Below are 243,793 nucleotides of genomic sequence, written 5' to 3'. Positions count from 1 at the left end.
CAGCTACTTGGGAGGCTGAGGCAGGCAGATCCCTTGAGATAGGAGTTCAAGGTTGCCATGAGCCATGATAGTGCCACTGCACTACAGCCTGAGTGACAGAATGAGACACTGTCTAAAAAAAGAAAAAATACACACATTTCCCTTCAATCAACCTTGGAGAAGTTTGCGTGTGGCTAGATGTTTGAGAGTTGACTGAGACTTAACACCTGTGGAACATGCAAGAGATCTGATTATTTGAGAAGGCCAGACCATTCTACCTGTTCAAAGAAATTCTGGAAGGGCGTGATTTTTCCCCCCCTCAAGAGGCCTCTAAAAGCCAGACAAACTGGGTGCAAATCCCAGCTTTGTCATTTGCAGCTGAAATGGGAAAGTTACTGCTCTGTGCCTCAGTGTCCTCATCTGTTAAATGGGAATCTATCTACCTCATGGAGTTATTGTGAGGATTAAATAAGTTAGTATTGTAAAACATTGAGAACACTGCCAGGAACGTTGTCAGCCATCGCTGACTCGACTGTTATTTCCTGGACTATATCCACCAGTTCCTCATTGAAATACCTTTATGGGATTATATTTTAGTGTCTTGACCTTTGTCTTTGGGACTGTCTCCATGGAATAGTGTTTCTGTATAAATCCCAGGAAAATAAATTATCTAGGTCCCATTCTTTTTATTTGCATGTGGTTACAATATAAATACACTCGCCATTTTCCTCCCCTTCCAAAACTCTTCCCCACACCTAGGAATCCTACCCAACCCCTAGTTGTTAATGACTCCCTTTCCTCTCCTCTAGGAGGGGAGGGAAGGAGCGTCCTCCCTATAATTTCATCCTCATGCAGGGTCTACCTCAGTCCATGTGAAGTGTGGAACCCCAAAGGGCCTCTGAAGCTTGGGGATAAGCACCACGAATCCTTTAGAGGGCCCGGTGACGTCCTTGGAGGTGACCATGTGGCGGCTCCCTCGGTGCCGTGCTCCGGTGCGGCGTGCCATAGTGGGCAGCAGTTGGTATCATGTGCCCTGTCCGTGCCCGAGGCTGAGCAGCCCCAGTGGGTGGGCGGGTCTGCCAGGAGGCCTCAGGTTTGCTCAGGCAGTAGGGAGAGTCCTGTGGAGGGCATCGTACCCAGCCAGTGCCCACCTGCTCTCGGGGGTGTCTGAGCTTTCGTCCCTTAGGGCTCTGCCTCCCCGGGCCCTACTCAGGCCCCCTGTGAATCCCACATGGGCAGGGTGGCCTCAAGGGAGAAGGTGCCCTTGTGCCTCCAATCTTCTGCCTTTTCTCAGACGCCATCAGTCATAGGTGATAAATTGGCTCCTTGGGCCCCTGTTAGAGGGCATGGCACCACAGTGCTCTGTCTCCGCCAGGTGCCAAGCCTTGCCATCTTCCTGGTGGGGAGTAGAGAGCCCGGGAGGGCCAGGGTCCCCCTCTTCGGGAATGGGGTATGGAGGGTCGGGGGTAGCTGGGAGATCTCCAGGACCTGGTGGTCCCCCCAGTACTGGTCCATTGTAGATGTAGATGTTGCCAGTGATAGTCATAGACCCGCCAGTGACATGAATGCCATTGGTACCTGTAGGAAAGGAGGCAGAGCGTTGAGGAAAGAAGGCCCCCAGTTCAGGCCCGCTGCTTCTTGAATTCCTACCTTCTTCTCGCCTTTCCCCTGCCCCTCTCCTGCTTGCTGCTGGTTTCTTGAGCTCTGTGTTCATTTCTCTGTTTCTGGGTTTTCCAGTCTCTTCCTTTTTCTCTAGTTGTGACACTGACTGGCAGCAGAGTCTCTGTCTGCCTCTGTTTTGGTCTTTTTATTTCATCTGGCCCACAGTCTCTCTCTGCCAGTCATCCCTCTCTCCCCATCCTTCCCCATCCTTCCTCTCTTCTCCCTGCCCCAGGCTCACCGTGGGCCACCTGGTTCTGCTCCCCAGGTTCCAACTGCGGCTCCGTGGTCAGGTCCAGAGGACTCTGCTGCTGCGGCACCCCTTCCTCCGAAACTAGGGCTGTGGGAAGCCCAGTGGATACTGGGGAAACATCTCCAGAGATGGGTAGCAATGGCTCTACCAGGTCAGGGTACTGTGGATTGGCCTTTGGAGGGTCCCTGCCTGCAGCTACAGGATTAGGTCCCTCTCCCTGCAGGGAAGAGATGGAGACCCAAACAATGACAAGGGCCCCAGACCCTTTTTTCTCCCTCCCTCCCTCCCTCCTTTCTCTCTCTTTTTCTCTTTCTCTCTTTCTTTCTTTATTGAGACAGGGTCGGGCTCTGTTACCCAGACTACACTGCAGTGGTGCAGTCATAGGTCACTGCAGGCCCAAGAACTCTTGGACTCAAGTGATCCTCTAGCCTCAGCCTCCTGAGTAGCTGGGACTGCCTGGCTAACTGTTTTTTTTTGTTTTTTGTTTTTTGTTTTTGAGACAGAGTCTCACTCTGTCACCCAGGCTAGAGTGCAGTGGCATAATCTCAGCTCAACTGCAACCTCCGCCTCCCGGGTTCAAGCAATTCTCCTGCCTCAGCCTCCCGAGTAGCTGGGATTACAGGTGCCTGCCACCAAGCCCGGCTAATTTTTGTATTTTTAGTAGAGATAGGGTTTCACCATGTTGGCCAGGCTGGTCTCAAACTCCTGACCTCAAGTGATCCACCCGCCTTGGCCTCCTGAAGTGCTGGGATTACAGGCATGAGCCACTGCACCTGGCCCTGCCTGGCTAACTTGAAACAACATTTTGGGTAGAGATGGGGTCTGGCTGTGTTGCCCAGGCTGGCTCATCTTTCTTTAGTTCTCGTACCCCACTCCATGCTTTGGCATCTCACCACCCGCCTCTGCTCCTCCCCATGCCCTGGCCTCAGGGTCTTTGCACTGGATGCTCCCTCTTCCTGGAGCACTTTCCCCCCAGATAACCCCATGGCTGGCTCCTCGCTTCTTCAGCTCTCCGCTCAAATACCAGGTTCTCAGAGAGGCCTTCACTGTCCCCTGTCTAAAATACCCCCCTCCTTTGCCACTGTCACTCTCTGAGCCCTTACCTGCTTTATTTAGCAATTATACCACCTGATATATGGTTTAACTTTATTCTGGCTCCATGGGCATGTGGACTCCAGGAGAGGAGGTACCCCCAGTGCCTAGGACAGTGCCTGGCACATGGCATGTTCAGTCAATCATCAGTTGAATGAATGAATGAATGAGTGTGGAGTCAGCCTGCATACTCTTTTCCTGTCTGCTCCCACTTTGTACTCTCATCACCTCTTCCCCTCCTTGCTGCCTTCTCAGCCCCCGCCATTACCTGTGGATGCCTCTTGAGCAGCGATCCTGCAATGGAGAACGAAATGGGTGTAGGCTCCCGGGCAGGCCTCAGACCTAGCCTTTCAGCCTCCACACCCCACCACAGTGTGTAGCAACTTGACCACCCGGGGGCCAGAGGAACAAGCCACTGTCACTCTCATCTCCAGCCTCAGAATAAGCAGCTGGATGAAGATAAGGATGTCGATGTAGGGGGTAGGCTTTGGGAGTCTTGAGGGTGTGGAGGGTTGCACCGGGGAAGTTGAATATTCCTCCCTCTGCCTCCCACCGCCAACCCATCCACCGCAGCTGACCCCTTCCTACCCAGTTTCCTGCAAAGAGAAGGGTGGCTCTTCCAGATGCAGGCAAAGATGGTGGCAAGGAGCAGAAAGAATGCCAGTGGCAGCAGGATGGCCAGCATCAGCATGGTTCCTGCCAGGACAGCAAACAGGAGGGGTGATCACAGCCCCAAAAAGGACAGAGGGGAGGAGAAGGAAGAGCTTTCCAGATCCCTGGGCAACCCAGACAGAGAAAAGGGAGCAGCTTTTTTTTCTTCTAGCCACACTGCAGCTCCTCAAGGCAGAATGAGAGAAACTTCCCTTGGGTTACAGAGAAGGGGAACTAAGTTGGACTTGAGGACCTCTTGGCAGCCAGGAGAGACTGTATCATGGATGGGCATGTTTGGGGGTGGTGCTGGTGCCCTCCTGCTCAGAGATCAGGATTGGGCAGGCTTGTGCGTGCAGGATGGGAGCTTGGGCAGCTGATTTTCAAGGTCTGGAAGTGGGATTGGGAGACAATAGGGAAGGGTGGGGCTTGGAGTTGTGGCCTCAGCCATTGTACAGAGGGGCCGCTGTAGAGGAGCTAGGGTTGCCCTGCTATACCTGTGAGGGTGTTTACGGGTATGAGAGAGTGGGGAACCTTGCTTTGGAACTGCCTGTGGTCACCTGGGAGAGCAGGGCTTGCAAGTTCTCCACCCCCTTGCTCAGGGCAGATTCTAGGAGGGGAAGAGAAAGAGAGGCTGGAGTTCAGCTTCTCCAGCTTTGATCTGTAGCAGTGGGTAATTTCTCCTTCTCTGGGTACCAGAGCTGCCAGCAATAGCATGGAGTCTCCAGTGCCCTTCAGCTACGCCTGGGGAAGGGTGGGAGGACTGGCGCATTTCTCTGCTGGGCATTTTTCCCCTTCTCATTCATGTAAATCTGTAGCCTAAGGGAATATGGAATGGGAGGCCTGGGGAGAAACTGGACTGGGAGTCTGGGCTTTGGTTTCCTGCCCAGCTGTGTGACTTTTAAGTCGCTTCACTTCTTTGAGCATCCGTTTTTCATATATAAGATGAGAAGGTTAGCTTACATACTCTCTACAATTCCAGCTCTAAAATGCCAGTTGTATTTGATAGATAGTTAAAAATTAACAGAGCACAGAAAAATACTTAGATTGTGGAATGAAAAAATCAGGTTATAAAATATTAAAATTACTTGGCTTTTAGTAAACAACACCACCACCAACAAAACCCAGTATGTATAAACATGCATAGAAAAATGTCTGGGAGGAATATATACCGCAATGTAACGAGTGGATATTCTAGGTAGTGGTTCTGTGGGTGAGTTTCAGTTTTGCTTATCTGAAGTCTCTAATTTTCTACAGTGCATGCATTATGACATGTGATCCGGAGTAAGAAAACCTGAGTACAGTTTCTAATAACACCAATGACCACCTGGGTGGATGATCTTGAGTATGTCACTTAACCTCTTTGAGCCTCAGTTTCTTCCTTCAGTCCATGAGGATGATAATAGAATCTACCTCATAGCATCATTAAGAAGATGAAATGAGTTAGTAAATGTAAAGCGGTTACAGAGTGCCCAACACACACAGTGAACCTTCTGCCAATGAGTGATGTTACAGTCATTAGAAACATCTTGTAGTCATCTACCAGGCTAGCAAGCCAATCAATCCACAGGAAACAGTCAAGAAACAGTCAAATGGGAATCTTGTGTCTAATAATAAAAATATATAGTTTAATAAAGAGGTGTTTGGTCTAGTTAATGGATTGTGTGAAAAAAAAATGGATTGTGTGATGTTGGTATGCCCAGAATGATGACAGTAGTAGCTATCATTACATCTCAGTAGCCTAAGGGAATATGGAATGGGAGGCCTGGGGAGAAACTGGACTGGGAGTCTGGGCTATGGTTTCCTGCCCAGCTGTGTGACTTTTAAGTCGCTTCACTTCTTTGAGCATCAGTTTTTCATATATAAGATGAGAAGGTTAGCTTACATACTCTACAATTCCAGCTCTAAAATGCCAAGGGATGTGTTCCTTTACATAGTATTACAGTATATATAATTTTAAAAGTAAGTGTGTGTGTGTGTGTGTGTGTGTGTGTGTGTGTAAACTAGCCTAGGGATACTCTAATTTTTTCTGTAAGGAACTTTTCTTCTTGCTCCAATTCTGGGAAGGAAGGATTAATCTTTTCTCCATTTTTTTTTTACATGTGGAGCATTAAGGCATTTTCCAAGGCACCCCTCTGTTTCCCTCAGCCCCGGACCCTCACCTGACATCTCTGGGGGCAGCGACTCTGATGGATTTCTGCAGGTTGTGTCCGACTGGGCAGTGCCTGGAGCTGCCTCCACCAGACCTTGGTCCTCACACCTGCAGAGGAAAAAAGAGATGATGAGCTTTTCACGCCCTGGCCCACCAGTGTCCCAGTGGGCATGCGGGGCGGCTGAAAGTGGTGCGTCAAGTCCACAGTGTCGAGGATGGGGGCTGGGGGTTGTTCGCAGCTGAGGCTTCTCAGAGGGTGGAAGGAGCACGGGTGGGGCCGCACTCACCTGGTGTGGGGCTGGCAGCGGGCGCTGGGGGAGGAGGTATTCTGGAAGTGTCCTGCCTTGCAGGGGACGCAGTGGTTGTTACCCTTCCCAACTTCATCTGCCAAGAGAAAGGCAGGCCAGCCAGGGTGAATTGGCAAAAGGGAGGAGCCCTTTGCCGGGCTGTGAGTTTCCTTTAAGCCTCGGGATGGCCTCCTCCTTGCCCATCCACCCCATTCTGTAGCTCTCGCCTCACCTTTCCCAAGCTCTGCTTTGCTGCCTACCTTTTTTTTTTTTTTTTTTTTTTTAGAAGGAGTCTCACTCTGTTGTCCAGGCTGGACTGCAGTGGCGCGATCTCGGCTCACTGCAAGCTCCACCTCCCGGGTTCATGCCATTCTCCTGCCTCCACCTCCCGAGTAGCTGGGACTACAGGCGCCCACCACCACGCCCGGCTAATTTTTTGTATTTTTAGTAGAGACGGGGTTTCACCTTGTTAGTCTGGATGGTCTCGGTCTCCTGACCTCATGATCCACCTGCCTCAGTCTCCCAAAGTGCTGGGATTACAGGCGTGGGCCACCGCACCTGGCCTACAGCTTACCATTTTGCCCCAGCTTCTCAGTACTGAGAAGAAACCCCTGGTGTGCCCCCTGCACCTGTCCCAGTTTCATGTCCCTCCAGCACCCTTCTGGGAGCCTCTGCATGGAATGAGAAGAGGAATTTTAAGCCAAGGACCTGGGGGGTCGCTGTGGACACAGTACCATATTCCCTTCTCCCACTTGCCATCCCTGGCACCCAGCCTCCTTTTCACATCCAGCCCCTCAGGGACCTCTGACCTTTGAGCTCGGCTTCAGTGCCAGGCGGGCAGTCAGAAAGTAGTTCGCAGTGTGTACACTCGAGGGCCCAGGCAGCACAGAACATTCCCGGCTGGCAGCGGCACTGGGTCTTCCGTTTGCTTGTGCAGGGGGCAATCTCCTCGAGGCCCATCACTGGTGGGGAGACGGGAGGGCTTAGGGAGGGGCCGAGCTCCAGGGGATCCAGCCCCCCGCAGGCACATCCCCACTCACCTGGGTCACAGGGGCGGCACAGCTGGCAGATGGTCAGGTAGTTCCAGTGCTCGTTGTAGGAATTTTCGGCACATGTGGCACAAACTGTGTCCCGGCTGCGGCTACATTTAGCTGAGACATAGGTGCCTAGAACGTGAGTGCGGTAGTAGAGCTTCAGGAGACAGGGTCCACCCTCACCTCTGCTGCCTGTGGTGTGACCCCGGCCTTTCCCTCGGTCTCTCTGGCCCCCCATCATCCTGCCCGTGGCCCTCTGGCTCCCTCTCAGTGAGGTAAGGAAAGAGGAGGCCCAGTGGGGAGGGCCAGTCCTATTTCCTCCACCTGATGTCTAGGGTTTCCCATGCTCCTCTCCAGCAGCCAGTTTTCCTGGGGGACAGTGCCCACCCTCCCTCTGAGGCCTCAAGGGGGCTGGAGACCCTGTGACCCACTTCCAAGGCCCAGGTTCGTCCTGCTATTGCCTCTCACCTGGCGGGCAGCGGGAGCAGCAGATGCGGTGCCTGGGCTCATAGTATTCCTTTTCCTGGTCCCTGCAGGTCTGGTTCTCCGACCCGTATGGAGGCACCTTCAGAGGGAGATGGAGAAGAGGAGAGAAGAATTAGTCAGGCGTCAGCTTGGGAGGGCAGAGGGAATGCAGCGAAGCCTGCCCAGATCCCTCTTCCCCACCCCCGCCCCCTCCTACCAGGCCCCTTCCTCACCACCTGGGGCTGGGATGCTGCCAGGAGCCCGAAGAGGCCCAGCACCAGAGGCCCCCAGGCCAGGCCGGGGGCAGAGGTGGCCCAAGGCAGGCGCATGGCGGCCACTCGGCCAGGCGGCCAGCAGCGTGGGGGCCTGGGAGGAAGGCAGGAGGCCCGACGCCCTGGGCAGCGGTGGCGGCAGCTGCCTGAGCCCAGAGCCTGGGACGGGACTCAGGGCCGATGTGCCCCCCAGGGCCGGGAGCGGCCAGGCCGGGCCTCCAGGGCTCCCACGGCGGAGCTCAGGAAGTGGGAGTGGAGCGAGCTGGCCGCGGGGCGGGGACAGGGAGCGCTGGGAGCCAGGCCGGCCTGTCGCAATCGCAGCCAAGGGAAGAGGAACAGGCTTGTCTGCCTCGATGAGGGGCGGGAGGGGCGGCCGGGAAAGCACGTGAGGGCCGCGGGGCCGGAACCGGCCTCCTCCCTTCTTCGGAAGCCCGACCAGGAGAGCGGACTGCGGACAGCCCGGGCCCAGCCGAGGGAAGGGCGGCAGGCCCGGGGTCAGCCCTTGGACAAGCCTCGCACGGGGAGCAGAGCGAGTTTCAGAGAGCGCAGGGGACAGATGGATGCGGGATCTGGAAAGCGAGGGGCCCAGGACGGGCGATCATGGAGAGGGCAGGGCGCAGGGACTGCAAGGCCGCAGAAGCAGCTCTGAGACCAAAGAGAACCGGCTGGCAGACGCCCGGGTTCCTCCCCTATTGTCCTGCCCTGCTTTGGGACTTTTTCAGACAAATTACAAGGGACTAGCAAGTCAACCAGCCCCCCACGCTACCAACCCAGCCCAATCCACACAGGAGTGGGCACAGGTCACCCAGGAGACCCTTGAGAGCTCTGCAGCTCGCCCTGCTCCCTGTCCTCAGGGAACCTCCCTCCCAAAGAGAAGGGGAGGGTATGCGGAAAGGAGTCCTGGGGCCAGCAGGCTGGACCTGGGCACTCAGGCCCTCTGCTCTGGCTTCTTTGGCCATGAACTTTCAAACCCCTTAGAACTGGAGAAAGCTGAGAGCCCACCCAGTGCAGCCCCCTCACCTTAAGCATGGAGAGGGAAGCTAAGGGTGACACATGAGGGGAACGGAATTCCAGGGTGGCTTGGTCTGGTTCCTTTCATCCTCCCATCTCCCTCAACAGCCTATCCACCCATGGAGCTACTTGCAGCTGCCCCCTTTTACACGTGGTTCTCTAGTCCCCAAGTTTCTGTCTTCCTGACTCCCACCTGTCCTTGAGGCTTCACTGAGGCTCTGGAAGGCGTCCTCTGCCCTAGGCTGTCCAGTCCCCGTGAAGACCGCCCTCTGTACCTGGCTGTCTTGTCTGCTTCCTACCAGGCCGTGAGGGCCGCCATGGCCCAGGCTGAATCTTCAAGTATGTGTTCCCCATGCTTAGCAGAGTCTGGCACATACCATGTGCCCAAGAGGTATTTATGGAATAAAGGAGTGATGGCCACATCACAGAACCAGTCCACAGCAGAGCCGGCTACAGTCTGGGTCTCCTGATGTCTAGGTCCCAACTCATTCCAGCAGTCCTGCCACCTCCTTGTGGCTCAGGGGTGTCTCCCTTGGGATGAGGGGTTAACGTCTCTTGCGATCGGTCACTTGGGCACCATCCCCCGCCCTGAAGGACTCTGTTCAGCACTCATCCTTACACTGGTCTGTCTAATTTCGGGTCTGATGTCTGGACAGGTGCAAGTGATGGGAAGTGTGCATGGGGAGGGGAGGTCACAAAACGGGGAAAGGACCTGCCTAGGCTGTAGGCATGTCACTCTGTGAGGGTGTCTCCCCTCACCTGGTGCAGGCAGCTCACTGTACACATGGGCCAAAGATGGCTGGAAAGGGCAGAAGTGTCAGAACAGCGTGCGCTGCGTGAGCGCTGGGGGCTGGGGTGAGATGCCCCACTGAGCTCTTACGTGCGTAAAGGAGTATGTGTGTTGTGACCCTAGGCCCTTTTTTCTCTCTCTTCTTTTTACTTTTTACTGTGGAAATTTCACATGCAAGTTAATATAGCAAAAGAGAAAAAGTAATATTTGGAGTCTCCCGTATACTCCTTACGCAGCTTCAACTCACCGTCAGTTTCATTTATTCTGTATACCCCTCCCCCACCAACGCACACACTCTTCGAATCCCTCGTGATTATTTTGAAGTAAATCCCAGACATCATATCATTTCATTTGAAAATATTTCAGAAGTTTACTCTAAAAAACAGGGACTCTTTCTCTTTTCTATTTTTCCTCTTTTCCCTACCCTGTCTTACGTGCTGAGACCCTTTCTTTTTTTTTTTTTTGAGGTGGAGTCTCGCTCTGTCGCCCAGGCTGGAGTGCAGTGGCCGGATCTCAGCTCACTGCAAGCTCCGCCTCCCGGGTTTACACCATTCTCCTGCCTCAGCCTCCTGAGTAGCTGGGACTACAGGCGCCCGCCACGTCGCCCGGCTAGTTTTTTGTATTTTTTAGTAGAGACGGGGTTTCACCGGGTTAGCCAGGATGGTCTCGATCTCCTGACCTCGTGATCCGCCTGTCTCGGCCTCCCAAAGTGCTGGGATTACAGGCTTGAGCCACCGCGCCCGGCCAGACCCTTTCTTTTAATAGAGGTGTAACATATAATACAGTGAAACACATGAGGTACACTGATCTTTTTTTTTTTTTTTTTTTTTTTGAGACAGAGTCTCGCTCTGTCGCCCAGGCTGGAGTGCAGTGGCCTGATCTCAGCTCACTGCAAGCTCCGCCTCCCGGGTTCACGCCATTCTCCTGCCTCAGCCTCCCGAGTAGCTGGGACTACAGGCACCCGCCACCTCGCCCGGCTATTTTTTTGTAGTTTTAGTAGAGACGGGGTTTCACTGTGTTCACCAGGATGGTCTCGATCTCCTGACCTCGTGATCCACCCGTCTCGGCCTCCCAAAGTGCTGGGATTACAGGCTTGAGCCACCGCGCCCGGCCAGGTACACTGATCTTACAGATACAGCTCAGTCTTCACTTTTGTGTATTCTTGCAATCCCTCAATTGTTCCAGAACGTCTCTTCTCCTCTCCTCCCTCCTCTCCCCTCCCCTCCCCTCCCCTCCCCTCCTCTCCCCTCCCCTCCCCTCCTCTCCCCTCCCCTCCTCTCCCCTCCCCTCCCCTCCCCTCCTCTCCCCTCTCCTTTTTTTTTTTTTTTTTTTTTTGAGACGGAGTCTCGCTGTGTCGCCCAGGCTGGAGTGCAGTGGCCGGATCTCAGCTCACTGCAAGCTCTGCCTCCCGGGTTTTTACGCCATTCTCCTGCCTCAGCCTCCCGAGTAGCCGGGACTACAGGCGCCCGCCACCTCGCCTGGCTAGTTTTTTGTATTTTTTAGTAGAGACGGGGTTTCACCGTGTTAGCCAGGATGGTCTTGATCTCCTGACCTCGTGATCCGCCCGTCTCGGCCTCCCAAAGTGCTGGGATTACAGGCTTGAGCCACCACGCCCAGCCCTCTCCTCTTTCCTATACGGAGTCTTGCTCTGTCACCCAGGCTGGAGCGCAGTGGCACGATCTCGGCTCGCTGCAACCTCTGCCTTCTGGGTTCAAACAATTCTCTGCCTCAGCCTCCCGAGTAGCTGGGATTACAGGCGCCCGCCACCACACCTGGCTATTTTTGTATTTTTAGTAGAGACGGGGTCTCACCACGTTGGCCAGGCTGGTCTTGAACTCCTGATCTCGTGATCCACCTGCCTTGGCCTCCCAAAGTGCTGGGATTACAGGCGTGAGCCACCACACCCGGCGCCAGAATGTTCCTTGAACTACAAAAGGTTGCTACATGCCCTTCCCAGTCAAAGCTTCCTGCTTCAGAGGTAACCACTATGTCAGACCCCTTTTAACCCCAGCTGGCTGGACTGTATCCTTCTTTCTGCTGCCAGCCCTAAGCTGGCGCTTCAGCCCTCACGGACTCTCTACACCCTAAGGAATGAGCCCTGAGATCTGGGTTTTGATCCTGGCCCCATCACTTTATCTCCGTGGCCTCTTTATTGTTCAGTCGGCTGCTGGTTTGCCTGCGGATCTGTGGGACGGAGGTGGGGTGGGAGGAGAGAAGCAGCCAGGCTAGTTCTCCCCTCTCTGCTTTCTGGCTTCACCTGCAGTTGGTTGTCTTCCTTCCTTCCCCGTTCCATAATCCCATCTCCTACCAGAAGTCCACACTATTTAGTTCCTGCCAAATGGCTCCGGAGGCTTCTTGGTCTTTGATGCTACATCACCCTGCTGTCTTTCCAGGCCTAGAGATGGTAGCTGTTTCCTGCTCTGCTGTTTTCTGAGCTACCTCCCACTGGCTTCTCAACTCCTCCATCACCCATGGACCAGTTAGTTCTCTGTGTTAAATTCCTTTGTTTGAAAGACTTTGAAAGAGTGTTTCTTGTTTCCCAGCTGGATCATGAAAGACAAATCTTACCAATAACTGGCTACCACAATGCCCGGCCATCCCCAGGAGGACAAAGGGAGACTCACAGGGGTGAGAAATTCACAAGTTCACCACGGGCAGGGCACTGTCTTTGCTTCTTTCCTTTTGTGTTCTTCACCAGTCTCCCTGAGACTGATTTCCACTGAGCAACACCAGACCCAGACCGAGCGCCCCAGGACTCCTAAAAGGTGTTTGAGGGTGGGACTCTTCTACCAGGACTTCTTCCGAGGGAGCTGCTGAGAGCGCCTTCTTTCCACAGGCCCATGAGGCATCCAGAAAGGGGGTTGGTGGGAATGGATTCTTCTTCTTTTTTTTTCTTTTTGAGACAGAGTCTCAGTCTGTCACCCAGGCTGGAGTGCAATGGTACAATCTCAGCTTACTGCAACCTCTGCCTCCCAGGTTGAAGTGATTTTCCTGGCCTCAGCCTCCCAAGTTGAGTAGCTGGGACTACAGGCATGCGCCAACAGGCCCAGCTAGTTTTTGTATTTTTAGTAGAGATGGTGTTTTGCCATGTTGGCCAGGCTGTTTTTGAATTCCTAGCCTCATGTCATTCACACACCTTAATGTCCCAAAGTGCTTGGATTACAGGCATGAGCCACTGCACCCGGCCAGAAGAAAAATACTATTTCTTCTCTCTTCTTCTCCACTCTGCTCTTAGCTGACTAGTGCTCTTGGAAAGGGTCTGGCAAACACCCAGAAGTGCATAACTGATGAGGGTTGTCTTTTTCCAGAGTATTTGCATTTTCAGTGGTGACAATGCCTTAACCGAGTCTTTTCAACGGGGGTGACTTTGCCCCCCAGAAGTCATTTGGCAATATTTGGAGATGTTTTGGTCGCAATGACTCAGGAGGTGCTACTAGCATCTAATAGATGGAAGCCAGGGATGCTGCTGAACGTCCTACAATGCACAGGATTGTAGATAGGACAGAATCATCCTGTCCACCACAAAGAAAGATACAGCTGAAAATGTCAATAGTGCCAAGGTTGATAAACCCTGTCTTAACTCAAAGCGATCAACTTCTAGGAGTGAACTTCTAAGTAAACTGCCAGGGGACTAGATGAAGTGTGGTATTTTTCTGGTCCATCGTTTTAAATGAAAGAGAAATCTGTACCACATAAGGGCAGCTGAAAAGACTGTTGTCTTCCACAGTGGGCAGCCCCCAGTGTGAAGTGGCTAATTAGCTCCAAGTAGTAAGAATAAAGACTTGCATTTAACTAAGTAACTGATTCTCATCCTGGAAAGGATAGAAGTGAACAGGGAAAAGCGAAGAACATTTAGACAAATTAATAGACCACAAATAAATGGGTTGTCAGAGGAAGTTAGGGTGTTTGAAGTTTTGCAGATGCTTTTTCATAGCATATCCTGCTCTGTCAAAGATAAACTAGCAAAGATGCTAGTTCTGCTGTCTTCCACAGAGTGGGTCGGCAAACAGTGACCACTAGACACTGAGGTCACCAAGATGAATACACCTGGTCTCTGTCCCTGCATATGTACAAACACACATACATCAGGATAATAATAATAAATAATAGTAAACAGTGGTAAGTGCAGAGATGGGCTCTCCCTAGGAGGCTGGAGTGATTACTTCCGTCATCTCCTGTCCGCGGAGAACAAGAGGCAGGAAGACCCTGTGCACTCATAACCCTCATCCCACGGCAGCCCCTCTGGTTTCACTTCTCTCCCTGCAGCCGTGCATATCTTATGGCCACACCACAGGGTTAGAGGATAGCTGGTGTTGGGAGGGGAAGGCAGCCCTGGGTTGGCGGGAAGGGCTGGGGCTCTGGGGGAGTCTGGGGGTAGTCCTGGGAAGGCGGGAGGTCCTTCCAAGACAGAGTCTACAAAGCTCTTGACTTCTTATAGAATAAAACTACTTCCCTCAAAATCAGAGAAGGAGAACTGAGCTTGGAAAGGAGTGGCGCAGTTTTCAGTCTGGCCCCACCCCTAACTCCTGGGTGACTGTGGCCAAATCACTTTGCTTCTGTGGGCCTCAGTCCCCTCATGCGTGAAGCAGGGGGCCAGATGCAAGGTCAGCTGGAAAAAGTCTTTGTGCCCATCCGGGTTGCCTTACCCACCCCTTCTTGCCCTTTCATTTTCTCAGGTAAGATCACTGGGGCCCACAGAGCTCAAGTGCCTTTCTCAAAGTCACATAGTTTAAAAGCAAAAATAGGGGCTGAGCATGGTGGCTCCCATGGTTGTAATCCCAGCGCTTTGGGAGGCTGAGGCAGGAGACTGCTTGAGCCTAGGAGTTGGAGGCTGCAGTGAGCCATGATCATGCTGCTGTACTCCAGCCTAGAGGACAGTGCATGATCCTGTCTCTAAAATAAATAAGAAAATAAAAGCAAAAATGGAAGTTGTAGAAACATACCTATAACACGGTCCCTCTTATAAAAAAGAACTATATGCTTTGTTTTTAAAAAATACATGTAGGCCGGGCACGGTGGCTCACGCCTGTTATCCCAGCACTTTGGGAGGCCGAGGCGGGCGGATTACAAGGTCAGGAGATCGAGACCATCCTGGCGAACACGGTGAAACCCTGTTTCTACTAAAAATACAAAAAATTAGCTGGGCGTGGTGGTGGGCGCCTGTAGTCCCAGCTACTTGGGAGGCTGAGGCAGGAGAATGGTGTGAACCCGGGAGGCGGAGCTTGCAGTGAGCCGAGATCGCGCTACTGCACTCCAGCCTGGGTGACAGAGCCAGACTTTGTCTCAAAAAATAAAAATAAAATAAAAAATAAAAAAATAAAATAAAAAATAAAAAATACATGTAAGTTTATAACGGCACACAAAAAGATACAGAGAGATATACAAATTACGGTGGCTCCCCTTGGGGGAGGGAAAGGAAGGGGACAAAGGGAAGCTTTTATTGTTCTACATACTTCCGTATTGCTGAAAAATTGTATTATGACAAAAACATATTTGTGTTTTATTTGTACACTTTAAAAAGATCATCTTTAAAATGGACTTCTGACCAAAGCGCAGGTCTCAGATTTCTATTTTCCTCACAACACCAAGCCTGCTCTAGCCCACTCCAGGTCTAGAATGCTGCAGCACTGGGCTTGCATTGCCACTCCCATACCCGGCAGGACGTGGCAGGGTCACCACCCTCCGGCTCAGCCCAGACCAGGCATTGCAATTCTTCTCACAGAGCCCTTGATACGAAAACTATTTGCCATGCTGCCTTCAGCTAGTGGTTGGATTTCAGGCATGAGCTAGCAAATAGAAAAGGCAGGGAGGTGCTTTTCAGAACCTTTGAGATCAAACAGCCAGGGTGCTGAGCACCTTGTCTGCAGGGAGGACCATACCCAATGTAAGGACCTGGCTCGAGGGAGACTGGAGTTTCTAGGGGTATCTGGGATCTGTGGGGTGGCGGGGACAGTGCAGAGACCTTTTCACAGAGCCAAGGAGATCACCCTGCACCCAGAGACTGGATGAATCCATGGGCTCTGTGTGGGAGTGAGGGAGGCCTTCCCGGCTTTCCCATCCTGGTGCAGCGGAGCCCCGATCCCCCGTGAGTCTGTCTCAGGAAGTAAATGGCTAAAGCGCTAAGTAGATAACGCCAGAGGAGGAGGAGGATTCTGAATTCTGTTTATAGCTCTGCTCATATTTTGTTTTCTAACCTCAGAAAACTGGTTTATCCTTGGGAAGGGTCAGTTTCTTCATCAGGACAATGAAGAAAAATCCAGCTGTCCCTTCCAAGGGGAGGTATCATGAGCAGTATCAAGGTAAGCAAGGGAACCTGGTTTGGAATCCTGGTTGACACCGCTCTCACTTTAAGAAGTCACAAGAGACAGCGGCAAGAGAGGAAGCCACAGACCAGGTCGGACCCTGAGCCTGGAGTACCGCCTTTTCTCTTTGCCTGCTAAACTCCTTGCTCTTCAAGATTCAGCAGAGAGGACACCTTCTCTGGGAAGGCTTCCTGAGTCTCCTGCACTGAGCCCTAGGCTCCCCCAGCCCTTGGCTCTTATCTCTTATCTCTGAGAAATCTGAGATCTGTGCTTTGGTTAGAAGTCCGTTTTAAAGACGATCTTTTAAAGTGTACAAATAGAAACCTTATCTTATTGTATTGCAGCTACCTATTTGCAGGCCTATCTCCTCCCCAGTGTGTATCAGTGCTCAGGCTGGGCCTTTGTCTGTGGGCTTGCGGAGGGAGGCAGGACAAGCCAGCGACCACATTCCTGGCTGCCTCCTGTGGGGCCCTCGAGGGAGCGGCAGGCCTCCCTGTTGCGTGCAGGGCCCGGGCTGTGTGGGTGGTTCTCCAGAGTCTCCTAGAGCCATTTTTGGGTCTGATTCTCTGACCCTCCCTTCTCTCCTTGCTCACCACTTGGCACTCCACTCCTTATCCTTTTGCTGCATTAAGTTTGGAAAGAGATTTTGGAGAAAAATATAGCCCCTATCAGTGAATTTCTCCTCCTCCCAGGGCCTGCCCAGGCTTGCGCCATGCCCACTCTCTTCCTTTCCAGCGCTGGCCACGTCCTCCCTGCACCTTCAGTGCCTACTGTCCCTGCCTCTCCCTGGGCTCCGGGTCTGTGCCCACAGTGTCCTGCTTGGCCCTCGTGCTGCCTCTGGTTGCCCACATTCCTGCAACTTTGTGACCACAACAGGGGTGATTACACATTCCTGGCCTGGCAGCCAATGGTGTAAAAAAGAACAGAATGTCCTAAGGCCCCGCCTAGCCCCCAGCTTCACCTGGGCCCCTCCCTGGTCTGGACAAGGTTGGAGGGAGTGGTGAGGACTCAGCAGGAAACAGGAGGGACCAGGAGGAGGCAGATGCGCCCCACCTGAGTGCGCCGCGTCCACTTAATGAGTGAGGAGGAGGTTTGCAGAGACGTATTCTCTCTTCTCTCCAGGGCCTGGGGGTGAGGCTGAGCTGTGGGTACCCTTAGAGGGTTGCCCACTTGCTGAGACTCCAGTTCCTGGAAGCACACTTGGGACTCCCCCCTTGCTCTCCTGCCTGGAGAGAGACTCCCTTTGGTGCTGGCTCCTCCTATTGCCCCCGCCTCCGCCCCCCACCCGCCTCTACTCACTCAGTGCCCCTCCTCCATCCCCATCTCTCCATCCTTTGCTGTCCCTCTCTATTGTCTCCCTTGTCCTCCGGTTTCCCCACCCAGGCCCTCTCAGCCTGGCTGGCCCCTTCTCCTTGTGTCGCCCTCCTGGCTGTGGGCTCAGGATCCTTCTACTTGTTCTGATCTTTGCCCGTAACCTGCCCTCCTGTCCCCCAGCCTCCTTGCCTGTCAGGTCTGCATCTAAAGCCCCTGCCCAGAGTCTGCCTTCTCAGGTCCAGTACTCCCAGTTCACCTGCCCTCGGGAGCCCTCCTTCCTTTGGAAAACTCCCAGCTCTGACTCCTCCTCAGCCCCTCCCCCTGCCCTGCTCACTTTTAATTGAGATGTTAATGAGACTCCTGTTGCTTCTCTCCGTGGCCGGCCGGCGGGCGGGCTCCCCAGCCCGGCCGCTGCACCTGTCAGGTGAGGGGAGGAGAGGTTTGGCTGCCAGATTCAACTGGAAAGGAACCAGTCCCAGTCCAGCCGCAACCTGGGAGTGGGAAGCTGGAGGCAGCCCAGACCTCCTGGAGCCCGGCAGTCCTGGGGTAGAGACAGAATCAGGACGCAGCTCGAGGTCAGGGCCAGAGGCTGGAGGTGAGGGCCTAGAGTGAGAAGGGGCAAGGCAAGTGGGGAAGAGGAAGAGAGGCAGGATTAGAGAGAGGAGCCAGGTCAGGAAGAGGAGAGCTGGGAGAGACCCAAAGAGAAACAGGGCAGATAGAGAGGGAGTGAGAGGCAGGCGCTGAGACACAGATCCCAGAGGAAGATCAAAGGAAGAGGGCAGAGGCAGAAAAGGAGGTGCTGGGACAGAAACCAAAGGGTGGCCCTCTCAGGGAAGCAGAGGAGAGGCTGTTCCAGGGAAGCCCAGCTCCGGCACTTTTGGCCCCAACTCCCGCAGGTCTGCTGGCTCCAGGAAAGGTGGAGGAGGGAGGGAGGAGTGGGAGAATGTGGGCGCAGGGTGGGACGTGGGCATGGCCAGGGGCAACCTCACTTGGGTTCCAGGGGTGATGGGAGAGGGCACTCAGGGCCCAGAGCTCAGCCTTGACCCTGACCCTTGCTCTCCCCAATCCGCCTCGGGGCTCATGAAGGGGAACAAGCTGGAGGAGCAGGACCCTAGACCTCTGCAGCCCACCGCAGGGCTCATGGAGGGGAACAAGCTGGAGGAGCAGGACGCTAGCCCTCCACAGCCCACCCCAGGGCTCATGAAGGGGGACAAGCGTGAGGAGCAGGGGCTGGGCCCAGAACCTGCGGCACCCCAGCAGCCCACAGCGGAGGAGGAGGCCCTGATCGAGTTCCACCGCTCCTACCGAGAGCTCTTCGAGTTCTTCTGCAACAATACCACCATCCACGGCGCCATCCGCCTGGTGTGCTCCCAGCACAATCGCATGAAGACGGCCTTCTGGGCAGTGCTCTGGCTCTGCACCTTTGGCATGATGTACTGGCAATTCGGCCTGCTTTTCGGAGAGTACTTCAGCTACCCCGTCAGCCTCAACATCAACCTCAACTCGGACAAGCTTGTCTTCCCCGCAGTGACCATCTGCACCCTCAATCCCTACAGGTCGGTTAGTCCCTCTGCCCATTCCCTGGTGCCTGCGCCTGGAAGGGTGGTCCGGGGTGCTGAGGTGCTCACTGGGCAGGCACAGCCTCAGACCTGAGGGTGGGAGCCGATACCCCTGTCCCAGGTAGAGCTCACCACTGGCAAAACGAGGAGCCTCCAGCTTGCTGGACTGCTGTCCCTGCCCAGTGGAGCCGTCCTAGCACCCCAGGCTCACCCAGAGTGTGGTTGTTGGAGCAGCGTTGCCCTCCCCTGCCCTCTCTTCTCCTTCCCTCCCGTTCCCTTCTCCCTCCTGCAAGTGGGAGGGAGTGCTGCCAAAGGGCAGGGGTGTGCTCAGCTCCATCCTTTTCTGGAGCAAGATGCCAGCAAAGTATACGGCCTCATCCCCCCCACAGGAGAGTCTGATGGAGAGGTGAGGCTAGGTGAGGGGAGGCGAGGCCTTGCAGGTGCTGCGGAGGTGGGTGCTGTCAGTCTTTGTTTAGAAGGGGAATTTGTGTTTTTTTTTTTTTTTTTTTTTGAGGCGGAGTCTTCACTCTGTCGCCCAGGCTGGAGTGCAGTGGCACCATCTCGGCTCACTGCAAGCTCCGCCTCCCGGGTTCGCGCCATTCTCCTGCCTCAGCCTCCGGAGTAGCTGGGACTACAGGCGCCCGCCACCTCGCCCGGCTAGTTTTTTGTATTTTAGTAGAGACGGGGTTTCACCGTGTTAGCCAGGATGGTCTCGATCTACTGACCTCGTGATCCGCCCGCCTCAGCCTCCCAAAGTGCAGGGATTACAGGCGTGAGCCACTGCGCCCGGCCGGGGAATTTGTTATGGAGAAAGCAAAGTGGGGGTTTGTGGAGGTTAGGGCTGCAAGTGAGCCCAAAGGCTGGAGGCAGGGGCCTTACAGAACAAGGAGAATGGGTCAGGCTGGAGAGCAGCCCCTTGTGAAGCTGTTCCCCCAAAAGACCCAGGCTGAAATGCCGCACTGTTGACCTGCCCAGGTGCCTGACCTTTACGTGCTTGGGTGTGTCCTGAAGTTTTGGGTTTCGTCAGTGCTGTTTTGCCAATGTTGGGTCTGGAAACCGGAGCGAGTGGTGAGCGGGTGGTGAGCGTGGAGAAGAGAGGAGGGCAGGGCTGAATGTTTTTATATACCTTTTATTTGCATTCACCCAGCCATGCCACACCTTGGGGACACCTGCGTCAAGCCAGACACAGGGCTAGGCACCAGGCAAAATGGATTCATGAATAATTCATACACCCTTTATTGAAGGGCATGTAGTTTGCTGTGTTCTGGAGACAGATAAAATAAGATGGCAGAGACAGGCATATAAGCCAGTAACTGTGACACACTGGGATAAGTATGATAAAATAGTGAGTTAGTGTGCCTTCAAGGAGTGTCAGATCTTTATGGGTGTGAGTGTGAGTGTGTGTGTGCACACACTGGTATGTGTGCGATTATGGATGCTTGGGATTTGTCATGCTGTGGGTGGAGGCCCCTTCGCATATTCCATCATGTCCAAAGGTGTGTTACGGACTAAGAAAGGTTGGGACGTCCTGTCCAGGAGAGAGAGAGAAAAAAAAAGCCGGGCCATGTTGTTGATTAACGTCTGTATAATGTCCCGGGTAGGGACCATTTCCTTAAGAAGCTGCTGTGTGCACAGACACTGCTAAGGTGTCCACTGGCATCTCATTTCATTCTCACGTCTTCCCAGGCCGGTGCTATTGTCATCCCTATTTTACACTTGAGGAAACTAAGGCAAAGAGAGGCAAGTCACAACATCACAGAGAGAGTGACTGAGCTGTGACTCATCCTGTTTATGCCTAATCCCAAAACTCTGCCTCTTTTTAATACCCAAGATGTGGGGCGTTGAGTGAATGAAATTTCCAGGCAGACATGGTTTCCATCTCATTTCAGAGCTTTCTTGGGTACTTCCCCTCAACCTCGTTTTTCTCCCCCTGGTGCCTGCAGACATCTTCACCCCTTAAGGCCTTGGTGGAGGGGAGGGATGCAGCAGGAGGGGGAAGGACAGCAGGCGGGGCAGTGGGCACTCAATAAATATTTGTGGTTGAAAATATGTCAGTGAGAGATGGAGAGGGAGGGCAGGGGTGAACAGGGCGAGGCCTGCACAGTTCTTAGGTTCTGCTGCACAGTTCTTAGGTTCTGCTGTCCCTAGACAGTCCAGGAAAAAGCCGGGGAAAGGAGGCCAGAAGCTCTGCCTCTGGGGACTGCGGACTGGGAAGCAGCCATCCGTCCAGAAAGAATCCCTCCTGGTTGAAGGGCTGCTGCGGGAGTTAGGAAGGCAAGAACACCTAGGACGGGAGGGGAGTCGGGGAAGGCTCCCCAGCACAGGGGAAGGAGATTCAACACCCACCAAACACTACGCGCTTGACCTTGTAGTCACATTATGTGCTACACCCTAAAGCTGGGTGCTTTATAGACACTCTCTCATTTAATACTGACAAGTCCAGGGAGGTGGGCAGTATTATTCCCATTTTTTTTTAGATGGGGAAATTAAGGCTTGGCAAGAGGAAATAGTTTGAACAAGGGAACATACATTATTTATTTATTTATTTATTTATTTAATTAATTAAAAAATAACTGCCGGGCCCGGTGGCTCACGCCTGTAATCCCAGCACTTTGGGAGGCCAAGGCAGGCATTGAGGGGTCTGGGATGGAGCCCAAACAAGGTTGTTTAAAAGAGCCCCTCACTTGAGGCCAGGAGTTTAAGACCAGTCTGGCCATCATGGTGAAATCCCCATCTCTACTAAAAATACAAAAATCAGCCAAGCATGGTTACGCATGCCTGTAGTCCCAGCTACTTGGGAGGCTGAGGCAGGAGAATCACCTCAGGAGGCCGAGGTTGCAGTGAGCTGAGATCATGCCACTGCATTCCAGCTTGGGCCACAGAGTGAGACACTGTCTCAAAGAAAAAAAAAAAAAAAAACAGTAATAACGCTTGTATATATTTATGTGCCAGACATTTTTACAAATGAATCTAAATCAGATGATCTGCTTTAAATTACTTCTCACAACACACCTTGAAAGTAGGTATCATGATTACTCTAATTTTATGGATGAGGAAACTGAGGCCCAGAGAGTTAAGTAACTGGCTCAGCTTCAGACAGACAGCAAGTGGTGAAACTGGGACTCAGAAATCATCCCCCGCCCCCCCAATCCCCTCCCCCTCGCCTCCCCACTCTCCCCTCCCCGCCAGGCTCCAAAGAAAAGCCAGGGCATCTCAGGTTAGCAGCTGAGTCACAAACCAAGTGTGTTTGATTTCAAAGCTCTTTTTTTTCCATTACACTTTAAGTAGGGATCGGGCAGAGACCTCCCAGGGTCGGGGGCAGTTGGTGCGAGCCCAGCGGGCAGAGCAGCAGTCATAGGAGGACAGTTTGTCAGGCGTGCCGGAGGGAGGGAGCCAGGGCCACTCCTACTCAGGAGAGAGGCAGGAAGGTAAACAGGTTAACCAGCCCCAGTGAGTGAATCACAGGGAGCGCGGTGAGTGACTCCTACCTAGGAAATCAGTTGATGAGCTAGAGGAACTGGAGTGAGGCAGAGCTGCCCAGGGCTGCCCACCTGCCGAGGGTCATCACCAGCAGAGGGAGAGGAGGAAAGTGGACATGCAGGACTCTGCTGCTTTCTAACTTCAAGGAAAGTGGACAAAGCACTGAAGACTTTTCAGACTAACCAAGGAGGTGCTGAGTCCAAAGGGAAGGGTTACCCACTGCAGCCCCTTTTTCTCTGGTCAACAAAGGACTTCTTCACCGAAAGGAGTGGGCCAGTCATACCTACAGTCATGGGAAACAGAGCCCACAGACGTATTTTTCATCCAGTCCCAGGAACGGTTTAGACTGGACCTAAGAACTTGGGGTTCTTGAGCAATGAAGGTCATGCTAGCTTCTTTCCTGGAAATGGCACAGCAGGAGGCCAGGAGTGGGTGAAGCAAGGAGCAATTTCCCAGAGAGAACCCCTGTGGGGAAGGTGGGGAAGGCCTGAGCTAGGGAGTCCGTCCCTGCCTGCAGTTCCCTGATGTGGTGGGCAGGCTTTGCACTCCCCGGGCAATCTGGACACCGGGCTTTACTCAGCAGGGCTGGCGGGAAAAAAAGCCTGGACTTTTAAGAGTTGACTCCCCTCTAACCCTGCCACGGTGGTTGGATCCTTCTCATGTCAGGAACCTTGCTACCTTTGTGGCAGATGCTATTAAAAAGTTCTTCCTGGCCGGGCGCGGTGGCTCAAGCCTGTAATCCCAGCACTTTGGGAGGCCGAGACAGGCGGATCACGAGGTCAGGAGATCGAGACCATCCTGACTAACACGGTGAAACCCGGTCTCTACTAAAAAATACAAAAAACTAGCCGGGCGAGGTGGCGGGCGCCTGTAGTCCCAGCTACTCGGGAGGCTGAGGCAGGAGAATGGCGGGAACCCGGGAGGCGGAGCTTGCAGTGAGCTGAGATCCGGCCACTGCATTCCAGCCTGAGCGACAGAGAGAGACTCTGTCTCAAAAAAAAAAAAAAAAAAAATTTCTTCCTGGCCAGGCATTGTGGCTCACACCTGTAATCCCAGCCCTTTGGGAGGCCAAGGCGGGCAGATCCCTTGAGCTCAGTAGTTCGAGAGCAGCCTGGGCAACACAGTGAAACCCCATCTGTACAAAAATACAAAAAAAAATAAAAATAAAAAATTAGCTGGACATGGTGGCGTGCGCCTGTGGGGAGGGATGAGAATCACCTGAACCCAGGAGGTGGAGGTTGCAGTTAGCTGAGATAGCGCCACTACACTTCAGCCTGGGCGGCAGAGTGAGACTCTGTCTCAAATACATAAATAAATAAATAAAATTAAATTAAATTAAATTAAATTAAATTAAATTAAATTAAATTAAATAAATTAAGAGAGTTCTTCCTGGCCGGGCGCGGTGGCTCAAGCCTGTAATCCCAGCACTTTGGGAGGCCGAGACGGGCGGATCACGAGGTCAGGAGATCGAGACCATCCTGGCTAACACAATGAAACCCCGTCTCCACTAAAAATACAAAAAAATTAGCCGGGCGTGGTGGCGGCGCCTGTAGTCCCAGCTACTCGGGAGGCTGAGGCAGGAGAATGGCGGGAACCCGGGAGGCGGAGCTTGCAGTGAGCCGAGATCGCGCCACTGCACTCCAACCTGGGCGACAGAGCGAGACTCCGCCTCAAAAAAAAAAAAAAAAAAAAAAAAAAGAGAGTTCTTCCTTAGGCAAAGCTGCAGTCTGGCTTGTGATAACTTCTGCCCTCTCATCCTGGTTCTGTGTCCTTGAAGCAACCCTAAAGGCGTCCCCTCCTTCCTCTGGCTATCAGTTCAGGTGCAGCTATAATAGCAGTAATTGCACTGCAGTTTGCAAAGCCCACTGTCATATTTTGATCCTCATAACACGCTTGTGTAGGCAAGTGTCAGTCCCATAGTTAGAAAAGAAGATGGAGGCTCCGAGAGCCTAACAGGCTTTGCAGAGGTCACCCAGCTGGTAAGTGGAGGAGTCAGAATCGGAATCTGGGTCTTTAGCTCCACTGTTGTTAAGACACAAGGTCGGCTGGGCGCGGTGGCTCAAGCCTGTAATCCCAGCACTTTGGGAGGCCGAGACGGGCGGATCACGAGGTCAGGAGATCGAGACCATCCTGGCTAACACGGTGAAACCCCGTCTCTACTAAAAAAATACAAAACACTAGCCAGGCGAGGTGGCGGGCGCCTGTAGTCCCAGCTACTCGGGAGGCTGAGGCAGGAGAATGGCGTGAACCTGGGAGGCGGAGCTTGCAGTGAGCTGAGATCGCGCCACTGCACTCCAGCCTGGGAGACAGAGCGACACTCTGTCTCAAAAAAAAAAAAAAAAAGACACAAGGTCACATGGTAGTTACATGGCAGGCAGTGCTCTTGTGTCTTGTGTCTCCTTAGCTTTTTCTTCTCCAATAACAGTAATACCAACAGTAATGATAATGAAAACAACATCAGCAGTTATACAGTACCTACTCTGCAAGGTACTTTTTTAGTACTTTTTCACATATTAAGTAATTTAATCTTCATAACAACCCTACGAGGCAGGTTCTACTATTATTCCCATTTTACAGATGATGAAACAAAGGCACAGAAAACATAAGTAACTTGTCCAAGGTTAGCCAGCAAATATGTGGTGAGGTCAGGATATAAGCCTGGAAAGCTGATTAGAATTTAGTCCTTTCCCCTTTCCTTGAATGAAATGGTTTATAGACATCTCACTGCCCTGGCTGTCCATCCTCTGGGTAATCATTGGTTTTTTTTTTTTTTTTTTGAGACGGAGTCTCGCTGTGTCTCCCAGGCTGGAGTGCAGTGGCGTGATCTCGGCTCACTGCAAGCTCCACCTCCTGGGTTCACGCCATTCTCCCGCCTCAGCCTCCCAAGTAGCTGAGACTACAGGCGCCTGCCACCACGCCCGGCTAGTTTTTTGTATTTTTAGTAGAGACGGGGTTTCACCATGTTAGCCAGGATAGTCTCGATCTCCTGACCTCGTGATCCACCCGCCTCGGCCTCCCAAAGTGCTGGGATTACAGGCTTGAGCCACCGCGCCCGGCCAATCATTGGTTTGTGAGCACCTACTGCTCTTCAAATGTCATAGCCAGGGCTGGGCGTGGTGGCTCATGCCTGTAATCCCAGCACTTTGGGAGGCTGAGGCGGGTGGATCACAGTTCGAGACCAGCCTGTCCAACATGACGAAACCCCTGTCTCTACTAAAAAATACGAAAATTAGTCAGGTGTGGGGGTGTGTGCCTGTAATCCCAGCTATTTGGGAGGCTGATGAAGGAGAATCACTTGAACCTAGGATGCAGAGGCTGCAGTGAGTTGAGATCACACCACTGCACTTCAGCCTCGGCAATGGAGTGATATTCTGTCTCAAAAGAAAAAAGTCACAGCCAGGACTGAACTCCACATATGATCTGAGAGCTCAGAACAGGCTCTAGTGGGGCGATCTCTGTTACCTGGCTCTGTCCTCAGGGGGACTCACGGGTTTGGGGCACCTGTCTGTGAACACACTGTGGTAGAGGCTGGACTTGTAGGGACGACTCCACTGGGGTTGTGTGTTCACAGCCCCCTGGGAGACAAGGCTGGAGATGCTGAGAGGTGGAGAATGGGGCTAGGGAAGGGGCCAAAGAAGGGGAAGTCAAGGCTTCTAGGTGGTCCCTGGAGGTGGGAGACAGCACCGCAGAGAAGAAGTTGGTGCATTTCCTGTGCCCAGCTCTGCCTGGTAATCTGGGAATGTGCCGAGTGCTCCAGTAGGGCTTTCCTGGGCTCCAGGCTCCTCTGTGTCTTCCTGATAGTCGATGGTCTCTTCACTTTGTGTCACTGAGTATTTTCTCACTTAACCCTCCAAGAGCTTCATGTGGTAGGCAGATCTAGTGTTATGCCCATTTTACAGATAAGGAACTCAGACTGAGATTCAGAAAGACTAGGTCACTTACTCAGCGTTACATAGACAGAAAGTGTGTGGCCCGAACACCAGGCCCTACGTCGCAGAGATTCTGGCCCAGGTGCTCTTTCTGGGGCACCATGTGGCCCTCCTAAAATAGCCAGAGGTAGCAGGGAGGGACCAGAGGGCAGTGTGGTGGCTGGAGTGCCGTCTGACCCATTTGCTAGCTGTGCCTTCTGCAATAAGTCATCATGCCTCAGGGTTTTCTTTTTTTTTTTTTTTTTTTGAGACGGAGTCTCGCTCTGTCACCCAGGCTGGAGTGCAGTGGCCGGATTTCAGCTCACTGCAAGCTCCGCCTCCCGGGTTCACGCCATTCTCCTGCCTCAGCCTCCGGAGTAGCTGGGACTACAGGCGCCCGCCACCTCGCCCGGCTAGTTTTTTGTATTTTTTAGTAGAGACGGGGTTTCACCGGGTTAGCCAGGATGGTCTCGATCTCCTGACCTTGTGATCCGCCCGTCTCGGCCTCCCAAAGTGCTGGGATTACAGGCTTGAGCCACCGCTCCCGGCCCTCAGGGTTTTCACCTGGAAAAGGGAATGACAACTGTGTTAGCTAACAGTGGCCAACGGTATACTGCGTTACACTAAAGACTGAATCATGTTAAATGAGTTTTAGCCTAAAGTTGCCTCTTTACAGTTTTTGAGTTTGGCCTACAGGTTTCTTCATGCATAGTGAAATGCCACCTAACTAGATATGTAAACACACTATAACCTACCTTTATAGCAATCGCAGGGTTTTGGCCAATGAAAGGCAGCCCACTGTTCAAACTTTGTCCAAATAAAGCAAATGCCAGAGGTGTAACCAATCCGGGTGTTTCTGTACCTCATTTCCGTTTTCTGTGGGTCACTTTCCTCTTCCTGTCCACGAATATTATCTAATCATGCAGCAGACCCCAAGTCACTCTGAACCTATTCTGGTTGGGGGCGGGGGGGCACTCGATTCCAGGTTCATTCTTTGCTCAGTGAAATTCAAGTTAAATTTAATTTGTTTAAAGTTTTCTTTCTTTTTTTTTTTTTTGAGATGGAGTCTCACTCTGTTGCCCAGGCTGGAGTGCAGTGGCCGGATCTCAGCTCACTGCAAGCTCCGCCTCCCGGGTTTACGCCGTTCTCCTGCCTCAGCCTCCCAAGTAGCTGGGCCTACAGGCGCCCGCCACCTCGCCCGGCTAGTTTTTTTTTTGTATTTTTTAGTAGAGACGGGGTTTCACCGGGTTAGCCAGGACGGTCTCGATCTCCTGACCTCGTGATCCGCCTGTCTTGGCCTCCCAAAGTGCTGGGATTACAGGCTTGAGCCACCGCGCCCGGCCTAAAGTTTTTCTTTTAACAATCAAATAATGTACATTCTAATGCCAGTGCCTGGTTCATAGTAAGTGCTCAATAAATGCTAGCTATGTTGTCATTCTTTTAAGTACTAATAACAAGCAAGTCTCTTAGAATGCCAAACACACACCTTACCAGAGCTACATTTTCTCCTGTGAGAAGTTTAGGGGCTGCCAGAGCTGATGCCTAAGGCCCAGCCAACTATACTTTTCTGGTAGAGATGGAAATAGAGCTGACTGGAAGAGGAAGTGAAGATCTGGACTAGATGGTGGTTAATGTAGCTGCACGTTAGGACCACGTGGGGGCTCTTTTAAACAACCTGGTTCTGGCTCCGTCCCAGACCCATTAAATCTGAATCTGGCAAGTAAGACCCTGCACTGCTATTTTTTTCTTTAAGTGAGGCATAATTTACATACCATAAAATGAACAAATCTTTTTTTTTTTTTTTTTTTTTGAGACAAAGTCTCGCCCTGTCGCCCAGGCTGGGATGCAGTGGTATGATCTCGGCTCACTGCACCCTCCGCCTCCCAGGTTCAAGCAATTCTCCTGCCCCAGCTTCCCAAGTAGCTGGGATTACAGGTGTGTGCCGCTACGCCCAGCTAATTTTTGTATTTTTTAGTAGAGACGAGGTTTCACTATGTTGGTCAGGCTGGTCTTGAACTCTTGACCTTGTGATCTGCCCGCCTCGGCCTCCCAAAGTGCTGGGATTACAGGCGTGAGCCACCGCGCCCAGCCAAAATGAACAAATCTTGAGTGCCCACTCAGGTTTGACAGTCAAGATGTTGAACACTCCCATTACCTAGTGCCCCCTTTCCATCAATTCCTCTTCCTCTCCCACTATCATTTTCTGAATGCTATCACCATCAACTAGTTTTGTCTGTTCATAGAATTCATATAAATGGGATCATACAGTATGTATTTTCTTGTATGTGTGTCTGACTTATTTGGCTTAATGTTTCTGGAATTCTTCCCTGTTTTTTTGCATGTATCAGTTCCTTTTTATTGCTGAGTGGTTTTGATGAGCCTATTCCGGTTGAGGGGCTGCCTGATTCGAACATCGTTCTTTGCTCAAGTAAACTCTGTTAAATTTAATTTTTTCTAACGTTCTTCTTTTAACAATTAAATAATGTACATTCTAATACCACAGTGCCTGGCTCATAGTAAGTGCTCAATAAATGCTAGCTAGGATTGCCATTCTTTTTTTTTTTTTCAAGACAGGGTCTTGCTCTGTTGCCCAGGCTGGAGTGCAGCCACACGATCACGGCTCACTGTAGCCTCAAACTCCCAGACTCAGGCAACTCTTTTGCCTCACTCTTCTGAGCAGCTGGGACTACAGGTGTGCACCACCACATCTGGTGAATTTTTGTATTTTTTGTAGATACAAGGTTTCATCATGTTGCCCAGGCTGGTCTCAAACTCCTGAGCTTGAGTGATCCACCCACTTGGCCTTCCAAAGTTCTGGAATTACAGGTGTGAGCCATCATGCCCCGCCGATTGCCATTCTTTTAATTAGCAGTAATGAGCAAGTTTCCTAGAATGCCAAACACACACCTTCAACACACTTTTGAGTTGCTTTAGGCTTTTTGGCTATTATAAATAAAATGGCTATGAACATTTATGTACAAATCTTATTTATTTATTTATTTTTGAGATGGAGTTTCACTCTGGTTGCCCAGGCTGGAGTGCAATGGCAAGATCTTGGCTCACTGCAACCTCCGCCTCCTGAGTTCAAGCGATTCTCCTGCCTCAGCCTCCTGAGTAGCTGGGATTACAGGCATGTGCCACCACGCCCGGCTAATTTTGCATTTTTAGTAGAGATGGGGTTTCTTCATGTTGATCAGTCTGGTCTCGAACTCTTGACCTCAGGTGATCCACCCGCCTTGGCCTCCCAAAGGGCTGGGATTACAGGTGTGAGCCACTGCACCCAGCCTCAGGTACAAATCTTCATGTTTTTCTTGCTCTTGTGTAGTAGCTAGGGGTGGATCTGGTAAAATATTCAGAAATGAAATTACTGGGTCATAAGGTAGATATGCATGTTTAAAATTATAAGCAACTACTAACTGGTCCTCCAAAGCAGTGGTACCATTTTATGCTCCTATCAGCAGCTTAGAAGAATTCCATTTGCTCTCTACATCCTCACCAACACTTATGTCAGTCTTTTTAATTTTAGCCTTTCTAATGGTACCTTATCATGGATTTAATTAGCATTTCCCTGAGGACTAATTATGTTGAGTAGCTTTTCAGGTGTTTAGTGACCATTTCTATATGCTTTTTGGTCATTAAAATTTTTTTTTAAATTGTTAATTTACAAGAATTCTTTTTTTTTTTTTGAGACGGAGTCTCGCTGTGTCACCCAGGCTGGAGTGCAGTGGCCGGATCTCGGCTCACTGCAAGCTCCGCCTCCCGGGTTTATGCCATTCTCCTGCCTCAGCCTCCTGAGTAGCTGGGACTACAGGCGCCAGCCACCTCGCCCGGCTAGTTTTTTGTATTTTTTTAGTAGAGACGGGGTTTCACCGTGTTAGCCAGGATGGTCTCAATCTCCTGACCTCGTGATCCGCCCCTCTCGGCCTCCCAAAGTGCTGGGATTACAGGCTTGAGCCACCGTGCCCGGCCTACAAGAATTCTTTATTTATCAAGATGATCTTTTCATTAGGTATTTTTCCTTTAAAAAACAGCTTTATTGAGATGTAATTCACACACCATACAATTTACTCACTTAAAATTCAATCGTTTTTAATATATTTCACAGAATCGTGCAATTATTAGTACAATCAATTTTAGAACATTTTCATCACCCCCAAAAGAAACCCCGTACCCTTTAACAGGCATTCATCTTTCCCTCCCATCTACCTAACCCCTAGCCCTGTGCAACCACTAGTCTACTTTCTGTCTATAGATTTGCTTATTCTGGACATTTCCTATAATTAGAATCATGCTATATGTCGTCTTCTGTGAGTGGCTTCTTTCATTTAGTATAATGTTTTCAAGCATCATCCATGTTGTAGCATAAATCAGCACTTAATTCCTTTTTATTTGCCAAATATTATTCCAGTGTATGGATGTACCACATTTTATTTATACTTTCATAAATTGATGGACATTTGGCTTATTTCTACTTTTTGGCTATTAGGAATAATACTGGTATGAACATTTGTGCACATTTGTGTGTGTGTGGTCGGGGGGCATATGCTTTCATTCTCTTAGGAGTGGAATGGATGGGTTATATGGTAACTCTATATCTAACTTTTTGAAGAACTTCCAGATTGTTTTCCAAAGTAATTGTATCATTTTATATTCTCACTAGCTGTGTACAGGGTCAGAATCTTTAAAAAATGTAGGTCTGTTCGGCTGGGCGCGGTGGCTCACACGCCTGTAATCCCAGCACTTTGGGAGGCTGAGGTAGGCGGATCACAAGGTCAGGAGATCGAAATCATTCTGGCTAACACGGTGAAACCCCATCTCTACTTAAAAAAATACAAAAAATTAGCTGGGTGTGGTGGCGGGGGCCTGTAGTCCCAGCTACTCGGGAGGCTGAGGCAGGAGAATGGTGTGAACCTGGGAGGCAGAGCTTGTGAGCCATGATTGTGCCACTGCACTCCATCCAGCCTGGGTGACCGAGCGAGACTCTGTCTCGTTAAAAAACAAACAAACAAAAAAAAACGGTAGGTCTGTTCATAAAGTGCCTACTACATAGGGTCGTTGTAGGGATTATTTGTTAGATATTTTTCTTACAAGAGAATTTTGCCTACCCCAAGGTCAGGAAGATATCTTCCATCTTCTAGAGTGTTTATGGTTCTGAATTTCATGTTTAGGTTATGATCCATCTTGAATTAACTTTTGCCTGTAGAGTATAAGGTAGAAATTGAGGGTCATTTTTTTTTTTTTCCAGTACAGTATTCAGTTGTTCTAGCAGAATCTGCTCACAAATTTTATTTTCTCCACTGAATTGAATTGGTGTTTTGGTCAAAAGTCAGTTGACCATCTATGCATGAGTTTATTTCAGGACTCTATTCTGTTCCATTGATCTATTGTCTCTCCTTACGAAGAACCACATTGTTTTGATTACTGTGGCTTTATAGTAAATACTAAGGTCAGGAGGAATACATTTTCCAGCTGGGCTCTTCTTTTCTAAAATATTCTGGCTATTCTAGATTGTTTGCATTTCCAGATAAGTCTTAGAACCAGTCTGTCAGTTTCTTTAAAAATATCTGCTGGGGCCGGGTGCAGTGACTCACGCCTGCAGTCCCAGCACTTTAGGAGGTTGAGGCTGGTGATTGCTTGCGCTCAGGAGTTAGAGTCCAGCCTGGGCAACGTGGTGAAACCCCCTCGCTACAAAAAAATACAAAAATGAGCTTGGTGTGGTGGCACACTTGTAGTCCCAGCTACTAGGGAGGCTGAGGTGGGAGGATTGCTTGAGCCCAGGAGGAGGCTGCAGTGAGCCGTGATTGTGTCACTGCACTCCAGCTTGGGTGACAGAATGAGATCCTGTCCAAAAAAAAAGAAGCTGGAGTTTTGATAGGGATTGTGTTGAATCCATATATATACACATATATATCTCTCCACTTATTCTGAACTTGGATGTATTTCAGCTGGGATTTCAACATATTTTTCAGTTTTGCACATCTTTTGTTACATTTATTTCTATGTATTTGATGTTGTTTCTGTTAGTTAATATTGCTGTTGTATTTCTGGTTTTCCAGTTTTTTTGTTGCCAGCATGTAGAAATGCAATTAATTATTTTTTTTGAGACGGAAATGCAATTTTTTTTTTTTTTTTTTTTTGAGACGGAGTCTCGCTCTGTCGCCCAGGCTGGAGTGCAGTGGTGCGATCTCGGCTCACTGCAAGCTCCGCCTCCGGGGTTTACGCCATTCTCCTGCCTCAGTCTCCCGAGTAGCTGGGACTACAGGCGCCCGTCACCACGCCCGGCTAATTTTTTGTATTTTTTTTAGTAGAGACGCGGTTTCACCGTGTTAGCCAGGGTGGTCTTGATCTTCTGACCTCGTGATCTGCCCACCTCGGCCTCCCAAAGTGCTGGGTTTACAGGCGTGAGCCACCGCACCCGGCCTAAATGCGATTAATTTTTGTTGTGTATTTATTTTGCACCCTGCAACCTTGTTCAGTTTATTAGTTCTATATTTGTTGTGTTTTGGTAGATTACATCCCTAAGGCCCTGCTACTCTGGACTTTCATGATGGAGATGGTAATAGGAACTGTATTAAGAAGGAATGTAGGGATTTACAGTGAGCTGTGTTTAATTTATGGTGTTTGGGCCGTACCCGAAATACATTAGAACAGTCTTTGGAGGAGGGAGGAGGGGTGGGTGCGGCATCCTGTATTTTTGCAGTTGGAGATTCTAAAAGTGCAGTTGTGAACTCTTGATTTCGGCACGCCGAAAGGCCACTCCCCTGAGGGGATCAGGGCCGGATGACCTGGGCACCGCAGTCACGCCAAGGCCGAGGCCCCCACTCTTCTCCTCCTTGGGAAAGGGCAGACAAGTTCCGGGTTCCCTTCTACGTCCGGGCGAGGGGGAGGAGAGCGCCCCGCAGACGACAGGCGCCTCCTGCCTCTCTTCTTCAATAAATAGTCCGCAGTAACTGCCGTCCCGGCCGGGCTCGCCTTCCCGGCGGACACACCTGTTTACTCTTCACCGCCGGACAGCCGGGAGGCGCCACGACGACCCCAGCCGCGCCCAGGCTTCTCCGGGATGGACCCGCCTCCTGGGGCGCAGATGAGGATCCTGACCCGCGGAGGGGCCAGACACTCGCGCCAGGGCCCCTGGCCTGACCCTTTTCCCCTCGCCCCTTCAGGTATCCGGAAATTAAAGAGGAGCTGGAGGAGCTGGACCGCATCACACAGCAGACGCTCTTTGACCTGTACAAATACGACTCCTCCCCCACCCTCGTGGCCGGCTCCCGCGGCCGTCGCGACCTGCGGGGCACTCTGCCGCACCTCTTGCAGCGCCTGAGGGTCCCGTCCCCGCTTCACGGGGCCCGTCAAGCCCGTAGCGTGGCCTCCAGCGTGCGGGACAACAACCCCCAAGTGGACTGGAAGGACTGGAAGATCGGTTTCGAGCTGGTGAGGCCCGCAGCGCTGAGGGCCCCGCCCCGCCCCTCGCCGGCCCCCTGGCCCCGCCAACCCATGGGCTCCGCTCCTCTCCGGACCCCCCTGCGCAGCCCACCGACACCACGCGGGGCCTGGTGGGCTCACGGGCAAAACAATAAGTAAATAAATACACATAGCAACTAGATAATTAAAATAACACCTGTTGGTGCCCCAGCTTTTGGGGCCTCCTCCCTGGGGTCCTCTGTAGAAACGTTTCAGGGGTAGGAAGTCAAATCTATTATGGAAAATGCACTTTTATTATTATTATTATTATTATTGTTTTACTGTTTCTGGTCCTTGATTCAGGAAGGAAAATGCAACTTTCTGAATTCCAGTCCCCACTAGTGGGACACAGTTGGGACCCTCCAGCGTGATGGAGAACTGGGCTAACAGCCCAAGATAGAGAAGAAGGAGACAATAAAAAAAGGAAACTTAGCTGGGCGCGATGGCTCATGCCTGTAATCTTAGCACTTTGGGAGGCCGAGGCGGGTGGATCACCTGAGGTCAGGAGTTCAAGACCAGCCTGGCCAACGTGGTGAAACCCCATCTCTACTAAAAATACAAAAATTAGCCGGGCTTGGTGGCACGCACCTGTAATCCCAGCTACTCGGGAAACTGAGCCAGGAGAATCGCTTGAACCCAGGAGACAGAGGTTGCAGTGAGCCGAGATCAAGCCACTGCCCTCCAGCCTAGGCGACAGAGCAAGACTCCATCTCAAAAAACAAACAAAAAAAAGGAAACTTAATTTTTTTTTTTTTTTGAGACGGAGTTTCGCTTTTATTGCCCAGGTTGGAGTGCAATGGCGTGATCTCGGCTCACTGCAACCTCCACCTGCCGGGTGCAAGCGATTCTCCTGCCTCCATCCTGAGCAGCTGGGATTACAGTCATGCACCACCATGCCTGGCTAATTTTTTATATTTTTAGTAGAGACAGGGTTTCTCCATGTTGGTCAGGCTGGTCTGGAACTCCTGACCTCAGGTGATCCACCCGCCTCGGCCTCCTGAAGTGCCCTATTACAGGAGTGAGCCACCGCACCTGGCCCAAATTTTTTTTTTTTTTTTTAATATAAAATGAGGCTGGGCGTGGTGACTCCCGCCTGTAATCCTAGCACTTGGGAGGCCAAGGCGTGCAGATCACCTGAGCACAGGAGTTTTAGACCAGCCTGGGCAACATAGTGAAACCCCATCTCTACAAAAAATTACAAAAAGTAACCTGTGTGGTGGCACAAGCCTGTAGTACCAGCTACTCAGGAGGCTGAGATGGGAGAATCGCTTGAACTCGGGAGATGGAGACTGCAGTGAGCCTTGATCACACCACTGCACTCCAGCCTGAGTGACAGAATGAGCCCCTGTCTGCCAAAAAAAAAAAAAAAGAGAAAGAGAGAGAGAGAGAAAGAAAGAGAAAGAAAGAAAGAAAGAAAGAAAGAGAGAGAGAAAGAGGGAGGGAGAGAAGGAGGGAGGGAGGGAGGACCCAAGGAAAGGAGATAGGGAGGTTCCCACTAGTAAGAGTGGGCTGGGGACTAGAGTTCTAGTCCCAGCTCTTGCTGGAACAAATCTGTTGATCCCTCAGTCTTCCCATCAGTGAAATGGGAGGGAAAGTCTTGCTCCTCCCTGCGCCCCCCCAGCAGGGGAGGTATAAATGAACCCAAACCGTGTGTGTGCAGCTGCTGGTCTCCTTCCTGGCCGGCGACTCCCTTAATCCCATGCTCTCCTGGTCCATGCTCCTGGGGACTTCTGCTTCTCTTCCACTTCTGTCTTTCCCCGCTCCTGGCTTCCGACCCCATCCATCAGTCCTCAGAACCCCAGATCACTCATTCTTGGCCCCTGGCCCTGCCAAGGGGCTTATCCACGGCTGCGTTTCCCCTCTGACTCTGGTCTCTGTGTCCAGTGCAACCAGAACAAATCAGACTGCTTCTACCAGACATACTCATCAGGGGTGGATGCAGTGAGGGAGTGGTACCGCTTCCACTACATCAACATCCTGTCGAGGCTGCCAGAGACTCTGCCATCCCTGGAGGAGGACACACTGGGCAACTTCATCTTCGCCTGCCGCTTCAACCAGGTCTCCTGCAACCAGGCGTGAGTCAGTCTTGCCTGGCTCCTTGCTCTCCTCAGGGTCCCCTTCCCTGGGTCAGCCTCACGCCCTGCATGGGCAGGGCCCAGGAAATGCTTGTTGACTAAAAAAATGCCAGTGCCGGCAGGCCAGGGGGAAGCACTGGCTTCGGGCCCACACCCTGCCCCAGAGTGCCCTGTGAACTCCTGCTGCTCCCTGCACTGCTGGGTCTGAGGGAAGTGGCCTCACAGGATAACTTGGGAAGACTGGGGCTTTGAGAAACCAAAGGCTGGCAGCATGGGTCTTGGGTCTTATATATTTTTTTGAGATGGAGTTTCACTCTTGTTCCTCAGGCTGGAGTGCAATGGCGCGATCTCGGCTCACTGCAACCTCCACCTCCCGGGTTCAAGTGATTCTCCTGCCTCAGCCTCCCGAGTAGCTGGGATTACAGTCATCCGCCACCACGCCTGGCTAATTTTTTTGTATTTTTAGTAGAGACGGGGTTTCTCCATGTTGGTCAGGCTGGTCTCCAACTTCCGACCTCAGGTGATCTGCCCGTCTTGGCCTCCCAAAGTGCTGGGATTACAGGCGTGAGCCACCGCGCCTGGCCAGTGTCTTGGTCTTTCTAAGGCCCTTTTCTCCCTAGCATCAAAGCTCAAAAGGGCCTAGGAGGTCGTCTGTCCCATACTCTGCTCCCAGAGCTGAGGCTGGCAGTAGTAGTGAGGTGGAGTTGCATGGGTTGAGGGACTCCCTCTCTAGCTCTGTCAGTTCCTGGCCAGGTGACTCTGGACGTATCATATCATTCTTCAGAGCCTATTTCTTTGATTGCAAAATGGAAGTAAAACAAAAAATGAGATTCGTTCGATATTCATTCAACAAATAGTTTTGACTATCTGGGCTATGTGCCAGTCACTGTTCTAGGCATTTGGGCTACATCAAAGGAAAAACTATATAATCCGTGCCCCTTTGGCACTTTTACTCAAGTGGTGAAGATGATGACGATAACACTCATCTCAAGAGCTGCAGCAAGTGCGAGATACAAACGTGAGGGCACTTTACATTACAGACCGCGGTAAATGATGGGTTTCATTACTCTTGTACTCAAACAGGTGAAGTGACTTGCCCTTGGGAATGGGCCTGCCCTGGCTACGGATTCTTCCCACCCCACCGCCCCTCGGGCATTCATTCTGTGAGGACCCCTGTTATAATGTCCTTGCAGTGAGCTCATAGCAGCTGCAGGTTCTTTGATGGCTGGGAGAGGCTGAGGCAAGGGGGGTCCCCTTCTGTAACCTCTGTAACCTCTGGCCCCCTCCTGCCCTGGCTCCTCCTTCTCCTGCTCATTGATTTTCCGGAGCCATCTCCCTGCCTCCGCCTGGCTCCACTCTACAGGGGGCGTTCCCTCCCCTGTTGCTGAAGAATGGCCACAGGGCACAGTGTCACTTCTCACCCTTCACACACACTCTGCCAGTACACGATTTTGTTCCGTCTTTAGTCTTTTTGTTTGTTTAAGGACAGAAACTACCAGCTGGGAAGTAAGATGGTAGCAACGCCTAAGCCTGAGTCAGCCCACACCTGCCACCAGGATCATCTAACCATTACTCAGGCACCTGTGCTTTTCCTATGCCCTCATCCGCTGCCCTCCCTTTGCTCTGTGTGCCTGCCTCCCCATCAACAGAAAGTCCATGGTTCATCTTTGTCTTGGCACTTAGGCACTTAGATCAGCTCAGAGCCTCATTTCTCGCTTGGGTTGTTATACCCACCCCTCCACCCTACTGTGTTCTTCTGCCTCCAAATCATCCCTTCCTTCTGCAACCACAGGAATCTTTGTACTTCATCCTTACTTCACGTCACCACACGTCACTATTCCAGTTAGTCCTGTGTGTTAGCCCATTTTGTGTTGCTATAAAGGAATATCTCACTGGGCGTGGTGGCTCCAGCCTCTAATCCCAGTACTTTGGGAGACCGAGATGGGCGGATCACCTGAGGTCAGGAGTTAGAGATCAGCCCCACCAACGTGGTGAAACCCCGTGTCTACTGAAAATATAAAAATTAGCCAGGTGTGGTGGCACGCACCTGTGGCCTCAGCTACTCAGGAGGCTGAGCCAGGAGGATCGCTTGAACCCAAGAGGTGGAGGTTGCAGTGAGCTGAGATCGCACCACTGCACTCCAGCCTGGGCAACAGAGCAAGACTCCATCTGGGAAAAAAAAAAAAAAAGGAATATCTGAGTCTGGGTAATTTATAAAGAAAAGAGGTTTAATTGGCTGAGGGTTCTGCAGATGGTACAAGCATGGCACCAGCATCTGCTCAGCTTCTGGGAGGACTCAGGAAACTTTTACCCATGGTGGAAGGGGAGGAGAGGGGGCACGAGAGAGACCAGGCTCTTGAACTAATTAATAGTGTGAGAATTCACTCATTACTGCAAGGAGGGCACCAAGCCATTCAAGAGGGGCCCGCCCCTGTGACCCAAACACCTCCCACTAGGATCCCCTCCAACATTGGGGATCACATTTCAACATGAGATTTGGAGGAGACGAACATCCAAACTATATCCTGCTGTTTAAAATCCTTCAGTGTCTCTCATGGCCTCCAGCATCAAGCTGGAGCTCCTTAGCATGGCTTTCTCACCACTCTCCTCCCCCGTAACTACACCCTTTTCCCCTACCCTGTAATCTTTTTTAAATAACACTTTTATTGACATATAATTTACTTACCATAAATGTATCCTTTTAATATGTATAATTTAGTGATTTTTAGTATATTTGGAGTTGTGTAACCATTACCACGACCTGGTTTTTTTTTTTTTTTTTTTTTTTTTGAGACAGAGCCTCGCTCCGTCGCCCAGGCTGGAGTACAGTGGCGCGATCTCGGCTCACTGCAAGCTCCGCCTCCCGGGTTCACGCCATTCTCCTGCCTCAGCCTCCCGAGTAGCTGGGACTACGGGCGCCCACCACCACGCCCTGCTAATTTTTTGTATTTTTAGTGGAGACGGGGTTTCACCGTGTTAGCCAGAATGATTTCGATCTCCTGACCTTGTGATCCGCCCACTTCAGCCTCCCAAAGTGCTGGGATTACAGGCGTAAGCCACCGTGCCCGGCCACCACGACTTGTTTTTAGAACATTTTCCTCACCCCAGAAAGAAACCCTGTACCCATTAGCAGTTCTTCCCCATTTTCTCCCCTCCTCCAAGCCCTGAGAGCCACTCTTCTGCTTTCTGTCTCTATGGATTGCCTATGGTGGACGTTTCACATAAATGGAATCTTACAATATGTGGCCTTTTGTGAGTGGCCTCTTTCACTTAGCATAACGTTTTCAAAACTTATCCATGTTGTAGCTGGATCAGAACTTCATTTTTATGGCTGAATACTGTTACATTGTGTAGATATACCACTTTTTTTTTTTTGAGACAGGTTCTCACTCAGTCATTCAGGCTGGAGTACAGTGGCATGATCAGACCTCACCGCAGCCTTGATTTCCTGGGCTGAAATGGCCTTCCTGATTCAGCCTCCCAAGTAGCTGGGACTACAGGCTCAGGCCACCATGCCCAGCTATTTTTTTTTAATTTTAGTGGAGACTAGCTCTCACTATGTTGCCCAGGCTGATCTCTAACTCCTGAGCTCAAGCCATTCTCCTGCCTTGGCCTCCCAAAGTGCTGGGATTATAGGCGTGAGCCACCACGCCCGGCCCACATTTTTGCTTATCCATTCTCAGTTGATGGACATTTGGATTGTTTCCACTTTTTGGCTATTATGAATAATGCTGCTGTGAACGTTCCTGTACATGTTTTTGTATGGATCTATGTTTGTATTTCTCTTGGGTGTTCACCTACGAGTGGAACTGCGGGGTCATGTGGTAACTCTATATTTAACATTCTGAGGAACTGCGAGACTTTTCCAAACGGCTGTACCATTTAACGTTCCCAACAGCAATGTATGAAGATTCTTTTTTTTTTTTGAGATGGAGTCTCGCTCTGTCGCCCAGGCTGGAGTGCAGTGGCGCGATCTCGGCTCACTGCAGGCTCCGCCTCCCAGGTTCACGCCATTGTCCTGCCTCAGCCTCCCAAGTAGCTGGGACTACAGGCGCCCGCCACCTCGCCCGGCTAGTTTTTTGTATTTTTAGTAGAGACGGGGTTTCACCGTGTTAGCCAGGATGGTCTCGATCTCCTGACCTCATGATCTGCCCGTCTCGGCCTCCCAAAGTGCTGGGATTACAGGCTTGAGCCACCGCGCCCGGCCCAGCAATGTATGAAGATTCTAAATTCTCTACATCCTCCTCATGTTGTTTTCTGTCTTTTCGACTTTAGCCATCTTAATGAATCCCTGTAATTGTGCTAGTGAGCTAATACAGCTCTTACTAAGGCTAAACACCATTCTAAGCATAATTTCATGCTCGACACCCCTGTGAGGTTGATATTTTTATTATCCCCATTTTACAGCTGAGGAAACTGAGGTACAGATTAAGTAAGTAACTTGTTTGGTCCCACATCGAATACTTGTTAGAGCCCCAGGATTCAAATACAAGGAATTTAATTCTGGAGTCTGTGCTTTTTTTTTTTTTTGGAGATGGAGTTTCGCTTTTACTGGCCAGGCTGGAGTGCAATGGCGCAATCTCAGCTCACCACAACCTCTGCCTCCCAAGTTCAAGTGATTCTCCGGCCTCAGCCTTCTGAATAGCTGGGATTACAGGCATGCACCACTATGCCCGGCTAATTTTGTATTTTTAGTAGAGATGGGGTTTCACATGTTGGCCAGGCTGGTCTCAAACTCCTGACCTCAGGTGACCCCACCCGCCTCAGCCTCCCAAAGTTCTGAGATTATAGGCATGAGCCACCGCGCCCGGCTGAGTCTGTGCTCTTAACCACCACATTATACTGATTCTCATAGGCCACTATATTAATGTGCTTAGTGTGTATCTCTATGTGTTTTTGCAAAATCTGTATTTAATTTACATAAATGGTACTGTGTTACAGATCCCATTTCACCTCTTACTTTTTTTTTTTTTTTGAGACAGAGTCTCACTGTAGAGTGCAGTGGTGCAATCTCAGTTCACTGAACCTCCCAAGTTCAAGCGATTCTTCTGCCTCAGCCTCCTGAGTAGCTGAGGTAATAGACGCCCGCCACCACACCTGGCTAATTTTTGTATTTTTGGTAGAGACGGGGTTTCACCATGTTGGCCAGGCTGGTCTCGGACTTCTGACTTCAACTGATCCACCCGCCTCAGCCTCCTCCCAAAGTGTTGGAATTACAGGTGTGAGCCACTATGCCCCGCCACTTTTTATTTATTTAATTCAACGAAGCTCTATGCTTTAAAATCCATCCATGTTGCTCCACCTCACCTGCTGATCGAACCTGTGCCTGCTTTCCATGGGGGCGGCACCCACCACATTGTGCTTGTCCCCTCTCTGTGTGCAAAGGGCTCTCCAGCCTTCAGGACTGGCCACTTCTGTAGCCTCTCCTTCAGTCCTTCCCTGCATCTAGTCTGGGCTCTAGAAGTGCTGACTTCCCAGTACCTCCTAGAATGGGCACCAGTATGTCATGCCTCTGTGCCTGTGTTCTTCAAGGGCCAATAGAATATCCCGGATCATCTGGTTCCAATCTCCTCATTTCACAGAACCATCCTACATTTTACAGAGGAGGAGAATAAGCTTAGAAACAATGACTTGCGGCCGGGCGCGGTGGCTCAAGCCTGTAATCCCAGCACTTTGGGAGGCTGAGACGGGCGGATCACAAGGTCAGGAGATCGAGACCATCCTGGCTAACACGGTGAAACCCCGTCTCTACTAAAAAAATACAAAAAACTAGCTGGGCGAGGTGGCGGGCGCCTGTAGTCCCAGCTACTCGGGAGGCTGAGGCAGGAGAATGGCGTAAATCCGGGAGGCGGAGCTTAAAGTGAGCTGAGATCCGGCCACTGCACTCCAGCCTGGGCGACAGAGCGAGACTCCGTCTCAAAAAAAAAAAAAAAAAAAGAAACAATGACTTGCTCAAGGTCGTACAACCAGAACCCCACTCCTTATCTCTGGCCAGCCTCTTCTCCCTCTTCTCTTTATTCCTCCTCTGCTGCTCACTGGCCGAAGTCCCCTTTCCCTCTTTGCCCTGCTCCCGTCATTAGCTCCAAGATGGCAGGGTAGCAGAACACAGATACTGTCTGTGCTGTGTGGCACATGTGCTGTGCTTTACCCCACACAGGCTCCCTGTTCTGGAACCTGTGGTTTGCTGTGAAATTACAGTCCTACTGCAGCCGTGATGCCTCTGTGATTGCATTTTCTCTGTCCCCACACCTGTCACAGATGAGTTTTGGACCTACCGTTCTGAGACATGCCGATGCAAGAGGCTGCCCGGAAGCACTTGGTACTGATCGTCCTCCCCTCAGCTCCGTGCTCACCACTGCTCACACTTTCTCCTTTAACCCTGCTCCCCTCCACCTCCCCACTTCATTCATTCATTCATTCGTTCATTCCTCACTCAACAACTATTTATTAATCATCTCCTCTATCTCCTAGATGACAGGAACTATGCAGCTAACCTAGAGATGACACAGAGATGAATGAGATGTGGCTGCTGTTATCAAGGAGCTCATGATTCAATGGGGAACTAACATTTAGACACATGGGCAGTTAGGGACATGCAAGAATCTTTGTAGTGCAAGAAGAGAGAAGTTACAAGGCAGCACGGAAGTCAAGGCCGGTGAGCCTAGATGGCCTGGTGAGAGGAGCCTGGGCTAGAAGGTAGATGACCTAGGTGTGAACCCCCAGGCTCATCATCGCAATGGGACCTTGGGCCGGCTGTTTGAGCTCTCTGAGCCTTAGCTTCCTCCTCTGTGATATGAGGATGAGACTCTCACAGGCTGTTGGTTGGAGTGACTGAGGGAGTGTGAGTAAAGCTCTCAGCATTGTGCCAGCACATGGTAGGTGATCAGGAAACAAACGACTCTGAAAGCCCAAGTCCTGTAGGAATTTAAGGGAGTGGAGAATTCTCTCTGCCTCATCTCCCTGCTCCCTGGACCACCTACACTTTCTTCTCTGACCCTACTGTCTCTTTCCTGATAAGGAATTACTCTCACTTCCACCACCCAATGTATGGAAACTGCTATACTTTCAATGACAAGAACAACTCTAACCTCTGGATGTCTTCCATGCCTGGAGTCAACAACGGTGAGCAACTCCCCGCTTGCTCCATGGAGCCCTCTGCCTCAGCCACTCCCGTGTACTTACCTTGAGCCCACCTCCTAGAACTGCTGGGAGGGGTCCCCTGTGCTCTCTCTCCCCAACAGGTGCCACATAGTCCGTTCCAGGCATGAGAGGAATCCTGTCCCAGGTCTTCCTCCTGCCTCCAGATTCCAGCCCATGGGTTGCCAGGTCCCTTTGCGGGTCTTCCTGAACTTGCTCCTCTTGCAGTGTTGGAGACTGGGCAAGGAAAGGAGAGTGGATTTCCATCTTCTAACTCTTCTCCAGGATTCCCGCCTCTGCCAACTCTGCTCTCTCTGCACCCCTAGGTCTGTCCCTGATGCTGCGCACAGAGCAGAATGACTTCATTCCCCTGCTGTCCACAGTGACTGGGGCCCGGGTAATGGTGCACGGGCAGGATGAACCTGCCTTTATGGATGATGGTGGCTTTAACTTGCGGCCTGGCGTGGAGACCTCCATCAGCATGAGGAAGGCAAGGATGCTGACTGGGAGGCCGGGAAGGAGAGCCTCAGATTGCAGAGGGGCAGGGGGAAGGCATGGGAGGCTGCGGAGGGAGAGTGTGTGGGGTGGGTCTTGAGCATGTGGAGGTCTTCAGGAGCAGGAACGAGGGGCAGAGGGGCTGGCACTGGGAAGTAAGGCCCTGCAGGGTGGACCTTGGGGGACAAGTGCTGAGAAGGCATTCAGGGCATGCTTAGGATTTCTGGGGATGCTCTGGGCCCAGTGGCCTTGAAATGAGCAGTGGGGCCAGGCGCGGTGGCTCAAGCCTGTAATCCCAGCACTTTGGGAGGCCGAGGCGGGCGGATCACAAGGTCAGGAGATCGAGACCACAGTGAAACCCCGTCTCTACTAAAAATACAAAAAATTAGCCGGGCGCGGTGGCGGGCGCCTGTAGTCCCAGCTACTCAGGAGGCTGAGGCAGGAGAATGGCGGGAACCCGGGAGGCGGAGCTTGCAGTGAGCCGAGATCGCGCCACTGCACTCCAGCCTGGGCAACAGCGTGAGACTCCGTCTCAAAAAAAAAAAAAAAAGAAATGAGCAGTGGATGGGCATGAGGTGGCTAGAGGCATGTATTGAGAGGGTGAGGCTGGTAGGAGGGGCTGGCCGGTATGAGATACAACCTGGAACTGAGGGAAGGGAGAGAACCCGGAGGCACTTGCTCTGTCCTCTGATCTCTTGGTGTATGTGGGTTCATAGGAAGCCCTGGACAGACTTGGGGGCGACTATGGCGACTGCACCAAGAATGGCAGTGATGTCCCTGTCAAGAACCTTTACCCTTCAAAGTACACGCAGCAGGTGAGGCCCAACCTGCTTCTGTGGCAGCCACTCCCAGGCCTGCCCTGGCTGGTCCTGCAAAGCTGGAGGGATTGTGTGTGTGTGAGAGAGAGGGAAACTGGGGGGTGGTGAAAAGAGGATGGAGGCTCTGTGCAGAGATCTGCTGAGTTCAGTCCCGAACCCCCTCTCCTCTCCACCCTCCTCCCTTCCAGGTGTGTATTCACTCCTGCTTCCAGGAGAACATGATCAAGGAGTGTGGCTGTGCCTATATCTTCTATCCGCGGCCGCAGAACATGGAGTACTGTGACTACAGGAAGCACAGTTCCTGGGGTGAGACTCCAGGAGTCCCTGCCCTGCCTACTGACCCCAGTACTCACTGAGGCGCTTCTTCCTGTCAGTCCCCTGTTTGTGGGGATGACTTCTGGCTGGGATGACATCCCACCTGCTGGGATGAGTCCTCCCTTGCTCTTGTTTTTCAGCCTTTAGTCTCTGCCTCTGTCAGTTTCCCTCACCCTCAGTCTCTCCTCTCTTTTTTTTTTGGAGACGGAGTCTCGCTCTGTCACCCAGGCTGGAGTGCAGTGGTGCAATCTCAGCTCACTGTAAGCTCCGCCTCCCGGGTTCACGCCATTCTTCTGCCTCAGCCTCCCAAGTAGCTGGGACTACAGGCGCCGCCACCTCACCTGGCTAATTTTTTTGTATTTTTAGTAGAGACTGGGTTTCACTGTGTTAGCCAGGATGGTCTCGATCGCCTGACCTCATGATCCGCCCGCCTTGGCCTCCCTCTCTCTTCTGTTTCTTTCCTCCCTCTCAGTGTTGCAGTCTCTCTGTTTTGGCCTTTGTGTGTTTGTCAAGGAACTGTCCCATTTAAAACAACCTGCAGCAGAAGGAAGAAGAGCACCCGAGAAAACCTCCAGCCATTCCTCACTGGCTGCTGAGGTTTCCGTGCACGCTCTGCCCGCAGCTTCCCTGCTCAGTGCCCAGGGTGCGAGAAAACCTCCAGCCGTTCCTCACTGGCTGCTGAGGTTTCCGTGCACGCTCTGCCCGCAGCTTCCCTGCTCAGTGCCCAGGGTGCTTAGCTGGGCAGGCTCCGGAGGGGCTGGGTGGGGTACACAACACTTCCCTGGGGCGCAGGAAGAAAATATTAGAAGTTACATGGGTCTGTCTCGTTCCTTCACATTTTCCATCTTATGTGCTTTAGAATGGACGTACTGTATCCATTCAACAGTAGAGGTATGTAATTTATAAATCAAATATGTATATTGGACCTGCTTATTTAAGATTTTTTTTTTTTAACCTGAACAAGGGCACAATCAATAAAGTTTGAAGCACCTTGGAATCTCCTCCTTATCCTGGTGTAGGAGTAGACAAATCTCTTTCCTTTGGACTACAGCTGAGTTGTTTGGTAGGGAAGTTGTGTGCCAGGAAGCTGAGAGAGAAAGAAAATCACAAAAATAAAATATGGAAGCTGCAAGGGTTTGCATTCCTGGAGTGCATGCTCTTCCCCAGCACAACCAGCCTGTTCCCCCTGCAGTTCCTCCTCCCAGGGCTCTCCCCTGGGCCCAGCTGTCCCACAGGGTGGGCCGAGGGCCATCCCGGGAGGTGACATGGTAGCGGACACTGGAGACACGGAGGCCTCAAAGGCAGCGGATTGTCTCACCCCAGAGTTCAGCGTCCATCCCTACCTTGTTCCTGTCTGTGGTGACTTTTCCACTTCTGTCCTTCCCTGGGCTGGCTCCGCAGTTCTCTTCTGCCTGGACTTTCCAGTCGTGGCCTCCTGGTTCCTGTCTCTCTGACCTTAGAGGAGTGTAGCACATCAGAACTGGGGGAAACCCAAAGGCCATCTGGCCTCACCTCCTTTCTCAGATGAGCAAATTGAGGTCCAGGGGGAGGATGTGACATGTCCCAGGGTATACAGGACCGGGACAGAGGGGATGCCACCCAGGATTTCTCCCTTCCCTCAAATAATTATTTCTATGTAATGGGTTTGCACATCTGTGAGTGAAAAATAACAATATTGATTGCTGAGAAGTTGTGAGGATGAGAGAGGAAGTAAGGCTAAAAACACAGTCTGCTGCATTTCCTAGGGCTTACTTCCCCGGAGAAGAGGACCAGCTGCTTCCCCTTCTTCCAAAGATCTCCAACCCTGGTAGGGATTTGGGTCAGAAATGAAGAAGGACTTCGGACTGAGGAACTAAAAGTAGCAATAATGACAAAATAACCTTACTTAGAATTTGGGAAATAGGGGAGGAGGGGAATCTGCAGTTCCATTATTCTTTTTTTTTTTTTTTTGGTAATAGCTTTATTGACATAATTTATATCCCATAGGATTCACTCATTTAAAGCGTACAGCTTCATTTTAGTCAAATTTTAGTTTTTAGTTTTAGGTTTTCAGTATAGTCCCAGAGTTGTGCAATCATCACCACCATCAATTTTGGAATATTTTTAGTGTTCCCAAAAGAAACCTTGTACTCACTCAGGCCGGGCATGGTGGTTCATGCCTGTAATCCCAGCATTTTGAGAGGCCAAGGTGGGCAGATCACTTGAGCCCAGGAGTTCGACACCAACCTGGGCAACATGGTGAAACCCTGTCTTTACAAAAATTAGCTGGGCATGGTGGTGCACACCTATAGTCCCAGCCACTTGGGAGGCTGAGGTGGGAGAATCACCTGAGCCCAGGAGGTCGAGGCTGTAGTGAGCCATGATCAGGCCACTGCACTCCAGCCTGGGCGATGGAGTGAGACCCTGTCTCAAAAAAATAAATAGATAAACCTTGTACTCATTAGCAAATCCCAAGCTTCCCTCCCCTCTTCCACCACTGCCAGCCCTTGGGCAACCACGATTCTTTCTTTCTCTATGGATTTGCCTATTCTGAATCTTTTTTTTTTTTTTTTCAGAGACAGAATCTCCCTCTGTCGCCCAGACTGGAGTGCAGTGGCGCAGTCTCGGCTCACTGTAACCTCCACCTCTCAGGTTCAAACAATTCTCCTGTCTCAGCCTCCCAAGTACCTGGGACTACAGGCGCATGCCACCACGCCCGGCTAATTTTTATATTTTTTAGTAGAGAGGGGGTTTCACCATATTGATCAGGCTGGTCTTGAACTCCTGACCTCAGGTGATCCACCTGCCTCGGCCTCCCAAAGTGCTGGAATTACAGGTGTGAGCCACTGCGCCCGGCCATTCTGAATCTTTCATACAGACGGAATCTTAGAGTGTGTGACCTTCGTGTCTGCCTTATTTCACTTAGCATAATATTTTCAAGTTTCATCCATATTGTAGCAATAGCAGTGCCTCATTCCTTTATATGGCGGAATAACGACACTCCCTTGTATGGATAGACCACACTTTGTTTACCCATTTATCAGTTAGTGGACATTTGTGTTGTTGCCACTTTTTGGTTACTGTGAATAATGCTGCTGTGAGCATTTGTGTACAAGTTTTTGTGTGGACACATGTTTTCCATTTTTTTGCGTATATACCTAGGAGCGGAATTGCTGGGTCATACGGTAATCTATGTTTAACCTTTTCTGAGGAGCTGCCAGGCTGTTTTCCAAAGTGACATCACCATTGTACATCCCTAGCAGCAGTATATGAGGTTTTCAGTTTCTCTATATCCTGCCAGTTCTTGTTATTATCTTTTTAAATTTAAATTTAATTTAATTTGATTTTTGAGAAGACTCTCACTCTGTTGCTCAGGCTGGAGTGCAGTGGCACGATCTTGGCTCACTACAACCTCCACCTCCTGGGTTCAAATAATTCTCCTGCCTCAGCCTCCCAAGTAGCTGGGATTACAGGTGTGCACCACCACACCTGGCTAATTTTTGTATTTTCAGTAGAGACTGGATTTCACCATGTTGGCCAAGCTGGTCTCGAATTCCTGACCTCAGGTGATCCACCTGCCTCAGCCTCCCATAGTGTTGGTATTACAGGCACGAGCCACCGCACCTGGTGTATTGTCTTTTTTTAAATAATAGACATCTTAATGGGCATGAAGTGTTATCTTATTGTGGCATAGTTCCCTTATTCTTATACAATTATTGTTCCCATTTTTCTTTTTTTTTTTTTTTTTTTTTTTTTTTTTAGACGGAGTCTTGCTCTGTCGCCAGGGCTGGAGCGCAGTGGCCGGATCTCAGCTCACTGCAAGCTCCGCCTCCCAGGTTTACGCCATTCTCCTGCCTCAGCCTCCTGTGTAGCTGGGACTACAGGCGCCCGCCACCTCGCCCGGCTAGTTTTTTGTATTTTTTTAGTAGAGACGGGGTTTCACCGTGTTCGCCAGGATGGTCTCGATCTCCTGACCTCGTGATCCGCCCGTCTCGGCCTCCCAAAGTGCTGGGATTACAGGCTTGAGCCACCGCGCCCGGCCGTTCCCATTTTTCTTTATGGCGTTTAAGTTTTTGTCCATAGTGTGTATTTCCTTACACTGGTGTATCCTGTTTTGTTTTGTTTTTCCCCTGACTTAGCTTATTTTCTTTCTTTATTAATTTATTTTTTAGGCCGGGTGCGGTGGCTCGCGCCTGTAATACCAGCACTTTGGGAGGCCAAGGCGGGCGGATCATGAGGTCTTGAGATCGAGACCATCCTGGCTAACACAGAGAAACCCTGTCTCTACTAAAAATACAAAAAATTAGCCAGGCATAGTGGTGGGCGCCTGTAGTCCCAGCTACTTGGGAGGCTGAGGCAGGAGAATAGCGTGAACCCGGGAGGCGGAACTTGCAGTGAGCCGCGATCATGCCACTGTACTCTAGCCTGGGCAACAGAGTGAGACTCCGTCTAAAAAAAAGAAAAAAAAATTAATTTATTTTAAAATTTTTTTTAGAGACAAGGTCTCACTCTGTTGCCAGGGTTGGAGTACAAAGGCACACTCATAGCTCACTTGCAACCTTGAATTCCTGGCCTCAAACGACCCTCCCACCTCAGCCTCCCAAACAGCTGAGCCACTGTCCCTGGCCTAACTTAATTTCTTTTTTTTTTTTTTTTTTTTTGAGATGGAGTCTTGCTGTGTCGCCCGGGCTGGAGTGCAGTGGCCAGATCTCAGCTCACTGCAAGCTCCGCCTCCTGGGTTTACGCCATTCTCCTGCCTCAGCCTCCCGAGTAGCTGGGACTACAGGCGCCCGCCACCTCGCCCGGCTAGTTTTTTGTATTTTTAGTAGAGACGGGGTTTCACCGTGTTAGCCAGGATGGTCTCGATCTCCTGACCTCGTGATCTGCCCGTCTCGGCCTCCCAAAGTGCTGGGATTACAGGCTTGAGCCACCGCGCCCGGCAACTTAATTTCTTAAACATTTGGTACTTCTTGGTATTGCCACTCATAGGACATCATTATAATGCTAAATAATGCTCTCGTAAAGTGGGTACCCAGGGATCTTGGGAGACCTCTTGGGTGTGGGGTAGAGAAAGTTGAGGTGCCCTAGGAGAACAGGCATCTCTCTGTACCCACAGGCTACTGCTACTATAAGCTCCAGGCTGACTTCTCCTCAGACCACCTGGGCTGTTTCACCAAGTGCCGGAAGCCATGCAGGTTAGTGTCCCTTGCCCGGGTGCAGGTTGGGTAGAATACAGGTTACCCAGCCAAGCCTTCGAGTGGGAGAGCTCTGCCCTAACACTGAACACCTTTCTCCATCCCCAGTGTGACCAGCTACCAGCTCTCGGCTGGTTACTCACGATGGCCCTCGGTGACATCCCAGGTAGAGTGTGGGGAAGCGACGGGTGGGGGATGTGTATGCCCGTGTAATGCTGTGGCCTTCTCTGGGTATTTTGTGTATGGGTGTGTTTGACACAACCTATCCCTGTAAGCCTGAAGCGTATGGACCTTGATGACAGCCCCATTCTTTCCTAGGAATGGGTCTTCGAGATGCTATCGCGACAGAACAACTACACCATCAACAACAAGAGGTGAGTCCCGCCCTGGTCCCAGCCACAAGAAAGGAATCTTTGGGAGGGAAAATAGACCTAGGAAGAGGGATCGATATGGTTGATTAGAGGAAGGTCCAGGAAGTTCATCCTCTACCATTTCTTCCCACCCTCTGCCCCACACCTAAGAAATGGAGTGGCCAAAGTCAACATCTTCTTCAAGGAGCTGAACTACAAAACCAATTCTGAGTCTCCCTCTGTCACGGTAGGTCGTGCCTGGATGGAGCCTGTGATGCTCTGAGGGTCTTACTTAGCAGGGCAGCTGTCAGGGGAAACCAAAAGGTTGTCTGTGGGCCAGAAGGCTCTGGGTCTTAAAGGCGGGGGACCAAAGAAGAGGGTCAAGGGAGAGGTCAGGAGGGTTGGAAGAAGGAGCTCGGCCGGGGCATAAGGTCTCTGGGGGTGGTGGGAGGGATAGGCATGCTAGATGCTGAGGTGAAGGCGCTTGAGCCATGCCCCCATTTCAGCTGCCCCTGACTGTGGGCCAGTTGCCAGTTTTCTCTGGGTGACGCTGGCCAGGAGCAGAGACAAGGAGCCCAGGGGGCTGCTGAGAGGCCGACAGGACTCAGGGGTCCTCAGGGATGAAGGGAGACAGCTTGGTGAGGAGGAATGGGGGCTCCTCTGCCAGAGTCCATCCAGAACCCTCTGTCCCATCATCAATGTACCTCTTCTCTCACAGATGGTCACCCTCCTGTCCAACCTGGGCAGCCAGTGGAGCCTGTGGTTCGGCTCCTCAGTGCTGTCTGTGGTGGAGATGGCTGAGCTCATCTTTGACCTGCTGGTCATCACATTCCTCCTGCTGCTCCGAAGGTTCCGAAGCCGATACTGGTCTCCAGGCCGAGGGGACAGGGGTGCTCAGGAGGTGGCCTCCACCCAGGCATCCTCCCCGCCTTCCCACTTCTGCCCCCACCCCACATCTCTGTACTTGTCCCAACTAGGCCCTGCTCCCTCCCCAGCCTTGACAGCCCCTCCCCCTGCCTATGCCACCCTGGGCCCCTGCCCATCTCCAGGGGGCTCCGCAGGGGCCAGCTCCACTGCCTATCCTCTGGGGGGGCCCTGAGAGAGGAGAGGTTCCTTGCACCAAGGCAGATGCTCCCCTGGTGGGAGGGTGCTGCCCTTGGCAAGATTGAAGGATGTGCAGGGCTTCCTCTCAGAGCCGCCCAAACTGCCTTTGATGTGTGGAGGGGAAGCGAGATGGGTAAGGGGCTCAGGAAGTTGTTCCAAGAACAGTGGCCAATGAAGCTGCCCAGAAGTGCCTTGGCTCTGGCTCTGTACCCCTTGGTACTGCCTCTGAACACTCTGGTTTCCCCACCCAACTGCAGCTAAGTCTCCTTTTCCCTTGGATCAGCCAAGCCAAACTTGGAGCTTTGACAAGGAACTTTCCTAAGAAATGGCTGATGACCAGGACAAAACACAACCAAGGGTACACACAGGCATGCACGCGTTTCCTGCCTGGCGACAGCTGAAGCCAGCCCCTGACTGACCTGGCCACACTGCTCTCCAGTAACACAGATGTCTGCTCCTCATCTTGAACTTGGGTGGGAAACCCCACCCAAAAGCCCCCTTTATTACTTAGGCAATTCCCCTTCCCTGACTCCCGAGAGCCAGGGCCAGAGCAGACCCGTATAAGTAAAGGCAGCTCCAGGGCTCCTCTAGGCTCATACCCGTGCCCTCACAGAGCCATGCTCCAGCGCTTCTGTCCTGTGTCTTTCGTCCCTCTACATGTCTGCTTAAGATATTTTCTCAGCCTGAAAGCTTCCCCAGCCATCTGCCGGAGAACTCCTATGCATCCCTCAGAACCCTGCTCAGACACCATTACTTTTGTGAAGGCTTCTGCCACATCTTGTCGTCCCAAAAATTGATCACTCCCCTTTCTGGTGGGCTCCCGTAGCACACTATAACATCTGCTGGAGTGTTGCTGTTGCACCATACTTTCTTGTACATTTGTGTCTGCCTCCCCAACTGGACTGTGAGGGCCTTGTGGCCAGGGACTGAGTCTTGCCCGTTTATGTATGCTCCGTGTCTAGCCCATCATCCTGCTTGAAGCAAGTAGGCAGATGCTCAATAAATGTTTGTTGCATAAAGGAATGTCTGGAGAGCTGGATGGGGGTAGGGAGTGGATACAAGTCACCACCCAAGCTTCTGGGTGGTCATGGGGCTGGGGGAGGGTACACACTCCCATGGCCCTTGGTTGCACCACGAAAGTGATCGTTCTTCACAGGGTCTTTTTTTTTTTTTTTTTTTTTTTTTTTTTTTTTTGAGACGGAGTCTCGCTGTGCCGCTCAGGCTGGAGTGCAGTGGCCGGATCTCAGCTCACTGCAAGCTCCGCCTCCCGGGTTCACGCCATTCTCCTGCCTCAGCCTCCCGAGTAGCTGGGACTACAGGCACCCGCCACCTCGCCCGGCTAGTTTTTTGTATTTTTAAAGTAGAGACGGGGTTTCACCGTGTCAGCCAGGATGGTCTCGATCTCCTGACCTCGTGATCCGCCCGTCTCGGCCTCCCAAAGTGCTGGGATTACAGGCTTGAGCCACCGCGCCCGGCCCTTCACAGGGTCTTTGTTTTTTTTTTGAGACGGAGTCTCGCTGTGTCTCCCAGGCTGGAGTGCAGTGGCGCGATCTCGGCTCACTGCAAGCTCCGCCCCCTGGGTTCACGCCATTCTCCCGACTCAGCCTCCCAAGTAGCTGGGACTACAGGCGCCCGCTACCACGCCCGGCTAATTTTTTGTATTTTTTTTTTTTTAGTAGAGACGGGGTTTCACCGTGTTAGCCAGGATAGTCTCGATCTCCTGACCTCGTGATCCACCCGCCTCGGCCACCCAAAGTGCTGGGATTACAGGCTTGAGCCACCGCGCCCGGCCCACAGGGTCTTAAGAGGGGCAAACGGTCTGGTGAATTCCTCCATGGTCATTGCTGAGCATCTGCTGTGTGCCTATGGGCGTTGCTGAGTGTCTGCTGTGTGCCCATGAGCATCTTCCATGTTAGGGTGGAAGGGGGAAGACATGGTGCCGTCCCTTCAGGGGACCTACCTCGCAGTGTTTGGGGAGACTTGCCCTCTCCAGTGTCTGAACCTCCTTTTCCTTATCTCCTTTAGTCACCATCATCACTAACCTCCCCACCCCCGCCGCCGCATTTGCTGAGTCCCACTTACCACCTGGAGGCAATGAACCGTCATCTGCCTGCCTCCCATCAGCTGCCTGGTGGTGGTGGAGGATGACGAGGCTCAGGCCAGTTTCTCCTGGAAATGCAAAGCCTTATGTGGTCTTATGGGTACATGATTGCAGAGAGGGGCACAAGGAATCCTCCCAGCTTTAGTAGAGGAGAGACCGAGCTCCAGGGAGGGGCTGAAGGATGTGCGAGTGGAATTCCAGCTCTCTGACCCTGGCTTCTCCCCCACTCCAGCATAACACCTGGAATCCGGAAGTGACCCTTTCTCACCATCTTTGGGGATTCTGTCCCTGCCACCTTAGTCTCATTCATCTTAATTGCAGCCTTCCTGTTCTGAGGAGCCAAAGGGGGAAGACCTCGGGGAAGGAGGAGAAGGAGCTGGTGACGGGGATAGGAAGATAGACAGGGTCATGACCTAATACGGTGTGGCGACTGCTGACTTCCCTTTCCTAGACTTGAGCTGATGAAGGGGAAATGGTGTTGCTTCAGCATTCTCCTCCGTCAGAGCCCTCAGGTGCAGACTGCCCTTGTCTGCCCGCTCAGCTTCAGCCTTGGCCCGCCTGGGCCCCAGCACCCACTCCTCTGGCTGGGGCGGGAGGACCTGCCGGACACAGCCAGATGTATTACGGATGACTGTAGTCAGCTCCCCCAGACTCCTGCTTCTCTTGCCTCCTGCTTTTTTTTCCCGGAGCTGTCTCCTTATCTCCATTCGCTTGTCTATGGGTTACTCCTGGACCCTGGGGTTAGGAGTTGGAATCAAGCTGTTAGCGATAAAAGGGTTCAAGTTGACTCATTTTCCTTATCAGGCTTAGTAGTTGATGTGACTTGCTGAACTTCATAATTCTTACAGAACTAGCCATGAACCCAGCTCCCTTTCTATGACTCACCCTGCCACACTGTGACACGTGGAGTCTGAATGGCAGGTCTGGGGCTAGAACCCACGTCACCTGGACTTGGAGTTCAGTGACCCTTTGGGTTAAGCATGTGCCTGTGTGTGTGTGTGTGTGTGTGTGTGTGTGTGCACGTGCACGCACCTATGTGTGTGACATGGGGGAGGAAGGTCACTGCTCTCTGTAGCTGTTTTCTTCATCCTTTGCTCTACAAACCCAAACAGCCAATTCTGCCATCCCCAGTCTGCCCCTTTCCTGTTTCTCCATCTCCTCTGACCATGATTTTTTTCTATCCCTGGAGGGATGATGGTCTCATTCTCACCTCCTCCACAAAACGTGCTGGCTTTTCATATTCCTAGATCCACCCACTTCTCACCATCTTTTCTTTTTTTCTAAACAAAATTTTATTGAAAAATTTAATACAACATATGTCAAAGTTGTAAAGTCATTGAGTAAATAAGCATTTATCCTAAATATTGAACAATATTCTCCTTTTGTGGCAGGCTATGTGTCATGGCTTTGGCACTTTGCACAGACTATTAGAAATACCTTTTAATATTAAAAATAGGACATTGAGGCCCGGCGCGGAGGCTCATGCCTGTAATCCCAGCACTTTGGGAGGTTGAGGTGGGTGTTACCTGAAGTCAGGAGTTCAAGACTAGCCTAGCTAACATGGAGAAACCCCGTCTCTCCTAAATACAAAAAATTAGCCAGGCGTGATGGCACATGCCTATAATCCCAGCTACTTGGGAGGCTGAGCAGGAGAATTGCTTGAACCTGGGAGGCGGAGGTTGTAGTGAGCCGAGATTGCGCCACTGCACTTCGGCCTGGGCAACAAGAGCGAAACTCTATCAGAAAAAAAGGCCGGGTACAGTGGCTCACACCTGTAATCCCAGCACTTTGGGAGGTGGAGGCAGGTGGATCACAAGGTCAGGAGATAGAGACCATCCTGGCTAACACAGTGAAACCCTGTCTCTACTAAAAATACAAAAAAAACTTAGCCAGGTCGGGCACGGTGACTGAAGCCCATAATCCCAGCACTTTGGGAGGTCGAGACGGGCGGATCACGAGGTCAGGAGATCAAGACCATCCTGGCTAACACAGTGAAACCCCGTCTCTACTAAAAATACAAAACATTAGCCAGGGGAGGTGGCAGGTGCCTGTAGTCCCAGCTACTCAGGAGGCTGAGGCAGGAGAATGGCGTGAACCCAGGAGGCGGAGCTGGCAGTGAGCCTAGATCGTGCCACTGCACTCCAGCCTGGGTGACAGAGTGAGACGCTGTCTCAAAAAAAAAAAAAAAAAAAATTAGCCAGGCGTGGTGGTGGGTGCCTGTAGTCCCAGCTACTTGGAAGGCTGAGGCAGAAGAATGGCGTGAACCTGGAAGGCCCAGCTTGCAGTGAGCCGAGATCATGCCACTGCACTTCAGCCTGGGCAACAAGAGTGAAACTCTATCTCAAAAAAAAAAAAAAAAAAATAGGACGTTGAAGTTGGTTTCTTTTTTTGATACAGAGTCTCGCTCTGTCGGCCAGGCTGGAGTAAAGTGGCAGGATCTTGGCTCACTGCAACCTCTGCCTCCCGGGTTCAAGGAATTCTCCTGCCTCAGCCTCATGAGTAGCTGGGATTATAGGCACGGGCCACCATGCCTGGCTAATTTTTGTATTTTTAGTAGACACAGGGTTTCACCATGTTGGTCAGGTTGATCTCGAACTCCTGACCTTGTGATTCGCCTGCCTCAACCTCCCAAAGTGCTGGGATTACAGGCATGAGCCACTGCGCTCTGCCTTTTTTTTTTTTTTTTTTTTTTTTTGCCGCCCTCTCCCATACCACACTCCCCTGTATCACTTATCCTTCTGAAGTTGTTATTAATCATTAATACAACTAGCTGGGCATAGTGGTGTGCAATGGTAGTCTTAGCCACTCGGAAGGCTGAGGTGGGAGGCTAACTTGAGGCCAAGAGTTCTAGGTTAGGTGAGCTACGATTGCACCATTTGCACTTTAGCCTGGGTGACAGAGCAAGCTCCTGTTTCAAAAATAATAATAATAATTGCTACGACTTATTAAATGCTTAATATAAGGCAAACACTTGCTAAACACTTTATATGCCTGATTTAAGCATCAAGCCAGTTCTGTGAAGGGTACCAGCAAGTTTCCCATTTTTTAGATGAGCAGACTGAGGTTCTTCTCACTGCTTCATACTGGAAACTTGCACTTGATTCTAAGGCCCCTGCTTCTTCAAGAACTCCGCTTTGGGTTCGCTTCTACTGTCCCCGGGGTCTACCTTTGTGATGGTGGTGAGCTGCTTCCTTTCTGAATCCACTTTCAACCCTACAGTTCTCCAGAAGCTGGATGATGGGACGGAGTAAAGTCAGCTCCCCCAGCAGTGAGGGACACAGAAGCTCCATTCTCATCTACGGATCACAGAGGGGAAGCCAGGAAGAGCCAGGGGACGGTGGACTTGGGGCTGGGAGGTCATTTCAGAGGGAGAAGGGGTGAGAAGCTCTGATTTCAAGTTCCAAAGCCCTAGGGCCTCCCTCTTCTCTGTCTCCCTGCATTTCTAGCTGCCTCAGCAGCTGAAGGCCCTTGGGCGGGTGTAGGAAAGGTCATTGTACCAAGAAGATAGTTGGGTAAATGCTGTACCTTTGTTGTAGGATTCTCTTGGGAGATGTCTGCATCTGTGGGGATGGCATAAAGTAACCAGAGTCAGGATGTGGGGTCTGACTCAGTAACAGATAAAGTGGCAGCGTGTGTCTCATAGCCAAAACAGCCCTTGGATTGGGAGTCAGGAGTCTGGGGTTCTCGGTTGGCTCTGCCTCCTGGCACACTGGGTTTCTGGACCTCAGTTTTCTCCTCTATAAAACCGGGGGTTGGCCGGGCATGGTGGCTCACACCTGTAATCCTAGATCTTTGGGAGGCTGAGGTGGGCAGATCGCTTGGACCCAGGAGTTCAAGACCAGCCTGTGTAACATGGCAAGACCCTGTCTCTACAAAAAGTACAAAAATTACCCGGGCGTGGTGATATGCACCTATAGTCCCAGCTACTTGGGAGGCTGAGGTGGGAGAATTACTTGAGCCTGGGAGGTCGAGGCTGCAGTGTGCTGTGATGGTACCACTGCACTCCAGCTTGGGAAACAGAGCGGACCCTCGAAACAAACACAAAAATGAAAAACAAGCAAATGGAGAAATAAAAAAAAACCTAGGGGGTTGTAGTAGATGATCTCTAAGGTTAGTTATAATTGAGGTATTGGAATATTTAGGAAAGAGCACTGGGAATATACTAGGAACACTTGATGGAGATATCTTTATTTCCACGGCAGCTTAGTGGATATGTCTCATTGATGCTCATGGTATCACTCTCCCCATGTAGGTGGGCAGGCATTGTTACCCCTATTTAATAAATGAGGAACCAACAGAGGCTTAGGAGAGGAGTTGCCTGATGTCCCACGATTGGTGGCAGAGCCAGGATCAACAGTGGGGCAGGGTAGGGGGACCTGGCCAGGCAGCGACTGGATGAGACCTGGGGTGAGAAGTGGCAGGGACCCAGTCAGGGCAGAAAATGAGGGTTAGGACTTACTTTGAGGTTTGGATTGGATCGGTAAATTCCCAAGAAAGAGGGAGACTAGGAGGCTAGTGAAGAATTGTGGAGTAAAGGGGAGGATTACTAAGGGACATGGAGTATCTATCATGTGTCAGACGCTTATCTATGTCTCTCGTGTCTGAACAAATCCTTGCAGGAACCCCAGGAGACAGGTTATCTCCACTCTGCAAATTGGAAAACGGACCCAGAGAGGTTCAGTTATGTGTCCGAGACCACCCAGCTAAGAAGCTAAGCATTCTGAACTGGAACCCAGAGAATTTGACTCCCAAACTCTGGGTCTTTTCATTGCTGTGTTCCATTTAGGAAAGGCTAGGGATGCGGGGAAGCGGCTTATTGCCCCTTGGTGTTTGGTTGGGAGTGGTCGGATTGGTGGGTTGGGGGCGCAAGGCAGCCAGATCTGAGACTCTTGCGCTTGTGACTGGACTACAAAGAGTTAAAGAACCTTGGGCCTCCTCCTCCCGCCTCCTCTGGCCTCCTCCTCCAGCTCTTCCTGTCCCGCTGTTGCAACACCGCCTCACTCTTCCCCTCCCACCTCCTCTCTCCTCCTCTCTGCTTTAATTTTCTCAGAATTCTCTGGACTCAGGCTCCAGTTCTGGCCTTTGGGGTTCAAGATCACTGGAACCAGGCCGTGGTCTCTATGCCCGAGTCTCAACCCTCAACTGTCACCCCAAGACACTTGGGACGTCCTGGACAGACCGAGTCCCGGGAAGCCGCCAGCGCTGCCGCTGCCACACTGTCCTGAGCCCAAATGGGGGAGTGAGAGGCCATAGCTGTCTGGCATGGGCCTCTCCACCGTGCCTGACCTACTGCTGCCACTGGTGAGACCAGGGACAAAGGGAAGAGTGGGCTGGTGGGCGAGGCACCGCCCGGCCGGCGTGGGCCCTCTCCGGGAGGGGGCCGAGCCTCTCCTGCCCGGGCCTGGTCCTGGCGCCGGCCTCAGGCCTGCAGGTCCTAACGTCAGCCACTGCCAGTGTGGGGTTCCCCATGCATCCACCGCTTGGAGTAGGGGCTGCGCTGAGGCAGGGGAATGGGAGAAGTTTGAGAGGGAGAGAGTAAAAGGAAGCCCTGAGCCCTGACAGCCGTGGAAGTTTGCGAGGGCCAAGGGAATGTGGGCAGGTGATAGGCCCAGGGTGGGGCAGATTTGGCGGGGAAAGGAAAGGAGTGGGAGTAGGAAGGTTAGTGCTCTGGGAGTCCAGACGGTTCTGAATTCTGTCCCTGCAGTCAGCTGGCTGGCCTGCAGTGTGCTGGGCCGTGGGGAGGCAAGGCTGCCTGTGGAACCTGGCAGAGCACACCCTGTAGGGCAGGAGTTTGGCGGCTGGTGAAGTGGGGGAGTGAGTTGAGGAGTGGGGATGGGGTGGTGTGGTGGGTTTGGGATGCCTGTGGCGGGAGGTATTTGAGAATGGGCTGGGACACTGGATGGGGCAAGGCAACCCAGTGGACAGCGTCCCCAGTACCCTGGCCAAGCCCCGGTCTCTCACCTGGGGACATTCTTTACCCTTCTGCCTGCTGCTAGGCGGGTGGCCTCTGTGGGACTGAGCCTGCCCAGGGAGCTAGCCCTACCCCCACCTGGTCAGTGTCGCTGGGCCTGTCCTCCAGCTTCCCCTCCCCGCTGCTTTCCACAGAGCTAAACAACAATCCCTTGGTTTCTTATTCTACAGTTCAGTTTGGGGAAGTTGGTAGAAAGTTGTTTTCGTCACTGGAAAATGTCCCTTTCTCTGGCTTCAGCCTTGTTTCAATGTATCCTTGATCGTCCTCCACGTCTTGGCCCAGGAATCATCCCGTTCAGATGCCCTGGGCCCATCTAGTTGGGCAGATTTTCCCTGTCCTGTTGTGGCCCTGCCCTGCCCGGCCTCTGAAGGCTGCGCCTACCTCCCCTCTCTTTAGTGCCTTATACTTTTCCTCTCCCACCATTCCTTTCTTTCCAACAATCTCCCCAGACTCTCCTCAGACTTCTCAGAGCCTCTTTTTTTGAAATCTTTTCTCGCTAGTCCTCCTTCCCCTCCTCTCTGCTCCGCTCCGGTCCCACATTTCCAGCCTCAGGTCCCCAAACAGCACGTCCCTTGTCAGGGTCTCACTCTTCTCCTTCTCCCTCCTCCTTAGTCCCACCCCCTCTTCCCTTCCTCCCGCTGTCCTTCCCCCCACGGTCTCCCCACCAGCCAGCTGCCCTGACATCCTGCTTCTGTTTTCTGTTTGGGGGCAGCCCTGGCTCCCTCACACACCTGCTGCACGAACAGGAGCAGCTTCTATAACCTAACCTTCCATGCCTTTGTTTCTTTATCTCCACAACGGGGGTCATAGTCATGACCTCATACTGTTGTTTTGAAGATTGAATAGACTGATACATGTTAAGTGTTCCTTTGATTTGTTAAGTGTGCACTCTGGGCTAGACACTGTGATAGGTGCTGGGATTACAGCAGAGAACAAAATCCCTGCCCATAGCTTTGACAGTCCATCAGGGAAACAGGTTGTAGCAAATAGAAAGCACTCAATAAAGTGTTTATATTGCTGTGATTAGTAGTAATTACTGGGTGGTTACCCGTGTTTGGAAAATAGAGGGTAAATGTAGCCTGAACAGGTAAAGGGAAGTGCCTGGGTCCTGGGGTGCTTCAGCCCAGGTGGGATTACGTCTCCTAAGAGACAGAAGCCTGGCCTGGAGCTGGGGGAAAGGGGAAACAAAGGGAATGCAACATCCTTCTGAATGTCTCACCATTCAATGGGCAATGCAGAGCGTACTGTGTGGGGGGTGGACGTAGGGGCGGGGGGGGCGGTGAGGTGAGGTAGGGGAGTAGGGAAGAATGATACAGGAGAAATGGTGGCAAAGCAAACAGGATTTTGCTGCTCTCAAAGAGCTTACAGCCTAGGAACCAAGATGGCTTACAGTGAAAAATGATGTCAGAGCAATCCGGAGGAAAATATCCACAAATGCATGGTGATGTGGTGTCCTGGAGCACCAATGGGAGGAGAAGGAACTGGGGAAGGAGACGAGCCTTAGTCCACTGCCTTGCCTTGCTTAGCCGGTCTCAGCTCCTGTGCTCAGCTCCAGAAAATTCAGGAGCTTCCCCACGCTGCTTCAGTGTCCTTCGCCGTGCAACTGCAGCATTCCCTGTGTAGAGGTCAGTGCCAACAACTGACTGTCTTTGACTCAAGCGAGAGTTCTTGAGAGCACGAGCTGTGTATTATCCACCTCAGCATCCCTAGCACCCATACAGGACCTGTCACATAAACTGTACTCCTTAGCTATTTGCTGAATGAATTAAGGAACAAGAGATGGGTCAGATGGGATGGGGGAGGGAAAGCCTCATAGAAAAGTGGATGTGGAGCTGACATCTGAAGTCACTGCCTGTCAGGGTAGCTATAAAGGAGGGAGGCAGAATCGGACACTGATGTGAGGAAGGGGAGAGAAATGGAGAGATGGGATTTTGTGTTGATGGGCAGGGTGGCAGGAAATCAGACACCTTGGTGGGAGTGGAAAGACCATGTTGAGAAACACTAAGAAATATGAATGGGAAAATTAGAGGGAGTCGGGGAGAGGATGGAGGAAGAGTGTTGAATATGGTCCCAGGTGGAGGAATTCATTTCATTCGTTTATTCAGAAGCTGTTCTCTTAGGGCACACTCTGTGCCTGGACTGTGATTAGAAGTGAGGTGAGGCATCTCAGATGGGTGCCGTGGCTCATGCCTGTAATTCTAGCACTTCAGGAGGCCGAGGCGTGTGGATTGCCTGAGTCCAGGAGTTCGAGACTAGCCTGGGCAACACAGTAAAACCCTGTCTGTACAAAAAATACGAAGATTAGCGGGGCATGGTGGGGCGTGCTTGTCATCCCAGCATTTGGGAGACTGAGCTCAGGAGAATCGCTTGGGCCCAGGAGGTGGAGGTTGTAGTGAGCCCTGACCACACCACTACATTCCATCCTGGTGGTGAAGGTTGCAGTGAACTGCGACAGAGTGAGACCCTGTTTAAAAAAAAAAGAGAAGTGAGGCATCCCTGGAGGTGCCCATTCAGATCATTTCCATGACCATGGAAGTGTTTTGGAGCCAGGCTCTGGAGATGGAGAGGAAGGTTCACACACTTGTGCGTGCTATTTAAAGCCTGAATGAAGATAAAAATGTGTGTAGGATGGGTGGGAGCAGAAGAGAGGCTAGAAGACAACTGCAATAACCCAGGTGTGAGGCAACCCAGGGATGCAGAGAGGGCTAAGAGATCACAGAGGGAGGCCTTGCAAGACTGACACATGGGATGGCAGCAGGGATAGGGACAGGGCCCTGGGGAGGGAGCGTGGCAGGGTCTCAACATTCATCCGGGAAGTTGATGGTGTGACATTTGTCTAGGTGAGGAGATGGATGAAGTCCGTTTGGGGCATGTTAAGGGCCAGGGGAATGGTCGTGTGGAAGGGTGCACCTACCAAGCTAGAGGAGAGGTGCTCCAACTTCTTTCTGCCTTTGTGTGATTCGGACGCACTGTGTTCACTCATCAGTGGTTCTCAAAAGGAGAGGAGCACACCAGACTCTTCAGTAAGGGTGTGTGTGCTTGTGTGTGGGGAGGTGGGGGGATGGTCTGAAAACTCTCCCCTGGAGATAAATATATTCCTACTAGGGGTGCTGTCTCCTCATCTCCCTCTTTGAGAATCACTGGCTTCCACCAGAGTGGAAGACAGATGTGTCATTAGATCGATCAGTTGATCTGTATTTATCTGCTCCCAGTCTGGAGGCCTGGTTCTGGGAGCTGAGAGGACACCAGGGGAGGATAAGACACTTTCTGACCAACACGTTATTTGATCTGTCATCTTACAAGGTTCGTGGTCACTTTGGGGAGATCCTATCTGTCAACCAACATAACCATATTATGATAAGAGCCAAAAGTAGATAGGGTCAGTTCACGTGAGTTGAGCCCACAGGGGCTGTGGGTCTCAGGAGCTGGGGTGGAGGAAACAGATATCATCAATGGAGGTTTCATGGGAGGAAGATGGGATCTCAGCTGGGCGCTTGGAGGAGAAGCTGCCATGGCCTCCCCCAACATCTTGACATTAAATGAACAGACACATGAATGAGGGGGAAAGGAAGACTGATTGGGTCCCTGCAAGGTGGCTGGATCAGGGTCAGACCACAAGGCCGATCTCAGCTTCGCCTCCCCACTCTGCAGCCCCAGCACAGGAAGTCACACTTTAAAGCCTTCTCTGGCGGAAATTGTGGGGGAGTTGGAGGGGTGTTGGGCCACCCCCTCAACTGTCTCTCCACAGGCACCCCAGCTTCCTGCCCTTCTGCTCCAGGCTGGAGTCTGGGCCTGAAGAGCTCACCTCCTGTTTCGGCTGTTTTGCTTCACTTATGCAACTGCTGAGGACTGGGCTCACTGGGGCCAGCTGATGCCAGCAGTGGTGCCCAGTGGTGGGGAGTCTGAGGGCCCTGGCTCCCAGGGGTCAGAGAGGGCTGACCCGGAGCATTCTGGGGGCCAGGGGAAGCCTGGGAAGCAGGGCTGGTTCTTCCGTCTGGCATCCCTTCTCGCCTGCTCCCTCGTTCCTGGAAGTGGGTGTTCAGGGCTCTGGAGCCTTTCCTGTGCTGCCAGTGGGCTTGGGGAGGGGCTGTGGAGACTCAGAACTGGCCTTATTTCCTAAGGATTGTCTGGGGACGCCAGGGAGGCCCCCAAACCCAGCACAGCTGGCCAGAACCAGCCAGGCTGTGGGAACGTGGTGAACCCAGGGTGGGAGGGCAGCCTCGGCTTGCTTCCTGCTGGGACTGGGGCGTGTTGGGGGCTGGAGTGAGAGCTCACGGGACGGGTGTTGAACTGGGAGGAGGAGCTGGGGCGGGGCCTCAGCTAAAGGATGCTGAGGGGCTAGGAGGAGCCAAGTGGCCCTCAGGGAGGGGAGGGCACAGACCTGATGGGCGGAAGCCGGGGTCGAGGGAGACTTCCCTTTGGGATGGAACGGGGAGAGGGAGGCATTTCCCGGAACATGAGGGCCAAGTGGGACAAGGGTCTGTGGCCTGGCTTTTGGAAAGGGGAGGGGTTGAAAGGGGGTTGAGTGGGGATGGGAAGGAGGGACTGGGCCATAGGAAGAAGGGATTAGATGGAGTCCCTCTTGCAGGCTGGTGCCTTCTGCCTTTCTGCTGACTCATGACCCTTGAGGAGCTGGGGAAGCTGCTAGTTCCCTCTCCCCTCCCTGGATCTCCCTCCCTCTGGCCTGAGTCACTGGGGCGGAGTTGCTGGGAAAATATTTCCCTTTCCCGGATCTGACTTAACCCCCAGAGTGCTGGAAAGAGAAGGCAACATGTGGCCTGAGAAAGCCTGTCTCCCTCCCTCCCCGCAGGGAGGCTCATTCCCCACTGGCCAGAGGTCCCTGAAAAGCTCCCTTTAAGGCTGTCTGGGGCTGGCGTCCCCCAGTTCTTCGTCATGACTCTGTCTCTGCCTGTTGACTCTGCCTCAAGCCCCCTGGATGGGATTCAAAGTGCCAGTGACCTTGGGTGCTCCAATAGCTTCTTCAGGGAAAGGAACCACACTTTCAGGATTGGGAAGTTCTTCCCATCACCACCCCAAACCCTTCCTGTTGCCCTGGAAGCCCCAGTCCTGTTCTCAGGGGAGGTGGCACGGCGTTGGCTGGCGTGGGCTGGGGAAGGTTGTCCTCTGAGCAGGGGCGCACACCTCCACCTGCGGGGGCTGCTGTTGTGTTTCTGTGTGTGACTTCCCATGTTTGCGGCTGAGGCTTGAACTTCCGGGCCTGCGCAGCTACAGTTGCAGCATCTCCCAGTGGCTGACTCAGGCTGTGACTGGCCTCCTGCTCCGAAATATGGAGTTGGTGAGGCTGGGTGGCTGTGGGCTGCCTGGCCCTCCTTCCCCGCCCTAGGGTTTCTGTGATCAGGTGAGTCAGTTGCTCCTCAGTGTTTAACAGACGTTGAGGACACCCTCTTATCTTTACACAAAGTGTCTCTTATAGTAGAGAAAAAAAAAAACAAAACAAAACCGCAGCCCAGGGAAAACCGGAAATGAAGCTGGCAGAGATCAAAGTCCAAGTTGGAGCTAAATATTCACTCCTGGCTTTGCTTTCCTGGCACTGATGCCAGAACAGGACAAGCCGTTTAGCTGCCGTGAGGTTGGCCTGAGACTGCAAAGCGTACCTTCCAGAATACCGTGGCGTGCAGGGGCTCCAGGACTCCCCAGCATGCCCTCAGCTCCCACCTGACAGTCATCCAAGCTGAGTCACTAGCCTTGGCCAGCTCTATTTGAGTGTCCTGCACACCTTTGCCCACTCCTCCCCCCATCTCAACTTTATCCCCCGTCTACCCATGTGGGATCCCCAACCTTTCCCTTTTACTCTCCTCCCCATTTGTCATTGCTAACCCCGGGTGTTTGTGTAAATTTTGAGGTGGAGGGGATGGGCCAGGGAATGTGAGGGCAGGAGGCGGAGTAAGGTTTGATACAAGCATGTAAAGAAACTTCCTTCTGCTTCTGCCCGCTCCCCAGGAGTGGAGCTCACAGGAACATCACTCGCCCCCACCACCAGCTGACCTTTTTAGAAATACTCCCGGGATGTGCACAGATCCTCACTGTTTACCTCTGTGAATGTTCACAAAGCAATCACACGGTGAACCCAGCACCCAGAGGAAGAAACACCGCCCCAATCTTTAGGGCTGCTTGTTGGAAGAAAGGGCCATCACTGAAGTAACCTGCCAATTCCCAATCAAAAACACATCCTTTCAACATCTGCCCTGTGTCCAGCACTGTTGGCTGCTGTGGGGGATTTCACAGTAAGGATAAAATACGGGGCTGGACTCACGCCTGTAATCCTAGCACTTTGGGAAGTCAAGGTGGGAGGATCACTTGAGCTCAGGATTTTGAGACCAGCCTGAGCAACATAACAAGACCCTGACTCTACTAAAAATAAAAAAAAATTAGCTGGGCATGGTGGTGCACGCCTGTAGTCCCAGCTATTCAGGAGGCTAAGGTGGGAGGACTGCTTGAGTGTGGATGGTGGAGGCTGTGGTGATTTTATCACTGCTCTCCAACCTGGACAACAGAGCAAGATCCTGTCTCAAAAAAAAAAAAAAAATACAGCTTAGGTCTGGGGCCTACTAGCTTTGAGTTGAGGGAACAAAAATGAACACACAGGACAACTAGAGAACAATAAGCATCAGATTGTATGATCCCAACTGTCTAAGATTCAAGGAAGAACTCTAACGTTGGTGAGTGGGTTGGCCTGGGCAGCATGTTTCACAAGGAAGGACTTGAGCTGGGGAAGTTTTATTTATTTATTTTTATTTTTATTTTTTATTATTTATTTATTTATTTATTTATTTATTGAGACGGAGTCTTGCTCTGTCGCCTGGGCTGGAGTGCAGTGGCTGGATCTCAGCTCACTGCAACCTCCGCCTCCCAGGTTTACGCCATTCTCCTGCCTCAGCCTCCCGTGTATCTGGGACTACAGGCGCCTGCCACCTCGCCCAGCTAGTTTTTTGTATTTTTTAGTAGAGACGGGGTTTCACCGAGTTAGCCAGGATGGTCTCGATCTCCTGACCTCGTGATCCGCCCGACTTGGCCTCGCAAAGTGCTGGGATTACAGGCTTGAGCCACCGCGCCCGGCCAGAGCTGGGGAAGTTTTAGATCTGCTGCCCCTAAGCTTCCCATCCCTCCCTCTCCTGATGGTGTCTATCCTCTATCTGATTCTTCCCCAGGTGCTCCTGGAGCTGTTGGTGGGAATATACCCCTCAGGGGTTATTGGACTGGTCCCTCCCCTCAGGGACAGGGAGAAGAGAGATAGTGTGTGTCCCCAAGGAAAATACATCCACCCTCAAAATAATTCCGTTTGCTGTACCAAGTGCCACAAAGGTAGGGGCAAGTGGAAACGGTGAATGCCCTCAGGTCTGGGGTGCTGCTTCTTCCTCTGCTTCTTCCAGATGTTCTTCCCTAACTTTGCTGCCTCTCCTGGACTGGGATTTTCTCCCTCCCTCCTCTCCTAGAGACTTCAGGGAATTGGCTCTGGCTGTTGTCCCTAGCATGGGGCTCCTTCCTTGAACTCTCACCTGCAGCCTAACTGCTGCTCCATTCACAGGAACCTACTTGTACAATGACTGTCCAGGCCCGGGGCAGGATACGGACTGCAGGGAGTGTGAGAGCGGCTCCTTCACCGCTTCAGAGAACCACCTCAGGCACTGCCTCAGCTGCTCCAAATGCCGAAAGGGTGAGTGTGCGCAGGCTGGAGAGTCAGGCGGGTCTTGACCGGTGTGTGCATGCCTGTCTGTGTGCAGGCTGGTTGGTGTGGGCAGGAAGGTGTGTGTGTTGGGACACTGCATGGATGTGAGTGTGTGTTACAGAGACAGACACACACTTAGGGGAATATCAGGAAGGAGATGCAGGGACAGGAGGATGCAGGACTCATACCCCATCTTCTCCCCTCACCAGAAATGGGCCAGGTGGAGATCTCTTCTTGCACCGTGGACCGGGACACCGTGTGTGGCTGCAGGAAGAACCAGTACCGGTATTATTGGAGTGAAAACCTTTTCCAGTGCTTCAATTGCAGCCTCTGCCTCAATGGGACCGTGCACCTCTCCTGTGAGTGCAGCTCTCCTGACGCCAAGCCCTCTCCCCACCCCAGGGACTGGCCCTTCCCCATGTAGCGGCATTTCCTTTCCTTCCCCTCCCATAGTCTGTGGGTCTGACGACCAACTCCTCTCTGGCCGCCCCCACCCTTTCCCTCGTCACTTCCTCTGTCCTGTGGGGTGAGGGTGCAGGGTGCTCCTTCTTTAGCTGTGCTGCACTTCTCCCTACAGGCCAGGAGAAACAGAATACCGTGTGCACCTGCCATGCAGGGTTCTTTCTAAGAGAAAACGAGTGTGTCTCCTGTAGTAAGTGAGTATCTCTGAGAGCTGCTGGGCACTGGATGGTGGCATGGATTGGGATGGGTGACTTTGATGGGAGCCACTAGTGGGACAACGGATGCCAGGATGCCCCAGAGTGCTCAGGCTCCTACTGGCTGAGTGGGAGACACTTTGTTAAGACACCAGGCAGTCCTTCCCCTTGCTCTTCAAATCTTTTTTTTTTTTTTTTTTTTGGAGACGGAGTCTCGTTCTGTCGCCCAAGCTGGAGTGCAGTGGTGCGATCTTGACTCACTGCAAGCTCTGCCTCCCAGGTTCATGCCATTCTCCTGGCTCAGCCTCCGGAGTAGCTGGGACTACAGGCGCCCGCCACCACGCCCAGCTAATTTTTTGTATTTTTTAGTAGAGACGGGGTTTCACAGTGTTAGCCATGATGGTCTCAATCTCCTGACCTCGTGATCCGCCCGTCTCGGCCTCCCAAAGTGCTGGGATTACAGGCTTGAAACACTGCACCCGGCCTCGCTCTTCAAATCTTAAGGAGTCTTTGAGGATAGAAGATCATGCCCCAAGGACTTGTAGCCCTTCCAACTCAGATATGTAGATTCTTGGGCCATAGGATCTACGATAGTTCATTGATTCTAGGACATATACTCTGACAGCTCTGAAATCAAACTTCCTGTAATTGATGATTCATCAAGGTTTAATTGGCAGCTTTGTGCGTGTCTGAGTAGTCAGGTAAAGAAAAGTGCCTTTTATTCTTGATTGCATCTTAGGTTTGATGAAATATGGTATTTCCCTCTTAGTCTCTGTGTCCAGGCCTCCTCACTCCTGGCTCCACAGTGGCTGTTCTTGTCACTCACTTGCAAAGAATAAACTCTGAGGGCTCTCAGAGTTTGAACCCCAGCATAGCCACTTATTGGCTATGTGACCTTGGGCAAGCTTCTTAACATCTCTGAGCCGGACTTTTATTTATTTATTTATTTATTTTTGAGACAGGGTTTCATTCTGTCACCCAGGCTGGAGTGCAGTGGCACAACCATGGCTCAGCCTCCACCTCCACGGCTCAAGCCATCCTCTTGCCTTAGCCTCCTGAGTAGCTGGGACTACAGGCACACACCACTACAGCCAGCTAATTTTTTACTTTTTGTAGAGACAGGGTCCTATGATGTTGCCCAGGCTAGCCTCGGACTCCTGGGCTCGAGCAATCCTCCGCCTCGGCCTCCCAAAGTGCGAGGATTACAGGCATGAGCCACCAAGCCTGGCCTGGGCCTTGCCGTTCTTATATTTAAAGAAAGCATAATGACATTCATTTGGTGAATTTATGAGAACCAAAAACAAACAAACAAAACCTGCAACACATCTGACACAAAGCTATTTATTTTCCATTAATCTTCATCTTTTTTTTTTTTTTTTTTTTGAGACAGAGTCCTGCTCTGTTGCCCAGGCTGGAATGCAGTGGCGCAACCTTGGCTCACTGCAACCTCTGCCTCTCAGGTTCAAGCGACTCTCCTGCCTCAGCCTCCCGAGTAGCTGGGATTACAGGCACGTGCCACCATGCCTGGCTAATTTTTGTATTTTTAGTACAGATGGGGTTTTACCAGTTTGGTCAGGCTGGTCTCAAACTCCTGGTTATCCACCCGCTTCAGCCTCCCAGAGTGCGCCACCGCACCTGGCTTGTCTCTTCCTGAAAGCACTTTTTTTTTTATTTTTGAGATGGAGTCTCACTCTAATGCCCAGGCTGGAGTGCAATGGCGCGATCTCGGCTCACTGCAAGCTCCACCTCCTGGGTTTACACCATTCTCCTGCCTCAGCCTCCCGAGAAGCTGGGACTACAGGCGCCTGCCAACATGCCTGGCTAATTTTTTTTGTATTTTTAGTAGAGATGGGATTTCACTGTGTTAGCCAGGATGGTCTCAATCTCCTGATGGTCTCGATCTCCTGACTTTGACCCGCCTCGGCCTCCCAAAGTGCTGGGATTATAGCCGTGAGCCACCACACCTGGCTCCGTTTCTTCTTGAAAGCACTTTTATACTATTCTATGTGGTTCTCACCATGAGCTTGAGAGGTGGGCTACAGTGCCTCTCCCTGCTTTCAGCTTCCTGCTGGGAACTCACTCTCTCAAGTTCCTTCCAGCACCACCCCTTAGAGTTCTCATCACTCCACACTGTCCAGTGACAACTCCCAATGTGGAAGTTCTGCTAGTTCTACAGCGTGCTCTCTGGCTGCCCCAGTAACATGTATTTTTAAATTTTTCATATGCATGTTTGACTCCCCCTCCCCGAAGTCAGGGATTGTAACTAGCAGTGTCATTTAAGAAAAAGCCCTTAAACCTCTCTTTGCGAAAGGATTCTTATCAGCAAAACAGTGATGAAACAGCAATCCCATAACAGCGAGCTAGTTACCTTCTCAAGCACTTATTAAATGAGGCATAATCATTTTGCTTAATCCTCAATCCTGAGAGGTGGGTGATCCCTGTGATGATGAGGAAACCGAGGCTTGGGGGTTAATGGCTTGCCTAGATTCACACTGCTAGCCAAGGAATGGACTGGAATTCATGTGATGACCCTGACTGCTTTTCACATTTTCTCCACAGCCTTTTCAAGATCCCTGCCAATTCTAAAATTAAATGATCCTATGATTAACTGTGTTTCATTCTTCTGCATCAGTTCCCAAAACACATTATATCAAGAGACAGCAAAAATATTTGTAAAGGATGTCCAACAATCTGTGTTGCTGTTTTTCTGCGTTCCTCCAATGGTAGGGCCTCTATTCACCAGTACCGTCTCTTCTTTTAGCTGTAAGAAAACCCTGGAGTGCACCAAGTTGTGCCTACCCCAGACTGAGAATGTTAAGGGCACTGAGGACTCAGGTGAGGAGAAGTGACCGTGCTCACCTGCCCTCTCCCCCTCCTTGCCCCGACCCATCCATCCCACCCATCCGTCTATCCCTGTGGCCCCCCTCTGCCCCCTCCTCTGACCAACACCTGCTTTGTCTCCAGGCACCACAGTGCTGTTGCCCCTGGTCATCTTCTTTGGTCTTTGCCTTTTATCCCTCCTCTTCATTGGTTTAATGTATCGCTACCAACGGTGGAAGTCCAAGCTCTACGCCATTGGTGAGTGGGGCCTTTGGGAGGGAGATGGAGCTGGTGGGGGTGAGGGAGGATGTGGGTGGGTGCGATGGACATATGTGGAGGGAGGTGAGGAATGTCCCCTCAGTTCACACTGCTGCGGACTCTGGGTAGAAGGTGGCCCGGGATGGCTGGAGAGAGGTCGAGCTGCATGAGTAGCTCTCTCGTCCCTGGGGCCACATAGGCCCTGAGGCGTGTCACCACAAGTCCCCATTGCCAGCTGAGTCTAGGGTGCCAGGGCTGAGAGAGGAAGTGAAATTTATGATGCTTTCTTTCTTTTTTCTCAGTTTGTGGGAAATCAACACCTGAAAAAGAGGTGAGATGAAATCAGAGAGCTACTGCCAGATGTCCCTGACCGTTCCTCATAATTGCCTAATACTCAGATCCCCTGGAATCATCCTTCACCTCCCGGACGCTCGCCTCATTCCCTCTAAGTCCCAGCCCCTATCCAGAATAAAGAGGGCCAGGGTTGGTTTTGCTCCCCCACTAATGCTTCACCACCTTCTCTCTTTCAGGGGGAGCTTGAAGGAACTACTACTAAGCCCCTGGCCCCAACCCCAAACTTCAGTCCCACTCCAGGCTTCACCCCCACCCTGGGCTTCAGTCCCATGCCCAGTTCCACCTTCACCTCCAGCTCCACCTATACCCCCGGTGACTGTCCCAACTTCGCGGCTTCCCGCAGAGAGATGGCACCACCCTACCTAGGGGCTGACCCCATCCTTGCAACAGCCCTCGCCTCTGCCCCCATCCCCACTCCCCTTCAGAAGTGGGAGGACAGCGCCCACAAGCCACAGAGCCTAGAGAGTGAGTTTCTCCTGCCGCTGGAGACTGGGGGGAGGACGCTGGGGGAGGGCCGGGTGAGCGCGGGCGGCCTCCCAGAAGGGACCAGGAGAAGCGGAGGGCGCGGGATGCGGGGCGGGGCCTGGGGTTGCCGCCCGACGCTCACCGGCCTGCGTCCCCGCAGCTGATGACCCCGCGACGCTGTACGCCGTGGTGGAGAACGTGCCCCCGTTGCGCTGGAAGGAATTCGTGCGGCGCCTAGGGCTGAGCGACCACGAGATCGATCGGCTGGAGCTGCAGAACGGGCGCTGCCTGCGCGAGGCGCAATACAGCATGCTGGCGACCTGGAGGCGGCGCACGCCACGACGCGAGGCCACGCTGGAGCTGCTGGGCCGCGTGCTCCGCGACATGGACCTGCTGGGTTGCCTGGAGGACATCGAGGAGGCGCTGTGCGGCCCCGCCGCCCTCCCGCCCGGGCCCGGTCTTCTCAGATGAGGCTGCGCCCCTGCGGGCAGCTCTAAGGATGGTCCTGCAAGATCCCCTTCCAACCCCACTTTTTTCTGGAGAGGAGGGGTCCTGGAGGGGCAAACAGGGGCTAGCAGCCGCCTACTTGGTGCTACCCTCTAGATGTACATAGCTTTTCTCAGCTGCGCGCAGCTGACAGCACTGAGCGCGCGGAGAGAGGAGCGCCGTGGGCTCAAGAGCTTGAGTGGGTGGTTGCGAGGATGAGAGACGCTATGCCTCATGCCCGGATGAGAGACGCTATGCCTCATGCCCGTTTTGGGTGTCCTCACCAGCAAGGCTGCTCAGGGGCTCCTGGTTCGTCCCTGAGCCTTTTTCACAGTACATAAGCAGTTTTTGTTTGTTTTTGTTTTTTTTTTGTTGTTGTTGTTTTTTAAAATCAATCATGTTACACTAATAGAAACTTGGCAGTCCTATGCCCTCTGCCTGGACAAGCACAAAGCAAGCTGAACTGTCCCAAGGCGGGGGCGAGCACGGAACAATGGGGCCTTCAGCTGGAGCTGTGGACTTTTGTAAATACACTAAAACTTCTGAAATTAAAGCTCTGCTCTTAGAGAGAGTGGTTTGTCAGGATGGGAGGCAGGGGCAGAGGCCCAGATCCTGAGGGGTGAGATGGGAAAAGCCGTGCACTAGGGCCAGGTAGCCCACCACCATCACGCCAACTGACACAGGAGTAGCAGGTTCTTGTTCCGCCCACCCTCATCTGTTGCCCAAGCTGGAGTGCGCTCACTGCAGCCTCCAACCCTTGGGCTCATGGGGTCCTCCCACCTCAGCCTCTGGACACAGGTGCACCACCACACCTGGGTAATTTTTAAAAATTTTTTTTTATAAAGACAGGGTTTCCCTATATTGCCCAGGCTGTTCTGGAACTCCTGGGCTCAAGGGATCCTCCCACCTCAGCCTCCCAAAGTGCTGGGATTACAGGCAGGCATGCCCAGCCAGGGCAGTCATTTTTATGCACAACTTTCTGTGGGGCTTAGGTGCACCTATGATACATAAATTTACAGTTCTTGATCCCCAAAGTCCTCAGAGCCGGAGGCAGGGTGCCTGGGCCAGGCTTCCTTTGGGAAATGTGGTCCTTGAGGTAGAGTCACGGATGCCAGAAGGTGACCAGCACTACTGGGGAGAGATCTCCTCTGGGAGAGATGCATGCCAAAGGTCCTCTGCCTTCCTCACACCTCTCTGAAAAGACAGGAGGGGGTGTTAGGCGACAGTCAGTGGCAATGGGTGAGAGTCGGGTGAAGAGAGGCGGAGAGCCCTTCTTGCCTCCGCCCCTGCTCCTGCACTGCCCTCTTTCTGCATCCCCCACCCCATACAGACATCCCTGTCTGTCCCCTCCCAGGCCAGCTTCCCTCCAGCACTTACGATGTGGACAGAGGGGTGTCCAGATGAATGATGTGGGGTCCCCGCATCCTCTGCAGCTGGGCCCGAGTCAGCTTCCGTGGCCTGCTGTCCCCAGGCTCTGCGGCACCCTCAATCCTTTGGCTGGCCAGCTCCTCCCGGATCTCTCTGAGCATGTCCTCAGCCCGCATTGGGTGCAGGGATGTGTGGCCAGCTCTCAGGAACAGAGGCCCCTCTTCTTCCTCCTCCCCTGAGGACTCCCAGGGGCTTTCCCCAGCAGAGTCAGCATGGGCTGGGGAGGAGGGAAGCTGGCCCCGAAGCTGGGCCCTGTGCAGTGTTTCCACCACCACATTCCCTCGCACGGAGGCCCCCTCTTCTTCCTCAGACCAGGTCGGTGGGTCTCCCTGGGGAAGACTGGCTCCTTTGAGGATTCCTTCTGGCAGTTCGGGGGCGCTTCGGCGTTGAGGAGCTTGGGGGTTGGGAGGCTGGGGACGCAGAGGGACGTCCCGGAGGTCCAGGGTGGAGAAGGTGAGGCGAGGGTCCCGCCGAAGGGCTCTTTGGCGTAGACGGCTCAGTGGGGAGCGGGAGCCCGTGGGGGTGCCTGGGATCAAAGTGCCATAGCCAGAGTCTGAGGTATCATCTGGTACAAAGGGAGCATCTTCATCTGTGTCTTCTGTCACCACCAAGTGGGGGATAATGGTCGAGAACTCAGGAGTCCTACAATTAATGGCAGAGTCAGATGCATAGGGGTCAAGTTCAAGTCCAGGGAGCTTCCCTTGATCACTACATCCAGAAACGGCCCCTCCTCCAAACTTATTTTGGTATCGCCTTTCCATCGCACTGTGATTGTTTTTCTCATCTGGCTGGCTAGATTTTAAGCTCCTAAGAGAGTGCGGGCTGCCTCTAAACTGTTTTATCCATAGCACCTGGTCCAGGATGTTGTATCGAGTGGGTGGTCAGGTTTTTGCTGAGTGCTTCCTGAACTTACTTGATATTATCCTCAGTGATCGATTCTTCTTTTCTCTTTAAGCTGCTGCCAAGCAGTGGTGCTATCCTAGATGGACCTCTCACACTGGGGGATTTGGCAGCTCTGATGTTCTGCAAATCCACACCTACCTTCATTCTCGAGCCTGCTGCTCTCAGGACGCCCCTGCGTGCCTCTAGGCTGGCTAACTCTGTAGGCTGTCTGTGCCCCACCCCCACCCCCGACCCAACACTGCTGATACCGACCTTCCCTACCCTGCCCTATAGCCTGTGTTCCTCTATCTATTCCCAGTTCCACCGAAAGTGTACAGTGATGCCATTTCTCAGCCTTAGGGCTTCCTCTGTGTCTTCCCCTCCCTGTCTGTGGCCCCCTACGCGGGGAGACCTTGTAGTCCATGTGAGCCTTACCTCCCCTCTGCGCTGCTCTGAGAGCCCTCCAGGGAAGGCGTGGAGGGCCTGGTGTTGGGGGACTCCCTGTCCTGGTCCCGGTAGAGGGCCAGGAGCTCCCTCTTCTGTTGAACGTACTCCTCTGCCTTCAGTTTCTGTAGGGTGATCTGGGACAGGACACTTTCATTATTAAGAGCTCTCATTTATTGAGCACTTGTTGTTTGCCAGGCACCCTGCTAAGTGCATTACATATATTACCTTATTTTATTTTATTTTATTATTTTTTGAGATGGAGTCTTACTCTGTCACCCAGACTAAAGTGCAGTGGCATGATCTTGGCTCACTGCAACCTCCACCTCCCGGGTTCAGGCGATTCTCCTGCCTCTGCCTCCTGAGTAGCTGGGATTACAGGCGCCTGCCACCATGCCTGGCTAATTTTTGTATTTTTGGTAGAGGCGGGGTTTCACCATCTTGGCCAGGCTGGTCTCAAACTCCTGACCTTGTGATCCACCCCATTTGGCCTCCGAAAGTGCTGGGATTACAGGCGTGAGCCACCGCACCCGGCCTACATTACCTTATTTAATCTTTACAAAAACCCCATGAACCAGATATTTTTACCCCTACCTTACTACTGAGACATGGAGACTTTAAGGTTAAGTAACTGCCCAAGGGGGTACTTCTTACAGTAAGAAAGTGGGGTGGTGCCGGGATTTGGTTGGCAGCAAACTCTGGAGCTAGTGCTGGGGGTGAGTGGGGTGAACAGAATGGCCCTTTTCCTACCTGTACAGTCTTCCTGCTTCTCATGTCCCATTGGCAGACCCGTTATCAGGTCTGCCCCCTCCTTCAGGAAGCCCTCCCTGGTTGGTGGTGATGGTGGAATAAGTGTTCTGAACTGGTACTGGTTGCTCCTTCAAGAGCGTCCCTCTCCTACCACCTGGGCCTCTGCCCTGAAGCTGGGAGGAGCAGGAGGGCAGAACATGGGCAGAGGTGGGCTTTGTCCTGGGCTGAGGTCTCTGCTGTCCTTCAGAGGGAGGAAAGTTCCTAGAAGGCTGAGGAGAGGACGCATTATATTGTCTGTCTTCCTCTCCCCCCGCAGCGATCTCATACAGGTACCATCAGAATGAAATGGCGCCATCTGAGAAAAAATTTTCAAAGCACCTTTGCACAGGTGGTCATTTGATACACACCATTGCCCTGTGGTGTGGAGAACATGAATCCTAGCCCATTTTACAGATAAGAAGCCTAGACCTAGAGAGGTGAAGTGACTTGCCCAAGGTCCCACGGGTACGGAGAAGCAGAGCTGGGGCAGGGCCTTGCTCTTTGAGTCCTAGTTCAGTCAATGCAACACGTTCAAGCACAGCCTTGAAAGGTAAAGAGTTATGAAAGGTCAGTTGTTAGCTTGGGGAGGGGGAGAGGGAGGGGGAAGGAGAGGGAAGAGAAGGTGATAGAGCTGAGGTTGGAGGCGGAGGCAAGCCTTGGCAAAAGGGAGGTACCGGTGGCTGCAGTGGGCAGCACTAATGTCAGCACTTGCTGGTATGGCCATATCATTGTTAAATATTGAAGTCTTCTGTGCTGGTAAGGAAATGGCTGCTGTCTGGGTCTCATCCACTTCCCCCACCCCCATGATCTGGCAACCAGGGGGAGAACATCTGGCACAGCAAAGGACCTCTAGTGCACGCTGCCTTCTGATTGGCTGATGCCCATGCTATACTAATTGTGAAATATTTCCAGTATCTCCCCAGTTTGAAGTATATGAGCCAGCAATTCCTGGGCACCTAGACTTTCCCAAAGGCTCTCCAGAAACCCTGGGGGCAGCTGGGTCGGGACAAGGGATGAAATGGATGAACGGGGATAGGAAAATGACATCAGCCTTGTATTTCCAATTCTGCTTTTTCTGGCTCTCCAGTCACTTAGTCCCAAGGGTGACAGCAGTCTCCTAAGATGTGGTCTGTTGGCCAGAGCAGGGGAGGGTGCCTGGGAGCAGGAAACCTGCCAGGGCTAGGACCTGGGGCAGGACTCCTTCTTTCCCAGGCCTCATCTCCCAGCTCCATGTGAAGTGAGGGAAGGAGTGAGAGAAGGGAGGGTGGAGGCGCTGGGCCGACCTGCTTGTCCTGTTGGGGTGCCCTTTTGCCCCACAGGACCAAATTCAGGTTTGCGTTTGGGGTGCCAGGGGAGGGATATTATGTGAAAGAAAAGAACTGGAAGGAAGCAGAGTTTCTGTAAGGGACGTCCAATGCCAGCATCTCTGCTAAACTTGCCCCTTGCCCGACCCAAGCCATGAGCACGGGGCGGGGGGTCGGGGGAATGGGAGGGATGGGGATGGGCCTCTTTGAGGTGCTTCCTGGTGAGCCCAAAGCCTCTCCAGCAACCCTGGGAGGATTTTCTTGGCTTGGATAAGAGGAGAGACACAGAGGGGGCAGAGGGGAGGACGGGAAAGGAAAAGGAAATTGGTGCTTGAGCCAGAATGTGACACCCCTACAAAACTGAGAAGAGGAAGGGAGGGCCCCCAGCAGGATTCTCCTTCCTTTGTCCCCGTGGAGAGGAAATGCCTCCTTTCCCTGCTGTCTCTGGGGTGGCTCCTAGATTCACCTACTCTCCTCCCAGAACTCCCCAGTGCTGGACTAAAACCGAGCTTTGAAAGGTGCCCACTGACTTCCTGGGCAACAGATGCGGATACGTTTCCCCAATCAGCAGCAGGCCCTACCCAGGCCCAAAGACCACCCCTTTCTCCTAACGATGACAATGGCAAACATTTATGGAGTTCCCATACAGTGCTGGGCCTTGTGCCTGGCCACTTGCGGACTGTCTGTCCTGCGTGCACTGCATTTCCCCAAGGGGTGAAGTAACTCCCTGACAGGTGCTCCGGCCTCTCCTTCAGACCCTGGCTCTTAGCTTCGGCTGCCTCCTTCAGTCTCCCTGCTTTCATTTCTCGGTCGCCATCTCTGACAGCTCTTTCTGTTCCTGTCACTGTTCCTTTTCCTCTTCTCAGTCCCTGGGCATTCCCCAAGGTTCAGTCTCTTTTCCCTGGAGAAGCTTACTTTCTCTGAAAGCGTGAGTCATCACAGCTAGACCCGCTAGGAATAAATCTGCAAGTCAACATTTCTGCCAGGGCGAGAAAACAATAGTCTGACCCCTGGGGACTGCGCCATGAAAAGGACCAACAGAGACTCTACTGCCCTCTTCAGTTTATAAGGACTGATGGCTCCAGAGAGGAGTCCCTAAGAATTTGGTGTAAGACAATGGCAGGAAAAGTAATTCCAAAGTTTCGGTTCTGTTTGTTTTGCTAAGGAAGGCCAGGGAGCCTTGGTGCGTATCTTGGTTATAGATCTTTACAGCTCTTTCCTGTTAGCCTGGAGTGAGGCTACCGGGGGCTGAGTTGTTTGCTTAATAAAATACCGGTAATTTTTAGTAGCCCTGGGGGTTCTAAAGGGAGGAGGTGAGGGTCTGGCTGCTGTTCTGTGACTAAAAACCAAAAAAAGAGGAGAAAGTTCTTTCTTTCTTTTTTTTTTTTTTTTTTGAGACAGAGTCTTGCTCTGTCGCCCAGGCTGGGGTGCAGTGGCCGGATCTCAGCTCACTGCAAGCTCCGCCTCCCGGGTTTAGACCATTCTCCTGCCTCAGCCTCCGGAGTAGCTGGGACTACAGGTGCCCGCCACCTCGCCCGGCTAGTTTTTTGTATTTTTTAGTAGAGACGGGGTTTCACTGGGTTAGCCAGGATGGTCTCGATCTCCTGACCTCGTGATCCCCCCGTCTCGGCCTCCCAAAGTGCTGGGATTACAGGCTTGAGCCACCGCGCCCGGCCAAAAGAGGAGAAAGTTCTGAAGGTGGAGGTGGCAAAGAAAAAAGGCAGCCTGGCACTCGCTGCCACCCCCACTGGTTGTCCTGGGGAAGTGGAGCTTTAGGAACACTGATGCCACTAGCTTCTGCTTTTGTCCTTGGGCTCCCCTTGAGCCTCTAGCCTTCAGGAAAATTTTTTATTTAACTTTTTTTTTTTTTTTTTTTTTTGAGACAAGGTCTCACCCCGCTGTCTAGGTTGTAGTGCAGCGGTGGGAACATAGCTCACCGCAGGCTCTACCTCCCAAGTTCAAGCGATCCTCCCACCTCAGCCTCCCGAGTAGCTGGGACTACAGGCGCACGCCACCACGCCCAGCTAATTTTTGTATTTTTTGTAGAGATGGGGTTTTGCCATGTTGGCCATAGGCTGGGTCTTAAACTTCTGGGATCAAGCCATCTGGCTGCCTCAGCCTCTCAAAGTGCTGGGATTACAGGAGGTGAGCCACAACGCCTGGCCAAGAAAATTTGATTAGCCACCAGCATGATTCACTTGCCAGTCAGTCCAGCCTAGGGGAAAATGTGTTTAGGCTTAGGCGGAAGCGGTGGAGAGAAGCCCCTGCCCCGCAGAGGGGCCTGTGAACGTAGCTGGAAGCAGGGGACAGGGCAGATGGGAGACCACTCTCATCACAAAACCCACCTGCCTCTCCTTGGGGTGTGTCTTTTGTCCTTATTTTTCACCTGAATTCCGGGTCTTTCTTTCTGCATTTCCCAAAGCCCCTAAGATATCTCCACTAGGGTGTATCTTGGCTGCCTCGATTTCAAAGGGCTGCTGTTCAAATATTCCTACCCTAAAGCCACCTCACCGAGGAAGCAATAACTAAACAAACGAGTTTCCCTTTCCCTTTCTAATGACTGCATTTCTCTCTGGGGTCCCACTGCCAATGCAGTCTTCCAAACTGAAACTTCAGGAGGCCAACTGTGCTCTTTGCCCCTGGGTATCTGGAGTTCCTGAGCCTGTGCCCAGTGCTGGCACCAGCCTGTGTGCCTAAGCTGAAAGACAGCTTTGAGTCTCCCTAGGAAGCAGATACTGTTATTGTGTATATCTGTTTTGCAGTTGAAGAAATTGAAGTTGAGGGAGGTCATATAACTTTCACAAGGTCACATGAAAAATCACATGGATTTTTCTGAACTCAGTATAGACTTTAACCACAGTGTCCCTAAAGCTCCCCTGCCTCTTCCCTCTTCTTTAGCTCCTTTCTTCTCCTTTGTTTTTTGTTCTTTTTTGCAATGTCTCCCTAAGGCTGTGGCACTAAACCTTCCATGTTTCACACCCAAACTAGTACAATAAACCTCCTGTCACCAATTTCTCCCTCCTCCAGCCCACCTAGCACACTGCTACCTGATTTCCTGAAAACCCAATTCAAGAGGAAACCCACTGATTTCACCCTTGCTCAAGAATGCATGGCAGGGTCGGCCGGGCGCGGTGGCTCAAGCCTGTAATCCCAGCACTTTGGGAGGCCGAGACGGGCGGATCACGAGGTCAGGAGATCAAGACCATCCTGGCTAACACGGTGAAACCCCGTCTCTACTAAAAATACAAAAAAAATTAGCTGGGCGTGGTGGCGGGCGCCTGTAGTCCCAGCTACTCGGAGGCTGAGGCAGGAGAATGGCGTGAACCCGGGAGGCGGAGCTTGCAGTGAGCCGAGATCGCGCCACTGCACTCCAGCCTGGGAGACACAGCGAGACTCCGTCTCAAAAAAAAAAAAAAAAAAAAAAAAAAGAATGCATGGCAGGGTCATGCACGGTGGCTCACACCTGTAATCTCAGCACTTTGGGAGGCCGAAGTATGCAGATCGTTTAAGCTCAGGAGTTCAAGACCAGCCTGGGCAACATGGCAAGACCCTGTCTCTACAAAAAAAATGCAAAAAATTAGCCAGGTGTGGTGGTGCACACCTGCAGTCCCAGCTATGTGGGAGGTTAAGGTGGGAGACCCACCTGAGCCCAGGAAGTTGAGGCGGCAGTGAGCTGAGATCATGCCACTGCACTCTAGCCTGGGCAATAAAGTAAGACTCTGTCTAAAAAAAAAAAACAAAGGATTCACGGTGGGCTGTCTCTTGTCGACCCTATTCAACCCAAGCCCATCCAGGCCACAGGGTTCTGCAGCTCTGAGGGTCTGTAGAATCTGGCCTCTTACCATGCACTCACACACCCTGTGCTCCAGACTTAGGCAGATATGGCCGTTATTCCAGAAATATATCCAGCCCAATTGGTCCTCTGATTCTTCTGCTCATGGTCTTCCCATCCTTAAAAGTCCAACTCAAATCTTCACCCCCTTTGGCCATTCCACTCCTGTAGTGGGTGGAATAGTGGCCCCCCAAAAGATAGATATATCTGTGTCCTACCCTCTGGAACCTGTGAATGTGACCTGATTTCGAAGAAGAGTCTTTGCAGGTTTGCAGAGATCCTGAGAGCTCAAGATGAGCTCTCTCTGGATTTAGGGTGGGCTCGAAATCTAATACTCACGTCTTTGTAAGAGAAAGGAGGGGAAAATTTGGACACAGACATACGGAGAGGAAGGCCAGGGGAAGACAGAAAAAGAGACTGGAACTTGGTTGCCACAAGCCACGGAACACCTGGGGCAACCAGGAGCTGGAAGAGGCAAAGAGGGATTCTCCCCTAGAGCCTTCAGAGGAAACTCAGCTCTGCCCACACCTTGATTTGAAACCTCTGGCCTCCAGAACTATGAGAGATTAAGCTTCTGATATGTTTTAGGCCACCAAGTTTATGGGACCTAATACAGCTCCATTTGCATCTCTCTTCTTTTGAACTCCTCCTGCTTTTTTTTTTTTTTTTTTTTTTTGAGACGGAGTCTCGCTCTGTCGCCCAGGCTGGAGTGCAGTGGCGCGATCTCAGCTCACTGCAAGCTCCGCCTCCCGGGTTCCCGCCATTCTCCTGCCTCAGCCTCCCGAGTAGCTGGGACCACAGGCGCCGCCACCTCACCCGGCTAATTTTTTGTGTTTTTAGTAGAGACGGGGTTTCGCCGTGTTAGCCAGGATGGTCTCGATCTCCTGACCTTGTGATCCGCCCGTCTCGGCCTCCCAAAGTGCTGGGATTACAGGCTTGAGCCACCGCGCCCGGCCCTCCTCCTGCTTTTTATCTGCTCACATCACTCCCCTGCCCGGCCCTTTCACTGGCCCTCTGTCATCCAAAGGACAAAGCTCACCTACAGGATACCTTATCGTGACATCCAGAGATGGGCATGACCTGGTGGCACCTACCTGCTAGCCTCTCCCTGCTGTATCTACTCTTGTACTTTATACTGTAGCAATACTAATGGGGGCAGTCCTCTCAACACACACAACTGTTTCACATTTCTGGCCTTTGCACTTTCTGCTCCTCCATGTGGAATGCCCTTCCCTTCCGCCCTTGACTTCCTGACATACTCCTAGGTATCCTCCCAAATGGTGCTCAGACATCAGCTCCTCTGTGTTCCTTCCAAACAGACCCAGCAGACAATGCATTGCTCCCTTCTCTGTCCCGGCTTCATTCTACATAACGTCTTTCTATTATTTGTATACTAATTACTCTAACTAGGCTACAGCACCTATACCTTGAGGGCAAGAATGGTGGTTTATTCTTTTCTGATTCCCTAGCACCTAGCCCTAGCGCCTGTACTCAGCAAGTGCCCTGTAAATGTCTGCAAATGGAAGATGACTTCTAGAAGTTAATCATTTCGGGCTGTACAAACCTTCAGGGGATGCCATGTCTTGGGCTGTCCCAGTGGCTGGCACAGTAGCTGGCCAAAGGCTTTTTCCATCTTCTGATGGATGGTGGAGGCTCTGCCTCCCTCTTTGGGGCACATCAGATTGTCCAGTCTGAACCTGAACCCACCCCAGCCTCTCTCTCCTCCTCCCCTCTTTGCTCCCATCTATCTTCCTTCCTTCCTTCCTTCCTTCCTTCCTTCCTTCCTTCCTTCCTTCCTTCTTTTTTTCTTCAGGGTCTCACTCTGTCACCTAGGCTGGAGTGCAGTGGCACTATCTCAGGTCACTGCAACCTCCACTTCCTGGGCTCAAGTGATTCTCCTGCCTCAGCCTCCAGAGTAATTGGGACTACAGGCACACACCACCATGCGTGGCTAATTTTTGTATTTTTAGTAGAGACAGGGTTTCACCATGTTGGCCAGCTGGTCTCAAACTCCTGACCTCAGGTGATCCTCCCGCCTCGACCTCCCAAAGTGCTAAGATTACAGGTGTGAGCCACCGCCGTGCTCCCATTTCTGAGCTCTGGGGACCCCTGCCCATGCCTCCCCATCCCTGGCTTCCCCGTACCTGAGCCTGCTGGGTCCTCTCCAGCCACCGGGCACGGTCTGTAGGACTGGGACACTGCACAATGAGGGCGCTGGAGACACACTGGAATTCAGTGAGGTGGATCAGCAGGAAGCTGTCTGGATGGAGGAGACAACCTTCGAGAGGCCAGCCTTTATTTGATCTCCATCCCAGCCCCTCCTTCCCCTCGCTAAGAAGAGGGAGAAGAAAAGGCTCCCCACAGGAAGGACGTACGAGGGTCTCTCAGGGGTTGGCACACGAGCTTCTCCAGCATGAGAGGGGGGCGGATGACCTTGGCTTTGTCCACCTTGCGCTGGGGCTTGGTCACGAGGAGCACGTCAGAGAAGAGGAACAGGTGCACGTCCAGCTGGGTGTGGGGGCGTAGGGGAAAGAGACAGGGTCAGCTGGAGCCAGGGGCGGGGCTGGTCCAGGAGGAGGCACAGGCATGGTGCTCAGACACACAGGGACACACGCAGAGCCCAAATGTGGGAGTGGCCAGGGCCGTCACTTTGGTCCCATCTCTCGATTTACAGGCAGGGAAAGTGGCTGGCTCAGGGTCACACAAATGACTGGGGCTTAGCCAGAACCACATCCTTTCCCCAAAACCCCTCTTCTCCCACTTCTGGCGTTTCTGCCTCTTACCTTCTCCCACCATGCCCCGTCCCCTCCACTCTGTCCGCAGCACCCTCACCTTCCCTTCTCGTCCCTCCTTCACTCGCACGGGTCCCTCCAGCAGCAGCTGTCTGGTGTGCTCAGAGGCAACCCCCAGCATGGGGGATGTCAGGTCCAGGGTGGAGAATGGACGCAGGTTCTGAGGGACACAGAGGGGAGGGGTCAGGGTGCTCGGCAGGCTGCCTGGACTTCCTGGCCAAGAGCGGCTCCTGGTTCTGCCACCAACACCTTTCTGTTTCTGTCCTTCCCCCATGGGCTAGAGGAAGCCTGCCAGTGCCTGCTTTGTACTCTTCTGACCTCTACCCCTTGGACTGTCACCACCGGGAAGGAATGATGGACACCCTCGTGGCACCCAAGGACGGGGCGTTCTGGCCTCGCCAAGCCCCCCTTCACCAGTATCCCTGGGACCTTGCTTTTCCTGGGCCCTTCCCTCTGCCCTCTCACCTTCTCCACCTCATCACTGGGGGGCTCCAGCACCTCGTAGGGCCCGATGCGCTGGGCTGCAGCCGCCAAGCTCTCTTGCTCTTCGCCCTGGCGGACCTGCCCATTGACGTGTCGCAGGAATGACTCCACGGCTTCGATCTAGGTGGGGTTGGGGGTGCGGGAGGAGGGACGGCTCGGCACCTCTCCCAACCAACGCCAGCCACAGCACAGCGCTACACTGTCACAGACACACTAAGAAAGAGACCCAGTCCCTGACGCACCAGAGTCCTAGCCCCCCCGGGGCACCTACCATGGCATTCAGGGCCTCTTGGGCTCGCGCCTCGGGGCTCCTCTTGAGCACAGCATGGAGCAGCAGTGGGTACTTGGTGATGCGCTGGTGGGGCTTGATGAGCAAGTCACAGAGCATCTGCCTCCCGGAGCGCTTGTGCTTCTCACACCACTGCAGGGAAGGTGGGTGGGGCTCAGGGGTTTGCTCCCTCCTGCCCTGCCTGGTGGTGAACTCAGCCTCAGGCTCTGCTGGAGACTGGCTGGCTAAGATGCACCCGTCCCCCTCCCCAGCACCCCTCTCCCACCTGCACGAAGGCATGGAAGAGAGGGTTCGTTTCTTGCTGCTCTCGGGCGTAAGCCATGGTCTGCTTCACTCGGAGGCAGTACTGGACATAGGGGTGGAACCTCTGGCCAAACTGGAGAGACAGATACAGGAGGTGGGGAGCAGGCACAGGGAGAAGACCATGAATACAGGCTCTGGCTGCAGGACCCAGGAGCAGGTGAAGAGAGTCTCATGGAGTCCCTGAGCCCAGCTCCCTCCTGACAGTCCCTGCCTCCCAGGATCCTCCCAGGAATGCTCTGAAGGCTAGGCCTCTCTCTGGATGCCAGGGAGGAGCCTGAGGTCCCGACACAGACCTAGAGCTCTCTGAGCTCCCTCCATCCACAGTGCTGCTGGGGCCTGCTGCTCTGAACTTACTCTCCCACCATCAATAATTCAGCTGGACCGTTTTCAGGACACTGCAGATCCCATTTCACCCTGGGGGTGGGGTGGCCACCTAAGGGTTTGCTCAGAAGCCTTGCTCCTGTGGAGGGGGTGCCTAAGGCTCCCAGGAGAAGGACGCCTCCCTCTCTACCCCACTGCAACTTTTCCCTGCAGGGCCCACATTTTCCTGGCTAGGTAACATTGTAGAAGAAAGTCAGACCCTAGGCCCTCTTGCTTTCTCTTGTCACTCTTCTCCATGCCCCGGGTGCCTCCTGTGGCCTTTTACACCCGCCCAAGTCATCTTAAGGGTCCCCTCACTTAGGCCCCATTGGCTGCACCCAGCTTTTGTAGTTGATGGGAGCTGAGGTGTGACCCTTCCCTGAGACAGATTTTCATTTCATAAGGGCCTCCAGAAGAACAAGGAACCTGTGGCACAGAGGTCAGACTTGTGGCATGCAGGGAGGAGATGAGGTGATATGAGGGGTAGGGGCTGTGTCCTGCGGCCCTTCAAACCACAGAGAGTTGCGTACTGCGGGCATGCCCTACACACAGGACCCCCGCGGGCTCCTAGTCCTGCCCCATCCGGACACAGCCCTTCACAGGCCTCACCGTCAGGAAGCCACTTTCCAGACCCATGGGGTCCAGGGGCTGGCCCGAGGCCCGAGTTTCCTCCAGGGTGGGCCCCAGCACCTCCTCCCAAAAGCTCCGGTGGGTTCGAATCAGGCTGGGGACATTTCCAAACAGGGTCTCAGCTGACACCTGGAGGAGGGAGCAGAACTGAGCAGCACACCTTTGGCAGGTCACCAGGGGTGGCACTGGCCCAGGAAAGGTGAGGACCCTAAGCTTGGACAGCAGGGGCGGGGGTGAAGAGGGATGAACGGGGCAGTGGGCTCGGAAGATCTCAAGGATGCCAGTCTGGGAAATGGGGGGCCTGTGGCCTGCTTGGAGTCCCCAGTAACAGGGAAGTAGGGAGGGCAAGGCGTCCCAAAAAATAGGGCAGTGGGAATGTAGACAGGGATGGCTGCAGGGCCCACCCTCATCCCCAGGCTCAGAGCTCGGGCTGTGCCAGGATCCCCCCCGAGCACCCACTCACTTCCGTCAGCAGTCCCACTCGCTGCAAGTTCAGCAGGCCAGCGGCTAGGAGCTGCAGGGAGGGGGATGAGGGTCTCAGGACCCAGCGCAGCCCTTCAGTGCCACCTCCCACCCCCCATCAACTTCAGTACTGCTGACCTATCTTCCTGGATCCCAGACTGGCCTGAAATCCTGCCCCTCCCTCCCCCAGTGACCTGTCTTCCAGTCTGGGAGGATGGGGGATCATGCAGGGAAGATGGGGCCGGGGCTGGGGCTGAGGGAGGCTCACGTCGGTCATGATCTTGAGCTTTCTCACATAGATCAGCTCGGTGGTCAGGAGCTCCCACAGGGCCTCCTGTTGGTGGCAGAGCTCCCGGCTCATCTCCTGGGGTGGGGAGAATGCTGGTTCAGTGGGGAATGATAATTAGAATGGCATGTATCAGCTGCTAAGTGCTACTTGATCCACTTCATAGGTTCTAGGCACTTTGTACATGACCATGAACTTTTAATCCTCAAACCAATGTGTAGGTGGTATTATCCCCACTTTACATACGTGGTAACTGAGGCCCAGAGAACTTTACTGTCTTGACCAAGGTCTCACTAGTAAGTGGCAGAGCTGGGGTCTGAACCCAGATCAACGCATTTCCAGATGCTTTTTCCACATGACCCCACTTCCCAAGGCCTTTCCCTCCTCTAGAGCAGAATCTATGTGTGCATTCACGCCGTGGGGACGGACTCACCTTGTGAGTTTCAGGCTCACCTTGTGCCCAGGCACCAGCTCCCTCCAGGACTTCTCGATGGCCAGGCCGCTGTCGCCACCCTCTCCTATCTCCCAGTGCCGCCGGTCCTCAGGGGGCAGCCGGGGCATCCCAAACATGCTGAAAGTGTGCAGCCTCACCTCCAGCTCATGGGCCTTGGTGACTTCCTGGGGGAGCCAAGCAGGGCATCAGCTCTGGCCACATCCTTGGCACCCAGCCACAGGGCTCCAGGAGGGCTGTGTGTGTGTGCATGTGTGTTTAAGTGTGTGTGTGTCTGGAATGGGAGATGGCAAGCAGCACTGAGTATGAGTGGGGACACGGAGGCCTGGAGGACAGGGGTCGGCCCCAGTTGGAATTCCAGGGAAAAAGGCATTGCTGGAATGTGGGTGAAGAGGCACCCTGGTCTGCAGAAAGATCCCTGGAGAGGGGTCTGATCTAGGCTCCCTGACAGGAAAGAGGCTTTCCATGGGTCTCCTGAATCAGAATGAGGTAGGGGAGGGACAGAAACAGACACTCAGAGGGAACTTCAAGTGAATCAGAACAAGACTTAGAGAACCAGTGGTCTCAGGCACCACTGACAATTTGCCCATAAAATGGCATTTTTTTATGAGGTAGCATGGCTTACATTTTACAAGTTTCTTTTTTCTTTTTCTTTTTTTTTTTTTGAGACAGAGTTTTGCTGTTGTCACCCAGGCTGGAGTGCAGTGGCACAATCTCGGCTCACTGCAACTTCCACCTCCTGGGTTCAAGCGATTCTCCTGCCTCAGCCTCTTTAGTAGCTGGGATTACAGGTGCCCGCCATGATGCCCAGCTAATTTTTTTTGCATTTTTGCTAGAGACGGGGTTTCACCATGTTGGCCAGGCTGGTCTCCAACTCCTGACCTCAGGTGATCCACCCATCTCAGCCTCCCAAAGTGCTGGGATTACAGGCATCAGCCTCTGCGCCCGGCCCATTTTACAGGTTTCTTTGGCACCTAGTAATGTGAGCAACAGACACTCCTAACCCTCACTCACTCCATCCGGATGTGGCTCGAGAGGAGGGGTGAGGCTCACAGCGGCGGCAAAGGATGGTGTGGTCCTGAGGATGGAGGGAGCATACCTGACTCTCAGCGACTTGGTAATTTGACTTGGTAATTTTCAAAAACTGAAAGCTCAATATCAATCGTTTATCCACATTTAATCAAAGTATCTCAAGTCAAAGTCCCTGGTTGCCATTCATAGACCAAGGAGAGATATATCCCTGAGGGGCCCTACGCAGAGCCATGTCTGACTGGCAGGCAGCAGCCTCCTGGACCTGTGGTCTCAGCCCCTGGGGCTTGCCGGTCATCTGTGGAGCCATCACAATTGGGGCTGCATGCGTGGGGATGGGAGGAGAGGGACCCCCTTACCTTGAGTTTGGGGGAGTGAGGCAGGCCAGCCCCCACATGGCCCCCGTGCCTCTTCTCGGGCTCTGGATCTCGCAATCTCATGGGTGACAGGCCTCGGGACTGGCCAGAACCCCTGACAAAGGGGACATACTGCTGGAGGCGTCGGCGACTGGGATCCTGGGAGAGGAGTAGGGGAAGTTCTGGGGGTGCCTCTCTTTCCCCAGAAACCCCAGAGAGGTAGTAGGGGGGCAGTCTTGGCTCTAGATGTTGTTCCCCCACCCTGGTAAGTCGGGCTGGCTCACTTCTCCCCGCAAACCAGTTTGGTGTGGGCTGCTCCTGCCCTGAGTCACAGCGGCTGCTGCCAGCAAGGCTAAGCTGAGTGGGCAGGGGCATGACAGCCTGGCTCCCCGAGTGGGCCTGGGGCAGAAGTGGGGCCTCCTGCCGAGCAGGTGCACAGGCACACACATGCCTGGACTCTGGTGTGTGTGCCTCCACTGCCTCCTGCTCTCCGTACCACGGGGGGTGCATGGACAAGGCATGGTGCACACAGCATTCTGGTCTCTCGTAACTCTCCTTGTCTGTGACCAGCCTCCCTGACACATGGGGACGAGGGCACACACATGTGCAGCCTCCTCCCCGGGGGTGTGCAGCCTGCATCCCATCCAGCTGGGAGTGGCTGCCCTTCCGTGTGAAAGGCTGAGGCCACTGCCACCACATGGCTCCTCCCAGGGCAGGCCTGGTCACATTCCTTCATTTGCCTGTGGCCTGAATTACCCCACATGCTTCCTAGTCTCCCTTCTCACCCACAGCCTAGGAAAGTCCCATCTCCACAGGCAAAATTCTCGTGCAGTGAGGCAGGGGATATCCCAGCCACAAGCAGAACTGTCCTCAAGGTGGAGGGGAAGCCTGCAGGCTGAGGGACAGACTTGACTTCCACACCCATCTCCTTGGTCAGGATGGGAGGAGGGCCAGGCAGTTCCAACCAGGGGTGGAGCCAAGGCAGGCACCCTCCTCTCCCTACCCACCACTGGAGGAGCAGGGACACCCTGAACCTTTGCTCATCTTCATCCTGACTCAGGGAGAGGCAGATCTCAGGAAGCCCTCAAACCCCTGCCAAGCAGAGGCGGGTGCCTGGGAGGCGCCAGCTCTGGGGTTTGATGACCTTACCCGCAGCTCTTTGTCTGAGACCTGTCTAACAGCACTCCCCTACGGGCCTGGCTTCTCCTGGCTCTGCCTCTCCTGCCCAGCTGCCTGGGACTGGGGTGTGACATCCCTGGAGCCTGGCCCTGTCACTGCCCTCCTCTTCCCTGCAACCCAGGAAAGAAGAGTAGGGTAAGGGGCAGGAATAGCTCAACCTCTGAACCTGTAAGGGGACAGAGGCTCCACAGCCTGGGTGTCCTCCCTCCTGCCCCACCAGGTCACTTTTGGGGCACAGTCTGGACTCACCAGCAGCAGGCCTCCTCGGGGATAGAGACTGCCAGCAGTGCTCTGAGCGGAGGCTCGATGCCGACCCCCATAAGTCTCAATGCGGGAGGCCACGAGTCCTTGCAGGGGGCCCTCATTTGGAGGACCAAAGGCCTTCATCCCTTCTCTGCTGGGTCACCTCCAAAGGGCCATATCTTCAATGTCCAGGAGAAAGAGGTCCTCTAGGGCTGCAAGAGAGAAAAGAGAGGAATGGAAGGGCCATTCCCAATCAGCGAATGGCACCAGGTGGGAGACCAACACTGGTGCGGGGCCTGGGCAGGAGGGTATAGTGGGGGAGGAGAGGGCCAAGGGCTTAGTCACTTGTTGGGGGGAACATGGCTGCCTCATCTATGACTTGATGGGAGTAGGGTAGGTCCAGGTACATACTGTGTAGGAAGCCCCTTGGAGATGTACCTCCTCTCTCACATGTGTGCATATTTGGGGTACAAGCTCCTGCACTGGTCTCAAATGGGAACAAGGGTCACAGACAGGTCTCAGGCTTTCTGGATACACCCAGGTGGGAGGGTTCTAACCCCATCCCCTTCCCCATATATCCCCTTCCCCATATAAAGCCTGGGAAAAAGCTGGAGGGAGGCCCTGGTGGGTGGGGTGGGCTGGGAGTGGGGGTGGCTGGAGACAGCCCAGTCTGCCACCAGCTTTTTTTTTTTTTTTTTTTTTTTTTTTTTTTTTTGAGACGGAGTCTCGCTCTGTCACCCAGGCTGGAGTGCAGTGGCGCGATCTCGGCTCACTGCAAGCTCCGCCTCCCAGGTTCACGCCATTCTCCTGCCTCAGCCTCCCGAGTAGCTGGGACTACAGGCGCCCACAACCGCGCCCGGCTAATTTTTTGTATTTTTAGTAGAGACGGGGTTTCACCGTGGTCTCGATCTCCTGACCTTGTGATCCGCCCGCCTCGGCCTCCCAAAGTGCTGGGATTACAGGCGTGAGCCACCGCGCCCGGCCTTGCCACCAGCTTTTATACAGCCTGCAAGCCTTTACATAGCTACACAGTTGGAACAACTTCTGCCCCCCTGCAAAAAAGCCACCAATATTTTGGGACAAGTAAATATTATATGATATTCAAATTCAGTGTCCATAACTACAGTTTTGTTGGAATCCAGCCTCCTCTGCTGGTCTCCTAATAATCTGTGGCCGCTTTCTTGCTAGTTGGGACAGACGGTGTAGGCCGCAAAGTCGCTGATATTTACTGTCTGGCCTTTACTGAAAGGCTTGCCCTTCTCTTACCCGAACCCTCCTGGCCACAGACAGGGAGGTGAGTGGGGCCAGCTCTCCGGCCACTGGCCTTAGGGATCAGTCAAATAGAAGAAGAGTTTCTCGGGCTGTATATTTGGTCCTTGCCAGCCTCTGGGAACACCACCGTGGAGCTGGTGGCCAGGCGTGGGGCTCCATCCCTCCCGGCTAAACCTGGAGGGAGGGCCCGCCCTCGAGTGGGCAGGGCCTGGAAGAGGAGAGGCCTCCTAAGGGGCGGTGGGCTCAAGGAGGCTGCGCAGGTGCTTGTGCCCCGACCAGGTGAGCCTGAGGTCCCGACTCAACCCTCCCTTACTTTCCTCCGATTTAGGAGCAGAGGAGGAAACGTTCGCTGTCCCTCCTGCCGCCTCCCAATAGTCCTCCCTCTGAGGGCGCCGTCTCCCTCGCACTGCTCCCTACCCAGGGTCCTTTCTCAGCCTGGCCCCCGGCTCCCCTCCTCCCGCCTTCTGGAGGCCAGGCCTGCCTTCCGCTTCGCCCCGGCTTCCAGACCCCAGTCCCGGCCGCGCAGCCCTCCCGCCGCTCACCTGTGCTCACAGGTGTCACCGCAGCCGCTGCCCTGCACCGCCCTCCCCGCCCGCGGGGCTTCCCGTCGCCGTCGGTTCCCAGGAGATGCCAGTCAGCCCCGATGCCCGGCCTGGGACTGGGATCGAGCGGCCCGCCAGAGCCGGGCAGCGCGGGGCCGGGCGAGGAGGGCGGGGACCGGCCCGGCCCCTCCCTACCGCCAGCACCGCTCGGGGCAGAGGGGCGGGACCCTGGGGACCGAGCAGCCCCCGCCCTCCCGCAGCCACCGCCTCCCCTGGCGAGGACAGCTCCCGTGGCAGTGCCCTCCTGTCCCCTTTTCGGTCGCACCTGAACTCAACACCCGCCGGCCCAGCTGGAGGGCTGGGACCGCGCGCCCTCGCCTCCGGGCCAGACCCCCGCGAGGCGCTGCAGTAATGAGGGCTGAGTGCGGGGCGGGGCGCCGCCGGGGGAGGCGGCGAGGGTGACGACCTGTGGCAGGCACCCCTCTCTCCTACTGGTCGCGGCCAGTGGCCGACTCTCCCGTCCTCCCCCTGCCTCGGCCTAGACCCCTAAGCAGGCAGGGAGCCCGCCTGCCAGCTGGAGGGGCGGGGGTCCCATCGCTGCTGTGGAGTCCAAAGTGTGAGCCTTATCTCTCAGAGGGCCGGCTGGCCTGCCTGGTGGAAGGTAAGGGTGGAAGGCTGTCCTGGACTTTGCCTTTGCTGCAGCGATAGGGCCTGGTGTCCAGCTGAGGCCTGACCCGCACTTCTCCACCCTCCCACTTCACGCGCAAATATGCCAACTCCTGGCTACACCAGGGTCACTCAGCCCTTGCAGTGGCTGCTAAAATAGATGATATGGGACCGGGTGTGGTGGTTCAGGCCTGTAATCCCAACACTTTGGGAGGCCGAGGCGGGCAGATCACAAGGTCAGTTCCAGACCAGCCTAGTCGATATGGTGAAACCCCAACTCTACTAAAAATACAAAAATTAGCTGGGCGTGGGGATGGGCACCTGTAGTCCCAGCTACTTGGGAGGCTGAGGTGGGAGAATCGCTTGAACCTGGGAGGTGGAGGTTGCAGTGAGCCGAGACAGTGCCACTGCACTCCAGCCTGGGCGACAGAGCAAAACTGTCTCAAAAAAAAAAAAAAAAAAAAAAAGATGCTCTGGAAGGACTGACACGTACTGGGCATTGCATGAATGGACCATACTTTGTTTTCTTTTTTTTTTTTTTTTTTTTTTTAGACGGAGTCTCACGCTGTTGCCCAGGCTGGAGCGCAGTGGCGCGATCTCGGCTCACTGCAAGCTCCGCCTCCTGGGTTCACGCCATTCTCCTGCCTCAGCCTCCTGAGTAGCTAGGACTACAGGCGCCCGCCACCGCGCCCGGCTAATTTTTTTGTATTTTTAGTAGAGACGGGGTTTCACTGTGGTCTCGATCTCCTGACCTTGTGATCCGCCCGCCTCGGCCTCCCAAAGTGCTGGGATTACAGGCTTGAGCCACCGCGCCCGGCCAACTTTGTTTTCTTTATTTTTCATTTTTTAAATTTATTTTTTTTAAATTATTATTATTATTTTATTTTTTTTTTTTTGAGACGGAGTCTCGCTCTGTCGCCCAGGCTGGAGTGCAGTGGCCGGATCTCAGCTCACTGCAAGCTCCACCTCCCGGGTTCACGCCATTCTCCTGCCTCAGCCTCCCGTGTTGCTGGGACTACAGGCGCCCGCCACCGCGCCCGGCTAATTTTTGTATTTTTAGTAGAGACGGGGTTTCACCGTGTTAGCCAGGATGGTCTCAATCTCCTGACCTCGTGATCCGCCCGTCTCGGCCTCCCAAAGTGCTGGGATTACAGGCGTGAGCCACTGCACCCGGCCTAAATTTATTTTTTAAAAAGAAAACAGAGACTGTATCTTGCTGCGTGGCCCAACATGGTTTCCAACTCCTGGGCTCAAGTGATCCTCCCGCTTCGGTTTCCCCACCTTTTCACTTCTCGGAATCATGGCACCTTGTCTGACAGAAGCACTGGATATTCGAGATAGAAGTGTCCTGTGGATGTGTGGTCATTGTAATCTTACAACCATGAAACCCAAGACCCTGTAGTGGGCAGGTGGCAGGTCTGAGGCTCCCAGCCCCTCACCCTGCCTGTGGTCTATTTCCTGCCAATGGACTCAACAGTGACTGATACGGCTCCTTACTTCTTCAGAGCATCCTGAAGTTCAGGAAACACTTTCAGAAGCAGAATCTCCTTGAGTTGCCAGGGGAAAGGGTCTCTATTCCCCTTTCCCATCTAGCGTATGAAACACATACATGATCAGAGTGTTCTAGTCCTCACTCGGACTCTGGTGACTCTATTTCATTTGGAGGAGGAATCTCTGTCTTTGGACGGTTTCTAATTTTGTATTCCCCGTGTCCATCCTCAAATCCGCCCTCCGGGATTCTCTTTCTCTGAGCTTGCTGTTGTGTGATTGCTCTGCTGGTTCAGAAGTGTCCTCTGTTCCTCCAGATCCTTGAACCAGCCTCTCTCTTGCTCCTGCCTCCCAGCTGGTGGTGGGACCAGTTTTTGGGGGTGAAGTCAGGTGGGAAAGGAACTGCAGTGGCAAGAAACCAGAGTATGCCTAGTTCCTAGCCCTTCCCTCTTCCCATTCACTGTGTGTGTGTGTGTGTGTGTGTGTGTGTGTGTGTTGTGAGAGCTAGATAGAGTTAGAGAGACGTCCAGGGATGACAAGAGTAGCCGTGAGGGAAAGAGTTAATAAGCCAGGAGAGGAGGTGGTGATTATGGACAGTATTAAATGACACCCCAGAGACAGCTGGTGCCAGTGGCCCCTAGCTTCTCCTCCCAGTGTCTCCCAGAAGGAGTGGGAAGGAGGAGTAAGAGGGAAGATGAAACTGAGAGAGCACCAAAGACAAGCCTGGGCTTACAGTGCTCTGGGGTGAGCTGGCTAGACTGGCCCAGTGGAAGGTGGTTGGCGGGGGGCGGGTGGGTTGGGGGGGGATTTAAACCCTTTCACTTCCCTCTAGGCTCTGAGGTCCAATCTCCACCCACCACTGCCCCAGGGCCTGTCTTCAGCCTCCCTGGGAGGAGAGGTTCCCAGGGAAAGCTGAAGTCTAGAACCAGAGGTGTGGTGGGGCATGGGTGTGTGGCCTGGGAGGCAGGCCTCCATGTTCTGTTTCTTCTCCTCTGTCACTCTCACCGTCTCTACCTCCATGACCCCTTCCGCGCTGCAGAGAGCACACTCCTGTGGCAGGCTGAGGGGAGCGTTCTCAGGGAGCTGAGTGAAATCTAAAGAATTGGGAGGCTGGAGGCTTGGCCTCTGCCAAGTGAGGCTGGGGGCCACCTGGTCCTTGGACCAGAGTATGCCACCTGGATACTTCTCTTTATTCCTGGTTATCCTAGCCTTTCCTCATATGCCTAGCTTGAGTCATATCCCTCACTTTCTCCCAGGTAAGATGCTCCTCATTAGGTCCCCAAATTGACCCCATAACTGATGGTAAAGTGTGTGTCCACTGCCAAAGTTCTGAAGATCAAATGCTTCTGTCCAATAGCAGCCTGAGAATAACTGCCTGGGGTTGGCATAAGGGGCTCACCAGGCAGGAAAGGCCTCGACCTCCGCCAAGCCCATATCTCTCAGGGCAGGAGTGGGGACCATCTGGGCTAATGAGGGGCTGGCAGGCACTAGCAACAGGAGGCAGCTCATGGAAGCTGTGTTGTCCCTGCCCAGAGCGAGGCAGAAACTGAGGGTTCAAGCAGGAGGCGCCAGGTCATGTGAGGCAGATGAATACCAGGAGGCCAGGCCACAGGGCACAGCCTCTGGTGCCTCAGGCCAGAACTGGTGCTTCCAGTTTCTTCTTTCCTCCCCTCCTCCATTCCTTCCACATTTATTGGCAATGTGCAAGACAGCAGGACTATAGAAAAGAATAAGAGGCCCTGACTTCTAGGGGCTTACAGACTAATGGGGAGGCAGATGGACGCACAGAACATTGATATTTAAGTTAGACATAGAAGGACTAAGTCAGGAGCTGTGGGAACACTTTGGAGGGACCGGTTACTATAGAGGGGAGCCAGGGATGGCTTCTAGAGGAGGCGAGCTTTGCGTTGGGACTCGAAGGATGAGTAGCAGTCAGTTGGGCTGAGAAGGAAGAAAGGGCATTTCTGGAGGAGGGAAGAGCATGTTTAAAAAGAAATTGAAGAGCAGACTTCCCTAAAGGCCTCCTGAGGGTCTACCCTATTGGCTCCCTGGGAATATCCCAGCTTCCAAGTCGAGGATCTCTGGGTGGTGGCTTAGGAGGACGAACCTTCGAGGTCTTTCCTAGGACTGCCTCTTTCACGAAGCCTTTCCTAATAATCCCGCAGCCAGGCTGATCACTTTCCTCCCTGGTTGCAACAGCCTTGACCGCTATGTTTCTTTAAAAGGCACTCTTGTTCTGCCTATTACTGTTGATATTAGCATTGCTGCCTATGCCCGAGGGCAGGGATAGGGCAGCCTAACACAAGACTGGCATGGTGTTTGGGAATTGAACTGGATTGACTTGCTAGAGGACCCAGACAGAATGACTTGCAGTTGGACTGGCCTGTACGGCTCCATCCCTGACCAAAGGAACCACCTTTGCTTTTTAGACACCTGGCATTCTTCTGTAATTTCAGTTTGGCATTCCTGCTTGGCATGCAGCCCCAGAGAGGCTATGGAATTTTTTTTCTTTTTTTGAGACAGGGTCTCGCTCTGTCACCCAGACTGGAGTGCAGTAGCCCCACCACAGCTCTCTGCAGCCTAGACCTCCAAGGCTCAAGTGATCCTCCCACCTCAGCCTCCTTAGTAGCTGGGACTACAGGCACATGCCAACATGCCCTGTAGTGAACAGAACATTGGATGAACAGATGGGTGAATAGAATATTGATATGGAAGTTAGACATAGAAGGGATAAACTGGGAGCTGCAGGAACACTTTGGAAGGACCAGTTACTACATAGGGGAGCCAGGGATGGCTTCTAGAGGAGGCAAGCTTTGTGCTGGGACTTGAGGGATGAGTAGTAGTCGGCTGGGTAGAGAAGGAGGAAAAGGGGCTGGACCGAGAGCTGTGGAATCTTTTCTTTTCTTTTCTTTTCTTTCTTTTTTTGAGATGGAGTCTTGCACTGTCACCCAGGCCGGAGTGCAGTGGTGGCGCGATCCCGGCTCACTGCAACCTCCGCCTCCCGGGTTCAAGTGATTCTCCTGCCTCAGCCTCCCGAGTAGCTGGGACTACAGGTGCCCCCCACCACGCACAGCTAATTTTTTGTATTTTTAGTAGAGATGGGGTTTCACCATGTTGTCCAAGATGGTCTTGATCCCTTGACCTCGTGACCCACTTGCCTCGGCCTCCCAAAGTGCTAGGATTACAGGCATGAGCGACCGCGCCCAGCCAAGGACTATGGAATCTTAACCAGACCTATAGGGTCTTTGTAGCTTAGGAGTCCCAGCAGGTTCCTTAGCAGGTGATGTTGGGGCCATGGCACCGAATGTCCCAGCTGTGGAAATGTTCCCCATCTTTCTCTCTTTCCAGGCTGCTCAGGCCTTCGGGAATGACAAGGGCATATCCAAAGTGAAAGACGTCTGGAGCCATTTTATTTCTTGGCCTTCTATCTTTGCCCCACTGCACCTGACAGCCATGGTCTCCCCTAGTGACCTCCCCTGGAAATGCAATGAAACCTCATTGCATTGTCTTGGTCTTTGGGGGCAGGAGCGGACAAGCCTCCAAGGCCTGGCCTTCCTTCCTGAGTCGGATGGGCCCCGAGTGGTCTTGTAGTCCAACACTTCTCCCCAGACGGAAGCGCAGGCTGATGCCCTTGGCGGACGGCTCCTGCCTGTGCCCAACACTTCCATCAATGCTTCTTCCAGGGTCAATGCCTTTGTTCAAGTGGCTCTGCTCAGTGGGTGGGGTCACTTCCTTCAAGCCCCTTCCTTCCAGTGGTCATTTGATTTCCTCTCTCAGGTCTGCACTGACACTGGGTCCTCTCAGGTTTATCCCACCTGAGGATGACTCAAACTTACATGCACCTAGGCAGTTTCAGGCTCTGGGTCAACCCTTGCAAATGTCTTCAAAACTAGAACAGCCCTTCCCCCATGGCCAACTTCTACTAACTCCGTGGCCCTTGTCACTTAGCCCAGGGTCACAGCCAGTCCTCACTTAGGGCACATGTATTTTGAGGCCCATTTGCCCAGGGTGGCTGATTGTCTGGGCCAATCTCATGATGGCACACCTTGCCCAGCCCAGGCAGATGAGCTGGTATTCTCCTCTTAGAGTAGACACTAGCAGCACAACAGTCTTAAATCATCATTTCTAATTTAATTTGACAACCCTGACTTTCAGAAGTTCTTTCTCATCTCTGACCCAAATACTTCCAGCTTAAATTTAATTTCCTCGTGCTCTGGGGAATACCCTTCTCTGTATCATGAACCCCTCTTTGGATAACTGAACCACAGTTTCAGTCATTTTAGCAGGTTTAGAAACCCTGGATCTCCAGCCTGGCTAACACGGTGAAACCCCGTCTCTACTAAAAATACAAAAAAAACTAGCCGGGCGAGGTGGCGGGCACCTGTAGTCCCAGCTATTTGGGAGGCTGAGGCAGGAGAATGGCGTAAACCTGGGAGGCAGAGCTTGTAGTGAGCTGAGATCCGGCCACTGCACTCCAGCCTGGGTGACAGAGCGAGACTCTGTCTCAAAAAAAAAAAAAAAAAAAAAAAAGAAACTCTGGATCCTTTTGCCTTGCTTCAGAGACTATGTTCTGAGTTTGGGTTCATACGGGCAGACAAGGTCTGAGGAACCACCCTGTGCACCAGGCACTGGGTGAGATGCTCAGAAGATATCATTCCATTTCTCCTTACAGCAACGCCAGAGGCAGATGCTACCGGTATCATCCCACTTAGCTGGTGCAAGACTGAATCTCAGAGGTAAAATAGCTTCACCAAGGTCACAAAGCCAGGATGTGGAAGAGCTGGCTCAATTCCTGTATCTAACAAGGCTTTAGAGAGGACATTTGGTCCAGCCGCCAACTGCCAAACAGGAGACCACTGTGAGTATGTAGGACAGATGTCTGCCTCTGACTTCGCATCCAGTTTGTGTTGGGTTCTACCTTAATTTTGCGTTAATCATTTCTGCCTGCCTAAATGACCTCAGTTATGGATCTCTGCCTCCCTTACTGCTCATGCACTTGTTTGTTTGTTGTTTTTAGAGGACAAATGCACCATGCAGGGCTCAGAGGCTTGGAGTCATCTCTGTCTCAGGCCAGGGTCTTTGTTCATAGGGAAGCCCTTCATCAGGCTTTGGGGGCGGCTGGATTTGATTTGTCTATATCTCCATTCTTGTATGTAAAACAAGGATAAAATAACTAAATTTTGGAATCATTGGATAATTATAATAATAACAATAGCTAGCTTTTTTTTTTTCTTTTTAAGAGACAGGGTCTTGCTTTGTCATCCAGGCTGGAGTGCAGTGGTGCGATCATGGCTCACTGCAGCCTCAACCTCCTGGGCTCAAGTGATCCTCCCACCCCAGCCTCCCAAGTAGCTGAGACCACAGGTGTGTGCCACCACACCTGGCTAATTTTTAATTTTTTGTAGAGAAGGAGGTCTCCCTCTCTGCCCAGGTTTGTCTTGAATTCCTGGCCTCACGGGATCCTCCTGACTTGGCCTCCCAAAGTGCTCAGATTACAGGCATGAGCCACCGCGCCCAGCCAGAGCTAGCTTATTAAAGCAACAACTATGTGCAAGACACATAGTTTATATGTTTTATTTTATTTAATCCTCACAAAAATCCTGTGAGGTAGATACTATCATACTCCTATCACAGGGGAGGAAACAGGCTCAGAGAGGTTATATGACATGTTCAAGATGACAAAGTTAGCAAGAAAAAAAGTGAGGATTTGAACTCACTTGTCTCATTCCTAAGCTGGCACCTTTGACTACTATCCGATAGGAAAATAAACAAGTTGCTTTAGGCAAGCCTGGTGTATGGAAAGGAAACCAGATAAAACTGACTGCCTTGTTTCAGCCCTAAAGGTCATCTCAGCATTTGAAGACACAAGAAATCCAACTCCTAAAGCTTTGAGAAGTATTTACTGAAGGCTGCTGGCCAGGGCTGGTCTTTACTGAAGGCTGCTGGCTGGAGCCCAAGCCCAGGGCTCTGTTGCTCATTATACAGCATCGTTTCCTAACAGGCATCTTCACTCCTCTCTCCCCAAAATATTCTTCCTCATAGTATCTATTCAGTCCTCTCCTCTCCTGCTCCCTCTTCTGTCTCCTTCCAACCCCTTTTCCTGATCTTCCCCCTCCGGTGGCTCCATTCCCTTTCCTTTATGGAACCATCTAGTCTTGCCTTTTGGTAATCTCGTCTGCCTTTCTGCTCAGTAGAACTAAGATGGCATCACCCACAGTCCTCAAAAGGAGGATAGTAAATGCATGTAACAATGAAATACTGTTGTCCTCAGCATGCTGAGCTCTCAATGCCTGGCCAAGACAGATAAAAAGAAATCCTAAGGGGCTGAGGGGACAACAGAGAGGGGATTTAGAAAACTGCTTTCCTCAGGCCGGGCATGGTGGCTCACACCTGTAATCCCAGCACTTTGGGAGGCCGAGGCGGGCAGATCACGAAGTCAGGAGATCGAGACCATCCTGGCTAACACGGTGAAACCCTATCTTTACTAAAAATACAAAAAATTAGCTGGGTGTGGTGGCACGCACCTCTAGTCTCAGCTACTCAGGAGGCTGAGGCAGGAGAATCACTTGAACCCAGGAGGTGGAAGTTGCAGTGAGCCAAGACTGCGTCACTGCACTCCAGCCTGGGTGACACAGAGCAAGACTCCGTCTCAAAAAATTAAAAAAAAAAAAACAAAAAACAACTACTTCTTCACAGGCCCTGCATTCTGTCTATTTTCCTTCCCTTCCCTCCATCAGTACCTGGGGGAGGAGGAGGAGGAGGAGGAGGTGCGGGTGTGCATCCCTCCTTACTGTCTGACTCAACTCTGCACATTCTCCAAGACCTGAATCAATCGCTGCCCAGACCCTCCTGGACCAACGTGGTCCACAGTACCTCCCCTGCCCCGATTCCTGCTGCATTTGCCCCTCTTACGTTTGCCTTACCTTTCTTGCTACCAAACATTCATGGTGGGTGTCTTGGCTCCTTATCTAGGCTGTAAACTCCTTAAAAGCAGGACCGTGCTCTTTCACAGTGCCAGGCCAGGTGGAACTTGACATAGATACTAATTAAAGATTTGCTTGGGAGATGACTGTGGAGTAAGACCTCTAGGAGTGAGGTCTCTGGAGTTTGCATTTGGGCTCCATCACTATGGTTGCTTGTCCCTGATTTTTACATCTCTGAGTGTCTATGATCCTCCCACACTGACTCTGCACTTGGCCTTGTGATTCGCTTTGGCCAATAGAATGTGGCAGAAGTGATGACGGACTCGTTCTAGTCTTGGAGCTCCAAAGGCTTTGTCCACATTCATTGTCTCGGAAGCTTCCCACCATGATGAGGAACAAGCTCAGGAGGACAAGAGACCACGTGCAGGAGAGTAAGTCATCCTAGCTCAGGCCATCCTAGACCAGACGAGGAAAGCCGACCCATAGCCACAAACACACGAGGGGGCCCAGCCGAAATCTGACTAACTTGGACCAAATCAGCAGAATGACTTAGCTAACCTGATTGATTCATGTGCCAAAGTACATTTTTATTGTTATTAGCCTGTTAGTACATATTTTATGGGTGCTTGTTACGCAGCACTAATGTGGTGTTGGAGAATGGATACAACCATTTATCAGCTCTGTGATCTTGGGAAAGTTATTTAATTGCTATACTCTTTTTTTGAGACAGGTCTTGCTGTGTTTCCCAGGATGGAGTGCAGTGGCGTGATCTCGGCTCACTGCAATCCCTGTCTCCTGAGCTCAGGTGATCCTTCTGCCGCAGCCCCCCGAGCTGCTAGAAATACAGGGGTGCGCCCCCATGCCTGGTTAATTTTTGTATTTTTAGTAGAGATGGAGTTTCACATTGTTGGTCAGGCTGGTCTCTAACTCCTGACCTCAAGTGATCCACCCACCTCGGCCTCCCAAAGTGCTGGGATTACAGGTGTGAGCCACTACACGCAGCTGATTGCTGTATACCTCAACTTCCTTGTCTGTAAAGTGGGAATGTAGTGGACACTGTCGACAGCTTCAGCTGAGTCTCCTCTCCCAGTGATTGCTTCAGCTAAAGAATTGCTTCACCCAAGATTCTGCGCCCTTTGCTGGGGCCACCTGTATCCACTCAGTAGCTGATGTGGAAGCATAAAAGTCTGGGCCCCTTCTTCCAGCTGGGGGTAACTCTGCAGGGCTGTCCTAGCTGCAGAGCTGCCTGTGGCTAGGGCCTTGGTGATGACTGCATCATCCTCCTGCTTCCCCCTCTGCCTAATCCTGCTTCATTTCTTCAAGGGTCAGATTCAAGAGACTTCCAAATCAACCTCTTACATTCATATCCCCATCTTAGAATCTGATTTCCTGGAACTAACCTGTGGGAAGTGGATACCAGTGACTACGTAGCAAAATCTGGCCAATGAGAAAAAAGCAGGTATGTTCCCTAAGACTGTTTTGCCTGTGACCGGGCTCGGTGGCTCACGCCTGTAATCCTAGCACTTTGGGAGGCCGAGGCGGGTGGATTGCCTGAGCTCAGGAGTTCATGACCAGCCTGGGCAACACGGTGAAACCCCATCTTTACTAAAATACAAAACATTAGCTGGGCGTGGTGGTGTGCACCTGTAATCCCAGTTACCCTGTAGGCTGAGGCAGGAGAAATCACTTGAACCTGGGAGGCTGAGGTTGCCGTGAGCCCAGATCATGCCACTGCACTCCAGCCTGGGCCATAGAGCGAGACTCCATCTCAAAAAAAAAAAAAAAAAAACTGTTTTGCCTTCAAATTTTGGATCTGTTACTACTACCAAAAGCATTTTGAAAAACTGCATACATCTTTGTATACTTTTGAATCTAAAATCTTTCTTTATATTTTAAAATGTAACATTTAGCATATTATTGGTGACATTTAAGATGAAATAATTCCCTTTAACTTTTTATTTAAAAAATTCAAAGTTTTAGGAATTTGCAAGAATAATATAATGACCTTTTGTATACCCTTTACCTAGACTTGTCAGTTACTGATATTTTGCCCCATTTGGTCTCTCACATTCTATCACTAGAATTACTGATATATAATTAAAACAGAAATATATATATGTGTTTTTTTTTTTTTTGAGATAAGGTCTTGCTCTGTTGCCCAGGCTGGAATGCAGTGGCGTGATCATGGCTCACTGTAGCCTTGACCTCCCTGGACTCAAGTGATCCTCTCAGCCTCCCAGGTACCTGGGACCACAGGCACCTACCACTGCACCTGGCTAATTTTTGTATTTTTTGTAGAAACAAAGTTTCAGTATGTTGTCCAGGATGGCAGAAATATATTTTAAATATATATTCAACTTAAAAAGAAAAATTTAATTGAGATTGTACCCTTCCCCATTGAGATGGACAGAGCTTCCCCTGTACCCCAACATTTTTTCAAGGAGAGGCAACATGTGCAGGGGTTTGGCTCATGTGTGGACTGAGGCAGCCTTGGTCTGAATATTGGTTTTGCTACTTATGGGCTGTGTGGTCTTAGGTTGTTTAACCTCTTTGTGCCACAGAATCTTCATATTTGTGTCTACGTCATATGGTTGTGGTGAGGACCAAATGAGTTAATATATATAAAGTACTTAGAACATTACCTGACATATTGTAAGTATGGTTTATGTTTATGGTATAATAGAATGTACCAGTGGATGAATAATTATTTATTGCTAGAATAATTAGGGTGCAGAGCAAATTAACAAGAAGATATATCATTAGTAAGTCGGAGGTTTCCAAAAGATGTATTCATGATCATTGTTCAATGCATTATTTACAGTAGAATCACATCTCAGTGGTAAGTTAATCTAAGAACATGGTAGGAATAAATAAATGAGCCGAGAAGTGATTGATAAATGATAGCAAATTGGAGACATGTAAAAAAAAATTTTAATGACTGAGGCTAGGCTTAGTGGCTCACGCTTGTAATCCCAGCACTTTGGGAGACTGAGGCAGGTGGATCACTTGAAGCCAGGAGCTCGAGACCAGTCTGGACAACATGGTGAAACCCCTCTACAAAAAAGTACAAATATTAGCCAGGTGTGGTGGCTCCCACCTGTAGACCCATCTACTAGGGGAGTTGAGCCTGGGAGGTGGAGATTGCAGTGAGTCAAGATCATGCCACTGCACTCCAGCCTGGGTGACAGAGTGAGACCCTGTCTCAAAAAAAAAAAAAAAAAAAAAAAGAATATGACTTTCCATTATTCAATAATTGGGAGCAAAAGGGAATGAAGATGTTTTTTCCTACAAGTCTTAGTAAATATAGAATAGTAAAGTGCCTTTGATATATGTTCCTTTTTTTGGAGGATGCAATGCTCATCTGTTGCTAGTAAATGTGAAACTTTTTACTTCCCCCTTCTTTTTTTTTTTTTGGAGACAGAGTCTCGCTCTGTCACCCAGGCTGGAGTGCAGTAGGTGCAATCTTGGCTCACTGCAACCTCCACCTCCTGGGTTCAAGCATTTTTCCTACCTCAGTCTTCTGAGTAGCTGGGATTACAGGTGCCCGCCGCCCACACCCGGCTAATTTTTGTATTTTTAGTAGAGAGGGGGTTTCAACATGTTGGTCAGGCTGGTCTCGAACTCCTGACCTCATGATCCACCCACCTCGGCCTCCCAAAGTGCTAGGATAACAGGCGTGAGCCACTGCACCTGGCCTCACTTCCCCCTTCTTGAAGTTGTGCAAAATATTTGGAGAAGAGCAGCCCTGCCAAGATGGCAGACAGCCTGGCCCTGGACTCTGTGTGAGGGTTCAGAAGCTGCTCTGTGGCAGATCTGCCTCTAGCTTCACAGGAGCTGGGCATTGTCTGGGTGCTTTTAAGAATCATGATGATCTTTAAGATAAATAGATAAGACATGGAGCTCTGCCTCGATAAGCGAGCTTATCACATGCATGATGTAAGGTGCTATCACTATCAGTATTTACTACCTGACTCTCCCTCAGCACTCCAGTATTCCTGGGGAGCTTTGGGGGTATGGAAAGTAATACTGTCCCTACTTCTACTCCTGCTGCACCCCGTCTGAGCCCACAACATCCCAACACATCTTCTTAACTTCACATTTTGCCCTTTACAAAAATATATACAGGACAGAGAAGATAGGAAGACCTACAAGAGGTTTGTGGTGATTTCATTAAAAGAAGACTCACCCACACCGATATCATTATTATTTATTTTTAAAAATTTTATTTCAATAGTGTTTGGGGAACAGCTGGTGTTTGGTTACCTGGATAAGTTCTTTAGTGGTGGTTTCTGAGATTTTGGTACACTCATCACCTGAGCAGTGTACACTGCACCCAATGAGTAGTCTTTTATCCCTCACCCTCCCCACCCTTCTCCCTGAGTCCCCAAAGTCCATTATTATCATTCTTATGCCTTTGCCTCCTCCTAGCTTAGCTCCCCCATTTATAAGTGAGAACATACGATGTTTGGTTTTCCATTCCTGGATTACTTCACTTAGAATCGTGGTCTCCAACTCCATATACATATCACATTTTCTTTATCCACTCGTTGGTTCAACTCAAACTGATATTATGAAGCATCCTTTTTTCAGGGCCATGACGCTTTTACACTCCAAGCATTCTATCTTAAGATTTGGGAAAGTTGAGAGGTTGTGTGCTGCCTAAAGTATTCTATGTGGCGTGGGTTATTATGATTGTTTGTAGACACAGGTTCTTGTTATGCTCAAGAGAGCCACCTGCCTGGCCTCCCAAAGTGCTGGGATTACAGGCATAAGCCACCGCACCTAACCAGCATGGATTATTTCTTAACACCCCCTTTCTCTACAAAAGTTATTTTCAGCAATAATCATGAATTGAGGTTTTCATATTGGCCCTCATAAAACAAAACTATTACAACTTGTAATTTGCTTTCCATTTCACTTTTTTTTTTTTTAAAGACAGAGTCTCGCTCTGTCACCCAGGCTGGAGTACAATCTCAGCTCACTGCAATCTCCGTCTGCTGGGTTCAAGTGGGTCTTGTGCCTCAGCCTCCCGAGTAGCTGGGATTACAGGCGTGTGTCACCACGCCCGGCTAATTTTTGTATTTTTAGTACAGACAGGGTTTCACCATGTGGGCCAGGCAGGTCTTGAACTCCTGGTCTCAAGTGATCCTCCCACCATGGCCTCCCAAAGTGCTGGGATACAGGCGTGAGCCACCACACCTGACCTCCTTTTCGCTGTTTTAAATTTTTAACACAAATAAAAAGTCCAAGTAGACAAGAGGAAAATAAGTTATTCCTTTGTCTTTGCAATCATGGCACCATCATTGTGTGTTTTGAATCTACCATTGAAAGGCAGAGATATGTGGTTCTGTTCGTGGAAAAATGGGTCTTGATCCTTGAAGCCCAGAGGGTTCTGGGATCTCGTGCAGGAAGGAATCAAGGCGAGTCACAGAGTGCAGTAAGAAGACAGTTTATCGAAAGCTATTCTGTTACCCAGGAGGGCGTCCTCTGGAAGCAAGCAGAGGACTGCCCCGGCTTTGTTTTAAGTTTTTCTCATATGGGGGTCTGGTCGATATAAAGGTTAAACTAAGCTGTGTCTACATGTGGGTGAGCAGACTGCATGAGAGAGTTGATAACTCTGTTGATTTAAAGAAAACTCTCCATGACATTTTAGTGTGTAAGTATTAATACATCAAGGTATAACTATGATTGTCTTCAGAGCATATGTTGATGTGGGTATCGGGACATGTGGACTCTCCATTGTTGTTGGAGCGGGTCTTTGTAGGCATCTTTAGACTGTTTCCTCAACTATAAACACACCGTGACTATAGGCTGTGACCAGCAAGGGATGTGCCTGTCTAGTGTGTGTGTGTGTGTGTGTGTGTGTGTGTGTTTCCAGTTCTGAGATGGAGTTGATTGGCCGGGTGCCGTGGCTCACACCTATAATCCCAGCACTTTGGGAGGCCGAGTCGGGAGGATTACTTAAGACCGGGAGTTGAGACCAGGCAGGCAACATGGGGAGACCCTGTCTCTAAATTAAAAATGTATATATATATCTAGATGGAGTTGAGTGTAAAATGGTGGCACTGGCTCTCCCAAGCTCCTGCTTCCATAGCAGCTCCACAGGGACGGAGGCGCTGACCAGCCCGAAGGAAGAAACCCGTGTAGCTGAGTCTGCGGGTGTCAGGGGCTCACTGTATAACGGGAGTTTTCAGCTTTAATTTCTGTATAGGAGATAATGATATTTAAACGCTAAGTTATAAAAACAAGTTAACTTGAAGTTCACATATTATTTATTTATTTATTTATTTTGAGACGGAGTCTCACTCTGTCACCCAGGCTGGAGTGCAGTGGCCTCATCTCAGCTCACGGCAACCTCTGCCTCCCAGGTTCAAGTGATTCTCCCGCCTCAGCCTCCTGAGTCGCTGGGATTACAGGCACGCACCATCACGCCCGGCTAATTTTTGTATTTTTAGTAGAGATGGGGTTTCACCATGTTGGCCAGGCTGGTCTCCAACTCCTAACCTCAGGTGATCCGCCTGCCTTGGCCTCCCAAAGTGCTGGGATTACAGGCGTGAGCCACTGCGCCCGCCCAGCCGAAGTTCACCTATAATGAAAACTCAGTGGTAATTACAGCATTTATTTAGATTTAGAACTTAGACCAATAAAATACATTTTCAGGGAGGAATGTTCTATCACTGACATTGTTTAGGATTGCTGGCCCAGGGGATAACAAAGAGCCTTCGGTTGGTTGGTTACTCTTTTACAATTCTCTAGGGACAATGAAGCCTCTATTCCCTGCCTTGGCCGTGGTGGGAAAACGGTTTCCACTACCTGCTATTGCCTACCACTGATAAGAGGTCTACCTTTCTCTTATAAAGTGGCGGAAGGGTGACTCATGTCAAAAGGCTGGTGGGACGCCAGCCAGCATGAGCACTTGACCCCTCTCCTACTTCGTTCCTATCCTGTCCTGCCTCCATCCTGCTGTTTGGACAGGAGATGTTGCAGTCCTGGACCTTGACATTGAGAGACTTGCCCTAGGGCTGGCATACCGGAAGGAGCCCAGGACCCTGGCTCATCAGCACTCCATGGAAAGTGCTCCGTCTTCAGACTGTGAGGGAGAAGTAAGATCTCATCATTTCCGAAGTCTCACTCTCCCACCCAGGCTGGAGTGCAGTGGTGAGATCTCGGCTCACTGTCACCTCCGCCTCGTGGGTTCAAGCAATTCTCCTGCCTCAACCTCCTGAGTGGCTGGGATTACAGGTGTGCACCACCATGCCCAGCTAATTTTTGTATTTTTAGTAGAGACAGGGTTTCGCTATGTTGGCCAGGCTGGTCTTGAACTCCTGACCTCAAGTGATCCATTGGCCTTGGCCTCCCAAAGTGGTGGGATTACAGGCGTGAGCCACCATGCCTGGCCCTCTTTTCTGAGGTTTCTGACACTTTCAGGGATCAGGGACATTTATGCCGGAGTCCTGACATTTAAGCTGAGGTGTGAAGAATGAATAGGTATTTTCTGAGTAAGAAGAGGGAAGAGAATTTCAAGGAGTTGGGGGCTTGGGTAGGAAAGCTAAGAGCCAGGAGACCACACGGTGAGTTTGAGGAATGGAAAGAAGCTTTGGATGGGGGAGTTCAGAGTGCCAGGGCATCTGGAATAGGAACCCCAGAAGGACTTACCTGCGCAAATTATTGATCTGTGCTCATTGGCATTGCCTAATATTATGTTTGGGAGTTCTGGGGTGCTAGGAGGTTCTTACAGGCCAAACCATGAAATCCAGGGCCTCACCTTCCTAGGGTTGCCCCAGGCAACCTCTGTTTGTAAAGAATCCTGTTTATTATCTACTGACTCATGGTCATCTGTGGTTTCTATGGTTTCTGCCAACAATGAAGCATAAATCCATTCCTAGAGGGTGGGGTCTACAAGGTGGGGCTGTCCTCTCCCTTTTCTGGCTCAGAGCTCCTCACAGCTTCCCAGCCTGCCACAGCGGGGGTTGGGGGAGTGTCTTTGTCTATGGAATCTCAGATGTGGGGCTCCTTGGGAAGCCGGGACAAGGAACCCAGTGGAGTGAAGGGACAGATCTCTGCAGTCAGGGCTGGGGCCACGTCCATTGAGTGAGAGAGAACTGGGCTGCTCTAAGCTGATCAGAAGCCCTGTTCCCTCTGCATAACTAGAGGAGGAGCCCAGGAGATGGAGAGAGAGACTCCAGGAAGAGTTAGAGCAGGATTAGGAGATCTGGCCCCTTTCTTCACCGGGGACAAGCAGAGTTTGTTCCCCAAAGTTGTGGCAGATATATACGTGCAAAGCTGGGAGGAGCAGTTGTTTGGCAACTGGCAGAGACGTATATATGATGTATAAAGGAACCAAGAGAAAGAGAAGCCAGAGGGACAGGTGAACTTTGAAAAGATTATTTCATTTCACACATTTGCACAAAGCCAAGGTTACAAAGCATTTGTGCATCTATTTTCTCATTTGCTTGTCATAGAAACCCTGTGAGGAAGCCAGGGCAAGAAATATCAATCCATTTGAAAATGAGTAAGCATTGGCTGATAAAGTTTTTTTTTTTTTTTTTTTTTTTTTGAGACGGAGTCTCGCTCTGTCGCCCAGGCTGGAGTGCAGTGGCCGGATCTCAGCTCACTGCAAGCTCCATTGCAGGTTCACGCCATTCTCCGGCCTCAGCCTCCCGAGTAGCTGGGACTACAGGCGCCCGCCACCTCGCCCGGCTAGTTTTTTGTATTTCTTAATAGAGACGGGGTTTCACCGTGTTAGCCAGGATGGTTTCGATCTCCTGACCTCGTGATCCGCCCGTCTCGGCCTCCCAAAGTGCTGGGATTACAGGCTTGAGCCACCGCGCCCGGCGATAAAGTTTGCTTAACATAGCCAAGGTCAAAAACAGGACTAGAATTTAGAGCTCCTGATTCATAGTTCAGTGCTTTCTTTAAACTTTTTTTTTTATTTTTTTAAATAGAGATGGGTCTGTCTATGTTGTCCAGGCTTGTCTTTAACTGTTAGGCTCAAGCAATCTTCCTGCCTTGGCTTTCCAAAGTGTTGGGATTACAGGCTTGAGCCACCACACCTGGCCCAGTGCTCACTCTTCCTCCCTCCCTCCCTCCTTCCCCGCCTCCCTTACTTCCTTTCCTTCCTTCTTTCCTTCTCTCTCTCTCTCTCTCTTTCTTTTTTGACAGAGTGTTGAGCCACCACACATGGCCCAGTGCTCTTTCTTTTCTTTTCTTTCTTTTTCTTTTTTTTCAGAATCTTGCTCTGTCACCCAGGCTGGAGTGCAATGGCAGGATCTCAGCTCACTGCAACCACCACCTCCTGGGTTCAAGCAATTCTCCTGCCTCAGCCTCCCAAGTAGCTGGGATTACAGGTACCTGCCACCACGCCCAGCTAATGTTTTTGTATTTTTAATAGAGACGGGGTTTCACCATGTTGGCCAGCCTGGTCTCAAACTCCTAACCTCAGGTGATCCACCCGCCTCGGCCTCCCAAAGTGCTGGGATTACAGGTGTGAGCCACCGCGCCTGGCCGCCCAGTGCTCTTTCTACCAAATAAATGTCTCAAACTTGGGCCTCCATGGGCCATTTTAATGGATGTTTAATACACAAAATGCCAAAATTTTGGGTCAACTTAAAAAATGGTCAGCTGGGCACTGCCGGTGGGTCATGTCTGTAGTCCGTGCACTTTGGGAGGCCAAGGTGGGCAGATCACTTGCAGTCAGGAGTTCATGACCAGCCTGGCCAATATGGCAAAACTCCGTCTCTACTAAAAACACAAAAATTAGCCGGGCATAGTGGTGGGCGGCTGTAATCCCGGCCACTTGAGAGGCTGAGGTGGGAGAATCACTTGAACCCGGGAGGTGAAGGTTGCAGTGAGCCAAGATCATGCCACTGCACTCCAGCTTGGGTGACAGCGTGAGACCCTGTCTTGGAAAAAAAAAAAAAATGTCCCTGCCGGCGTGGTGGTGCACCACCTGTGGTCCCAGTTGCCCGCAGAGGCTGAGGTGGTTGGATTGCTTGAGCCTGGGAGGTCAAGGCTGTAGTAAGCTGTGATGACACCACTATATTCCAGCCTGGGCATCAGAGCAAGACCCTGTCTCAAAAACAATTTTGTCTCAAATTTTAAAATAATGTATTAAAACACTAAAAAAGTAACAACGGTGTCTCTGTTTTAAATCAAGGAGAAGGACATTGTCATCACTAGATTATTTAAATTCAGCTTGGTGTCAGACTTTGGGAACGACATCCAGTGCTTTGTGGCTGTTAGACAGTCCTAGATAAGCTGATGAAACTTGAACTCAGAACTGTGGCAGACATCCTCAGGGAGGGTGATTTGCCACACCACCAGGACCTACGTCTGTAAGCACACTACACTCAAAATTTGGAAGATTGTTTTAACCCTGGGTGATGGTGGCAAATAGATTTCTTATCCCACCCTTGGCTTCGTTGGAAAGTATTTCATGTTCTGATGTTGAATTTCAACTGTTTTTTTATTGTGGTAACATATGCATAACATGAAGTTTACTTTTTAATCTCAGTGGTTTTAAAATATATTCAATAATATGTTTTTGATTTCTTTCTAAAAAAAAAAATCCAATGTTGGGAAATAGTAAAGCGTTGATGATGCAACTGTGCCAGAGTTCTAAGTTCAAGAAATCCTGGTATTTTATTTCTAACATGAAGGTTGTAAAATACTGGTCCTGAGTCATAGGTTCTGTTGTGTCACTAAGATATACTACTTGAACAAACCCTTTACAATGAGATTAATGCTTTTCGTTAGCATATCAATGTCACAAATGTCATCCTGCCTTTAAAAAAACTTGTGTGATGGAAAGGAAGAAGTAAAGCTATCTGTGTTTGCAAATGTCATGATATTATATATAGAAAACCCTAAGGAATCTACAAAAATAATTAGAATCTACAAAAAATAATTAGAGCTATAAACCAGTTCAGCAGAGTTGCAGAATACAAGATCAGTTACATTACTAGTTCCGGGCTTTTCTATATACAAAAATCAGTTGCATTTCTATGCACTAGCGATGAACAACCTGAATGTGAAATTAAGAAGACTGTCTACTCAGAATAGTATCAAAATGAATAGAATACTTTGGAATAAATTTAACCAAAGAAATGCAATAATTGCATACTAAAAAATATTGTTGAAAGAAATTAAACAAGGTCTAAATAAAATCAAAGGACAGCCTATAGTTATTGTCTAAAAACTTAATATTGTTAAGATGTTGATACCAAATTTATCTACAGAGTCCATGCAATCCCTGTTGAAACTGTCTCCCCAAACCCCAGAAATGGACACGCTGATCCTAAAATTCATACAGAATTGCATGGGACCTAGAATAAACAAAACAATCTTGAAAAGGATCGCAGTTAAAGGATTCATACTTCCTACCTTTCTTTTTTTTTTTTTTTTTTTTTGAGACGGAGTCTCACTCTGTCGCCCAGGCTGGAGTGCAGTGGCCGGATCTCAGCTCACTTCAAGCTTCGCCTCCCGGGTTCACGCCATTCTCCTGCCTCAGCCTCCCGAGTAGCTGGGACTACAGGCATCCGCCACATCGCCCGGCTAGTTTTTTTGTATTTTTTTTTTTAGTAGAGACGGGGTTTCACCATGTTAGCCAGGATGGTCTCGATCTCCTGACCTTGTGATCCACCCGTCTCGGCCTCCCAAAGTGCTGGGATTACAGGCTTGAGCCACCGCGCCCGGCCCTACCTTTCAAAACTTACTACACAGCTACTGTAATCAAGACGATGTGGTATTGGCATAAGGATAGATAAAGAGACGGCTGGAACAGAATCCAGTCCATACATCGGCCGGGCATGGTGGCTCCCGCCTGTGATCCCAGCACTTTGGGAGGCCCAGGCAAGCGAATCACGAGGTCAGGAGATCAAGACCATCCTGGCTGACACGGTGAAACCCTGGCTCTACTAAAGATACAAAAAAATTGGCTGGGCGCGGTGGCTCACGCCTGTAATCCCAGCACTTTGGGAGGCTGAGGCAGGAAGATCACAAGGTCAGGAGTTAAAACCAACCTGACCAACATAGTGAAACCCCCTCTCTACTAAAGATACAAAAAAATTAGCCAGGCCCACATGGTGGCGCATGCCTGTAATCCCAGCTACTCTGGAGGCTGAGGCAGGAGAATCGCTTGAACCTGGGAGGCAGAGGTCGCAGTGAGCCAAGATCGTGCCATTGCGCTCCAGCCTGGGCAATAAGAGTGAAACTCCATCTCAAAAAAAAAAAAAAAAAAAAATTTGCCAGGCGTGGTGGCAGGCGCCTGTAGTTCCAGCTATGCGGGAGGCCGAGGCAGGAGAATGGTGTGAACCCGGGAGGCGGAGCTTGCAGTGAGCGGAGATCGCTCCAGCCTGGGCGATAGTGCAAGACTACGTCTCAAAAAATAATAATAATAATAATTCCTGTCTGCACATCTATGGTCAATTGACTTTTGCCAACGTTGCCAAAACCATTCAGTGGCAGAAAGAATCGCCTTTTCAACAAATGACACTGAAACAAATCAATGTCCACATGCAAAAGAATGAATTTAGACTCATATCATACCATATATAAAACTTAAAATACATCAAAGATCTAAATGCAAGAGCTAAAACTATAAAACTCTGAGAAGGAAACATAGGTGGAGCCTGGGCAACATAGTGAGACCCCGTCTCTACAAATAATAAAAAAAATTGGCCGGGCACGGTGGCTCAAGCCTGTAATCCCAGCACTGTGGGAGGCCGAGACGGGCGGATCACGAGGTCAGGAGATCGAGACCATCCTTGCTAACCCGGTGAAACCCCGTCTCTACTAAAAAATACAAAAAAAACTAGCCGGGCGAGGTGGCGGGCGTCTGTAGTCCCAGCTGCTCGGGAGGCTGAGGCAGGAGAATGGCGTGAACCCGGGAGGCGGAGCTTGCAGTGAGCTGAGATCCGGCCACTGCACTCCAGCCTGGGCAACAAAGCGAGACTCCGTCTCAAAAAAAAAAAAAAAAAAAAAAAAAAAAAATTAGCCAGGCATGATGGTGTGCTAATTGGGAGGCTGAGGTGGGAGGAGCGCTTGCGCCTGGGAGGTTGAGGCTGCAGTGAGCCGACATTGCACCACTATACTCCAGCCCGGACAGTGGAGGGAGATCCTGTCTCCAAAAAAAAAAAAAAAAAAAAAGGGGGAAACAGGTGAAAATCTCTGTGACTTTGAATTAGGAAATGGTTTCTTAGAAATGAGCACAAGAATCAAAGAAAAAATAAATTAAGAGAAATCAAACTTTAGCAAAATTAAAAGCATTGTGGGTTAAAGGATACCAATAAGAAAGTGAAAAGACAATCCACAGAATGGAAGACTATATTTGCAAATATCTATCTGATAAGGACCTAGCATCCAGGATATACAAAGAACACTTTTTTTTTGTTTGTTTGTTTTGTTTTTTTGTTTTTTGTTTTTTGTTTTGGTGGACTCTCACTCTGTCACCTAGGCTGGAGTGCAATAGTGCGATCTTGGCTCACCGCAACCTCCACCTCCTGGGTTCAAGTGATTCTCCTGCCTCAGCCTCTCGACTAGCTGGGGCTGCAGGCGCACACCACCAAGCCCAGCTATTTTTGTTTGTTTGTTATTTTAGTAGAGACAGGATTTCACCATATTGGTCAGGTTGGTCTTGAACTCCTGACCTCAGGTGATCCACCCACCATGGCCTCCCAAAATGCTGGGATTACAGGTGTGAGCCACTGCCCCCGGCCTATACAAAGAACTCTTACAACTCAACAATCAAGACAACACAATTTTTAAAATGGGCAAAGCATCTGAATAGGCATATCTTCAAAGAAGATATAGAAATGGCTAATGAACACATGAGAGGATGGTCAGCATCATTAGTTATTAGAGAAATGTAAATCAAAACCACAATGAGATATCCCTTCACATCCATTAGGATAGCTATATAATAAAATCAAGGAAAGCAACCAGTGTTGGTGTGAATATAGAGAAATCGGAACCCTCAGACACTGGTGGTGGGAATGTAAAATGATTCAGCTGCTTTGGAATACAGTTTGGCAGCCCCTCAAAAGGTTAAACATAGAATCACCATATAACTCAGCAACTGCACTTGTTGGTATATATCTGAGAGAAGAGAAAACGTGTTCACACAAAGACTTGTACATGCATGTTCACAGCAGCACTATTCATAATACCAAAAAGTAGAAACAACCCCAACGTCCATTAAGCAATAATGAATGAGATAAACGTGGCATGTGTAGTCCCAGCTATTTGAGAGGCTGAGGCGGGAGGATCTCTTGAGCCCGGTAGGTTGAAGCTGCAGTGAGCTAAGATCACGCCACTGCACTCCAGCCTGAGCAACAGAGTGAGAACCTGCCTCAAAAAAAAAAAAAAAAAAAAAAAAAAAAAAAAAAAAAATTAGCCAAAGTAATTCAAATGTGCATTCAGTGATGTGATTAATGAATGAACAAAATGTGGCGTAGCCATACAATGGAATGTTATTCAGCCGTAAAGAGGAATGAAGTTCTGTTGCATGCTACGACATGCATGAAGCTTGAAAACATTTTGTTTAGAAGCCAGTCACATATTGTATGATTCCATTTATATAAAAAGCCCAGAATAGGCAAATCCATAGCGACAGAAAATAGATTAGCAGTTGCCAGGGGATGGTATAGGGAGAGAATCTGGACTAACTTTTTTTTTTTTTAATATGGTCTCACTCTTTCGCTCAGGCTGGAGTGCCGTGGCACAATCAGAGCTCACTGCAGCCTCAACCTCCCAGGCTCAAGTGATCCTCCCACCTCAGGTGCACACCACCATACTGGGCTAGTTATTTTATTTTATTTTATTTTATTTTATTTATTTTTTTTTTGAGACGGAGTCTCGCTCTGTCACCCGGGCTGGAGTGCAGTGGCCGGATCTCAGCTCACTGCAAGCTCCGCCTCCCGGGTTCACGCCATTCTCCTGTCTCAGCCTCCGGAGTAGCTGGGACTACAGACGCCTGCCACCTCGCCTGGCTAGTTTTTTGTATTTTTTAGTAGAGACGGGGTTTCACCGTGTTAGCCAGGATGGTCTTGATCTCCTGACCTCGTGATCCGCCCATCTCGGCCTCCCAAAGTGCCGGGATTACAGACTTGAGCCACCGCGCCCGGCCGGGCTATTTTATTTTTTCTAGAGATGGAGTTTGGGCATGTTGTCCAGGCTGGTCTCAAACCCCTGAGCTCAACCTATCTGCCTGCCTCGTTCTCCCAAAGTGTTGGTATTACAGGTGTGAGCCACTGTGCCTGGTCTTTAAAATGGTGACTTGTTTTTTTTTTTTTTTTGAGATGGAGTCTTGCTCAGTTGCCCAGGCTGGAGTGCAGTGGTGCGATCTCGGCTCACTGCAAGCTCCGCTTCCCAGGTTCACACCATTCTCCCACCTTACTTAGCCTCCCGAGTAGCTGGGGCTACAGGCACCCGCCACCACGCCCAGCTAATTTTTTGTATTTTTAGTAGAGACGGGGTTTCACCGTGTTAGTCAGGATGGTCTCAATCTCCTGACCTCGTGATCCGCCCGCCTCGGCCTCCCAAAGTGCTGGGATTACAGGCATGAGCCACTACCCGTCCTAAAATGGTAACTTTTAAATTATGTGAATTGTATCTCAATAAATAATGTCAAATTAAAACAAAATGCAGTTCACCTTTGCTTTCTAGGCTCAGAGTACCTCATGGTGTGTGTGTGGGGTGGGGCGCTGGAGTGACAGGGAAGCATTCCCTTGTACATGCTGCCTGTTTCCACATGATCACATTGAAAGGAATGTGTCCTTAGTGACTGCAGCCTGAGTCACATGAAGGTCATTTCAGTCTGTGCATCAGGAGTTTAGCCAGCCATGAAGAGGACTATTGCTGGGCGTGGTGGCTCACGCCTGTAATCCCAACACTTTGGGAGGCCGAGGTGGGTGGATCATGAGGTCAGGAGTTCAAGACCAGCCTGGCCAACATGGTGAAACCCCGTCTCTACTAAAAATACACACACACACATACACACACACACAAATAGCCAGGCATGGTGGTGTGCGCCTGTAATCCCAGCTACTCTGGAGGCTGAGGCAGGAGAATCAGTTGGAGGTTGCAGTGAGCCGAGATTGTGCCACTGCACTCCAGCCTGGGCAACAGAGTGAGACTCCATCTCAAAAAAAAAAAAAAAGGACTCTGGTAGCAGATACATATCATGGTGATTGCTCTTGTGTGTTGCCATTGTTATGTGACATGCAACAGTGGCATTTGATAAAACTGCTTCTAAGTATGTATTTATTTATTTTGAGATAGTCGTGCTCTGTCGCCCAGGCTGGAGTGCAGTGGCGCAATCTCGGCTCACTGCAAGCTCCGCCTCCTGGGTTCACGCCATTCTCCTGCCTCAGCCTCCAGAGTAGCTGGGACTACAAGCGCCCGCCACCACGCCCGACTAATTTTTTTTGTTTTTAGTAGAGATGGGGTTTCATCTTGTTAGCTAGGATGGTCTCGATCTCCTGACCTTGTGATCTACCTGCCTCAGACTCCCAAAGTGCTGGGATTACAGGCGTGAGCCACCGTGCCCAGCCACTTCTAAGTATTAATGTCATTAACCTCCCAGCTAGTTTGTCTGGCTTCTTTGTCGTTCAGTGACTTGCAGCTGTAGGAGTGAGGGCAGTTTTGAATGATATGCTATATTCTTGCACAAAATTAAATTTTTATTCTGGAAAATGTTGCTTTGTGCTTATTCTGGGGGAAAAAAAAAATCAGTAGACTCTGATTGTGACTGATACAAAAGATCTGATGACTTCGAGCCAAGAGCTGACATTTCATAGCAGATAATTCACTGGGGACAAGGAGTGAATAGCCAGTAAAACCCAGTTTCTAGATAGTCTCTGAGGTAGCTCTTCTCTACAGTTTCTCTTTGCTGCTTGGGCTAAATAATCATTTACATTTTTCCTTCTTCCTCTAGCACATACAGCTATTTTATATTCCCACTGAAATCCTGGTCACTGTTTATGTGGATGACATTATTCTGAGCTGTCAAATGCATTTTCATTTTCATTGCTACTCTGATGAGTCAGTGAAGCACTTTTGAGCCATTTAATAACTTTTGTAATTTGGAGATATTGCACGACCATATGAATGCATAAAGCACATTTTAAAATATAAACAAAAACCTGTACAGGATGGAAAATCAGATTAGCCCAGGTGGCTGGGCGCAGTGGCTCATGCCTGTAATCCCAGCACTTTGGGAGGCTGAAGTAGGAGGATTGCTTGAGTCCAGGAGGTGGAGAACAGCCTGGGAAACATAGTGAGACCTTGTCCCCACAAACAATAAAATTAGCCAGGCATGGTGGTGCATGCCTGTGGTCCCAGCTATTTGGGAGGCTGAGGTGGGAGGATCTCTTGAGCCCCGGAGGTTGAGGCTGCAGTGAGCTGAGATTGAACCACTGCACTCCAGCCTGGGCAATAGGGTGAGACCCTGTTTCAAAAAAGAAACAATCCAATGAAAGGATTAGTCAAGATAATTCAAGCAGTCCTGGAAACCCCTTGTGCAAATTTTACGATTGTAATAAGTAGTAAAAACATAATCATTATTAGAACATAATGATATTTCTGTGACAGCCATAATCACTGTCATTTTTCAGATCTGTGAAAAGTAGGGGAACAAAATTGTTGATCACTTTGTCCTCTGAAACTATCTGAAGGATAGTCCTATTACCTGAGGACCTGTTGAGTAAACTGTCCTTGGGCCTCACTCTGAGAAACATTTCACTGCCTTAAGAGATATCAAATTCCTAAGAGATGGGCTGTGGGGAAGACGATTAAAGGACAGATGGGTGGACAGAGGCCATCTGGAGGCTTGAGGGGAGACAGAGTGGACTCGGGCATTTTCCGAGTCCTACATTTCTTCCTCTGGCCTGGGAGTACGCTGCAATAATTATGATCTACCGCCAGAGGGCACTGTGGCACTAGGGACGCCAGCCTTGGACCCCCTCTGGGTCTGGCCTTCCTATGCTTCTCCATGTGTTCTTGACGGCTACCCACCTTTCAGCTCTTTAACCACATTAATTTTGTTTCTTTCCTTACATTCAGGGTTCTTAACCTGGCAACTATGGTAGAACTTTTTATGGTCAGTGAACCTCAGAATTTATATATATATGTCTGAATAAGCATATATACCTCTATCTAGAGGTAGGGTTTTTGTTTTGTTTTGTTTTGTTTTGTTTTGTTTCTCAGAGTCTCGCTCTGTCGCCCAGGCTGGAGTGCAGTGGCATGATCTCGGCTCACTGCAAGCTCCGCCTCCCGGGTTCACGCCATTCTCCTGCCTCAGCCTCCCAAGTAGCTGCGACTACAGGCGCCTGTCACCATGCCCGGATAATTTTTTAATATTTTTTTAGTAGAGACAGGGTTTCACTGTGTTAGCCAGGATGGTCTTGATCTGACCTCGTGATCCGCCTGCCTCAGCCTCCCAAAGTGCCCGGCCTAGAGGTAATTCTATAGTTGTAATCAAGTTCTCAAAGGTGTATGTGACCGTCTCCTCCCACCAAAAGTCAAGAATTATTGCCTACGTAGTAGTATCCACTTGAAGGCGTAGAATACAGTGATGTTAGGGACCAGTTGGTTGACCAGGGGCAAACACTTTATATAGGTTATGTAATACAATCCTCAAACTGCCTTGCAAGATGTCCCCATTTTATCAATGAAGAGCCTGAAGTTCAAACAGGTTAAGACTGCCCAGGTCACACAGCCAGGAAGTGGTGAGGCTGGGGTTCAGTTCCTGGAGTGTCCAACGCTGCGCTGTTGCCACACTGAGAGAGAGTCTCACCCATTCATCAGCAAAGATGTGGAAGGCACCAAGGACATGCCCAGAGCTGTGCTGGGTGCTGGGGATAGAGTGGCGACCAAACAGCATTGGTTCCCGCCTTCAAGAAGCTTCATGCCTGGAGGAGGTGGTGACGGAGGTCGTGGGGGTGGGAGATAGACACTAAACACACCAGCACGTAGCTACACACTGGGAACCGTGCTCCAAAAGAAATGAACAGGGCGCAGCAGAGGCCGTGGGGAAACCTGCGGGTACACTGGCTAGGGGAGGCTTGTCCGAGGAAACAGCGTATTAGCTCAAGGTGAAGCTGGGATAGAGTCCACAGGGAGGGAGAGCCCGGCCTGGCTGGGCAGGGGGTGCAGTCAGCAGGGCTTTTCTAGGCCAGGCCAGTAATTCAGATTTTATTCTAAGTGAAACGGGACACCATCGTGGAGTTTAAAGCAAGGGAGAGGCTGGGCCAGTGCCTCACGCCTGTAATCCCAGCACTTTGGAAGGCCAAGGTAGGTGGATCACCTGAGGTCAGGAGTTCAAGACCAGCCTGACTGACATGGTGAAAGCTGAGATGGGGGAATCACTTGAACCCGGGAGGCAGAGTGAGCCGAAATCGCGCCATGGCACTGCAGCCTGGGCAACAGAGCAAGACTTCCTCTCAAAAAACCAAGAAGTAAAAGCAAGGGAGAAAGAAACTTGAGCTAATTTATGGGTTTTTCTTTTTAATCATGGCAAAAAAACAAACCAAAAAAACATAAAATGTACCATCTTAACCTTTTTTTTTTTGAGATGGAGTTTCGATCTTGTTGCCCAGGTTGGAGTGGAGTGGCACGATCTCGGCTCAGTGCAACCTCCACCTCCCAGGTTCCAGTGATTCTCCTGCCTCCGCCTCCTGAGTAGCTGGGATTACAGGCGTGCACCACCACACCCGGCTAATTTTGTCTTTTTAGTAGAGATGGGGTTTTTCCATGTTGGTCAGGCTGGTCTCAAACTCCTGACTTCAGGTGATTCACTCTCCTCAGCCTCCCAAAGTGCTAGGATTACAGGCATGAGCCACCACGCCCGGCCCCATCTTAACCTTTTTATTTATTTATTTATTTTTTTTAAGGTGGAATCTCGCACTTTCACCTAGGCTGGAGTGCAGTGGTGTGATCTTGGCTCACTGCAAGCTCCGCCTCCCAGGTTCATGCCATTCTCCTGCCTCAGCCTCCCAAGTAGTTGCGACTACAGGCGTCCGCCACCACGCCTGGCTAATTTTTTTGTATTTTTAGTAGAGACGGGGTTTCAGGATGGTCTCGATCTCCTGACCTCGTGATCTGCCCACCTCGGCCTCCCAAAGTGCTGGGATTACAGGCGTGAGCCACCGCGCCCGGCCATCTTAACCATTTTTAAGGGTACATTTCAGTTGTACTAAATGCATTCACACTGCAGTGCAACCTATTTCCAGAACTCTTTGCACCTTGCCAAGCTGAATCTCTGAACCCATTAAACAATAACCCCCCTATTCTCCCCTCCCCCAGGCAACTGCCATTCTACTTCTTTCTCTGTGATCTCGACGACGCTAAGTGGACTCATACAGTACTTGTCCTTTTGTGACTGACGTATTTCACTTTGCATAATTTCCTCACTGTTCATTCATGTTATAGCATGTGTCAGAATTTCCTTCCTTTTTCAGGCTGAATAATATTCCACTGTATATAGCATTTTGCTTATCCACTCATCTGCTGATGGACACTGGGAAGGTTCCTTTTTTTTGTTCTGTTTTGTTAACAGCTCACTGCGCCCTCAACCTCCTGGGCTCAAGTGATCCTCCTGCATCAGCCTCCCGAGTAGCTGGGACTACAGACAAACACCACCACACCAAACTAATTTTTAAAATTAAAAAAATTTTTTTTGTACAGACAGAGGCTTGCCATGTTGCCCAGACTGGTCTTGAACTCCTGGGTTCAAGTGATCCGCCTGACTTGGCCTCCCAAAGTGCTGGGATTATGGGTGTGGGCCACTGTGCCCCGGCAGGTTCCATCTTTTGGCTGTTGTGAATAATGCTTCTATAAACATGGGTGTACAGGTATCTCTTTGATACCCTGCTTTCAAGTTATTTTTTTTTCTTTTTAATTAATGTTTTGGGAATTATAAAATACATGAACTTGGTACAAATTCCAGAACCACTCTGGCTGGGGTGGAGGAGAGATTGGGTGCAGTGGAAAGCGCAAGGGTGTTTTGTGGTCCAGGTCAGAGTTGGGCTGGCCTGTCATGTGGTGTGGGCCTGCTGATGGGACGGGTGGACAGCAAGGCTCTGCGTTAAGGTCCTGGAGGCTTTCTTTTTTTTTTTTTTTTTTTTTTTTTGAGACGGAGTCTTGCTCTGTCACCCAGGCTAGAGTGCAGTGGCCGGATCTCAGCTCACTGCAAGCTCCGCCTCCCGGGTTCACGCCATTCTCCTGCCTCAGCCTCCCGAGTAGCTGGGACTACAGGCGCCCGCCACCGCGCCCGGCTAATTTTTTGTATTTTTAGTAGAGATGGGGTTTCACCGTGTTAGCCAGGATGGTCTCGATCTCCTGACCTCGTGATCCGCCCGCCTCGGCCTCCCAAAGTGCTGGGATTACAGGCTTGAGCCACCGCGCCCGGCCGGTCCTGGAGGCTTTCACGTGGTGAGGTCAAGTAGGCAGTCAGGTATGAGTCTTGAGCTGAGTGGAAGTCTGTGCCAGAGAGAGACGTCGGGAGTCAACGTGCTGGGGATGGTATCTAAGGCAAGCGATGGTCTAGGCCTAGGCAGAGTGCAAATGCAGAGGAAGGGGGCCGAGACCAGCCCCTGATGCTTAGAGTTGCTGGAAGAGGCACATAGTGGGAGGAAAAGCAGGAGGCTCAGCACCAGGAGCTGACTGAGCGGGGAGTGGCTCACAATGGAGGCGTCCCCTGTGAAAGACAATGGGGAGAGGATGAGGCACCCACTGTGCTGTTGGTGACTTGGACAAGAGCAGTTTCAGGCGGGAGGGAGCGGCAGAGGCCAGACAAGAGAGAATGGAGGTGAGGGAGGTGCAACCTCGTGAACAGGCAGCTCCAGAGAGGCTGGGCTCTGAAAGACAGCAGAGAAATGGGGCAGTCTTGAGCGAGGGGGAGGTGGAAAGGAGGGAGCTTTGGGTGATCGTTTTGGCTTTTTAAGATGCCCGTGTTACCACATGCATGGGGTTTTTTGTTTGTTTGTTTTGTTTTGAGACAGTCTCACTCCTTCACCCAGGCTGGAGTGCAGTAGCACAATCTCAGCTCACCGCAACCTCCATCTCCTGGGTTCAAGTGATTCTCCTGCCTCAGCCTCCCGAGTAGCTGGGATTACAGGTGAGCGCCACCACACCTGACTAATTTTTGTATTTTTAGTGGAGATGGGATTTCCCCATGTTGGCCAGTCTGGTCTCGAACTTCTAACCTCAGGTAATCCGCCCACCTGGGCCTCCCAAAGTGCTGGGATGACACGTGTGAGCTACTGCGCCCGGCCCCCAAATTCATGTTTTGATGCTGAAGGGAAGATCTGGCAGGGAGAGGGTGAAGATGCAGTTGGCAGAGTGGGGACACATGAGAGGACAGAGCCCAGGGCGCCTGTGGATGGCTGGTTTTTGGGGTCCCCTCTTCCGTGCTATCAGGAGAGAAATAGGAGGCGGGTTCTCATGTAAGTGGTGAATTTGGCCTTAGGAATTTAAGAAAGTTCTTATCTGATGACTCTACATTCCCCACGAAGGGAGAAGTGTGTCAGGTGAAATCGGGGGCATGGTTGGGGAGAGTTCTAGGCCGCTGGAGACTGCATAGTGGCCACAGCGGAGAGTGGGCGAGAACCAACTTCACAAACATCTTAGGTCTGTTGGTGCCATTGGGAGCCCACTGGAGGGTGGCGAATAAGAAGGGACAGTGCCCTCATCTGCTCAGGTGTTGTTTCCTCCACCAATGCTGGGCACTGTTGGCGTGGCCTGGAGCGGTTCATCCAGGGCAAGGCTTTGTCAGGAGAGTATGACGGAGGGAGAGAGAGGGAAGGGAATGGGGGACTTTTGCAAAGGAGTGGCTCTCATGAGGAACCCTTGTCTCTCTGCTGGTTGAAGTGAGAAGAGAAGCCAGAGGAGAGATGGCCTTGGGGGACAGGTAGACAGAGAGGGGGATGGAGCCGGGGCCTCCGAGGTAGGTCAGTTTCAGGTAAACGACAAGGTCAGGATGTGGCCCCAGGAGTGGGAGGCTGGGGTGGAGGAAGTGGTAATCAGAGAGGAAGAGGACAAGGAACAAAGGGGCCCTGGTGGTGGACAGGTCCCTCGCGCGGAGGAGGAGGCTGCCTGGAATAATGAGAGGAGTGGGTGCAGAGCAAGACAGGAGCCAGGGGCTGAGCCTTCAGGAAATGAGGGGGTGAGCAGGAGGCCAGAAGACAGTGAGGAGGAGAGAGCGCTGGAACGGGATGCCCTGCTTCTTAAAGGATGTTCATAAGGGGTGGGGTGGGGGCGGGGGGGGCGTAACTTCTGGAAGCAGCCATGGGGAGCCAGGAGGACACCAACCTCATTTCCTGCTCCTAAGGTGTGTGGGGAATGTGAGAATAAGATGGAGACGAGATGTGAGGAACAATTTTCCGACCCCATAGGATATGAGGCATGAAGACTGGCCACTAAAGGAATGCTAGGAAGTGTCTCTTTTCTTTCTGGGACCAGAACTGACTCCCACCCCCTCTCCTTCACTTCCCTCTCCTCCAGTCTTTTTGAGGTCTGTTCGGCACTGCCTGGCGTCCTTTGGTGTAGGTTTAATTCACTCAACAAACCGATTGAGTCCCAGGATCTGGCCATTCTAGGAACTGGAGACACAGCGGGAACTAAAGAGAAGGAGGAGTCCACATCCCAGCAAGGGGTTTGTTTAGGTTCATTCTTGGTGCAAAGCTATTAAAAGGGAGAGTTACTCATGGGTGCTGTAAATGGGATGTGGAGTGAGTTCAGAGCGTGAGTCACTCTTGCTGCCTAGGGGTGGGGAAAGGTGGAGTGGCAGTGGTGGCAAATGGAAAAAGGCCAGAACTTGGTGTTTGAGGACTTGGGGCTGTGTGGCCTTGAGCAAATCATTTGTTTTTTCTGTCGCTGACCTGGAAGGCAGGGAAGAGTCCCTCATATTCCCCACATTGCTGTGGAATTAAATGAATGTGTTGCCCAAATAACTAAGAGCTATGCAAATGATCCTTATGCCATTCCTTAAGTCTTCATTCCCTTCTCCTAGTATGGGCACAATAGCAGCCTCCTGCCTCCCACGGTAGGTGTATTAAATACAAATCTATGCTCGGCACGGTGGTAGGTGGCACTGGGTAAGTGCTGGTCGCCCTTGTTAGTCCAGTCTCTGTTCAATGCCAGTGAATTCGCCACCATCTCAGGACCCAGCTCCACCGGGAAGGAGAAGTGGGTAACTGTTCCAGGCAGAGGGCTCCAAGTCAGGGTGCTGGAGCCAGGCATGGATCTGCTAGGCACTCACATTCGGGACCTTAGTCCCTTGGGGATGACAGTGGAGGAGGAAGCCCCCTGATGAGGAAGGCTTTCTGCTTGCTTCCTTCTCCCTTGCAGCCCAGAGCCCCTCATCCATCCATTCATTTCGTACATTTCTATTGAGGGACTACTGTGGGCAAACGGGGCTTACAAGTCCGGATGGGGTGGAGAGCAAGAGAGAAGAGACCGCTGCTCTCAACGGCCTGCCGACCAGGCGCAGGATGAGATCACTCGCCATCTCCCTGGAAGCTAAGGCTATTTCTGGTCTCTCCTCTGCAGGCTGGGTGGGTAGTTGGGCTGTTCCAGCTTCCAGTTCCCACTTGGCCGTGGCTCCTGGTACCCTCTCCTGGTTGTGTTTCCTCCACCAATGCTGGGCACTGTTGGCGTGGCCTGGAGCGGTTCGTCCAGGGCAAGGCTTTGTCAGGAGAGTATGACGGAGGGAGAGAGAGGGAAGGGAATGAATGGGGGACTTTTGCAAAGGAGTGGCTCTCATGAGGAACCCTTGTCTCTCTGCTGGTTGAAGTGAGAAGAGAAGCCAGAGGAGAGATGGCCTTGGGGGACAGGAGGTACCAGGAGAGGGCCCTGAGACTCATGTTTTAAAAGCAGAAGTGGGCGCGGGGGCAGTGGCTTGTGCCTATAATCCCAGCGCTTTGGGAGCCGAGACCGAAGGATGGGCTGAGGCCAGAAGTTCCAGAGCAGCCTGGACGATTCCGCAAGATCCGGTCTCTACAAAAAATGAAACAATTAGTCGGGTGTGGTGGCGCGCCCCTGTGGTCCCAGCTAGCCAGGAGGCAGAGGTGGGAGGATCGCTTGAGCCTGGGACGTGGAGGTTGCAGTGAGCCGACATCGCGCCACTGCACTCCAGCCTGGGCGACAGAGCAAGACCCCATTATCTACAAGAAAATGCAAAAATACTCCAATGCACCCCATATGTCCTTTCTGGATTTCCGGGTTGCCGCCGATTGGCACTTTGTCGCCGGAGCTTAAAAACAGCTCGGCGCTCTGAGGAGGGCGCTGGCGGGGCGGGGCGGGGCACCCCGGCTGCACTTCCGCGCGTGGCCGCGAGGGGGCGCGGCAGAACGGGGCCGCCGGGTGCCGCGGGTGAGTCAGGGCGCCGCGCGGATGAGTCAGCCCTCCGTGGGCTTACCGCGCCCCCTCCGCCCCTCGCTTCCTTGCCCGGCCGCGCCCTGACGGCCGCCTCGCCCTGAATCTCCGGGATCCCAGGCTCTGCGCTGCGCTGCACGCTCCCGGGACTCCCCTGCCGCCAGGAGACCGCGCCTCCCGGGATCACAGGGCAGGGCGCGCCGGCCTGGGCCAGGCCGTTCCCGCGGGCCCTCCCGTGGCGCCTCTCCTGGGGCCGGGCGCCTCTCCTGGGGCCGGGCGCGGCTTCCCTCCCAGAGCGGGTTTCGGGGCCCGCCCCGGCTCGGCCTGGATTCGAGGGACAGCGCTGCCAAGGACCGGCCGTGGGCGGCCGCCGCGGGGGGAAATGTACCCCCCAGCAAAACACGTGGGGAGAAAGCCCACTCTTCCTTCTGTGTGCCCCGGTGTTTTGGCCTCTTCTCAGAGCAGATCAGGGAAAAATAGGAACTCCTGGGTGGGTCCCCGCTTGGCAGGTTGAAGGTGTCCTGACAGGATCTGGCTCAGAATCCGAGTGTGTTAAAGCTGCGGAAAACTTGCCAAACCTGGGCCACCGGCTTCACCTTGGAGATCCCGCCCACGGACGCGGGGACTCTCCAGATAGTCCCAGAATTCACAAGTCAGCCCTGCTGGGCTTCCCACTCACAAGGTGCATGCAAAGTGCCTAAAATAGTGACTGGCGTGTAGTCAGCACTCCGCTACGATTGCATTTTACAGATACAGGGGACCCTGAGCAACAGGGCGTTCAACTGCGAGAGTACGAGAGTACGCTTATTCGAGAATTTTCTACTGTCTCTGGGACAGCAAGACCATCCCTCCTCTCCCTCCTCCTCAGCTTTTATGCCTGATCTATTTCCATTTATGAATAGTAAATACACTTTCTCTTTCTTACTATTTTCCTAATAACATTTTCTTTTCTCTACCTTCCCTTATTATGAGAATACAATATATAATACATATAGCATCAAATATGTGTTTACCCACTGTTTATGTTATCTGTAAGGCTTCCAGTCAACAGTAGGCTATTGGTAGTTTTTGGGGAGCCAAAAGTTATGCTCAGGTGTGGGAGCCTGTAGTCCCAGCTACTCAGAAGGCTGAGGTTGGAGGATTGCTTGAGTACCCCAGTTCAACACAAGACTGGGCAAAAGCGAGAACGCTGTCATTGAAAAAAAAAAAATTATTTTTGACTGCTTGAGGATTGGTGCCCCAATGCATGCAGATGTTGTTCAAGGATCAACTGTATTATTTTGTGTGTATAATTTGAGGTATATAATTATATATAGAGATGCATATTTATAGAAACATGTATGGATATTTATATATCTGTGCCTACTAGCTAATCTTTATGTGTGCCAGGTATTGTTCCAAGGGCTCCTCAGGCATTAATGATCTCATTTGATTTTCACAACCACACAAGGACATAGTGCTATTATTTATCTCTGTATGGTAGCTGAGGAAACAGAAGCTCAGAGAAGCAAGGTAACTTTCGCAAGAGCACACAGCTAGGAAATATAGTGCGAGAATTCCCCTGACTCCCTAACTTTAGAGGCCGTGTTCAGACATTGGTGGGGTCTGGTAACATACTTACTGTCACGGATTCAGCCATTCACAGAGTGGAAAGAACAAACTGTTAAACTCAGCCCTGGGAGGAGGAGCCACTTTCCTTATGGAAATCTGCTGCCCTTGCTTGCTCTGCTCCTGCCGCCAGAGGACCAGGCTCTCTAGTTGTTTCCAGTTGCCTCTTTCCTCCTTGCTAGCTCTCCCTATGGCCCCAGGACCTGGTCTCTGGCTCCCACCAGTCCCCTTGCTGGTTGGTTGGTTGGTTTGTTTTTCTGAGATGGAGTCTCGCTCTGTTGCCTAGGCTGGAGTGCAGTGGCGAGATCTCGGCTCACTGCAACCTCCACCTCCTGGGTTCAAGCAATTCTCCTGCCTCAGCCTCTCCAGTAGCTGGAATTACAGATGCATGCCACCATGCCCAGCTAATTTTTTATGTTTGTAGTAGAGACGGGGGTTCACCATGTTGCCCAGGCTGGTCTTGAACTCCTGACTTGGTGATCCGCCCGCCTTGGTCTTTCAAAGTGCTGGGATTACAGGCGTGAGCCTCCGCACCCGGCCCCTGGCTGGTTTTGTAGATGACACTTGCTGATTTGGGGTGAGTTACCTTTTAGCAAGGTTTCCCATATACCTGTGAGCAGAGCAGGGCTGACTTGGGGTTCATTAGAATCTCTCGAGACACGTTCAACACACAGATGCCCCCAACCTTTTGAAAGCAGTGGTTCTCAACCTCGATTGTACATTAATACAGTAGACTTAAAGGGAAGGCTCGTGCTTGAGCCCTCCCGAGAGATTCCGATTGAGTACATCTGTGCTTCTGCCTGGGCATCTGGATTTCAACAAGCTAGGCTGAGGTAGCCCTAGGAATCTGTACTTGGAAGAAACAGTTCCCGTGGTTTTCCTGTGCAGCTATGTTTGCAGACTTCAGGGTGGACTCCCTTTCTTCTCCTTGGTAAAGGGTGCCCAGGATTTTCCCATAGGGCTGTTTTGGAATGGAGGTTAGAGGTGAGTGCTGCTTTTGGACTCCTGTCCCTTCTCAGCCTCTTCTGGCCCCTGCCTCAGTTTACTGGATTTCCCTCCTGACCAGGCGCCAGTATTCTCCCCCTCCCAGTGGAGTTCATTCCCTCAGAGGTTCTGGGCAGAGTAGACCCTCCTCTGAGCTTTTCACCTGGGGTTGGACCCTTGAACTCTGAGAGCTCAGAGCAGCCATGCTGGCAGCCGGGAGACTCTCTTGAGCGCTTACATCTGTCTGCTTCCCTGTGTGGGCTGGAGGGAGGGATTGCATCTCCCCTCCTCCGGGGCAAGTTGTTTCTCCTCTTTTAGTATTGCTTTCCACCCTGGAGTAACGTTGGGTCAGGTATCTCCCAGCTTCATAGCACTGATTATTATTATTTTTTTTTTTTTTGAGATGGAGTCTTGCCCTGTCGACCGGGCTGGAGTGCAGTGGTGCGACCTCAGCTCACTGCAACCTCCGCCTCTTGGGTTCAAGTGATTCTCGTGCCTCAGCCTCCCGAGTAGCTGGGATTACAGGCGTGTGTCTCCATGCCCGGCTAATTTTTTGCATTTTTGGTAGAAATGGGGTTTTACCATGTTGGCCAGGCTGGTCTCAAACTCCTGGCCTCAAGTGATCCACCTGCCTCGGCCTCCCAAAGTGCTGGGAGTGCAGGCGTGAGCCACCACACCTGGTTTGATAGCCTTTTTTGTTCTTCTTTGGATACTAGGTATTTCTCCTGGGTTCCAGGTGTTAAGCTAGGAGTCTAGGGACCTGTGTTCTAGACTAACTGTGCCCTGGGACATGCCATTTAACCTCTTTGACCCTCAATTTCCTCACCTGTTAAATGGGTACCTCACAAAATTGCCGTGCGATTCAAATAGGATAGTCTGCAAAGACGTGCTTTGGTGCCTGTGGATGACACCGGTGTGACCCTGACAGAGCTTTCTCTTGCCTGTTTGGCAGAGTGAGGGGTAATTGCCCTTTTTAGGAAACCCCCAAGATGTCAGCGGCTGATATTAAAATCTCTGACAATGGGAGGTCCTAGAATCTTGCCTCTGCTCCTCATTGAATCTGAGTGCACGTAGTTGGGTGTGAGGCAATTCTGGGCTGTTTGTAGGGCAGTAAGGCAATCCACATCGGAAGATAAGTGTGTCATGCTGGGTGAAAACTGCGTGCTCTAAGCAGTGAATGTGTTGGAATTTCACCGGGGTAGTGCAGCCTATGTGACCAGCGATCAAAGACTTTATGCAGAGGAAGAATTTGAACCAAATGAGCTCAGGGGGGCAGGTTGGAATTGGGAGGGAGGAGAGGAGGATTAGAGCAAAGTGGCCCTGAGAGGGGCTGCAGAGCAGAGACTGAGGGGAGGCCTGTGGGAGAGGAGAGTGGCTTGGCCGCCTTCGCCCTGCTTCCTGGAGTAACCTGGCCCAGCAGGACTGACCAGCATCAAAAGCCTGTGTCACAATGAAGTCCCCTAAGTAAGGCTATGGCCCCCTCCCTTCCCACCTTTGCCTTTCTAAGCAAAAAGGAACATCCTTCTTCTAGGAGTCTGTGCTGGAGGGAGACTTGGTGCCCTGTCTGTCTAGAATCTGCAGCTCCCTGGTAACCCTTTTTGGTGCATTTATAAGGGGGAATGAATAAAATCCCCTCCCATCCTGGGCCTTGCTCCTTGTCCCACTGGCAGGGGCAGGACAGACAGAGTTTGGTACGCCCTGGTGTCGCCACACCAATGAAAGCTGCTTGCTGACCACAGGCTGAACGTGCTAGGTGGCAGGTCACCCCTCCTGGACAGCGGCCCTCCGCCATAATCCTCTCTCCTTCACTCTGGGTTCTCTGGTACCCCCTGTGCCATCTCCTTCTGTAACTTCTTCCCTTCTCCTTTCCTCCCCCCACGACACGGTACGCCAGCCCGAGCTTATCACCCTACCCTGAGCCAGCAGCATCCATTGTTCTCATGCTTGGGAACGGAGCAACAGGGGAAGTCACTCTGTGTGGGGCCAAGGAGGAAGGAAAGAGGGATGGGACTGGAACGGGTAGGTGATGGAAAAAGTGACTTCCAGCCATTCCCTGGCCTGACCTGGATGGCAGCTTAGAGTGGTTGCCATGGTGATAGCCAAACACCCACACCCCTCCCCCACAGCCCCAAACTGCGCACTGGTGGTTGTGCCTTTTCCCAGCTCGAACCCCTCAGGCTTCTGCCTGCTGTGGAGTTCAGTTTCCTCAGGTTGAGCGGCCCTTGCCTCAGTTTCCCAGCCTGACCAAAGGAAGCAGGTGGGGCCTCTGGGATAAAGAGCGTGTGCTGGCCCCTCCCTGTGTGCCCCGCGGACACGCACTCCACCCCGCTCCCCATGCCCCGGGGCCCCAGGCTGACTTCTGCCTGCTTCTGCCAGGCTCCCTTTCGGCCAGCCAGCGGGAGGTACGAGCAGGAATTGGAGGGTGAGAGGGGAGTCGAGGGGGTACCCACTCCCTGCTGGGCTGCTGGTGGGCAGTGGCTACCTCCCTCTCCTGAAGGCCACGGCGCCTGTCAGCAGCTCCCGCCGAAGCTCCAGGTCTCCTGGCTCGGGTTTGCTGCTCCTTCCCCTGCTCCCCAGCCCTGGAGGGGAGGGGCCTCGGCTCTTGCTGGCCGCAGTGGGCCTCACTGTCCCTTGTCCCTTGTGGATGTCCGTCAACGCCGCCCACCTCTCTATAATAGGCTGTTCTGTAGAATTCTCCTTGGTCACCCCTTTTGGATATATTCTGTTTGCTGCTGAGACCCTGAGTGCTACAGAGAATGTCTCAACAATGAAGGGGGAGGCTGGGCGCGGTGGCTCATGCCTGTAATCCCAGCGCTTGGGGTGGGCAAGGTGGGCAGATTGCCTGAGCCCAGGAGTTTGAGACCACATGGCGAGACCCTGTCTCTACAAAACTACGCGCGCACACACACACACACACACACACACACACACACACACACACACACACAATATTTAGCCGGGCATGATGGTGCATGCCTGTAGTCCCAGCTACTCAGAAGGCTGAGGTGGAAAATCACCTGAGCCCTGGAAACCAAGCCAAGCCAAGCAGTGCTGAGCTGAGCAGTGAGCTGAGATCGCGTCACTGGACTCCAGCTTGGGCAATGGAGTCTGTCTCAAAACAAAAAAAAGGAAGGCAGCTGTCTCAGGGCACCTTTTTTTGTGGTCAGGGCTCTGGCAGGCTGAGTGTGTGGGTGGGGTGGCCTCCCAGGTGTAATCTGAGATGCACCCAGAAGGCTTCCCTGCCTGGAAATAGCCAGGCTGAAACCTGAAGTTTGAGGGCCATTTTTGTGGTCTAAAAACTTTCCGTAAAGATACCACATTCCCCAGGAAGGTGGGCATCGTAGCCAATCATTCATCTCTCTACCTGCCTTAGTTTCATCAGATAGGAAGCTTGACTGCAAACTTCAGAAATGCAAAGACTGTGTCTGTCTTCACTGTGTAGACATGGGGCCTGGTGCTGAGTAGGTTGAAATAAACATCGGTTGAATAAACTTATTTACCACTCAGCAGTGAGTGGTGAGTGCCTACTACGTTCCACTGTGTTCCAGCTGGAGTCGTTGGGAAGCAGAGTTTTCATTCTGCTAGGGTTGCTCAGGACTATGAAGTTAGGTGGGGAGCTGTTGCTGCGTGTCTCAACACTGCACTTTTCCAGGTGCACAGGGCCAAACCCCTTGCAGCTACCTTTGACTCTGTGTCACGCACCAACACTCAATCCATTAGGAAATCCCGCAAGGCAGATCCGAACCCAGCCACTCCTCACTCTGTCCATGGCTACCAGCTGGTTCCCCCACCTGGAATCCTGCTCGACCTCCTCGCTAGTTTCCTAACTCCCACCTTCCCCACCTCCCACAGTCTATGCTCAACACGAGTCAGAATGGCCTTTATTTATTTATTTATTTAAGACTGAGTCTCACTCTGTCGCCAGGCTGTCTCCTGCCTCAGCCTCCCAAGTAGCTGGGACTACAGGCACGTGCCACCACATCCAGCTAATTTTTTTTTTTTTTGGTATGTTTAGTAGAGACAGGGTTTCACCGTGTTAGCCAGGATGGTCTCGATATCCTGACCTCGTGATCTGCCCGCCTCCACCTCCCAAAGTGCTGGGATTACAGGCATGAGCCACTGCCCCTGGCCTCAGAATAACCTTTAAAGCTAAATTGGGCCAGGTACTGTGGCTCATGCCTGTAATCCCAGCACTTTGGGAGGGCTAGGCGGGTGGATCATGGAGTCAGGAGATCGAGACCATCCTGGCCAAAATGGTGAAACTCCGTCTCTTCTAAAAATACAAAAATTAGCTGGGCGTGGTGGTGCTTGCCTGTAATCCCAGCTACTCAGGAGGCTGAAGCAGGAGAATCACTTGAGCCCGGGAGTTGGAGGTTACAGTGAGCCACTGCACTCCAGCCTGGCAACACAGTGAGACTCCATTTCAAAAAAAAAAAAAAAAAAAGACATAAGTTGGATAATGCTATATTTTCACTCAAAGCCCAATAATAGTTTCCCAGGACACTTAGAGTGAAACTGAAGTTCTTGCACTGGCCTCTGAGGTAGGCAGCTTCTGGCTCAGGTGATCCCAGCCTCCTGGTGGTCATGCCCTTGTGTAATCCCTTCCCCTGAGCGTGGGCTGAACCTGGTGACTTACTTCTAACCTATAGAATACTGCAAAATGGGGGGAGGGGAGGGCAGGTGGCTCACACTTGTAAATCTCAACATTTTGGGATTGAGATGGGGGGATTGCTTGAACCCAGGAGCTTGCAACCACCCTGGGCAACATAGTGAGATCTGATCTCTACAAAAAATACAAAAATTAGCCAGATGTGGTGGTGCACATCTATAGTCCCAGCTACTCAGGAGGATGAGGTGGGAGGATCATTTGAGCCTGGGAGGTTAAAGCTATAGTGAGCTGTGATTGCACCACTGCACTCCAGCCTGGGCAACAGAATGAGACCCTGTCTTAAAAAATAATGATAAGGCCGGGCGCGGTGGCTCAAGCCTGTAATCCCAGCACTTTGGGAGGCCGAGACGGGCGGATCACGAGGTCAGGAGATCGAGACCATCCTGGCTAACACGGTGAAACCCCGTCTCTACTAAAAAATACAAAAAACTAGCCGGGCGCGGTGGCGGGCGCCTGTACTCCCAACTACTCGGGAGGCTGAGGCAGGAGAATGGCGTGAACCCGGGAGGCGGAGCTTGCATTGAGCTGAGATCCGGCCACTGCACTCCAGCCTGGGCGGCAGAGCGAGACTCCGTCTCAAAAAAAAAAAAAAAAAAAAAAAAAAAATAATAATAATAATAATGATAATAATAAAGAGTATATGGTAAAAGCAGTGGATATGGCTCCTGAGATTAGGTTATGAAAACCTGTGACTGCTGTCTTGCAGGCTGTCTCTCTCCTTCTTGGCTTGCGTTCTTTGCTGCATCAAGCTGTGTTGTTGGAGGAACAGTGCGAGGCCTCTGGCCAGTAGTCAACAAGGAACTGAGAGCCTCCGTCTAGCATCTGGTGAAGACCTGAACCCATCAAAGCCCGGTGAGTCAGCGTGGAAGTAAGTGGCTCATTGCTTCTCCATTTGAGCCTTGAGATGACAGCAGCCCTGGCCAGCAGCAGCTCGCAGCCCATGAGGAATCTTTTTTTTTTTTTGAGACGGAGTTTTGCTCTGGTTGCCCAGTCTCAAAAAAAAAAGAAAAGAAAAGAAAAGAAAAATTTGATGAATGAACGAATGAATGAAGAATACACCTGAAAATGAGGGAAGCAGAGCTGGTAAATGCCCAAAGTCAGACCAACCCCTGGTGGTGCCATGTGTACCCTGGAGCCCACCGTGCCTGAATGGTTCGGGTCCACAAAACCGAAGACTTTCGTTTCCTGCATCGGCCAGTCTGAATGAGGTTTACCGTCACTTGCAACCAAGAGTCCTGAGTAATATATGGGATTACTGGGGAATAGAGTGTGGCCGCGAGGCTGAAGGAGGACAGGAAGGGAAAATGTAGGGAGAGAGAAAGGGAATGGCGGGGCAGCCATTGTGAGCCTCTACTGTGCGCCCAGTGGTGGGATGGCTTTTTCATGTATGAAAAGTGTCATGTCACTTTGCATTCTCCTGACAATCTTGTGAATTGGGTGTTGTTCCTCCCACTTCACAGTGAAGAAACTGAGTGAGGTTAAGTGCCTGGTCTAAGAGCACAGAGCCAGTGAGTGGCAGAGGTAGAAGAAAATCCAGGTCTTTCTGATTTTAAAATCCCATGCTTTCCTGGTGGTTTATTTGTTTTTCTCTCTCTCTCTTTTTTCTTTTTTGCATCGTGGATTGGCCAAAATCTCCAAATATTTTCACTACTGCTGGAGCCCTGGCAAAGGCAGCAAGCGGGGTGGCTGCCGGAGGCTGGGGATGAGGAAGGAAGGGAGGAGGGTACCTGTGAGGGCCCTTTGTAGGCAGGTATTTATAAAGCTGGGCCTTCTCCCTTGTAACAAATATCGGTGATATTTCTCCTGGCTCTTAGATGGGGGAAGGTGTCCTCACCTCTGTTCCCAAGTACACATCCAGGGAAGGCAGTGCCTGGAGGTCAGGTGAGGCCAGGCCGGCCTGGAGAGGTGAACTAAGGCTGCTGAACTGAGGGCATCCTGGAGGTTTTTGGTGCACCATATGAATGCCCCGCCTACAGCCCCCTCTGAGGGAAACTGAGCTTCTCCCCGGCTCCCTGCTGCCCGTTCCTAGGGCATGCATTTCCTGTCCTGACCCACATGGCCCTGTCCCCTCTGACCTCAGCTGACTGGCCCAGCATTGGGCACCCTGCCCAAGGGCAGCCCCATCTAGCTGACCAGAGGTCCCTGGGGGGCTTTGGTGTCTGAGCGATGTGATGAACTGGGCCTCCTGGTCGAGGGGGCAGAAGCAGGAAGACACACAGAGAAAGCAGAAAAAGAGGTAGCCCACTAGAGAGATGGCCATTTCGGGCCTGGCGTGGGCGCCTGAGCGCCGTCTGCTCTCTGAACAGGAGGCTTGCTGTGTGGCTCCTCCTGGGGCCTTCAACTCTTCCGTCCCTTTGTGCTTTCAATTCTGGACAAGAATCTCTTGTTTTGTAAATTTTTTATTATTTTTAAATTAATATTTTATTTTTTAAAATATTAACTTCCCATATAACTTCCCATACTACACTGATGTATATTTTTAAGTTTATACTTTTTTTTTTTTGAGACAGGATCTTGCTCTGTCACTCAGACTGAAGAGCAGTGGTGCCATCATAGCTCACTGAACTCCTGGCCTCAAGCAGTCCTCCTGCCTCGGCCTCCCCGGTAGCTGGGACTACACCTGTGCTCCACTGCCCTATTTTTATTTGTTTATTTATTTGAGATAAAGTTTCGCTGTTGTCACTCAAGCTTGAGTACAATGGTGCAGTTTCGGCTCACTGCAACCTCTGCCTCTCAGGTTCAAGCAATTCTCCCTGCCTCAGCCTCCTGAGTAGCTGGGATCACAGGCGTCCACTACCACGCCTGGCTAATTTCTGTAGTTTTTAGTAGAGATGAGGTTTCACCATGTTGGCCAGGCTGGTCTTGAACTCCTGACCTCAGGTGATCCATCCACCTCGGCCTCCCAAAGTGCTGGGATAACAGGCATGAGCCACCGTGCCGGCCTATTTTTGTTTTTTGTAGAGACAGGGTCATGCTATATGTTGCCCAGGGTGGTCTTGATCTACTGCTTAAGCAATCCTTCCACCTCAGCCTCCCGAAGTGCTGGGATTATAGGCATGAGCCACGGCACCTGGTCTCCCCTCTTTTTCAGTCTAGCTTGAGTGGGAGCAATTGTGATAACCCAGAGGCAGGCAGGACAGTCTAGGCTGCAGAGCCTGACGTGGTCTGTCCCCTGTCATTCACAAGGATCGTGAAGCTGGGGCCTGTGGCCTCCCACATATGTCCCTAGGGCCACTGGTTCCTGTGGTTCATATGGATGCCTCAGGGCCAGAGCCTCAGGGAGGGGCAAGGATGTGGGCTGGAACCTGGAACCATGGGGAGGGAATGGAGGGGCTTAGGGGAACATGGTTTTCAGTCGTGACATCACAACATACCTTAGTCGTGGGTGTTTTAAGTAATTTGTTACTCATAATAGCCAAAGCACTTGCGTGTATTTTAAAGCACATATTTGCTTCTGTAACCATGTCAAATTTCCAAAGGCCCAGACGGGTACACACTGAAAAGTCCCCTTCCTTCCCTCTGGGCAGCTCCCTCCCTTGAGGCACCCATCCTTACCAGAGTTTGGGCATCCTTCCAGAAACGTTCTGTGCACCTGTAAGCAAACACTCTTGTATGCATTCCTCCTTTCCCTTATTTAGTACCCAAATGTTAGCATATTATTCCCATTACCCTGCACCTTGTTTTTTTCATTTGTGAATAATTAACTTTCCCTCCAGTGAGGGCAGACGCTGTCACCTGTAGGACAGCCTCACTTGGAAGACCTAGGTTTAGGTCTAAGGCCCCACAAACACGCCCAGGGCCTTAATCCCCCTCGGGTTCAGTTTCCTTCCCCCAAACAGGAATGAGGACGTGTTAAGAAATTGTCTTAGGCCTGTTCCCTGGGGCTGTTGAGGATGGAATGAGGATGTGTTAAGAAACTGTCTTGTGAATTGTCTAGTCCTAGGCAGTGAGCGGTTACTGTCAGCCGGACAGATTCAAAAGCTTCTCATCCATTTTCCCTTAAGGATGTGTCTGGCCTTCTCTGCTTACTCCCAGCCACCTCCCCATTCCCAGCTGAAGGCGTCATCTCCTCATGGAACTTCCCTCCCACACAGACCTGCCTGTTTATGGGCATCCGCTCTCCACCTCACCTCCCTTCCGCCACTCCCTCTTGGGCACCTGAAACTGCGTCTGCTGGAGTGCAGCGGCGCAAATACAGCTCACTGCTGGCTTTTTTTTTTTTTGAGATGGAGTTATGTTCTGTCACCCAGGCTGGAGTGCAGTGGCGTGATATCCACTCACTGCAACCTCTGCCTCCCGGGTTCAAGTGATTCTTGTGCCTCAGCCTCTCCAGCAGCTGGGAGTACAGGCATGAGCCACCAAGCTCAGCTTTTTTTTTTTTTTTTTTTTTTTTGTATTTTTTTGTAGAGACAAGGTTTCCCTATATTGCCCAGGCTGGTCTTGAACTCCTGGGCTCAAGTGATCTACCCACCTCAGCCTCCCAAAGTGTTGGGATTATAGGTGTGAGCCCCTATGCCTGGCCCCTTCATATGTGCTTGTTTTTTTTTTTTTTTTTTTTTTTTGAGACGGAGTCTCGCTCTGTCGCCCAGGCTGGAGTGCAGTGGCCGGATCTCAGCTCACTGCAAGCTCCGCCTCCCGGGTTCACGCCATTCTCCGGCCTCAGCCTCCCGAGTAGCTGGGACTACAGGCGCTGCCACCTCGCCCGGCTATTTTTTGTATTTCTTAGTAGAGACGGGGTTTCACCGTGTTAGCCAGGATGGTCTCGATCTCCTGACCTCGTGATCCGCCCATCTCGGCCTCCCAAAGTGCTGGGATTACAGGCTTGAGCCACCGCGCCCGGCCTCTTTTTTTTTTTTTAAGACGGCATTTCACTCTTGTTGCTCAGGCTGGAGTGCAATGGCGCAGTCTTGTCTTACTGCAACCTCCACCTCCCAGGTTCAAGCAATTCTCCTGCCTCAGCCTCCCGAGTAGCTGGGATTACAGGCATGCACTACCACGCCTGGCTAATTTTGTGTTTTTAGTAGAGATGGGGTTTCACCATCTTGGCCAGGCTGGTCTCAAACTCCTAACCTTCATTAATCTGCCCACCTTGGCCTCCTAAAGTGCTGAGATTATAGGTGTAAGCCACCATGCCCAGCCTCTTCATATATTTTAATTGAACATTTAAGGAACCTTTTGTGTCAGATGTTGTTCTAAGCACTGGGATGTGCTAACTCCGTTTTCCCAACTACAACCCAAAGAGGTAGGTACTGTTACTATCCATTTTGTTGTGGTTTTTTTTTTTTTTTTTTTTTTTTTTTTTTTTGAGACTTGAGTCTGGCTCTGTCGCCCAGGCTGGAGTGCAGTGGCCGGATCTCAGCTCACTGCAAGCTCCGCCTCCTGGGTTTACGCCATTCTCCTGCCTCAGCCTCCGGAGTAGCTGGGACCACAGGCACCCGCCACCTCACCCGGCTAGTTTTTTGTATTTTTTAGTAGAGACGGGGTTTCACCGTGTTAGCCAGGATGGTCTCGATCTCCTGACCTTGTGATCCGCCCGTCTCAGCCTCCCAAAGTGCTGGGATTACAGGCTTGAGCCACCGCGCCCGGCGTGTTTTGTTTTGTCTATTTCTTTTTTAGAGATGGGGTCTCCCTAGGTTGTCCAGGCTGGTCTTGAACTCTTGGAGTCAAGTCATCCTCCTGCCTCAGTCTCCCAAAGGGCTGGGATTATAGGAGTGAGCAGGTTTACTAGTCATTTTACAGATGAGGAAACTGAGGCTGGAGGAGTTAAGTGCAGCTGCACTGAGTGCATCAGGCACAGGCAGGCAGTGCCGGTGCTGGTTTCAAAACCAGGCCACCTGCTCTAGAACCTGTGTGCCTGGCTCTCCCTCACCCCCTGCCCTTCCTTCCTTAGGTAACTCCTTTGTAGTATTAATACTTTGGTCTCAGCTTAAATGTCACTTTCTCAAGGAAGTGTTTCCTAAGGCCCCTCCTGCAGCGTAAGTGACCTCCTGAGTGCTCTTGGGTCCTCTTGTGTATCTCTTGATCACTTCTTGTTTCGTACTGTCATTGCTTATGTATTTGTCTGTGTTTGGTCCCCTGGGTTTGGGCAGGTTTGGGTTCGTTTGTTTGTCCTTAGATCTAATCTGCCTTGCATACAGAAAGCATGCCATGAATGTGAGCTGAGTGACCTTTCCGTGATGCAGCGCTGCCTGGAGCTGTAGGGAGAAAAGAGTCTCCAGTGGTGGTTTGGCCCAAGAGGGAGGAACGTGAAACTAGAAACAGACTGGGGGATGTAGCCGGGCCGATACATGTGTGTGCTTGGGTGTCTCTGCCTCCCCATGGAGTGGTGGTAAAGACAGCATGGGTTTCAAAGTGTGGCGAACCTGGTTCAAATCCCCACTCCACCACCTGCTGCAGTATGATCTAGAGAAAGTCCTGGAACCTGTTTGTTTCTCATCGACCTAAGTTACCTGAAAGGGCTGGCACAATGCCAGTGGGCCCTGCTTCTGCTGCCGCCACCAATGTCCTTTTGCAAATGGCCTCCGCCTTCTGCACCTCTGTTCCCATCTGTAACACAAGAGCCTTGACCAGGGCATTTCTAAGGCCGCTTCCCTGTTTAAGCCACTTTAGCTCGATGGAAGCGTCTCAGGTTTTCTGCTCTGGAACATTTGGGTGTAGCTGGGAATGTCTCTCCTGGAGGAAGCAGAGGGTGATGTTTCACCCAGCAATCCTGCACCCATGGGAAAGCCTGTCCCTGGTCCGCAGAAGATCACTCAGAGAAGCTGCTTATGAAGATGGAGTAGCCCCTGCCACGGAGGTACCTTTCTAAAGCTGCTTGAGAATCAGGTTACAGTGGTGCCCTCCTGCTCGCAGGGAGGCCAGAAGTGCTGATAAGACCTCACAGGTTTCTGTGCAAAGCTGATCTCCTTCAGCTTCACCGTGACTGTGAAGCTGGAGACAGTGACCTTGAGACAGTGACCTTGACTAACCATCTGCCGATGCTGGCCACAGAGAGGGGCTGTGTTCATCAGGGTTCTCCAGAGAACAGCCAAGAAGATACACGTGCGCACGAGTGTAGACACATAGGTGTATATATTCAGAGATTTACTTTAAGGAATTGGCTTGTGGGTTTTGGAGTCCTGGTGAGTTCCAAGTCTGTAGGGTAGGCTGTCAGGTGGGAGACCCAGGGAAGACCCCTTCTTGCAGTTCACCGCAGAATTCTCTCCCGCAGTGGGGAGTCAGTCTCTCGTTCTCTTCAGGCCCTTGACGAGTTGGATGAGGCCCATCCACATCGTGGAGGACAATCTGCTTTACTCAAAGTCCATCACTGAAATATTTTTTTTTTTAGACGGAGTCTTGCTCTGTCACCCAGGCTGGAGTGGTGCAATGGCGTGATCTAGTCTCACTTCAACCTCTGTCTCCTGGGTTCAAGCGATTTTCCTGCCTCAGCATTCTGAGTAGCTGGGACTACAGGTGCCTGCCACCACACCCAGCTAATTTTTGTATTTTTTTTTTAGTGGAGACAGGTTTTCACCATGTTGGCCAGGCTGGTCTCAAACTCCTGACTTCAAGTGATCTGCCCGCCTCAGCCTCCCAAAGTGCTGGGATTACAGGCGTGAGGTACTGCACCCAGACTTAAATCTTATCATCCAAAATCACCTTCAGGGAAACATCCAGAATGTCAAACTAAATATCTGGTTACTGTGGCCCAGGCAAGTTGACACATAAAAGTAATCATCATGGGGGCTTTCTGTTTAATCCCTAAGACCGGGAGTAGGTGCCAGATTCCCGTTTCCGATGAGGAAACTGAGGCTCCAAGGAGTGGAGAGGTATCTCAGGGCACGGAGCTGCGGTGGCATGCCGTCAGAAGGCAGGGCATGAGAGTGCTGTCTGCGTGTCACCTGGGTGACCAGAGAAGAGGTGTGTGAGGTCACTGACCACTGGCAGGTGTACGTATGACTGTGTATGGAAAGGGAATGATGGGCTGGGGTGTCCCCACCCTTCAAGATCTGAACAAGAGTGCTCAAATCTTCATCTCCCACATAGCAAGTCTAATGTCTTCCTAAGGTGCCTACGTTGTCTGGGATATGCTGGAATGCATCTTCTTGGTCATTCTGGCCCCTAAGTTCCTGCCTCTGCCCAGAGAGCCATCTTAGCCCATTTGTCCACCCAGCAAACTTCTTCCTTTATTTCAAAATCCGCCCACTCCCCCCACCAATCACGTTGCACCTGTGTTTGTGGCAAGCTTTGCTGATGGTCTGGAGAGATGGAGGGAAATTACAGAGCAGCAATGACAGCTGCAAATGGGATAGTAGACAACGTGCTCTTATAAAACCAGCCTCTCTTGGCCATTTCTACAGCTCTGGTGCCCTGTTACTTGGTGCTCCACCCCTTTCTTCTTCCTTTCTCTGCCTTCTCTTATTGCTACCCTCTTCCTCTCAGAAATGCAATCAAATTCCTCCCATTTTATTTTGCAGTGAAGTTCTACCTTCTCTCATCCCAAGTCCTTATCTTGGCTCCAGGCTCCCGCTGGGCGTCCTGGGGGTGGACAGATGTTTTATGAGAGTTCTTTACACCAAGAGGCGGGCCTCCTCCTCCCCAGGTGCCCTTTCTTTTTTTTTTTTTTTTTTTTTTTGAGACGGAGTCTCGCTCTGTCGCCCAGGCTGGAGTGCAGTGGCCGGATTTCAGCTCACTGCAAGCTCCGCCTCCCGGGTTCACACCATTCTCCTGCCTCAGCCTCCGGAGTAGCTGGGACTACAGGTGCCCGCCACCTCGCCCGGCTAGTTTTTTGTATTTTTTAGTAGAGACAGGGTTTCACCGGGTTAGCCAGGATGGTCTCAATCTCCTGACCTTGTGATCCGCCCGTCTCGGCCTCCCAAAGTGCTGGGATTACAGGCTTGAGCCACCGCGCCCGGCCTCCCAGGTGCCCTTTCGAGGGTGGAGTCTGGTTCCTTCTCCCACAGGAGTGGGAATGGGGCAGTGTCTGAAGCCAACTGCAGCATCGCCCTTCCCAGGACTGACCAGGTGAGGCCATCTCCATCTGTCTGGCCCGAGGCAGGTGCCTGTGTTGTGGGGACAGATCTCCAGTCACCTCAATGGCAGACTCCAGGCTCTGATGCCAAATAGCCCTGCGATTCATCCTGCTCTGTGACTTGTCCACAGGGAGCAGTGCCCTGGCCAGAGGCAGGAGGGTCTGGTCTGGAAATTGTACTTGACGCTGGTGTGTGTCAGTCTCTGAGCTCAGGTGCACTTAGACACCCATCCTGGAGTCCACGGCGTGGCCCTCCACTCGGGATGCTTTGGGTTCTTGGGTTCTCAGCCCCTCCTATGCCTCTTAGGTATCTGTTCTCTCTTCCCTCTAAGGGCCATTCAAGGCTGGAAATCAGGTGCCCTGGAGTTTGGATTTCCAGGTTCCAGAAACCTTTGGGCTCCCGAGAGTTTCATGGTATGAGAGGCTGGTCCTGAGGGCTTTGAAGGCAAACAGACAGGGTTTAAATCCTGACTCCACTCATTACTGTGGGATTTGGGTAAGTTACTTAACCTCTCTGAGACTTAGTTTCTTCATTTGTGAAAATGGAGATCATAACACCGTCCTCATGAGGGCTGCTGAGGGACAAACACTGAAGCACTTTGCATAACTCTACCTGTTGGGGTCAGAGTGCGGGGAGCAGAGGGGCCGGCCCTGCCCTCCATAACCTTTGGCCTCCAAGGGAAGTGGGGCCTCCCCTGGTGCCCCCACCGTTCTCAGCCTGGCCTCCACAAGGGCTTGAAAGCCCCTCTGGATGCCACTGGGAGATGTGACCTGTGGCTTTAGCCAAGATCACTAATGGAGGCAGTGGGGACTGTATCATCGCGTAAATAGTTGTAGGCTGACAACCTGAGTCTCAGGTCCAGAAAGTCTATTCATGGAAGTGGAGCTGCTCCAGTTCCCTGAATGATATCATTAAAAGACTCAGGCTGGGTATGGGCAGGTGCCCCCTCTGTTGCTCTCTGCCTCTCTCCACTCTCCCTGTGAGCTGGCAAGCTGCACCCAGTGGTGGGAACGTTTGTTTGGGTAAATGCTTCAGGTCTTTCAGCCCGAGAGTTTGGATAAAAGAGGGAGGAAGGGAAAAAAACCCAGCTCAGTGCATTCATTCCATAATCTGTAACGAGCGTCCTCCATGTGCTAGGTAGTGGCAGTTTTGGACTTGGGTCCCTGTCCCACTTCCCCACTCCAGCAAGCTCTCCCACCGTCCACTCCATGTGTGGACCTGACCCCCATGGAGCTCTGAGATTCACACCCAAGCCTCTGTTCCAGGAGACAGCTCACTTCTGCTGGCTGGTGTAGGACCACACAGGATAGAGTTGCCAGATGGGGTTGATGTGCTGGCTGTGTGAGACTCAAATTGTTTATATAGATGGGGCGCAGGAAGCAACAGGCATAGATTTCTCACAGCCCTGGAGATTGGAAGTCTGAGATCAGGGCACCAGCATGGCTGGTTCCAGTGAGAGCTGTCTTCCAGGTCGCACACAGCAGACTCTCATGTGTCCTCACATGGCAGAAAGAGGGTGAGAGAGCTCTCTGGGGTCCCTTTTGTAAAGGCGCCAGTCCCATTCATGAAAGCTTCACCCTCGTGACCTAATTCCTTCCCAAAGGCCCCACCTCCTAATACAATCACACTGGGGGCGAAGACTCCAAAATATGAATTTTGGGGGAATACAAACATTTGGTCCATTGCAATTATCAAGCCATTTGGTAGAGGAGGCTCATTTGGATACAGTAATCGGCTCTTTTGTATGTGGCTAGTAGAAGTGTAAATAGGTACAATCATTTTGGAAAAGAACTGGCATTTTTTAGATGACATTACAAGATGTCATACAACCCAGGGATCCCTCTCCTAGGTATCTACCTAACAGAAATGCTTGCAGGCGGCACCAGGAGACATGTATGACAATGTTCTTAACAGTGTGGTTTATTATTGCAAAGAGCTGGACAGCTTGAGAGCTCATTGACAGAACAGTGGTTATATTTTCTTCACACAGTGAAATATTACACAGCATTGAACATAAATGAATCTCAGAGTCATGCTTGTAAAAATAGAAGTCAGGCTGGGCACAGTGGCTTATGCATGTAATCCCAGCACTTTAGGAGGCCAAGGCAGGCAGATAATGAGGTCAGGGGTTCAAGACCAGCCTGGCCAACATTGTGAAACCCCATCTCTACAAAAATACAAAAATTAGCCGGGCGTAGTGGCATGTGCCTGTAGTCCCAGCTACTCGGGAGACTGAGGCAGGAGAATTGCTTGAACCCGGGATGTGGAGGTTGCAGTGAGCTGAGATCGTGCCACTGCACTCCAGCCTGGGCGATAAGAGTGAAAGTTTATTTCAAAAAAAAAAAAAAAAAGATTAAGATTAATCTCCATCCTCACTGAACTTGACCCCACCCATAGCATTTGACCTGGGTCCTCACTCCCGCGTTTGAGAAACCCTTTCTTGCGTCTCTGGAGCTTTCATTCCTAATTCTCTGCTCACCCCAACGACTACTCTCTACTGGTCTCCTTTGACCTCGTTCTCCTGTTTCACGTGTTCCCTAGGTCTTTCATCCAGTCTCATGGCTTTACTATCAAGCATATGCTAGTATCTTCCATTTTATAGCTCCTTCACTGAAGCCTCTGCCTGAACTTCATATATTGAACTTCCGATTCCATATTTCTCTACTTGGATAGCTAACTTGATATGGCTGAAATTCAACTTCTGATTCCCTCACCCCCAAACTTCCTCTTGAAGTCTCCCCGTATCTGAAAAAGGCAACTCCCTACTTTCTGCTGCTCAGGCCCAAAACCTTGAAGTAATCCTTAAGTCTGTCCCATCAGTAAGTCCCACTGGCTTCATCTTCAAAATTTCATCCAGATCGTACCACTTCCTCCTCCTTCTCCCCTGCTAGCTTGGTCCAAGCCACTATCATATCATCTCTCATCCAGATTAATCCAACAGTATCTTAACTGGTATCCTCCTCTATGACCCTACAATGCATTCTCCAGACAGAGAGCTTTTTAAGACATAAACCAGATCAAGACACGGCCGTGCAGTGAATGACTGCCACCTCGTTCAGAGCAAAACCCGAAGTTTCTTGGAATGGCCTATGAGACCATCTTGTCTGTTGCTTCCCTTCTGCTCTCCTCTCGATTATTCTCTGTCATATACACACACACACACACACACACACACATATATACACATACACACATATATACACATATACATATGTCTGTGTGCTGTGTGTATGTCTATATATATATATATATATTTTTTTTTTTTTCTTTTTGAGATAGCATCTCACTCTGTCACCCAGGCTAGAGTGCAGTGGCATGATCATGGCTCACTGTAGCCTCGTCTTCCTGGGCTCAAGCAGTCCTCCCACTTTAGTGTCCTGAGTACCTGGGACTACAGGTGAGAACCACCACATCCAAGTAATTTTAAATTTTTTGTAGAGACGGGGATCTCACTATGTTGCCCAGGATGGTCTTGAACTCCTGGCCTCAAGTCATCCTCCTGCTTCAGCCTCCCAAAATGCTGGGAATACAGATATGAGCAGTGTGTCTGGCCTACTCTTCCTCCTGCTCACTCTGTTTCAGCCTACTTGGTCTCTGTGCTGTGCCTGGGACCTGCAGGCACCCTCCAGCCTCAGGGTTTTACATTGGCTGTTATGAGCACACCTCATTTTATTGCGTTTTGCTTTTTTGTACTTTGCAGATACTGCTTTTTTTTTTTTTTTTTTTCCTGAGATGGAGTCTCGCTCTGTCGCCCAGACTAGAGTGCAGTGGTGTGATCTTGGTTCACTGCAAGCTCCGCCTCCCAGATTCACGCCATTCTCCTGCCTCAGCCTCCTGAGTAGCTGGGACTACAGGCGCCCGCCACCGCGCCCGGTTAATTTTTTTGTATTTTTAGTAGAAACGGGGTTTCACCATGTTGGCCAGGATGGTCTCGATCTCCTGACCTCATGATCCGCCCGCCTCAGCCTCCCAAAGTGCTGGGATTACAGGTGTGAGCCACTGCACCTGGCCTTTTCTTTTCTTTTCTTTTCTTTTTTTTTTTTTTTTTTTTTTGAGACGGAGTCTTGCTCTGTAGCCCGGGCTGCAGTGCAGTGGCCGGATCTCAGCTCACTGCAAGCTCCGCCTCCTGGGTTCACGCCATTCTCCTGCCTCAGCCTCCTGAGTAGCTGGGACTACAGGCGCCCGCCACCTCGCCCGGCTAGTTTTTTGTATTTTTAGTAGAGACGGGGTTTCACTGTGTTAGCCAGGATGGTCTCGATCTCCTGACCTCGTGATCTGCCCGTCTCGGCCTCCCAAAGTGCTGGGATTACAGGCTTGAGCCACTGCGCCCGGCCTTCTTTTCTTTTTCTTTCTTCTTTTTTTTTTTTTACAAATTGAAGGTTTGTGACAATCTTGTGTCTAGCAAGTCTACTGGCACAATTTTTCCGACAGCTTGTGCTCACTTCATGTCTCTGTCACATTTTGGTAATTCTTGCCGTATTTCAGGCTTTTTCGTTATTAATATATCTGTGACGGTGGCCCGTGACCGGTGATCTTTGATGTGACTAATGGTTTTAGGGCACCACGAATGGTGCCCAGATAAGATGGTGAACTTAATACATGTGCGTGTTCTGACTGCCCCACTGACCTGGCCCTCCATTTCCTGTCTCTCTTCCTCTCCTCTGGCCTCCCTATCCCCTGAAACACAACAACATTGAAATGAGCCCATTAATAACCCTACAGTGGCCTCTAAGTGTTCAAGTGAAAGGAAGAGTCACACGTTTCACACTTTAAATCAAAAGCTAGAAATGATTAAGCTTAGCAAAGAAGGCTGAAAGCTAGGCCTCTGTGCCAAAAAGCCAATTAGTGTATTAAAAATAAAAGTTCTTGAGGGAAATTAAAATGTGCTACTCCAGTAAATACACAGATGATAAGGAAGCAACACAGCCTATTGCTGATAGGGAGAAAGTTTGAGTGGTCTGGATAGAAGATCAAATCAGCTACATTTCCTTAAACCAAAGCCTAATCCCTAACAAGGCTCCAACTCTCTTCAATTCAATTCAGTGAGGCTGAGTGAGGTAAGGAAACTGCAGAAAAGTTGGCAGCTAGCGGAGGTTGGTTCATGATGTTTAAGGAAATAAGCCATCTCCGTAACCTAAAAATACAATGTAAAGTAGCAAGTACTGATGTAGAAGCTGCAAGTTATCCAGAAGATCTTGCTAAGATAACTGATGAGGTGGCAACACTAAACAACAGGTTTTAAATGTAAACAAAACAGGCATCTACTGGGAGAAGATGCCATCTAGGACTTTTGTGGCTGGAGAGAGGTCAACACCTGGCTTCAAAACTTGAAAGGAAAGGATGACTCTCTTGTTAAGGGCTAAGGCAGCTGGTGACTTTAAGTTGAAACCAGGCCGGGCGCGGTGGCTCACGCCTGTAATCCCAGCACTTTGGGAGGCTGAGACAGGCGGATCATGAGGTCAGGAGATCGAGACCATCCTGGCTAACATGGTGAAACCCCATCTCTACTAAAAAAAAAATAAAAAAACTAGCCGGGCGAGGTGGCGGGCGCCTGTAGTCCCAGCTACTCGGGAGGCTGAGGCAGGAGAATGGCGTGAACCCGGGAGGCGGAGCTTGCCGCTGCACTCCAGCCTGGGTGACAGAGCGAGACTCCGTCTCAAAAAAAAAAAAAAAAAAGTTGAAACCAGTGCTCATTGACAATTCCTAAAACTGCAGGGCCCTTAAGAATTGTGCTAACTCTACTCTGCTGTGCACTATAAATGGAACAATGAATCCTGGATAACAGCATGTCTGTTAACCATTCTAATATGGTTTACTGAACATTTTAAGCCGTCTGCTGAGACCTACTGCTTAGAAAAAAATATTTATTTCAAAATATTACTGCTCATGGACAGGCACTTGGTCACCTAAGAGATGTGATGAAAACATATAAGGAGATTAATGCTGTTTCCATGCCTGCTAACACATTGATTCTGCAGCCCATGGATCAAGGAGTAATGTGGACTTTCAAGTCTTATTATTTAAGAAATACATCGGCCGGGTGCGGTGGCTCAAGCCTGTAATCCCAGCACTTTGGGAGGCCGAGACGGGCGGATCACGAGGTCAGGAGATCAAGACCATCCTGGCTAACACGGTGAAACCCCATCTCTACTAAAAAATACAAAAAACTAGCCGGGTGAGGTGGCGGGCGCCTGTGGTCCCAGCTACAAGGGAGGCTGAGGCAGGAGAATGGCGTAAACCCGGGAGGCAGAGCTTGCAGTGAGCCGAGATCCGGCCACTGCACTCCAGCCCGGGCGACAGAGCGAGACTCCGTCTCACAAAAAAAAAAAAAAAAAAAAAAAAGGCCGGGCGCAGTGGCTCACGCCTGTAATCCCAGCACTTTGGGAGGCCGAGACGGGCGGATCACAAGGTCAGGAGATCGAGACCACGGTGAAACCCCGTCTCTACTAAAAATACAAAAAAATTAGCCGGGCGCGGTGGCGGGCGCCTGTAGTCCCAGCTACTCAGGAGGCTGAGGCAGGAGAATGGCGTAAACCCAGGAGGCGGAGCTTGTAGTGAGCCGAGATCGCGCCACTGCACTCCATCCTGGGCAACAGAGCGAGACTCCGTCTCAAAAAACAAACAAACAAAAAAAACAAAAAAAACAAAACAAACAAACAAAAAAAAAGAAATACATCTTACAAAGCTATAGCTGCCATAGATAGTGATTTCTGTGATGAATCTGGGCAAAGTAAACTGAAAACCTTCTGGAAAGGATTCACCATCCTAGATGCCATTAAGGACATTCATGATTCATGGGGGGAGGCCAAAATAGCAACACTAATAGGAGTTTGGAAGAAGTTGACTCCAACCCTCATAGATGTCTTCGAGAGGTTCAAGACTTCAGTGGAGGAAGTATCTGCAGATGTGTTGGAAATAGCAAGAGAACTAGAATTAGAAGTGAAGCCTGAATATGTGACTGAACTGCTGCAATCTCATGAGAAGACTTTAATGTTAATATTAAACCATTCAAAGTAAGGCAGAACACAATTACTTTTGCACTAACCTAATAGATGAGGAGTTACTTCTTAAGGATGAGCAAAGAAAGTGGTTTCTTGAGATGGAATCTACTTCTGGTGAAGATGCTATGAACATTGTTAAAATGACAACAAAGAATTTACACATATTACACAAACTTCGTTGATAAAACAGTGGCAGGGTTTGAAAGGACTCCAATTTTGAAAGAAGTTCTACTATGGGTAAAATGCTATCAAACACTATCGCAGGCTGCAGAGAAATATTTTACAAAAGGAAGAGTCAATCAGTGCAGAAAACTTCATGTTGCCTTATTTGAAGAAATTGCCACAGCCACCCCAAACTTCAGCAACCATCATTCCGGTCAGTCAGCAGCCATCCATTAAGACAGAAAGATATGACTTGCTGAGGGCTCAGATGATTGTTAGCATAATTTTTTTTAGCAATAAAGCGTTTTTAAATTAAGGTATGCACATATTTTTTAGACATAATGCTATTGCACATTTAATAGACTACAGTGTAGTATAAACATAACTTTCTTTTTTTTTTTTTTTTTTTGAGACGGAGTCTCGCTCTGTCGCCCAGGCTGGAGTGCAGTGGCCGGATTTCTGCTCACTGCAAGCGCCACCTCCCGGGTTTACGCCATTCTCCTGCCTCAGCCTCCGGAGTAGCTGGGACTACAGGCGCCTGCCACCTCGCCTGGCTAGTTTTTTGTATTTTTTAGTAGAGGCGGGGTTTCACCGTGTTAGCCAGGATGGTCTGGATCTCCTGACCTCGTGATCCACCCGTCTCGGCCTCCCAAAGTGCTGGGATTACAGGCTTGAGCCACCGTGCCCGGCCAAACATAACTTTCATATGCACTGGGAAACCAAAAATTTGTGTGACTCACTTTATTGCAATATTTGTTTTAATGCAGTGATCTGGAACCGAACCTGCAGTGTTCTCTGAGGTATGTCTGTACAGTGAAATAGTTTAAACGTTCTTGTTTATTTTTCTTTTTTTCTTCTTTTTTTTGAGACAGAGTTTTGCTCTTGTTGAACAGGCTGGGTGCAATGGCGCGATCTTGGCTCACCACAACCTCCACCTCCTGGGTTTAAGTGATTCTCCTGCCTCAGCCTCCTGAGTAGCTGGGATTACAGGCATGCGCCACCACGCCTGGCTAATTTTGTGTTTTTAGTAGAGACAGAGTTTCTCCATGTTGGTCAGGCTGGTCTCAAACTCCTAACCTCAGGTGATCCTCCCGCCTCAGCCTCCCAAAGTGCTGGGATTACAGGCGTGAGCCACTGCGCCTGATCCTTGTTTATTTTCTTAATGTCTGTTTCCTCCCAATAAAAACACATTCACAGGCCAGTCTTTTGTTCACTCCTATATCTTCAGTACCTTAGAACAGTGCTTGCCACAGAGTGGGCCCTCAGTAACTATTTTTTATGTTTGTTTTTTTGAGACAGAGTTTCACTCTGTTACCCAGCCCGGAGTGCAATAGCGTGATCTCCACTCACTGCAACCTCCACCTCCCGGGTTCAAGCGATTCTCCTGCCCCAGCCTCCCTGGTAGCTGAGATTATAGGCGCCCACCACGACACCCACCTAATTTTTTTGCATTTTTAGTAGAGACGGGGTTTCGCTATGTTTTCCAGGCTGGTCTTGAACTCCTGACCTCAGGTGATCCGCCCACCTTGGTCTCCCAAAGTGCTGGGATTACAGGCATGAGCCACCACACCCGGCCAGTAACTATTTATTAAACAAATCAAGTAATGGATTTTTATTATTATTATTTTTTTTTTTTTTTTTGAGATGAAGTCTCGCTCTTGTCCCCCAGGCTGAAGTGCGATGGCGCAATCTTGGCTCACTGCAACCTCCGCCTCCCGGGTTCAAGCGATTCTCCTGCCCCAGCCTCCTGAATAGCTGGGATTATAGGCACCTGCCACCAAGCTCGGCTAATTTTTGTATTTTTAGTAGAGACAGGGTTTCACCATGTTGACCAGGCTGGTCTCGAACTCCTGATCTCAGGTGATCCACCCGCCTTGGCCTCCCAAAGTGCTAGGATTATAGACGTGAGCCACCGCGCCCAGCCGAAGTAATAGATTATTATGCCATATGTAATCTAAATCAGATAAAGGGGAAGTGATATGAGGAGAATGTGAGACAAGGAGAAGGTGGTAAGGTCAGTGGATCAGAGGTTTTGGGTAGGGCTGGAGTGAGTCTGAATGATAGAAAGGGATTGGAGACTATGATGCTTGGGTTGACCTAATGGAGGGTGTCTTTGTTCTTTATTAGCTACTTCATCTCAGCCTTCATTGCTGGTTTCTCCTCAACATTTAAAAATATTTAAAAAGTTTAAATTTAGAGATGGGGTCTCAAACTCAAGGGTTTAAGTGGCCCTCCTGCCTCAGCCTCCTGAGGGTCTGGGACTACAAGTGCACCCTTGTAGTGTACACCACTGCACCTGGCTCCCCTCAACATCTTGATCTCTAAAACTAGAGTGAAGTAATTAAAAAAAAAAAAAGTCTGGGGCAGTGTTTTTCAAATTGAGATACACAGCCCATTAGTGGATCATAAAATTAAGTTAGTGGGTTGCAACCAGCATCTATAAAAATGAAATAGAATAGAATAGAATAGAAAAGAGCAGAGCACACTGCATGCAGCAAGGATATGTATCATATCATAAAACTTTCATTTCAGTTTTATATGTGTAGATGTGGGTGTTTTTTTGTTTTTGTTTGTTTGTTTCTTTTGAAATGGAATCTTGATCGTCGTTCAGGCTGGAGTGCAGTGGTGTGATCTCGGCTCACTGCAACCTCCGCCTCCCAGGTTCAAGCGATCCTCCTGCCTCAGCCTCCCGAGTAGCTGCGACTACAGGCGCCCGCCACCTCACCCGGCTAATTTTTTGTATTTTTAGTAGAGACGGGATTTCACTGTGTTAGCCAGGATGGTCTCGATCTCCTGACCTCATGATCTGCCCGCCTCAGCCTCCTAAAGTGCTGGGATTACAGGCGTGAGCCACTGTGCCCGGCCAGATGTGGGTATTTCTATATGGTGCCAGTGTGTACTGAGTCACACATATGGTTGGGTCACGGACAATATAGTTTGAAAGCCCCTGGCCACGAGAGTGAGTTAAGAGGTCAAAAAACCAAGAGGCCAGGGTATTGGAAAGATTTTATCGTAAATTCTGAAATGACCAAGACTTTCTAGGCGTAGTGCTCAAATACAGAAATTTTACCGGGGTTGAAAATCTTCAATAAATGTCCCAGTGAGTCTGTAGATGGTTGCAACGGCCGGTACTTACTCCCTTTTCCAAGATCTCTAATTCTAACCCTTTCCTGCCTGTTCCTGGACTTCAGCCTGCTGCCGGCTCTTTCCTCACTAGCACACCCCAAACTGCCGTAGTAGCCTGAGCAACCTGCCTCCAACACTATAGGTCTAGCCCCAGTGCCGAGTTTCCTCATTCATACCTCCTGCTGTCTCCAAGGGAACCTCGTGATCACAGCAGCATAATGACCAGGTCGGTCATCATTTACCGGGCCCCTCCATATGCTCTGGTAGGAATTGCCCCTTATTTTAATTTATTTATTTTTTTGAGATAGAGTTTCGCTCTTGTCACCCAAGCTAGAGTGCAATGACACAATCTTGGCTCACTGCAACCTCTGCCTCACAGGTTCAAGTGATTCTCCTGCCTCAGCCTCCCAAGTAGCTGGGATTACAGGTGCCCACCACCATGCCTGGCTAATTTTGTGTTTTTAATAGAGTCGAGGTTTCACAATGGGATCAGGCTGGTCTCAAACTCCTGACCTCAAGTGATCCACCTGCCTTGGCCTCCCAGTGCTAGGATTACAGGCGTGAGCCACTGCCCTTCATTTTATAGAGGAGAGCCAGGATTTTAGAGGTTAAGTGACTTGTCCAAGGTCACTCAGTAAGTGGCAGAGCCAGGGTTTGAGCTCAAGTCTGTCTCCCTCCCTATAAGGCCTTTGCAATGCATGCCACAGCCTCCCTCACCAGCTCAGTCACTCTTGACCATTCTCACAGCATGAAATTCAGATTTCATGCTTCAATAACAGCTACGAATCACTCCATTTCATGAATAGTGGGGTCTCTCACGGAGTTGAAAACGTTAAAATTATTATTTTTTTCTTCCCCCAAGACGGAGTCTTGCTCTGACACCCAGGCTGGAGTGTAGTGGAGCGATCTCGGCTCACTGCAACCTCCACCTCCTGGGTTCAAGGAATTCTCCTGCCTCAGCCTCTCGAATTAGCGGGGATTATGCCCTGCTAATTTTTGTATTTTCATAGTAGAGACGGGGTTTCACCATGTTGGCCAGGCTGGTCACGATCTGCCTGCCTCGGCCTCCCAAAGTGTTGGGATTACAAGCATGAGCCACTGTGCCCAGCCTGAAAACGTTAAAACTCTTGAATGGCTACTGTCCACACTGCATGTCAACCCTGCCCCCAGAGCTGTGCTGGGGACATAGAGAGAAAGTGAAGACCTAAAGACCCAGCTCCTGGCCTCAGGAGATTACAGCCAGAGGACTGGAGACCTTAGAGATCAGATAGGTTATCTGCATTTCACAAATGCCAACACTGAGTCCTGCGTCACAATGCAGGAAAGAGCAGACGTCTTGGAGCACGAAGTAAGAATCAGCTTGTTGCAATTATTTATTGACTCCTGGGTCACTCCCCATCATTTCTTGAAGGTTTTAGTGCCTGGTAAAATACCGCTCACTTTCCAACCCTCCCCCTATAAAATCTTCAAAATACAAATCTCCTGGAGGCCCAGCAGTCTATACCTTTCACAGGTTGAGATGATAAAAGGACAATGTGGGAGACAGATGAGTCTGGTTCACAGTGTTAGGGCCACTAAGTTGTTATGTCCCACTTGACTCCGGGTGTCTGGAGGCCACGTGCTCCAGGTGAGGCAGGACCCTCCCAACCCTGGGCGTGGGGGAACGAGTGCTGCTTCGCCTGACCTGCTGTGGTAATTCCTTCCACACTACTTGTCTTGGTTTAACAATGGGCATGTGATCATATCTGGCCAATGGGATGTAAGGAGATGTCTTCTGCGGGAATTCTGGGGATGTTTTTCATATTCTTTTCTTTTTCTTTTTTTTTTTTTTTTGAGACGGAGTCTGGCTCTGTCGCCCAGGCTGGACTGCAGTGGCCGGATCTCAGCTCACTGCAAGCTCCGCCTCCCAGGTTCCCGCCATTCTCCTGCCTCAGCCTCCCGAGTAGCTGGGACTACAGGCGCCCATCACCTCGCCCGGCTAGTTTTTTGTATTTTTTAGTAGAGAAGGGGTTTCACCGTGTTAGCCAGGATGGTCTCGATCTCCTGACCTCGTGATCCGCCCATCTCGGCCTCCCAAAGTGCTGGGATTACAGGCTTGAGCCACCGCGCCCGGCCTTCTTTTCTTTTTTTTGAGAGAGCGTCTCACTCTGCTGCCCGGGCTGGAGTGCAGTGGTATGATCTTAACTCACTGCAACCTCTGCCTCCCAGGTTCAAGCCATTCTCCTGCCTCAGCCTCCCAAATAGCTGGGATTATAGGCATGTGCCACCATGCCTGGCTAATTTTTGTATTTTTAGTAGAGACAGGGTTTCACCATGTTGGCCAGGCTGGTCTTGAACACCTGACCTCAGGTGATCTGCCTCAGCCTCCCAAAGTGCTGGAATTACAGGTGTGAACCACCGCGCCTGGCTCATGTTCTTTTTTTTTTTTTTTTTTTTTTGAGGCGGAGTCTCGCTCTGTCGCCCAGGCTGGAGTGCAGTGGCGCGATCTCAGCTCACTGCAAGCTCCGCCTCCCGGGTTCCCGCCATTCTCCTGCCTCAGCCTCCCGAGTAGCTGGGACTACAGGCGCCGCCACCACGCCCGGCTAATTTTTTTGTATTTTTAGTGGAGACGGGGTTTCATTGTGTTAGCCAGGATGGTCTCGATCTCCTGACCTCGTGATCCGTCCGTCTCAGCCTCCCAAAGTGCTGGGATTACAGGCTTGAGCCACCGCGCCCGGCCCTGGCTCATGTTCTTAAAAAAGAGACACACTGAAGGAACATTTTCTCTTCCAGCCTTAGACATAGATACCGTGATGACATGAAGCCTTGAGTTGTGGTAGCCACCTTGTGTCTTTGAAGGGATAAACACAAGGGCAAAGGCCAATGTGCTAAGGATGATTAACCATGGAACTTCCCCTCCTCTGACCTTCCTGCATGTGATAGAAGTTCCTTATTGCTTAAAAATGTTTGGGCTGGGTGCAGTGGCTCATGCCAGTAATCCCAGCACTTTGGAAGGCCAAGGTGGGTGGATCACTTGAGCCCAAGAGTTCAAGATGAGCCTGGGCAACACGCTGAAACTCCACCTCTACAAAAAAATACCCACACACAAGAAAACTACCCGGACGTGGTGGCACACGCCTGTAGTCCCAACTACTCAGGAGGGTGAAGTGGGAGGATCACTTGAGCCTGGGAGGAGGAGGCTGCAGTGAGCTGTGATTTTGCCACTGCACTCCAGCCTGGGTGACAGAGCCAGACCCTGTCTCAAAAAAAAAGAAGTCTGACTTTGGGCTTCTGATGCTTGTAATCCAAAGCATCCTCATGTAACGTGCAGCATCAGATGGCCATAGAAGGCCAAGCAAAGTAGCAATGGGTTGCAATGAGGGGTGCAATGCCAGCTGCTGGAGCAGATAAGCCCAGGAGTCCTAGTGTTTAATACAAGATATCCTGGCTGGGCACAGTGGCTCATGCCTGTAGTCACAGCACTTTGGGTGGGCAGATCACGAGGTCAGGAGATTGAGACCATTCTGGCTAACACGGTGAAACCTCATCTCTATTAAAAATACAAAAAATCAGCTGGGCGTGGTGGCGGGCGCCTGTAGTACCAGCTACTCAGGAGACTGAGGCAGGAGAATTGCTTGAACCCAGGAGGCGGAGGTTGCAGTGAGCAGAGATCGCACCACTGTACTCCAGCCTGGGTGACAGGGCGAGACCTCATCTCAAAAAAAAAAGAGCTGATTCAAAGGAAATCCAGTTGGGGTAAGGTCTGCATTTGGTGTGAAGGGGTCTATAAATTTGGGTAGAAAGAGACCCAAATACAGGGGCCTTGGGTGTCTGAGTCAATCTACCCTTGTCACGTGTTCCCCAGAGTTAACTTGGAACCATTGTGCAAGACGGGCTCTATCTAGGTCACCACCTGTAAAGCATTAGGGATGAGGATAAATACCACGATGTTCAATGGCATGGGTAAAAGAAGACCTTCTGTTTATTTCTGAGGAGGTGGAGTAAGAGGAGGGAAAATTTACAGGTCCAGCAAGGGTCAGCAAGACAGTTGGCATGTTCCAGAGAAGGGACCCTGGCATTTATTTGCAGGGCGAATATGCAAGTAGCCTTATTAAGGGAAGGGCCCACAGACTGCTTGGGGCCAGGCAGTCTGGATTTGAGTGCTAACTGGTGACAGCTGCCAGCACAAGCCCAGGCGCTGGAGACTCCAGGACCAGGAAATGCTGCAGTTCCCTGTTAAGCTACCCGTTGTGGGAAGCTGAGCTTGGGGTGGCTCCTCCCACTCCCGGAGAAGGGGAATCCCGGATCCCAATGAGCTCTTTGTGCCTGCAACCCAGAGTGAGCTCCCAGAATCACTTTCGGACAACCGGGCTCCCGGCACACTGGAACCTGAGGATTTTGTAATCTTTTGGTGAGGTGGAGTTCAACACACTTACGTTTCAGTCAGTAGGATTCCATAGGAAAAATGCCATGTATTGTGTGTTTCCTATGTGCCAAGCACGCTGTATTTGCCCCCAGTAGGTGGAACAAGCAGGGTTGGTGGGTTGCAATCTTGAAGCACCTTTCTTTTGTCTCTCGTTATTCCTAAATTGTGGTCAATGGGGGTAGTTGTTCCCTGGCTCAAGACAGACGCGTGACCAGTCCCAGACTTTCCTGATCCCTTTTAGGGTGAAGTCCCACAGTGACTTCAAACTGCAAAACACAGTCTTAATTCTAGAATGATGATGCTCGATTGTAGGTAACTGTCAAAGATTCCGATTATATTCAAGTTATGACAACTTTCCCTCTGCTGGGAGGAGCCAGGCTGTGGGGAAGAGGGGGTGGCCAGCTTTTCCTTTCTTGCTTGCTCACCTCGGGAAAGTTTTTTTTTTTTTTTTTTTTTTTTTGAGACGGAGTCTCACTCTGTCACCCAGGCTGGAGTGCAGTGGCCGGATCTCGGCTCACTGCAAGCTCCGCCTCCCGGGTTCACGCCATTCTCCTGCCTCAGCCTCCCGAGTAGCTGGGACCACAGGCGCCCACTACGTCGCCCGGCTAGTTTTTTGTATTTTTTAGTAGAGACGGGGTTTCACCGTGTTAGCCAGGGTGGTCTCGATCTCCTGACCTCATGATCCGCCCGTCTCGGCCTCCCAAAGTGCTGGGATTACAGGCTTGAGCCACTGCGCCCGGCCTGGGAAAATTTTTTAAGAGTCGCCTCTCCACAGCACCCAGAGTCACCAGCAACAGCTGGGACATAACCCCTCCTCCGGTCTGAGCCCCAACTCTGCAGAGCCCCTCCTCTGGGCTTCTAGGATCAGATAATCCCATCTCTTCCTTTTGTCCCGCTGCCCTAGGGCTGGCAGCTGTCTTCCCTGGCTATGAGTTCTGCCTTACTTCTTCGTTTTCTTAGTGATTTTTTCAATACTTGCTTAACCAGTTTCCTACATTAAATTCTCTCTGATGAAATACCTGTTTTGGATTCTGTTTTCTTGGCTTACACTGTGTTTATACACTGGTTATTCAACAATTTCCAGCCTACTACAATTGAAAGGAGATATAAATTATACTAGATATAATAGCTAACTCTTATTGTAGAGAAAATGATGAAACATTTGCTTGTGTCAACCAGAGCTGAAAGCATACTTCTTCTCTTGGGAGAGAGATCTGAAATAACTGAAGTGCTGTTACCTTCTTTCTCTGTACTTGCTTTAAACCCAGAGAGTGGTCAAGATGTCATTCATGACCAAATGACTATTACACCTTCCAACACTTTGGTATCTGCAGGAGGATCTGGGAACATGGGAGGTGATGGGGGGCTCCATGCTGGTCCAGAAGGAAACGAAGCGGGGGAAATGAAGGGCAGCATGATATAAAATGGTGGTGGCCACTGAATTTGGGTCTCGGTTTTTCTAGGTCTGGCTGGGGCAGGGTGCATGGCAGAAGAGTTAGAAGTTCCCTTGAGTCTCTTTCAACATCAGGGCATTGTGATGGAGAAGTATCCATGCCAATGAGGGCTCCTGGAGAAGCTAGAGATAAGGTGTTGCTGATTCCAGCACCAATGGGGACTTGAACTCCTATGTGCTTTCCATCTCCAAGAGCTTAGAGAAATGTGGGTCTCCAAGCAAATACTCAGGAAACCAGCACTCTTGTTTCCAAGAGATTCAGGAGATTCCTAACTTTAATTTGCTGAATACCATCTTTGCATTTAATCTTCATTCTCCTGCTCATTTGCTTCATCACTGATAACTCTTTTAAGAAAAGATTAAGAAAAGTGGATCAGGGTTGGGTGCAGTGGCTTATGTCTGTAATCCCAGCACTTTGGGCTGAGGTGGGTGGATCACTTGAGGTCAGGAGTTCGAGACCAGCCTGGCCAAATTGGCAAAACCCTGTCTCTACCAAAAATACAAAAAATTAGCTGGGTGTGGTGGCGCACACCTCTAATCTCAGCTATGCAGGAGACTGAGGCAGGAGAATTGCTTGAACCCGGGAGGCAGAGGTTGGGGTGAGCCAAGATTGTGCCACTGTGCTCCAGGGTGATAGAAGGAGACTCTGTCTCAAAAAAAAAAAAAAAAAAAAAAAGTTGGGATTACAGATGTGAGCCGCTGCGCCTGACTCTAATGCTTCTTAACCTTAACTGACTTTCTTTTATGTGCTCCGCATTTTTGGTCAGAAGCTTCAGAAATGTCATCAGTTTTAGTTCAGTCTTAAACAAAGCTGTGACTTTATCATAAACCTTAATCAAAGTTGTATCATCTCGGCCGGGCACGGTGGCTCACGCCTGTAATCCCTGCACTTTGGGAGGCCGAGACGGGCGGATCACGAGGTCAGGAGATCGAGACCATCCTGGCTAACATGGTGAAACCCTGTCTCTACTAAAAATACAAAAAATTAGCTGGGCGTAGTGGCACATGCCTGTAATCCCAACTACTTGGGAGGCTGAGGCAGGAGAATCCCTTGAACCCGGGAGGTGGAGGTTGCAGTGAGCCAAGATTGTGCCATTGCACTCCAGCCTAGAGGACAGAGCAAGACTCCGTCTCAAAAAAAAAAAAAAAAAAAAAAGGCCAGTGCAGTGGCTCATGCCTGTAATCCTAGCACTATGGGAGGCTGAGGCAGGAGAATCATTTGAACCCAGGAGGCGGAGGTTGCAGTGAGCTGAGATCACGCCACTGCACTCCAGCCTGGGCGACAGAGCAAGACTCCGTTTCGGGCGTGGGGGGAAGCTAATCCTGCCTGCATTTCCACAGTGGAAGCAGATGGTTTGGGGAAATCTAATTTAAAAGGAAAGAAATCAAATTAGCTCTCCAGGGGTCTGATGGCCAAGGCTTGAGCGAAGACAATTACATTAGATGCTCTGGCCTCACCAAGGCAGCCCGAAGACTGAAGGTGGGTAGGGTGGAAGCCGCCCCGGGCCCCCTTATCCTTGGGTGGGTTCAAATCATGGCTGAAGGGGACAGGAGTGAGCTCAGATTGGTGGAATGAAGTCCTTCGACTCTAATGATGCCTGGCTTGGGACCCGTGAACCTGCAGCTGATTCTGCCACTTGACTTTCTACGGGTCTGGCTCACAGACCCTCTTCATAACCTCTGTTTCTCAAAGAGCCTCACGCACAGTCTTACCTCTTTTGGAGTGTGGTCAATTTAAGGAGAATGATTAAGAAAAACACCTCTCATCAGGTGCTGTTTGACAAGAATGTTAGGACTATTTACTCTGAGACACCAAAGCCCCTTAGGGTATAGAAACTACCGTGTGGGAGCCGGCGCAGTGGCTCACACCTGTAATCCCAGCACTTTGGGAGGCCGAGGCGGGCAGATCACCTGAGGTCAGTGTCAGGCCTCTGAGCCCAAGCCAAGCCATCGCATCCCCTGTGACTTGCAGGTATATGCCCAGATGGCCTGAAGTAACTGAAGAATCACAAAAGAAGTGCAAATGCCCTGCCCCGCCTTAACTGATAACATTCCATTACAAAAGAAGTGAAAATGGCCGGTCCTTGCCTTAAGCGATGACATTATCTTGTGAAATTCTTTTTCCTGGCTCATCCTGGCTCAAAAAGCTCCCCCACTGAGCACCTTGTGACCCCACCCCCCACTCCTGCCCGCCAGAGAACAACCCCCCTTTGACTGTAATTTTCCTTTACCTACCCAAATCCTATAAAACGGCCCCACCCTTATCTCCCTTCGCTGACTCCTTTTTCGGACTCAGCCCACCTGCATGCAGGTGAAATAAACAGCCATGTTGCTCACACAAAGCCTGTTTGGTGGTCTCTTCACACAGATGCGCATGACAAATACAAAATTAGCTGGGCGTGGTGACAGGTGCCTATAATCCCAGGTACTCCAGAGGCTGAGGCAGGAGAATTGCTTGAACCCAGGAAGCGGAGGTTGCAGTGAGCCGAGGTCATGCCATTGCACTCCAGCCTGGGCAACAAGAGCGAAACTCTGTCTCAAAACACACACACACACACACACACACACACACACACACTACCTTGTGAGCTCAGTGAGGATAGCCGTCCCAGGCAGTCCTTGAGCCAGTCAGCTTGAACCAGAAAGGTGTCCCAGGGCATTCCTTCTGCCTACATTTTTGTGCTTGGAAGGTCATGGAGCATCAAGAACATCAATGCCGTTCCCTGGCCACAGGCAATTCGACCAGGGATTGGTAGTGTTTCGGCAAGGGGTGCCAACAAGGCTGCGTCTTACTGGAAGGGAACAAACTACCTGCTTAGATCCTTCCTGCTAAAGGAGCTTGCCTGTGAGATGCAGAGAGAAGCAGAGGTGCTGGGGCAGATGCCAGATGCAGGTCTGCCATGAGCTACTGTCTCAGGCCTCTGCAGAGTCCAGCTTAGAAAATGCAGAAGTGGTAGCATGGCTGTTGAGATGATGAATATCCTTCCAGCAACCTCATTTAAGGGTTTAAATGCTCTCTTTCTTGTATCTTAAAGAGCCCAACCATGGTGCAAAAAAAAAAAAAAAAAAGCAACAATTTCAGAGATAAAATATTATTTTGAAATATTTTGGGGTTGCCCATAAAAATGTTCACTGTTCCTATTACTTAACTTTTACTAGCAGCGCCCACCCCATAAATGGATACAGAGGAGGAGAGAGCTGCTTCCCTGGGGATTTGCTTGCAGACCCACATTTTTATAAGCTCCTAGAGATGGAGGACATCAAGTTCCAGTGGATGCAGGACATCTCTGTAGCTTCTCCTGGAGCCCCCTCTTATGTCCTGGGGCTCTCCACTCATGGGGAGCCCTTTTTCTGCTGGACAGCCCTGGTTTAAAGGGGATTCCTTTATGTTCAGCCAAAATCTTACCCGAGAGTTTCTGCCCATCAGTTGAAACTATGGGACAACATACGTTCTGGTTCATCTTATGGCCCTTAAGATATTTGAAAACAAAGACGGTTGTGTTGTTGGATGATCCCTCCCCCAGGCTACAATCCCCTGGTGCTTCACTGTCCTCTTGAGTGACAAGGTTTTTAGGCAGGCCCCCACCCCCCAAAAAAAAGTTCTGTCCTCTCCAGGTCTCTGTAGATGGTCACCTTTCTTCTTGAGGAATGGCCCCAGAATATAGCACCATATTCCTCTAGGGCCTGTCACATCTGTGGCTCAATTGTCTCCACCTGGACACCTCTCTGGATGCATCCTCTCTTCACAGTTTTGGCTTCTATTAAGTTTGTGGTAAGCTCAATTTCCACATCTTTTTTCAAATGAAATTTTTTCTTCATCCTGCGTTTATGTAATGGGTTCTTCCACTCAAAAGATGTTCCAGGATGTTCCTGTCAAGTTTCCTCCTATGATATTAATCCTGGAAGGCAGCCCTGTGTGAAATATGCAATGAAACTGAGAGAGAGTCCTGGATTCAAGCCTGTATCCAGCCTATTACCTATATGATATTGGGGCAAATATTTAACTTCTCTCAACCGTGTGTTTTCTCCAAATGTAAAATGGAATACAATATCTTTAACTCACTTGTCATTTTCCAAACTTCACGATAGACTGAAAAGAAACCTAAATGCTCATATTTTCTGTCTCCCTTAGAGCTATGAGTAGCCACGTGACAGATTTCTAGTCAGTGATGTACAAATGTGAGTTGACTTCCAGTTTGCCAGGGGAAGCTTTTGCATTTTAGATAGAAGAGATCACTGTGGCTAGCAGTTGTTTTTCCCCTACCTCTAGCTGTGAATGTAGAAATGGCTGGAGCTGCAGCAGCTACCTTATGACGGTGGGGTACAAGCCAAGAGAATCACAGAGATGCCATCTTCCACAGAGCGGAGCTGCTAAATCAACACTTCTAATTCCCTCCAGACTTAACATATGAGAAAAACCCTGTTATCTAACCAGTCAAATATATGCTTGCCCAGCTAACTTAAAGTGCTGTGGTAAGGACCAAGGGCTGCTAAACATATTGTATGGATGGCTTGATTTTGTTTACTTATTCCTGTTGAGATATATCCTTTGGGTGTCATATTCTATTATTCCAGTCTCGGAGATCTCTTTGAACTATACTTCTGTTACTCAAATTACTGGGTATTTCTCAGAGCCTTGTGAAATATACATATAACAATACAGTATTTAGTAAAAGTCTTTTATTTTTTCTTTTTGAGACTGAGTCTCTCTGTCACCAGGCTAAAGTGCCGTGGTGTGATCTCGGCTCACTGCAACCTCCACCTCCCTGGTTTTAAGCAATTCTCCTGCCTCAGCCTCCTGAGTAGCTGGGATTACGGACACGCGCCACCACGCTCAGCTAATTTTTGTATTTTTAGCAGAGATGGGGTTTCACCATGTTGGCCAGGATGATCTCCATCTCCTGACTTCATGACCCGCCCACCTCAGCCTCCCAAAGTGTTGGGATTACGGGTGTGAGCCTGTTTTTTTTTTTTTTTTCTTTTCCTTTTTTTTTTTTTTTTTTTTGAGATGGAGTCTCACTCTGTTGCCCATGCTGGAGTGCAGTGGTGGTGCGATCTTGGCCCCCTGCAACCTTCACCTCCCGGGTACAAGCGATTCTCCTGCTTCAGCCTCCCGAGTAGCTGGGATTACAGGTGCCTGCCACCATGCCTGGCTAATTTTTTGTACTTTTAGTAGAGATGGTGCTTCACTATGTTGGCCAGGCTGGTCTTGAACTCCTGACCTCAAGTGATCCACCCACCTCAGCCTCGCAAAGTGCTGGGATTACAGGTGTGATCCTGCACCTGGCTGTATTTAGTAGTATTCCAAGTTATCATTTAAAACGTTGACCAGGAAGGAACATGGCAGGGCTGCACAGGTAGAGACCTCTCCCCCTTGTATGATTGTGTTCACCGAACCATGGATATGCCTAATTGTGCTGGAATTCCACCTACACTGCTCCATCTTGTGCCCAAGAAGCTTATGAGATATCCTGGTCTACCTGTCAGTGAAAAGATTCCCTGTACACCTGGAGGACTCTAGGAAATGACAGCATCATGGAATGAGCCCTGGATCCATGTGGAGTCTTGGTCCCACCCTTGGCCACTCAACTCCATCCAGAGGACATAGGTTTGGAGAGTAGGGCCTTGGGAGGACAGGAGGTTTATGGATATTAAAGCACTTTCAGTCCTTGAGGACATGGGTAATGTCCTTTTACTAAATCCAGCTGCTTTGATTCAAATTTGTTGCCCCTGGGCTGCTTTTTACAGTTGAGCCAAGAGGCCAACACCTCCATACAACTGCTTCTCTTATGCTCAAGGAGATTCTTTCTGGACCCAAAGCAGCTGTTACCTTTGGCAGTGTCTGTTGCCTTTTTGTGACCTAAACTTCCAAAAGGCCTTTGTTCCAAGGCCCTTCAGGAGCCGAGAGCAGCAGGCCGTCCTGGTTTTCCCTTAACTGCAGAGCTACACCTGGCCCTGTCCGCCAAGAGTCAGGGGAGGCTCGTTTAGGCCTGATTGAGGGTGTGGACAGCCCGCTCCTTTTGGGATGTCTGCCAGCTTGCAATGATCCCTTGTCTTCTGGCGCCAGGCCCGGTAATAGGTCACAGAGGGATTCTTTACTCCACACACCCCTCCCTGCCCGCTGCTAGCTGAAGGGACAGAGGTAGACATTTGACTCAAACTGGGTCAAATTTTTCTCTCCTAAAACTTCAAGTGGGGCTAATGGAGGTTGTCTCTGTGTAAGCTGGGGAGCTGGGGGGGCAGCCCTTTCCCAACCCCATGAGGACTGAGTAGCAAAGTTGGTCTCCTCGGAGAACAAAATGTAGCAGCACAGAAATGGAGAGCTGTAGGAGTTCCTAGTCCATGTTTCCAGAATCTTCCTAAGGCTCAACCGCGCCCGGCTGGTGTTCCGGAATTTAACGAGCCGAGGTCTATTCCATACTAACCCACCCTTCAGCAAAGCAGCAGCGTGGAAAGTGCGTGTAGCCTCTGAGACCTGTTTTCTCTAGAAGAAGCTGGCGACTACACGCAGGGCTGATGTTAGAACTCCTCAGGGGTCTCCTCCACTCCTACATAAAATGAATGGCTGGCCAGGCGTGATGGCTCATGCCTGTAATCCCAGCACTTTGGGAGGCTGAGGCGGGTGGATCATGAGGTCAGGAGTTCGAGACCAGCCTGGCCAACATGGCAAAACCCGTCTCTACTAAAAATAGGAAAGTTAGCTGGGCGTAGCGGTGAGTGCCTGTAGTCCCGGCTACTCGGGAAGCTGAGGCATGAGAATGGCTTGAACCTGGGAGGCAGAGGTTGCAGTGACCCGAGATCGTGCCACTACACTCCAGCCTCGGCAACAAAGCGAGACTACATCTCCCAAAAATAATAAAATAAAATAAAATAAAACGAATGGTTGACCTGTTATTTCCACAACCGGAACAGTAGTCAGCCCTCAGATTAACAAGGGTCCTAGGGCCACAGAGCAGCAAGGACACTCAACAATGCCAACCCAGCTATTTTTTTGTGTGTAGTAAAATATATGTAATAATCAATTTACCACTTTGACCCTTTTTTTGTTCATTTTTTGAGACAGTGTCTCGCTCTGTTGCTTCAGCTGGAGTGCAGTGGTGAGATCATGGTTCACTGCAGGCTTGACCTCCCAGGCTCAGGTGATCTGCCCAACTCAGCATCCCAAGTAGCTGGGACCACAGGTGTGCACCACCATGCCCAGCCAGTTGTTTTTGTTTTGTTTTGTTTTGTTTTTTAAAGAGATCGGGTCTTACTATTTTGCCCAGGTTGGTCTTGAACTGGGCTCAAATAATCCTCCCACCTAAACCTCCCAAAGTGCTGGGATTACAGGTGTGAGCCGCCGTGCTCAGCCCATATTAACAATTTTTAAGCATACAATGTAGTGGCACTAAGTATATTCACAAAGTTTTGCAACAATCACCACCATCTATTTCTAGAACTTCTTCATTATCCCAAACAGAAACTCTGTACTCATTATACCATAACTCCCTATTTTCCCTTCTCTCTAGCCTCTGGTTACTTTTAATCTATTTTCTTTATAAATTTACCAGTTCCAGGTACCTCCTATCAAGGGAATTGTAGAATATTTGTTCTTTTGTGTCTAGCTTATTTCAATGAGCATAGCGTACTCAAGGTTCATCCATGTTGCAGCATTTAAGGTGGAATTCTATTCTATCATATGGCTATGCCATGTATTGTTTGTCCATTTATCTGTTGATGGACATTTGAGTTGGCACCTTTTGGCTATTGTGAATAACACTGCTATCAACTTTGGTGTTCTGATGTTTGAATGTAATGGCATTCAGGGACATTTTGATCCTTCTTTCCTGTTTTTCTTTTTGTAGTGTTAAGGAGGAACCCAAATGGAATTAAGGAATGGAAAATAAAAATTGGTTTCTTATGCCTCTGCACTTCACCTTTCTCCTGTTCATCCCACTCTGCCATTATTGCCTGCTTGCCTCCGAATGGCCCACGACAGTGCAGTCTGAGCACGGACCACACCTCCCATGCAGCGGTGGCTTTGTGATCTGTCCACCTGGGTAAGCTGAACCACACTTCCCAGAATTCTCTTCCTGTGTGTTTCCGGTTAAGAGTAGAGCACAGAGGAGAAACTTGTGGAAGGTTTGGAGGTGGGAAGTGAAGCAGCGGTCATTTCACAGCTCATACGAATTGTGACTTCTCTGCTGGCTCACCTCAGCAGAGGCAGGTACTAACACAGGGCCGGGTGCGGTGGCTCACACCTGTAATCCCAGCACTTTGAGAGGCCAAGGCGGGTGGATAGCTTGAGACCAGCAGTTCAAGACCAGGCTGGGCAACATGGCAAAACCCTTCTCTACAAAAAATACAAACATTAACCGGGTGTGATGGCTCATGCCTGTAGTCCCAGCTACTTGGGAGGCTACAGGGAGCTGAGATTGGGCCATGACATTCCAGCCTGGGCAACAGAGCGAGACCCTGTCTCAAAAAAAAAAAAGAACTGACACAGACGGATGTGTCTGCCTTCAAGGGCTCCCGCTCGGGCCTGTCCTCCCTTACGTTACGTCCGTCTGTCCTTCCCAGTTGTCTGCAGAGCCTGCTTAAGCAGCCCCAGTGCCAGTGACTGTGTTAAGGTCAAATTCCCACAACAAATCTCTTCAAACAAGTACCTCTTAGTGGTTCTGCTTCTCTGATGAAACCCTGATGGGTACACACTCATTTATTCATTCAACCAACAAATATTCACTGATAAAAAAATACTGAGCACTACTATGCACCAGAAACTGGGGGCTAGGCAGTGAATAAAACAAAGTTCTGCCACCATGGTGTGACGTGTACTGTCATGTCCCCAAGATATACGTGTCACACTGCTGAATGAGCGTCTGGGCACCAGCTGCTGGTGCTGACTCCTCTGTTAACACCTGTGTGACTCTGGATCAGAATCCCTTAATCTTTCCACATCTAGATGTCTTCATTAGTAAACAAACTGGGGTGAGCAACTGCCCAAACTACTTCTCATATAAATGCAGGTAGAGTTAATAGCAGTTGAAAGACATTTGCAAACCAAATAGCTCTCAAAATAATTAAAGGAAACCAAAACCAGTCCAGGACATTGTCATAATTTTTTATTATGTATCAAATTGTCTTCAATATAAGTTACAACTTGATTAAAGTCGATAGACATTTGTATCTATTTAAAGACAAAAAAATTCTTTATGTACAATATCTTGTCTAGAGTCTAGCAAATATAGTACCTTTCATTGCAGGATTTCTGCTTAATATAACAAGCAAAAACAAACAACTGAAAAAATATAAACCAAAGCAAACCAAACCCCCCGCTCAACTACAAATGTCAATATTGAATGAAGCATTAAAAGACAAACATAAAATAACTTTAGCTTTTATCTAGAAGTGCAGAATGAATACTAAAATTAGTGGCAAAAAAAAAACAAAATCAAAAACAAAAACCAAACAACCAACAAACAAATCCCAACAATCTTCATGGGTAAACTTTCCTGCTCAGGGATGTAAGCTGACTCTAGACCATCTCGCGGTTCCTGCGGATAGCACAGCACAGGATCATACTGAAGATCATGCCAAATATCTGGGAGATAGGAAGAAACATGAGGATCAGGGTGGTTTGATGTGAAGGCAGGCTGAGGGAAAGGTAGAGACACGGGTCACCCAGTCCAAGACAAATGACAAGGAGAATGGCATCCAGGAGGCCAAACGAGTCAGAAGGTACCGAAGCAGGAGAGATGCAGGCCAGATAACGAGAAGGACGCGGGACGTGAGGAATCTGGGGGGTTGGCAGTCAGGTGCACAAGCAGCTTCCTTGGGAACTTTCAGGGTGGGACAAGGAAGCTCAGAGCCAAATTAAATGCTCAAATTCCAGGTTTTCCTACAGTTCATACAGGTTAGTACTTTTGCGCTTGTCTTTGTGTGTATTTAATATTCCTTTTTTTTTTTTTGAGACGGAGTCTTGTTCTGTTGCTTAGGCTAGAATGCAGTGATGCGATCTGCCTGCCTCGGCCTCCCAAAGTGTTAATATTTTATTATTATTATTATTATTATTATTATTTTATTTGTTTATTTTTTTGAGATGGAGTCTCGCTCTGTCACCCAGGCTGGAGTGCAGTGGTGCAATCTCCACTCACTGCAAGCTCCGCCTCCCGGGTTCACGCCATTCTCCTGCCTCAGCCTCCCGAGTAGCTGGGACTACAGGCGCCCACCACCGCGCCCGGCTAATTTTTGTATTTTTAGTAGAGACGGGGTTTCACCGTGTTATCCAGGATGGTCTCGATCTCCTGACCTCGTGATCCGCCCGTCTCGGCCTCCCAAAGTGCTGGGATTACAGGCGTGAGCCACTGCGCCCGGCCTTATTTTTATTTTTTATTTTTGAGACGGAGTCTCGCTTTGTCCCCCAGGCTGGAGTGCAGTGGCGCGATCTCGGCTCACTGCAAGCTCGCCCTCCCGGGTTTACGCCATTCTCCTGCCTCAGCCTACCGAGTAGCTGGGACTACAGGCGCCTGCCATCACGCCCAGCTAATTTTTTGTATTTTTAGTAGAGACAGGGTTTCACCATGTTAGCCAGGATGGTCTCAATCTCCTGACCTTGTGATCTGCCCGCCTGGGCCTCCCAAAGTGCTGGGATTACAGGCATGAGCCACCGCGTCCGGCCTAATATTCTATTTTAAAAGGTATTGTGATATCTTGGCTGGGTACAGTGGCTCACGCCTGTAATCCCAGCACTTTGGGAGGCCAAGGTGGGCAGATTACCTGAAATCAGGAGGTCAAGACCAGCCTGACCAACATGGTGAAACCCCATCTTTACTAAAAATAATTAGCTGGGTGTGGTCGCACAGGTCTGTAGTCCCAGGTACTCAGGAGGCTGAGGCTGGGGCTGGAGAATTGCTTGAACCTGGGAGGTGGAGGTTGCAGTGAGTCGAGATCGCACCATTGCATTCCAGCCGGGGTGACAAGAGTGAAACTTCGTCTCAAAAAAAGAAAAAAAGAAAAGAAAGAAAAGAAAGAAAGTATTATTGTATCTTTTGCTGAAAGGTACTTCATGCCTTTCTTAGATGCCGGAGAAAGGAGGCGATTCTCTCTTTGGGGGCAGTCTGGCAAGGGGGCAGAAGCGGGCGGGGGTGGGGGAAGACTCAGGGAGCCAAGGCCATCCCAGCGAGGACCATGTTCCGTCTGGGGCTTTCCCTCACGGGGAGAGAGGACATGACCCCAAGGAACCTGGTTGGCCGTTGTTGGTTTCTAGGGGCTGATTAGCAGGAGACCTCCTTCTGGCTGCCCATTTTCAGAGGCTCTTCAGGAAATAATTCCCATGCCGGTAGCCTCTAGTGAACTCCTTTCTTAGGGAGAAGAACAGCAGGTGTGTGAGGAGACATGCTCTGAGGACTAGCAGCGCCAGCACTGCTGCCCATGTGCCCTGAACCTTAATGGCTAAGAGAGTCGACTCTGAAGAAACCCAGGGGAAACCTCAGATACTCCACTCAGGAGGTGAGAGGCTTTGATCAGAACGGCGGCCTCTCTGTCTCTCCATTCCCTAGTGGTAAAATGGAAATACTAAGGGCACGAGGACAAAGTGAGCTGACAAATGCACAGACTGCGGCAGTATCTGGGCAGAGCATGGGCTGAATCAGTGTGAATTCCTCAGTCCCCCTCCTGGGACGACATCCCGCCACTCACCATGACCACGGCAATGCCGATGCCCACTGCGCCGATGATGTGGAATTTATTGTCGAAGACCTCTTTGATGGCATCAGGACAGGACTTGGGGAGACAAACCAAGACCTGGGTGACACACAATCCTTGCTCCCGGGGCACCTCCTTCCTCCCATGGCACCCGTCTCACCCGGGAGAACTGGTGGGCAGAGGGTGGGCTGGGGACAGGGGTGTTCAGGGATAAGAGAAGTTCTGGCTGGTGGATGGAAAGGGGAGCAAAGGGATGGCTATGCTAATGGATGCTAAACATTTGGGCAGGACATCAGGGAAGGAGGAGGGACAGGCCCTGCTTGGGGGCCTATTTCTGATACGGTTGTAAGGTCACTTTTTACTACTCTGGAGCTGGACATTAACTCCAGCTTACAGACAGGAGGCACTGACAAAGTCAGAGCGGGAGTCCAAGACTCAGAAGCACGCCTGCCCTCGACAGCTTCCAGGCTGGCAGCAGTGGGCGGTGCCAGAGCACTTGTCGTTCCCCTGGTCTGGCCTTTGTTTTATTTTATTTTTTATTTTTTATTTTTTTTTTTTGAGACGGAGTCTCGCTCTGTAGCCCAGGCTGGAGTGCAGTGGCCGGATCTCAGCTCACTGCAAGCTCCGCCTCCCGGGTTCACGCCATTCTCCGGCCTCAGCCTCCCGAGTAGCTGGGACTACAGGCGCCCGCCACCTCGCCCGGCTAGTTTTTGTATTTCTTAGTAGAGACGGGGTTTCACCATGTTAGCCAGGATGGTCTCGATCTCCTGACCTCGTGATCCACCCGTCTCGGCCTCCCAAAGTGCTGGGATTACAGGCTTGAGCCACCGCGCCCGGCCTTTTGTTTTATTGCCCTTCAGTAAACAGAGGGCCCAAAGTAGGGGAGAAAGAGATGGGTGCCCTGGGACCCTTTCACAGGCAGACCGGGTCTTTCTGAGGCAGCACTTGGCTGCTGTCACTTTTATGCTCGCAGGGTTTGCCCACAGTAATGGTGCAGGGGCACCAGGATCTTGCTCTGAGTTTACCTTTATGGTCAAGGTTTCGAGGACATCCTTCTTGGGGCAGATGTCTGAGATAAACTGTTCCACGCCCCCAGCCAAACCACAGCAGTCCAACTACAGCGAGAAGGCAGGGATGGGGATGAGAGAAACACATTTTAAAAAAGATGATTAGAATGTTTGCACTGGTCTGGTACAGTCAGCACCGCTGTGTGCAGACACGGTCCGGAGTGAGCGCAGGAGGGTGTCTCTGCCAAGGCCACATACCGCATAGTGGATGGCTTTCAGCGTTTCCCGCTGGGGCTCATCCTTGGTTTTCAGCTTGTTGTAGGTGTCCTTGTAAAACTCCTGAACTTCCTTAATCACCTACGATGGGCAGACAAGAGAGGGGCAGAGGCGGCATTTTCACACCTTTCTCCACGAACAAATGTTACGTGTTCCATCTTGTTCTCTCTCTTTAAGCTCTCAGCCACGTGCTTGGACATCACTGGGCAGATGGCAGCTGCTAGCACTGCCTTCTCTCGGGGCCTTTGGGCACTTCCCATCTCCTCCCACGTCCTCCAGAAACCCGCTCTGGCTGTTTCTCCCTGTGTCTTATACTTTGGTCAGTTCTTCAGCTCTGCTTTGCTCCTCAATTGAATCTCTATGCTCTAAAGGATAATAATATTTTAAAAACTACTACTCCTGACTTGACTATTTCCTCAGGCTTCCATCTTCTTTTTCTCTTCACTTAGGTATGAGTTTTGGCAAATTACTAAACCTCTCTGTACGGAGTTTCCACATTTGTCTCTATAGCTCATAAGTTATTGTGAGAATTTAAATGAGATATTGCACGTTAAGCCCTTTGCCACTATGTCCAGTACAGAGTAAATCTGGAGGACGTGTCAGCTATTGTATTATAATATAGGGGATATATTATTATGTGCCTGCATCTGGTACATCCCAATTTGATGCGTATCTGTCCCTTTGATGCTCACCCACATCCAGTTAACAGACCAACAGCCAGCATTTTTCCTTCAGCATCTTTCTGACATTTTTCACAATGATCCATTCCTATTTCTATGGCTGTAGCTGTTATTGCTTGGATACTTTTTTTTTTTTTGAGACGGAGTCTCGCTCTGTTGCCCAGGCTGGAGTGCAGTAGCCGGATCTCAGCTCACTGCAAGCTCCACCTCCTGGGTCTACGCCATTCTCCTGCCTCAGCCTCCTGAGTAGCTGGGACTACAGGTGCCCGCCACCTCACCCGGCTAGTTTTTTGTATTTTTTTAGTAGAGACGGGGTTTCACCGTGTTCGCCAGGATGGTCTCGATCTCCTGACTTCGTGATCCGCCCGTCTCGGCCTCCCAAAGTGCTGGGATTACAGGCTTGAGCCACCGCGCCTGGCCTACTTTTATTTTTTAATAAAAATATTAAAAAGTATTAAATACTTTTTTAATAAAAATATTTTTTAATAAAAATATTAAAAAATATTTAAAAATATTAATAAAAATATTAGACCCTTGGCTGGTCTAAAAGTAGTGAGTTATCTCAATGGATTGCTCACGTCAGTTACAGATGGAAGTCCTTGTTCTATTTTTCCCTGCTTCCCACTACCGTACTTGACTAGTCTCAAGAACAAAACAAAACAATAGGGTTCCTGCCTCCTGCATCTCTCTTCCTTCCCCCTTCCTGCTGAACATGACAAGGTAGCCCTTCCAAAAACACTACTCTGATATGGCCCATCCTGGTCCAAAAGTCTGCAGGGCTCCCCACGTAAGCCCAAGCCCAGCCATGCTCAACCTCTTTGACTGGAAGTCCCCTGCCTCCACTAACTTTCCTCCTGAACACATCTCTCATTCAAGGTTTCACGGCTCCCTTGTCTATGAAGTCAAAAGAGATTCCCTTCCCCACCCCACCTTTTCAAATCCCATAGTACTTTGGATATAAATCACCTCTATGACCCTTGTCGATTTCATGTCTTTTTCCCATACTAGATGGCCAAGTGTCCGGAAGTGGGGCCCATAGTTCAAACATCTGTGGACCTTGCACAGGCTTGGGGGCAGCACTTGGCTCATGGGGGCAGCACTTGAACGTGTTATTTATAGATCAGAGGAGGAGGCAAGGGTGTCCAGCCCACAGAAAGCCTGTATTTTCTGAGTAATCTTTCTAAAAGTTGGGGGAGAGGGCTGCTGAGGTGTGAGACGGACAGACACACACACACGCACAGGCCCAACGGGTAGTTCCTGAACATCTACTATAAGCCAACACCATGACTGACACAATCTCGCACAGGACAGTAAGCGTGCTGACATTCCCTGCCCTGAGGAGGGCATGTTCGCTGGCACACAGGCACGCGATGAGATAAGGGGCCTGGTCAACAGCTGAAAGCGGAACAAAGTGCCCAGCCAGGACTTGCCCCCTGCTTCACTGTCCCCCATCCCCCAACTCCCAAACCCAAGAGATCTCATGGGAAAAACCTACCTCATCCTTGTGGGAATATCCCCAGATGGCCGCAGCTATTTCAATGGCGAATATCACCAGGAGGAAGCCAAAGAACTGGAAGGCAGCGAGGGGACGGGGTGAGAACAGTCCCAGCCAACCAGCCAGGAAAATCAAAGGGTATTTTGGGACAAGGAAGGACAACTCCCTGGGGAACAGGCATCTGGTGGCACAAATGAATAGCCTAGAAGGGGCAGGGAAGAAGTTCACAGAACAGGCAGTTAACCAAGCCCAGGACAGAGGCCACAGTGAGGCAAGGTGCCCGGACATGAGGAAAGAGCTGAGCACAGCCGAGCCCCCCCAGAACTAGCATTTACAAGGCGTTAGTTAAGAGTCAGTGAGCAGGAAACTACCATTGCTCACAAAAGACGCAGAGATTTGGGGAAGTAAAGGGAGTGAATCCACTCCATGGAGTTTGGAAAAGATCAAAACAGATTTGAAACAAGAAGAAGAAGAAGAAGAAGAAGGCAAAGGTACCTGTGGATTCAGGGAAAAAAAGCAAACGTGGTCCTCGAGAAAAGGGGGAAACAAAGTCCTTTTAGTTGCCTAGGGGAAGCGATAAGACAGGCTCCAGAAAGGAAGAGGGGCTATGCTTCACACTGGGGAGGGGCCCAGGCTGAGGACAGCTCATGCCCTTTGGGTACCTTCTCGACCCCATCCCCCTCCATCTGTTCTGTGGGTCTGGGTCTGGGCCTGCTGAGGTTTTGGCGGTGGGAGTCAGGGTGGCCGCGGGGATGCGGAGGGGAGACTCACCAGTCCCAGCATGCACTGGGACTCCTGCACAGCCCCACAGCAGCCCAGGAAGCCCACCAGCATCATGAGGGCGCCGGCTCCGATCAGAATATAGACTCCTACGGGAGGACAGAGGAAGCACACACGTGTGGAGACATCAGTTCAGAGGCTCAGGCATCTTCGGCAATTTGTTTCCCTCTGCCTAACTCCTGCCTCCCCGACTCCTTATTCCCCTCCTCTCAGGGAAGAAGTTCCCTTTCCTTAAAATACAGCCTCCTCTTCCACCTCTGCCCCTAGGTCTCCTTCCCACCAGCCTCTCTTCCACGACTCTACTTCATCAAGCCTATGCGCCTACCTTACCCTCAGCCCTTCTGGAAGATGCCCATTAGCCCTCAATCCAGGACAGAGAATATCCATGGGCATCCCCACATTGGGAATGCAAGCTGCTGCAGTCTCTCAGCTCTTTCCAGCAAGATGAGTCCACTCAAGCTCGTTAGCATACACCCTCCACACTTTGGCTAACTTCTGGGACCCTGCCTTACAGAGGATGCTGTCAGAGCAGATTTCCAGCAGGAAGGGGCCGTGCACACCTAGGCACCCCCCTACCCTACCCAGGGGTGGGGGGAACCAACTCTGCCTGTTCCCAGAAGGCGGGCCTCCCTGCCCTGTTGCTGGGTGGTGGTGAGGCACACACAGTTAGGAACGCCCCAAGGCACCTCTTGGCAAAGGTCCAATACCTGACTCTAGTGCAAAGGACACAGATCTGGGTGTCAGAAGACCCTTCTTTGGCCCTAACAGTGATGCTGATTGCTGTGTGACCTGGGGTAAGACATTTTCCCTCTCTGGGCCTCAATTTCCTTACGAGTAAAATTAAAGAGGTATGTTGCTGGAAATTTCAAAAGATCTCTATAGCATGCTAACGGGATCTTAACAGTCGCAACTCAGTTATTCCAGGTTCAGGGTGAAGAGGCTCCTCCTTGCTAAGGAGAGGATGAGTGACACCATCCCTAAGCCCTTGATTTGAGTGGCTGATGGGAAGGAGGTGAGAGAAGGGCAGCGACTTCTATAACTTTTGCCCAAACCCAGAACAATGCAAACCCCTGGGACAGAAATACAGTGGAGCAGCACTGGCCCCATTCGCTCCACAGCCCACCAAACGCATGAATGCCCAGAGGGGCTACCCCGCAGTTCTATTCTTGGGAAGCCACAGCTGTCCTGCAGGGACTACTCCCTTAATCAGCAGCCCAGCCCTACACGGGCCCCCTGGGAAAACCAGCAGAGCGGTCTCTGCCGCCCTGTCTTGCAGGCATGTTCTGTTTAGCCTTGGGAGAGGCTACTGTCACGTGTCGAGAGCACCAGCTCTGTGACTCTGGGGAAGCCACTTCACCTCTCTGTGCAATAGTTTTTTAGTCTGTAAAACAGGAGTAGCAATAATGCCCACTTCCAGGATTGCCGTGAGGATTAAGTGATATAATCCACATGTGCACAACAAATGCTAGCTGTTGTTAATTATACCATGAGTAACAGTCGTTCATAACCACCGCGGCGAATGTGAACCTGCTGCTGTCTCCCTGCGGTCCTGTCATTGGGACCAGAGACATCCTTGAAGTAGGGGCTGAAATCGCACGCGCGAGAGAAAGTCTGTGATGTTTCCCCACGATGCACAGCAGGACACTCGATGAGACCCCTCAGCAGGTGACACACTGACTTCACTGTCCCACATCTGCACCCGAGCAGGGCTGAGGCTTTGCAGGCAACAAACCACGTAGTCTGCCCACAGCTGAGGCTCACGGGCAGCACAGAGCAGAATGCACACAGAGAGCGTTTGTTCCTCCCCCTTCTCCCCCACATCCGTCGTGAGGTCAAGTCACGTGGGGTTACTGGTTACTGGCAAACCCCACGGTGCAAGAATATGGGTATTGTTCTTGTGCATGCCTGGCCCAGACTGGGCACGGGGACAAATGTAGCTTGTCCTCAAGTCAGGTCGCATCTTCCTGGGCAGTCAAACGCTGTGAGGCCACAGGCTGGGCTTGGGGAGGCCGTGCAGCCCCACGCATGGGGCACTGGGTAAGAGGGCAGCCTCCTTTGGTTCTCTCACATGGGGACAGAGAAAAGGCCCCAGTTTCTCCCCATCTCATGGGGGCAAGTCAAGGAAGGATGAGGTCACTCCTTTGAGCTCCATAGCAGGGGCTGAATAAACAGGAGGTATTCAGAGATCAAAAGGATTTACAAGCACATGAAATACAGTAGAGTGGGAACCAGCAGGCAGACATGTTTTCTCTAAGTCCAGATCCCAGTGCATGAACCTGGTGGTCCTGGCAGAGGCCAAGGGAGTTGGATTAGCTGCAATGAGCTACTAAAGGGAAAAGTATTTCCCACGCAAAGAGAGAGACCATTCTCCTAATGCGGCTTGTGGTTAATATTAAATATTCACGCTAGGGCTCAGCAGAGGAAGATTTTAAGATCAAGGGTTTTGTGGGCTTTAAATCTTGCGTGGATGGCCACAGATCTGCAGTGCCTAGCTTTAGCCCTCTCTAGTCAGGGGAAAAGGGAAGCGATTCCCTGGCAGCTGTGTTTGGGGACTCAGCAGCAGCCAGCAAGCTCTAGGGCAGCTCATCTGGAAGCAGGCCCCATGGAAGTCACGGAACCACTGCAGGGCTTGGGCTGCTTTTTCACAAGGGCTGTTCAGTGCTTCCCTTTGGAAAGGCTACTCATCGCTTACACCCCAAGCTTGTGAGCCAGGGCCGCTGATGACAAATGACAAAGTGCTCCTCCTTATACAACAAGTGAATGTCAGCTTGCTGTCTGACTCATGGAAAAACTTATCCATCACAGAGCCTTCTCTAGGGTTACGGTATGAATTTGCTTAAGGGTTGTTTATTCCGCTTTTTTCAGGCTGACATTACAGGCCTAGGGGAAAAAAAAAAAAGGCTGGTGTAGCAGCAGTAGCATAAGCCAGGGTGTCCTTTACACAAGAAATGGAACAGTGTTTTTCACTGTTCATCAGGGCTTCTCAGCTTAGGCCAGGGAGAGGACACAGCAGGCGCCAGTCCCCACACCAGCTCTGTCTTGCAAACAGCATTCACCACGCCCATTTGTGTGAAGGAGAACAAAATCCGGTAGGGCGTCTGGCCTGGAATAAAAGTTTATTATATCCAAATAACTCCATCAGGTGTTCAAAGAAACCCCACCTCTGCCCCCACTGGTTCCGTCTTTGTTCCCCACCCTCCCGAGTTCACAGGAATAAGTGCCACAATGGAATTCCATTTGCCACACACTGTACTTCTTTGCCTCAGAGGGGAGTGGGTGTGTAAGCCGTGCTGGTTTCAGGAGGGAGAAAAATGAAGCCCAGAGCAACAAAATAAACTGCCCCAGGTCACAAGCCAGGATGGGGACACCAGCTCACTGAGGCCAAGTGTCGCATGTCCTGAAAATCACCAGGCACCTCGTGATGGATAGGGGGCTGGCTGAGGAAGTGGGGGGCATTCGCGGCCTCTGGCTGGAGCCCTCCTAGAAGCCCTCATCCAGCAGCCATGGTTCTGGAGGGACACCAGGGAGCTGGGAAAGGCTGCTGGCCTAGGACCAAGAAAACGAAGTTCCCCAACATGCTTGCAGCCTGGGATTAGGGATCTTGCTGACGGGCTGCATCTCCAGGCCTGGACTGGAGAGAAGGCCCATATAAGGCCGTCAGCCGTTCTGGACTCACCACGGACTGTCTGCATGTTGGGAAGATTTTCACTTGCTTTTCTGCCTGGTGATATACTTTTTCTCTACTTGGTAAGCAGTGGCCCCACTGGGGAAAAGACACCCCTGGGCTGTTCGGGTTTCCTGAAAAGTCAGCCGCACGGTCAGGCTGGCCTGTGGGTTGCTCTGCAGATAGCTGGTGGCCCAGTGCAAGGGGTGGTCACCCCATGACTCTCCCTTGGAAAAGCAGCCAGGGTGTGGCTGGCACTCCAAGCTCATCTGCTAGGAGAAGGACTCTTCCTCCCAGTTCCATCCTCTTACCCATGAGATTCTTACCTCCCACATCTGAAAATATAAAGAATCAGCCATAGACGCTTTGGGTAACAGAAAAGAAAAAGTGGTTTGTTAGAAGCAGCCAGGACAAGGGAGGGCCGAGTCTCTCTTTGGAGACACAGGCACCGGCCACAGGGCTTTTGCTTAGGAAAGCGGGCCTGACTGTGCCTGCTCCTGCCGGCAGACCTGCTCCCCCAACGCAGGGCTCTCTTCTGGAACACGGTGGAACATGGTGTGGAGCGTGGAGAGTCTTCCCCAGCTCCCGCACCCGGCTCCTCCCTCCCGCTCTGCATTCTAAGCCTGTCGCAGACTCGCAAAAAATGTTCTGTTGCTAAAACAAGTCAGGGCGCTATAGAAACCTTTTCCCTAAAACCTCTGTGTGTATGTGTAGTTTCTTTTTAAACATACGTTGTGCTTTCTCTCACTTTCTTTCCGACAATAGAGAGACACACCCCAAAAAACTCCAGCTAACAATAAAAGGCAGTAAACCCAGCAAAACTATCCACAGGGCTCAAATGTTATGCAACCAATGAGCTGTTTTTAAAGACTCTCCCTACCCGGTTCAAGAGGTGGGAAAGGGAAGGTCTACACGGCTGGCCAGCCTGGCTTCTCCCCGAGGGACTGGGAGATAACTGTTTTCTCCCTCCTTTGTAAAAATAACTTTTTTGGTGGGTAGGAAGGAAGTGACCAAACTTACACTTTGAGCCTGACAACATGTCAGTGTCATCCTAAAAATAGGAGGTTTCCTTTGTTTCTCACAAATGAAAAGTTTCCTACCTCCAAGCCAGGCAGAATACAGCCACAGAGTCTGAATTCATGCCGACGCAGGCAACTGCGCTTGGCAAGCACCAGGATCCCCCTCCTCTGAAGGGAGCTGTGACGTGGTGATACAGCAACGAGAGGGACGGAATGGTGCTAGCAAGGCTGCCTGAGTGTAGGAAAAAAAACCCTGCCGAGTCTGTTCATGTTCAGAGGATCCCAGGCAGGTTTAAACTGGAAGCCTTTCTCCCAAAGCAAAAGTCGTTTCAAAAACAAACAAATAAAACTAAACACCACAGCATTTACCCCAGTACCAGGGGGTCCAAAGGGCTGGGCAGAGTCCATTCTAGTCCCTCCTGTTGTTGCTGTGTTTTCCAGGAGGCTGATGTTTTTCTGAGTCTCAGAGTCCCTATCTGAACAGTGAAGAGGAAACCCATCTATATCTTCCTCCAGCACTGCAGATCCCCAGGACAAGGAATTGGATTAAGGAAATTATGCAGGATAAGAAGACATAATTAGGATAGAGCATCAGAGATGAGAACGGAGGTTTGTAAACCCTCAAGAATGGGTTCAACTGGCCGGGAGTGGTGGTGCACGCCTGTAATCCCAGCACTTTGGGAGGCCAAGGTGGGTGGATCACGAGGTCAGAAGTTCGAGACCAGCCTGACCAACATGGTGAAACCCTGTCTCTACTAAAAATACAAATAAAAATACAAAATTAGCCAGGTGTGGTGGCATGCACCTGTAATCCCAGCTACCCAGGAGGCTGAGGCAGGAGAATCGCTGGAACCTGGGATGCAGAGGCTGCAGTGAGCTGAGATCATGCCACTGCACTCCAGCCTGGGTGACACAGCAAGACTCTATCTCAAAAAAAGAAAAAAAGAAAAAAAAAGAATGGGTGCAACTTTGGCAGACGCAATATCACATCAGAAAACCATCAACATGCCCAAGTTGGCCATCAGGAAAAGAAACTACATCAGTTAAATGCAAATTCACAGGCACAATGACACACACAAAAACTGCACAACTTGAAAGGGACACGACTGGCCAGTGTGGCCAGAGCAAAAGTCCTTCCCAAGCCCAAGTCCCTGGGTCAACTGGGGCCTCCAAGTTGGAGGAACTCCGTTGGCGCCAGAGTCTGAATTCACCGAGCCTTCCCCGTCCCTCACCTGTGTAGAAGCTGGAATTATTATTATTAGTTTCTTGCTCGAAGATGCTCTTGGTCTGAGAGTCGAATCGCAGCCATAGTCCAATGGCAAGGACAGCAATCCCGGCAAGCTGCAAGACACACAGGACGCCAGCATTAATTCTGGCTGCCGGCAAAACGCAGTCCCCGCGCGCTGAAGGGTGAGACTTGCAAGGACTCTGTGACCACTCTTGGTCTCTGCCCCTCATAGACGCCTGGTAGCTGCAGATGCCATTACGGGGTGTGTTTGATTAATTCAGGTACTAAAAATACCAGCAAGGGAGGAATAAACAGTCACCTACCTGCCGCCCATTGGCCGCAGGGGTATTTTACAGGCAACAGAACACTATACAGCAGTGAAAACGAATAACTCCAGCTACACACAACACTGTGAGTGCATCTCACAATGCTAAACCAAAGAAGCCAGAGCCACAGGAACACACACAATACGATTCCATGTAGTGAAAAACCGCTGTGCTGTTTAGGGATGCACGCAGAGCGAGATGCTTACATGTGGCTATAAATGATAAAGGAAAAGCATTGTCGTCAGGCGAGCGGTGATGTTTAGGTGGAGGAGGAAATTACGCTCAGGGAGGTGCCACGTGGCTGGGGGTGTCCTATTCTAACGGTTGACTTGGGTGATGGTTACGCAGTTACAGACACACATGCACCAGGGACGGCAGCTGCAACGTCCCTGGAGACCTGCTGCTCAGTAAATGACATGTCAGGGCCTCCCCTCGCTGGCACTGCTGAACTAGATGCTGGGCAGGAGGCCTCCTGCCAAGTCCACTCAGCGCCAGCTGAGCTCCCTCGTCGTCGCCCGTACCAGGGCTTGCCGGGGGAGTGACTCACAGGCCTCCAGTGTGCTAGCCGGCTGGACGTAGGAGTGGGTGGGCTCAGGTTTCGCTGGCCCACTCTCCTCCACAGAGGCACTCTTAGGCCAGAGCCTGCTCATCAGGGACCTTGGTTCTCAGCTATAGGAGCTGGTGATAGCCCACGGTGTGGATAGGCCTCTCTTTCCTTCCTTCTTTTCTCCTCTCCTTTCCCTCACGATATGGCAGTGAGTGCGGGCGTGCTGGGTAGACAGCGGAGGTGGAAACACTGGGAAGGGCCACCCAGACCTCCGCCTGCAGCAGTCACAACCTCACCTACCCCCAGGCACATAAGCAGATTTGCTTCTGCCAGGGAGGTGTGCTTCCACCACGAGGGGCTGCAGAGTCTGGCTTCATATTCTATTGCTTCCGTGTTCCCATCTGTAAAGCGGGGACTGTAAGATGCGGCCCTTCCCTGCCTTTTAGGTATGGCTAAAGAATAAAGGAGTTAATATCAGAAGTGCATCTGAAGAGGAAGGTACCAAATGGGCTCCGGGAGAACAACCTCACTTTACCAGCGCGAAGCCCCAGCAGCCCTGCACTCCCCAGCCTGTGGACTGTCGCTCAGCATCTTCTCAGCCTCTCAGCCCCACCTTAGGGCAGGCAGCTCCAAACACTGGTAAGGACCGTACAACGCCACGTGCCCCGCGGCTGGACAAGGCAGAGGATAAAAACGCACACAGGCACAGGAACTTTAGTGTTAAAATGAACTTGAGAGCTCTGAGTTCAAACATGGGTCCGGTTTTCCTTCTTAATAAAAGACAGGCCAGTGAGGGAGGGTCTCCTGGCCTAATCCAAAGGCAGCAAGCAGATCACTGCTTGGCTGGGGAGAAGCGTGAGTCTCCACTGTCCTGGACCAAACAGGGTACTCGCATTCAGACTGTGGGCTCCCCGACCGCCAGGAGCACTGCAGTCAGCTTAGGTGGGGAGGCGGGCCCTGCTGGGAGCATTCTGGGCTAGAAGAGTTATGTGGCTTGAATCTACATACACAAGGGACTACACACACACACACTGGGTGGGTCTTGACTCTGTAGGTGGCAAGTCCTGGCCTGGGTCCCCGAGTCCCTGAGCATTAAAAGTATAAAGGTGATACCTTCCCTCCTTCCATCCCAACCCCATGGAGGCCCAGTCAGAGCCCTGGGAATGGAAGACCGAGGCTGCTGGCCACCTTCTGGACATGAAAGTGTTAACCTGAAAACTGTAGGCTGGAGCTCAATTTTGGTCCACGGAGCTCAATTTTGGTCCACGGAGCTCAATTTTGGTCCACATTTAGCCACAACCTGTTTGTCATTCCTGGTCCTCCCCTCTCGCCCTGGTCTTGTGATGCTCTTGCCGCACAGGGAGATAGTGAGACAGTGCTCATTACTGTCCTTTTTGCTCTAGGCTTGTGCTTATCAAGCAATTATCTCCAAGTCATCTTACCTTCCCTGATGAGTGAAGTTATGACCCCACCCCTTATCTGCTGGGAAAACTCCTAAGTGAGTTGCAGAAAAGAATGAAAACAATCCCAGGCCTGCCAAGGAACTACGCTGTAAGATGAGGTACAGCTACGCTCTGCACAGCAGCCTCTCACGGGCAGGAGCTACATCTCTCTGGGAATGTTCCATGCTCGGATGATGACAGGGTACCCCAGTGGAAGCTCCAGGGGTAAGGCCCCTTCCGTCTTATAGAAAGCCCCAATGTCAAGGACCCTGAGTCAATAGGTTAAGTTGAGTCATTGACCTGGTCTCTGTGCACAGGTGGTAAGAAGGATGCTGGGCTGGAGAACTGGAACCAGGAGTGAAAAGGAAGCTCTCAGGTCTTATCTTGGCCAAGGGCCAGGCCAAGCCGGGAGTCGGGAGTCCCCTGCATTCGGACCCTACCTTAAACCTTACATCACGTTGCTTGGTTGTCAAAGCTACAACATTTCACTACAACCAGGAAGGAAGAGCAGCTGGCTCTGGAAAAAGGGGAAAAGCTGTCATAGGTCTCGGTCTCATAGGCTTAACAACTCACAGTAAGAGAGGAGAAAGGTTCAAGTAACCCAGAGAAAAGGGAGGGCCAGGGGCATGACTGGGAGCACTTGGCTCACGAAAATCAGGAGTGAACCCTGCTGCCTTTTCTGATAGAATGACTGAGTTAACTGGCTGGAGGAGATGCTGTGTGAACCATTAGCTGCCCCATTTTCTGTAACGCTGTTGGAGAAATTGCTCCAGTTGGCTGAGTCACAATGGCTTGGGGTCACAGGGTCACAAAACTTATATAATCAGTGCCACCCAATAATGGCTTTCACGGTTGTCAGGCAGCGCTAAGGCGCTCTAAAGTACTTTCCAGGAGACCTCACTTTCTGGTGTGGCATAGAGGGGCTCCCCCTCCCCCCATCTGGCTTTCACCCCAGCTGCTTTAGTTTTTGAGACAGGGTCTTGCTCTGTCACCCAGGCTGGAGTATAGTGGTGCAATCATAGCTCACTGTAGCCTTGGACTCCTGGGCTCAAGCCATCCTCCCACCTCAGCCTCCTGAGTAGCTGGGATTACAGGTGCATGCCCCTAATCCTGGCTAATATTTTAAACCTTTTTTTTTTTTTGTAGAGCCAGGGGTCTCACTATGTTTCTCAGGCTGGTCTCAAATTCCTGGCCTCAAGCAATCCTCCTGCCTCAGCCTCCCAAAGCACTGGGATTACAGGTGTGAGCCACTGCGCCTAGCTTCAGCTACTTTAATAACAGGAGAAACTAAATGGGAGGGGCCAGCGGCAAGAAACAAAGACAGCTTTAACCCTTAAAAGACGGCGCCAAGTCAATTATTCAGGGACTCCATAAATGAGAATATAGGGGTCCGGGAGGCCAAGGGGTCGACGGCTTCCTCCCAGGTTAATTAACAGACATGTGGCGGCATGCTGACCACGCAATCTCCTCGATGGCTGCCCCACTCCAGCCCACCATCGCGGGAGCACAGCAGGTTTGACGCGGATGCTCAGAGAGACAGGGCCCTGTTCCCAGGGCTGTGGAGAGAGGATGGCAACCTGCAGTATCCCCCGCTGGTCGGGCGGGGATGCAGGAGAGGGCCCAGAGCTTCCACTCCCAGCCCGCGGCCCTGCCCATGGTTTCCTCTTTTGTTTCCAAGAAAAGCCAAATGGAAACATTCTGGTTTTGCTGGGAAAAGCTCCTTTGCTATCTGGCCAAAAAACCGTTCCATCCCTTTGAGAGGGCCGAGAGGAAAAGGGTCACTTTTTCCCATTGTTTTACTGGAAATTTCTTCATTTCTTCACTGGTGCTAGGCCCTGAGAACACATGAGCCAAACCTCAACTGAGCCCAGTCTACAAAATACTTGCCCAGTACTTCTCCAAACTGTCAAGGTCATGGAAAACAAGGAACGACAGAAACCGTCACAGCCCAGAGAAGACTGAGGAGGCATGACAACTGTCCTGTGGTGTCCTGGATAGGACCCTGGAATAGAAACAGGACGTTACATGAAAAACTAGTGAAATCCGAGTAAGTCCGGAGCTCAGTTAACAGAGTGCACTAAGGGTGGTTTCCTAGTTGTGACAAATGAAACACGGTAATATGAGACAGTACAATGGGGGACACTGGGGAGGAGGGTGAGCGAATTGGCTGCACTATCTCTGCCACTTTTCTGTAGATCTGAAATTATTCTAAAGCAAAGTGTATAAAACAATAAAGAAGCGGAGGCGTCTCTCTTTCCAAGCTTCCTGTCTCCTTCAAGAACCTGCTCCATTAATTAACTTCTCTCCTGACCGTGCAGGTCTGCCTCTGCCACTTTTTTTTTTTTTTTTTTTTTTTTTTTTTTTTGAGACGGAGTCTTGCTTTGTCGCCCAGGCTGGAGTGCAGTGGCCGGATCTCAGCTCACTGCAAGCTCCGCCTCCCAGGTTCACGCCATTCTCCTGCCTCAGCCTCCCGAGTAGCTGGGACTACAGGCGTCCGCCACATCGCCCGGCTAGTTTTTTGTTATTTTTTAGTAGAGACGGGGTTTCACCATGTTAGCCAGGATGGTCTCGATCTCCTGACCTCGTGATCCGCCCGTCTCGGCCTCCCAAAGTGCTGGGATTAAAGGCTTGAGCCACCGCGCCCGGCCACTCTGCCACTTTTTTGAGCTTTGCGAAGACACAGGCAGGTCTCCCTAACCTCAAAATCCAAACAGAACAAAACCAAAAATAGAACCCTCTTTTTCTTCAACCTCGCAGCTCCTTCAGGGTGCTCTCTGCTTTCCTTTCACCCCTGAGCGGGCGGCTTAACTACCTCCGAGTTCTCACTGGCTCATCACCGCCTCTCTCCCAACCCGAAAGAGGCCGCAAGTCTTAAGACTTTTGCTGAATCCTCATGTTTCGGGATCCCGCAGCAGCTGACACCACTGAACCCTGCCTCCTCCTTGTCTGCTCCTTAGATGAACCTCTCCAAGTTTCCTGAGTTAAGCCTCATGCATTGTGCCTCTGCTAGTACAAGTCCCTCCTCCTCCTGGAATGCTATCGTGGTCACCTAAGCCAAGCCTGCTGCTTCCCCACCCATTTTCCCCCACTCCTCCAAGCAAAAGGCAAATGCAATCCCTGAGCAAGCCAAGCACATGGGCAGGCCAGTGTCGCCTCCGTCCTGTCCTCTCCAGCATCCGCGCTTCGCACTCTCTGCTCTTCCTCTATCTGGGGCTTGCCTCCTGTCTCAGCAGAGCACAAGCTCCCTGAGGTCCAGGGGACCTCTGAGTCATTCTTTTATCTCCTCTGCCCCATACATGCTTTGGACGGATGGTCGTTAGTAAATAATTACTCCATGAATGAATGACTACTTCAGTGAAAAATTATCTGAAACCCACCCAGATCTCCTCTCCTGTATCCTCTTCATTTGGACCAGATTCCTTTCCCACCAGGCCTTTTATCCAGATCCATCTTCTAATGTCTCATAAGAGTCAGAAACCACAAAGAGGCCGGGCACGGTGGCTCACGCCTGTAATCCCAACACTTTGGGAGGCCGAGGCGGGCGGATCGCCTGAGGTCAGGAGATCGAGACCATCTTGGCTAACACGGTGAAACCCCGTCTCTAATAAGAATACAAAAAATTAGCCAGGCGTGGTGGCGGGTGCCTGTAGTCCCAGCTACTTGGAAGACTGAGGCAGGAGAATGGCGTGAACCCGGGAGGCAGAGCTTACAATGAGCCAAGATCACGCCACTGTACTCCAGCCTGGGTGACAGAGTGAGACTCTGTCTCAAAAATAAAATAAAATAAAATAAAAATAAACGAAACCACAAAGAACAATTATTTGCCCAGAGAAAATACTAAGGAAGACCCATGAAGGTTGGTTGGGGAATATTTGGGGAATGACAATGATTTCTCTGTTGGTGAAACATGTCCCAATGTGACTTATGGGCAAATCCTTATACAGACTTTTGAAAACCAAGTTTATAAAAAGCCCATGCAGGCTGGGTGCAGTGGCTCATGCCTGTAATCCCAGCACTTTGGGAGGCCAAGGCGGGCGGATTGCTTGAGGTCAGGAGTTCGAGACCAGCCTGGCCAACATGGTGAAACCCCGTCTCTACTAAAAATACAAAAATTAGCTGTGTGTGACAGTGTGTGCCTGTAATTCCAGCTACTTGGAGGCTGAGGCAGGAGAATCACTTGAACCCGGGAGCCAGAGGTTGCAGTGAGCCGAGATCGAGCCATTGCACTCTGAGCTGGGTGACAGAGCAAGACTCCGTTTCCAAAAACAACAACAACAACAACAAATAACCCATGCATTGCTGTCCTCAGTCTTTATCTGCAATTCTGCCAGCACCCCTATCCCTCAAAGGAGTCCAGTCCAACACTGTCCTGGTCATCCCTTGCCACACCCACTCACCACTGAAAGCACAATTCACCAAAGGCTCCCACGCAAAGATGAGAATTTCAGTGACTCACACTGCAAAATCTTGCTGCAGGGACAGGTTCAGAAATCTTACACCGAAACACACACCTGGAGTCGAAGGAAACATTTCCAATTTCAAAGGAGGATTAAACAAAAAACATCGAAGTGTAATGGAGCTTAGGGGCACCTGGCTGCTCTGGGGAACCTATGCCAAGTGTGCAAAACCAGTTCCAGTTAGAACCTGGGGAGGTTTGTATGTACAGCCTGGCTTCCTGAAGGAAATTCTTGAAGTAAGTGTGCTGAAAAGGGGAAGGTAAGCCAGAGGAAGAGGAAAAGAGCAGTGGGTTGAATGAAGAAGGTGGTTTCAGTGAGGGGGAGGGCGTACTGCATACCACTTCCCCAGGTGGGAGAAGCCAAGTTTGCCTATGGGACAAATCCTACTTGAAAGAAGAATCCTTTGTAGGCAAACAAACTGGGTGCTCTTGGCATGGGCCCCCTTTTCCTCCAGGTCCCCTCTTCTGTAATATGACCTGACTGGCCATACTCTTTGTTTTTTTTTTGAGACAGGGTCTCACTCTGCCACCCAGGCTGGAGTGCAGTGGTGTGACCATGGCTCACTGTAGCCTCGACCTCTCTAGGCTCAGGTGATCCTCCCACCTCAGCCTCCTGAGTTGCTGAGACTACACGTGTGCACTACCATGCCCGGCTAATTTTTAAAATTATTTCTAGAGATGAAGTTTCCCCATGTTGTCCAGGCTGGTCTCGAACTCCTGGGCTCAGCAGATCCACCCACCTTGGCCTCTCAAAGTGCTGGGATTACAAGCATGAGCCACTGTACCCAGCCCATTTTTTAAAAAGGATACAATATTTGTTACGCTTCCTCTATTCAGCTGTCTTGGAAAGCCCAGAAAATGGGGAGCAGATCATTGTTCACGGTGGTTTCTCGCTGAGGACTGCCTCAGTCTTGAGGTGGCCACATCTACCACTTTGGGAGGGGTTGGAGGTGGGCAGTGGTGAGTGGATGGAGTCCAGGAAGGAGGGATAACTTTCTTCCCAACTTCCCATTGTCCTCCTGGAAAAGCAGTGGCTACTTGGTTACTCTGCTGAGCCCATGGTCAAAATGATACACAATTTTCAGCAAGGGACAGGTGGCTTAATAGAAAGAATAGTGAGCTGTTACCTGCACAGCTGTACCACCTAGGGCCTGGTTCTATATGGGGTGGGCATCAGAATTATCTGGGGAAATACTTTATTTTGAGACAGGTCTCAATCTGTCACCCGGGCTGGAGTACAGTGGCACAATCTTGGCTCACTGCAACCTCTGCTTCCCGGACTCAAGCGATCCTCCTACTTCAGTCTCTCAAATAGCTGGGAACACAGGTGGAAGCCACCATACATGGCTAATTTTTTTTTTTTTTCATACTTTTTTTGTAGAGACAGGGTTTCACCATGTTGCTCAGGTTGGTCTCGAACTCCTGAGCTCAAGCAATCCACCCACCTTGGCCTCCCAAAGCACTGGGATTACAGGTGTGAGCCATGGCGCCCGGCCTACCTGGGGGATTTCTAAACATGCACCTGCCTCAGCAATCCCAGGGGACTCTTTGTGCTCCCCGGGATTCTACTGCACACCTCTGTTGAGAATGACTGGACGGTGACGGATATAAACTTGGGCTCTAATTCTGGCACTGCTACCTAGGAGTGCTCTGACACTACACACTTTCCTCAGCTTCTCTGAACGTTACAGTCTTCATTTGCCAAAAAATACACGATGATACCTGTCCTGCCTTCAACACAGGTTGAGGGCGAGGATTAAATAAAGTGATGCATGTAAAACATTCTGAAAACTGTGAAGTGTTACAGCCAGCTGGATTCCATAGGGAAAAAAAAATGACAATAATAATAAACCTTGAGAAAGACGTGAGGTGACAGTGGGGCAATTCATGGGCCTTCTGTGGACGGCTGTTGTGTCCTCCTGTGATCGGAGAAGGCGGCTGGGTGGCAGCGGGGGAATTTAGGACACTGGGGTTCTGTTTTCTGGTTTCTGTGGGAGTCTGTGTGAGCGCTGGGTAGTGGAGGAAAATGGATAAATTTATCCGCTTCACACCCGCAAACTGCCATCCAGAGCTCCACTAAGACTGGATGGGAATGGCCAAAGAAAAGTGGGGAAGGAAGGCTTAAGGGAAACTGTTGGCTCAGATTTTAGGCTTCTGCCCTTCCTCGGATCACAAACTGCTTCCGTGGGCAAATTAACCCTTCTGAAAGGAGTTATTACAGCAGCAGATAACAGAGAGGGAGCGGATTTTCCTGGGTTGGGCAGGAAAGAAAACCTTGGCCTCTTTATTACCCTCCTTCAGTCAGATGCTTGTCAGCCCTGGTTTTTGTTTTTGTAATCTACTCAACTTGGGAGACCATTAGTCATAGTTGTCCATGGCACCCAGGAAGTAAGTAACACACCAAATATTGGGGATGCAAGCTTCCCCCAGTAGCAGTTTTCCAGACCCCAAAATACCAGTCACGCTTTAAGAAAGCCACAGAAGTGGAGATAGCCCTCTGTGTTCGCACAGACTTCAACATTTAAAAACAAGTCAGGCCACCCAGACCTGTGGGCTCTGGGCCTCGCCCATCTCCATGGCAACCTTGGCTCACTACTGCATGCCAAGCCTTGGATGGGCTGATTCACTCCTCAGGAAGGCGGGCCAGGCAGTCCCAGCAAGAACAAACAGGATCCCGATGCCCACAACCTCCTCCAACCCTGTGTCCTCCTCCCCCACCTCCAAATGAAGGCTGGGGCTGTTGTCTTTGGAATGGCAAAGCCACTTGGGCAGGACTAGAGGCCTTGGGGTGCTCCCTTATCCAGCCCCACCACACAGTAAACACCAGCAACAAGAAAACCGAACTCCGCTGTAATCAGCAGGAAAAACCGCTGCGACTTGCTCTCCTTAAGCATCACAAGTAAACTACTGTGACAGTTCATGGTGGAATTTCTACATGACAACAGGGCATATTACTAACTTTAGTTTTACTACAGCTAAGTTGAAAAGCCGCAGAGATCACAGCCCTAGAGAACCTGAGTTCCCTTTTGCATGTATGACTGGTTGGTCAGGCACATCCTGGGGGGCCATCTCTCCTCTTTAGACAACTCTGCTCTTGGGACTTCTACCGAGCTCCTGTCTGAAGGCAGTGCTCAAATCTTCAGAAATTCTTATCCTCAAAGGCAACCCAGGAAACTCTTCTCTATGCCAGTCCAGCAGCTCTCAAAGTGACCCCAGACCAGCAGCAGGATGACCCAGGAACCCAGACAGGCAAATTCACAGTTCCCTCCTAGACCCACTCAGTGAAACGGGTGGGACTGGGCCTGCACTCTGTTTTCCAGCACCTCCCCAGGTGACTCTCATCAGGCTCAAGTTTACGAACCACTACTCTAGGCCTTCGTTTACACACCAACAATCAGGAAGGACAGAGAAAAGCTCTCTCTGGGGGTTCTGAACCCAGATAATAGCTTTCTAAATGCCAGTGCCGAAAAGCCTGAGGCGTGGATGGGAGGTGTGAGCTTCCTCTGAGCTGGAGGCACTTCTCGTGTGTAAGGGAGAGCTCACCGCCCAGCCCAACGAGGGAGCAGGACTGGACCCTGCTGCTTTACACTCCCATCTGGAGAGTGGAGGCTCAAATGCTCTAACCAGCACTGTGAAGCCACGGGGAGCGCACCTGGGGTCGCCTTGGAACCGCGGCATGGTGACCATTAAGGGTAAGGATACAGGGAGGTGGGAAGGCAGGAAGAGTTAAGAAAGGGGAGATAGTGGCTGGACAGCTCTGTGCTGAAACTACTGGGCCAGGAAGTCATGGTAAAGGGCTCCAGTTGGAACCTGCATTTAGCTCCCAGTTCACCCAGGCTCTGCCTGGGTGAACTCTCCTCTGGTAACAGGCAGGCCCTGATGACTCAGTGGGCCCGTGAGAGGCTCCCACAGCCTGCAGCCGGGCACTCGTGGTAAGATCCTCCCCGCTGAATTCTGCTGAATCCTCCCCGCTGAATCCTCCCTGCTGAATTCTGCTCCCTAGGCCAGCCCACTGTTATGCATGACACTGGACTTCTCCTCAAACCTTCCAGAACTCTAGAAAAACATTTGTTTTCCAAAGAATACACTCAGAGGCTGATGGTCAGGCCTGTAATCCTAGCACTTTGGGAGGCTGAGGGGGGTGGATTGATTGAGCTCAGGAACTGGAGACCAGCCTGGGCAATACGGTCAAATCCCATTTCTACTAAAAAATACAAAAAATTAGCTGGGCATGGTGGCACACGACTGTAGTTCCAGCTACTTGGGCGGGGGGGGGGTGTGTGGGGGGGGTGGCTGAGGCAGGAGGATGGCTTAAATCCAGGAGGTCGAGGCTGCAGAGAGCTGAGATGGCACCACTGTACTCCAGCCTGGGTGACAAAGTGAAACCCCCATCTCAAAAAAAAAAAAAAAAGAGGCTGATGGTCAAGTCTAGGTTTATCTAGCTTAGGGAAAATAAAGAACACCATAGTAGCAATTTCACAGTAGGAGTTACTATGTACAAGGACCCACGCGCCCGCCACATTACAGGAGGTGGTTTATGTACTGTCTCTCACTGAATCCTCTCATCGCCCTCATTTTATGGATGAATCAGGCTCAGAGATTTTAAGCAACTCACTCAAAAAGACACAGCCAAGAAGAGGCAGAGCTCAAACGGAACCAGCTCCATATACACAACTCAAAGCTATGCTCTTCTCAATGTGTGGTGCTTCCTCACTGGCCGGGGGGTGACTGGGAAAGATGCCAATCCCTGAGAAATCTTCTTGGGGGACAAGTGGGAGGCTTGGACATATTGAATTTGGCAAAATGCTCTGACTTAAACCTTAACCTGGTGACAGGGTTTCCCTGCCTGCTGCAGCCTGACAACAAACGCTTTCGATTCAGGGTGTTGACCCTGGCCTAGGGGAGGGCCAAGAGGGAGGGAGGGAAGATGCCGACCAGTAGCTTCTCCCTTGGGTTTGTTCTTGTCTCCCTCCACTGAGGCTGGGAGAGGTGGTGGTCCCTGGGAAGCTGCACCCTCAGGTGCTACCTTCCTTCCACTTCCTATGCCCGGTGTCTACACAAGCAATGGTGACTGTGGCTCTGCATCTCTCTGGGACCTGGTTTCTGGGTGTGGGTGTTCTAGGTGTCCAGAAAACTCTACATGTGAAGAATCAACTTCCTTTTGGGACGCACAAGGAGTGAACTGAAGGAGAAGCATTGAGGCCACCCTTCTTGGTGTGGATATGAAGTAGATTTTCCTTCAATTTCCACTGTAAATCAATTTCCAAGTTGAGCTCCACAAAGCGAGTCTCTGCCAATGGGGCATTCTTACAGGCGTTTCCAGCAAAGTGCAAAACGGATTCTCCTCTTTCTCCGTCTTCCCCAAACTGGGGACGTCTCAGAAATGAGTGTTTTATAGACAGATGGAAAGATACGTCCTCCAATTCGTGTTTGAGAGGGAGAAAGAAGGGAGGTAGATTTCAGCTTTGAGTCATCTTGTGTGATGTGGTTTCATGAACTGAAGTGAGAAAATATGGATGAATATGAACATTTAGACAACCTCAATCTGTGAAAAATGTTAAGGAGGGGTACCAGTAACAGCAACTATAGCAACAGCAGCAGAAGCTAACACAGGAGCTCTGCCTGTGAGCCAGGCCCATATAACAGCTTTCCATTACATATCCCATTAGTCCCAGTAACAAGCATAAGACGCTGGTTGTATTATTACCTTCATTACACAGATAAGGAAAGTGAGGCTTAAGGAGAGTCACTAATTTGCTGTCTCCCCACGGGAATCGGCGTCTCTATCACGACAACTCCCTGCCTGCTCCTGGCCCACTCCCCGCAACCCCAGCAATGTCCCTGGGTCATAAATGGCCCCTGCTATTATATGTCGCTCTTTTACACCATAAGAGCAGGCTGGGGAGAGGGGTCCACCCACACACTTAAACCCAACATTTCATGACAAGCCAGGTCCCTGGGGAGGCCAACTTCTGCCTTCTGTGGCCATTTAGTGCTCTGGACACTTGGAAGATTACGGTCCCTACCCCACAACCCATACAATTCAACATAAAAAAAGTTGAACTTGTAAGATAAAGCTCAAAAAAGTGCCCATTTCCCTGGATTCCGTGAGCTACCTGCATTGTTGGTGTCCTAAGCGCATGCTTAGCCTGCCTACTGACTCTGTGGCCTCCCTTTCCAAGGGTGCTAATGCAGCTGGGGGGCTCCTGGGTGGAAGGGGGAAGGTGACCCTAGACAGTTACAGCCTGGGGGTGCCACCACCTTGCTATGCCTGGCTCAGTTGTGTGTAAATGTTCGAGCCTGGCCTCACGCTGGTACGGGGCATTACTTTACAGGAGAACATTCCCTATGGGAGCAACAGTAATGCAATGCATGAGAGTTTCCCCAGGGAGGAGGCTAGAATTACATTATAAGGCCCTGTTGCTCCTTCTGATTCTTAGTGGGCTGCTTTAGAGCCTGAAAGCTAGTTAGTATCATCCCTGTGAAAGATGAAGAAACAGACTCCGAGAGGTAAAGCGACTTGCCCATGGTCACAGAGCAGGCATGAGTGACCCAGCTGTCAGCACTCTCGCTCTGTTCCGTGCACAGCACATGCCATGCAGAGATCAGTTACTTGCTGGCCTGTCTCCTCCCTGATAGAAGGGAGACAGCTTGGTCCCCTCTCCAGGGTGTGGCAGAGGATGAGGAACTCCGTAAGCTTTTTCTCAGCATACCTTTCTGGAAATTAGGCAGCTACCTGGTCTGAACAAGTTCAAGAGTTGAGAAATCTTCCCTCTTTTCAAGGACAAAGTCAGCATCATTTAGAAATCTGGAGCCCTTCCTCTGCCCTGGAGAGGAGAAGCTTCAGCGTTAGGATGTTGGGGCTGATTGGGAGGGAGGCCCCGGCCCAAGGTAACCTCTTTCTAAACAAGAAATCCCATTTCAAGTTTCCATTGCCTGCTTGCCAGACGCGTAGCATACGCTGGCCAGCCCATAAATCCCTTTTCCGCTGAAAGCAGGCATTCTGATCTTAACCAAAATCATCTGATGTGGGAGATTGTTTTGGATGTTTTGCTTTAAATTCCAGAATACCACACATTTGTTTTCCATTGTGTACGCCTCGCCGAGCTGTCTGGCGATGACTGCACACACACTTGCTGACACACTCTAGCCACTTGCAACAGCTTGCTCTCATTCCATCTGCAGAGTTGGCCACCATGTGCGTGCGTGGCCCTGAGTGGTGGGAGATGCTCCTTCCTTGACAGTTTTCAAGCCATGCCATGTGGTGCCTGGAGTGGCAGGGTGGGTTAAAAGCACTTTCGGCCCCGCTTGGTGGAACGGCCCTCCTTTTCCAACATGGGATCTTCCAAGCCCCAAGCCAGCAAGGGAGGCCAAGATCCCCAAACTCTTGTCTAACTTATCACCTGCCCTACCCCTCTGCCAGGAGCTCCTTCTTCATATGAGGTCATCTAATTACTAGCAGCAAACACTCAAATATTTGCTATCTATGTTCCACACCCCACCCTAAGTACTTCCCTGGAACTATTTAATTTTCACAATAGGCCCGCCAAGTAGGTAATATTATCTTCTATTTTTTAGATGAAAAAAACTGGGGCACAAAAGTTAAGCTCCTCAACTGAGATCACAGGGCAAGTAAGTGGCAGAGTTAGAACTTGAACCCAGAATGTAAGTGGCAGAGTTAGAACTTGAACCCAGAATGTAAGTGGCAGAGTTAGAACTTGAACCCACGATGGTCTGACTGCAGAGCCCACATTCTTAATTACTTTGCTAAGCTGTTTGTGTTTTTGATCCATTTCTTCTATTCTGAAGCCAGAATTTTTCCCTTTTGCCCATTCTCCCCCCTATTCATATCTAATCCCATTTCAAAGTGGTGTTTTCCATCTTTAAAGGCCCCAAGGGAGTCCATCTGCACAGGAAGGAAGGCAGCTTGCAGATGCCTGCCTCCTCCCCGATAGCAAGGCAGCTGCAGTGGCCACCTGGGCTGGAGGTGCCACCTACACCTGGCCTCACTCGGGGGCGGTGGGGGGAGTGGGCGCTCAACGAACAGAGTCTAAAAAAACAGCCGGTGCTTCCTCTCCCTGGCCTTTGGCCTGAGAGCTTCAGCCACACCCTTGGTTCTACTGGTCATATAGTCAGCGTGGACAGAGGCAGCGCTCTGGGAAAGGATTCTCCAGGGCAACTCGCACACCCTCCTCTCCCGCTGGCTGCACTGTTGCAGCTGCCTATTGGCATTGTGTCCATAGACGGGGCCGCAGCCCGTTCAGTGGCCATGGTCCTTCCAAACCCCGTGGAAACAGCCCCAGAGTGGGACCCGGAGCCTCTGCCCTTCCCCAGAACCATCCTCAGCAAAGGGCAGAGGAACAAGATGACATCAGCACAGGCCTCTGTGTTATAGCCCTGAGCACGAGCTCTCAAGACACACCCCAGAGTCCTAGAGGAGAGTGACAGCTTTCCATGACAAAGAAGGCCAAAGTGTCCCTCCTCATCCTGGAAAAGAATCTCATTTCTATTTGAAATGAGCAGTCCCAGCTGGGCGCAGCGGCTCAGGCCTGTAATTCCAGCACTTTGGAAGGCCGAGGTGGGCATATCACCTGAGGTCAGCAGTTTGAGACCAGTCTGGTCAACGTGGCGAAACCCCATCTCTACTAAAAATACAAAAATTAACTAGGCATGGTGGTACATGCCTGTAATCCCAGCTACTCGAGAGATTGAGCCTGGAGAATCGCTTGAACCCAGGAGGCAGAGGTTGCAGTGAGCTGAGATTGTGCCACTGCACTCCATCCAGCCTGCGCAACAGAACGAGACCCCGTCTCAAAAAAAAAAAAAAAAAAAAGAAAAGGAAAAAATTAGCAGTCTGGGTCTCTAAAGGGTTGTATGTCTTAGGGAGCCAGGGCTACACTTTGACTAGAGTGGAGGAAAGGAGAGTATGTAGAGATTTTCTCAGGCTTGTAGACAGGAAGCTTTAAAACATCTGAGCTTAACAGTAATAAACTTAAATCCACAGCCCCACATCGCGAGAAAGAAGATGTTTACATTGCACCATGGAGAGCAGGAGGAATATGTCTTAGTGGGAAGGGCCTCCTGTCTCTAAGAATGGGGCTGCTGAGGGAGGTATGGATGACTCCCCACCCGGAAAACATCCAATGGAGTTGGGCATGAATCTGGGGTGTGTATGCACACTAGTGCACCACAACTGCCCACCTAGAAGGGAAGACGTGACGTGGATTCAAACACCAGACTTCTATTGACTTGAAAAGCTACGATGAGCCTGGTGCGGTGGCTCACAAAGTCCTGTAATCCCAGCACTTTGGGAGGCAGAGGTGGGTGGATCACCTGAGGTGAGGAGTTCGAGACCAGCCTGGCCAACATGGTGAAACCCTGTCTCTACTAAAAATACAAAAATTAGCCGGGCGTGGTGGTTCATGCCTGTAGTCCCAGCTACTCGGGAGGCTGAGGCAGGAGAATCACTTGAACCTGGGAGGCGGAGGTTGCAGTGAGCCAAGATCACGCCACTGCACTCCAGCCTGGATGACAGAGCAAGACTCTGTCTCAAAACAAACAAACAAACGACAAAAAAAGCAAGGATGAGTTCACAAATACTATGATTTTGCTGATCTTTTCATCTAGAGTTTTAATAAATCAGTACACTATATTATTATACTATAGACTCAATCAACTTAGATTTAAAATAAATTAAACTACACACCTGTAATCCCAGCACTTTGGGAGGCCGAGGCGGGCGGATCACCTGAGGTCAGGAGTTCAAGACCAGCCTGATCAACATGGAGAAACCCTGTCTCTACCAAAAATACAAAAGTAGCTAGGTGTGGTGGTGGGCACCTGTAATCCCAGCTACTCAGGAGGCTGAGGCAGGAGAATTGCTTGAACCCAGGAGGCGGAGGTTGTGGTGAGCTGAGATGGCGCCATTACACTCCAGCCTGGGTGACAAGAGCGAACTCCATCTCAAAAAACAAAACAGGCTGGGTGCGGTGACTCACGCCTGTAATCCCAGCACTTTGGGAGGTCTAGGCAGGCGGATCATGAGGTCAGGAGATCAAGACCATCCTGGCTAACACGGTGAAACCCCGTCTCTACTAAAAACACAAAAAACTAGCTGGGCGCAGTGGCAGGCGCCTGTAGTCCCAGCTACTCGGGAGGCTGAGGCAGGAGAATGGCGTGAACCCGGGAGGCGGAGCTTGCAGTGAGCCGAGATTGCGCCACTGCACTCCAGCCTGCGTGACAGAGAGAAACTACATCTCAAAAAAAAAACAAACAAAAAACAAACAAACAAAAAAAAACCCCTAAAATCTTAGAATAGGTTTTGAATTAATAAATTCATAATTAATAAAACTGCCTTATTATGGTATTTTTAGCCTCGGTCAAGGATCTTCTCCTATGCCCATGTGTTGTGTTGTTTCTGCACTTGGATAATAACACACAGCTCAGACTAGGAGTGTCAGCAAGGGACTGGCACCTGAAGCTGTGAAGCTCGGTTCCGAGGTGGGGGCTTGGCAGGAGCCACCAGCTGCTTAGTCTGCCCAGCGGTATTCACTGGAAACTTGGATGTGCATTGGGTAAGCTCTGAAGGGTTTCTTTTCTTTTCTTTCTTCTTTTTTTTTTTTGAGATGGAATTTCGCTCTTGTCACCCAGGTTGGAGTGCAGTGGCACAATCTCAACTCACCGCAACTTCCACCTCCTGGGTTCAAGCGATTCTCCTGCCTCAGCCTCCCCAGTAGCTGGGACTATAGGCGCACGCCCCCACGCCTGGCTAATTTTGTATTTTTAGTAGAGACAGGGTTTCTCCATGTTGGCCAGGCTGGTCTCAAACTCCAGACCTCAGGTGATCCACCTGCCGCGGCCTCCCAAAGTATTGGGATTACAGGCATGAGCCACCGCGCCTGGCCTGAAGGGTTACTTCTCTAACAGAGCTCACAAGAGCCACCATTTCTTCCCGCGGGCACAATGCCTGGCAAAAGGATTGAACAGGAAGGGCCCTGAAGACCCTGGTTTCTGATTTTTCTCCAAGTCAGTAGTCCCCAAACTTCTCTCCACAGGGACCTTCTCTGGAATCACATTAATCCAGGCCCTTTTCCAAGTCAGACTGCTTTGCCTTTCCCAGTTACTCAACCAGGCTGCTTCTCAACTCCTCGGGAGTCTAGCTCCCCAGTTGATCCCTCCTGAGACATGCCTCCTTTCTTAAAGTCCTCAGAAGACAAGCCTTTCCATCTGCACTCGGAGGGAAGGAGAAGAGAGACGGACCGCCACGCTTCCTGAACAAAGACGAAGCACCAAGCTATGGGAAAAGCTAAGCGAAGAGGCCTAACCTGGCTGGAAGATCATAAAGTTGCATTTTTTGTGTGGACTGGAAATACAGAGCACTCATTAAACTAACCGAGAGTGAAAACCACTCCTTGGGCAATGATTAAGCTGAGAGTCAGAGGGATGGGTGGGAGGCCAGTTGTCCCATCTGAGCTGCACTGGATTACCAGGGAATTTAGGGTTTCTCATGCCTTCCACAAAGTCCCCTGTTATGCCCCCATTGCAGCCCCCAGGAAACGGTGAGGCAACCTGCTTCTTATGGCCGAAATACGGGACTCAGGACAGAGCAGGGGTTGTCTGGAAACTGAGGGAGAAAAACCAATACGGAGAGTTTATAGCAAGAGTTCAGGCTGGGCGTGGTGTTTCACATTTATGATCCCAGTGCTTTGGGAGTCCGAGGCTTGAGACCAGGAGTTCAAGACCAGCTTGGGCGACAGAGAGAGACCCTCTCTCTACAAAAAAATTAGCCGGGTATAGTGGTGTGTACTGTAGCCCCAGCTACTTGAGAGGCTGAGGCCGGGATTGTGTAAAGCCCAGGAGTTTGAGGCTGCAGTGAGCTATGATGGTGCCACTATACTCTGGCCTGGGCAACAGAGAAAAAGAATTAAAAAAAAAAAAAAGATGTCTGTGGGCCTCCAGAAACAAACATAACATTTTTCTGGAGGCAGGTCGTACAGATTCCAAGGAATTCCCTAAAAAGGAATTTCCCTAAAAAGGTTAAGATGTACTAGTCTAGGATGACAGGATATAGTATTTAAAAACTATCCACAACTAAGTATTTTTGGAGGGGTGGGGGGAAGGAAATTACCAGATAGATATAATTATTATAAAATTATCTCAAGGGCCGGGCGCGGTGGCTCAAGCCTGTAATCCCAGCACTTTGGGAGGCCGAGGCGGGCGGATCACAAGGTCAGGAGATCGAGACCACAGTGAAACCCCGTCTCTACTAAAAATACAAAAAATTAGCCGGGCGCGGTGGCGGGCGCCTGTAGTCCCAGCTACTCAGGAGGCTGAGGCAGGAGAATGGCGGGAACCCGGGAGGCGGAGCTTGCAGTGAGCCGAGATCGCGCCACTGCACTCCAGCCTGGGCAACAGCGTGAGACTCCGTCTCAAAAAAAAAAAAAAAAAAATTATCTCAAAAAAAATTATCTCATCTGGGGACAGGATGTTGCTTTCCACGGCTGCATGCCATTGCTTGATGGAAAATGAGAATGTCCCTGGACCAGCATGACTTTTTCTGTGGAATAAAACAGGCAAGTAATCTGCAGTCAGGCCTTAAAACATAAATTTAAGAAATGTAGGCCAGGCACAGTGGCTCATTCCTGTAATCCTAGCATTTTGGGAGGCCAAGGCGGGTGGATCGCTTGAGCCTAGGAGTTTGAGACCAGCCTGGGCAACATAGTGAGATCCTGTGTCTACAAAAAAATTAAAAAGTTAGGTGGGTGTGGTGGCACATTCCTGTAGTCCCAGCTACTCAGGAGCTCAGAAGGCTGAGGTGTGAGGATCGCCTGAGCTGGGAGGTTGAGGTTGCAGTGAACCATGACTGTTAACACTGCACTCCAGCCCGGGTGACAGAGTGAGAACTGTCTCCCAAAAAAAAAAAAAAAAAAAAAAAAAAAAGAAAGAAAGAAATGTAGAAAGACCAGCCCCCGATCCCCAGCCCCCCCCGCCCACTTTTTTCGTCTTCTGAATTTTCTTCCTAGTTGCAAAGGATTTTTCCCGCTCTCTGAGGCCAAGGGTCTGACGAGCTCTCACCCAGATTTTCAGACTCTTAACAACGAAGTTGTTGCTCTTCTGTATGTACGGGGTAAAGCCTGTTTCTGCAAGGCTTTGGCTGAAAAGACCTGTGGTAGATGCAAATAAAGTCCCGCTGACCCCAACCTGGGGGAGGGAGCAACACAGAACATAAACATGCAGCTTCCTCAAACTTCTCCACTCTCCTTTCCCCAACTCCACACACACAGGTGTGTCTAGAACATGCTGCCAGTAGGACCACAGAAGCTGTGGCTGGGGTGACCTCAGGCCCCCTACCCTCACAGCCAGGCTCACCCAGGTGAGAACCACACCCAGGCAAGAACCATCAATGTTCGTGTTCTTTGTTTTTGTTTTTTTTTTTTTGAGACGGAGTCTCGCTCTGTCGCCCAGGCTGGAGTGCAGTGGCCGGATCTCAGCTCACTGCAAGCTCCGCCTCCTGGGTTCACGCCATTCTCCTGCCTCAGCCTCCCGAGTAGCTGGGACTACAGGCGCCCGCCACCTCGCCCGGCTAGTTTTTTGTATTTTTTTTAGTAGAGACGGGGTTTCACCGTGTTAGCCAGGATGGTCTCGATCTCCTGACCTCGTGATCCGCCCGTCTCGGCCTCCCAAAGTGCTGGGATTACAGGCTTGAGCCACCGCGCCCGGCCAATGTTCGTGTTCTTTAAGAAGAAAAGGCGCTTTTGTAAATCCAACGTATTATTAAGTTCCAAACCCAACCCTGCAACCAAGTCCAAAAGCTACGCCTCCTTATAAAATGGAACAGAACGGGAAAACAAAAACAAACAAACAAAAAAAGCAGACAAAACAAACACAGGACCCGTGTGTGTAAGGGGTGAGAAGGCTGATCTGCGAGCCCAGCAGCCGCAGAGAGCTCATCTGGAGTCAGTACTGGCAGGGCCCTGGGGAGCGCCGCTTATCAAAGCACTCCCAAATTCAGGCCGGAGCCAGCAGCTGCTTCCTCCGAACACAATAGAGCAGGGTCTGGAATGGTGCTGTGGGCCACGTTGAAAAGAAAGGGGTAGAAACCGTGAGTGTGAGCATGTGCAGAGGAATCCTTACCATCATCAAAAGATCGGGTCTTTGTTGTTCACACTCATTGTGGGTGCAGGGGAGAGACCATCAAAATTCTGGGCAAAGGATGCAGACACCTGGCCTCAGCTCACCTCTCCCCAAGCCTGCCAGCTTCGCCCCAGCGCAGGCTGTCTGGGCACTGGAGGTGGGAGCCATTTTATGCAACAGTCCCAGCAACTTGCTTCTGGGGGAAAAGGCAGACCGTGGGGAGGGGCTTTTGCCGCTGCCACCCAACTTGTCCAAGCCCTGCCCAGATCCAGAATCCTGATCCTGAGGGTTTCTCTGACATGCGATTTTATTTTCAGAAGCGGGGCTCCCCCCGTAGCCAAATGAGCAGTAGCAACCCATGAAATGGAGTCGGGGTTTTGATATACAGGACAAAAGCTGGCGCTGATACAGGAAGAGGCAGGGAGGCCGGTGTGTGGATGGCGAGGGTCCTCTTGGCCACACTTGAGGTTTAGACTTCCACACTAGAGAACTGCTCCCACCCTCCCCAGGGCCCCAATCCACTCTCCACTAGTGAGTAACAAGAGCTACCATTGGAAGACGCGTCTAGTGCAATCTACTATGCTAAGTGCGCTACACACGTTCCCCATTTAACTCTCACAGCAACCCTGTGGGGTGGTCACCAGTCCCATTTGGTGATGAGACACGTAACCCAGGATTGGTGCTTTGACCACTAGGCTAAGTACTAATGTATATGGGCAATGAACACAGAACTCCCTCAGAGAGAGACCCCAGCCAGGGTGAGGAGAGGGAACTGAGCGGTAACAGGAAAGAGAAGCAACAGCTGGGCTCTTGCTCCAGAGGTAAAGGCCAAGAAAAGCTGAATTTCTGAGGACAAGCCTTGGTATCCATCTCCCATTTCCAATTCATGACTTGTATTTTGCTTATTATGTTATTATTTATAGATTTAGGGGACACGAATGTAGTATTGTTACATAGTGGTGAAGTCTGGGCTTTTAGTGTGACCATCACCAACATAGCATGCATTGTACCCAACACTGGTTCCTATTTTGGGTGTGTGGGAAAGTCCTATTGCTGCATGTGGTGTGGGGAGGGGCGCTGGGTTCATAGACTGAGCCTGAAAGGACCTTTTGAGACCATCTGTTCCAAGCCATTGTTTTACAGATGAGGAAACTGAGGCTGAGAGCACAGAAGTGACCAGCCCAAGGTTTCAAAGTGAGTTGAGGACAGAGCTGGACTCACATCCAGGTCTTTGAATTCCCAGTTTAGGTCTCTGTGTTTCGCACTTGTCTCCACTAGGTCCAGGGGATACGGTGTCTTGGAAAGAGAGCCCCCAGCCCCGCACTGCTATTTCCATTAGGGAGTGAGGGGTGAGAGACAGTAAGCAAAGGGGCTGAGGGAGGTGGGGAGGGGACTGGGCTCTCTCAGTACAGCCAAACCTTTCCCTCTTCTGCCCTAAGGAGTTCCTCCCCTTGTCTGACCAGAAAGAGGGCAGACATGCAAGTGTTAGACTGGACTGGCCCTAACCCTGGCTCCCATTTCAGCTGGAGATAAACACTTGCATTGTCTACCGCATGGACATCAGCAAGACGTTTTCCCTCTCAACTGGTTTTTGGGGGGTGGGCGGGGGGGGCAGGGAGGTCTGAAGGAAACGTAGAAACCACCAAAATAGAGCCAGGAGGGCTGGTTCTGGAGGCGCTGGAAGAACAAACTGATTTGCTGGTTGGCTGTGGCCACCAGACCTGGGGAGGCCAGGCTGTGCAGAACGGGCCATCAGGCAGTGATCCACGGGGATGAGATCAGGCCAGGGAAGAGGCACAGCCCCCCAAGAACCATCCTACTCCACGGAGGCTGGCCTCTCTCTGGATGCCTGCTGGACACCCCCTCTCCGCATCCTCTGTGTGAAGCACTGCTGGCCACTGGCCTCACAATTCCTGCTTTCCAAGGCCCACATCAGGTTCCAAATGCCAAGTTTATAAATGTCTGGTCTCAAGAGAGAAACGGATGTGGTGACAACATAATCACCCAAGCAGTTCCCTTGGGTTACAGTTTTCCTTAAGAAAGTTTTGGGAGCTTCATTCCACCCTTCTCCCGTTCCCGCTCAGCAGCCAAACCCAGTTGGGTGAAGTAACCTAGTTCTGAGACCACCCTGCCCCGTCATCTTGGATAAGTCACCTAACCTCCCTGGGAAATAGTTTCCTGATCGTCAGTATAGTGGGGACAATGCGTCCTGCTCTTGGCTACATCATGGGGCTAGAACAAGAAAGGCTCTAAAGACTAAGACTCTGCACAAGTGGACCGACCACAGTCTTCCTTTTCATTACATCATCTCCTAGGGATGAGGGCTTCGTCTCCATAGGGACCCAGATACCAGACAAATGAGCAGTAATTCAGGAAAGCATAGCTACTGCCCACCTTCCTGCTTCTGATGAAGATGGAAGAGGACAGAAGTAAGGGCCCCAGGAGTTGTAATACTGGCTCTGTCTCTGTGATCCTGGGTAAATCACCCCATCTCTCTTCCTCTGCTGCCTCACTATGGATAAGAGGGCTGGAATGTACGATCTTCAAGTCATTCCAAACATTTCCAGTGCGAGTGATTTCTGTTTCAGACTACATAGCTCATCAGCTGCACCTAGGCCGGGGCCAGGGGTAGGGGGCTCTGAATACGAGCAGGGTGGCAAGCTGAGGACAGTACGGACAGATTGCAGGCCAGCAGGCCACAGACAGAGTAGATACTACTGGCCGTGGGAGCCTCGCATCAGCTTCCTGCATATGCCATGGGGCAGATGGGGGTAGAGAGGCACACGGTGGCCGTCTGTGTTTCCCTGCAGTCCCAAACCTGGATGCAGTCTAGGCAGACAGCTGGGGACGAACCAACACAGGCAGGGAGAGACTGTACCTGGGAGGGGAGAGGAAAACTCCCAAAGGTCAAGGGTGGGTGAGGCCAGCTGCCTTCCCACATACTTTTCTGCTGCCAGGGATTGGTGAAAGGAAGAAGCTAAGCGTGGCAGCTGGCTGGTTGCTGGGGTGGGTAGCAACACAGGAGGAGAGGGGTGCCCACGGCCGGCAGGGTCTTCTTAAAGCAAGTCAAGGGTTGGGCAGGAGCACACCTACATGTTGTCCTCACTAGGGCGTGTGTTATGGTGACTGATGCACTAGTGGAGGTCAATCTCTACAAACTGGAAAATCTGTTCGACCACCCCTTCAGCTCTGGGGAGGAGTAAATCTTAGGAGATTTCCCTAAGGAGGCTTGTGGGGACCTCAGTGACCAGGGGAATAAGTACACTTTCTTTTTTTTTCTTTTTGAGACCGGGCTCACTGTGTCACCCAGGCTAAGTACAGTGGTGCAATCATGACTCACTGTAGCCTTGACTTCCCAGGTTCAAGTGATCCTCTCATCTCAGCCTCCTGAGTAGCTGGGACCACAGGTGCATGCCAACACGCCCAGCTAATTGTTTATTTTTTGTAGAGATGGGGTCTAATGCACTATGTTACTCAGGCTGGTCTTGAACCTGGATGAAAGCAATCCTCCTGCCTCAGCCTCCCAAAGTGCTGGGATTACAGGCATGAGCCACTGTGCCTGGCCAAGCGCACTTTTTCTGTTACAAGACTCTGGTGGCATGCACCTGTTTCTACATCCATCTTGAGAGTGGCACACAGACTATCTTCCTGCCTGCAGAGGGGCAAGTATTGTCATGCGTGTGTAGGGAATGTGGCTACAGAAACAAGGACACAAAGGTTTCCTATTCCTTGCTTCTGTCACCTCTCTGTCTTCCCATTTGTAGAGGCTGAGTGGCCTGCAGTGGGTGTCCCTGGAGCTCCTGGCCTCGTTGGCCTCTCCGGATGAACGTCCGCTCTGCGCCCTGCCTGGCCTTGGGTGGGCCGCCTGGGCTGGCGGGGAGGGGAGGGGGCAAGGCCAAGGCTGTCCTGGGCGGGCAGCTGGCTGGCACCTGATCTCTCCCGGAAATGCACACACAGGACTCATCCCACTAGAGGCGCAGATAGGTATCTGCCCTCTCCTCTCCTCTCCCCAGCTCCCAGAGTTCTCTCCAGTGAAGATACTTATCAGCCTTGAAAGAAATCAAGACAAGCTAGTCTTTCAGTAGCTGCCAGGGAGTTTGGCGCTCTCACGGTGGTTCAGAATCAAAGTCTGAGGGAACCGGGACCTGCGAGGTTCCTCCTCAAGGGTGGAGGAGCCCCCGACTCTCAGGGACTGGGTGCCGGGGCCGGACCCGCAGCCAAGGCACCCCTTCCGCTCCTGTGTAAAAGTGAGAGCAGCTCTTGGCTGAGCTCTCGCCGTGCCCGCACCCTCCCTTCCTCGTGCCCCCTACTACCTGGGAGACCCCACCCAGTCACGAGCCGCACTGCTCACCACAGTCCTCCTTGGCCCTGGCCCAAAGAGGGGTGCTCCGCTTCTCCCTGCCTTCCCCTCTGGCACTTGGAGGGGCTTGGGCTGGGAGCAGACACACAGCCCAGCTCAAATCCTAGGCGAGGGAAAGGGCTCAGGACCCGCCCGCACGCCCCATCCCAGGAGGGCCCGGCTCCCCACGCCCGCTGGGCGGTGGTGAGCCCCCACCCGAATGCGCCCGTCGCGGCCGTCCCGCCCGGCTCTGGACCCGGCCTTGGAGCCAGCTGGCAGCCGCAGGGCCCCCTCTCTTCCCGCCCGGTGCCTGCCCGGTGCGGGCAGTGCCAGCTGCCAGCACCCGCGGCCAGTGTCCGGGGTCCGCGAACAGGTGGCCCCTGAGTGGAGCGTGCGGCAGTCGCGCTCACTCACCCAGAAGATGAAGTTAAATCCGAACAGCAGGTATTTGATGCACTTGGTGCCTCCTTTGACCGGCATGGTGAGGGCTAACCTAGCCTGGGTCGAACGGGTGCGGGACTGAGGGGCGAGTGCAGCTGGGACAGGCGGTACCCGGGCTGGACACAGATACAGGCGGCTGTGGGCTGGTCTCCGGCTGCACTTTTAAAAAGTGCCACTCCTTAGGGCGCGCGACCCGCTGCGGTGCGCATGTGCCGGGAAAAGCCGCCCCCCACTCCCCCGCCGGCCACGCCTCCCGCCCCTTCGGCCCCGCCCCGTCGGCCCCGCCCGGGCCGCACCCCGCCCCCTGCCCCCGCCCAGGTCCGGCGTGTCTCGGCCCCAGCTGCCCGTCGGAGCCCGACCCTCTCCCTGTTTCCCCGCCTAGTCGCCCTAACCCCCACCCGCCACCCCCCCCCTCCTTCCAGCCGTCTTGGGGTCTTTCCAGGCAGCCACTCCCTGCCACTTTTACCGCGGACTTCTGTGGAGGCCTCGCCCTTCCGGTTCCCCCGGTTTGGTCTGGGCGCCCGACCCGGCTCTTTACTTTGGGAGACTCTCCCCGGGTCGTCCGGGCTAAAGGCCCCTTGTCCAAGGCCTGGTCCCGGAATGAGGGGCCCTTCTGCTTTGCGAGGATTTAAAGGGAAGCCGCCTGGCTTCATTTCGCCCTCGGCTGCCTCCTTGCAAGCCTTCGCTCGCTGGCCATACTTTTCATTGGGCACTGCATGTGGGGTAGGAGGAATTAGAAGCGCGCAGTCTGGGTGGGATGACAGATGGGAGGCTTTTGGAAGTCATTAGCAAGTACCTATCACCGAATGATAACATAGCTGAGGGCTGGGCAGTCCCCAAGCGCTTCCTGCACTTGAGGTTTAGTTGCCCTAAAGGGGAAAAGGGTTTGTAAACGGCTTCTGTTTTCTCTCTACTCCCCCACCCTCCCTCCTGCGTCTTTGGACGTGTTCGCTGCTGCCTTGGACTGCTCCAGATGCCAAGCTCGGAGCGCTTCTCTTCAGCTCACAAACTTTCTGTAGCTCTCCAGATTCAAGGACCTAAGTCGAAATGCCTCGTCCTGCCTTCCAGGCCCTGTGCAGAGCACTGATCTGACATCTCCCGGACCCAGAGCCCACCTCGCTCTCTGGCCGGCATGCGCGCTGGCTGGCTGGCCCTCCCCACGTCACTTGTAGGAATTCTGCGGGTCTTTAAACACTCCTTTCCTGATTCTCCGGAGTGGACGAGGAGAGTCCCCGTCCTTTGAAGTTCCAGAATCCCTTTGTATTATTTTCAAAATGAAGTTTCCTTTAGCGTCCTTTATTATTGCAAAAGCAAGATATAGTCATTACAGAAACAACCGAAATACCAAGAAGTAAAAGTAACAGAACTCAAAATTCTGCTCATCAGAAACAGCCACTGTTAGCACATTGCTGTTATTTTCCTGTTTATTATCATTAGACTTGTCTCATTGATTAAAAAACATTTTTCAGTATCTCTTAGGGTGTTTCATCAGGGGTAGGAGCTGAAAAAAATGGATTAGCCCTTGTTTCTGCTCAGGGTCCAGTGTGGGAGGAGACAGGCAGCCAGACAATGGTTTGAGGGTGACAGGTGCAGTTACAGAGAGAGGCTTGGGGGCTGAGAGGCTAAGCAGAAGCCTCTGACCCAGACTGGGAAGTGATGCTGCAGAACCACAGGGAAAGTTGCCGCCAAGGGAGAATCCTGGGCAAAGGCTGGCACAGGGGCTGTCACGGGAGGTTTGTGGGGAGGTGAGAAGGAGCCTTGTGCTCCTGGACTTTGCACTCTGAGCATTAGGGGCCACCGAAGGGTTCAAGCAGGGGAATGGTTGGATCTGCTGTGTTTTCAGAGGTTCTCTGCTTGTGTTTTAGGTAGGTGGGTGGGGGAAGGCCGGAGGGGCAGGTAGGAAGCCCCTTGAGGATCAGGACCATTATTGGCATCTCAAGTCCTTGGCTCAGTGCTTTAGGGGATTGCATGGAAAATGGAGATGTTGGCCGGGCGTGGTGGCTCACGCCTGTAATCCCAGCGCTTTGGGAGGCCGAGGCGGGCGGATCACAAGATCAGGAGATCGAGACCATCTTGGCTAACACGGTGAAACCCCCTCTCTACTAAAAATACAAAAAATTAGCCGGGCGCGGTGGCGGGTGCCTGTAGTCCCAGCTACCCAGGAGGCTGAGGCAGGAGAATGGAGTGAACCCGTGAGGTAGAGCTTGCAGTGAGCCGAGACTGCGCCACTGCACTCCAGCCTGGGGTACAGAGCGAGACTCCATCACTCTGCCTCAAAACAAAACAAAAAAAAAGAACAAAAAAAAAAAACCAGAAAATGGAGATGTTGTATTTTGGGAGATGCAATTAGGTAATATGAGGGGAGCAGTGGGAGATGAAAGTTGAGCTAAGGACCAGGTGCAAATCTGCTAGGAGGCTGTGGAGTAGTTCAGGTGAGAGAAGTGAATGAAGGCGGGGCAATAGGATAAAGGCTGGAGAGGGCAGGGTAAAACCCCATGAGGTGTCAGGGCGGGAAGGGGAGGGAGAGATCAGAGGCAGAGCAGCAGAAGCTAGTAACAAGTAGGGGCACAGGGCATATCCGTAAGTCAATCTGAGTCCGGGAGGCTTCCCAGAGCAGAGGACATTGCAGCAGCTGACGACTTGGGAAGGTGGAGTCAGTAGTCAAAGTGGAGGAGGGAATTCCGAGCAGAGGGAACTGTATATGCAAAGACACAGAAGCAGGCAGCTGGCTGCACTGGGGACACTACCGATAGTGGTAGATGGGGAGGAAGGAGGACAAGGAAGGAGAGGCAGGGCCTAAACTGCACCTAATGCCAAGAGGACAAGCAGAGGAATTTTGGTGATGCTTGACTTTATGCATCCTAACCCGTGTCCAGGACAATTCCAGCACAGGGGAGGCGTGTGAAGCACCCTGGAGGGTGGGAAGGTCAAAAAACAGACAATGTTCCATTCTGCCCTTTTGGGCCTGCGTCCATCTATCTTGGGAGACAGGTCTCAGGAAAAGAAGGGTTTTATCTCATCTCTGCCTTCTTTCAAGTTAACAAGTACTGGTGGGAAGAGTTCAGTAAATATTTAAGTTTATAATAGAAACAACTTATTAGGGTAAACATGAGTGTTGGCAGAGGAAATCCACAGGGAGGCCTTAGAACCTACCTGCCACAGAAATGCTGCCTGTTGCTCCCATTGCTATTATTGTTTACACGGAAGAAAGAATTGGCATCAGCCTATATAGTTCAGTGCCACATTCATATAATCAAGGCATCCTTTTTATGTGATAAGAGCATTGGACTTGAAGTGAGGGGGTCTGAGTTCTACTCTTGGTTCTGACTCCTTGGTCTCTGTTAGGCAGGCAGCCTCCTCTCTGGGCCTCAGTCTCGTCGCCTGTATAAGAGTAGTGTGAAAGGAAAATAAATATGGGGACCCCAAAATCAATAAGCCAAAGGGAAAAATCAAGCTCGGAACTGCCACAGGCAAACCTGCCTCCCATTCCTAAATAAGATAGCTACAAATATTTTTTAAAAAGCTATGCACTTCTCGCCGGGTGGTTTGGCTCAGGCCTGTAATCCCAGCACTTTGGGAGGCTGAGGCAGGTGGATCATGAGGTCAGGAGATCGAGACCATCCTTGCTAACACGGAGAAACCCCATCTCTACTAAAAATACAAAAAAAATTAGCCAGGTGTGGTGGTGGGCGCCTGTAGTCCCAGCTACTCAGGAGGCTGAGACAGGAGAATGGCATGAACCCAGGGGGCGGAGCTTGTAGTGAGCCGAGATCACTCCACTGCACTCCAGCCTGGGCGACAGAGCCAGACTCCGTCTCAAAAAAAAAAAAAAAAAAAAAAAACTATGCACTTCTCTCACAATTTGCCCACGAGGAAATTTCTTGTGGACCCTATGATATTTGCCCTAAAACAGTTCTGTTGAATTTCACCGTCACAATGTAAATTGATAGCTTATCTTTACAGGTACAGAACAAAGGACAGAACTCAAAGTCATCCCTCTGCTCACCTGAGACAAACGTGTATCTGATTGCTTCCTCCAATGTAAAAATGCAGATTCACTGTGCTAGACAAGCATAGGTGACGATTTCTCTACCCTCCTCCGCCATGTAAATTGTGCATTCAGTGAGAGGATGCTCAAAGACTCAAAAGAATGCAACCGTTTGTCTCTTACCTACCCACACCTTAAAAAAAAAACTTTCTTCCTCTTTCCCGGACAGCCGCCTTTTAAATATTGAGGCCCTCAAAATAATCATCTTTACAGAAGGCGCAGACCTGCCTCCTGGGCGCCCGTCTGTAACCCTGGCAAAGTAAACTTTCTAAATTGATTGAGATCTGTCTCAGATACTTTTTGGTTCACAGCATTTTGGATCAGGAGGTGTCTTCCTTTTTTATTTTATTTTTTTTTTGAGACGGAGTCTCCCTCTGTCGCCCAGGCTGGAGTGCAGTGGCCAGATCTTGGCTCACTGCAAGCTCCGCCTCCCGGGTGCACGCCATTCTCCTGCCTCAGCCTCCTGAATAGCTGGGACTACAGGCGCTCACCACCTCGCCCGGCTAGGTTTTTATATTTTTTAGTAGAGACGGGGTTTCACCATGTTAGCCAGGATGGTCTCGATCTCCTGACCTCGTGATCCGCCCGCCTCGGCCTCCCAAAGTGCTGGGATTACAGGCTTGAGCCACCGAGCCAGGCCCAGGAGGTGTCTTTCATTCCTCCTGACATTCTATGGCACAGTAAACCTCTGGGCCACAGTGCATTTGTTACAGGCAGTTAGTCCTACAGGCAACCAGGAAAGGGAGCGATGGAAATATTATGTTTTGCCTTAACTGGAAGAGGAAAATATGGGTAAGCCCCTGAGTCAGAAATCACATGGAAGCAGCCAGGCCTTCCAGGCTTTGTGGTGCTAGAGTGGGAACACTTTTCCTCCCTTCCCTCAAGGCGTCCTGTTTCTGGGAAAGAAACCCCAGCTCAGGCTCAGGGTCCACTTTGGCTCTTGTGCCCCCCCTGGTGGTAAGATTTGAACACGCAGAGGCCTGGTGAGCTAATGAGCCGTCACACCCACGCCCAAGGTCCCTCCAGCTGTGGGCAATGGCTTTGTAAGGCAACAGGCAGGACCCCGCTCTCACAGGCCACCAAGGCCCTTCCAGCCACCACACCAGTGGCCATCTTGATGCACCTCCTTCACTTCTAGAAGCTTCTCTCCTGTTCCTCTTTCTAAGCTCAAATGCACCACCTCATGAAGCCTTTCTGGAGCACTGCAGTCTTTTTCTCCATGGATTAGCTTGTTTGAGTCTCTCATGTGTGACTCTTTGGGCATCATCTTCCTTTATGTGTCCACTTCTTGGTAGTGAGCTCCTCCAGGGTGCACTTGCATTCGATAAATTTCTGTGCTCTCCCTAGCTCCCAGTCCCTTGCTGGCCCACAGCAGGCACTCTGCAAACATCTGCAGAATGACCGCTGGGCATGGGGCTTTCTCAGGCCCCTGCCCTTCTCTCTCAGCTCTCTCCTGGAGCACTCATCCCCTTTTGTGCCTCCCACCATTTTCTCTGTGTAACTCATCTCTCTGTAAATGCAAGTCCTGATATCCAAGAGCCTGCAGATTTTTTTTTTTTTTTTTTTTTTTTTGAGACCAAGTCTCGCTCTGTTGCCCAGGATGGAGTGCAGTGGCTCGATCTTGGCTCACTACAACCTCCACCCCCTAGGCTGAAGCGATTCTCTTGCCTCAGCCTCCCAAGCAGCTTGGATTACAGTTGTGTGCCGCTATGCCTGGCTAATTTTTTTTTTTTTTTTTTTTTTTTTTTAGATGGAGTCTCGCTCTGTCACCCAGGCTGGAGTGAAGTGGCATGATCTCGAATCACTGCAACCTCCACCTCCCAGGTTCAAGTGATTCTTCTGCCTCAGCCTCCCGAGTAGCTGGGACTGCAGGCGCACGCCACCATGCCCAGCTAATTTTTGTATTTTTAGTAGAGATGGGGTTTTACCATATGGGCCAGGCTGGTCTTGAACTCCTGACCTCGTGAGCTACCCGCCTCGGCCTCTCAAAGTGCTGGGATTACAGGTGTGAGCCACCACTCCCGGCCTTAATTTTTATATTTTTAGTAGAGATGGGGTTTCATCATGTTGGCCAGGCTGGTCTTGAACTCCTGGCCCCAGGTGATCCGCCCACCTCAGCCTCCTAAAGTGCTGGGATTACAGGCCTGCGCCACCGTGCCTGGCCTGTTTCCACTTCTTTTTTTTTTTTTTTTTTTTTTTTTTTTTGAGACGGAGTCTAGCTCTGTCGCCCAGGCTGGAGTGCAGTGGCCAGATCTCAGCTCACTGCAAGCTCCGCCTCCCGGGTTTACGCCATTCTCCTGGCTCAGCCTCCCGAGTAGCTGGGACAACAGGCGCCTGCCACCTCGCCCGGCTAGTTTTTTGTATTTTTTTAGTAGAGACGGGGTTTCACCGTGTTAACCAGGATGGTCTCGATCTGCTGACCTTGTGATCCGCCCGTCTCGGCCTCCCAAAGTGCTAGGATTACAGGCTTGAGCCACCGCGCCCGGCCGCCTGTTTCCACTTCTAATGGCCCTCCAAATAGGCCCACATTCCAATCCCCAAAACTGTGAATGTGTCACTTTCCATGGCATAGCCCGGACCATCCCAGTGGGCCCAATGGAATCCAAAAAGTTCCTATAAGAGACAGGTGGAAGTGTCAGAGCCAGAGAAGGAGATGTGACGACAGAAGCAGAGGTCGCAGTGATGCACAGCTGTGTGTTGTGGAACAAGGACAGCTTCTAGAAGCTGGAGAAGGCAAAGAAACGAATTCTCCCCTGTAGCCACCAGAAGGATCCAACACAGCCCTGCCCACCCATTTTGAATTTCAGACCTCTAGAATTGTGAAACAGTAAATATGTGTTACTTTAAGCTACTAAAGTTGTGGTTGTTACAGAAGCAATACGAAATAAATATAGTAATCTCAATGTAAATAAACATCAAGATCAGAATTCATAATCTCCGAGGGCTTCCTAGTCTCGCTGATGAATTTCTCCTCAGCCCTCCCTGTCTCTAATCAGTCAGCACCAACACCTTCCATCACCTGGGGCTCCTCCTTCCCCCCCCAGCCTCACAGCTGCTTAGTGAACGTGGTTCTTGTTTCTTAGCTGTTCCTACGTCATTGCTGGGAGGCACCAGGGCTAAGGCGGGATGTAGGGATCTAGCAGCAGAGCACAGATCAGACTTCAGGTCTTCTGGTTTCAGTCCAGGATTGGATCCCCATCTTTCGTTCCCCCTGATGCTCTGCCACCCGCAATGGGGGCTGCATCCTTGAAGCTCATCTGCAGCCCAAACGGCTGTTCTACCCTTGCCCTGCCTTGCTGCCGTTCACCTGCCCAGGATGCACACAACATTGGACCCAGAGAGTCTTGCCGCACGCATCCTTGGGGGTGGGCTGCCCTGCTCTCACCCATCGCTTCTTTTCCTCGCGTTAAGCGCACACACACTCAACCTGGAAACCGCCTGTGTCAAGTGTGGATTTTATGAAGGTTTCACGGATAGGTGGATGAAGGGTTCCCTCTCATATGCCAGAGGGATGTTCTAAGAATCCCATTCTAAGAATCCCTCTGGATAGCTCTTCTCAAACGTCCAATCTGTGGCCGCCACCTCTGTCATCTGCCCCCTAGCCCAGCCTCAGCCAGCCCCCTGCCCTGTGGATGTCCTCTGCACATGTCTGTGTGGAGCAGTTTAGCTCTAAACTTGGCATTTTCAGTTTGTATCCCCACCTCCCTTCGCCCTGCTCAGCAAAACAAATCATGGCTCTCAGGGTCCGTCCTCCTTAGTATATGGGGGTTGGGGGCCCGCACGGGGCAATTCTAAATAAGCAATATTTAGTATCATCCTTTCATCAGACTCCTGAAGCTCAGCTTGACTCTTTCCTGCTCAAAGATCTCCCAACTCCCTTTACCCTGTTCTGCTTCTAAACAATGTTCCCGGCAGGGCACGGTGGCTCAAGCCTGTAATCCCAGCACTTTGGGAGGCCGAGATGGGCGGATCACGAGGTCAGGAGATCGAGACCATCCTGGCTAACATGGTGAAACCCTGTGTCTACTAAAAAATACAAAAAACTAGCCGGGCGAGGTGGTGGGCGCCTGTAGTCCCAGCTACTCCAGAGGCTGAGGCAGGAGAATGGCGTAAACCCGGGAGGCAGAGCTTGCAGTGAACTGAGATCGCGCCACTGCACTCCAGCCTGGGCCACAGAGCGAGACTCCGTCTCAAAAAAAAAAAAAAAAAAAAAAACAATGTTCCCCTATCACTTCCTTTCTCACAGAGGAGAATGTTTTCTTGGTACGTGCGTTGCTATTTATCTGCCTCCTCCAGCTAGAATGTAAAATCCACATGGCTGTTTTGTTCTCTGTGTGTCCCAAGGGCTTTGAACAGTGCCTGACATACAGTAGGTGCACAATAAATATTTATTGAATGTATGAAAAGACGATGCCTCAATTCTAAGATCATCATACAGGCCCTCTGCTCTCTTGCCTTAACCTCTGATTCCAATTCTGTTCACTCTTTTGGAATACCACATGCGTCCTCAGCTCTATGCCTGGGTCCCCACCTCCTCTTTCCGAAGCCCCAACTCTTGGCACTTCCTCCTTTCCGTCCTGCAAGCAGCCTGCCCATCTCTGAGGCCAGCCCAGCCCCTGCCTTCCCCAGCATCCTCAGTCATCCTAGTCTGCTCTGATCCTCTCTCTCAGGACACTCCTGTAGCAACTTCTTTCTGAATCATCCATTAGACTCTTACAAGATTTGTCCTGGGTGATAATTTCAGGTTTCATGCATCTGTTTAAAAAAGTTGGCCGGGCACGGTGACTCATGTGTGTAATCCCAGCACTTTGGGAGGCGGAGGCAGGCGGATCACTTGAGGTCAGGAGTTTGAGATCAGTCTACCCAACATGGTGAAACCCCGTCTCTAGTAAAAATACAACAGATTGGTCAGGGGCGGTGGCTCATGCCTGTAATCCCAGCACTTTGAGAGTCCGAGGCAGGTGGATCATGAGGTCAAGAGATCGAGACCATCCTGGCCAACATGGTGCAACTCCATCTCTACTAAAAATACAAAAAATTAGCCAGGCAAGGTGGCGGGCACCTATAGTCCTAGCCACTTGGGAGGCTGAGACAGGAGAATCACTTGAACCCAGGAGGCGGAGGTTGCATTGAGCTGAGATTGCGCCACTGCACTCCAGCCTGGCGACAGAGTGAGACTCCATCTCAAAAAAAAAAAAAAAAATTTAGCTGGGCATGGTGGCAGGTGCCTGCAATCCCAGCTACTCAGGAGGCTGAGGCAGGAAAATCACTTGAACCCCGGAGGCGGAGGTTGCAGTGAGCTGAGATGGTGCCATTGCACTGCAGCCTGGGTGACAGAGCAAGACTCCCTCCAAATAAATAAATAAATAAATAAATAAATAAATAAATAAATAAATACTCTCCGATAGATTACCAGCTCCTGTTGTACCCACAGTAGGTACCTTCCAGACACTTAATGTAGTAGGTCTGAAGAACTAACACTTGGATGGTTAGGTAACAAATGCTGTTCTAAATTCTCTATATAAACTCAATCCACAAATGACCCTATGAGGTTGATAGTCTTATCTTATAAATGGGGAAGCCAAGTCACAAGGCGGTTCCTGCTCTTGCTAGGAAGCAGCAGAGCCAGGATGTCAACCCAGGTGGCCTGGCTCCAGAGCCCAGGTGCTAAGCTGCTTTTTCCTGTGGTAGGTAAATGTGGACTGGCACTACACTGCCGTTTTTGCCCTTTGACTGTAGAGGTGGGTGAAGGGGCTGCAGATGACTCCTCAGCAGTTGTGCCGTCTTGAAGGTGCCTCCCTGCAAGCCACCTCTCTGGGTCTTAGGACTGCTGACAGGTGGGGAGCCTGCAGTTGGGTCCTGCCTTTGCTGGTGCTTGTCGGTTCCTCCGAGGCTCCCTTTCCACAGCTGCAGAGCGAGGATGATTACTGCTCTTTCTCCACCGTGAGGGGCGGGGATGGGCGGGTGTGTGCCCAAGCGGCCTGCCCTGGCTCAGTGATAGGCAATGCCAGCCCATGGGTAGCAGCTGCAGCTTCTCTCCGCTCTGTGGCTGCTGGCTTCTGTTCTGGTTGGTGGTTCTGGGTTCAGGTGGAGGAGCAGGGACTCTGGGGGCTGTGTATTTGTGGTATTTCCTGCGTAAGAGGGTAGAGAAGCTGTAGGCAATTAGCATGGGGCTTGACATTAGAAGTCACAGGTGCAAGCCCTACTGCATACTTACCTGGGAGCAGAGAGGACCCGAGCAAGTCTTTTTGCTTTTCTGAGACTCCATTTCCTTATCTGCAAAATGGGCTTAATAGAAACTCCTCCTTTGTTGTTGTAAGAGAGTCGGATGAAATCCTGGATGTGTAAGTGCTTGTAAACTGTGAGTGTGCTTACAAACTTGGTTTTCAATTTTAACCTCCGAGTACAGGGGTAGTGGACTTAGTTGTTATAAAATGCTAAATAGCCTCAAGGCTTGGAGTCTTGGAGAACGTTGGCAAGATGAGCATTTTCAGCTCTGTCTTCTGAGTGTCTTTGCCCAGCATGCTAGGTCCTTCCACATTTACTGATCACCTGAGTGCCAGGCCGTGGGAGGTGCCCAGGATAAGCCACACTCTAGTTTTGCTCATGAGAAACTCACCTCCTAACTGGGGATATAGGACGCGGTGGACGCCAATCATTAGATGGTAACAGGGTGACGAAGAGTTAGGGGAGTGAGGAGTTGCAGGGGTCCAGATATCTGAGAGCAGGGCTGACCAGGCAGCCATAGCAAGACACAGGTGGGGACAGGGCAGTGCTGGGGGCTGCTGGGCTCAGCTCTGTGCCTGCTTCCCATTTCCACACAGCTTAGCCCGAGCTGGTCCTGAGAAGGTTCTATTCATATCAAAGGGCAAACGAAGTTGCTGAATGTATCTTGCTGACAGTGTCTTTGTGTCTCATGTAATGTTTGGCTGATGCTCCTGAAACTATAAGCACCTGGAGGCAGGGGCTCTGTCTCTCCCAGCTGTATCTGGGGTGGGTTGGACAAAGGTCCCCCTAGAGGGACAGTGTGTGTGTGCACACGTGTCTGCATGTATGTGTGTGTATAAGAGCTGGGACTTTCGTGTGTAGGTTCAGGTAAACATGGGCAGGTAAAATACAGTGAAGGTAAGAAGCTGTCACTAATGTCTACCTGTGGCCTGTGGGAAGGGTTCAGAGAGGGAGAAGATTGCCATGGAGTCACTGCCTAAAGACAAAGGAAGTCTGAACCTCATTGTGTGGCACAGGCCTTTGTAAACCAGCCTCTGCTGACATTCAGCACCTCACTTCCCACCCTGGCACCTTATATGCTCTAGCTGGTTTTATTTTATTTGTTTATTTTTGAGACAGGGTCTCACTGTGCCACCTAGGCTGGAGTGCAGTGGCGAGATTATGGCTCACTGCAGCCTCCATCTCACAGACTCAAACGATACTCCCATTTCAGCCTCCCAAGTATCTGGGACTACAGGTGTACGCCACCACCCCCAGGCAATTTTTGTATATTTTGTAGAGATGAGGTTTTACCGTGTTGCCCAGGCTAGTCTCCAACTCCTGGACTCAAGGGATCTGTCCGCCTTGGCCTCCCAAAGTGTTGGGACTGTAGGTGTGAGTCACTGTGCCTGGCCTGCTCTAGCTGTTAAAAGCTCTACTTCCCTAAATAACTGGAACCCTCTTTCTTTCCCTCCCTCCTTTCCTTCCCCTCCCTCCCTCCCTCCCTCCCTTCCTTCCTTCCTTCCTTCCTTCCTTTTCTTCCTTCCTTCTTTCCTTCTTTCCCTCCTTCCCTCCCTCCCTCCTTCCTTCCTTCCTGCCTTCCTGCCTTCCTGCCTTCCTTCCTTTTTCTTTCTTTCTCTCTTCCTCTTTCTTTCGTCTCCCTCTGTCACCCAGGCTGGAGTGCAGTGGCATGATCTCAGTTCACTGCAATCTCCACCTCTTGCCAATCCTCTTTCTTGATAAACTTTTAATTTTGGAATAATTTTAGTTTTCAAAAAGTTGCAAAGATAGTGCAGCTTCCTTCTAGTGTTAACATCTTATATAATCATGGTATATTTTTCAAAACTGAGAAATTAACATTGGTACAATACTATTAACTAGACTGCAGACTTTATTTAGATTTCATCAGTTTTTCCACTGATGTCCTTTTTCTGTTCCAGAATCCAATCCAAGTTTCCACATTGCATTTTGTTTTTTTTTTTTTTTTTTTTTTACATGCAGTCTCGCTGTTGCCCAGGCTGGAGGAGTGCACAGTAACATGATCTTGGCTCACTGCAACCTCTGCCTCCCAGGTTCAAGTGATTGTCCTGCCTCAGCCTCCTGAGTAGCTGGGATTACAGGCACCTGCCACCATGCCTAGCTAGTTTTTGTATTTTTAGTAGAGACTGGTTTCATCATGTTGGTCAGGTTAGTCTCGAACTCTCGTCCTCAGGCAATCCTCCCGCCTCAGTCTCCCAAAGTGCTGGGATTACAGGCACCTGCCACCATGGCTAGCTAGTTTTTGTATTTTTAGTAGAGACTGGTTTCATCATGTTGGTCAGGTTGGTCTCCAACTCCCGTCCTCAGGCAATCCTCCCGCCTCAGCCTCCCAAAGTGCTGGGATTACAGGCGTGAGTCAATGTGCCCGGCCTGTTAGTTTGCTTTTTTTTTTTTTTGAGACAGAGTCTTGCTCTGTCGCCCAGGCTGGAGTGCAGTGGCGTGACTTCGGCTCACTGCAAGCTCTGCCTCCCGGGTTCACGCCATTCTTTTGCCTCAGCCTCCCTAGTAGCTGGGACTACAGGCGCCCGCCACCACGCCCGGCTAATTTTTTGTATTTTTAGTAGAGATGGGGTTTCACCGTGTTAGCCAGGGTGGTCTCCATCTCCTGACCTCGTGATCCACCCGCCTTGGCCTCCCAAAGTGCTGGAAGTATAGGCGTGAGCCACCACGCCCGGCCTGTATTTTGCATTTTTAAAAATTCTCTGGACTCACTGGGCTCATTTCCTGTCTCTCTGTTTTTGACCCTGTCATTCTCTTTCTCTACAACAACTTTCCTGTTTCCAGCAAACTCCTATTCATCCTGCAGAACCCCTCTCTTAGATTAGGGATAATGTTGGGAACTTGGTAGGATTGGGGGTTTTGGGATCTGGCTGTTAACAATATTAATTGACATTCCCTTTTCCATACCCAGGATCTCATTTGACGCTGCTTTGGTTTTTACTGTGCCCTTCTTTATGCAAATACAAGCAAACACGGATGGATGTTATTCCCCATTCCACCTCTCCCAGCCGCGGTTACTAGAGGGAGTGTGTTTATAGGTGGCTCTCACAGGACTGTGCAGGTGGCTGGTGGCAGAGCTGGAGTAGGACTTGGGCCTCCTGACTTCCAGTTTAGCCAGCCCCCTCTGTCCTGCACGTTCTGCACATCTCCAGTTTCCCACGTAGTCCAATCTGGGGGCGCTTTGGTTTAACACCTGGGTCTAGGAGTGTGATATGGCTCTGACGGAAGGATGGTAGGTTTCCTGTGGCTCTCCCCACCCTACCCACGTAGAGTGACTGCAGCACCCTTGACTTTGGGGACTTTCCTCAGGGCTAAGTTGTATCGCTGGCATCCCCGTCACTTCCCCACCCACCTCCAAGCAGGCCAGGAAACCAGAATGTCAGAGCTTAGACTCCCCGAGTGTGTTCACCACATGGGGCTTTGGTGGGGCCTTCTGCCTCCCACCCGCTCCAGCCTAGAGCTCCACTGAAACTTTCCCTCACCCACCACTTTTTGGGCCCCCTTGGGAGCCTTCCTGACATGTCCGTGAAACATTCGATTTTTATTTTCTTTTAAATTTAATTTTAAAATAGATGATTTGTTTACATAACTGAAAAATAAAGATATAAGAGAGGGAAATGTGTTTCTCCTGGAAACTGTGAATCTGTAAGAGAGATTTAGGAGTTCTATCCACCAAGGGCAATGTGTGGGCCTGATTCTTGGATCCTGATGCAGACAGACCAGTTATTAAAAAAAAGGTTTTGTGGGCAATTAGGGAAGTTTAAATATGGACTAAGGGCTAGATGATGTTACGAAAATATTGTTAACTTTCTTATGTGTGATGATGGCATTGTGGTTATGTTTTTGAGAAAACCCTCTCTCTTAGAGACACACACTGCAGTTTTTATGGGTAGAATGATATGATGTCTGGGATTTGCTTTAAATTTTTCAGTCCTTTTCCCCAGAAGTGGAGAGAGAAAATGCAATAAGAATGTAAAACCGTTGATGCTGGGTGATAAGTATATGGGGTTCATTATCCTGTTCTCTCTACTTTTGTGTGTATTTGAGCACTTCCATAATGACAACAAAAATCTCCATCCAGTCTTGTCCCCATCAGTCTAGCTCTTCTCCAATAACCAATGCTGGTTCTTTAATGCATACTTCTTTATGCAAATACAAACAAATAGTAGTGTATATTATTATTCTCCCCACTTAAAAATTTTTTTAACACCAGAAGAAGCACCTTGCTACTGGTTTGCACCTTGCTCTTTTCTCTTCCTTTTTTTTTTTTTTTTTTTTTTTTTTTATTAGAGATGGGGTTTCACTGCGTTAGCCAGGATAGTCTTGATCTCCTGACCTTGTGATCCGCCTGCCTCAGCCTCCCAAAGTGCTGGGATTACAGGCATGAGCCACCACGCCCAGCTTCTTTTCTCTCCTTTTTATATGTGGTTGGCAGAATAATGGCCCCCACAAAAGTGACCACGCCCTCATCCCTGCAAGGTGTGCATGTTACCTTACTTGGCAAAAAGAACTTTGCAGATGTGATTAAGATTAAGGACTTTGAGATGGGGAGAGTATCCTGAATTATCCAAGTGGGCTCAATCTAATCCTATGGATCCTTGAAGTCGGAGAATCTTTCCTGGCTGTGGTCAGAGGGAGCCGTGACAAAGGGTTAGAGAGACATGACAGTGGTAGCTTTGCAGACAGAGGACGGGCCAGGAGCCAAGGAACGCAGGCAGCCTCTAGAAGCTGGGAAAGGCAAGGAAAGGGATTCTGCCCTGCAGCCTCCAGAGGGGAACCCAGCCCTGCCCACACTGAGATTTTAGCCCAGTGAGACCCACGTGTCAGACTGCTGACCTCCAGAAGTGTAGTGCAAAAAATATGTGTGCAACTTGTGATAATATGCTATAGCAACAACAGAAAACAACGGCATGGTATCTCGGAGAGATCTCCCTATCAGTGCAGACATTGCAGCAGCATTAGTTCCTTCTGGTTCTACGCGGGGTCTGGAGTCCAACACATCTGGGCTTGAGTCCAGGCTCTGCCACATACTAGTTGTAGAATTTTGGGCAAGTTACATCACCTCTCTGAGCTGCCTCCTCATCTGTAAAAGGGGAATAATAAGAGCTCCTGCTTCATAGTGTTGTTCTAGGATTAAATCATACAGTGCATACAAAACACTTAGCCTGGCACATAGGGGATGGTTACGAAAGAACAGCTGGTAATATGATTAACACAATTGTGATGATTACAACAAGCAGTGTTCCCTGAGTTCTCCTGGCCTCACTGTCCTCTCTTCTGACTCCTCGCAGACTAAAAACGCAGCACATAAATGAACCCTTGCTTTCTGTGGCACACACCCTCTCTTGTCTTGTGTGCTTGGTTCCGTCTGTGTGCAGCCCTGTCTCCTAGACTGTGGTCAGCAGTGTGAGGGCAGGGACCCTGTTTCTGATGTCCTGGGGCTGGTCATTAGGATTGCACACCGTCCGAGGGGATGCTCTATTAACAGACAGCTTCTGGGAGTGACTGGACGTCACTGTGCCCTCACTCTTTCCAAAGTTGAGGTTCCTTGCTTCCCACGCTAAAAAATCGTCATGGGCCCAGTGGACCCTGCATCCTCCCACACAGCATAGATTCAGAGTGGTGGGGACCTTCAGAGTCCCTCCCAATGTCCCCAACAGCCAGCTTTTGCATGAGCTTACCCTTCCTGAGACGAGCCACTCCACTGTTGTGCAGTCTGGTTATTGGAAAATTTCCCTCCCTTCCCATAACCCTTGTCCATGCCCTGCCCTCTGAAGCCACATGAGATGAGTCTGCCACCCCTTCCTAGTAGCAGCCCTTTCGCCTTCCAGAGGAGACTTGCAGGGACCTGTCCCAGCCCTGCCTCTTCGTGGCTGGGTGGCCCCAGGGCTAAGTGAGTTTTTTTTTGAGACAGAGTTTCACTCTTGTTGACTAGGCTGGAGTGCAGTGGCACAATCTCGGCTCACTGCAACCTCCGCCTTCCGGTTTCAAGTGATTCTCCTGCCTCAGCCTCCTGAGTAGCTCGGTTTACAGGTGCCCACCACCACGCCTGGCTAATTTTTGTATTTTTAGTAGAGACAGGGTTTCATCATGTCGGCCAGGTTGGTTTCGAACTCCTGACCTCGTGATCTGCCTGCCTTGGCCTCCCAAAGTGCTGGGATTACAAGCGTGAGCCACTGCATCCGGCCTATGAGTCTTTTTTGAACGCTGTTTTCACAATCTGCAAAAAGGGAAGGAAAACGCCTACCTGTCTGGATCACCATGGGAGCCTGGGGAAGGCATCCCGCACTCCTGAATGCCCCACACATGTTGCTTCCCTTCTGTCTGCTCCAGACCACGCCCTCTGGATCCCTTAACTGCTCCTTGCTAGGGAGGTTTGGAGGCTGCCCCGCTGCTCTGTGCTGTTTCAGACATGCAGGAGGACCCAGATCCGGCCTCACGTGGTAGGCCGCCCATGGCTGCCTGAAGGCTTTCTTCGGCTGCGGGATGGGATGGCCTTTGACCTCAGTCCTTCCCCGCCCCCCTGGGGCCTCCCACCCAGGCCTGGTCTTCCCTCCTGCTGTCCTGGTTGCACCGTGCCTGGTTCAGCTGAAACCACAGTCTTCCCACCACACACTACACAAGCCCCACAGTTGCTAGCGCTCTTGCTGGGCACAGAAATCCTGCGTTATTTTTAGTTCTGGACCTGGTCCAGCACACTGCACCCCTCCCTACACAAACATGTCTGGATCTGCACGTTGTTTTCCCTAATCCTCAGAGCTGCGAGAGCGCACTCACTCACAACAACTGCATGAGCCCCGCTCACATGTCTCCCCATAGCCACCTGGGACCATGTGCCAGCCTGTACACACGTCTCTTGCCACAAACAAACGCTCTCCGAAGGGCCTCCCCAACTCCTCCTCCATCCCCTGTGCCCATCCCCAGTCCCTCTAGCAGAGGAATGGTCCCAGGAAAACCAAGCTGCAGGGAAGCCGGCAGAAGGAAGCCATCGTCTGCTGCTCGGCCTGTGAGGCCAGCTGGGGACGAAGTATTTCCGCACCTCACACCACACACCCCGCCAGGCCAGCCTGCCTTCCGAGGCAAAAGCTGTTAACCCCTCTCAATTTAAACTTAAGGTGAACAAGCGAACAAGCGACTCCTCCTGGAAAAAAGAGTCCTCAACCAACACAGACAGAAAACCAGGTTTCTCGATTGAGACCTGCTGCTTCCCCACGCCCTGCACAGCACCTCTGTCTCTCCGGACCAGCTGGGCTCACCGTCTTCCGCGTGAATTCACTGTCAAGATGGCTCCTTCCTGGGACTGCCCCACCTCTAATCCTGGACTAGACATTCCTTGAGGGCATGGGATGTTTTGCTTTTATTCCCTCTTTTACCCCCAGTTTCTTGGGGGTAAAACCCAAACTCATTAAAGCCTAAAAACCAGTGCTTCTTCATGGCCGGGCACGGTGGCTCACGCCTGTAATCCCAGCACTTTGGGAGGCCAAGGTGGGCGGATCACGAGGTCAGGAGATCGAGACCATCCTGGCTAACACGGTGAAACCCCATCTCTACTAAAAATTCCAAAAATTAGCTGGGCTCACGCAGCCTACCCAGCGGGGCCTTCCGTGTCCCCTCCCCTGCTGCCGGGCCTCTTTGGCCTTCATCACCATCTGACTGTGTGCACTTGATTGCTGTGGGCTTTCATCTGCCGCCTTCACTTGAATGTGAGCCTCCTGGGACAGGGGCTGCTCCTTTTGCTGCTGTTGCATCTCCAGGCCTGCAGCCAGGCCTGCCCCGTAGTGGGTGTCAACACTCACTGTGGAACGAGGGACGGAATGAGGGACGTGAGTGATCTGTCTGTGTCGATGGAGGAGTGACTTGCAATAGACGCCTCCCAGCCAAGACAGCTGGGCCCCTGGATAAGTGGCCACGGTCAGGGAAGGGTGGGGCATACATGACTGCCCATCAGCAGGCAGGACACACTGAGTGGTTCTGGGAAGGCTGGTGTGCGGGGGCTTCCCAGGAGGTTGTGCCAGGCCCAGCCAGAGGTGAGGGTCTCTGGCTCATCGGCCTGAATTCCTGCCCTTCCTCTTCCTGTCCAGTGAGTCAGCTGGGCTGGGGAAGCGCGCCAGGGACGTGGCTCCTGTCAGGAGTACAGAGGAGTTAAGGGTCAACAAAACAAGAACTTGCCCATCGCCCCTCCCATGCTGCCTGTCAGGGTGTCTTTTTCTGTTCCTCCCATCTCTGTCTCGGTCACGGCACACCTGTTGTGTTGTATCCCCCCCAGGTTCCTAAGTTGAGGTCCTCATCCCCAGTGCCTCAAAATGTGAACTTAGTTGGTAATACGGTTGCTGCAGAGGGAATTAGTTAAATTAAAATGAGGTTGGACTAGAGGAGGGTGGGCCCCTAGCCCTCTATGATTGAGATCCTTTATAAAATAGTGCCATGTGAACGTGGATGAAAATGGAAGGCATTGTGCTCAGCGAAATAAGCCAGTCATGGCCGGGAGTGGTGGCTCATGTCTGTAATCCCAGCACTTTGGGAGGCTGAGGCGGGCAGATCACGAGGTCAGGAGATCAAGACCATCCTGGCTAACATGGTGAAATCCCGCCTCTACTAAAAATACAAAATATTAGCCAGGTGTGGTGGCAGGTGCCTGTAATCCCAGCTACTCGGGAGGCTGAAGGAGGAGAATCGCTTGAACCTAGGAGGCAGAGGTTGCAGTGAGCCGAGATCGCGCCATTGCACTCCAGCCTGGGTGACAGAGCATCTCAAAACCAAAACAAAACAAAACAAAAAACCAAACAATTACATCAGGACAAACTGTGATTCCCTGGAGGAGCTGCCTAGAAGAGTGAAATTCATAAACAGATGGTAGAATACAGGTGACCGGGGCTGGGGAACAGCGTATGGAGAGTCAGTGTTGAATGGATATGGAGTTTCCGTTTGGGATGATGAGAAAGTTCTGGAGATGGATGGTGGCACAACATTGTGGATGCACTTAATGCCACTGAACTAAATACTTAAAAATGGTAACTTTTAACACCCACGTGAATGCCATGTGTAGAAGGACACATACGAAGGGAAGCTGATTGAAGACATAGGGAGAATGCCATCCACAACCAGGAATGCCAAAGCCTGCAGCAGACCCCCAGAGGCCAGTGGAGAGGCGTGGGACAGACACCCTCACAGTGCTCAGAAGGAGCCTCTGGCTTCCGGCTTCCAGAGCTGTGAGACAGTACATTTCTGTTGTGTAAGCCCCCTAGTCTGTGGCATTCTGTTACTGCGGCCCCAGAAAATGAACACAATGCTTGTCTGTGGCTCATTGATGCCTCCTCTCCAGGCCTTCTGGTTTCTGGAATGCAGGGAAGAGTAGGGAGGGGCTGGCCTGTGACGCCTCTTCTGCTTTTGGCTTCTTTCCTTCGTTTGTTCTTGGTTGCTCCTTCCCTCCCTGGCCTCCTTTTCCTTCTGTCTTCCCTCCTGCTTCGTCACACTAGTTATTACTTGCTCAGTATGTCTCCCCTGCTGGACTGGAAGTCCAGGAAGCCAGTCCTGGGCCCTTGGGAGCACTCGATAGCTACGGGTAAATGAATGGATGGGGAAGGAAGGAGGAGGGAAGGAGTGGCTGGCCCTGGGGCCTGCTCAGAGACGTTTTGACAAATTGTCTGTTCTTAGAATAGCCAGGGGCAGTTGCAGCCTCTGACCTGTCTGTGACCAGGACGAGCAGTGTGGTCTCCCTGGGTGAGACGGCTCCCCCTGCAGAAAGGCTGGCAGGGCTGCCTCAGGCAACCCTGGTTCTGTGGGGTCAGGGCAGGCATGCTGGGGGATAAAGCCTTTCCCTCAGGTCCACTGAGTCCAACCTGGTACCTGTCCAGCAATAGAAAGGCCAAGGAGAAAGGCTCCCTTGTTCTATAAGGCAGAGCCTGGAACTGGATGGGGAGAGTAGAGTATGGCGTGAATATGGGGCACACATTCCTCTTTCTCTTTAGTCCTGCCCCATGACCCTTCTCCATTGTGGGAGTGGGGGAAAAAAAGGAATTGGAAACAAAGACACAAAAGTCTTCTCTTTTATTCATTGATTGATTCAATAAATATTTATGGGCTGACTATGTGTCCAGTACCATTGGGCCGAGGATGGAGAGATGAATAGACCCAGTCTCAGACCTCAGGGAACTTGTGGTCCGGGCAGGGAGACAGAGAAGTGAACAGCCTGAGAATAAGACCAAGGCTGCTCCGATGAGGCCTGTGTAGACAGTTGTGGGAACAGAGGAGATACTCTAAGTACAGGACTTGGTGAAGGCTGCATGAAGGAGGTGCCATCAGAAAAAAGCCTTGAAGGATGAATAGGAGTTTGACATGTGAAGAAGGGGAGAGGGTGGAATAGGGAAGGTGTGATACAAGCAGAGGGAATAGGGTCTGGCAAGGTAAGAAGTTGTGAGTGGGCTATGCAGGTCTGGGGTAACTGTCACTTGGGCATGGGGGTGGTGGGAGGCCACTAGCAGGAACCAAGGTCATAGGGAGAGAGTGTGTCGGCTCATGGCTGCCCGGGATGCCACCTGGAGGACTTGGGCTTGCTCCTGAGAGCGTGCGGAGTGAATAGTGGCCTTAAGCGGGTGTGCTGGCTGTTTAGTTTGCCCCTGTCTCCCCTGGCCCATCCATTGTCTATCCTCCTCTGACATCTCTACAGACTGCTCCAGCCAGGCTCCCTTGCGCACTGGTTGGAGGGCCGGAAGAGAAAGAGGCAGGGATGTCTATCTCCCCTGCCTTGTCCCCTTTCTGACAGCAGCTGCTTTCCTCTGTGGCCACAGCTCCTGGCGGGCTCCCCGTCCCCTGGCTCTAGGTCGCATTGACTCTGGTGATAGATACCAGGCAGGCCTAGGTGGTAAAGGTTTCAGCTGTGGCTGGTCCTTGGGTGCTTCACCACTTCTACCCCCAACACTGGAAATCATCCCTGATTTAAGCTCTCTTTAGAAAACCCCTTTGGGTGTTTCATTTCTCTCTGGAATCCTGCTTGATGCAGTAGGAGTATGGCTTAGTCAGCATTTGGTGGGGAAAAATATTCCTGGTGATGGTGGAGACTGAGTTGGGGAGAGATGGAAGTGTCAATGCTAGCAAAGACACTGTTAAAAGTGCAGGTCAGGGTCGGGTGTGGTGGCTCACGCCTGTAATCCCAGCACTTTGGGAGGCTGAGGCAGGCGAACCATGAGGCCAGGAGTTCAAGACCAGCCTGGCCAAGATAGTGAAACCCCGTCTCTATTAAAAATACAAAAAAAAAAAATTAGCTGGATATGGTGGCACGTGCCTGTAATCCCAGCTACTTGGGAGGCTGAGGGAGGAGAATCGCTTGAACCCGGGAGGTAGAGGTTGCAGTGGGCCAAGATTGCGCCACCGCACTCCAGCTTGGGCAACAGAGTGAGACTTCGTCTGAAAAAAAAAACAAAAAACAAAAAACATGCAGGTCAGGGCTGGTGGGCCAGCATCGAGGCAGCGGCAGTCAGGCTGGAGAGCAGTGTCAGAGCTGGGAGGAGTTCTGAATTAGAGCTGTAGAGCTTTGGTGATTCATTGGGTAGATGGGGCAGTGAGCGGTAGGAGAAGATGAATCCCTTCAATTGTAGAAGACAGATGGTATTGGTCCACAACTGCTACATAACTAACCATACAATCTGATATTTCCAATTCAAACTCACGACTATGAAGTTCTTACTTAACCTCTTCTATCTCACACCTGTGTCCCCTTTGTCTCATGTCAAGAATTTCAACCTTAAGTACACTAAGGATGATAGAACATATATAGGCATTTGCTTTATCCCACAGTACATACTCAGCAGTTCCAGAATGACAATACCAGCATTATCTTCAATGATCTGATCATTGAAAACACTTAAAAGTTTCCCCATGTCTTCTCTTCTTTGAGATAGACTGCACCGGGGATGTAGAGTTGAATTTTGTACTTTCAAGTCACTTGGAGTACTGCTTCTCTAGTCACCAAGAAAATTACAGTTAAGTTTGTTTTATTTTATTTTTAATTTCAGAGCTTGCTTTTTATTTTATTTTATTTTATATTTTGTATTATTTTATTTTTATTTTTTATTTTTTTTGTGAGATGGAGTCTCGCTCTGTCACCCAGGCTGGAGTGCAGTGGCCGGATCTCAGCTCACTGCAAGCTCCGCCTCCCGGGTTCACGCCATTCTCTTGCCTCAGCCTCCTGAGTAGCTGGGACTACAGGCGCCTGCCACCACGCCCGGCTAATTTTTTTTGTATTTTTAGTAGAGACGGGGTTTCACCATGTTAGCCAGGATGGTCTCGATCTCCTGACTTCGTGATCCTCCCGCCTCGGCCTCCCAAAGTGCTGGGATTACAGGCATGAGCCACCATGCCCAGCCTTTTTATTTTATTTTATTTTATTTTTAATTTTTTTTTTTAGACAAGGTCTTGCTCTATTGCTCAGGCTGCAGTAGAATGGCATGAACAGGACTAACTGCAGCCTCGAGCTCCTGGGCTCAAGCGATCCTCCTACCTCAGCCTCCTGTGTAGCTGGTACCACAGGTGAGTACCACCGCACCTGGCTAATCTTTAAAATTTTTGTAGAGATGGGGTCTCAGTATGTTGTTCAGGCTTGTCTTGAACTCCTGGGCTCAATCTTCCCACCCTGGCCTCCCAAAGTGCTGGGATTACAAGTGTGAGCCCCTGCACTTGGCCCCAAGCTTATTTCTTAACAAAAACTTGTAAGATATTTAATGATTCCAGAGTGAAATCTATAAAATAAAGTATTAATGCATTTATTAAAATATTAGCTTCTATCTTGGTATCTCTTCTACCTTAGTTCCTCCATCTCCTTCAATTTAGTTTATGGTTTATTATTTTATTATCTGTTTTATGAAATGTAAGATATCTGTATCTTTTTTTTGTGAGAGTCTCGCTCTGTTGCCCAAGCTGGAGTGCAGTGGCGCGACCTCGGCTCACTGCAAGCTCCACCTCCCGAGTTGACGCCATTCTCCTGCCTCAGCCTCCCGAGTAGCCGGGGCTATGGGTGCCCGCCACCACGCCCGGCTAATTTTTTGTATTTTTTATTTTTTATTTTTTTTTTTTGAGACGGAGTCTCACGCTGTTGCCCAGGCTGGAGTGCAGTGGCGCGATCTCGGCTCACTGCAAGCTCCGCCTCCCGGGTTCCCGCCATTCTCCTGCCTCAGCCTCCTGAGTAGCTGGGACTACAGGCGCCCGCCACCGCGCCCGGCTAATTTTTTGTATTTTTAGTAGAGACGGGGTTTCACTGTGGTCTCGATCTCCTGACCTTGTGATCCGCCCGCCTCGGCCTCCCAAAGTGCTGGGATTACAGGCTTGAGCCACCGCGCCCGGCTTTTTGTATTTTTAATAGAGACAGGGTTTCACCTTGTTAGCCAGGATGGTCTCGATCTCCTGACCTCGTGATCTGCCCGCCTCAGCCTCCCAAAGTGCTGGGATTACAGGTGTAAGCCACCGCACCTGGCCAGTATCTATATTTTTTTTACCCCTCTTTTCGTGGATAAGTGGAAACATTTTGCACACATTTTTCTCCATCTTGCTCTTTTCACCTAGGAATGAAGACAGCCCTCATTTCTCTATTTCTTTATTCAGTTGCGTGGTATTCTACTGCTTACTTGATTTAACAGTTCCTTACCAATGGATATTTGGGTTATTTCCTGTCTTTTGCTATTACAAACCTGTGCCTATGTTTTTCTGTTTTTTAATACACAGTATTTGTGGGATAAATGCCCAGATAAATTCTGAATCAATGGTTAAATGCATATATAATTTTGCTACATATTGCCAAATTTCTTTAATGGTTATACCATTTTGTATTTCCTCCAGCAACATATGAAAGGGCTAATCTCCCTGTAGCCAAAAGAGTATATTGTCAAACTTTTGGATTTTTGACAATCTAAAAGTTATCTTAGTGTACTTGTTTTTTTTTTTTTTTTTTTTTTTGAGATAGAATCTCACGTCTTGCACTGTCACCCAGGCTGGAGTGCAGTGGCAGGATCTCAGCTCACTGCACCCTCCGCCTCCCAGGTTCATGCCATTCTCCTGCCTCAGCCTCCTGAGTAGCTGAGATTACAGGCGCCTGCCACCATGCCTGGCTGATTTTTTTTTGTAGTTTTAGTAGAAACGGGGTTTCACCATGTTGGTCAGGCTGGTCTTGAGTTCCTGACCTCGTGATCCGCCTGCCTTGGCCTCCCAAGGTCTGGGATTACAGGTGTGAGCCACTGTGCCTGGCCATCTTAGTGTAATTTCAATTTTTCGTTTCTTCTATTATGAGCAAGATTGAACATTTTTTTCATAAAATTGAGAACAATTTTTCATTTTGCTAGCCCATTTTTTTCTGTAGGGTTATTGGTTCTTTTCTTTTCTTTTTCTTTTGAGACAGAGTCTCACTCTGTCACCCAGGCTGGAGTGCAGTGGTGCAATCTCAGCTCACTGCAACCTCCGCCTCCCGGGTTCAAGCGATTCTCCTGCTTCAGCCTCCTGAGTAGCTGGGATTACAGGCGCACACCACCACGTTGGCTAATTTTTGTATTTTTAGTAGGGACGGAGTTTCCCCATGTTGGTCAGGCTCGTCTCAAACTCCTGACCTCAAGTGATCTGCCTGCCTCGACCTTCCAAAGTGCTGGTATTACAGGAGTGAGCCACTGTGCTTGGCCTCTTTATTTTTAAAAGTCCTTTAATATTTGTGACAATGACCTATTCTCTATGAAATTGGTTGCAACTGTTTTCTCCATTATTTTCTTTTTCTACTTTGTGTATGGTATCTTTGCCTATATTACATATATATATGTAATTAAATTTATTTATGTTTTCTCGCAGTGAAATTTACCTATCCTTTCTTTTTGTTGTTGGTTTTTAAACCTTGAACAACATGGGTTGAATATCCATCCTTTCTTCTAATACTTTTATCATTTCGTTTTTTAATATTTAGATTAATGATCCATTTGGATCATTATTGGTATATGGTGTGAGGAACGGATCGAATTTTACATTTTTTCCATATGGCTATCCAGGCATCTGGCTCTTGTAGTTGCCTTCTGAGGTTGTGGTGTATATACTAATAGTGTTAAATGATCCAATGAGAGTGGGTTCAGGGAATCACAGACAAAGCCATTGAATCCACATAAGGGAGATTACAGTGTTTAATTCATTTTTACATATTTTATTACCTTTTCTTGCAGGTAGCCTACTTAGTTTTTATTCATTTTGCTGGTAAATCGATTGGTAAATGAAAACAGATTTATTAACCAACTACTATGCACTGTTGCAGTGGATGGCTACACGTGTGCATAGTTGGGCCATTTAGCATCTGTTCACCCTCTGTGTAAAAGAGTACCCAAATTTCCCTTAATAACATATCTGGTCCCACCCTCCACCCTTGTGGTTTGGGGGGATTGATCTAGCTCTGTGAGTTGGCCTCAATGGCCAAAGCCATATTCTGCCTTCAAAATAACAGTGAGGGGTTCCTGGAGGGGCTTAGGCTTCTACTGGAACCCAGGAGACTGGAGCTGAGCTTCTGAGAGGGAGTCAGGGCTCTTCTCCATGGACTTGAACCCAGAAGCATTGAAACCAGAACCACTATCTCCATTCTGTCATCACCTGTGGGCTGAGAAGATACCAGCTCCAGGAGACCATGAAAGCTGAGTGGAGAACGGGAGAGAAATCAGATCTTTGCCGTGTATGAACCCCAGACAGGATGCGCAGATGGTGGTCCCGCCCGATGCTGGGCTTCTCAACTAAAAACCTAATATTTGGTTTCTATTTTTTTGTACTTGCAGCTGAGAGGGCCCTAAATGAAACAATAGTCATCATTAGGTTTTCCTGATGTCCTAGTGTTTTAGGGACGATGCCTCAGGTAGAAAGCATAGTGGGATGCCAGCAGAATATCATTTCTCCCACGTAGGCTAGCTCCTTCCATGGGGGTCCTCATGTTGAAACAGCATCAATAACACTGCCCATCATTTTGAAGAAAAAGTGAGAGAAAGTGTATTAGTCTGTTCTCACTGCTATAAAGACACACCTGAGACTGGGTAATTTACGAAGAAAACGAGTTTAAATGAGTCACAGCTCTGCATGGTTGGGGAGACCCTCAGGAAACTTACAACCATGGTGGAAGGTGAAGGGAAAGCAAGCACCTTCTTCACAAGGAGGCAGGAAAGAGAGTGCAAGGGAGGAATTGCAGAACACTTTAAACCATCAGATCTTGTGAGAACTCCTTCACTGTCACAAGAACAACACGTAGGAAACCGCCCCCATAATCCAATCACCTCCCACCAGGTCCCTCCCTCAACACGTGGGGATTACAATTCAAGATGAGATTTGAGTGGGGCCACAGAGCCAAACTGTATCAGAAGTAAAGGTGAACTGTAAAGAGATCTTCAAATTTTAGTGACTGTCATTATATGATAGGCTCCTTCAGGGCAGGGACGGTGGGCTTTTGTGTGTGTGTACCCCGGAGGTGGCTAAAGTGTCTCACACAAAGTAGGTGCAGTACTTCAGTTTGAATCAAATTGAATGCTTCTCAGGCCGGGCGCGGTGGCTCAAGCCTGTAATCCCAGCACTTTGGGAGGCCGAGGCGGGCGGATCACGAGGTCAGGAGATCGAGACCATCCTGGCTAACACGGTGAAACCCCGTCTCTACTAAAAAATACAAAAAACTAGCCGGGCGAGGTGGCGGGCGCCTGTAGTCCCAGCTACTCGGGAGGCTGAGGCAGGAGAATGGCGGGACCCCGGGAGGCGGAGCTTGCAGTGAGCTGAGATCCAGCCACAGCACTCCAGCCTGGGTGACAGCACGAGACTCTGTCTCAAAAAAAAAAAAAAAAAAAAAAAAATTGAATGCTTCTCATGCTTATTCTTTCCATAGATAGCTAAGGAAAACAGAGTCACAGAGAGACGAGAGATCAAGCCACTGGCCAGGAGCACACTCAGGGATTCTGTCCCCCGCCTCAGGCTGAGTCCCATAGTCAAACTCTGTCCCTCTGCGAGGCTGAAAGACACTGGAGGAGGAGGCTCCTCCAAGGACCAGCTTTGTCACTCACCTGCTGGGTGACTTTGAGCAAATCCCTTCCTCCCTCTGGGCCTCAGGCGTCAGTTCCTTGTCATTCACACAGGGTTAATCCTCACTTTATAAGTACCCGTGGGTTCTATATATACAGTCATTTGAAGAGCACAAAATGCCTTGCAAGTGTGTTTGCTGCATCACACGAGTAGAGGCCAAGCTGCAGGCTGCCTTGCAGGCCTGCTTAGAAACTCCTCTGGGTAACCAGGGGCGGTGTTTCAGGGCGTACCAAGTACCTGCATCCACATGATTCACTTTGATTTTCCCAGGCCGTGAGATACTTCAGACAGACACAATTTCTCCCGGCGACAGGGGAGGAAGCCAAGGCCTTGAGGTGAGTGACTTGCTTAAGGCCATCCGGCTAATTAGAGACAGAGGCAGACCTCACACCCATGTTTTATGACTTCCAGTTCAGGCCCATCACAGACCTCCATCCACCTGCAGGAAAGCAGGCGGCCCTCGGACTTGCTCATGGAGAATGCTCCATACATGCCGAGGGGATGGGCTCCGAGGAAGCCAGATTGTCCCAGGGCAGCGCCGGCCTGGCCACTCTGGATGGCCGTGCTGTGGCCCAGCTGGTGGGGGCACTGGAGGCCCATGTTACCCTGCACTCTCTTTGTGGGGCGGTGTGTCCAGCATTCCTGGCGAAGGTCAAGATGCCTCAGCAGGGTTGGGTGAGCAGCTCTCTGGGGCGGTGAGGGGAGGCAGACAGGCACGCCGTCTGTTTTGCTGGGCCGTGAGTGGCTTTTCCGGGCATTGTGCTCACCAGTGTGCCCCGGTCATGAACGCAGACACCAGGATGTCTTCGTAGGAATCACAGCAACACCCTGTACTTCCTCAGCATTCCAAGGAGGCCCCAGGCATGGCACTTACAGGAGGTCTCCCAGACGCCGCCTTCCTCCTCCTCCTCCTCAACTCCATCGTCCCCAGGAGGAGGCGGCCGTCTTCATGGTGTGATGTGTGGGACCCGGAGGGTGTCCGGCCAACAGAGCTCTCCCAGTCCTCCTTCCACAGGTTCTCATCTCTGGGACACGTGTTCTTAACCCCTATTTTCTGATTTGGACACTGTACTAGGAGCTTTAATTACGTTCTTGATAGTTCTGTGACATAAATGCTATTATTATCACCCCCCCTCCACATTAATATAAAGGAGACAGAAGCTTAGAGGGGTCTATGTCAGCAGTAAGTGGCAGAGCCAGGACTCGAACCTCATGGGCCAGAGGCTGGCGTCTGTGCTCTTCACTGTGCCGCTGTGCTGCCCTCTTATGTAAACCTGGTGCGTTGTGCTTTGGAGACGGGTAGGGATGGAACACAGCCATTCGTTCAAGAGTCTTTTCTAAAATAATAACTTTCTTATTTCATAACAATTTTAGATTTATAGAATTATAGTGCAGAGAATTCCTGTATACTCTGTGCCCAGTGTTCCCTATTATTAATTTTTTTTTGTTTTCCCTTTTTTTTTTTTTTTGAGATGGAGTCTCACTCTGTCACCCAGGCTGGAGTGCAATGGCTCAATCTCCACTCACTGCAACCTCCGCCTCTTGGGTTCAAGCGATTCTCTCGCCTCAACCTCCCGAGTACTGGGATTATAGGCACCTGCCATCATGCCCAGCTAATTTTTGTATTTTTAGTAGAGATGGGATTTCACCATGTTGGCCCAGGCTGGTCTTGAACTCCTGACTTCAGGTGATCCACCCACCTCGGCCTCCAAAAGTGCTGGGATTACAGGCATGAGCCACTGCGCCCAGCTCTGTTTTTCTATTTCTTTTTCATCTCTTCTTACCATTCCTAATGTCCCCTGTTATTAACATCTTACATTAGTGTGGTACATATGTCACTGTTAATGAACTATTATTAACTAAAGTGCACACTTTATTCATTTATTCAGCTTTTTTTTTTTTTTTTTTTTAAATTACCTATTGTCCCATTCTGTCCCAGGATCCCATCAGGATTCTCTATTACATTTAGCCATCATGTCTCCATAGGCTCTTCTTGGCTGTGACGGTTTCGCAGAATTCCCTTGTTTTTGGTGATCTGGACTATTTTGAGGGGTGCTGGTCAGGATTTTGCAGAATGTCCTTTGATTGGGATGTGTCTCATGTTTTCCTCTTGAGTAGACTGGGGTTATGGGTTTTGGGGAGGGAGACCACAGAGGTAAGTGCCATTCTCATCACATGATATCAAGGGCACTATCAATGTGACTTATGACTGTTGGTGTTCACCTTGGTCACCCGTTTCTTTAGTGTAAAGTTACTCTTGTCTTTGCTTCCTTTCCATGATGTTCTCAAGAATCATTTTTTGAGCACCAAAAGAAGAAACTGGTGGCTGGGCGCAGTGGCTCACGCCTGTAATTCCAGCACTTTGGAAGGCCGAGGTGGGCAGATCACCTGAGATCAGGCATTCGAGGCCAGCCTGGCCAACATGGTGAAACCCCATCTCTACTAAAAATACAAAAATTAGCTGGGCATGGTGGTGCATGCCTGAAATCCCAGCTACTCAGGAGGTTGAGGAGGGAGAATCACTTGAACCCGGGGGGCAAAGGTTGCAGTGAGCCGAGATTGCACCACTGCATTCCAGCCTGGGCAACAGTGAGACTCCATCTCAAAAAGAAAAAAAAAAAGAAAAAAAAAAGAGGAAACTGGCAACTCTCCTAAGAGGGAGGAAGAAGGGAGAAAGGACAGGGCAGGGTGCTAACAAGTGTCCTGGAACAGAAAAAAGAAATTGCACCTGAGTAGGAGGAGAAGCTGGTGGCCTTTGAAGTGCCCATGTGAGAAAAGAGCCAGTTCCAGGATTCTGGTGAGAGCAGCCAGCTCAGTGTGGCTCAGCAGGGAGGGGACAGCCATCTAGGAATCCCTGCGGAGCACCGCAGAGAAAATGAGACCTGGGTCTCATTTTAAGGGACTTCATCTCCCTGAAAAGCAATGCTGCATCAGACACAGAGACGCCCCGACAGAACGGAAAACAATATGCACTGTTCAACATGAAACTCCCATCCATCTCACGGCTGCATGACTTTGCCTAAGAGTTCAGGATAAAGTAATGTTTGCGATACATCCTGAAACGATTTTTGTGGGTTAGCATCACTAGATTGCATTATGCTTTGGGGTTAAAAGGGTTAACTTTGCCATGTAGCTATTTCAAATAGACCACAGCTCTTTTTTTTTTTTTTGATGCTCACCACTATACTAACGAGGATCAAATAGACCACAAGTTCTGCAAACCTGTTGAGATGTTTCTTCATTTCATAAAGTATAGGTACCAAGAATCGCAGTACCTCCTCCTCTCCCCCTAGACTTTCTCTTGTTATTCTGGGATTGAAGGGGCCTCATGTCCCCTCGAGGGATCCTACTCCTATCAAGCAGGCTGGCAAGGGGGAGACTGGAGGCCTGAGAAGCTGCAACACAGCTAAACTGCACTCCCCAGCTAAGCCATGTGCTTGCATCTGTCCATCTGCTCCAGAGTGTGAGCCAAACATCTGAGACTTTGAGAATTCGGAGAGCTGACCGCAGACGTTGGTTCCAATGTTGGGAGGAACCTGGGAAAATCAAGGGATGCTTTGGTCCTGTTATTGTGCTTGAAAAGCAATTAGAGGTGAATATCTGTGAATATTTGGGGGTTTAGAATGTATCTGTTTAAATGAAATGCCCCTGGGATATGAAATAACTTTAGCTCTTGGCATCTAAGACAACAGAGGCAGCTGGATGCGGTGACTCACACCTGTAATCCCAGCACTTTGGGAGGCCGAAGCGGGTGGATCACCTGAGATGAGGAGTTTGAGACCAGCCTGACCAACATGGTGAAACCCCATCTCTACTAAATACAAAAAATTAGCCGGACTATTCACAATAGCAAAGACTTGGAATCAACCCAAATGTCCATCAGTGACAGATTGGATTAAGAAAATGTGGCACATATACACCATGGAATACTATCCAGCCTTAAAAAAGGATGAGTTTGTGTCCTTTGTAGGGACATAGATGCAGCTGGAAACCATCATTCTTAGCAAACTATCACAAGAACAGAAAACTAAACACCGCATGTTCTCACTCATAGGTGGGAACTGAACAATGAGATCACTTGGACTCAGGAAGGGGAACATCACACACCGGGGCCTATCATGGGGAGGGGGGAGGGGGGAGGGATTGCATTGGGAGTTATACCTGATGTAAATGACGAGTTGATGGGTGCTGACGAGTTGATGGGTGCAGCACACCAACATGGCACAAGTATACATATGTAACAAACCTGCACGTTATGCACATGTACCCTAGAACTTAAAGTATAATAATAATAAATAAATAAAAAAAAAATTAGCCGGGCCTAGTGGCGCATGCCTGTAATTCCAGCTACTTGGGAGGCTGAGGCAGGACCATTGCTTGAACCCGGGAGGCAGAGGTTGCAGTGAGCCAAGATTGCACCATTGCACTACAGCCTGGGCAACAAGAGTAAAACTCCATCCTCCTCTGCGCCCCCCAAAAAAAGACAACAAAGACGTTCGATCAATTGGCTGGTGTGAGCAAAGTCCCGTGAGAATGGGACCCACGACAGAAGTCTAGGGAAGTGTGTGTGTGGGTGAGGTAGACACAGATAGGGGCTATGGACGGAAGGGCTCCAGGACCTGCTTGCCGGCTGTCATGAGTCTTTGGACTATTTATAGCTGGTGACCTCAGATGAGTCACCCCCATGATTCAGTTTCCCCATTTCTCTGAGATATGGAGACAGCAGTTGGTCAGGAAGGGACCCTTTCCCTCCTCTCCGCCTCTCCACCGCCACCACTGCTGCCACCAGCCCCCACGCTCTGCCCACACAGTAGCCCAGGATGCCCAGGGCTAAAGGCTTGACATAGACGACACCTAATGTAATCTCACAGCCCTGGGACACAGCTGTTGTTATTGCCTCCACTTTGCAGAAGGGAAAAGTGAGCCTTACAGAGGTTAAATAACGTGCCTGATGTCATACGTTGGGGATGGGTGGATGTGGGCCAGTGTTCTGGGTGGATGGGTGGATGTTGGCCAGGGCTTCCACTGCTAAATCCATCTGGGTCAGGGGCTGGCACCGTTTTCTGCAACAGGTTAATATTTTAGGCTTTGTGGGGCATATGATCTCTCCTCCTCTCACCCTAGACTTTCTCTTGTTATCCAACACTTTAAAAATGTAAAACCCATTCTTAGCTAGTGAGCTGTATGTAGGAGACTGCTGGCTGGATTTGGCCTGAAGGCCAGAGTTTAGTCACCCCTGATAACAGGAAAGCAAAAAAATGCAAATTGCTGTGGGCTGGCATGTCTCCTCAGATTTCAGAGGCCCTCTAAAACTCACGCAAAGAATCTTGGGCCCTGGAGGGTGGCAGGGCTACCTGTGCGGCCCAGGTGGATGTTAGTTTTACTGAGGACCTACTGGGATGTGGGCACCACAGTGTCTCTCCCATGGCCACTGTTCCTACGGGCAGTTACTGCCCCTCACACTTGTCCCTCTGTGTCCTGCCCTCTGTGGGGGCTCACTGGGGGCCCGGCTTCTCCACCCTGTCACCATCCTGGCCTCGCTTTCCTTTCTCCTGGGACTTCGGTTCTTGGTCAAGTCAGGCAGGTCAGGCCCAGCTGTGGCCCCTGGCTCAGCTGCAGAGGAAGCTGAGAGGACCTGCTGTCAGCTCCTTTTGGGCAGGCGGCCTCAGTGGCCAGCGTGGGGTGGGAGATGCTGAGGGAGAAATGGAGGAGAAGAGGTGGGAGCTGTGCAGCCGGAGGGAGGAGTTCTGTGGCCTGGGCAGGAAGCTGGGACACCTCTTTGCTTCTAAGCCTCCCCAAACTTAAGGAGGTTTGGAAAAGGAGTAAACACAGGGATTCTGCTTGTGTGTGGGGCCTGCCTGTGTGTGTGTGTCACGTACAACCCATGCCTGTGTTCCTGTGGAGAGGGAGCATGGAAGGCACAGGGGCCCGGGTTCTAGGCAATGCACAAAATAGTTAAACCAGGTCTGAAACTGGGATCAAGTCTCAACACCACCACTGACCAACCATGGGAACCAGGTCCAGGTCTTTAACCTCTCGGACACTCACTTTCCTCATCTGTAAAATGGAAATAGCAATATCTCAGCAGATTGTTGTAAAGCTTACAAAGTAACACTATTTATCAAATGCAGGGCAGGCACTGTTCTAGGGGCTTTCTATATTCAGTTGATTCTCATCACTCATACATTCTGTACTTAAAAATTTGTCTACTCTGGCTGGGTGCAGTGGGTCATGCCTGTAATCCCAGCACTTTGGGAGGCTGAGGCAGGTGGATCATGAGATCAGGAGATTGAGACCATTCTGGCTAACATGGTGAAACCCCGTCTCTACTAAAAATACAAAAAAATTAGCTGGGCGTGGTGGCAGGCGCCTGTAGTCGCAGCTACCCGGGAGGCTGAGGCAGGAGAATGGCGTGAACCCAGGAGGTGGAGCTTGCAGTGAGCCTAGATCGCACCACTGCACTCCAGCCTGGGCAACTGAGCAAGACTCCATCTCAAAAAAATAATAATAATAAAAATAAAAATTTGTCTACTCCATACAATTTACTTGTATTGCCAAAAATCAATACTCACTGTGCTTGCATGGCCATCCATGAACACAGAGCAGAGAACAATTTGAGTGGCAGGATGTGCACATTCCCAGCAGAGGATGAATAAGGTGACAGTCTGCCGCCTTGTGTCAGCTCGTATGGCAAGCAAGTGTCCTTTTCAAGGTCTACGTGGTACCATGTGTTTTGCCTTTTTCTGCTGCATGTTGGTGATTTTGCTGTTTAAAATGGTCCCGGCGTCATGCCGAAGTGCTGTCCAGAGTACCTAAGTGATCGAAAGCTGTGGTGTGCCATATGCAGAAAATCCGTCTGGTAGTTAAGCTTTGTGCAGGCATGAGCTGTAGTGCTGTTGGCCATGAGTTCAATGTGAATTATTCAGCAATATATATTAAATAAGGTGTCGTTAAACAGAAACACACAGAAGAAAAAGTTATGCATTGATTCGTTGATGAAAATGTGACCACAGGCTCACAGGAACCTCACCTTGTATCTCTCCTAGGAGCATTGGTTTGGTATTCACTAATTCAGTGTTTGCAGTGACTGCATAAAACATAGCCACTATGAATAATGAGAATTGACTGTATTGGCCAGGTGCAGTAACTCACACCTGTAATCCCAGCACTTTGGGAGGCTAAGGTAAGCAGATCACCTGAGGTCAGGAGTTTTGAGACCAGCCTGGACAACACGGTGAAGCCCTGTCTCCACTAAAAATACAAACATTAGCTGGATGTGGTGGTGGGCGCCTGTAATCCCAGCTACTTGGGAGGTTGCAGTGAGCTGAGATCACACCACTGCCCTCCAGCCTGGGCAACAAGAGCAAAACTCCGTCTCCCCCCAAAAAAAAGAAGAAAAGAAAAAAAAAAGTACTGTATTAACTCATCTTTTGAAAATTTTATTGATTGATTGTTTGATTTTTATTTTTTATTGTTTTGAGACAGAGTCTCACTCTGTCGCTAGGCTGCAGTGCAGTGGTGTGATCTGGACCTGCAACCTCTGCCTCCTGGGTTCAAGCGATTCTCCTGCCTCAGCCTCCCAAGTAGGTGGGACTACAGGCGCCTGCCACCACGCCCGGCTCATTTTTTTGTATTTTTAGTAGAGACGGGATTTCAGCATGTTGACCAGGAGGGTCTTGAACTCCAGACCTCATGATCCACCTGCCTCAGCCTCCCAAAGTGCTGGGATTACAGGCATGAGCCACTGCACCCGGCCAATTTATTTATTTATTTATTTTGAGATAGTCTCGCTATGTCGCCCAGGCTCGAGTGCAGTGGCATGATATCACCTCTCTGCAACCTCCACCTCTTGGGTTTAAGTGATTCTCCTGCCTCAGCCTCCAGAGTAGCTGGGACTACAGGAGCATACCATTATGCCTGGGTAATTTTTTGTATTTTAGTAGAGACAGGGTTTCACTGTGTTAGCCAGGATGGTCTTGACCACCTGACCTCGTGATCCGCCTGCCTCAGCCTCCCAAAGAAAATTTTATTTTATTTTTAATTAATTATTTTGGGTGGAAACAAGGTCTTGACATGTTGCCAGACTGATCTTGAACTGGGCTCAAGCGGTCCTCCCATCTCGGCCTACCAAAGTGCTGGGATTACAGGCATGAGCCACCATACTCGGCCGTATTAACTACTCACCACAACAACCATACTGGGTGGGTGTTCTGCTGTCACTATTGTCTAGATTTTACTGAGGCACCGAGGCACAGACAAGCTGCCTAATTTGTCTGAGGCCATATGGATGGCAGAGCTGGGATCAATGCCAGGCCATGGGGCCTCCAGGGTCCCCTAGCTATTCCTGAATTAGATAGGGCAACATGCAGAAAGCCGTAGGGCAGCCCCCTCTGTGTCATGCACATTCATCAAGGCTCTGCCACTCGGGGGCCCCATGGCCGTGGGATTAGACAGTTTCTGAAGTCCCTTCCACTTGGATATTCTAAGGCCCTGCAATTTCTGCCCACACTCCCAAGCTGCTCTGCACGTAGGAGTGGGCTGTGTCTGCAGGCCCACAGCGGGGAGCTGCAGCTACAGGCCTGGAAATTGGGATGGATGAGCTGTGAGTATGGCAGGGAGGCTGTTGGGGTGGATGATGCCGAGGGCTCAGGAGGACCTTGGATGTCACCTGTCTTGGTTGTGCTGGCGTGCTTCGAGCTGGGGGTAGCTGGAAGGGGAAGGATGGCTTCTTCTTTTTTGTACATGTGGAACTGAAGCTCAGAGAGGTTTCTCAACACAACAGGACACAATGGGACCGACCAGGAACAGATTCACCAGGGATGATATTAAAAATATTAAACAGGCCGGGCGCGGTGGCTCACACCTGTAATCCCAGCACTTTGGGAGGCTGAGGCGGGAGGATCACAAGGTCAGGAAATCAAGACCATCCTGGCTAACACAGTGAAACCCCGTCTGTACTAAAAATACAAAAAATTAGCCAGGCGTGGTGGTGCGTGCCTGTAGTCCCAGCTACTCGGGAGGCTGAGGCAGGAGAATGGCATGAACCTGGGAGGCGGAGCTTGCAGTGAGCTGAGATGGCGCCACTGCACTCCAGCCTGGATGACTGAGCGAGACTCCGTCACAATCAAACAAAAAATTAAACAGTGGTGTGGCACAGACACAAGCTGATCACCACAGATGCAGTTTTGGACATGGAGGCTGTCTGCATGCGGGGGATGTTGGCTGCGTCAGGCCTGGTCCCAAGCCTCGTCCTGGCTGCTCTGCCCTGTCCCTTTTCCTCCATACTACGCTGATTTACAGGGCTGGAGCAGATTTTTCTGTGTCTATGAGAGTAAGGGGATTGTACTCTATCACGCCACACCCATCTTTAGCTGCTCTTTCCCGAAAGCTTCTGGTGGCGGTGGTATAAGTGGTAGGGGTCCACTCACCCTCACATCACAATAACCCCATTCTCCCTGCTAGTGAGGGGTGAGAGCAAATATTCTGGAGTGACGGTCTGAGTTCAAATCCCAGCATTCATCAGCCTGTGGCCCTGTGCTAATCGCCTCACCCCGCTAAACCCTGCTTTTCTTATGGGTAAAATTGGATTAAACTACCTACCTCAGGGAATACTGTGAAGACCAGGTACAATTATGTGGGTGACCAAGCTTTATATGCTGAAAAAGTCTGTGCGTAAAATGAAGGGGATTAACCCATTTATGCCGGAGGCTGCAGTTTTTTTGAATTGCAGACATGAAAAATCAGACCTTGGTGATAACCTTGAGCAGTGGGATATAAATAACTCCCACATGCTTAGCGTTCCAATAATGGAACACTAGGCATAAAATTAAGCTGGGCTGTGTCCTGAGAGGCTCACACAGGGAGTAGGAACCTAACACTAAGGGCAGATGGAACTGCATTGGGTATCCCTGTGCCAGAGCAGCTAGTGGTCTCCCTGATTGTCCCTTTTTTTTTCCGGACAGGTTCTCACTCTGTCATTCAGGCTGGATGAAATGGGGAGGGGCAAGGCGGGAACATCAGCTAGGGCCCTGGGGGCCAGCAGTGGTGTGATCTCAGCTCACTGCAGCCTCGACCTTCCAGGCTCCAAGTGATCCTCTCACCTCAGCCTCTGTAGTAGCTGGGACTATGGGCACGTGCTACCACACCCAGCTATTTCATTTTTTATTTTTTGTAGTGACAGGGTTTGACTATGTTGCCCAGGCTGGTTTTGAGGTCCTGGGCTCCAGTGATCCTCTCACCTTAGCTTTCCAAAGTCCTGGGATTACAGGTGTGAGCCACCATGCCTGGCCCCAAATTCGCCTTTCCTTCTACCATAGTCATTGATTTAGTTGAAGACATGACTCCCCAGAATAAAATCTCTATTTCCCAGGCTGCTTTACACCCAGGGTGGCCACAGGGACAAGTTCTGGCCAATAGGATGTGAGCAGAAGGGGTGGGGACAACTTCTGGGCATGTCCTTAAAGAGCAGGGGCCTTCCTCCTCCATTCCCCGGACCCACAGCTCTGTCCCTGCACCTTCCCACCCCACCTTCCTCCTTCTGGCCATCCAGAGGGCAGATGTGGTGATGGGCTGTCTGAGCCCATGAGATGCGGTCAGCCTCCCAGGGTGGAATGGAACAGCTGGGGCTGGCTCTCTGCCTTGTGAGCTGCTGAGCAGCCCTGGACTACTTATTTCAGAGAATTCCATGGGGAGAAATGCGTCCTAGCTCATGTCCTCCTGGGTGTTTGGGGCCTGTTGCAGCAGTCAAGTTTATAGCCTGACCATGTGATAG

The 243,793-nt window shown here is 50.9% G+C and overlaps 5 protein-coding genes and 4 long non-coding RNA genes across 71 annotated transcripts; 4 read left to right on the top strand and 5 right to left on the bottom strand.

Moving 5' to 3' along the window:
- Positions 1 to 648: 648 nt before the first annotated feature.
- LTBR (lymphotoxin beta receptor) lies at positions 649 to 18,023 on the bottom strand. Of its 18 annotated transcripts, none has more exons than XM_077952865.1 (11): positions 7,803 to 8,095; positions 7,573 to 7,669; positions 7,111 to 7,236; positions 6,880 to 7,032; positions 6,687 to 6,741; positions 6,071 to 6,172; positions 5,794 to 5,891; positions 3,572 to 3,679; positions 3,252 to 3,277; positions 1,880 to 2,108; positions 649 to 1,557 (listed from the first exon to the last, which is right to left on the bottom strand). In XM_077952865.1, the coding sequence occupies exons 1-11, from the start codon at positions 7,896 to 7,898 to the stop codon at positions 1,280 to 1,282; spliced, it is 1,368 nt and encodes a 455-aa protein (XP_077808991.1). In that variant the 5' UTR covers positions 7,899 to 8,095; the 3' UTR covers positions 649 to 1,279.
- SCNN1A (sodium channel epithelial 1 subunit alpha) lies at positions 15,346 to 52,153 on the top strand. 20 transcript variants are annotated; one of them, XM_077953386.1, is made up of 15 exons: positions 16,930 to 17,023; positions 18,345 to 18,814; positions 33,369 to 33,636; positions 35,551 to 35,741; positions 36,069 to 36,124; positions 42,000 to 42,060; positions 42,760 to 42,863; positions 43,205 to 43,368; positions 44,090 to 44,188; positions 44,380 to 44,497; positions 49,602 to 49,680; positions 49,789 to 49,846; positions 49,999 to 50,054; positions 50,202 to 50,277; positions 50,749 to 52,153. In XM_077953386.1, the coding sequence occupies exons 2-15, from the start codon at positions 18,399 to 18,401 to the stop codon at positions 51,127 to 51,129; spliced, it is 2,127 nt and encodes a 708-aa protein (XP_077809512.1). In that variant the 5' UTR covers positions 16,930 to 17,023; positions 18,345 to 18,398; the 3' UTR covers positions 51,130 to 52,153. The 20 variants fall into 20 exon arrangements, with proteins under 20 accessions (XP_015006374.3, XP_077809515.1, XP_077809516.1 ...); XM_077953385.1 differs by lacking the exon at positions 16,930 to 17,023 and adding an exon at positions 17,544 to 17,682; XM_015150888.3 differs by lacking the exons at positions 16,930 to 17,023; positions 36,069 to 36,124; positions 42,000 to 42,060 and adding exons at positions 15,346 to 15,526; positions 15,842 to 15,941.
- LOC144332747 (uncharacterized) lies at positions 29,409 to 35,451 on the bottom strand. Its single transcript, XR_013400808.1, has 3 exons — positions 35,314 to 35,451; positions 31,311 to 31,402; positions 29,409 to 29,545 (listed from the first exon to the last, which is right to left on the bottom strand). It is a non-coding gene; the product is annotated as an uncharacterized LOC144332747 (long non-coding RNA).
- Positions 52,154 to 58,269: 6,116 nt separating the features above from the next.
- On the top strand, positions 58,270 to 72,497 carry TNFRSF1A (TNF receptor superfamily member 1A). 8 transcript variants are annotated; one of them, XM_077953344.1, is made up of 11 exons: positions 58,270 to 58,536; positions 65,168 to 65,451; positions 66,376 to 66,529; positions 66,753 to 66,881; positions 67,103 to 67,252; positions 67,471 to 67,549; positions 70,311 to 70,384; positions 70,514 to 70,627; positions 70,930 to 70,958; positions 71,158 to 71,446; positions 71,607 to 72,497. In XM_077953344.1, the coding sequence occupies exons 5-11, from the start codon at positions 67,105 to 67,107 to the stop codon at positions 71,915 to 71,917; spliced, it is 1,044 nt and encodes a 347-aa protein (XP_077809470.1). In that variant the 5' UTR covers positions 58,270 to 58,536; positions 65,168 to 65,451; positions 66,376 to 66,529; positions 66,753 to 66,881; positions 67,103 to 67,104; the 3' UTR covers positions 71,918 to 72,497. The 8 variants fall into 8 exon arrangements, with proteins under 8 accessions (XP_077809470.1, XP_077809469.1, XP_077809466.1 ...); XM_077953343.1 differs by having other exon boundaries at positions 66,376 to 66,569; positions 66,730 to 66,881; XM_077953340.1 differs by lacking the exon at positions 65,168 to 65,451 and having other exon boundaries at positions 58,270 to 58,532; positions 66,360 to 66,529.
- PLEKHG6 (pleckstrin homology and RhoGEF domain containing G6) lies at positions 72,288 to 91,836 on the bottom strand. 8 transcript variants are annotated; one of them, XM_077953331.1, is made up of 16 exons: positions 91,614 to 91,836; positions 89,481 to 89,686; positions 88,056 to 88,211; positions 86,670 to 86,834; positions 86,199 to 86,294; positions 85,932 to 85,982; positions 85,448 to 85,597; positions 84,441 to 84,551; positions 84,158 to 84,307; positions 83,869 to 84,006; positions 83,444 to 83,563; positions 82,987 to 83,119; positions 82,756 to 82,871; positions 74,678 to 74,823; positions 73,310 to 74,002; positions 72,288 to 73,126 (listed from the first exon to the last, which is right to left on the bottom strand). In XM_077953331.1, the coding sequence occupies exons 2-16, from the start codon at positions 89,616 to 89,618 to the stop codon at positions 73,117 to 73,119; spliced, it is 2,373 nt and encodes a 790-aa protein (XP_077809457.1). In that variant the 5' UTR covers positions 89,619 to 89,686; positions 91,614 to 91,836; the 3' UTR covers positions 72,288 to 73,116. The 8 variants fall into 8 exon arrangements, with proteins under 8 accessions (XP_077809457.1, XP_015006370.3, XP_077809459.1 ...); XM_015150884.3 differs by lacking the exon at positions 91,614 to 91,836 and adding an exon at positions 91,289 to 91,456; XM_077953333.1 differs by lacking the exon at positions 91,614 to 91,836 and adding an exon at positions 91,289 to 91,456 and having other exon boundaries at positions 86,199 to 86,291.
- Positions 91,809 to 184,550, top strand: LOC107000736 (uncharacterized). 4 transcript variants are annotated; one of them, XR_013400788.1, is made up of 7 exons: positions 91,809 to 91,949; positions 98,115 to 98,300; positions 101,744 to 101,824; positions 133,704 to 134,758; positions 135,606 to 135,822; positions 153,308 to 154,045; positions 158,618 to 162,801. It is a non-coding gene; the product is annotated as an uncharacterized LOC107000736 (long non-coding RNA). The 4 variants fall into 4 exon arrangements; XR_013400789.1 differs by lacking the exons at positions 135,606 to 135,822; positions 153,308 to 154,045; positions 158,618 to 162,801 and adding exons at positions 166,000 to 166,194; positions 181,306 to 184,550 and having other exon boundaries at positions 133,704 to 133,849; XR_013400787.1 differs by having other exon boundaries at positions 153,308 to 162,801.
- On the bottom strand, positions 167,240 to 205,825 carry CD9 (CD9 molecule). Of its 10 annotated transcripts, none has more exons than XM_077952850.1 (9): positions 205,644 to 205,808; positions 205,242 to 205,322; positions 179,991 to 180,099; positions 174,067 to 174,164; positions 173,296 to 173,370; positions 171,103 to 171,201; positions 170,863 to 170,952; positions 169,832 to 169,915; positions 167,240 to 167,735 (listed from the first exon to the last, which is right to left on the bottom strand). In XM_077952850.1, the coding sequence occupies exons 1-9, from the start codon at positions 205,707 to 205,709 to the stop codon at positions 167,670 to 167,672; spliced, it is 768 nt and encodes a 255-aa protein (XP_077808976.1). In that variant the 5' UTR covers positions 205,710 to 205,808; the 3' UTR covers positions 167,240 to 167,669.
- On the bottom strand, positions 183,266 to 196,236 carry LOC144332740 (uncharacterized). Its single transcript, XR_013400790.1, has 2 exons — positions 184,952 to 196,236; positions 183,266 to 184,627 (listed from the first exon to the last, which is right to left on the bottom strand). It is a non-coding gene; the product is annotated as an uncharacterized LOC144332740 (long non-coding RNA).
- LOC144332741 (uncharacterized) lies at positions 196,949 to 205,844 on the top strand. The gene is made up of 2 exons (XR_013400791.1): positions 196,949 to 197,418; positions 201,848 to 205,844. It is a non-coding gene; the product is annotated as an uncharacterized LOC144332741 (long non-coding RNA).
- Positions 205,845 to 243,793: the final 37,949 nt, after the last annotated feature.

The sequence above is a fragment of the Macaca mulatta genome, chromosome 11 (genome assembly GCF_049350105.2).
Source record: "Macaca mulatta isolate MMU2019108-1 chromosome 11, T2T-MMU8v2.0, whole genome shotgun sequence".
Taxonomy (NCBI): Eukaryota; Metazoa; Chordata; class Mammalia; order Primates; family Cercopithecidae; genus Macaca; species Macaca mulatta.
This window is presented reverse-complemented; position numbering and strand designations above follow the sequence as displayed.

Excerpts from the sequence above, each read along its gene's own strand:
- LTBR (XM_077952865.1), bottom strand. The coding sequence starts at position 7,898 with ATGCGCCTGCCTTGGGCCACCTCTGCCCCCGGCCTGGCCTGGGGGCCT. Across the intron at positions 6,742-6,879 it reads CACTGAAGCCGAGCTCAAAG|AGGCTCCCAGAAGGGTGCTG; the intron begins GTCAGAGGTCCC and ends CATTCCATGCAG. Across the intron at positions 3,278-3,571 it reads TTCTCTTTGCAGGAAACTGG|GATCGCTGCTCAAGAGGCAT; the intron begins GTAGGAAGGGGT and ends TCTCCATTGCAG.
- SCNN1A (XM_077953398.1), top strand. The coding sequence starts at position 18,228 with ATGGCCAGGGGCAACCTCACTTGGGTTCCAGGGGTGATGGGAGAGGGC. Across the intron at positions 42,864-43,204 it reads CATGCCTGGAGTCAACAACG|GTCTGTCCCTGATGCTGCGC; the intron begins GTGAGCAACTCC and ends CTGCACCCCTAG. Across the intron at positions 50,278-50,748 it reads CTGAGTCTCCCTCTGTCACG|ATGGTCACCCTCCTGTCCAA; the intron begins GTAGGTCGTGCC and ends CTTCTCTCACAG.
- TNFRSF1A (XM_077953339.1), top strand. The coding sequence starts at position 58,498 with ATGGGCCTCTCCACCGTGCCTGACCTACTGCTGCCACTG. Across the intron at positions 58,537-66,375 it reads CTGACCTACTGCTGCCACTG|GTGCTCCTGGAGCTGTTGGT; the intron begins GTGAGACCAGGG and ends ATTCTTCCCCAG. Across the intron at positions 70,959-71,157 it reads AATCAACACCTGAAAAAGAG|GGGGAGCTTGAAGGAACTAC; the intron begins GTGAGATGAAAT and ends TCTCTCTTTCAG.
- PLEKHG6 (XM_077953331.1), bottom strand. The coding sequence starts at position 89,618 with ATGAAGGCCTTTGGTCCTCCAAATGAGGGCCCCCTGCAAGGACTCGTG. Across the intron at positions 83,120-83,443 it reads AGGAGGGACGAGAAGGGAAG|CTGGACGTGCACCTGTTCCT; the intron begins GTGAGGGTGCTG and ends CCCCACACCCAG. Across the intron at positions 74,824-82,755 it reads AGAGGACCCAGCAGGCTCAG|ATCACCCTACAGAAACTGAA; the intron begins GTACGGGGAAGC and ends GTCCTGTCCCAG.
- CD9 (XM_077952850.1), bottom strand. The coding sequence starts at position 205,709 with ATGCCGGTCAAAGGAGGCACCAAGTGCATCAAATACCTGCTGTTCGGA. Across the intron at positions 205,323-205,643 it reads GATTTAACTTCATCTTCTGG|CCCAAGCCCCTCCAAGTGCC; the intron begins GTGAGTGAGCGC and ends GTCTGCTCCCAG. Across the intron at positions 180,100-205,241 it reads CAGGGCCAAGGAGGACTGTG|CTTGCCGGGATTGCTGTCCT; the intron begins GTGAGCAGTGCG and ends TGTGTCTTGCAG.